This window comes from Colletotrichum jinshuiense, chromosome 3, assembly GCF_051148585.1.
Source record: "Colletotrichum jinshuiense chromosome 3, complete sequence".
In the NCBI taxonomy this organism is placed as follows: Eukaryota; Fungi; Ascomycota; class Sordariomycetes; order Glomerellales; family Glomerellaceae; genus Colletotrichum; species Colletotrichum jinshuiense.
In genome coordinates this window covers 4990191-5233983 of record NC_139310.1, presented here as the reverse complement: position 1 = coordinate 5233983, position 243793 = coordinate 4990191, and the positions used below count along the sequence as shown (strand labels likewise).

General features: G+C 55.0%; 57 protein-coding genes across 57 annotated transcripts; 32 read left to right on the top strand and 25 right to left on the bottom strand.

The window, feature by feature from the left end:
• Window positions 1-821: 821 nt before the first annotated feature.
• Window positions 822-1773, top strand: EsH8_III_001362 (synaptobrevin-domain-containing protein; the record flags this gene model as incomplete). Its single annotated transcript, XM_083263087.1, has 3 exons — window positions 822-929; window positions 1444-1675; window positions 1757-1773. 3 exons carry the CDS (start codon window positions 822-824, stop codon window positions 1771-1773), a joined length of 357 nt encoding a protein of 118 aa, XP_083123574.1.
• A 2016-nt stretch (window positions 1774-3789) lies between these two features.
• On the top strand, window positions 3790-6527 carry EsH8_III_001361 (bifunctional acetylglutamate kinase/N-acetyl-gamma-glutamyl-phosphate reductase; the record flags this gene model as incomplete). The annotated part of the gene is made up of 2 exons (XM_083263086.1): window positions 3790-6418; window positions 6472-6527. 2 exons carry the CDS (start codon window positions 3790-3792, stop codon window positions 6525-6527), a joined length of 2685 nt encoding a protein of 894 aa, XP_083123573.1.
• Window positions 6528-7540: 1013 nt separating this feature from the next.
• Window positions 7541-8763, bottom strand: EsH8_III_001360 (fasciclin domain-containing protein; the record flags this gene model as incomplete). Its single annotated transcript, XM_083263085.1, has 3 exons — window positions 7541-7763; window positions 7826-8600; window positions 8655-8763. 3 exons carry the CDS (start codon window positions 8761-8763, stop codon window positions 7541-7543), a joined length of 1107 nt encoding a protein of 368 aa, XP_083123572.1.
• A 2506-nt stretch (window positions 8764-11269) lies between these two features.
• On the top strand, window positions 11270-13972 carry EsH8_III_001359 (uncharacterized protein; the record flags this gene model as incomplete). Its single annotated transcript, XM_083263084.1, has 3 exons — window positions 11270-13403; window positions 13463-13715; window positions 13786-13972. 3 exons carry the CDS (start codon window positions 11270-11272, stop codon window positions 13970-13972), a joined length of 2574 nt encoding a protein of 857 aa, XP_083123571.1.
• Window positions 13973-15091: 1119 nt separating this feature from the next.
• On the top strand, window positions 15092-16631 carry EsH8_III_001358 (uncharacterized protein; the record flags this gene model as incomplete). Its single annotated transcript, XM_083263083.1, has 3 exons — window positions 15092-15320; window positions 15379-15469; window positions 15542-16631. 3 exons carry the CDS (start codon window positions 15092-15094, stop codon window positions 16629-16631), a joined length of 1410 nt encoding a protein of 469 aa, XP_083123570.1.
• A 248-nt stretch (window positions 16632-16879) lies between these two features.
• Window positions 16880-22297, bottom strand: EsH8_III_001357 (FAD-binding oxidoreductase; the record flags this gene model as incomplete). Its single annotated transcript, XM_083263082.1, has 7 exons — window positions 16880-17047; window positions 17102-17223; window positions 17284-17917; window positions 17965-18389; window positions 18443-18513; window positions 20056-20777; window positions 21500-22297. 7 exons carry the CDS (start codon window positions 22295-22297, stop codon window positions 16880-16882), a joined length of 2940 nt encoding a protein of 979 aa, XP_083123569.1.
• Window positions 22298-25449: 3152 nt separating this feature from the next.
• On the top strand, window positions 25450-26781 carry EsH8_III_001356 (Metallo-dependent phosphatase-like protein; the record flags this gene model as incomplete). The annotated part of the gene is made up of 1 exon (XM_083263081.1): window positions 25450-26781. The coding sequence occupies one exon, from the start codon at window positions 25450-25452 to the stop codon at window positions 26779-26781; it is 1332 nt and encodes a 443-aa protein (XP_083123568.1).
• Window positions 26782-27423: 642 nt separating this feature from the next.
• On the bottom strand, window positions 27424-28664 carry EsH8_III_001355 (sedoheptulose-7-phosphate:D-glyceraldehyde-3-phosphate transaldolase TAL1; the record flags this gene model as incomplete). The annotated part of the gene is made up of 4 exons (XM_083263080.1): window positions 27424-27660; window positions 27723-28106; window positions 28162-28445; window positions 28595-28664. 4 exons carry the CDS (start codon window positions 28662-28664, stop codon window positions 27424-27426), a joined length of 975 nt encoding a protein of 324 aa, XP_083123567.1.
• A 2044-nt stretch (window positions 28665-30708) lies between these two features.
• On the bottom strand, window positions 30709-33372 carry EsH8_III_001354 (uncharacterized protein; the record flags this gene model as incomplete). Its single annotated transcript, XM_083263079.1, has 1 exon — window positions 30709-33372. The coding sequence occupies one exon, from the start codon at window positions 33370-33372 to the stop codon at window positions 30709-30711; it is 2664 nt and encodes an 887-aa protein (XP_083123566.1).
• Window positions 33373-34634: 1262 nt separating this feature from the next.
• On the bottom strand, window positions 34635-35617 carry EsH8_III_001353 (superoxide dismutase SOD1; the record flags this gene model as incomplete). The annotated part of the gene is made up of 4 exons (XM_083263078.1): window positions 34635-34657; window positions 34714-34962; window positions 35045-35224; window positions 35605-35617. The coding sequence occupies 4 exons, from the start codon at window positions 35615-35617 to the stop codon at window positions 34635-34637; spliced, it is 465 nt and encodes a 154-aa protein (XP_083123565.1).
• Window positions 35618-40009: 4392 nt separating this feature from the next.
• On the top strand, window positions 40010-45191 carry EsH8_III_001352 (CNH domain-containing protein; the record flags this gene model as incomplete). The annotated part of the gene is made up of 3 exons (XM_083263077.1): window positions 40010-43450; window positions 43501-44160; window positions 44217-45191. 3 exons carry the CDS (start codon window positions 40010-40012, stop codon window positions 45189-45191), a joined length of 5076 nt encoding a protein of 1691 aa, XP_083123564.1.
• Window positions 45192-47199: 2008 nt separating this feature from the next.
• On the top strand, window positions 47200-49239 carry EsH8_III_001351 (serine hydrolase domain-containing protein; the record flags this gene model as incomplete). The annotated part of the gene is made up of 4 exons (XM_083263076.1): window positions 47200-47704; window positions 47810-47929; window positions 48005-48269; window positions 48363-49239. 4 exons carry the CDS (start codon window positions 47200-47202, stop codon window positions 49237-49239), a joined length of 1767 nt encoding a protein of 588 aa, XP_083123563.1.
• A 1393-nt stretch (window positions 49240-50632) lies between these two features.
• On the top strand, window positions 50633-52784 carry EsH8_III_001350 (uncharacterized protein; the record flags this gene model as incomplete). Its single annotated transcript, XM_083263075.1, has 2 exons — window positions 50633-52625; window positions 52726-52784. 2 exons carry the CDS (start codon window positions 50633-50635, stop codon window positions 52782-52784), a joined length of 2052 nt encoding a protein of 683 aa, XP_083123562.1.
• Window positions 52785-59104: 6320 nt separating this feature from the next.
• On the top strand, window positions 59105-60394 carry EsH8_III_001349 (kinase-like domain-containing protein; the record flags this gene model as incomplete). The annotated part of the gene is made up of 4 exons (XM_083263074.1): window positions 59105-59116; window positions 59291-59852; window positions 59915-60328; window positions 60378-60394. The coding sequence occupies 4 exons, from the start codon at window positions 59105-59107 to the stop codon at window positions 60392-60394; spliced, it is 1005 nt and encodes a 334-aa protein (XP_083123561.1).
• A 2563-nt stretch (window positions 60395-62957) lies between these two features.
• On the top strand, window positions 62958-64547 carry EsH8_III_001348 (Endonuclease/exonuclease/phosphatase; the record flags this gene model as incomplete). Its single annotated transcript, XM_083263073.1, has 2 exons — window positions 62958-63139; window positions 63206-64547. 2 exons carry the CDS (start codon window positions 62958-62960, stop codon window positions 64545-64547), a joined length of 1524 nt encoding a protein of 507 aa, XP_083123560.1.
• A 3568-nt stretch (window positions 64548-68115) lies between these two features.
• On the top strand, window positions 68116-69464 carry EsH8_III_001347 (kinase-like domain-containing protein; the record flags this gene model as incomplete). Its single annotated transcript, XM_083263072.1, has 3 exons — window positions 68116-68356; window positions 68440-69073; window positions 69137-69464. The coding sequence occupies 3 exons, from the start codon at window positions 68116-68118 to the stop codon at window positions 69462-69464; spliced, it is 1203 nt and encodes a 400-aa protein (XP_083123559.1).
• Window positions 69465-71074: 1610 nt separating this feature from the next.
• On the top strand, window positions 71075-74524 carry EsH8_III_001346 (rab-GTPase-TBC domain-containing protein; the record flags this gene model as incomplete). The annotated part of the gene is made up of 2 exons (XM_083263071.1): window positions 71075-71497; window positions 71594-74524. 2 exons carry the CDS (start codon window positions 71075-71077, stop codon window positions 74522-74524), a joined length of 3354 nt encoding a protein of 1117 aa, XP_083123558.1.
• A 2481-nt stretch (window positions 74525-77005) lies between these two features.
• Window positions 77006-79252, top strand: EsH8_III_001345 (uncharacterized protein; the record flags this gene model as incomplete). Its single annotated transcript, XM_083263070.1, has 7 exons — window positions 77006-77655; window positions 77717-77789; window positions 77858-78464; window positions 78569-78675; window positions 78742-78822; window positions 78917-79076; window positions 79131-79252. 7 exons carry the CDS (start codon window positions 77006-77008, stop codon window positions 79250-79252), a joined length of 1800 nt encoding a protein of 599 aa, XP_083123557.1.
• Window positions 79253-79945: 693 nt separating this feature from the next.
• Window positions 79946-81895, bottom strand: EsH8_III_001344 (cytochrome P450; the record flags this gene model as incomplete). The annotated part of the gene is made up of 5 exons (XM_083263069.1): window positions 79946-80105; window positions 80185-80357; window positions 80574-81475; window positions 81578-81773; window positions 81839-81895. The coding sequence occupies 5 exons, from the start codon at window positions 81893-81895 to the stop codon at window positions 79946-79948; spliced, it is 1488 nt and encodes a 495-aa protein (XP_083123556.1).
• An 862-nt stretch (window positions 81896-82757) lies between these two features.
• On the top strand, window positions 82758-83726 carry EsH8_III_001343 (uncharacterized protein; the record flags this gene model as incomplete). Its single annotated transcript, XM_083263068.1, has 4 exons — window positions 82758-82982; window positions 83039-83423; window positions 83493-83588; window positions 83659-83726. The coding sequence occupies 4 exons, from the start codon at window positions 82758-82760 to the stop codon at window positions 83724-83726; spliced, it is 774 nt and encodes a 257-aa protein (XP_083123555.1).
• Window positions 83727-88798: 5072 nt separating this feature from the next.
• EsH8_III_001342 (Pal1 cell morphology protein-domain-containing protein) lies at window positions 88799-90875 on the top strand (the record flags this gene model as incomplete). Its single annotated transcript, XM_083263067.1, has 4 exons — window positions 88799-88823; window positions 89146-89423; window positions 89531-89978; window positions 90028-90875. The coding sequence occupies 4 exons, from the start codon at window positions 88799-88801 to the stop codon at window positions 90873-90875; spliced, it is 1599 nt and encodes a 532-aa protein (XP_083123554.1).
• A 1512-nt stretch (window positions 90876-92387) lies between these two features.
• Window positions 92388-93629, top strand: EsH8_III_001341 (uncharacterized protein; the record flags this gene model as incomplete). The annotated part of the gene is made up of 1 exon (XM_083263066.1): window positions 92388-93629. One exon carries the CDS (start codon window positions 92388-92390, stop codon window positions 93627-93629), a length of 1242 nt encoding a protein of 413 aa, XP_083123553.1.
• A 672-nt stretch (window positions 93630-94301) lies between these two features.
• On the top strand, window positions 94302-95821 carry EsH8_III_001340 (fasciclin domain-containing protein; the record flags this gene model as incomplete). Its single annotated transcript, XM_083263065.1, has 2 exons — window positions 94302-95051; window positions 95165-95821. 2 exons carry the CDS (start codon window positions 94302-94304, stop codon window positions 95819-95821), a joined length of 1407 nt encoding a protein of 468 aa, XP_083123552.1.
• Window positions 95822-96929: 1108 nt separating this feature from the next.
• Window positions 96930-97299, bottom strand: EsH8_III_001339 (uncharacterized protein; the record flags this gene model as incomplete). Its single annotated transcript, XM_083263064.1, has 2 exons — window positions 96930-97173; window positions 97247-97299. The coding sequence occupies 2 exons, from the start codon at window positions 97297-97299 to the stop codon at window positions 96930-96932; spliced, it is 297 nt and encodes a 98-aa protein (XP_083123551.1).
• Window positions 97300-98565: 1266 nt separating this feature from the next.
• Window positions 98566-101431, top strand: EsH8_III_001338 (DUF3433 domain-containing protein; the record flags this gene model as incomplete). The annotated part of the gene is made up of 2 exons (XM_083263063.1): window positions 98566-98623; window positions 98832-101431. 2 exons carry the CDS (start codon window positions 98566-98568, stop codon window positions 101429-101431), a joined length of 2658 nt encoding a protein of 885 aa, XP_083123550.1.
• A 1767-nt stretch (window positions 101432-103198) lies between these two features.
• Window positions 103199-104599, bottom strand: EsH8_III_001337 (uncharacterized protein; the record flags this gene model as incomplete). The annotated part of the gene is made up of 1 exon (XM_083263062.1): window positions 103199-104599. The coding sequence occupies one exon, from the start codon at window positions 104597-104599 to the stop codon at window positions 103199-103201; it is 1401 nt and encodes a 466-aa protein (XP_083123549.1).
• Window positions 104600-109570: 4971 nt separating this feature from the next.
• On the top strand, window positions 109571-113546 carry EsH8_III_001336 (uncharacterized protein; the record flags this gene model as incomplete). Its single annotated transcript, XM_083263061.1, has 3 exons — window positions 109571-109597; window positions 111144-113211; window positions 113314-113546. The coding sequence occupies 3 exons, from the start codon at window positions 109571-109573 to the stop codon at window positions 113544-113546; spliced, it is 2328 nt and encodes a 775-aa protein (XP_083123548.1).
• A 1561-nt stretch (window positions 113547-115107) lies between these two features.
• EsH8_III_001335 (uncharacterized protein) lies at window positions 115108-117476 on the top strand (the record flags this gene model as incomplete). Its single annotated transcript, XM_083263060.1, has 3 exons — window positions 115108-115513; window positions 115593-115780; window positions 116847-117476. The coding sequence occupies 3 exons, from the start codon at window positions 115108-115110 to the stop codon at window positions 117474-117476; spliced, it is 1224 nt and encodes a 407-aa protein (XP_083123547.1).
• A 170-nt stretch (window positions 117477-117646) lies between these two features.
• EsH8_III_001334 (phosphoribosylaminoimidazolesuccinocarboxamide synthase) lies at window positions 117647-118685 on the bottom strand (the record flags this gene model as incomplete). The annotated part of the gene is made up of 3 exons (XM_083263059.1): window positions 117647-118221; window positions 118278-118437; window positions 118497-118685. The coding sequence occupies 3 exons, from the start codon at window positions 118683-118685 to the stop codon at window positions 117647-117649; spliced, it is 924 nt and encodes a 307-aa protein (XP_083123546.1).
• A 547-nt stretch (window positions 118686-119232) lies between these two features.
• On the bottom strand, window positions 119233-120776 carry EsH8_III_001333 (aspartic peptidase domain-containing protein; the record flags this gene model as incomplete). The annotated part of the gene is made up of 2 exons (XM_083263058.1): window positions 119233-120111; window positions 120165-120776. The coding sequence occupies 2 exons, from the start codon at window positions 120774-120776 to the stop codon at window positions 119233-119235; spliced, it is 1491 nt and encodes a 496-aa protein (XP_083123545.1).
• A 1041-nt stretch (window positions 120777-121817) lies between these two features.
• On the bottom strand, window positions 121818-122698 carry EsH8_III_001332 (uncharacterized protein; the record flags this gene model as incomplete). The annotated part of the gene is made up of 2 exons (XM_083263057.1): window positions 121818-122352; window positions 122409-122698. The coding sequence occupies 2 exons, from the start codon at window positions 122696-122698 to the stop codon at window positions 121818-121820; spliced, it is 825 nt and encodes a 274-aa protein (XP_083123544.1).
• A 716-nt stretch (window positions 122699-123414) lies between these two features.
• Window positions 123415-123924, bottom strand: EsH8_III_001331 (Molybdopterin biosynthesis MoaE; the record flags this gene model as incomplete). The annotated part of the gene is made up of 1 exon (XM_083263056.1): window positions 123415-123924. One exon carries the CDS (start codon window positions 123922-123924, stop codon window positions 123415-123417), a length of 510 nt encoding a protein of 169 aa, XP_083123543.1.
• Window positions 123925-124636: 712 nt separating this feature from the next.
• EsH8_III_001330 (uncharacterized protein) lies at window positions 124637-127428 on the top strand (the record flags this gene model as incomplete). Its single annotated transcript, XM_083263055.1, has 4 exons — window positions 124637-124674; window positions 124865-125439; window positions 125491-125763; window positions 125822-127428. The coding sequence occupies 4 exons, from the start codon at window positions 124637-124639 to the stop codon at window positions 127426-127428; spliced, it is 2493 nt and encodes an 830-aa protein (XP_083123542.1).
• Window positions 127429-127733: 305 nt separating this feature from the next.
• EsH8_III_001329 (kinase-like domain-containing protein) lies at window positions 127734-130464 on the bottom strand (the record flags this gene model as incomplete). The annotated part of the gene is made up of 3 exons (XM_083263054.1): window positions 127734-128534; window positions 128645-130086; window positions 130362-130464. 3 exons carry the CDS (start codon window positions 130462-130464, stop codon window positions 127734-127736), a joined length of 2346 nt encoding a protein of 781 aa, XP_083123541.1.
• Window positions 130465-132240: 1776 nt separating this feature from the next.
• On the bottom strand, window positions 132241-133751 carry EsH8_III_001328 (HAD-like domain-containing protein; the record flags this gene model as incomplete). The annotated part of the gene is made up of 3 exons (XM_083263053.1): window positions 132241-133024; window positions 133099-133392; window positions 133498-133751. 3 exons carry the CDS (start codon window positions 133749-133751, stop codon window positions 132241-132243), a joined length of 1332 nt encoding a protein of 443 aa, XP_083123540.1.
• A 1100-nt stretch (window positions 133752-134851) lies between these two features.
• On the bottom strand, window positions 134852-135866 carry EsH8_III_001327 (SCO1/SenC-domain-containing protein; the record flags this gene model as incomplete). Its single annotated transcript, XM_083263052.1, has 3 exons — window positions 134852-135304; window positions 135360-135569; window positions 135651-135866. The coding sequence occupies 3 exons, from the start codon at window positions 135864-135866 to the stop codon at window positions 134852-134854; spliced, it is 879 nt and encodes a 292-aa protein (XP_083123539.1).
• Window positions 135867-136273: 407 nt separating this feature from the next.
• On the top strand, window positions 136274-137797 carry EsH8_III_001326 (uncharacterized protein; the record flags this gene model as incomplete). The annotated part of the gene is made up of 2 exons (XM_083263051.1): window positions 136274-137168; window positions 137229-137797. The coding sequence occupies 2 exons, from the start codon at window positions 136274-136276 to the stop codon at window positions 137795-137797; spliced, it is 1464 nt and encodes a 487-aa protein (XP_083123538.1).
• A 584-nt stretch (window positions 137798-138381) lies between these two features.
• On the bottom strand, window positions 138382-140406 carry EsH8_III_001325 (ankyrin repeat and BTB/POZ domain-containing protein; the record flags this gene model as incomplete). Its single annotated transcript, XM_083263050.1, has 3 exons — window positions 138382-140033; window positions 140087-140135; window positions 140185-140406. The coding sequence occupies 3 exons, from the start codon at window positions 140404-140406 to the stop codon at window positions 138382-138384; spliced, it is 1923 nt and encodes a 640-aa protein (XP_083123537.1).
• A 531-nt stretch (window positions 140407-140937) lies between these two features.
• On the top strand, window positions 140938-143212 carry EsH8_III_001324 (kinase-like domain-containing protein; the record flags this gene model as incomplete). Its single annotated transcript, XM_083263049.1, has 3 exons — window positions 140938-140980; window positions 141047-141508; window positions 141561-143212. 3 exons carry the CDS (start codon window positions 140938-140940, stop codon window positions 143210-143212), a joined length of 2157 nt encoding a protein of 718 aa, XP_083123536.1.
• Window positions 143213-160348: 17136 nt separating this feature from the next.
• On the top strand, window positions 160349-161341 carry EsH8_III_001323 (C2H2-type zinc finger protein; the record flags this gene model as incomplete). The annotated part of the gene is made up of 1 exon (XM_083263048.1): window positions 160349-161341. The coding sequence occupies one exon, from the start codon at window positions 160349-160351 to the stop codon at window positions 161339-161341; it is 993 nt and encodes a 330-aa protein (XP_083123535.1).
• A 9877-nt stretch (window positions 161342-171218) lies between these two features.
• On the bottom strand, window positions 171219-172689 carry EsH8_III_001322 (SGNH hydrolase-type esterase domain-containing protein; the record flags this gene model as incomplete). Its single annotated transcript, XM_083263047.1, has 4 exons — window positions 171219-171551; window positions 171603-171781; window positions 171905-172437; window positions 172487-172689. The coding sequence occupies 4 exons, from the start codon at window positions 172687-172689 to the stop codon at window positions 171219-171221; spliced, it is 1248 nt and encodes a 415-aa protein (XP_083123534.1).
• A 3843-nt stretch (window positions 172690-176532) lies between these two features.
• Window positions 176533-177105, top strand: EsH8_III_001321 (uncharacterized protein; the record flags this gene model as incomplete). Its single annotated transcript, XM_083263046.1, has 1 exon — window positions 176533-177105. One exon carries the CDS (start codon window positions 176533-176535, stop codon window positions 177103-177105), a length of 573 nt encoding a protein of 190 aa, XP_083123533.1.
• Window positions 177106-178990: 1885 nt separating this feature from the next.
• Window positions 178991-184108, bottom strand: EsH8_III_001320 (P-loop containing nucleoside triphosphate hydrolase protein; the record flags this gene model as incomplete). Its single annotated transcript, XM_083263045.1, has 12 exons — window positions 178991-179669; window positions 179779-180513; window positions 180592-180663; window positions 180718-180832; window positions 180910-181260; window positions 181316-181478; window positions 181542-182356; window positions 182413-182646; window positions 182706-182985; window positions 183043-183269; window positions 183324-183852; window positions 183920-184108. The coding sequence occupies 12 exons, from the start codon at window positions 184106-184108 to the stop codon at window positions 178991-178993; spliced, it is 4389 nt and encodes a 1462-aa protein (XP_083123532.1).
• A 625-nt stretch (window positions 184109-184733) lies between these two features.
• EsH8_III_001319 (D-arabinono-1,4-lactone oxidase-domain-containing protein) lies at window positions 184734-186287 on the bottom strand (the record flags this gene model as incomplete). Its single annotated transcript, XM_083263044.1, has 1 exon — window positions 184734-186287. One exon carries the CDS (start codon window positions 186285-186287, stop codon window positions 184734-184736), a length of 1554 nt encoding a protein of 517 aa, XP_083123531.1.
• A 2221-nt stretch (window positions 186288-188508) lies between these two features.
• On the bottom strand, window positions 188509-190139 carry EsH8_III_001318 (tRNA threonylcarbamoyladenosine dehydratase; the record flags this gene model as incomplete). Its single annotated transcript, XM_083263043.1, has 3 exons — window positions 188509-188975; window positions 189024-189900; window positions 189963-190139. The coding sequence occupies 3 exons, from the start codon at window positions 190137-190139 to the stop codon at window positions 188509-188511; spliced, it is 1521 nt and encodes a 506-aa protein (XP_083123530.1).
• A 510-nt stretch (window positions 190140-190649) lies between these two features.
• EsH8_III_001317 (uncharacterized protein) lies at window positions 190650-192299 on the top strand (the record flags this gene model as incomplete). The annotated part of the gene is made up of 1 exon (XM_083263042.1): window positions 190650-192299. The coding sequence occupies one exon, from the start codon at window positions 190650-190652 to the stop codon at window positions 192297-192299; it is 1650 nt and encodes a 549-aa protein (XP_083123529.1).
• Window positions 192300-192812: 513 nt separating this feature from the next.
• On the bottom strand, window positions 192813-195173 carry EsH8_III_001316 (uncharacterized protein; the record flags this gene model as incomplete). The annotated part of the gene is made up of 5 exons (XM_083263041.1): window positions 192813-193921; window positions 193966-194093; window positions 194716-194774; window positions 194838-195009; window positions 195067-195173. 5 exons carry the CDS (start codon window positions 195171-195173, stop codon window positions 192813-192815), a joined length of 1575 nt encoding a protein of 524 aa, XP_083123528.1.
• Window positions 195174-195631: 458 nt separating this feature from the next.
• Window positions 195632-196552, bottom strand: EsH8_III_001315 (Isy1-like splicing factor; the record flags this gene model as incomplete). Its single annotated transcript, XM_083263040.1, has 2 exons — window positions 195632-196363; window positions 196415-196552. 2 exons carry the CDS (start codon window positions 196550-196552, stop codon window positions 195632-195634), a joined length of 870 nt encoding a protein of 289 aa, XP_083123527.1.
• A 162-nt stretch (window positions 196553-196714) lies between these two features.
• Window positions 196715-199677, top strand: EsH8_III_001314 (ER membrane protein complex subunit 1; the record flags this gene model as incomplete). The annotated part of the gene is made up of 2 exons (XM_083263039.1): window positions 196715-199591; window positions 199642-199677. The coding sequence occupies 2 exons, from the start codon at window positions 196715-196717 to the stop codon at window positions 199675-199677; spliced, it is 2913 nt and encodes a 970-aa protein (XP_083123526.1).
• A 115-nt stretch (window positions 199678-199792) lies between these two features.
• Window positions 199793-200692, bottom strand: EsH8_III_001313 (uncharacterized protein; the record flags this gene model as incomplete). The annotated part of the gene is made up of 1 exon (XM_083263038.1): window positions 199793-200692. One exon carries the CDS (start codon window positions 200690-200692, stop codon window positions 199793-199795), a length of 900 nt encoding a protein of 299 aa, XP_083123525.1.
• A 9678-nt stretch (window positions 200693-210370) lies between these two features.
• Window positions 210371-212779, top strand: EsH8_III_001312 (uncharacterized protein; the record flags this gene model as incomplete). The annotated part of the gene is made up of 3 exons (XM_083263037.1): window positions 210371-210606; window positions 210666-211562; window positions 211636-212779. 3 exons carry the CDS (start codon window positions 210371-210373, stop codon window positions 212777-212779), a joined length of 2277 nt encoding a protein of 758 aa, XP_083123524.1.
• Window positions 212780-221129: 8350 nt separating this feature from the next.
• EsH8_III_001311 (glycoside hydrolase family 47 protein) lies at window positions 221130-223223 on the top strand (the record flags this gene model as incomplete). The annotated part of the gene is made up of 6 exons (XM_083263036.1): window positions 221130-221451; window positions 221520-222140; window positions 222190-222401; window positions 222463-222682; window positions 222750-223003; window positions 223074-223223. The coding sequence occupies 6 exons, from the start codon at window positions 221130-221132 to the stop codon at window positions 223221-223223; spliced, it is 1779 nt and encodes a 592-aa protein (XP_083123523.1).
• A 1421-nt stretch (window positions 223224-224644) lies between these two features.
• EsH8_III_001310 (D-isomer specific 2-hydroxyacid dehydrogenase) lies at window positions 224645-225589 on the top strand (the record flags this gene model as incomplete). The annotated part of the gene is made up of 1 exon (XM_083263035.1): window positions 224645-225589. One exon carries the CDS (start codon window positions 224645-224647, stop codon window positions 225587-225589), a length of 945 nt encoding a protein of 314 aa, XP_083123522.1.
• A 355-nt stretch (window positions 225590-225944) lies between these two features.
• Window positions 225945-227113, bottom strand: EsH8_III_001309 (uncharacterized protein; the record flags this gene model as incomplete). Its single annotated transcript, XM_083263034.1, has 2 exons — window positions 225945-226804; window positions 226858-227113. 2 exons carry the CDS (start codon window positions 227111-227113, stop codon window positions 225945-225947), a joined length of 1116 nt encoding a protein of 371 aa, XP_083123521.1.
• Window positions 227114-229436: 2323 nt separating this feature from the next.
• EsH8_III_001308 (uncharacterized protein) lies at window positions 229437-231067 on the top strand (the record flags this gene model as incomplete). Its single annotated transcript, XM_083263033.1, has 3 exons — window positions 229437-230092; window positions 230155-230759; window positions 230826-231067. 3 exons carry the CDS (start codon window positions 229437-229439, stop codon window positions 231065-231067), a joined length of 1503 nt encoding a protein of 500 aa, XP_083123520.1.
• Window positions 231068-236952: 5885 nt separating this feature from the next.
• EsH8_III_001307 (uncharacterized protein) lies at window positions 236953-237973 on the top strand (the record flags this gene model as incomplete). The annotated part of the gene is made up of 3 exons (XM_083263032.1): window positions 236953-236955; window positions 237032-237569; window positions 237654-237973. The coding sequence occupies 3 exons, from the start codon at window positions 236953-236955 to the stop codon at window positions 237971-237973; spliced, it is 861 nt and encodes a 286-aa protein (XP_083123519.1).
• An 800-nt stretch (window positions 237974-238773) lies between these two features.
• On the bottom strand, window positions 238774-240341 carry EsH8_III_001306 (class I SAM-dependent methyltransferase; the record flags this gene model as incomplete). The annotated part of the gene is made up of 9 exons (XM_083263031.1): window positions 238774-238816; window positions 238880-239440; window positions 239491-239528; window positions 239607-239644; window positions 239704-239833; window positions 239891-239913; window positions 239966-240051; window positions 240108-240139; window positions 240201-240341. The coding sequence occupies 9 exons, from the start codon at window positions 240339-240341 to the stop codon at window positions 238774-238776; spliced, it is 1092 nt and encodes a 363-aa protein (XP_083123518.1).
• Window positions 240342-243793: the final 3452 nt, after the last annotated feature.

The following is a 243793-nucleotide window of genomic DNA, read 5'->3' as shown; positions in this document are numbered from 1 at the left end:
CGACGTAGGAGACAAGAACTGGAGCTGGCAGTGCTGCCTCGGAGACGCTTCCAGACTATTTCGTGTTCAAGGAAGAACCTTCCCTGCGCCATTGTCATTCATGTGTATGAATAGCGCAGAAGGGAGCGCGGAGGGCACAGGAAACTTTTGAGTTAGACAGAGCCACTGCGTTCACGACTGCTGTTTCCCACTTTTTCCTAGGTTCCCCAGGCACCGGATTCGGTACGTACTCCTTGGCCTGTCTCTGACCTGCTCGAAACACCCTTCTTGATTGGTTCTCATCGGTCGTTCCAGTGTCTCCCCCGTCCCCAGCAGTGGCCGTGCTCGCTGTGTTTTTCCAACCTTTGCGCCGTATCCTGTTGCCTGCAACCCTTTGAGGTCTGGTGCTGGCTGGTTCCAGTGGCTGGGTCGTTCCCAGCTCGACTAAAATTAGTGGTCTAGCGCCTCCCCAAGTGGCCTTGGTGGTCCCTCCCCAGCAAGAAAGCGCAGCGCATCCCCCCCCAAATCCTCAGACGGACACCTTGTTTCGGCTGGGCACTCGCCTCTTTCCAAGACGTCTCATCACCTGAACTTAACCACCTCATCAACCACCTCCCTCCAACCACCCCTTCTCCTCTTTCCCAACCACACATCTCTCCCGACCGCGTGCCAACACCTGTTATCGATTTCCATCTGCATCCGCGAGCAAACTCCAAAGCTTCATCGAATTCTAACTTGCTTCTCCCTCGTCCGAAGCAACACTTTATCCTCCACTAGCTGCAGCTTCGTGCTCCGCCAGCGCCCGACTTCACATCTCCCGTCTTTCCGTCACCACAGCGACAATGCCCGAAGACGCCCCCTACGACCCGTACATTCCCAGCGGCCAGGCCGGTGCCGCGCCGCAGCAGCAAGGAGCTGGCGGCAATGCGAGGACACAGGCTTTGCAGGCTGTAAGTCATGATATTTTCTCTAGCGATACTTTTTTGTTTTTCTTGCGATGGATTTGTCCCGGATTTCCGATGTCTGGTGACGACGATGGACCCGAACTTCCCGCCTGACCGACAATGTCGCCGACTTCGCCTGATTGGGCTATCGCGCCAATTCTCCAGCACGCCAGTTTGACTTTGACGACGTCAAGAAATATCCAGCCTTGTTATTGATGAACCAACGCTATTTTGTGTCGCGCCGGGGACGGTCGCACGTCAGCCTTCCCGGTCGCCGGTACGAGAGTACAAGCTGCGTCGAACTCGAACATGGCAATTAGCGACAATAACAAATCGACCTGGCTCCCACGACAACATGGTGTTTGCGATTCACCGAAAAACCCTTCACCTTAGACTTCCGCATGCTATCCGATTTCCTTAGTCCGTCGCCGGCAACGCAACCAAGGGCAGACTGATTCCGCTCTTTGCTGCGAAATGGGATCCGTGTCACTAGAGCCATATGCTGACGTTCTATTTTTAGCAAATCGACGATACGGTCGGCGTGATGCGCGAGAACATCAACAAGGTCTCCCAACGAGGCGAGCGTCTTGATGCTCTGCAAGATAAGACCGACAACCTGGCTGTTTCGGCTCAGGGCTTCCGTCGGGGTGCCAACCGCGTCCGCAAGCAGATGTGGTGGAAGGACGTCAAGATGCGCATGTGCCTGATTGCCGGCATCATCATTCTCATCCTCATCATTGTCATTCCCGCTGGTATGTCTCCCTTCCTCGAGCGGACTTCCCCAGTACCGCCTCCATAGGTTGGTTGTAATGTTCTAACCGTTATTGCCGCAGTCGTCGCGACCCGCTAGCGTAGCCTGCCAGTTGTTGCTATCCGCAAGGACTAGATACCACACTTTTTTGCATTACACCAACCCTTGGGTTGATGATTCGCCCTCATGATATGGAATGGATTGTCAGATATCTCGCAGGCTTCGAGCAACCGTGGGAGACGAGAGGCTGTGGCGGCACTGAGGGCCACCTCTATGGGATAATGACTTGGGAAGCGCAGAGGTTGTTCGAAAAGGACTCCGATCTACTTCGATGGTCTGCATGCAAGGGCTGGCGACCGGCTACGGGACTCGCTCCGACGCAGTTGGTAGCATCAGCTCGGCTGCGGATGAACCGCATGTATGTATGAGGGATGGCAGGCGTTTGTGTAATTGAATTCTAACTGGCCCTGATTCCACCATCTGGTCTGTTCTCCTCTGGTTATATTTGAAAGCTGTGACGGGGATGCCAAACGCCAACGGACTCGGAGCGTTATCATCGGCTCCGAACCTGTGGTTGCGAGCCCAAAGGTATACGACATTATTAATTACCATTACGTCTTGGTGCCTAGAATGCACGCCCAATAAGAGGCTGAGAAACGACCTCATACCGCAGCATTCCCAAGCTTCCAGGGTCAAATGGCCTAATTAGATGGGTTTCTGAAACTGCAAGTCCCGAGTGTCGGCTGATCTGCCGATGCAAAGGGTGGACGTTCGCAGTAAGGACCCTGGAGAGACCCACGATGCCGAGCGGTGTAGACGCAAGCTTAAGGGCCGGCCAGCGTCTATACTAGCTTGTGGTTCATCTCAAGCTCGGCGATCTTTGCGGCGGCCCCGGGGATTGAGTCGGCGTTGGCCACCTCTGGAACGGGTCCGAGTAGACGTTTAGAGTTGAAGTCCACTCTTTGTTTCCACTCGGCTGGGAGTTCGAGCGCGAAGGAGTTGGTTGCTGTTCTAGCCAGGCTGGTGGAATTGTCTCTGAAGAGATGCACATGGATTCAAATGTTCCTCTATCGGGCCAATGTGGCGCCAACACTGACTGAAAAACGTTGTTACTGGGCTCGTCCACATGCACGGCCATAAACGTTAAGCCATGCCTATCATTGTCGCCAATCGAGAGATGACGGCAGCTTGCCTGCCTCGGCTCACAGTTGACGTGCTGCCTCGCTTTCCCCCCATCCTCCACTTGGCACGATTGAAAATTTTCAGGTAATTTTTTACAGGGCAACGGCCACAAATGCCTCTCCTAGTGCGTGCAAGATGTCGCCGATCCCAGTCTTTGGTGATCTATACGTACCGGGGCGTTCCTTATCAGATCCGACCAATAGCCGAAAGCCCACTTACAAGAGCCACTTCCAGGTACACAGGTGGCTCCAGGTGCCGGAATCACCCCACTCACCGGGTCACTGCACCGCTAGCAGCTGGCAGGAAGTGCCACGGCAAGGGCAGGGGCCGACCGGCGGCGACAGAATGAGCGGGAAAGAGAGCGGTTTCGGTCGATTTTTTCCCATTGCCCTGTTGCCCCGACCACATCAGTCACTCGGTGCTGTGCCAAAGCCCCTGCCCCTCCTCCACACCTCCACTGCATCATACGCAGACCAGCGCCCACGCCCAGTCACAGTCTCGCAGGCCTCAAAAAGTAAAAAGCCTCGCTGTCGCCTCTCCGATTCCTGGCCCTTTCCCCCCTTCCCGCCCCCCTCGAACATAGTCCCTCTCTTTCTTTCTCCCGTCCGCCACAAGCCTTTCTGCCCCGGGCTGTCAATTGAGTCTATTGTTTCCTCGTCGGTCTTGCCAATTGACCATCTTTGAGCTCTTGCTGGCAGCAGTCAAAGAGTCAGAGAGAAAGAGAGAGTTAGACCAAAAGTGGTAGCTAGCTGCCTGGGTCTACTGCGGTGTTGGTGTGATTCATACCCATTCTACCGAGGATTGAGGTGTGTAGCTTCTCTGGCTCTGGAGCACCTTGCTGTGCACCGCCCTGCACTCACTTTGAACGCGCAGAGGACCCCTCAGCCGAATCTTGCAGAACTGACCAACAATTGCCCAGTTCCGATAGCCACGATGCTCTCCGCAACCTCTGCCGTTATCCGGGCCGGCGCCCGCCGAGCCGCCCCTCGCCTTCGCCAGCGTCAAAACCTCGCCGTCACTCGAGTCAACCCCTTCCAGCGCCTCAACGCCGTTCGCGCCCTTTCCACCACCGGTTCCCAGTCCGAATTGGCCAACCGCGACCGTACCCGAGCCATTATTATCCGCACCCTGAGTCAGATCGGAAGCAGGCGCGAGGGACAACAATATCTCTCATACTTCACCTCCGTCTCGTCCCAAAAGTTCGCCGTTATCAAGGTAGGCGGTGCCATCCTCACCGACTACCTCGATGACCTCTGCGAGAACATTGCCTTCCTCTACGAGGTTGGCCTGTACCCCGTCATCGTCCATGGTGCGGGCCCACAGCTGAACCGCCTCCTGCAGGAGGCTGGTGTCGAGCCTCAGTTCGAGGAGGGTATCAGAGTTACCGACGGCAAGACCCTCACCGTCGCCCGCAAGCTGTTTCTCCAGGAGAACATGAAGTTGGTCGAGAAGCTCGAGAGCCTTGGTGTCCGCACCCGCCCTCTGACCACCGTCCTCACCGCCGACTACCTTGACAAGGAGAAGTGGAACCTGGTCGGCAAGATCACGAGCGTCGACAAGGGCCCCGTTGAGCTTGCCATCTCGCAGGGCTACGTCCCTATTCTCACCTCCATGGCCGAGACCACCGAGGGCCAGATCCTCAACGTCAACGCTGATGTCGCTGCTGCTGAACTCGCTCGCGCGCTCGAGCCCTTGAAGATCGTCTACCTCTCCGAGAAGGGTGGTCTGTTCAACGGCGAGACCGGCGACAAGATCTCTCACATCAACCTGGACGAGGAGTACGACCACCTGATGTCGCAATCTTGGTGCCGCTACGGTACCCGTCTCAAGATCAAGGAGATCAAGGAGCTTTTGGAGACTCTGCCGCGAACCTCGAGCGTTGCCATCATTCACCCTAGTGACTTGCAGAAGGAGCTGTTCACCGATTCCGGCGCCGGTACCCTCATCCGCCGTGGAGACAAGATTGCCTTCTCCGACAGCATCTCGTCCTTCCCCGACCTTGCCAAGCTGAAGCAGACCCTGATCCGCGACAGAGAGGGCATGGACGCCGAGGCGACTGTTGACCGATACATCGAGTTCCTTAAGGGCACCCCCTTCAAGGCCTACTACGACGAGCCCCTCAACTGCGTCGCCATCGTCCTTCCCCCCAACGAGGAGCGGTCTCACCCGACCCTCGCCACCCTGACTGTTACCAAGGAGGGATGGTTGAGCAACGTCACCGAGAACGTGTTCCACGCTATTAAGAAGGACCACCCCAAGCTGGTCTGGACCGTCAGCGAGGAGGACGAGAACCTCACCTGGTTCTTCGACAAGGCTGACGGCAGCTTTTCCAGCAAGGGCAACCAGCTCTTCTGGTACGGCATCGACAACCTGCAGGAGCTCGGCGTTCTGACCGACGAGTTCAACGCCCACGGAAGAGCCATGCTGGGTGACTCCAACCTGGAGGCCCGCCTGCGCCGCGCCGCCCAGACTTCGAGCCGTAACCTCAACCATTCCACTCAGCCCGCACAGTCTCGTGCCTTCTCCACGATGGCTCGCCGCCCGACTTGGGCCCCGGCTGCCGCCAGCCTCAACGGCAAGCGCACCTTTGCCACCTACACCACCACCAACCCCAACCCTCCTCTGGGCAAGAAGAACGCCTCCAACGATGTCCCCTCTCGCGTCGCTCTGATCGGTGCCCGTGGATACACGGGTCAGGCTCTCATTGAGTTGCTCAACTCCCACCCCAACATGGATCTCAAGCACGTCTCGTCTCGCGAGCTCGCTGGCCAGAAGCTTGAGGGCTACACCAAGCGCGAAGTCATCTATGAGAACCTGAGCCCCGATCAGGTCACCGAGCTCGAGAAGAAGGGCGCCATCGACTGCTGGGTCATGGCCCTCCCCAACGGTGTCTGCAAGCCGTACATTGAGGCCATCAACGAGGCTCGCAAGGGCGGCGCTGACCACCGCAGCGTCATTGTCGACTTGTCCGCCGACTACCGCTTTGACAACAGCTGGACCTACGGTCTCCCTGAGCTGACCGGCCGATCCGAGATCTACAAGGCCGACAAGATCTCTAACCCTGGTTGCTACGCCACCGCTGCTCAGCTGGGCATTGCCCCCTTGGTCGAGCACCTTGGCGGTACCCCCTCCGTCTTTGGTATCTCTGGCTACTCGGGTGCCGGCACCAAGCCTTCCCCCAAGAACGACATCAACATGCTCAGGGACAACCTGATGCCCTACAGCTTGACTGACCACATCCACGAGCGCGAGATCAGCAGCAAGCTCGGTGCCGATGTTGCCTTCTCCCCGCACGTCGCCTCCTGGTTCCGCGGTATCCAGGCCACTATCCACATCCCCCTCAACAAGACCATCACCTCGCGTGATGTCCGCCAGATCTACCAGGACCGGTATGCGGGTGAGAAGCTCGTCAAGGTTGTCGGTGAGGCTCCGCTCGTCAAGAACATCATGAACAAGCATGGTGTCGAGATTGGTGGCTTCGCGGTGCACAGCAGCGGCAAGCGCGTCGTTGTCTGTGCCACCATTGACAACCTGCTCAAGGGCGCTGCGACTCAGTGTCTTCGTAAGTGATTCCATACTGCTACTTTATCTACAAAACCACTGACAGTTGTGCAGAAAACATGAACCTCGCTCTTGGCTACGCGGAATACGAGGGTATCCCTACCATGTAAACGGCGACAGCGTCACCACTAAGAACGAATTAGATTCATAAGGCTCGGCGCGGACACTCGAAGTTATCTGGAGTCAAACCGGTTCAAAAAGCATTCTCCTTTTTCGTCATCGGTAGTCTCTTTGTTGTTGATATTTTTTGTGGTTTTCGTTTTCTTTTTTTCTTTTTTTTTGCTGCTTCTTCGTTACAATGGGCTTCTCACGTTTTCATTCTTGGGACCCGGGGCGGGTCATCGTGAACGTTCCAGACGTGGTTCGTGTATGCTTGTATATACCAGGTACGAGTCAAGAAGTAATTACACAGATTCAAGGCACATCTGTCCCTATCTATCCTATTAGTGAATGGACGCCTCTTTCTTGCAGTCATCATGGATGAGTGTCGGGTTTCCACATCTGGCTTCCTGCCCTCAACCGAAATACCCCCATCCATTGTCCTCAATCGAGGGCACAAACTCTGCATCACGAATGTCCACGGAAAATTGCACTTCCAAAGAGGGTGAATACTCATGGCCTTCAGCATAGCATAGCTCGCTAAACGGCTAAGTATGAAGGTTATCACGGCAAATTATCGATGGTACTCAGGTAATTCGAAGGCCGCCTGTCTCGTCTCATGTATTCTCCCTTGCACAAGAGATCGCCGAAAATCCGTACCGTCGGGCTTCTCGACTGCCAGGCGAGAACTGATGTTGTCGAGCCTCGTCTTGCGTTCACCGTACCAGTCAAGGAGTGTTCAACTAGTGCCGGAAATCGAATGTTTCATGACGAACACTGTCTTTTGATAAAACACAAACATGTACTCCGACCGCGGGACCGTCATCTCGGACATTCCTGGAATGGCCATCTCGAAATGAATCTCACGGTCTCACGGTCTCACGGTCAGTCTGGATATGCGGTCCAATCCGAATTAAAAATAAATTAAGTGAGAAAAAAATATTCTCTGGTATTATGTTTGGGCTCGTCAGAGCGTCAAAGAATGAAAGTGTATGTACTCCGTCTCGTCTGCCAGCCCGCTCTCTCACAGGTAGACAACCGCCAAGCAACCAACAAACCCGAGGATGGCCGAGTTGAGGGAGACGCCGAAGCTTCTCGAGGTGGACGAGGCGGGGGAGAAGTTGGCTGTCGGCCTGACTCCGTCGGTGAAGGGGGCGTTGGCTGCCGCTACGGCTCCTTGAAATGCCAACTTTGAAGTGTCGGCTGATGGGCTGGGGTTCAGCTTCGGCGACGCTGGGTTCAAAACGCTGCTCTGACGTTAGTAACTACTCGTAATCTAGGGGGGCGGTGAGGGTCTCTAGAAACTTACTTGTCAATGACGTGGATGACACCGTCGCTCGTGATGATGTCTGAGGTCGTGACCTTGGCCGAGTTGGCAAAGAGCACGTTGTTCTCCTTGCGGAGCGTGACCTTTACCCCCATCAAGCTCTTGTATGCCATCTTCGTCGTAACACCGGAGCTGAACCGGACCTGGTTCGAGAGGAGATGGTACTGGAGGATCTTCGCAAGGTCCTGCGGCTCCATCGCCGCAACGGTCGCCCCGATTGCCTGGAAAGCAGCGTTCGTCGGCGCGAATATGGTCGCGGCCTGCAGCGAGTCGACGCCGTCGACGAGCTTGGCACGCATCAGGGCGCCGGCCATGCTTGTCAGGCCCGTGTTCATGGCCGTCTCGATGGGGGTGCCGGGGAAGGTCAGGACCGAGTCGACGACGTGCAGCACGCTTCCCGTGAAGGCGATGTCGGCCTTGGTGACGACGCTCATCTGCTTGTAGCCGCTGAAGATCCTGACCTGGTCGCCCTTCTTGACGAGCCCGACCTTCTGGTTGCCCGTGACGTTGGCCGCGGCCGTCTCGAGCATGGACTGGGCGAACTTGGGCGTCGAGGAGAACATGCTGGCCATGGTCTTGCCCTGGAAGACGTGGTACTTTAGGAGCTCGGCGACGAAGGTGACGTTCGAGGTCTGCTGCGCAAATACGGGGTCCATCTCCATCCTCTTGGCAAAGGCATCGTTCGAGGGAGCGAGGACGGTCATGTCTTTGCCGTTCGACAGGGTTTTGCTGACGGCCGGGACCATCGCCAGGAGTGCTGGACGTGTCAGGAACTAGCCAGAGCCAGTATGTCTCATTGGAGTGTGCTTACAGTTGAAGGTGCTCAGGCTGTCATTGTTCGCCTGGAGCACGGTGTTGAGTGACTGAGCCGCCGCCGCCAGCGCAGCGAAGGCGAGCGGGAGGATGCGCTTCGGCTGCATTGCGGTAACGGGCAAAAACGGGAACCAGCCCGGCGGAAGAAGAAGAGTTGCGGACTTGGTCTGGACTGCTTGGCAGGCCAGTTTGATCCACGGGAGCGAGCCGTCAAGTATACTTATACTGACGTCCCGATCCCGCGGGTCTGATAGTCTGGGGGAGGCATGTCTTGACACTTGCCAATGTCAGACGGTTATCGTTCCTGCAACATTGCACCAGGGTTACCAAAATAAGCAGTGGGCCGCAAGACTGCGTCCGTGTTTGATACAAGTTTTCTCCCGTTGCAGCCGTATCTGGCGTCTGGTCCCTCGTCGCTGGCCCCACGGCGGCAGCTTCGGGGCGCGGCGGTCCCGACACAAAAGGGCCCATCAGCCTTGCTACCCGGCACGACAGGCGAGTGAAGGCTCTTGCGCCGAGCCAAAACGAGACGGACAAATCAGACGTCGTTTGAGGCTCTGGTTCAGTGCTGGATGTCCACAGTTGTGCGCAGCATGTGTACGGGAGATCGACGAATAGGGCGGCGGGATAGCGGTGAAACGTGCTTCAGAGAGCCGGCGGAAACGCATCCATGCGCAGTGGGGGCCATCCCAGACGAGGGAAAGTATTTTGAGAGAGACAAAAGGAGAGGCAGAGGCATTTCAGTCCAAAACTTTACAGAAGAGCCTCATTATCAAAGGCGTTACGCTTGAGCGGTACTGCATCGAAGGATTCAGTGGCCTGCTCTGTCAGTGACTCGTATAGGAAAGATCTCAGGCTCGCTCGATATAATACCAATAGCCAAGACATCTGGACGCCCAACTACCGTGAAGCTAAAGCCATAACTAGCGAGGTTCTTCCTCTGGAACAAAGTGGGGGGGGATCCAGGGCATCATGCTTTTGAGACACTGCACTGACAGATTCTAAGAATGGTATGTCGATGGGTTGAAGCTATTCGCGGATGAGAGCCCCGGTTGGAGGGGCCGTAGTGGACCCGATTCGGGCCAACTAGGGGATGACTCAGGTAATTTTGTCGCACCTCCAGACACGCACCGCCTGCACTCCTTAGCGGGAATTCTACCGGCTCCCATGTCCAGCAGTGAGTGTATGCATGCACCAAGTGGCATTGGCTGAGCGCTACGATCCCATCTTCCGCACGCCACAATGCTGAACTTCAGTTGACCGAGCGCACGGCTATCACGGCAATACGGCCAGGCATTCGACAACGTTTGGATCTTTCCTCGTCGTGCAGCAGGGGCCGGGCCTTTGCATGCTGCCGTCTCAACTGGAAAAGCCATCCTCCGTTCATGTTGCCAAAGGGTCAGTGTTGAGCTGGTTGCTGGAGGAATCAAACCGACATGGTCAAGCATGTGTGCCGGAAATGCCTTTGAGAAAATGTGGTGTCATTATTTGGTTGCCTTAGTCGCGGTCTCCTATTCATGGGCGCAACAGTGACTGGCCTCACTCATCTGAGAGTCTTGCGTGAGGTCCATCTTCCCACCAAACTCGATTACGCCACTTGGTGGTGGGACACACGGACGAAATCGGGGCGAGACTTCTGGTATGAAATCCCACAACTTGTCTTTTGCGGCAGGGCTGGATTTGGTTATCTATTCGTATACTGCGGCTACTTATCCCTTAGGCGATTCTTTAAATCAAGCGAGGTTTGACTAGCTCTAATCCTCTCCCATACCTCCTCCTCCTCCCACTAGCGTAACCCAATCTTTTGACTCTTCTCCTGAATTCCTCGTCTTTTTCGGCATGAAATTGTATGGCCGTTTGAGCATCTTCGGGACCGGGAACTCCTCTAATATCAACGTCGCATCCCCGTGGGGATTCTAGCTTCGCCCGTGTTTCTACGAAGAGAAGCCGGCGTCCCACAACCAACCCCGAAACCCACCAAGACCTTGGCTGTTCCCTGGGGAGCAGATGGCTATATATACTCATTCTTGTCTTGGGCCCAGTTGTCACTTACTGCAACCATCATTCCGTCCCCACGAACCACAATGGTCAGGGGATCGCAGGATCTTGCAGCAGACTCCGAAGGCAACGAGGTGACTGGATCGGAACGCTCATGATCACGTGATGGTTGAGAACCGGCCGCCAGAAGATCCAGGCAATTCCAGGATCACCTCACCATGCATGACCCAGCAGACGACGACCAACGCATCGCCCCCCCTCTTTGGCTTGAAACAGCTTGTGGCCAGAATCCTGGTTTTTTGAATCCTTGTCATCACAGGGCACCCGTAGAAGACATCGCCATCGCCATCGACAGCTGGCCAGTGCCACAATCGATGGCTGCGCCACACTATCAATATCTGAAAACACGTCATCCTGCCTTCCCACGCCCGCAGTCGTGTTGCGCGTTCTCAAGAAAGTTGTCGCCTCTCGTGAGGCGCATTTTTGATTAAGGTTCAGAGGAAGTTGTGATGCGCCGTTGCCCATGATCTGAACTCTTTTTTTTCCCTTTCCATGCTGTAAACCTCTGCGTATCTTCAACTTTGTCTACCTGCATCGCCAAGATCCGGCCAAAAGATGGACACTACGCAGGAACGCCATACGACAAACTCCATTGCGGAGCAGGAGCTGTTTTTCCCGCAGTCTTCTGGAACCCAAGGCCGAAACCAGCACCAGACCGGGCAGCAGCCCCAGCCTCGGTGGTATGAGAATCTCAGCAACAACGATGATTCACCCATCGCTCAGACCGGCAGCGGAGTCCCCGCTGTTAACATCATCCCCGCCACGCCGACAACTGTGCGCTCCAACAGTGTGCGCTCAAACGCCTCCTATCCAGAATATCCCGAGCACAAGCAAATGAGCGGTGCTCTCCCGGAGGTGACTGAGGAAGACAACATCTATGATCCGCCCTCGCCCGATTCCAAGGTCCCAGTCCGAAACACAGCTTCTACCTTCGACTCTCCGGACAGGTCGAAACGGGATGAGGACTACTATGTATCCCCTGTTTCCGAGCCTGCCGTACCACACCATGAGGCTGAGTACTCTCACGCAAACGTCCAACCTTCATCGTTCGATAAGGGTAAAGCTGCAGAAGTCTATCCAGAACGTCACGAGACAGGGTATTCTTATGCAAGTGAACAGCCGCTCTCATCGTCTGAGAAGGGCAAGGCCTTTGAAGCCTACCCAGAACATCATGACACCGAATACTCTCACGCAAATGACCAGCCCTCCTCATTTGACAAGGGCAAAGCCGCCGAGGCCTACCCAGAGCCGTCCGTGCCACACCACGACACGGGATATTCACACGAAAATGACCATCCCTCCTCTTTTAACAAGGACAAGGCCGCCGAAGCTCATCTAGACTCTGATGAACGACCGCCTCTACCTGGCCCAAGGCCTGTATCGTCAGAGGTTCCTGACTTTTACGCCCAAGAACACGGGTACGGCGTAGATCCCAAGGTACAGGAGCAAGAGGACCAAGACTATGCAATGGCACTGGCGCTCCAGGAAGAAGAAGAAGGAGAGGGCCCGGCACCCCCCTTGCCGCAACGTCCCGCGAAGTCTTCAGCCGGGTGGGACACCGATGGCCCGCTTTCTTCTAACCCGTTCTCGGCCGAGGAGCAGGATCGTGCTCTTGCCCTGCGTCTGCAGGAGGAAGAAGGCGGACCGCCTCCATTGCCAGCCCGGCCTCATCCCAAAGCCGTCGCAGAGCTGCTTTCCCGAGAGCAGGAGCCGCCGCCATTCACCAGAACACCCTCCATAGAAGGCATCATGCCTCCGCCAAAGCGTCAAGGATCGGATTTTGGCATGGACGACCCGTCCAACCCAATCCATTACGCGAGAGATCCCCACAAGCTCATCACGTATCTGGTGCCCTTCCCCAAACCTTGGTTGGGAGCCAAGCCTCCTCCGGATGACATCCCTACGCGCTTCCTGATCTACACCCCTCCGCCCCCGCCTCTCCAAGCACCGCCCGAGGGCGTCAAGGAGGGCGTCACCCACAAGGTCCAGCGCAAATGGCAGGCCGAGGTTCGCCAGGCCAAGATGAGCGAGGCCAAGACGACCAGCTGGGCGGGTTTTAAGGCTAAGTGTACCCGTGGTGTGGACAAGGCCATGCAGTACACAACCACAAGCAATCTGGATTACCTCGCCCGAGTCACACCACCTGCCAAGCCTCCTTCGGCCATTTCACGCAAGCTATCACTCAAGGGCAGGGGTAAGAAGGACAAGAAGGACAAGGTGGCCGAGGACGATGAGAAGGATAGCAAAGAAAAGAGTATCGAAGATAGCGATGGTGAGCCAGCTGAGGGCAGAAGGGATACCGACAAGCTCGACGAGGAGAAGAAGGGTTTCGAAGAGAAGGACGCAGATGAGAGGGCGAGGGAAGAGAAGTTGGCCGTGGAGAGGGCCGGCCATGACGATGACTATTTCCAGTCCAAGGAGAAGGATGAACACGACGAGCTGCTTGACGACGACCCCGCCCACCAGTCTCATGAGACGAAGAAGACTGTTGGCGTTGAGGAGATTGTCTTTGTTTACTCACCTTCCATGAACATGACGCCAGAGGCCATGCGGGAAGAGTTCATCAACTCAATGCTGCGTACAAAGTCCAAGGCGCAGCGAGATGCCATCATCGCGACGGGTCTTCTTCCTATTTCGCTGGCCATCGACACCGTCATGATCGCTGTCAGCGGGCTCTTCGAGGTCAATGGTAAGTGCATCCCCGTCACTCCACGGACCCAAATCCGGATCTTTGCTTACGATTTACAGCTGTGTGGGCATACTTCACCATCAAGGGCTCCAAGACTGCGCGCTCTGTTACCAAACGGATCGCGTCGTCTTCAAAGAAGCCTGAGACGATCGATCCCGAGAAGCCCGAGACCGAGATGGCAAAGGAGGACAAGCTGCAGCTCAGCTTCAAGCCTGCCAACCGCATCGATGTGTTGGCACGCTACCTTGAAGCCGAGTGCCACCGCGTTGACTCTAGACTCTTCCCCAAATACACCTCGTCACCTACGGAAGTGTAAGTTCTTTCCTCCCGTCCAACTAACGCATATTTGGCCCTTTGCGAATAATACTGACACGTGTTGCAGCGAGTGTCTTGAGGCAATCGGGTGGTCGCCAGCCATGACGCGCGGGCAGAAGAACTGGGAGGATGAGGCCTGGGAGGTGAACGACGTTAAGGAAGATTTGAGGGTGGTGATGCACAAGGCGGCGAAGGAGTGGAAGAAGTGGTGCAATCGGTACGAGAAGAACCCGGAGAAGAGCTTGACCAAGTAGCTGCGTTGATTGGAAGCGAGGCATGGTTTGACGCTGCGTATACTCCTTCCCATTCATAATATCAGTGCTTCCGCCGCCTTGTGATGAAAATTCTGTGCTCGTGTCTTATACATAGCTTCAAATTAGGGCGAAATGCGACAAAGTCTATTCTGGGCATATCTGATTGTCGGTCGGCACAGTTCTACGGCTATGCAAACTACGTCTTTGGCCCACCAAGCTAGGGCGAGAGCCGGGTCATTCGGCCAACGGCTGTCTTTTTATTAGCGTCGATTCGTCTCAACACATCAACAGCCGTAGGGTGTCCAAAGGTCAAGGATGAACCATATCAGACCGATACATGATATGCACTCGGTGCATGTCAGTCTAAAAGAGCCAAGCCACCGTTCATGACTGGGTTGAAGCCATACCCTTGGCCGACGGTCCTTCTACACTGAGTGCCGGCCCAGATGCCTATGTGGGCTGGTCGAGAGGTGGGAAATCAGACAACGTCACGAGAAAAGCAAGTTCTCGTCTAGGCACGTCGGGTCATTGACCGATTCGGCCCGGCTCCGAGCATCGTATCCCCGCCCCCGCAAGACCGTTGCCCAGCAAAAACAAAAAAAAACCGAGAAAAAAGGATTGGCTCCTCCTTGTCCCGCTGCCCGTCACTTTCTTTTCCCTCTTCTTCCCCACCATATCCATCGTTGTATGCGGGGTAGCACGGGCTTGAGCTCCCCACTCGTTCAAGCGGTCCAATACCGTCGCCCGGAACCGCCAGCGGTGTTCTCCACGACCAGGGCCCTGGTTGTTGCCGGCCCCAAACCTTGGTTGAATAGCTTCGGTAAAGAAGGACCGCACAGAGTAGCTCATGACCCAACGGGAACCATCAACAGAGGGTCGGATGACGCTGCTCATGACATTGGAGAAGGAGAGCAAGAGAGGGGAAGCCCGCGTCGCGGGGGATGCGGAGCCGAAGCGCCATTGTCCAATGGACATGGACGCATCGCACCCCGATGTCACGCCTTTAAGAGGGCGCCGGTTCCCCAGACTCCCTCCTTTCGTACTGTAGCTTCGGTGCAACGCTCGTCGGTTCCATTGCAGATTTTACACGTGGAATTTTGACGTGAGTTTGCTTCCACAATGAAGGGTCTGGCGATCGCTTTCACGGCGCTCGTGTCGTCGGCATGCGCCCAGTACATGAAGACTCCCGTCACGCCTCGGTACGCCTCCCACCAAGCCGTCTCGAGACAGGCGGGAAACCAGACCGGCAGCGCGTGGCCTTATGGGCCCTTTAGCACCAGAGGGCGTGACATTGTCAACAGCCGTGGTGAAGTTGTGACATGGGCCGGTGTCAATTGGCCCATGAGTGGTAAGTCCATCCCTCCCATTCGAACAGACGAGAGCTCTGGGACTAACACATCGTCCAGGAGAGACTATGGTTCCCGAGGGCCTGGAATGGGCCTCGGTTGACCAGATCCTCGACAATGTTGCCAGCGTCGGCTTCAACTACATCCGCATGTAAGTCCCTACAGCTCCCCCTACCCCCGACCTCGCACTTGGAGACAACCCAGCCAACGCATTTCCTCCCAGGGGCTACGCCATAGAAATGGTTGACCAAATCTACGACCGCGAGGGCGAGGACGTTCCCCTCGAGGTCGCCATGATCACGGCCCTGGGCTTCGTCAACGGCACAAAGGTCACCAACGAAATCATCCGGAACAACCCGGGCTGGACGCGCGAGACGACGCGCTTCGAGATCTGGTCCGACATCGCCAGCCAGGCCCTCGAGCGCGGCATCTTCATCTCGCCCGACGTCCACGTCAGCAAGGCCTCGTGGTGCTGCTCGCACACGGACGGCAACGCCTGGTTCGACGACGTCCACTTCAACGCCTCGCACTGGCGCCGCGGGCTCTCGTACGTCGCCAGCTGGGCCAAGGCCCACCCCAACATCGTGTCGCTGTCGCTCCGCAACGAGGTCCGCGAGTCGTGGAACGTGACGAACCTGTACTACAACTGGGACACCCTGGTCGGCAACTTCTCGGCCGGCGCCGACGCCATCCACGAGGCGAACCCGGACGTGCTCATCCTCTGGGGCGGCATGCAGTACGGCCAGGACCTCTCGGCCCTAACGTCCGGCAAGAACTACCTGACGGCCCCGTGCTACAAGTGCACCGCCATCCGCGACGCCGCCCGCCGCGAGCCCCGCGTCTTCGACGTCGACAGCCACGCCTGGGCCGACAAGCTCGTCTGGGAGCTCCACCTCTACAAGATGAGCGAGGACCAGGACACGGGCACCTGCCCCATCATCGAGGCCGGCCTGTACCGCAGCGGCTTCAACGCGCTGGGCATCGACAGGCCCGCCGCGTGCAACGTCACAAACGACTGCCCCAAGGCGAGCCGCCTGACGCCCGTCATCTTCTCCGAGTTCGGCAACGCCCAGGACGACACCCTGCGCAACGACACCCTGCAGGCGTGCCTGCGCGAGTACACCGTCAAGAACAAGGTCAGCTGGATGGTCTGGGGCCTTGCCGGCAGCTACCGCGTGCGGTCCGGCGCCCAGGGCGTCAAGGACACCTGGGGGCTGTCCAACTATGAGTGGGACGGGTGGAACCACCCGGCCACGATTGAGGACATCTGGAAGCCGTGGGTGGAGGCCATGAATGTGACGCGGAAGTCTTGAGCAGCCGCCGTGCATGGGCTTTGTTTATAATTAAACTATATTACAAGTAGAATAATCACACTTGCTACATCTGTACCGTCGTATGATACACTCGGGACAATATCACAGCTTATTTCTATCCTGAACTGGCAGTGTACTTCATAAAGTCAAGCATACGCTATTATGTCGATCGCTACGCACAAGGCAAGCTTCTTGCTACCGTAGACCATGGAGGCTTAATTACGTGAAAGGGGTACTGAGGTCCTCAGTCAGATTCGGCACAGTCGTCCATCGCTCCGCTGATACCATCCCTCGCTTCCTACGCATGGATGACACCAGAAGACGTCGCCTGGATCCACAGTTTTCTTAATGCCGAGCAGGCGGTTGTAGTTGTCGCCCCAGAAGGTGTGCTGCCAGTCCTCTTCATACGGGAAACCCTAAGAAGACGTCAGTCCCATCCTGCTCTAGAGACTTTTACGGTTTACACATACCTCGTTCAGGTAGGATCCCATTTCAGGGGCAAGATTTCGGAACCCTTCAACAGAGGAATGAATTCTCTTCTCGGCTTCCCCCTTGGTCGTCGAGTTGAATGAGGTAAAAGTCGTACTGGTGACTGCAGGGTAATGGTCAGTGTTCCTAGTCAACAGATGGGCATGAAGCTGGCTCGGCTTACTCGCATGAATGTACGCCCTGCGCCATGACGGATGCACCGCGTTCCCGCCGCCCCTCGAGGCTGCCTCGTGCACGCCCTTCCCCGCGACCAAGAAAGCATACATGCCGCCCACGTTATCCGTCGCAGTCTTCACCGCGCTAGCGAGGGCACCCAAGTCTCCTGTCAACGCCTCCTCATCCAGCAGCCTGGACGCCAGTAGCTTGTTCATCCCCCCCTTGTTTTGGTCGTAGTTCTTGTCAAAGAAGTCAATCCAGGATGGGAACTGCGCAGAGCCTTGGACGAATGTGACGTTGGGCCAGCGCCGCTGGACGGTCTCGTTGATTGAGTGCCAGATCCTGGCTGCCTCGACGACGTCTGCGTTGTCCTGGAGCACGGAGATGCCCATGATACCAGCGGCGTTTGGTGGTAGACCGGGGGAGCTGACAGGATTCGGCATGTGAGAATTGATCAACGCGTACCCAGAGAGGCCGGCTCTTTCAAGTGAAGGAACCTGAGACAGAACATAGGCTGCGAGGTCTGGGAGAAACGGAGCCCGAGGCTCAGTGAGCATCGCAAAGGCCGTATGAGAGATGGGAGGCGAGGGGTGCGTTGCGAAAGTGATGGATGTGATGACGCCAAACGTCGAACCGCCTCCCTATAAAGTCAGCTCTTGATTATAAGTTCGCAATCGGGCTTACTTACACCCCTCACGGCCCAGAATAAGTCAGTGTTCTGAATCTCGTTGAGGGTAGAGACCTCGCCATGGGGTGTGACAATCTCCATTTGTAGGACATTGTCTGCGGCCAGGCCGTAACGCGGTGCAAGTAGCGAGTGACCACCTCCTGAGACGTACCCTCCGGCACCCACCGATTTGGCAGTGCCGCCTACTATCGTCTGGTTGTGTTCAGCAGCGGCTTTAAATAGGGCGTACATCTCTGTGCCACCGCCGGCAGTCACTGCACTTCCCGGTATAGTCACGTTGGAGCCTGCAAGCTTGAACCCGACTGGGTGATACTGGATGTCTTGCATGTGGTGCACCCAGATGGAAAGGGATCCGGGGGCAATGGATCTGCCAACATAGTCATGTCCAGTGCTCTTGATGATGAGTCTGACATTGTTTTCCCGCGCTAAAAAAAATCAGTCAGTGTTTGAATATCGGCTTTGTTACTTAGGGACAAACCAAAGTCAACACCGGTTTTGACATGTTCAGATGTAGTGGCATTCACGACGAACGCAGGGTATCCGTCAGGGCTGCACATATGAGCCGGGTCAGGAAGGCAGGTGTCATTGCTCCAGTTGTTCCAGATGACGGAGACGGGGTCGGCGACATGATACTCGTAAGAGCTCCATCTGGCTGTTGCGTCGGCGCATCCTTCTTCGTTGTAGACAGGCTGTCCGGGATGGCAGACAGCTCCCGGAGGAGTTGGTCGCAAGAGTCTTCCTCCAAGAGACTCATTGAGACGGCTCCAGGTTTCTGTGGAGGGCCAGTCAGTACTACCGGGAAACGATTTGCATGCTGGATCTGATGAGCTGTAGGCGGACACCCAGGACGCAAATGCCGCGGGAAGAATCAAACAGTGTTTTCGAATAACTGGCAACATGGTGGAGCGATGAGTTCAAAGAGAGACTCAAGTCAAAGGCTGTTGTCTTACCGGTACAAGTGGAATGGAATTGTAGGATGGAAGCAGCCTGTAAACTACCTCGAGAACTCTAGAAGGCTGGAGTGGTGTTTCCTGTACGAGAGGAGCAGAATGACGGACGTGATGCGGAATAGTCAAGGCAAGGACTACGAAAAGTGCGGCGGGGAGCTGAAGAAGTTGGGGGCGTCAGCTTTTAAATGGAAGCGGCTGAGATGTGATGTTACTGGACGGGTACCTACTCCCGCCAGCCAACGGGCTGGGAGGTGTGCCTCGATCTGCTCGTCTAGCCCAAAAATGCTTCACCGTAAGGCCAGCCTCCATCCCATATCAGCTGTCGGCAGTGGCTTGGCTTGGCGAGAACCGACCCGAAATACGCGAGAGGTGAGACAACCATCTTTTGTCTCACTGCTTCTCACAGCTCTTTGAGTGGTCAACCTAATAAGACGTTCCGCGATCTCGGGATTCCTCCGTTACAGTATCATTTTTCCTCCAGATGTAATTGTCATTTTCGTATATTCAATTAGTTAGTCCCTCTAATTTTGATATCTCCTCTCCCTGTTTGCATCTCAGCAAGGAGCCTACGACATCTTCCCCGGCGGAATTTGCGCAAGACCGGTCCTGTCCGAATCGGTCTGGTTGCTTTTTTGTGACGTAAGAATCTCAGTCGAGCTGTGCTATAGGCTCAAACTTGTCATTGTTTTACAGACGAGATCGTGTTTTGGCCACGAAATGTGATAACTGCAGATCTGGCCAACTATTTTGTTGTAATTGTGTTAGTAGTTAAGAGTGCATTGGATCTTTCAATTGATGCTGAAGCAAAACAATTCCTCTTCATAATCATATCAATGGTTGTAAATTTGTTGTTAAGAGTTTCTGTCTATACAACCCGGGATGAATACAAACTTAAGTATCTTACGCTCCTACATATGACTGAGATATATAGAGACCTACACTGAGGCCAGCCTGAGCCGGAGCAGCAAGACAACCGACCCCATTCGGTTGAAAATAGCTCGCCACGTTGATGAGATGGCCATTATTAGCTTTCATTGTTCTTTTCTCTCGACGGAAAAGCCTGTTTCAATTATCGAAAAAGTTACCCTCTCGATCATCAGCTGCCAACCTCTCTAGGCTCTCCCCCCGAAAGTGTGCATACCACGCTAGGAACTCGGCCATGCTGTCAAACACGTCCATGCCCATCTCCCACCGATTGACGACGTACCGCCACTTCCACACACCTTCGCCTGGCCTGCGACAGTAGACCACACAGCACGAGGCATCCTGCCCGTCCCCAGAGTTCCACCCGCCCGCCAAGGTCCATCCCTGGGGGGTCCAGTGGTTCAAGCCAGTCTCCCCCTCCAGCTCCTCCGGCGTCTTCACCCGTATGGCCAGGTCGTCCGGCCTCAAAGGTTCACCGAGAGACCAGAACGTCAGCTGGTGTTGCATGAACATTGGGAAACCCGGGCCATTCAACCCATCAACTTCCTCAGCCACTATACGGAGCTCGTCGGGAAACGTGATGGTCTCGCTGACGTCTTCACGAGACTTTTCCCGGAGGCCCTTCTCAATTGCAGATACGTAGGCGTCTAGGTGGCCAGGGCTGGCCTCATTTCGACCATGAGTCCCGTCAAGCGAGGCTAGATGGGCAACCGTGTCCAACTGGGCGAGCACTTCCGCCGGCGATGAAATGCCCATCTCCGCGAGGCTGGAGATACCCATTCGCTCCTCCAAGAACTCCATGCGGCTCTCTTGGATTTCCTCTTCCGTGCCGAAGTCTGGATCTGGCGAACAGGCTTCAACGTAGGAAACATACAGTTCCACATTCCGACGATTTTGGCTCTTGATATGCGAGCGATACATGTCCAGGGCCGCAAGGACCTCGGCTCGATTAGCTGACATGGCGGGGCTGCGTGTGTGTGCGTGTGTATATGTGTGTGTATGGTTTTGTGTGTTCGCAAGTTCCGTCTTCGAGCAAGCCTGCCCGACAGAGTGTTTTTGATGTCGAAGCAACTATAACTACTTTGTTTGTCGGCAATTAGCTGCTGCTGCCTAAAACCCCAAAATGATAAGAAGAAAAAAGGTCCGGGAGGCCTATCGCATGGGACTAACGATTGAGACCACTTCAAGCGGGCCCAACGTCCCGAGTTAGGCCAAGTCATTTGGCGATTTGACAAGTCTGGCCTCCGCGAATGTATACATCTTCGACATGTTCGTTGCAAAACCGCCATGTCATCGCGAGGGGCACTTCTTCGCTAACCAGAGACGCAAACCGGTTTACTAGCTTATTAGAACAATAATACTGACATGATAAAGAGCAATTAAAGTATTTGAAGAAGCAGCTATTATTTTCTGCATTCAATGCAAGTGTATCCAATCTGGCTAATTGTGTTTATAATGGAAACCGACGGATCATTTCTCAAATCTATCTAGGATATTCACAAGACGTCGCCTGAGAGCCTCTACATTAAACAGCACCTGCAGGCATTACCACAGCGCTCCTTTGACTTAGAAATACTTCCTGGACTAATGCTTCCAGTCTCTGTGTGGATAATGTCCCGCTGCATATCAAAGTACAGGCCATAACGACGCCGGGCCCGAACTATCCCATCGCCGCCGGCCATCTCCTCATGCGATGTCTCCGAGGCCATCTCCACAAGAGGACCTGAAGTCACGCCAGTGCCGCATCTTTGGCGTTCAGATCCATGCCGCTCGCTCGCCGGTCCGGCCGTAACAGATCTGTGCTCCTCGGAAGACCCATAGTCCTCGGCGGCCTGCACTTCAGCAACCTCGCGAGCCTCGACGTCGCGGATAGTTCGCAAGAGGGCGACGCTCGACTCGGCGTTGTTGTACAGCCGCGCCGTCTCGTGCTCAATCTGCGTCGAGAAGACCAGGGGATCCAGCTCTGCGAGGAAGTATGCCTCACGCGCCGAAGCCATGTCCTCGCTCACGGCGTCCCAGAAGGTGGTGGCGACCACGAGATGCTCGAACTCGTCCGACCTGCACGCCTCATAGAACGCCCGGAGGTTGAGCAGCGCGTAGTCGGCTCTGCTCGTGTCGAAGATGCGCTGGAGGTAGATGGCGCCATGCAGCGGGATCCCCGCGCCGTTGAGCCGGGCCTTGATGAAGCGGATGGTATCGCGGTCCGGGCAGCTCCGGAGAGAGAGCCCCGGGGTGTCGACCAGCATGAACGGGGTGTCTCCGTTGGACATATTGCACGGGTACATGCAGACTTCTTCGACGTCCGGAGGGGTCCCGCCGGTTTGGAGTGCTAGCTTAGTGGCCTTGATGACGGTTGGGCTTTGGGGGAGGTGGGTGGGTATGCACTTAACGACGGACTGGATGAAGGAGGTTTTGCCTGCGCCGTGGGCACCTATGACGGCGAGCACGAGTGTCTTCATTTTCTGGGGTTGCTTGTTGTCCTGTTATTGATTCTGCGGGCGGTGGTGCTGTGTAAGTGGTTGTCGATAGCCTCATCGCAACGGACAGCTCTAGGCGCTCCTCTTATACAGAACATTGTAAGCATTGTTGGCCCTTCGCCGGTCGTTTGTCTTTTCGGGATCAAAGAAGATTTGGCTGAAAGGCCGACAAGGCGAAGGCCGCGGGACTGGTCTATGATGCAGTCTTTGTGATCTTGTCGGACAGTGATGGCCGAGACAGGTCGTCCCGTAGCATGGCGACAAGTCACGGGGTTCCTTCGACACGGATCAACGAGTCCTTTTCACAGAGGTCTTTTGTTCTCATGCTTACATCGTCATTGTAGGCTGACCAAAGCCGAGTGAATATTGCACTCTCGAAACAAAGTAAATACAAACCCAAGACGACAACAAGGACTTGAAGCAGTGACCATATCTCGGTTGGCCCTTTCAACGTTCACTCCTTGAGATAGACAGCCATGTTTATCACCATGTTCGGCATTGGGCCTGCAAGTTTTGGATTTCTGAGAGACGGATTGAGGTAAAAGTCCACAGCATGTTTGTTCTACGTTCAACATCAACTTACAAGACCTAGGTTGGCAGATGTAAGGCAAAGTGGTTCTGTTGCAAGCGGCCCAGATGGGGCTGATCCACAGGAACAATCCTCTTGGACGTCCTTGCACCCGCCCCTCCCAGCAAGACGGGCACCTCAGGTGTTCACAATTGTCTGGCCGGTTGGCCCAATGGCAAGGCGTCTGACTACGATATACCGTGGAATCAGGAGATTGTGGGTTCGACCCCCATGCTGGTCAAAATCTTTTGCTACTTGCAAGCAGATCTTTTTGTCCTTGATGTTTTTGTTCATGTCAGTCTGACTGAATCTAATTGGTTCTTCTTCTTTCCTTTTGTGCCGTATCAAGGAGTGTCGCATGCCCTCTGCTTGCCCCATCGAGATATATGATGTCAACTAGCGATGTCCGGGCTTGTACTCTCTGCATTGACACCCCTCTCTGTCCGAACTGTATTATCTCTGTGTGTGCATCCAGCACACGATTCTTTTGTGGGTGTTGGTTGGTTTGTAGCCACTAAAAAGAGACACCTTTTGCTTCCAACTGGGCGCAATTGTATTTCGCCCTCCATACTTCCCATCCCACCCACTACCCGTTCTTCCAAGCTGGTGCTTGTTGTAGCCTTGGGAGTGATGGCAACGAGCTAGCAGCCGTTGCAAGTCGGAGTCTTAAAACACACACACACACACACACACACACACACACACACACGCGCGCGCACGCAACAGGCTCTGCCGCCAGCCCCGACTTGGCCCCGGTGTGTTTGGCTCAACATTTCTTATCCCAGAGACCAGGGAGGATAGAGGGGACCGGCTACCCTCTCGCAAGCGCTGCAGTCTTTCGCGCCCGGAAAAGTCGGACAACCACCTACCCTCCAAGGAGGGGTGCCGAGACAAGAGATATGCAGCAAACAGGGGCCGTAGAAGGAACTAATGATTGCTGTGCCGCAATGACGTACTTGGCAAAGCACCACCCGAAGTCTTGGGAGAAGTGACACAAAGCCAAAACGACACAGCGCGGGCGGTAAGTAAATACGAGGTTCGACGGGGCCACAAGATGTTAAGGCGTGCGACAGCAGGCAAACTCTGTGTCTTGCTGTGTAGTCTCGGTATATAGTCTTGAATGTTGGGGAAATGCCATTGGCGCCGGCACTGCAGATTCAGCCTTGCTGATTGATCGTCGGCAGTAGATCAGTCAGCAGTAAACCCTCCCTAAAAAGTTTCAACAAGAACGAAATCCCCCCCGCGGCAATTGTCATGTCTGTGAAATGGTTGACGCTGGGGGAGGAACTTACCCTCATCCTCCAGGGGCACCTTCCGCCGCGCCCGACAATGTCCGCTCTGCCCAGTGACATGCACAGCAGACCATCTAAACTCCCCAATGCCCGCCCACCAGCACCACCCTTCCCGGCCGCCATTCCGCCCCGCCCGCGACCAGCTTCCCCGGCCAATTGCAAACTCGGGCTCGCACGACGGAGCCACACGTAAAATACTCCCACAGACAGGCTACAGCCAAGCCTGCGTTAGCGAATATCGTGCAGGACGGTGATCAGACGCTGACGCAGCTGACGGGTAAGGAAGTGCCCAGCGGGAACGCCAGGGGTCGCCTGCCACGTCGCGTGCCGACTTTCCCAGTCCACTACCAAAATACACCAAAATACTCTACTTGGCGCTCAAACCGCAGGCCTCCCCCCTTGGCCTCCCCCTCCGCTGCTACTGCTGCTTGCTCCTCCAACTCCCGTGTCCGGGTGTCAGCGAAGGAAGCCTTTTGTCCCTTTCCCTTTGGGGGGGAGATTCTTCTTGGCAATCCTGCACGGCATTCTCGCATTGGCATTTCAATCCCTCTTCCTCTTCTTGTTTCCCCCCAGGGAAGGTTCTTGGTGACTGTTTATATTTTTTTCTCATTGTATTTTTTCCATCGCTTACTTTGGGGATCATCTCTTGTTTTTCTCGGTTTTATCCAAAGGGGGGGTTTTCCCATCCACGACTCCTGAGGGAACTGAACGCGTTTGACGATCGTCTCTGCCTCCTGGAAATAAATCACCCAGATGGCCCGTTTGCATCCCGACCCATCCCCTTCATGACGACGACCCCTTTAACCGATTGCGATAAGAGAGAGCGTGGTCCGTTATCGACCCATATACACTCTCCCGCCCCAAACCTTAAGAACCGCAAGCAGGCACGGGGAACGAACGAGAAATCCCAACAAGCTGCCGTCCCCTGTCGTCATTCAGTCGAGCAAAGCCTCCCACAACCCGATCTCGGAACGCAAAAACCTATCTTTAAGCTTGCCCGCTACCTTGGGGGGGCCCAAATCCATCATCTCCAGAGTAAGAGAGAGCCCATCACCAGAAAAAGGACCAACTTTGAGACCCGCTCTTCTGTCCTTCCGATAAACCTACCTTTTACGATATCAAAAAGTCAGTAGCGGGTGATCGCACTCCCTGCATCCATCCTCGGGCGTCAACCAATCGCCTCCAGGAGCAGCCGCTGCATGCACGAGACCTTACAAAAAAAGGGGGAGGAATAGAAAAGGAAAAAAAAGGGAACACACAAACGCGCCGTCACAATGGCGTTCCCGGCCCCGGCCCGCGCGCGCCGCAGCGTGGTCTGCATCGCGGCCTTCTTCATCCTCACCACCTTCTTCCTCGCCGCCGCCCGCCTCGCCTCGCTCGACCTGACCTCCGCCATCCGCCGCCGGCCCGCGGCCCCGAAAGCCCAAGAGCCCTCGCCCGCCGACGCCCCCATGTCCTACGGCGACACCGCCCGCCCGGGCTTCACCGACCTCTCCGTCCACATCGCCACCCTCCCGGAGCAGCACCTCCCGTCCCGCGCGAACCCGGGCCGCCGCCTGGTCGTCGTCGGCGACGTCCACGGCATGCGCGCGTCCCTGGAGAGCCTGCTCGCGGAGCTGCACTTCGACACCAAGCACGGCGACCACCTCGTGCTGGCCGGCGACATGATCAACAAGGGGCCCGACTCGAGGGGCGTCGTCGACCTGGCTATGCGCCTCGGCGCCTCCGCCGTCCGCGGGAACCACGAGGACCGCGTGCTGCTCGCCCACCAGAGCCTCAAGACGACGCACGTCGCCGACGAGGACGCCCACGGGAACCCCGTCACCACCAAGCGTTCGGAAGAAGCCGAGCCCGAGTCAAAGTCCGACGACGATGAGGCATCGTCGTCCTCTCCCGAAGCCGAGGCCGATGGCTCCTCGGACGACCTCGAGCCCGCCATCTTCCCCCACGGCGACTCCAGGGAGCGCGCCACCGCCCGCAGCCTCTCCCGCAAGCACCTCGACTGGCTCGCCACCCTCCCCGTGATCCTCGACGTCGGCCTCGTCGAGTCCATCGGCAACCTCGTCGTCGTCCACGCCGGCCTCGTCCCCGGCCTGAGCCTGAAGCAGCAGGACCCCTGGGCCGTCATGAACATGCGCGGCCTCGTCTACCCGCGCGAGGAGCTCCGCCGCCAGGAGGCCTGGCGGGCGCTCGAGGAGTACCGCAAGGACCACACCGCCGCGCCCGACGTCACCGAGAGCATGATCGAGCGCGAGCACGAGCGCCGCCGGAAGCCCCACGACCGCCTCATCGCCATCCCCACCGACCGCCGCGACGGCTCGAGCAGCTGGCCCAAGGCCTGGAACGCCCGCCAAAAGGCCCTCCCCGAGGCCGAGCCGCGCACCGCCGTCGCCTACGGCCACGACTCCAAGAAGGGGCTCAACATCGACAAGTACACCTTCGGCCTCGACTCCGGCTGCGTTAACGGCGGCGAGCTGACCGCGCTCGTCATCGAGGCCACCGCCGAGGGCGTGACGCACGTCATCAAGAGCGTCAAGTGTGACAAGGACGAGGGCAAGAAGAAGAAGAAGCACAAGAAGAGCAAGAAGGACAAGGCTCGGTCATAGAGTCAGCATGTTTGAATAAAAGCGAACCCCAAGAAGCAGAGAACCGAATCATAACAAAAAAAAAGGAATGGAAAATAAGAGAGAAATAACAGAAACGAGGATGAGTGGTGAGCTCGTACTCGAATCCAGTCGGGAGATACAAGCCAACCGACTCCCCCAGAAAACAACCACACATCACATCAACCCCGGGATGGGGTTACTCAGCGCCCGCCCCTGAAGGAATTAGAGGCATGCATAGAATCATTTCTCATCGTACAGCCCATCGGCCGACTTGGACGTTTGGGCTTTCACTGTACACAAACCTAGTCATTACAAACTAGACAAACCAACCCGTAATTTATCCTAATGAATGTCATGTCACAAGCGGTTTTGTTTACTAGAAGTGGGGGTTTTCTCTTTTTTTTTTGGGAGACCAAATTCTCGGATTTTTATGCTACCAAGCAGTCTTATCTTTGTAATTTTTTTTGCCTCCCTCCAAAAAAAAAAGGCCAAGGAGAGTATACACAGCGCCCGGATCAGTTTGGAGTGCTGTATGTGTGTGTGTATAACGGGTGTTCCTTCTCATTAAGTCATTCTCACATCATGATATATCCTCCGTCCAACGAAAATAGACCGCCATTCATTTTATTCCCTTTGAGGAATTTATGCCTGGACCTTCTGCTTGATGATGTCCTTGAGGGTGACGGCATCAGCGGCGAACTTGGAGATACCCTCACGGAGCTTCTCGACGGCCATCTGCTCCTCGTTGAAGTCGAAGCGGAAGAGAGCCTCGTCGTTGATGTAGGTCTTCTTCTCGATGTCGAGGCTGGCGGCCTGGGCGGCGTCGAGCTTCTTGGGGACGGCAGCGTCGGAGTTGAGGAGCTCCTCAAGCAGGTTGGGCTGGGTTTTGCGTTAGTCGGACAACTCGACACCACATGGCACAAACAGGAATGGCAACTTACGGAGATGGTCAGGTAGTCGCAGCCAGCAAGCTCGGTGATCTCGCCGATGTTGCGGAAAGAGGCACCCATGACGATGGTGTTGTAGCCGTACTTCTTGTAGTAGTTGAAGATGGCCTCAACGGACTTGACACCGGGGTCCTCCTCCTTGGTGTACTCCTTCTTGTGGGCAGCCTTGTACCAGTCGAGGATACGGCCGACGAAGGGAGAGATGAGGTAGGCACCGGCCTCAGCGGCAGCGATGGCCTGGACGGTAGAGAACATGAGCGTCAGGTTGGTGTTGATGCCGTGGTCGCGCTGGAGGATCTCAGCGGCCTTGATGCCCTCCCAGGTGGAGGCGATCTTGATCAGGACGCGGTCCTTGGAGATGCCCTGCTCCTTGTAAAGCTGGCGGGGTGTTAGTGGACGGATTCTCCAATCAAATTTCTACTGGTGGACAAACCTCAATGATGTGCAGAGCCTTGTCGACGGAAGCCTTGGTGTCGAAAGAGAAGCGGGCGTCAACCTCGGTGGAGACCTTGCCAGGGACGACCTTGAGGATCTCCTTGCCGAACTCGACGAGGAGGCTGTCGAGGGCGGCATCGACCTGGTCGTCGACGGAGCCACCCTTCTTCTTGGCGTAGGAGACGGCCTCGTCAATCAGCTTGGCGTACTCGGGCTTCTTGGAGGCGGCGAGAATGAGGGAGGGGTTGGTGGTGGCATCCTGGGGCTTGTACTTGGCGATGGCTATATGGTGTCACTAGTCAGCTTCTTTCTTTCTCTAGCAGTGAGCCACCATCCATTGACTGTTGTCAGGATGGATTGAGTGACGACCAGGCATGGGTGGCAAGAGGGCAGAGGTTGAGAGAATTTGTGACGAGGCGGGGTGGACTGACAGGCAAAGTCGCCGGAGTCACTGACAACGACGGTGCCAGTGGCCTTGAGCTGGTCGAGAGAGGTAGACATGTTGGATTGATGTGTGGAATGTTTGTGGTATCAAGAAGGAGGTTCGAGAGAAGGAAGAAGAAGAGATGTAGGTGGGAAGAAAAGAGGACGTGAGGCTGTTGAAGTAGAAGTAGGAGATCTTGTTGAGAACGAGACACTGGGACGAGGGGTAACATTTGTCCCTCACTGACGCTTCTAGACCCACACTGGGGGGCGTTCCTGTCCATGTACTTACTGTACACGCAGAAACTGCCGCCAGAAGCAACGGACCCGGGACAGACACCTACCCAGCACATGGCTGCTTGCTACGGAATGCCCATTGGAAACATGGGCAAACCGGCAGCGGCTCGAACGGCCAGTACATGGCTTAAAGATCCCAAGAGGTCGATCATGGTATTCCTACCGAGTCCCTTTTTCGGCAGGTTGTTGGTTCATCTCGTCGCCAGATGCTCATCGCCATTCTCGCAGCGAACACGGGTGTTGTACAAGCACACCACCGTCAGAGCTCACCGTTTGGCGGGGTATTACGTCGTGGCAGCCCGTGAGTAAGGCATCTGGGAGTCGCTGCAAGAGGTATCCGTCAGGTAAGCAGTCCCCATTGACCTGGCCCCTCCATGACCCAGAATCATCGTCATACCCCCAGTGTTCCATGGGCCGTGGGCCACCGGCCTACTGTCTCCGTTGATGCTAATTAGCTCCGCTTCTGTCGCAAGTCCCTGTCGGATATCCTCTGCTGGCCATGGCTGGTTTCTAAAAAATCGCTCTGCTGCGTAGCACCCCCATAGAAAACGGAGAAAAATCGCGAATCGCAATGGGTGCTTGAGTCGCTCAGACAACCACCATCAAGGAATACGGCTGAAGCCTGAAGAAAAATGACGGCTGGCCAAATTGCTCCAAGGGCCGACTCAGCATGTTTCGGTGTTAGGCGATGCTTGGAATGCTTTTGGCCAAGTCGGACAGGCTATCGCCATCGCCATCGCCATCGCCGCCGCCGCCGCCGTAATTCCTCCGTCCCATCCGTCTGATTGTTGCTAGTCGGGAATATGAGCTGTCTCTTTCGTCGAATTTGCCTCCTCGAGACGAGGCCATCCCGCCCGATTCGTCTCAAACAAACACACCCCTCCCCCTACTTCTCCCCCCCGACCTACTTGCACCTTGGTCAGAGTTAGGAAGCAGAAGCACCTCCTTAGTAAACACCCAGAATGCGCGCTCGGCTATGACTCAGCTCCCAGAGCCCATCGTGATTCTCTGCTTCACCACGTGCGCGGCATCCCCCTCCATTGGTCCAGAGGTTGTGCCAGTTCACTTTATCCGACAGATCCGCCCGCCGCTTCAATTGCCCCTCGGTTGCCAGGGAACTTAACGGTATCTCTGCGTTGTGCAATTGCCATACTTTTCCTTGAGGAAAGGGCCCGTGGCAGGGCGAAGGCCGTTATCGTCAGCTGCAGTTCCGCGCCAATTGCCTGGCGAGCTTGCAAAGAAGCAGCGCCCGAGCAGCTAGCTCTGCCGGCCACCCACGCACCCTTCTGGCCCGCTTTCTCAGTCGTCAATTGCCAAGTCCCGAAGTCGCCCATAGACGCCCCCCACTCGAATCAGGAAACTCCGGTTCGCGGTATTCTCTGACCTTCCACCACCTCCCACCAATCGCCCTCGCGCGCCGCAACGCAACGCCAGCGCACCCTGTTTCCGCGAGGCGCGCGTTGGGGGTTGGGAGATGGGGGGTGACCCTCCCGGGTTGGTCCTTGCCCACCGTCTTCCATGGAACACATTCAACCGACCGGCCGACGATCCCGACCATCACGGCACCGGGACCCTCCTTTACGTAACTTCGAGGAACGGTTGTCAGTCCCGCAGCTTTCGGAAATACACATCACAGACCCCACTCCCGAGGAAGCCAGCCCGTCAAGAAGCTTAATGAGTGACTGCAAAAAAAAGACATAGGCCAGCCCGACGAGGCCTCATGTCACCTCTTTATTCATGTAAGGCTACTGCGAATTATGTAGAGACTTTTTTTTTTCCTAAACCACCCCCCCATATACCTTTGCCTCCTACCGTTCCGCTTCGTTTAGTCCTCAGTGATATCGCCGTACTCCCACATGCCGAGTCTCTCCTCCTTCGCCTTGGCCTCAACCTCCTTCAGGTGCTTCAGGTAAGCAGCGTGCTGGCTGCTGCGCTCCCAGGCCTTGAGCTTCTTGGGGACCATTGCCGCGCCGTTGGCCACAACCTCCTTGTTGATGGAGTCATTGGGGCCGGGCTTCCTGTCGCTGGCGTTGTAGTCAAACAGCGTAATGTAGCTGACGTTCTCCTTGTTGTCGACAAAGTCGAAGCTGGCGACCAGCTCCTTGCCCTCCGTCAACTCCGCGATGAAGTTGATGGATTCCGAGAAGTACTCGGGTGCAGTGGGCAGTTGCAGGAACGAGAGCGAGGCATCAATGGCCTGCGCCTTGAGCTTCTGGACCGTGAATTGAGGCTGGTCCAGAGGTCGCAGCTTGGACCACGGCTGCTTCTCGGAGTTTCCGTAGTCAATGAACATAACCTCGGCCACCTTGGCGGCGCGGTCGTTGGAGCGAATGCGGGCTCTGTACCATTGTCCGTCAGCAGAGAACTTGGCGGCAACAAAGTCTCCCGCCTTGGGCGCGTCGCCGATGGGCTTGCTGTTCTTGGAATCAAGGTGGAACTTCTTGAAGTCGTTCATCAACGTCGTCAGCGCGGCAGTGCCCTTGCCAATCTCCTGGATCTTGATCTTGCCGTTGCCATCAATGTTGGTGATGACAACATCGCGGTAGTCCTTGGGCTTGTTCTCGTAAGCCTCGGGTGTGTCGTTGGCAGTAGACTCGACAGGTGCGGCCTCCTCTTCCTCGTCTTGCGACGGGTCCCAGCTGTGCCAGAGTCCCTTTCTGCCCTCCTTGGCCTTCTTCTCGGCGGCAAACAGCTCGGTGGCATTGCCAGACTTCTCTGCGGAGTAAGCGTGAACGGAGGCAAGACCCTCCTCGACCAGCAGCTTGGCGAAGTTCTCACGGTTGATGTACAGGTCACCGATGAAACCTCCAACCTTATCAATATCATAAACATCAACCTCGACATCGCGCTGGTTGCAGCGGCGGTTAGCGAGGTCCAGGGCCTCCTGGCCAAATTCCTCGCCCTTCTCGCCACGGGGGCCAGGGGCGCGAGGAGCGCGGATGCCGCCGAGGACCAAGGTAAGCTTCACGCCCTCGCGGGGAATGAGAACAGTGAACCGGGAACCGGACTTGACAAAGTCGACAACGGCGGGAACCTTCTTTTGACGCGACAAAGTGCCAAGCTGGATCTTGGCCTTTTGTTGAGACTCGGACACATCCACAAACTGCTTGATCTTGGGTGCCTTACCAGACCAGATACCCTTCTTGTCGTCCTTGGCCTTCTCCTGGGCAGCAAGAAGCTCATCGTAGTTGGGGGAGCGGTCGGTGTCATCCTTGCGGTGGCGAATGACGGAGGCATAGCCCTCCTCTACCAAGAGCAAGCCGATGTTCTTGCCCTTCTCAGTAACCGTGGCGACTTCACGAGCCTCGAATCCTTCAGAGGCAGGCTTTGAGCCGTCGATGCTAATGCGGACCTGCTTGCCGATGACCTTCTTGCGCAGGAATTCCTTCGCCTCGTCTCTGTAAGGAGCCTCGGATGGCTCGTTGGTGCGGGGCCCGCGAACACTGCTGAGGTTGACACGCTTCTCAGTGGTTCCGGCCTTGTTGCGAACAATGATGGTGTCGGCGCCGATGATCTTGGCAACGACCATGTCGGAGGCAGAGGCGTCGGCCTTGGCGACGTGGTGCTGATGCAGGCGCACCTTTTTGCTCTGGGCCGTCTTCTCAGCGGCACGGAGAGTGGCCATCTTCTCGCCGAGCATAGTGGAGTGGAAGTCGTTGCACCGCGCCAGACCCTCGGTGAGGAGGAACTCGGCAATGTTCTTGTTGCCATTGGGGTGAATGATGGACGCTACCAGCTGACCCTGGGCACTGGCGCCGACAATGTCAACCTTGATGCGGCGCTGGAGCAACCTCTCCTCAACGAATGACCTAGCCTCGTTTCCAAACTCTTCGGCGGGCTGGGTCTGGCCGGTGGACTGTATCGTCCGCTCCGTGGTAGGGGTGCGGATTCCGGCAAGCAGCGTCATGACCTGCACGTGCTTCTTATCCGAAAGCAGAAGTCGTACGAGCAGACGATCACCGCTAAGGACCCGCTCGACAATTCCATCAACGGTCTTGCCCTTCCACTCGTTCATGAATTGGGGACCCCCAAGGTCGTTCTGGACCTCGATGGAGCCACCCTTGTCTGACCAAAGACCCTTTCCCTCATTCTTGGCTTGAGTTTCCAGGTTGCGCAGGTTGTCGAGGCGTTGCAGGATGGCCTCGTCATCTTCTTTGCGGCCGGCGTCTTCTCTGACCTTGAGCCATCCGGCCTTGACGGCTTCGTCGGGAAGGGACGGGCCATCCTTTGAAAGCAGAGCAGTGCCGAACTCACGGCCAGAGGGCACGGTGTAAGCTACTGTGCACTGGATCTGCTTGCCAACGACAAGTTCTCTGAGATATTCCCTTGATTGGAAAGCGAAGGGCTCATCGCCATCCTTGCTCAGGCGGGGGGCGCCAACGTATGCGAGGGAGAATGTCTTTTCGGCTTTCGGGTTGTTGGGGGCGGTCAAGATGAGAGTGTCGCCACTCAGCACGCTCTTGACCTTGGCGAAGAAGGGCTTCGACATGATGGGAGGTTCAATGAGCGACTGGGTGTCTGGAGAGAGAGAGAATGGCTATGTCTGTTAGCGCGTTGTCCTATTCAGGCTGTTTGCGATGGCCGTTGGCCGTTGAATGTCTTGTTCTTGCCGTCTCAGACATTCCGAGGCCATAGCTCCAGTACCCTCAGAAAGGCAACAGCTAGATCGCAGCCGACGAACAAGGTAACCCAAGTCTGCACAAAGAGTGATTCGAGGTGCACGCATGGCTGTAAAGACAAAGCTGTGGTGCGAGGGCGAGGACGTTCGGGAGCTGCATGGATAGATGCAGTTTCCCCGGGCAGTGGCATCAGACGACCGTCTCCAGCAAACGGAAGCTGCTTTCTCTCATGCAACAATTGCTATAAAAGAAACCATGGACTTACTGTAGAAATTGGGGGATAAAGGAGAGAGTGTGATGATGATTGTCGGAAAAGGTGGAAGGTGGGAGGAAGGGAGTAGCAACGTCGATTGTCCGATCAAACATTCGACTTTCGTACCGCCTTTTTGACAGCTTGCCTCAATTTCGCCCGGGCTCGAGGAGCCAGTGTGGGGAAAGGAGGTTCAGGGACCACACGGAGGCAGGGGTAGCAGCTGGCCGGTGTCCAGTAGTAACAGCCGGCTGCTAAGCGAGAGCGGGGTTACAGGCACCTTATGTAAGGAGCTGCACCTGGTTGTTCTGGCTGCTGAGGACAGCTTCGTCCTCGGAGGCTAGCATTTAATCCATTGACCGCCCAGATGGAGAGCAATGGGAGCAATCCCGCCGGTTTCTCTGGAACACCAACTGCCACAGTATAGGGCCCCCTATAAAAGTTGTCGTTCCTTTTGTTCTGTTTCTATTTTATACATCGAGTTGTTCAAAGTCGAGTGCTAGAGGTTATTGGTGTAGACACCTTGCACCTCCTCTAACAGCATGATCATGCCAATGTCACAGGTGTTCACGTCATCCCCTACCCCTCACAGTGCAAGGGCCAAGCCCCACCTCCGCTGCCCGGACATCCAGCTTGGAATGAAAAACACATACACTCAGGGCATTCATTACTGGCTCTAGAGAGCATGGTTACGGTAATTTTTTTATTTGTTACTCGGAGTCTGAATACGTTGTTCGAAACTAGCTTGACCACTATACGTCCCAGGACTCTTTTAACTCAAGCTTGCCGCTTGGTCAAGGTAGCTCCCGAGATGCATAGCTCGGTAACCCGGCTTCGGGCCGCAATCTGTCCCAGACAACAGCTAGATTAGGTACTTCAAACTTAGTTGGAGATACCGATGACACCTGGAATGATTCATTAGAGTTGCTCGGGAGCTTGGAAACTTTGGGGAGTAGCATACCGCAAGCGGGACGGGGACCGGCGTTGCCAGTCTTGAGGGACTCCTCGTTGCCGCCCTTGCCGAGGTCATCGGTGCCGGCGTGGACAACGACGGTGCGGCCGATGACGCTCTCGGGGCCGATCAGCTTGACGTGCTTGTCGGTAACGGTGCCCTTGGAGTTGCCCTGGCCATCGGTCTCGATGTTGCCGAGGTCACCAACGTGGCGCTCCGCGTCCTCGGGGGCGCCGTGAGGCTTGCTGTGGGGGTTGACTGCAGTGTTCCGTCGTCAGTGGCCTGTTTGCTCTCTGCCTGTCCTACCACGGAGCTCAGGCCTCCCCGGAAGAGAACTCACAGTGAGGGCCGGCGGAGGTGCAGCCGTTGGTGTTGTCACCGAAGGTGTGGATGTGCATGCCGCGCTTGGCGTTGGGGTCGTTGCCGGTGATGTCCCAGGTGATCTTGGTGGGAGCGGACTCGGACTCCTGCTCGAAGATGATGGAGCCGGTGACCTTGGAGTCACCACGGACGACAGCGACTAGCACTCAAAGTTAGCAACTGGCTGATCATCGCCTTGACGACACCCCTTTCCCCCTTGAACGCAGCATCCCAGTTTCCCCACGACGGGAACCATACTGGTTCGGACCAAACGGATCGAGAGCAGCAACGCAAGGGACAGCGAAGATGGAGTCGACTGAGCCTGAAGATTGGCCAGCGGCAAGCTGCTCCCAGTCGTGGGCAGGTCGCAGAGCCATCAGGGTGTTTTCTCAGCTCAGCGGTGCTCCCACCCTCATACAAAAACCCGCTCAATCCAGCGCAAATTGGATGGTTGGGCTGCGTTGGTACCCCTCCATCCCAGCGCCGCTGCTCTGCACTAGGGCGATGGGGTGTCCTAGTATATAAAGAGGTCGCACTTACCAGCCTTGACCATTTTGAATGATTTTTGTTTTGTTTCTTGTTTGAATTGGGGGTTGTAGTATTGCGAGTTCGTTGCTCAATCGACAGTTGTTGGGAGAGGAATGACGAAGGTTTATGATGCAAAGAGGGGAAGAAGGGGAAAGTAGCTTATGGAGTCTTGGGAGGGACCAGCCCATGCCAGAGAGGAGAGACACAAAGGGGCGGGCACAAGCTTGCACAAACTGTTGTGACGCGCCCAATGGGGAGTCCGTCCAAAGGGAATGCACAATTCGGAATTCCGAGGACCAGCAGCTCGCCTCGCCTCGCTTTCCTACTCGCCCGCCGTATCTCGAATGGACAGCAGCACGCCAGCTTGGATGGTGGGGGAGGCAGCTGCCCCGCTCGACATTATCTCATCGCCGTCACCTTGACTGAAGTGGGCTCGGGTCAAGCTTCGTGCGCAGCTGGTTGGCTGGCGAGGAGCCGGCACTTGAACTGCTTACAAATGGCGATGCAGTGCTTCATACAATAAACGAAAAGGCAATGTCTTTTGCTGTCGCCGCCCAGCAACTCCGTCTTAGGAGCCGCGGAACGAGGGCATGGCGCAGGGGCAGAGCCGATGCTCGGCCTGCTTGAAGCATGGCGTGCGCGAGGGGCAGTCCTTTGCGTAACCCCTCAATGCCTTACCAATTTCCCCACCAACTGTGGCTTGAATCGGCGAATCTGGCTCGCAGTTGCTGCAGAGTCAGCAGCGGTCTGCCGTCAGCGACAGTAGAAGAGGGACCGAGGCTGCCGGGAGTGGCTTGGGCCAGTAAGCCACTACTAATACGGCAGGCCTCCCATCTCACGTCCACCCTCACTCTAGTATTGTAATCCAATGAGGAAAATCAAATGCTGCGTGGGAGGCAACCGGCACAGTGAGCTTCTCATTACCGGTTCGATACCCGTATAGTCCGACAATCATGAGACAGCCCTCTTGTGCTCGGTATTGCGGGGTTCCTAGCCAGTATTCTTCTACAATGTACCCAGTAGCCATCGCACTCGATCGATAGAGTTTACTACTAACAATAACTTCACGTATTATATCCAATATGCGCTATATTGCCAACGCTAGCATGGAGCTCTGACCATTTGTCGGGAGTGGTGGGGTTGTTCGGAAGCCCATCTCATAGATTGACTGCCGTTGACATCATCATAATCAAAATCGACAGCCTGTCGCAAGAACAGACATGATACGTCTTGGGTAGACACAGTCAGTGGTATTCGACGTTTTTGTGATGATCCGGAAGGAGTTGTATTATCTCGAATCCATTCGTGGCACTGGACTTCCTGCCAGAACCTCAAAGCCGTTAGAGGTATATATACGCAGCTCCGTGTCAAACTCGGCAGAGCGCCTTAGTAGCATCGACATGCGATCCGAGGCAGCTTGTACATTAGCGGCGTTTTTGGCACTCGTCATATACCAGAACGACGGTGCCTAAAGACAAAGACGGCAGGACGAAGGCGGTTGCAGCTGGAACAGGCTTGAGGCACAAAGAGTGTTGGCCAGCCATGTCGGGCAATTTTTTTGGCCAGGGACTGAATGCTGACGAGGGCGGAGACCAATCCCACGACGCCGTGCCCTCCAGATGCAGTCAGCCCTACGGAAAGACAGAGCTTACAGCTAGAGGCAAAGGCATAGCATGCATCTCACCTTTCAGGCCTCATTTTAGATACTGCATCGCATGGTGGCCAGAGTGCAAAACCGCTAGCTGATCAGTCGATAGGTTACCACCTCGACTTTCGAAGACGTTGGGGGGTTTCAACTCCGCGGGCAAAAGGAAGGCCAAGTCTCGGCAAGGCGTGGGATAACATCGATCCCAGTGGGACACGTGGTGTGAGATGGTGCTTCCCACGCAATTTTCCTCCGAAATCCCTGAGGCGGCCACGGTTTTGGGGGCCATGGACATGCCGACCGGTATAGGGGTGCATGATTTGCATCGGGCCAAAACATTTCTAGTATTTCTTCTTCGCACCTTACACTGCATGTGTTTGGCAGTGTCTACACGTAGGCAATGAGTAAGAGGGGAAAGGACGGCATGCGTATGAGCCGAGCATTGCGTCCTTGTTGCTTTTTCGCGTTACCAAACGATGGCCGATTGAAGCTGGAGACAATTTCTGGGGCACCCGCGGGCCGCGACAGACGGTCCCTGTTGGCCTTTGTGGGCTAATATACGAGGACGGGGTTCGCTAGCAGATTGACATCCACCGACAGGGACCCTGAAGTGTTGGAATTTCCCGTCCGACCAGGGCCTGGAGGGTGTCATTTCGACCGTCGTGCAGCCCAAGTGTACGGTTAGTCGGAATACGAGGCTCAATACAGGAGGAGGGGAAAGCTAACGTGCTGGGCTGTGGGGACGAATGAGAGACACGAGAGGAATGACCAGCTAGTGAGGCTTTTAGTTAAGCTAAATAGTAAGGTGCGCCAGAGGAAGGAACAAAAAGTCGCAACTGCCCTCCTGCCGGCAACACAGCGGCAGAATCAAGTGACAACCCGATCCGGGGTAAAGATATGATTACTTGAGGCGAAGGCACAGAGTACCGCAGGATGATGTCGCGGAAAACATCCCGACTCCCGCTGCAGTACAACTACTTCACTTCAGCAGTCAATACGCGTTGGGGTCAAGGCACACACATCGTTCGCACCATACGTACATCACTTTGAGTCAAACCAGCATTGACTTACAGATCGGTGTGTTCATCCAGGGACCGGAAAGTAAGGAAGTTGGACATCGGACGACCTCTGGCACCCGGTCCTTACTGTCTGAGTTTCCCGGCTCCATTATACTGTAATTCTCTGACTCTTTCTGCAGGCCGGTTGCCCTCGGACCTGCATTGCCTTTCCCAAGTCTCTTGGTCTCCCCATTCACCTTAGTGAACAGAGTCGTATTGACCTTATTGTGAAGAGCGAGGAATGGGGACCCGATAGTACGTACTCGCACCTTAATTGGACGTATCAGTCAAGTCAGCCCAGTTCAGCCCAGCCTACTCCGTACCCCGACATGAGATGAGATAGTTGCAGATGTACCTTTCCATGCCCCATTTGCCCTACAGATACTTCCATCTAAGATCCATCTGTCGCCCGTCTTCCCCGTCTTGCCCGGCCCAATTCATTTTGGTGCGGCCAAGCCAAGCCTTGCCCGGCCCAGCTTCAATCTCTGACTATGTAACAACAAGAGAGGGACAGATTACGGGGTACCTTGCCTAATTCATACGTGGGCGGTTTTGTTCCTGTTGGTGCCTCATATTTTGGTCCCAGCGCCGCTCCCACGCACACCCACACATACACACACACACACACACACACACATGCCCACACACACACAACTTCACCAGGTACTTTACCCACCTAATTTCACCTACCTACCTACCTAATTCATTGGCGAAAGAAGTGAAGTGTGGTGTCTCTCTTTCCTACAACACAAGTGACCGATTCCGAGCCATCTCACTCGTCGTCTGACCGAGCAAAAGACTCGTTCATCCGCCAAACATTGCGCTTAGCCGCCCCCAAATTCCGACGGGGCCTGGCATCGAGGGAGGGCGAGGCCGAACACACACGACGAACGCGGCGAGTGTGCGACTCGACCTTCTGACCTGGGGAGAGTGCAAAGACCCCAGAGCGCCCGGCACCATCCTTGGTTGGATAGGACCTCGGACCTTCACCTTAGGACTCGCAAACCTGCGCTGCACCGCCAGCCCCAAACTAGACCCGACGACTCTGACCTTGCGACTCTGTAACGACTCTCCCAGCCCCGTTCTTGTGGCTTGGTTTTTGCGCGCTCTCGACGTCAGGCAGACGCACCGCACGGTGCCACCGCTGCACCTCTCACCTCATCCACTTGGGGACGGAGAACACTTCTGACAGCACCCGGCCAAAGGTGTACACAGGACTAGTCCACCGAGATTGCACTGCTTTTCCCACCCGACGGCTTTCCCGCTGTTCAGCTTCCTGTTTGTCGCGCGACGGTTGCCTTGTGTGTCCGTCCTAGGCCGATCAGCCCAACGACCTTCTCCAACTCCCTTTCGCCGCAAATCACTGCCCAGAGGGCTGCCCAAAGACGTCAGTCCTACCACGCACGCCTGCGCCCGTAGCACCACCCACGAGACTCACCCCGCGACCGCCCGGACGAGCGACCGATCATCCTCAATCTCAACTCCTCATTTAACGCCATCGCCAAACTTGCGACAATCCATTCCTTGGCGCATACCGAACCGAAAACGTCGAACAACGAAACGCACGGCCTAGCGAGCAACTGTTGGATCAGGTTCTCCGCGAACAAATGCAACCGGTCGCCGGCACTCTGCTCAAGTCGACATAGCAGCCCGGGGTAGAGGCCGACTTCACGGACCCGTCTCAACGTTGCTGTCACCATCATCCCCGATCGTCATGTCTTTCCGGGGCGACGGCCAGCGCCGGTATGGCCATCTTCCTCCGGTGCAATACCCCACAGCCGACCAGTCGCAAGAGCAGTCCGCTTACCTCGCCCGACGGCCGAGCTTCAACAACGGCGACGATGCCGCCATGTTCGATCAGAACCGACCGCAAACCCGAGGCCATCAGCCATCTGCGTCGAGGGCTGAGGACGAACTATTCTTGACGAGTCCGACCGGCTCGAGCCATTCTGGAGGCCGGCACAGTTACGGCTCCACAAACAATGCACTCTCCGGCTACCAGCACCAATACCAAGCATCGTCGCCTCCCACGTCTTCTCACTCCGCCTACAACCCGCAGGCCTTTGTGCGGACGCCGTCGACGGCATCAACGTCTCTACCATACCATCCAGCCCCTCCGAGTCGACATGGGTCCGCCGCTTCCCCAACTTCATACACATCTCCTACCCAATCCAGCTACACACCGGCAGCATACAATCCCGCTGCGTACGCGAATACGACAGTCCCTCAACGGCAACCGACATATTCTGGCTATAGTAATTACAATCAAGGCTACGGCTCCCCGAGCATTCCTCAAACCTCAGGATTCAACCAGTCGCCCATCTCCTCAATGTCGTCCACTTTTCAATCAGTCCAGGCATCCGCGCCCTCCGCAACCCCGCCGGCTCCAGCTTACGAGCCGTCATATTCACAATCTTACGGCAACAGCTATAATACGTACGCAACAAATGGCACCAACTCGGCACTATACGAATCAGACACCTCGCAGACGCCGTATCCGATTCAGTCGTCGATGCCCGTTGGGCCAAACTACGCCGACCCCACGTCCTTTTACAACAGATCCATCCGATCCGACTCAGTGGCGTCTCCATTGTCGTCGCCGCAGATTCAGCAGCAGCACTCGCCCGGTTTGCAGAGACATCCAACCAACGCCCCTCTGCCCAGCCGACCCATGGAAGAGCTTACCTGGGATCCGAGCAACACAACCCCCACAGACGAAGACCATGCTCAAATGCAAGACGACATTATGCAGGACATTGAGGCCGAGTTGGGCGGCCGGCATCGACCCCTCGGGGTCAATGGTGGGCAGTTCTCCGACGATGAGCTGCAAGGGCTGCGACGATACAACTCGGATTTGGCCAACCTTGCGTCATCCTCGGCTCCATCGAATCCCAAAAGAAACCCAATTCCTACTTTCGATTATGACGACGACGATGATGACCCAGAAGGAACCGCAGGAGTGCTAGCCATGCAGCAGGCGGAACTAGACGACAAGAGATTTAGCAGTGTGGCCACATTCTCCTTCTCGGAACCAGTTACCGTCAACCCTCTTCCGCCCCCTCCCGAAGAACAGAGCGATGGTACTGACTATGGCGGTATGGATTTGGGTGCGCTTGCTGGCGGCTACGCTGGAAACCTAGCGTACGGCAACGAGGTGGGCTCCCCACAGATCCCAGACGGATCCCGGCCGCTGCCCAATCCCGACGACTACAGCGCATCACACGAAGCGTATGAACAAGCTCCTGCATTCCGAGACGCGGAAGTTGATTACGGCGGTACTGGTGGCCTGCAGGCTCCATCTGAGCACCGGCTAAGCTTTGATGAGGGCGGCGAGCGGGTGTCTCTACACTCGAAACAAAGCGGTAGCGAGTCGCCCTACAAGGAGGATTACCCGGACATATTTTACCACCCAGGACCGTCGAACAGGCCGCTTCCAGCGCTTCCCCCCGGTCCGGGCAGCGATACCAGCTCAATGCTTTCCGTTCACCCATCGACTCGCAGTTACCACTCCCACTCTCTCAGCACGGACTCTCGCACGCTGCATGAAGGCTCCGAGTACTATCAGGGCTCAACAGGTCTGAATTCGCCTTACCCTGAGCGGTCCATATCCCTGTCGAGCCATAGCCATACTCCCCAGGTGCAAGCACCGGTTCGGTCGCGAACTGACGCAGCGGACGAGCGAAGGAAGATAATCCGACACCAGACGCAGCAACAGCAGCTTGCAGCGCAACAGGGACTGCCATACGATGGCTACGAGTCCGGGACGCCTTCGTCAATGACATATGATGTTATCACGCTTCCTAGCGGTCGAAAACGGAAGTTTGTCCCCTCTAAACTTACATCTGGCGATCTCAGGAGATGCACTGAACCATGGGCCTTGAGCGGAATCGCGGCTTGGATCCGCGAAATGGCCGATGGCGAGCCGGATTTGAAGCAGAAGACAGTTGAAGAGGCGCTGCTTAAGCTCTTCACCGCCAAAGTTCCCACCATCAACGTTGCTGATGCTGAGCTTCTCAGTGCTCGCGTGTCTCAACTGATGCTGGACGCCGGCGTTCTTGTTCCGGAAGAAGAGTGGGTCAAGTTCGGAGCCGGCTCCATATATGGTGTGCTGCCGCAGTTGACAGGCTCTGGCTGCTACGCGCCGAAGTTGCATGAGGATGAGTCTCAGCAAGGGCGATGTTACTCGCATCATTGCATGCGGACGCTGAAGAAGGCCAATCTGGACGACCTCATGCTGGAGGAGGTCAAGCCAGCAGATTGGAACGTCCACTTCAAGATCCAAGAGGCCGACCTAGCCGAGAAGCCCAAGAAGGAGATCGAGCGGCAACACGTCTTGCATGAGATCGTGAACAGCGAAGAGTACTTCATCAACCAGCTCGAGGTACTCCGGGTGCTATACCGGGACCATCTGCGGAACATCCAGCCTCCCATTATCCCGCCCAACAAGATCGATAAGTTCCTTCAAATTGTGTTCGGCAAGGCTGATGCTGTGCAATCCGTCAACAAGGACAACCTTTTGGCACAGTTGAAATACAGACAGCAAGAGCAAGGACCATGGATCTCGGGCTTTTCCGATCTCTTCCGTGAATGGATTCGAAAGGCCAAGGACGTCTACATCGACTATGCGGCACAGTTTCCGTACGCAGAATACATGGTGCGGAAAGAGGCCGATCGAAATCTTCTTTTCCGCAATTTCCTCGAGCAGGTCATGCGACACAAGCGCTCTGAGCGACTGGGATGGCAACATTTCCTGAAGACTCCCATCACGCGGTTGCAGCGATACTCGCTGCTGCTCGAAACCGTTGAAAAGAAGACAATTCGAGACGACGAGGAGAAAGCGAACTTGGTCAGGGCAATCGTGGAGATCCGCAATGTTACTAGGGAATGTGACACCAAGGTTGCCGAGATGCAAACGAAGGTGGAAATGATGGAGCTCAACTCCATGCTCGTCCTGAGACCAGGCTTTCACTCAGTCCTCAACCTCGACCACCTCGGCAGAGAGCTTATTAAGCAAGGCGATTTGCAGAGAATGGGTTCCAAGGGTGTCAGATGGGTTGACACGCACGCCTTGTTGTTTGACCACTATTTTATCCTTGCGAAGGTGGTGAGCCCCAAAGATGTACGAGGCGAGAAGAAATACGACGTGTCGAAAGAGGTGAGTTCGAACCCCATCCATGAGTCGATTTCTGCTGACTGGCTGTATAGCCCATTCCGATGCCGCTACTGTTCCTTGACAGCATGAACGATGACCCCATCTCCAAGCAAAAGGGCATCACTGCGCCTTTAGCTCGCAATGCTGGGGGCGGTTCAGATCCCAGGCTCAACAAGATCACAACGAATGGCACTGAGCGTCCCGGGCTGGAGCATGTCGCTACAAGTTCCTCCATAGCCTCGTCAGCCAGGCTTACTCCTACCATGTCCAACGATCCCGAGGGTAAGATCCTTTACCCTTTTAAGATCAAGCATCTGGGCCACGAGACGTACACGTTGTACGCCACCTCTGCGCAAAGTCGCGCGGAGTGGGTAGAGAAGATTATCGAGGCAAAGACGAGGCATGCCAAGGCATTGTTCTCTCAAAATGCCGAGCCCTTCCGCCTACGTGTTCTGGCCGACAGTGCGTTCGTTTATGATGCGGCGTCTGCCGTCGGTAGGCAACCGGGCGTTCCTATCCGGGGCACCCCCCTCGACCGAGCGGTCAGGGAGATCGAAGAGGTCTACGGGCCCGGTAGGGGACCCGCTCCAGTGTGCAGAGCACAGGTCAACTGCGCTTGTGGTTTCAATGCATTTGGAAAGTCTATTATCGCCATTGGAACGGATTACGGCGTATATATCTCCGACGCCACGAATCCCCGTGGCTGGATGAGGGTAAGCTACAAGATATCGCAGATGACGCAGCAGAGCTGGTTGCTAACATTACACAGAGCGTGCAAACCGCCAGAGTGACGCAAATAGCCGTGCTCGAAGAGTTCTCCGTCTGTCTGGTCATTGCAGACCGATCTCTCGTCGCCTACCCTCTGGACGTGATTGCGCCAGTTTCAAACTTCCCCGCCCCGGCCCACGATAACCCGAGACGAGCGCCACAGCGGTTGGCTAAGGACGTCGCATTCTTTGCTACGGCACGCATGAAGGAACGCATGCTAGTGTTTTTCAAGCGGAAAGAAGGCATGCACAACACCTTCAAGGTGCTCGAGCCAGTCTTCCAGAAGGCCACGGAGAAGAGAACCCGGCTCTTTGGCGGCCGCAGTCGCATCGGAGGCAGCACCGATTCCTTCCGCGACTACGACGAGTTCTATCTTCCAACGGAATGCTACTCGCTCAACCTTTTCCAGAATTACATTGCGGTATCGACGGCAAAGGGCTTTGAGCTGCTGACTCTCGACAAGAAACAGACAATGTCTATCCCCGATGTCAAGCAGCCCGCGATTGCCAACATTGCCAGCAGAATACGGGATCAACGGCCTTTGGGCATGTTCAAGCTGAACGACCAGGAGTTCTTGCTGGCCTACGAGGATTGCGCCGTCTACGTCGACAAACACGGAGACGTGAGCCGGACGCTCATCATGGAGTACTCGGGCAAGCAGAAGAAGGCTACCAGTGCGACCATGTACGGCCAATATCTCCTCCTTTTCAACGGGGACTATGTTGAGGTGCGCAACGCGGAGAACGGCCGCCTCAGGCAGATTATCGCTGGCCGTGACGTCAGATGCCTCGATTTTGGCGTTAGAGGCCCGACTGGTGGCAACTCGTCGACCGCTCAGAACAACTGGCTGGGCGGCCAGACGCCCGCAGGGGAAGACTCCAAGGGAACGGTGAAGATTTCCATGAGTCACCCCGAGCAGCACGGCGTGCAGGTCGTGCTAGAGATGCTTCTCAACGATGGACACATGGAGAAATAGGATCAAGTGATGCGAACGATGTGAATTGGGGGATACGATAATTGATAGAGAGAACGCTCTACGAGTTTCCTGCGATTGGAAAGGCCGTGTCCTATGGCACATTGCCAGCATTTGGGGTCATGTTGGCTTCATTTTCTGGCCACGTCTTTTCAGTTCCCATCTTTGGGCGGCGTTCTAGTCGACGAGCAGGAGGGAAGTGTGGATAAGACTTGGGTGGACCGCAAGGCGTTTTGGGTCGACGAGGATCATGAAAGGGGTTTGCGCGTTGGAAACGGGCGGTTCATACTCCTAGGCCACGGCCGGGATGTCTTTTTCTTGCTGTTTGTCGTTGTATTGCGGATTTTTCCACTGTGACATAGTTTGCGGGGGTCCATGTTCTCGCAGATGAGGAATATAATGATTCCCACGTCGCCCTGATGCGTTTGTTTCCCACCTTCCTCTTGGGTTTTGCATAGTGACGGATCCGCCACCGACAGAACGACCGAGTTGATTCACTGCCACCATCACACGTTGCCCGCCTAGGGCGTAACTCTCAGGTTCGTGGAATCTTGGAAGGCATCGCTACCGTCACTGCTTGGCATCGTGGGACGGATTGCTGCATCTTGGCGAGACTAGGAAGGTGTGTATGCAGGAAGGACTAATGGAATCCGAGCGACATCCTATTCCCGTAACGGGCTGCATGTTTGCCAAGACCTGCAGCTTCCCGGGCTGGCACCTGCTAGCGGCAGCATCGTCCGCACACGCGCGGCGGTGGGATAGGGGGAGGGCGCTCTCGGGCTCTCGGGGCGATTGACTCTTGACCCTCTCTCTCTCTGTATTTTGGACGTCCAATTAGTGATTGAAGCAACCAGGCAACTGCTAAACCTGCGGGGGGGCCGACCATCAATCAGGCAGGTCTCACTTTCCCCGCGCTCACTACTTACGCCCGACGGTAGACCCTGGAAGGGGGGCGGCGTTTAGTAGCTAGCAGCGGTATCAACGTCAGCACGGGGACAGGGACGCGCAAGGGGGGGGCAATTTGGTGACCCTTGAGGGGAGGCTTGTTGGCCGCCATCAGGTGCCTTTTTGTGTGGTTTATTAACGCAATCGGCCGCTTCGTTGCCATGTTGCGGACAAGGCTGCTGCCGCCAAGAGTTCTCGTAGCGGAATGAACGGCTTGATTCGGGTGTTTGGGTGGGCTGGGTGGATGTTGATTTTCGAAATGGAGCAAGGTATCTATCTGCCCATCTATCCAGTGGTGTCTAAGAGTCGTCTCTCTCTCTTCAAGTCGGGCAGGTTTCGAGTTGAAAGAAGGGAGATTTTGCATTCCGCAACACCGCGGCGAACCTACTACCGCGACTCCCCGTGGCTCTGCAAGTTGGCATTGTAGAACAATGGTTTGACGGGCTGTTGTAGGATCATACGCATACTTGGTCACAGACACAATCGTATATTCACGCAAGGGACGATAACGTATCCGTACTCGAACATGGATCAGGCGTGGATTAATTAGAGACGTTGACAAGAACGCCTAGGAGTGACTAGGTGACGTTGCGTCGGCGCGCCCGGGCGCCGTGGGCTTCGACGACGAGGACCGGGGCATGCAAGCTCATCGCATGGGTTCGGATCCTGGGCCATGCGCGACGCATGGGAGGCGGGTTGTTGGAACACGCCATACTGCGTGCGGAAGGTCAGAAGATTATCTAGAAGGCGTCTACGGCGATGTAACGGCTAAGCGAGTATATAACACGGGCGGAGCCGCGAGAATCATGCCATGAGAAAACCGTCAAGAGCTCTTTGCGTGATTTGCAAAAGGAGGGTTTTCCTGTTCCTGTGAGGTCGGTCTTTATTCTTTGCAAAAGAGGTAAGTCGAAGGTGTGTTTTGTGTCTCTCTTGAATCTATTGGGGTTGGCGGTACACCAGAGTGTGCGCGCACAGCCAATGCGAGATGGCGGAGGAAGCCCGAGAAGCAGGATGGAGGTGGGAAGCTCGAAGCTGACAATGGAGCAGACATCGCCAGGCGGCAACAATGCGCTCCTCGCTCACACTCCTGGCCTCGGCCTCCCTGGCGGCCGTCACGGCCGCCGCGCCCTGGCAATGCCCTCCCCTGGGCGACGTCCTGCCCAAGGCCAAGAACCCGAGCGCCAACCCCGCCGTGCGCGCCGCCCTCGATGCCTTCGTGGCATCCGTCGAGGCCGAGGCGGCGACCTTCAACGGCTCGGCCATCTCCATCGGCGTCAAGTCCGCCGTCGAGGACGAGGCGATGCTGGACTTCCACTTCACGCCGCGGGACAAGGACCCCCTGGGCGCGCAGGTCGTCGACAAGCACACCGTGTACCGCCTCGCCAGCGTGAGCAAGGTGTTCGCGGTGTTGGCGGCGCTGCAGAAGGACGACGTCATCGGATGGGAGGACCCGATCGTCAAGTTCATCCCCGAGCTGAGGGACGCGCCGAAGGGGACGCTGGATTACGTTGACTGGGAAGACGTCACGGTGGAGGCTGCGTCTGCGCACATTGGCGGTATTCCGACTGATAGTAAGGACCCCGGTTTGCACATGCTCATCTATCTCCCCGGGATGGGGGGATGGTTACGATGGTTTTCGGGAGTGGTGAGGTCGACTGACATGTGTTGTTGTGTAGTGATGACGGACAACGCCGCGTACCCCGGAGACTGGGAGGCACTCGGGCTACCCCCCGTGTCCGAGGAGGAGAAGCCGGCATGCGGAGGCTTCCTGGGAGTCCCCAGTTGCACAAGGAATCGTGAGTCCCATCCTTTCCCAAAAGCCGCCGACTGAAAGGAGGAGGGGGCCAAGGCCAAGCACTAACACGTCGTAGAGTTTCTAGACGCAGTCAAGCTCCGTCGGCCGCCCATCTACCCGGCCTACCAGACACCGGTCTACTCAAACATCGGGACAACCCTGGTAGGCCTCGTCGTTGAGGGGGCTACCAACAAGACCTTCGAAGAGGTGCTGTTCGAGTCCATCCTGGAGCCTGCGGACATGGGCAACACAACTTACGGCAAGGTCCCAGAGAAACTCGAGACCATGTTCATCCCGATCAACGACACGTACTACAAGCATCCGTTGGGGATTTTCGATGCGTATGTTACGCCTAGCCTTTGCCACCACCTCCCCCCCCTACTCCTTCCCCAGCAAAGCCCACCCGTTCTCCTGCATGACTGACTTCATCACAGAGCCGGCGGCATATACTCCACCACCGACGACATGCTCAAGTTCGGCGACGCAATCCTGCAGAACCGGCTCCTCAGCCCGGCAAAGACGCGCAAGTGGCTCAAGCCGACGGCCTTCACGTCGGCCATGGGCAGCTTCGTCGGCAAGCCGTGGGAGGGCATCGTCTCGGACAACGTCACGTCCAACGGGCGGGTCGTGGAGCTGTACACCAAGGGCGGCGACCTCGTCACCTACCACTCGGCGCTGGTCGTGGTCCCGGAGTACGGCATCACTGTCTCCATCCTCGTGGCCGGGCTCGAGGTCTCGCAGGCCTTCTTCGGGTACTACTCGGAAAAGATCAGCGATCTGTTCCCGCCGCTGATCAAGGCCCTCGACGAGGCGGCGCGGGACGAGGCGCGGGACGCCATCGTCGGGCGGTACGCCGACGAGGAGAGCAACTCGACCCTGACGCTCTCGATGGACGGCGGGTGGGGCCTGGTGCTCGAGGACTGGTTCATGAAGGGCTTCGAGGTGATCCCGAACCTGAGGCGGTACAGCTTCCTGGGCGTCAACTTTACGGAGCTGCCGCCGGACACGGAGAGGACGGCGAGGATCTACCCGACGGGGCTGGAGGCGGGCAACACGACGGCGTGGCGCGCCCTCTACGACACGTTCCCGGCCGAGGCGCGGCAGCAGATTGACGACCTCATGTTCTTCCCCAACGGGTCCTGCGTGTCGTGGCTGACGATGGACCGGGCCACGTACAATTACAAGGGGCTCGACCACTTCGAGTTCACGTACGGCGACGACGGCAAGGTGGAGAGCGTGCTGCCCAAGGCGTTTGCGCTGAGCCTGAACAGGGTCGAGAAGGAGGCGGAGGCGGAGGCGAGGGATCTATAAGCGTGTGCATTCGTTGTAGTCGTATTCTAGACCGTTGGTAATCCGGTTGGCCGGCTTCTTATAAATTTGATCCCCGCCATCACGACGGCCACCCTCGCCCATTCACTAGTCATGTCATCTTTCCGAGAGCGAAACCGATCTAGGCCCAAAAAACCCCGGGGCTTTGGGAAAGCCGTTGGACATTGAAAAAACACGTAGTCGGGGAGACGGAATCTACAGCTGCTCAACGTCTAATAAGTCAACGGGCGCCGGACAGCTAGTATGGGGTTGCGGTAGGGCCCCGACGGTGTGCGTCAGACGTCATGAGCCAGACGACGACCGGCCGTTGATACGTGCAGCCCCTATCCCAGCCCAGAGGGTTGAATTCCAGATGCTCACTCAGCCAGCCAACAACGTTGTACATGAAATAAGACAAGCCTCCCCCCCCATTGCGGATTCTGGCACCTGCCTGCCTGGTGTTCCGCATTTGCCGCATTTGATAGTGAAGGACAACGACAGGAGGTGAAGGCCGCACCCAGTGGGGAGGACCCTGGCCAAGGGTTCGCGGTTCACCCCCTTCACCGTCCAGACCCTTTAGGCAGGGAGGGCTGTTCAGCTTGGAGGTTTAAGCTTGCCGCTAACGGCATTCGCAGCACGAACAAGAAAGACCAAAAGAACTAAACAGCCCGACGCATACAGGCCAATCACAGAGGCGGCCCATGACGGCATGTTTTCTGGCGATCGACACACCCCGTCGCCCGCCCTGCAAGGGCCCAAACCAGGCTTCCAGCAGGGCTTTTGTCGGGTGGGCAGCGTGGCAGGCAGCAGAATTACCGTATGTACAATGAAATTGGGCAGCGCGCGCAGCGCAACCGGACGGTGTGCTGTGGCGGACGGGAGGGAGGAAGAGGGGACACGGGGGGGACGAGGGGGGGGACCCTCGCCAACTGCACGCAACCGGGGGCCTAGACCTGAGGTCATTCGGCAGCACTAGGGGACTTTCAATGGCCCCATCAGGAATCCTTGGGCCCTTGGGATTGGGGGGATCAGCATGCCCTTGTCTCGTCGTCTGGCGCGCCCGCCACCACCCCCGGCCCTCGTGGCTGAGAGATGGCCAACAGCTCGTCCAGGGACTCGGTCGCCGGGCTAAGCCAAGAAGAGTAGAGGGCGCTGCGGCTGTGAATTGCGACGGGAGGCTAATATTGGCCTCTCTCTTGTTTTTTATTTTTTTAGGTCCTCTCCTGATCTTGTGTTCCCAGCGTTAGCTCGTCCTCCAAAACTTTCTTCCTCATCCTCCTCCTCCTCCTCCCAAGCACTCGAAGGGAGGTTCTTGTTTCGGGGACTTTGGAGAGAGAGAGAGAGAGATATTGGAAACCCGATCGAGGAAGCGAGGCGTGCGGACCGCATTCCGAAGATGGCAACCGGCCAAGGACCCCCGACTCAGCGACAGTATGCGCCCTATGCGCCGCAACAACAACAGTACTACGGCCAGCAGCAACCCGCGCCTCCCGAGCAGCAGCAGCAGCAGCAGTATCAACAACATCAACAATACCAGTACCAACAACCACAACAGCCGCAATACTACTACCCTCCCCAACAGCAACAATATGCCCCCCCGTCGCCACAACCATCCGTCATTTCTCCCCCGCCGCAGCAGCAGCAGTTCCTCGCCGAGCTAGACTCCACACCGGCACCGAACCCAAGACCGACGTCATCGTCCACCGCGCCCGCGCCGACTGCCGGCCAAGGCCAAGATGCCATCCCTCCCGGGCTCTTTGAGATGCACGCCGAGCCCATGACGGCCAAGCCCGACGACGCCAAACCCCAGGCCAAACCCCAAGGCACCGTCTCCGCGGCGTCCGCCGCTGCATCATCGTCGTCGTCGCCGCCGCCACCGCCAGAAGGCGACGCTCCCGCTCCGCAAAAGCTACCCGTCGTCCAGGCGAACCCTTGGGGCTTCTTCTTGCCAGACGACCTCCCCGAGCAGGCTGATTTGACCCCGCCCGTCAGGGATGGACCCGAGCACGACATGCTGTCGGTGAAGCCCTTGAAGATCGTGAAGACGGGCTCGCCCAAGCCAGAGCAGGGAGCCGCCGGGGATGTGCCAGAAACCGGAACCCAGGGGACCAGGCCTCCGAGCGGCGTCATGGAGGATGGCGACTTTCCCGGCGCGTCCCAGCTGACCCCGGCGCCGTTGAAGCTCTCCCATTCGCGGCCACCGGCTACCCATCAACCACCCGCACCGGCCCCGACCTCGCCCGCCACCGCGCCCGCCGCCGCGCCCGCTACACCCCAGCTACCGTATCCGGCAGACGGCCCAAGCATCCCCACGCCGGAGTCTCACCCCCAGCACGGGGCCCAGGCCGCCTTGCCGGTCCACCCCGGTCCCGCCGGTCATCCCCCCGGCGCGGCATCTCCAACGACCTTCGCTCCCTCGCCCGTCACGCCCCTACACACAGGCGTGGCGGCGGCACCGCAGCCGCAACATTCGCAAGCTCCCCCCCAGCAGATTTACGTCCAAGCTGCGCTACCCCCGACCCTGCCCGTGAGCTCCTACTTCCCGCAGCAGCCGTCCTACGCCCGCCCGGAGGCCGCCCAGCCGGGCCAGGATGCTCCGTCGTCGGGCCGCCACAACTCAGTGCCGTCGATTTCGAGCATCACGCAAGACGTATCCAAGATCACCTTACACCAGACGGGCCAGTCTTACGCATCCCCCCCTCCGTCCTACTCCCAGGCCATCTCCCAGGCACGCCCGTCAACAACATCACCCGCGCCCTCCCTGGCGCTCCAGTTCCACCCCCCGCCCCCTCCCCCCGCGCCTCTCTCACCGCACCCGACCGGCGTCCCGCTGCCCATGAGCCCCCCAATCTCGTCGCCGTACCCCTACTCGCCGTCGTCCATAGGCGCGGACAAACCAGGGCTCCCGCACCCGAGCCCGCCCATCCCGCAGCAATACATATACGGCCCCCAGGCCGCGCCCCCGATCCCGCAGCCGTCCTACGTCAACGGGCCCCAGCACTACCAACCCATCCCCCCGCCCCTTCCCCCTCGCACCTCGTCGTCCACGTCGGGGACGCCAAGCACGAGCTACGGATACCCGTCCCCCTACGGCCCGCCGCCGACGAGGCCCAACTACCACGCGCCCCCTCCAGCCCCGTCCAAGCCCGACTCGCGCCTCTTCAGCAGCGCGATGGCGCGGAAGCTGCTGAACAAGACGACCGAGCTCGTCGACCAGACCATCACGCCCTACCTCCAGGACCACCGCTACAGGCCGCCGTACAACCAGTGCCAAAGCCAGTACCAAAACCCGTACCCGTACCAGTACCAGCACCAGCACCCGAACCAGGGCCAGCAGGCCGTCGGGCCCCAGGGGCAGTATCCCCAGCAGGGATATGGCCCATCTCAACGTATGTGAATACCGCCTTGCATCCCGTGGTTGCCATGGTTTTCTTTTTCCTCTTCTTCTTCTCTTCTTCTTGGATGTACGACTAACAATGTACCCGTCAGCGACGTATGCGGCCCCGCAGGCTACCCGGGAGAACCCCAATATTCCTCGTCCTTCGTGAAGAGGGGTTCTTTCTCGATCGGGCCTGAAAAATGGGCACAGGTCGGAAGATAATTACATTTGGGGGAGTAAGCCACTGAACGTATGCCCGGTCTACCGTCGGGAGCACGCTGCAACAATGTGCAACGCTGCACTGTGCGGCTAATAAATCTATTTATGATATGAGCAACACTAAAGAGAACGAGAACGACCACGAGCACAAGAATGAGGGGGGGAGAGAGAGAGACAGAGCCAGAGAAGACTGCTGGTTCTAGCCATAGGACAGGGGCTGTTTCGGAAAACACTCGCGGGACTGGCTGAGATGCGCCCTTCGAGACAAAAGGAAGACTCCTGCGATAGCGTTCTAGGCCGGCGACCCAGTATCGCAGGCCACAGGCTCTATAGACCCTCAAAATGCCTATCAATAATGACGTGAGCAATAAATAGCCGTGATCGTCATGGTAACGATGAGGTAACTTGGGCATTTAATAACACATTATGGGAAACACGTATATAGTAGACGATATCAAATAAAAGGGCGAGCACGCTCGTGATCTTAGAGATGCCATCAGAAATCTGGCAGGCCTGGTCCATGCCACAGGTGTAAATTGACACGGCGGCCCTAACCTTGGCAAATACAGACTCGAATCAATTATTACCGATGATCACAAGATCTGGTTCTGTGAGCGTCTTCAGTCGCAGCATGCCCTATTCGTAAAACCCCTGTGGCAGCAGGCAGCACGAGAGCAGGGGAACTCCATGCCTGGCGGAACCGGGTTCGGAGTAGCTGACGGCGGGATAGATGTCAAGGTGAGTGAGTCCCCATGCAATTGCGCCAAGGCAGTTCGGACGGGGCAAAAGTGATCGAAAAACTTTTTTTTCTCTCCGTGTCGTGTGCCATGAAGTTCATCCCTATCTTCCGCCTGCAAGTGTGATCCGGGTAGGGTTATGAGTCAGTAATTTGCCATCGGTGATCGACGGATGGATGACGGATGTCAGATTTTTCTTGCCCCTCGAGACCTTATCCGGGCAACGAAGCGCAATGAGGTGGGTTGTTAATTAACGAAGCAGATCATTGAGCTGTGACGCGCGCTTGGTCACGGTCTCGTCAATCTGCGAGGTGGTGAGCGCAACGATGCCGTCCAAACGGACGAGAGAGCTTTGGTGTGTCGAAACGCATTCAACCGTCAAGGCCGGCCCAAACCCCCGGCCGGGATTCTACTAGCTCCGTTCTACCGGTGATCCGAAGGGGTATGGCATCGAATTGCGGCCCGGAGCATGAGGTGGGATGGTCCGATGGCGTTTCAAAGCTTCGACGTTAAACATGGGGTATGAGTGGTTTTTAGGCCGCCAAGACCTTTCATTTGTATCTTAAGGGGAGCCTCGACAGGCCAGCTCGACGGCTGCCAGGCAGCAGGTGCGGGCATAAGCCTGTAGTTGGTTCTTCAGGAGCGCGCCAGCCGCCGTCGTCTGATGAGCGCGGCCAAAATGCCTGGGTTCCCCAACCAATCTCGCGTATCTGCCTCAGGATAGGCTGCCGTGTCAGGTCGGACATATCCCGTCACGAAATCCAATGACATGCAGCCGAGCTCTTGTGACTTGAGCGTTCCAGTCAATTGCCTAGAAACAGGCAAGATCAGGCAACTCGCACACTCGGTGAGCGCTACGCCAAGCACCTCCCGAAGCTAAGGGGCAGCAGGCCAGCCGATCGAAGGGCGGTGATGGGTAGGTGGGTTCCATCCGTGCCGTTCAAGCTGCAGGTGGATTGGCCGAGGCGGGAAACCCGAAAGGGATCGGCGCTGGCCAGAAGCACATCGGCCTTGGGACTGAAGGAGTGAAAGGCATCCAGGGCTCTAGATTGCTTGGCTCTGCGGGGGTCCTGGAAGTGTCGGCAGCAGTTGACGTATCGTCAGGTGCACCTCGTCTCCCCTGACACTGCGTCTCCGGACATTTTTGAGCGTAGAAACCCACGAGAAGTGGAAGTTGTTGACCAGCAACAGGTGCTGATCAATATTTCGAAGCAATACCTATTGACGAGAACGACATGCCAGAGCCAACGCGCTGCATCTGGCTATGTTTGCAGATCCTGGTTGCCTCGGTGTTCGTTCGTCCCGGGACCCTAAAATAGCCTTGCAGAAGCTGGAATGACAGACTTTTGGAAATGGAAGAAACGTCGGTCTTTCGGCCGGGTGCGGACTAGACTTTTCGGTAGCTTGGGCAGCTCGTCGTCTCAAGTGGCCAAAAGACAAAGCGGAATAAACACCCGTTGGCTCGTGGAAGAACAAGTGACATTCCTGAACCGGTACTATGGAGACGGCGTGAAAGACCGCCTCTTGGCTTGGAAACGAACGGGCGGTACCAATGTATCAGATTTGGCCAAGGCGCACCGTAGCGCTGCCAACGGCGGTGAGCTTCCAGAATGCCGTGACCATTCATCTGCCGCTTCTCGAACGTCTTTAATTTAGGATGTCATTATGCATGTCAATGGAGCTGCCGCTTCCAGGGTTGGAGGTAAGCTTACTCAGAATTGACACTGGGGAATGAGAAGAGGCATTTTCGACATGTTCGGAGGCGGCCTCTTCAGCTCGTGTATGCTGATTGCCGCGCCTCATCTGCGAACGCTTACAACACGAGCGTCGTTATCACCGCCACCGACGACGTTCAGGTTGCGAAACATTGCCAGCCGAGCCGACGTGCTGGGTGGCTAGCTACAAGAACCCACCACATGCTGCCTCGAACGCTACATCTCATTGCAATTTATCCGAAGACAACCTGACCCTAGCTGAAGACTGATTGCTTTTCCTCATCGTCCGTCCTTTGGCCCTTTGATATCACTTGAGAATGCCAGTTGATGTGTCAGCCGAGTCGGGACCAGGGCGGGTCGGGGCAAGCGCTTCCATTCAGCAACAAGCACGGGGAACAGCTCCAGCGCAGGAGGCTAGGGATCGTTGTGTAAGGATTGGTGCCCAACCCCGAGACAAGTGGCTGAGCAGGGGTAGTCTGTTCGGACGCTTGAGTCGTGGGCATCGGTGAAGTAGTGAGCAAAATCCAGGTTTTTAGCTCCCACAAGCGGACCAAATCATGGTAAAGGAGACACCGAAGCGGGGAAGTGATGGCTTATTTGCTCGGACTGCTGGAGCTGTTTGTATCTTTTACTTGTCCGTCTTTCGGGCAGCCTAGGGCGACAGTGGATGACGTGGGAGTCGTCGAATTGCTTTCGTGGCGTTCGGCCTATCCCAAGCCACAGTCTGCTCCTCAGGCCTGGCCACAGTAAATAGGTAGGCAGAGTCAAAGTCGGAGATGGGATGCAATCCCCGATGGGCGGTTGCATTGCAGGCCTCTGGCTATGGTTTGTGCATCGCAGGGGGGGAGGGGAGTGTGGAGGGCGCAGGGAGAAATTCCCCTTATTGCCGCCCCTTGCGGGAGATCCTTTGCTGTTTTAAGGAGCGAGAGCCAAGGAGCTTTGGCAGTGGGAATTGACATCTCGGACGTCCAAAGGGCTGTTGCATGACGGATGCGGGCAGCATTGCACTGGCCTCAGCGTGGCCCTTCAAGTCGACAATTATGCCATGTTACGGCGCTCGGCAGGGCCGTCTTTTGCTCCTGCGGGGGTGGTACGGTCAGATAAACGAGCCCCCCTATTTGATACTGGAAATAGGCCGTTCTCTGTCATTGTCTTGGCCGTCGGTTTAGACTGAGGTCTCCTGACCATTAATCTAGATGTCGGGTTTCGTGGGGTTCGAGCGTCCAAGTTGCTAGAAAAAGGCTAAGAGCGGTGAGGCTCTCTCTGGCTGATGATTAGCGCACCCTGCCTTGGTGAGAACTGCATCACCTGAGGGGTTAGCATAAGAGCCATGGTAACTATGGCAATGTCGAATAATGAGGGGCCCGACATTGGTCCTGGATTGAATGCCAACTGCAGCTGGAAATTCGCATGACAGCGGGCCTGCACCCGTAAATTGGCAACATTCAGGGTTGATGTCACAGACGCAGACGTCAGGTTTTCTCAAGATGTCAATGTTGAGCTGCAAGGGCGCATGTGTGTTTTGCCATTTGCGGGCAGTCGTGTGGTTCCTGAAGATGTAGTTCGCGCCCTGCTGCTGCATGTACCCCAATGCACAGGGCGTGGCTGTCGTCGCCGTCGTCAGCTGCAAGTAATTGTTCGTGGGAGCTAAGTGTAAATTGGCAATTCGGTAGAGGACTCCAAGTATGCTAAATAAAGGACCGGCCGTTTTCAGAGAGCGTTCGTTTCCTGGAAGACTTGTCCGTAGCTGTAGGGAGCGCGTTGAAGCCGAGGACCATGTAGATAGATAGGCATGCAATATAACATTCAGGGTCCAATGTCCCGCAGTTGTCGGTGTCGCCCCTCTCGCATCATTCCGTGTCATTGACGCACCCGTAGCCGTGTCCATCTCGCGTTCGTTCCCTGGATTACACACGCTCGTCTTCCGGATCCAGCGATTTGAGACAGGGTTCCTGGTTTTCGGGGGGCCTCGCGGCGGTTTTCAGGCTCTGAAATACCCCCTTTGGAGCGGTGGAACAGTCGGTGGTGGACCGTGGGGACTCGGGCTGCCAAGGGCCCAATTGTCTTGTCCAGGTATTCCCGGCCGTTGTCCAGTGGAAGGGCGTTCATTGCATTGAATTGCGTGGCCAGTGCGGTGTTCCAATGTTAAGACGGCTCAGAATCAGAGCGACCTGGTCACCTTACTTTGCAGCTCGGTTGAGCGGTCGGGTTTGGAGTGCCGTGGCCGAAAGGCGGGTTGTATTATGTGTATGGCTTTTGGTGAAGCCGTACCTTGCTCGGGTTCCCTGCCTTTCTTTGACCGAAGCAAGGTACGGTAAGGTGACCGGGGCATCTGCGACACCAACGGGGGACGTTCAGGAGGCTGGCTGAGATCACAGACGATGGTGGAGGACGCCAGCAAGTGCATCGTGAAAAGCGACGAGCTAAGATTCGGGCCTAGGACGGTACGAGGAGGTCAATAGCAGGACAGGGCGGCGGAGGGAACGCCAAGGTACAGGAGGTACCGGCATTTCTTTGGTCGTTTGGTTCTTTGGTCGTTTGGTCCCTTGGTTCTTTGGTGTTGATTCCTGAGTTCGGTCCAGTCTGGTTGGGCAGTTGGTGGGCTAGAGTGCAAGGTAGAGTACTCCAGACACCAATGCCAGTCTCCGTACCGCCGTAGCCATCCGCAGCTGGAACGGCACGAAAAGGTACGTGCTTGTGTGGGCAAAAAAGGCGTGCGAGGACGGGTATCTGTCCCTGTCACACACCGGACATCTGACGAAGGAGTACTGCGTAGAATATCCGTACGGATACCTTGGCTTGCACCTACCTACCAACTCGCTACGCTACCCTACCCGCCTTGCCTTGCTCCTGCCTCAAAGCCCAGCCCAGCCCAGCCCGGACCACCTCTCACCCACTCCGTGTCCATTCAGCGCCTGTCCGCCCCAGTGGTCCGCCGCCCGCTGCCCGCCGCCAGCCCTCCTTCTTGCCTTTTCGCCTCCACTTTTGGGCTCCCATCCCATTAAGGTACCCTTTTCCCTTCCTCCTTCCCTCTCCTTCTCGCTCTTCCCTTCTTCACCCCACGATCTCTTTCGAGCCCTTGATTGCAACGGCACCGTCCTGTCCCAGCCTCTTTGGACAAGGCTCTTTGGGAGATATTTCTGCTTCCGTCAGCATCAATCTACCAATTCCCCATTCATCGCCCTTCCGTCTCGATACCGGTCCCTCTGGTCATCCACTTCCCATCTCGACTCCCGCGAGCCAGATTCATCGGTCGGCCTCTTTCGTCACAGGTACCATCTAACCACCACCGCACCCTCTAGCCACGGCACGCCCTCCACCGCTTCCGATCCCAAACACACCCAGACATCCGACTGGTAAGACGTCTTCTTTCTCTCCCTCGCTCTCCATGTTTTCCACAATGCTAGCTTGCTTTGCTTTGCCCTCTCGACAATCCTTCCGTTCTCGGATCCCGCTGCTTGGGGATATCCATTATCCGTCTGCCCACACTAGCATTGGGCTGACCGTGGGCTTGCTGGTGGATCCGAGCTTTGCCTCATTCAATCTTCTTCTCTTTCAAGGCCTCGACCTCCACTCTCCACTCTTCAAACTCACACTTCCATCTTCCAACATTCGTCCCTGCATTTCCATCACCCCAACGTCACTCCTCGAAAAACCTTGACATTGTTTCATGCATCGTTACTAATCTCCTCTCAGCCATTTCACAGCCTCGCTGTCGACTGGTTCGTTAATCTGTCGATCGACACCACCCAAACTACCACCACACTCACGTCTGCATCCTTCCTCTGGAAAGGAGCAGTCTCACATCATCAGCAAAGATGACTACAATGGTGAGTGATGGCATCGGCAGGATAACATGGATCGAGTTGTGGCCTGGAGGGATGGTGAAGTCCCCGTCGCGGTTCGCCGTGATGGTGGACTAACCAACTCAACCCAACAGCCCCCAAGACCATGTTACTCTCTGCCCAACGTGCTTGGCCGCTCATGGCTAATACACACAGCAGGATCTCCGCGTCGGTAATAAGTACCGCATCGGCCGAAAGATTGGTTCCGGCTCCTTCGGTGACATTTACCTGGGCACCAACATCATCTCCGGTGAGGAAATCGCCATCAAGCTTGAGAGCGTCAAGGCCAAGCACCCCCAGTTGGAGTATGAGGCCAGAGTCTACAAGTCGCTTGCCGGCGGCGTTGGTATTCCCTTCGTTCGTTGGTTCGGCACCGAGTGCGACTACAACGCCATGGTTCTCGATCTCCTTGGCCCCAGTCTGGAGGACCTCTTCAACTTCTGCAACCGAAAGTTCTCCCTCAAGACCGTTCTGCTGCTTGCCGACCAGTTGATTTCTCGCATCGAGTACATTCACGCTAAGTCGTTCATTCACCGTGATATTAAGCCCGACAACTTCCTTATGGGCATCGGTAAGCGTGGAAACCAGGTCAACGTTATCGACTTTGGTTTGGCCAAGAAGTACCGTGACCCCAAGACGCACTTCCACATCCCTTACAGAGAAAACAAGAACCTTACCGGAACGGCTCGATACGCCTCCATCAACACCCACTTGGGTGTCGGTATGTTGATTTCGCTCGCTAGCCCGCATCCCCCTGGCCCATGGCCGCTGACATCTCCGCAGAACAATCCCGTCGTGACGACATGGAGTCCCTCGGTTATGTGATGCTTTACTTCTGCCGTGGATCCCTCCCCTGGCAGGGACTGAAGGCCGCTACCAAGAAGCAGAAGTACGACCGAATCATGGAGAAGAAGATGACCACCCCGACCGAGGTCCTTTGCCGCGGCTTCCCTAACGAGTTCGCCATCTACCTTAACTACACCCGCTCCCTCCGATTCGACGACAAGCCCGATTACAGCTACCTCCGCAAGATCTTCCGTGATCTGTTCGTCCGCGAAGGCTTCCAGTACGACTACGTCTTCGACTGGACCGTTTACAAGTATCAGAAGAATGCTCAGGCCATTGCTCAGGCCGCAGGAGCCACTCAGGAGGAGGACGAAAAGGCGCGGGCATCTCGCACGAATGCCGCTACTGCTGGTCAGCCGACCCCTCAGCCTGGCGCTAATAAGCCTAACGCCCTTCCCAGCTCGCGCCGCAAAGTGATTGAACGAGGATCTGGTGCTGGTGTTGACACCCCGGATACCAACCGTGTTGTCGGTGGAAGCGACAGGATGTGAGTGTTTTCCCCAATCCAGCCCCGATATTATTCCAGACCTTGGGCGTCAGCTTCCCAAGGTGTCCCTTGACGCAAAGTCAGACTGCTGGACAGAGAACCGTTGCTGACAAAAGCATGCTGACCTAGTGGACGATGATCTAGTTTGCGCTCAGCTACGAAAGGCGCTAGTCCGACATATGGCTCGAATTCCTATCTGCCAAAGTGAATATGAACTTCGGCAGCCATGTGCATCTGTCCAACACGTGGGAGTATGATTAGACCGGCTTACTGGCTTCATATCCTCCGTGGCATAGCTTCCAGGCATCACGATTGGTACGGGTTCTGCTCACCAGCAGGGTCTCTTTGATGATACGCTTTGCCACGCGAACCGGTCGCATCTCTTTACGCATTCTCAACTTCGTTCTTCGACATATTTGGGTTGATTTCTCCGAACGGCTCGGTTCTTTCATGACGGGATAACATTTTTCGAGGCTTGTGGCAGTTTGTTCTGCCGAGGCACTCGGGGTATGTTTCCATGGCAGGAAGAACTCGAACGGCACGTCCGGTACCTAATTTCTTTGAGGTGCCGTCGAGCCGGTCCGCGAGAACTTCCCCACCCCAACTTGAGTGCCCTGGTTTCTTACCTTGCACCTGGTCGATGCGTCAGAGTTGCGTTTCCACCGACGGTCATTTCCTTTTTCTGTTTCTTTAGTTTCCTACTCCTTTTTACTTCTGGTCACGCGCACTACGAGTTGATTTCTATTCGATGGCTTCGCACTTGGTCACTCACGCGTCGAGGCCCGCTTCTGGGGAGGTAGTTACGGTGAGGGGTCGACAGTGAGAGGTACACTTTATGCGATGCATTGCAGGCCGTGGGCGCAGTCAGACAAGCCAAATGACTCGGCATCGAGTCGCAGACGACTACTTACGGCATCGGTACGACGCACGCAGAGCTAATGAGGAAGAGTGGTGTGGTCTGTTTCCTTGACATTTGGTCCTTTTTTCGGTTGGTTGGGAAATCATTACTTCGACATTTGCACACAGAGGACATCAAGCTCGGTTGAACGACGACCGTAGCTTTGAGGTTCGGCAACTACCAATAGCTCTTGGGAGTGGTCTAGCATAGTCCTTGGGAGTCAGCCGGCTTCACACGGCCGCCTATTTGGCTGGTGTGAACGGTTGTTCTGTCCAAGGACACTGGCGCTTGGACTCTCAACACTGCGCCTTCATCATCCAGAGACCTTAATTGGTCTGGCAAGCTTTCAGTTGGTGGAGGCGGAGCAAGGGTAGTTGTGGATATGTCGACAGGATGCATCAGAACCAACCAAAATACGCATGGTAGTTTCTCAATTTAACATTGTCGCGCGGTAATACATGTCTCCCAACCTTTGCATTCTGTGATATGCAGGCGATGAAGCCGATGAATTAGTACTTGAGTATCGCCCGTGGATTGATTGCACCGTCGGGAAGCTTCGCCCAGTGAGCCCAACAAGGAGATCCCCGCCTTTGACAGCAATGGCGGTGTGACTAGCCGTGTCCTAGGCTAATGTGAATAGCGCCTTCGGCAGGAGAAGGATTACATTGGCAGATCGGAGAATGCGCAAAACAGAAGAAGCCCAGGACTTGATACCAGCACCAAAGTGGTATGGTCGTTATTTGGAGGCTGTACAGGTCAGCTGCAGCCTCGCCTGATGCAGGCACTCCAGGGACATCTAGGACCAGCTGACTCAACGGGAAAGCAGGCACGGGAGAAAGCTCCCCTTCCCTGTCTGTGGATTTCCAGTCGTCAAGTGGAAAGTATATGTATATACCGTCGCCGCTGATCCATTTGGTAAGGCGAGATGTTGGCTTTTTAGCTTCCATCATCACCCACATTTATCAACTCCACGTGAAGTAGCAAGTCGAACCCCGCTCGTCACAGCAACACCAACAGACAGCTACGTTAATATCATTTGGACAGTCCGGCCCACTCCATCTTTACATCATCCCATTTCTCCATATTTCAGAGCGTGTAAGAGCGAGCACGTGTTGGAAAAAGAAACCCAAGATAAAAAGGGCGCAGAAGGGGGAAAGAGAAACGATAAAATAGGGAAAAAGCTTGGTGCCCAACTCTCGGCATCGTTCGCGGGCTTAGCTGCTTAGTGTGTGTGCGTGTGAGTGTGGCTGTATTGCACTTACCAGTACTTCGTGGGCAACGTGAGACGCTTCCAACCTTACCATCTACACCCTCTTGGCCAGAAATCGGACGTTCTACAAACTAGGTACGCTTTTCCCTTCTGTCACATCATCTTCCTCCTATTTTGTAGTCCCTCACGGTCTGCCATCCGACTCCCCCTCCCCCGGGCATCCAAGGTGCAATAAGCTCAGGGAACCGCACGAAGAGAGGGGCAGCAGAGCTGACTAAAAAAATTAAAAGAGGGCGGCAACAGCAGCATAGCCAAGGATTCCCCCCATCGCAGCGCCAAAACCCCCGACCAGTCGTTATCGGCGTTTATCACCTCCGACATTCTAATGGCGACCCTTGTCGACGTCAACTCCACCACGCCCACCGACAAGATGGCTCCCTCGACGCTCGACCTGTTCATGCTGACGTTTAATTGCGCCAAGAACTTTATCAACGTCGGCGCCTTTGCCTCACATCTGAATACCGCGTTCAAGCAAAATGACGCCGCCCTCCCAGAGGTTGTTGTCTTGTGAGTTGCCCGTCGTGGACTTTTGGCTCTGGAAGCCTTGACGGCATTGCTGACGTATTTGGCCAGCTCTCTCCAGGAAGTCGCTCCGCTGTCGTACTCGTTCATTGGCGGCTACTTCCTCAGCCCGTATCTTGCCCGTTTCGAAGAGGCCCTGAACCTCGCCGCAAGTAGATACACCAACGGATACACCTCGAACGACGGCAGCAGCGATGGCGATGACGACACGATCTCGGTCAAGCCGACCGTTCCTACACCCGTGCGGCCCTATACCCTGGTGCGGGCTCGCAATGTTGGCATGACCTCCATTATGCTCTTTGCGCGAAACCCGGAGGCGATTCTGCGAGTGCAAGAGGCCGAGGTGGGCTTTGGCGCTGCGGAAATGGGCAACAAGGGCGCCGTGGCCCTCCGAGTCTTGTACGAAGGGAAGTCGACAGGCGGTGAGAAGAAGGAGACTGAGTTGACCTTTGTGGCCACCCATCTCGCGGCCATGGAGTGGAATCTCCCCCGAAGAAACGCCAACTGGGCAGCCATCATGCGTGGCCTCACATTTGAGAACCCGGAGGACCTTCTAAACCCCAAGAAGAAGCCCAACACGGCTGCGGAGGGAGACGCCCAGGCAGACGGGGCCGGCGACGAGGGCGTGCATCTACTGCACGACGAGCACCATGCACAGACCCTTGCCCTCCAAGAACGGCTGCAGGACATCTCCGTCTTCAAGCCAAGCTCCTACCTCTTTGTCGGCGGCGACCTCAACTACCGCATCTCTACGACGAGTCCGCCACCAGCGGCAACGTTTCCCAGCCTCGACCCCGACAGCGAACACCACTACTCCCGCTTCTTTGTGTTGGATCAACTGACACGAGAGCGCCAGGCTGGGCGGACGCTGCACGGCCTTAGCGAGGCGGATGTCAAGTTCCCACCGACTTACAAGTATAACGTTTTGCCCGTAGACGATACCCGCCTCAAGGTCGACGGAGTGGAGGACGTCCCGTGGGTATTCGCCCCGCACCGCTACCCCGGCTGGACGGACCGAATCCTGTTCCTCGACGTCCCTTCATGGTCCAAGGCGGAAGCCCAAAAGGTCGACGTCAAGACCTACGACGCGATGCCGGTGGTGCGAAGCTCGGATCACAGGGCCGTGTATTTCCGGGCCGCGGTGCCGCTGCTGAGCGGGGATGAGCTAGCCCGGCCGTCATCGGAAGACTCGGCGGCCAATGCGATGGACCCACGCATTGTCCTGCCGGTGGCCATCGACCCCGAGGCCTGGGAAAGACGGGCGGCGGCGCGGCGGAAGGAGGTTTTTGTCGGCTGGAGCATGTTCCTGTGGTCTACCAAACAAGGGGCGCTGGTGCTGGCCACGTTGTTGGCCGTGGGCGCAGGCGCTTGGTGGCTAATCCAAGGAGTATGAGGAAGTTGGAAAAGAAAAGGGGGCGACTCGTGACAGAGATGGATACCCTGGCATTCGGTTTGAGGGGGCAAGTGGCAATGGCGGACGGGGAAGACGAGGACAATATTGACAAGAGCGAAACATTGATTTAAGTCAGACAGAGAGATCGCGGACTTAGACGAATCTAGAATCCAACCTAAGAGTTCACGTTCGTAAATGCGAGGGTGCTGTCTACATCACCAGAGGGTGGTGGCAGCGAATCATGGCTAAACCAGAGAGGGCTAACAAAGCCCAACATAACTGACGCCTGGGCGGCGGTTCACCAAGACGGATATATCTCGCAGACCGGATCGGAAGGGATCAGCCTCTTCTGCTGCTTAACAAGCTTCCCGTGCATGTTCGGGTGAACAGCGGGTGTACTACTATCTCCGGATGACGCGGGGGAGCGAGTCAAGCGGTTTCTGGAGGAGTCGTCATATCGGGCCATGCGATTTCCAGGCCCGCCGGGTTGATTGGCACAAGGGTAAAAACTTTTTTTTTTAATAAAAAAAAATTGCCAGATCGAGTCGATCCAGTGCAGGACCAAGACCTCTTGGGAATCGAGTGAGGGTTTCCGGGTGCCGGTCTGACCTGTTTTGTTGCAAAGTTGTTCCACGGAGGGGGGTATTGTAGCCACGCGTCTTCGTTTGTTGAAGAAGCCATGGAGAATCTGTTTTAGCACACGGACTATAGTCCGGTGCTTGGCATCTCGTAACGCTTGACAAATGCTACGGTTATTCCGGGGTTGAATCGAGATGTCCTTAGTTGACAGATGACATTGGAGTTAAATAGCTGGCTCGGCTCGTTTAGGCTATACGTGAAGTGTTTGTGAATCCGATAGGGGTGGGAACTACGCAGAAAATAGGCATGGGCCCGGAGATGAGTGAAAGCCATCACCAAGCCTTTCCACATGGCCTGGGTAATCTTAACCGGAATGGACAACCGTTGACGAGCTTCAAAGAAGCCGAAACGTCCCAGGCTTAGTTAGGGAGACAGAGGCACCGCGATCCTTGGAATGGGGGGACAGGGCGTATTACCAAGTACCTCGACAATGAACATCTTCATCATCCGGTTGGGGGCTGAAATGAGATCCCGGGGTCCTGGACAAGAGAGAAATGCCGGCCGGGGAGAAGTCCAAAACTGGGAAGATGTAGCGAACGGGCTTGTTGGGGGCTGAAGTGACATAACTGCCAGCCCCTCGCCGCAGCAACCAGGCATGGGCACGACTCATGTAAAGGAGGAAGGACCCAAGCCAAGCTGTACCACGCTGACAGAGGACCGAGTTCCCCTTTGCTTGAATCTGGCGGCCCGATTGCTGGGAATGATATCCGTAAGGTGGCCTGGTCTTTGCAGTGGCTTTTCCGAGGTATGTAAATCATGGATGCGATTCTATGGTGCCCCTTCTAACTCGGCCATGATGAGAGAATGGGAATTTTGCGGAGATGAAACTCTGTTTGGCACAGGGAGCAAAGCGAGTACACCACGCAGAGTGACCAGTCAGCTGGCTTTCCGAGATGGCTCGGGTTGCGAAGTACCAAAAAATAAAATAAGAATAAAAGCATGTCTTGTTGATGCCTTCGTCGGTCCCCTCAGTGAGCGCGGGAGGAGGGGTGGATGCGAGGTGGGATGGATCGAGTCTGTGTGGTTCATGTTGCGTCATAACGGCCGATAAGAGTCGCTTGCATGCAAGGCGTATCACTGATCAGGCCCTTTCCCTCCCCGCGGGACCGGGTGCCGCATGGCCTGGGCGAGATCTGGCAGACGAGGGCGCCCTGTGCGAAACTGAATGTCTTGGATATGTCCAAGGCTTCGGGGGGGCAACAACGGCTGATTCAACTGCAACGCCTCGCTCTGGAGTAGCGTTGCGTTCGTTGTCTCTGCCCGTGTTGTCCATTTGGCCTTACCGTCTTTTTGGTTGCTTTAGATCGGCCGTCCAACGTCCGGGGGCCCCGTCGGGACCACTTTTCTTTTGCGTTGGCTGCGTTTACTAAAGAGGGCAACGCATTACTACTACATAGTATAGATAGGTACACCGCTGCCGCAGACTTGGACCGATGGCGGATGGCCATCGTGGGTGCGTTATCCGAGGGGACCACGGTGAGAAGAAGGACGGGACCAACACGAAGTCAGGAGACGGGCCGGCGCAGTTCGGACCACGTGTAGATGCGGTGGCAAGTGTCCCGTCTCCTTTTCCTTTCCGCAGCGGTGCGGCTTATGGGCATACGAATTATGAAATTGCTGGTAGTCCTTGCGCGCATCATGGTTTCGGAGATTTCTTCAAAAGTGGGAAGAGGCAACGGGGGGAAACCAGACGGACGGGAGTGGGCGACATGGGATTGAGAGGGTGAAGCGAGGCGCTCGAGAGAGTTGCTGCAAGTCGTCGGAGCCCAGGCCTCGCTCAACAGGGGGCGGCGGAGCTCCCTTCGTCTGAGGCTGGCGGGGAGACCGTAGCAATAATAGGCTGAGACTCCCGGGTCATATTGAAGTGTGATGAACAAAGCGAAAGGGCTGGTCGGTGCTGTTGACGAACGTTGCAGAAAAAAAAGAAAAAGGGCGAACGGGTCGTAGAGAAAGGGGGAGTGACGGACAGCCTCCGTGGCTGAGGGTCCCAGGGGGTTTTCCCAGACAGAAGGGCTGTGGAGGGAATTTGAAAAGATGTATGGCATTGAAGAAGCGCCCCCCCGGATTTCCACCAACTGGACATGACGCTATACCCAAAGAGGCAACTTTCTGTCGGCGTGCCCGCAAGTTTGCGCTGCTGCTACACGCCGCACCCGCTGCAAGTTTTCCAGTGAAGTTACTTCGGCCCGTAGTGCACACTACGTGGTGCAGTTGCCCCATCTGAGAGAGGGAAGATGTACCATGTACCGTAGGTAGCGCAACTGTTGCCGGGCTAGATTGGACAGGCTGCGAGAAGTAGGCAGAGATCCGTTCCCCATCCCATTTTGGGCCGGGAACCCCCATGTTGTCGGGTGCGAAAAGCCCACGCTTGCCTGTCAATGTGTCTGCCCCTCCCCTCCTGGTCAGCCCCATCGATGCTCCCACCTTGTGTAGTGTAGCTGGTATGCGCTGGCTTTCGTCATTGCCACGGCCCTTTCATCTGAAGGTTTCCCCGTCCTCCTGGAAAGATCCAAGTCGAAGGGGGGCGCGCTCTCAGTCCGAGAAGAACGATATCATTCCACGCCCGTACTAAGCACACTACCAACACCGAGGACGCTATTCAAGGAACGACACCAAGAAAAAGCGGTGCCTCCCACCTGTCCCGAACCACTTCAATTCCCCAGACCCAGACGAGGAACCGACTCGATCCGAACCGGCCCCCTTTCCCACCACCCTCTCTCCCATTGACCACTGACGAGACCCAACCGACACACCTACCTCGACCAACCCGTCATACCTGTGGTGTGTGTACCTTACCTACCTCACCTGCCTCACCTCCGACGCCCATCCCTTCGCCTCGTGATGGACGTCGCCCTGCCAAGCTGAACGACAGACAATCGAACAATCCCTTACACGCCCGACCCGACCCGGACCCTCTGACCCTTCCTTTATGACTGGAATCTCGGCCATCAACCAAAAACTGCACAACATGGCCGCAACCGTTGCGCATGCGAACCCCGTACCAAACCAGGTCGGCGGAGGAGGCCTGTCCAGGATGATGGGCGGCGGCAGTAGTAACGGCCATGCCCAGGCGCAACACCACGCCGATGCTGGAGCTGGAGCCGGGCCCATTGCGACTCGCACCAGACTGACGCCCCAAGACTTTCGGGTTGTGAGGACACTCGGCACTGGTTCGTCTGCCCTTGCTGTTTTGCGCACACCAAGCGTTATCGTGTCTCGTTTGCTGACCATTGTTGTGATTTGCGCTCTGCAGGTACCTTTGCCCGGGTTTGCCTCGTACGGCCGGCCAATGCGACCGAGGAGGAGCGGGACACAGTCTTTGCTCTCAAGATCTTGCGGAAAACAGAGGTCATCAAGCTCAAGCAGATTGACCACGTCCGACACGAGCGGCATATCCTCGGCGACGTTGCCGGCCATCCCTTCATCACGACTCTCATCACTTCTTTCGCCGACCGCGACCACCTGTACATGCTACTAGACTACGTCCCCGGCGGCGAGCTCTTTAGCTATCTGCGCAAGTTTCGGCGTTTCGAGGAGCCGACAGCGCGCTTCTATGCCGCAGAGATTGTCTTGGTCCTCGAATACCTGCACGAGCAGCAGGGGAGGGTCGCATATCGAGATCTCAAGCCCGAAAACCTCTTGTTGGACCAGGACGGGCACATCAAACTGGTGGACTTTGGCTTCGCAAAGAGGCTAAGCAACAGCGCAGGCCAACCCACCGAGACGTATACCCTCTGCGGCACCCCCGAGTACCTCGCCCCGGAAGTGATCCATAACAAGGGTCACACGACGGCGGTGGATTGGTGGGCGCTGGGCATCTTGATTTACGAATTCCTGACTGGATACCCACCATTCTGGCACCAGAACCCCATCGAAATCTACAAACAGTAAGTTGATGACTGGGCCGGGAAGCCGGCTGTTTTGCCACGGCTGCTGACACATTCGCGCAGAATTGTCGAGAAGCCCGTCATGTTCCCGCACGATCCGCCAGTGTCGGCCGAGGCGCAAGACTTGATTAGATCCTTTTGCACGGTGGACCGATCCCGGCGACTGGGCAACATCAGCGGAGGAGCCGCCAAAGTCAAAGAACACCCCTTCTTCAAGGGCGTCAACTGGGACGACATGTACAACCGGCGATCACGGGGCCCCATCATTCCACCGATCCGGTATCCCGGAGATGCGCAATGCTTCGATATCTACCCCGAGGACGACGGCAAGCGGGAAACGTACACGGACGAAATGGTACAAAAGTACGACCACTACTTCAAGGACTTTTGACGATGTTCCAAGAGGGATCTGTATGAATCATGCGCTAGGAGTTCTTTTGCTCAGAGACGTTGGTCTCTGTATTTTCATTTCACACCATTTATGATATTCCAACATGTAACTGTACTGGATGCGATTCTGAAGCGAGGTTGGATAGGAGGAAGACGCATCAGAGACCATGGGTCGAGCTTGGACACCCGATGGGAAAGCTAGCTCTCAGGCTTTGGGCGGAGGGGAGATGCGCGAAAGGGAATAGGGGATATTCTGCTGGTCAAAACCCTGGATAAGCACTGCTGGGGGATTATTAGGTATGGCGTTGCATCGGCGTTGATAAATGATGTCTACATAGGGGATTGACCAGGAGCCTGAGCCTGGTCTCCTGAAGAATAGGAGAAATCAAGGAACAGAAGAGAAGCCTCCCAACATGCAGAGCAGTGCTGTACAGCCGCGCCTGATGTTTTGTGTTGTACCAACGCCATATGCAAGGCGCCGCCAGTCTGTGCAACGAAGCCACAGAACAATACGGCGTGGGTTGGACGGGGGGCCATCAGAGCGTCCCGTGAGCACTGAGCACTGAGCATTGTGCCCATGCCACGACAGAACGGGGAAGTGTCTCAGCTCGAGAAGCTAGCCGAGATGGGGCATGGCACATGCCATGGGTTATCTCTCTGGTGATAACCACGCTCACGTCAGTCACCTGGGGTGGTTGATGCGTTCGTGCCCGTGAACGGAAGCAAAAGAGAGGGAGAGAAGAGAGGTGAGAGGTATGCTTGGGATACACGCAGAGTCGGCGAAAGAGCAGTGGTGTTGCATCCGGCCCAGGCTTGGAATGTAGGTTGGGAGAAATGTAAGAATGGTTGCTTAGGTTAAGGAGCTCGTGTCCGTCTATCAAGACAAGCCCAGTCTAGTGAGCACGGGACGGGCAAAAGAGAGAGGGTGGAGTGCGATGACCTACGCGCGCCCTCGCCGGATGGGCGGGTTACGAATAAGGTGCAGAGGGGCTGCCCCTCTGCAGGGGAGTGCCGGCCTATGTACCGCTTGCCGCATGCCCGCTGTGCCTCAGTGGTGGCCTCCAGCGGGTAGTGGCTGACCAGCAGAAGAGAGCATTCAGGGCATGCGTTCGGACACTGAGGTGAGGTGGGCTGTCATGGCTGCAGGTCACTAGCAGTTCTGGTAGGGCAGACTGGCTCAGGCAGGCAGGGTAAGGTGGGTACGTACCAGACCCCTCTAGGACCTTACCTTGGCGGGAAACCTCCAACTATCCACTTCACTGCATTCAGCTCCAGTCCCGACCTCTGCGCAGCTGTCGATGCTCCTCCTCCTTCTGTTAACTCATCCAACAAATTCCCACCCGACCGCCGAATCGAATCTCACCCCCCGGACTTCGTCTCGAGGCTCACTGATGCTCCAACAACATTGTTTTCTCCCACTGTGACGCCAAAGTTCGTTCGTTTCGTCGGCAACCCATCCTATCGCTTTGGACCTATCCACTAGGTCAGCAACCAACCGACCTTCCTTCACCCATCCGCGATCCCCTTTCCATCCGGCCTGTACCGAGCCTCCGTTCCTCAGTCCATTCGAAACACCCCCCGACATGACCAGCTGAGTGCAACAACCCAAGGATGTTCACTCTATCCAGCCTTGTGCAGAAGGCACAGCAGTTGGTCGACCCGACGCAAGGGCTGAACCTGACCAACTCCGACAAGAACCCGTCCAAGTCGTCGCTGTTCCAGAACCAGTTCCGCCTCCCCAGCACCCAGACGCCGCTGGTCGAGATCAATGCCGAGCTTACCATCCCTCCTGCCAATGCCACCTATGGCGGCAAGGACCACGATCGAGGTTACCACTATGCCGGCAAGCTGCACCTCTCCGAGGGCTACATGTGCTTCTCTACGACGCCCTCGAGTTTCGTCCAGTCGGCCAGCACCTCGACCAGCTCTGCCTTTACAGGCCAGACACATGGCGGGGGGCCGAGCGGGAATGGCTTTGCTTTCCCCCTTTGCGCCATTCGACGGGTTGAGAGGCTGAACAGCCAGACCTTCCAGGTGCGTTACTCTGAACCCCGGGTTCTGACATTGGCTGCTGCTGTCCGTGCTCCTCCCAGGAAAGGCCCTGAACTGACGCGCTTCTCTACCACCTAGTTTGCCCTGGCGATAACCACCTGGAACGGCATCAACCAGAAGGACAAGGACAAGGACAAGGAGACGGCGGCCGACAAGGACAAGAAGGACAACAGGGAACAAAGGATCACGATACACCTGGCCGGTACGCGGCAGGGCTGCGAACGATTCTGCGATGGGCTGAAAAAGGGCTTGAGAGCCGGCGTCGGCAATGTTGGCAAGTACAAGAAGGTTGTCGGCGAGTGCTACTCCGAGTACCTCCTCCGGTCGGACGACAAGAAGAACGCCAGCCCACCCGACGCCGGCCTGGGCATGCTCTTCCGGTACCCAGGAGATGCAAAGAAGTTGCGCGACCGAGCCAAAATGCGTCTGTGGGCCGAGTACCTGCGCGACAATGGTCGGAACGTAACGTTGATCCGCCAGCCCACCTTCCACAAGCTCATCCGTGTTGGTCTCCCAAATCGATTGAGAGGCGAGACCTGGGAGTTGACCTCCGGGTCCATCTATCTCAGACTCGAGAACCCCGGAATGTACGCCGAGACGTTGGCCAAGTACGAGGGTCAAGAGTCCCTTGCTATTGACGAGATCGAAAAGGACCTGAACCGTAGTCTGCCTGAGTATCCCGGCTTCCAAAGTGAGGAGGGCATTGGAAGGCTCCGGCGCGTACTGACGGCCTACAGCTGGGTGAATCCTGACGTTGGATACTGCCAGGCCATGAACATCGTGGTTGCGGCGCTGCTCATTTACATGTCTGAGACACAGGCCTTCTTCCTTCTGTCGACCATGTGCGACAGGTTGGTTCCGGGATATTACTCGACCACCATGTACGGAACTCTCCTGGACCAAAAGGTCTTTGAGTCGCTTGTCGAGAAGACGATGCCGATTCTGTGGGAGCATCTGGTAAAGAGCGATGTCCAACTTTCCGTGGTATCCCTTCCTTGGTTTTTGTCACTGTACATCAACTCCATGCCCCTGGTCTTCGCCTTCCGAGTATTGGATGTCTTCTTTGTCGAGGGCCCCAAAGTTTTGTTCCAGATAGGACTGGCCATTCTCAGAATCAACGGCGAGGAGCTTCTGGATGCGACTGACGACGGTGCCTTTATTTCCATCCTAAAGACTTACTTTGCCCGTCTCGACGAATCGGCGCACCCCAAGTCCGAGAACCCGAAGCTCCGCGCCGTGACCAAGTTCCAGGAGTTGATGGTAGTGGCATTCAAGGAGTTTTCCGGAATCACACACAGCAGTATTACCGACTTGCGGCTAAAGAACAAAGACGCCGTCCTCAGCAACATCGAGAGCTTTGCGAAGAGAACGGCTCTTCGAAACCTGGGCCCCGACAGCAAGCTCCTTGCGGCGGAAGAGCTGGGCGCCTTATACGATCGCTTCTACACCATCTTATACGAGAGACAGCAACGAGAGAGCATCATCCAACAGGAGAAGCAACGCCGTGCGAAGAATTCACGGCCTAGAGCGCGTGATTTGTTTGAGAATAATCATGACGAAGAGGTCGAAAAGGGGCGAGTCGCACTCGGTGCTAGCACAAGTCTGATGGACTACGATGCTTTTAGAGAATTCCTCGCCAACATGGCCAAATGGGCCATATCCGACTCCCCTACCACACCACGAAGAGACACGTTTGCAGACAAGGATAGAAATGCCTACACCAGCCGGCGGCAAAACAACGGCCTCCTGTCTCCTTGGGGCTCGGGCCCCGAGCCTGCCGACCACGAGTTTATGCAACAGCTATTCAAGAAATGGGATGTCAGCGGCACGGGCGCGCTGACCCTAGCCGACGTGGTTGCAGGCTTTGCCCGGATCAAAGGCAAGAGAGACATAATGGGGACAATTACCTACTTCTTCGAGTTGTACGACGACGACGGCGACGGCAAGGTCGATCGTGAGGGCATTTTACGCATCTCAGAAGCCCTGCTATTCCTGTCAAGACGAGGGCTTGAGGGAACTCTGAGCCCGAGCGCCTCTACCCTCACGCTCAACGCACCGAATGGCTTGGGCAACAACCCCGAGCCGGGCCTACCTGGCATATCGACCAACGAGAAGTTCCTGGGCAGTGTCAGCGCATTCATCAGAAGATGTTTCGAGTACGCCGACCCAGATCACCCTAATAACCAAGGCCAAAAAGAGGAGAGGCCGGAATCCACGGACAATAGTGAAGCTTTCGCCATAGGTGACGACGAGGACGAAGAGGATCTCCTTACCATGGATTCGCCTACAAGCAGCCCCTCAAAGGCAAAGAAACCCTCGCCGGAGTCACCATCATCGCCGACCGAGGGTCCCCCTCCCATCAAAGTCCAGTCACAAAGACGTGTGTCGAAGGCGCAGTCAGAAGCGGCAAATGCTGCATTAGACCCTGCCAACCCTCTGCACATGACATTGCCCACGTTCCGCATGGTGGTCCTTGCCGATGAGCTTCTCGAGCAGTTCTTCGAGTCGTCTTTCCCTACGTCTTTCCACCTCATCGAGGGTTTGCCTTCGGTCTCGACGCCTACCTCGACCCTGACAACCTTCTCCAGCCTCAACTTCGGACGTGCACCAGTGGCTGTCCTGAATCCTAGTGCCCAAGGAGCCACCCGTGGCCTACGCGGCGTGCTGGACAACATTGTCACTGATGGAATGCGCGTCGCTGCGGAGGTTCGCAGGAGAATGGAGGAGGCACAAAAGGAGCTGGAGAAGAACGCCTTGCCCGGCCAAAAGGAGGAGGAGGAAGAGGACGACGCAGATATTGGAGTCGAGATCGGCATCAGGAAAGGTTCGGCCGGTGGAAGCGCGGACATTGAGAGACGGAGTGTACGGAGTGAAGACCGAGATCTACTTGACGGGGCGGATGCAGAGGCTGGGGCCAACGGCAATGGCAAGGAGGGCCAGCTCGTGGACATTGAGCCCACATCCAGAAACGAGGCAAATGCCAAGGGTGTTGTTGAGTTTGAGGGCTGATCGCTGCCTCCACGTCCGGGGACTCCACGATCCATTGGTTCGAGCCCCTCTGAGATAACCAGATGATATGGCCAAGCCTAGAAGGGTTGAACGCAGGCACGTAAGGAGCGACTGTTGACAGAAGGTTTGCGGAGGAACGCAAGGGAAAAGAGGAAGGGTGCGTGCGATTGAACTAGCCCTGGATTGAGGTAGGCAGTGTTTTCCTCTGCTCGTTGTGATAGAAGGACAAAGGAGGTATCTGTGGGAACTAGGATTATACCAGCCGACATGTTATAACTGTGAGTACGTTTGGGATTGCGTTGTCTCTGCGGCTAGTATTACAAGGTCACTCAAGAACTGATGTTGACCATGTTGGCTGAAGGCCAGGCTGCGCCAGTGCATCTAATTGCGTGATTGCAGCAGGTGAAGGCCATTTCCCCGTTGCGTGAGCTTCGTTGAGCATGCTGCGATGGCGTCACCGATTTTGCTTCCTATCGAAAGTGAAATTTGGGAAGGTTCGCCCCTTCAGCCAGCGGTGCTGCTGAACACAATCTCTCTTTTCCTGGCTTTGGAAGGGGGGAAGCACAGAGGGTTTAAGTTAGGTGCGTCCATCGGCCATGGCAATGATAATGGCGACGTCTACGATGGACAGAAAGAGGAGCGCGTGCTCTCCTGGAAAAAAGCACGGCTGGCTTGTGCAGATAGAGTATGCGTGGGATTCCAGTTTCCTTTTCCCCTCGGGCTAGGCATGTAGATGCCAGAACACTTCACTCGGGCGGTCTCTACCCCTTTTCTCTTTTCCGTATCAACTCGGGGCGGAGTGGAGGACGGCCGAGATGAGGCCCGGCCTAGACAGGCACACATGACGACAGAGGACGGCGGACTCGGGGGAATGAATGGTGGCCTGGGGACAGGCTTCGTTCATAGCTGTACCTGAGACATTGTCACTTCACGCATCCAAGGTTTCTCCAAATGAGTTAATTGGCGCTTGCTATTCTTATTGTCAAGAGTTGACGTGCTTTTCCGTCTCGATAATCGTAACTCTCGCCTCTCCAGCTCTTAACGTCACCATTGGGCTTTCCGGATCTCATTTGCGCTGTTCATCAAAGACCACCGACAAGATGGGTTAGACGAAACTAGCGAGCTTTTCCGGCATCAAACCACAAAGTCGATTGCATTAGATTTAACTTTTGGGAATATTTTGGAATTGGGTTACAGTTGCGATGCGCAAGTATCTGTTCCGCTAGCAAGGGAAGAGCAGCCATGACTTGTATGAACCGTGCCGTCGCGGTGCAAGAGATATGTATATACTCCAGTAGATATGCTCTCGTGAAGATATCCAAAAACTCAATGGGACTTGTTCCCTGATGTGAATCAGGGACCCGGCCATAGGTATGCGTTCTGGCCGATGAGCATGTGAGACTGCGCACTGAGAATACAGCCATTCTGCAAGCCGTTGATCCGAATAGTTGTGTCTTCCGGCGGATGTCTATGGTGTGTGACCTGCCTCACCTCGTCCCGTCTTGCACTACAGTCGGGCGGCCGATAACTGCCCCGCTTCTCCGGGTCCCGCCTTCCCGCCTCTCCGGGCCGGCGCTCCCAACACTCTGCGTGGTAGGGACTGGTGGCAGGCGACCGCGATCAGTCCATCCAACTTCCCCAGATATGAACCCCTATACATCGATCCTTGGCCTTTACCAGAACAACAACAGGTTTGTATACATCAAAGCCAGATCCAGCAATAACACCACGATTGACCATCACTGGATGGCATTGCATAGTTCAGAGGCGTCATCGGCTTCAACCGCAGCAAAACATCGACACCCGTCCATGTTTCCTCCTCTTGGATGCCGATGAGAAAGATCAATGTTCTGCGCAATTTATTGCAACCATTCCCGCATCCTGTTTTTTCTACAGTTCATCACACGCACCTGCAGACCAGGGGAGGGATGAAGATCCCCGTCCCTACCGCCGCTTTCCAGGCCTTCCCCGCGTCTTCCACTGCTATACCCCGGTACCCCTCAGCCGGCTGGAGGGTTGCATCGGACGTCGGCCTGTCTCTCTTGATCCGGTCTCATCGCCCGTCTTGGCTCGCCATTTCGTGTTCTGCGACTTCCCCTCTTGGATACGCGAGAACCTTCCTCTTGATGCGGTGCACCTCGATGCTACTCAATGTACCTGGCCTGATGACCTGCGTGACGTTGGAATATGCCGTTCGAGCTACTTTGGGTCGATAACTGACTTGCTCCCGGCATCACATGAAAGCTTGCCATCAGGCCCCGCGGCAGTTGGCCCAATGAAGGGGACTGTGTGGTCTCGCAAGTGGGATGATGTAGCCGTTCGTGGGAAACGGTTTGCGCCGTTATAAGTGAGCTACAGGTTCGTCCCAATTTCGAGGTGTACAAAGAGGCCTTGAACTCGTGCCCTCCTAAAAAAGGGACCCTGATCTTGTGTTCCCGCTGCCCTTGCCAACACACGTCCAAGCGAGCTACCATTGTCAAGATGCCGTCTCTCGGCTCAATCCCTCTCCTGGCGGCGCTCGCCCTGAGCAGCATCGTCAGCGCAGTCCCCTACAATACCTTCGATGGCCCAGGCTTCCCTGCCTGCAACAACGTGGCGGCAGTCCACAACGCCAGCAGCGTGGCCGAGATCCAGTCCCTCGTCAAAAACGCCATCGCCGCCGGCCAGAAGGTGCGCGCATCGGGTAAGGCCCACATGTGGTACGACACCATGTGCTCCGACGACCCGAACACGGTCATCATCCGCACCGAGAACGTCAACGGCATCTCCGGCTTCGACCTCAACGCGGGGACCGTCGTCATCGAGGCCGGGGTGACGTTCCTGCAGCTGGCCGAGTACCTTCACGAGAGGGGTGCGTCGGCGGGATACACGCTCGTCAACTGGAACATCACGCTTGCGGGGTGCGTCGCCATGGGCGCCCACCGGTCTTCGATCCGCGAGGACTCGATGGTTGCCGCCGGGGTGCTGGAGCTGGACATCGTGGATGGTAACGGGGAGCTGAGGCACCTTGTAAGGAATAATAACGATGACGAGTGGCTTGCTGCGTCGACTTCGCTTGGGTTGTTGGGCGTCATTGTGCGGATGAAGTTCAAGATCTACCCGGACTTTAAGGTCTATGCGCAGCAGAAGACGTGAGTTTGCCCAGAAGATGTTGGCGTGAATTGGTGTAGACTAACACCAAGGACGGGGCAGGCTGGAAGAGAAGGACGTTCTTGACGGCGACATCTACGGCATGATTGCTCCATACGCCACGGCAAACTTCTGGGTAAGCAAAGTTTCACTCTTCCTCCTGAGTGCCATTCTCTTTCGAGCGCCATGGCTGAACATCACCAGTGGTGGCCCTACAAGCGCAAGTTCCACCACCGGTACTACGACGTCGTGCCCACAAACACCAGCTCCCAGGAAGGCTTCCAAAACACCTTCTCCGTCACGGACCTCGAGGGCAACACGGCGCGGACCCTGCTGGATAGCGGCCGATACCTCCCGACCTCGAACATGCTCGCCGAGGAGATCTTCTTCGGCCTGTGGTCCAAGCCCAACTTCCGCGAGAAGACGACCAACGAGCCCATCGAGGAGTGGCCCGTCTACGGGTGGAACTACGACGTGCTCATCGGCGGGCTGTACCCGGACCAGCGGCCCCTGTGGGAGGTCGGGGTCCAGGGGTACACCCTCGAGCTGGCGTTCCCCATCACGCAGGCGAACGCGATGCTGAAGCGCGTCAGGGCGCTGTTTGACGACGAGCTGAAGAAGCTGATTTTCATGACGGCGACGTACCGCAGCGGGATCAACATCAAGTTCGGCCGGCCCTACTTTGACTTCCTAGGCCAGGTCACTTATAACACGTCCGACGGCGCGGATTGGAGCAAGGGGGTCATCATGCTTGATTTCCCCAGCTTCAGGCCCACGATTGGTGATGGCAGCAGATTCAACGAGCCATTTTGTTCGTATCCTCCCTCCCCCTACACTGCCACAATTCCCATTCCCCGACCACCAATATAGGAGAAATGGAAAGAAAGAAAAAAGACGACTGACCCGACTGAGCAGACCACAACCTCGCCAAGGTTCTCATCGACGAATTCCCCTGCCGCCCGCACTGGACCAAGAACACGAGGGAGGTCTTTGCCAACGCGTCGAAAAACATTGACCCAGACGTGAGTCTCCGCTCTCCCCGTCACTGACGAGAGGCTGCATGAAATACTGATTTCCGGTTTATACAGCACATTGCCCGGTTCAAGGCTGTCAGGGAGAGGTTCGACCCCAACGGCATCTTCAGGAGCGTTGTTGGCGAGGCCATCGGGGTTTACTAATACGAGATTTATCCGGTGACGCGAAAGAGCTGTGTCTTTGTCTACTTTTCTATGCAAATATATACAATAATTATGACTGTTGCAGAACGTCCCGGGCACTGGTAAGACGATTACGCAGGGCCTCAAGCAGCTCGGTCCTTGTGATGAGTGGCAGACTTCCTCCGGCACCGTTGTTTTTGTCGTATACACCTGGCAGGCCTCCATCGTCAATGGAGACAAAAGTGATATCCCCGCCCGTGTTGACTGTGAGCCGGCGCTTGTGGTCGTCAAAGTCGACTATGGGAATCTAACTTGGCCAGCTACAGCCTTGCGGCTCTACGGGCCTTTTAACTATGTGAGCGGACCTAGCGCCGGGCCCACGCCGGACCCGCGCCGCAACCTTGTTCTGTGGCAGCTCTCGCCATTGGCCTTGGGCACCTAATTTCCTCACAATCCTAACATACATCTAGCGACGTTAGTACTAGACTGGGAGGCGAATTAGGTGGAGGCAAATATACCTCGGGAATATTAGTATCTCTATCTTTAGTATTAAAGGTTAAATCTAAAGTAAGATGGAAATGATTCAGCAAAGCTTAAAGGGGGCTAAAACACAGGCTAAGTAAGCAAAAAAGTAATATTTTTGAGAATACGTAGTAATAGTAACTTAATAACTTGGAGGCGTACTGCCAATTAAGCTGCAGAGCTGCTCTCTCGTAGCAGGCTTATCGTACTAGAAGAAACCAGGTGACAGAGCAAAGCCTAGGTTCTTAAGTTTAAGGTGCTAGAGGAGGTAAGTGTTGGTATCGCATAATACCCGTGCTGAAGTGAAACAGTAGGATGGATAGGTGCAAAACGCCACAACACACTCGGCGATTGCTACGCACCCTAGGTTCCGCCTACCACTAAGTTGTTCTCAGCCCTAGGAACCCGTGCTTACTGACTGTTTATTCGCTTGGAAAAGCAGGGCGTCAGGCAGGACAAATTCACACAGGACCTGGCTTGGCACATACGAGGGAACCAGAGCGGAATTCAGAGGGCAAATGAGAGGCGGAGAGTGTGGGGGTTTCCAAATTCGAGAAAGAGCTCTCATAGTTCAAGGCCTACTCCGCGCCGCGCACCACCCGACCTTCCCCATTCAACCCCTCTGAACAGGCGTCAGCTTGACCATCAGCGGACCCTTCTCCCACGTCAGGTAGGCCTTCTGCACGACCCAGTCCTCCATGCCAGGGCATATCTCCAGGTCGTAGTGCCAGAGCGTCTTCGCCAGAAGCAGCCGCAGCTCGAGCCATGCAAGACTGTGTGGGTTGCGGTCAGAGACGGTTCTTTTGGTTGATAGTGATAAAAAGGGGGAAGTGGGGTGGGGGATTAACTCACTTCTTGCCGAGACAGTTCCTCGGACCGTACGAGAAGGGCTCGTGGACCTCCCGCTTGTCGTTCTTCCACTGCGGGTCGTCCGTGTGGATCCACCGCTCCGGGACGAACTCCCTCGGCCGGGCCCAGTTGTCCGGGTGGGTGAAGGCCACGTATGGGTTGACGGAAACCAGGGTCTACATCATCCCCAAAAGAACAAATCAGCCAGGGTTTTTTTTCATTGACAAGAGCATGTACAAGAAAAGAAAGGATAGTAAAAACAAAACAAACAAACCAAGAAAAGGAAAATGGAAAAAAAAAAGGTAAGAAAAGGTAAGAAAAGGGTGGTGGGGAAAAAAGACAATCGAAAGGGGAAAAAAAAAGAAAAGCCAGCGAGGTCAAAAAGAACTTACACCTTCAGGGATGAATTCACCGCAAATTTCGGCTCCGCCCCGGGGTACGATACGCGGCATGCCCGCCCCGCCGGGGTTGTACACCCTCAGCCCCTCCATGAGAACGGCATGGAGGTACTCGAGCTTCATGAGGCCGTCGATGGTGATGTCTTGGGGCCTCTTGAAGGCAGCCCGGATCTCCTTTGTCAGGGCCTGGTAGACCCTCGGGTTGCGCAGGAGGTAGTACGTCGTCCCTGAGAGCACCGTCGCTGAGGTCTCGGTCCCGGCGACCATGAAAACGGCGGCGTTGGCGTGCATCTCCCTCGCGGTCAGCCCCTTCGCCTCGTCGCCGCTGTGTCTCAGCACGAAGCTCCAGATGTCCGGCTTCGGGTGGTCCTTGACCTTCAGCCGGCGGTCGACGAGGGCCCCCGCGAACTTGGTGTGCTCCTGCGCCTTCTTTTTCAGCGGCGCGGCCGTGACGGCCTTGACCAGCGGGCCCAGGACCGGGATCTCGAGCAGCACGAGCCCCCAGACCACGAACTTGAGCCCCGCAAAGAGGTTGTGCACCCAGGGTATGTAGTCCCCCCTCTTCATCAGCAGGAGGGGCTCGCCAAAGGTCAGGTCGGCCATAACGTCAAAGGTGCAAAAGTTGAACAGGTCGACGATGTTGATGCGCCCGTCGCGGTCGTTGAGCGAGCCCATGGTCTCGACCATCTGGTCGGCGTACTCGGCCAGCAACGGCTCCTGCGCCCGCAGGGCCGTGTTGCTGAAGGCGTGCGTGAAGATGCGGCGCTGTCGCGTGTGGTCCTCCGGGAGGGTCGTCACGATGCTCTCGCGGCCAAAGTTCTCGCCGCCGAAGAAGCGCATGTCCTTTGGCAGCTCGCTCTTGAGGGGCCTGCCCATGATGTCTTTCCATGCTTGAGCTATTGGGGGGCCGGGGGAAGCCCGCGTTAGTCATTTCTATACTTTGTCTAAATCGAGGCACCGTTTTGGTTGCAAAGCGTAGGATAGATGGGTAGAAATACGTTGAATGTAGGAGAGCTCGTTGGGAGCTACTCGGACGGTGCCGGGGTACGTGGCGTGGAGCTCGCGGGCCTTTGTGGCATAGATGCCCATGAGCATGTAGATGTTCTTGGGAACCGGACTAAATCGCCACAGGAGAGGTCCTGGGTAATGGCGCAGCGGATGGAAAAAGACATTGTAAATGCCGAGCAGGAGGTACTAGGGGCATGTTTAGACAAGTCTCTTTCTTCAAGATTTTTTTTCACAATGGCCGGAACACGTACATATGCAACTGAAAGTTCCGCAATGTAAACAGCAATGACTCCGTAGCTCAACGCCATATTGCTAGATCGTTTATTTCTCACAAGCTGGCAGAAATTGTGTATGGGAAGAAGAATTGGCTTAATGAGGCGGGGGAGGGGATCACTGTTGATATCTATCCGGATCTGCAGGAGAAAAGGGGTCCAATCCGAAAAACGAACACGAATTCGATGCGATGGTTGACAGCGGTAAACACCACCACCCTCGCCTTGTTTGAGCAGGCTCAAACGTCACTGCGCAGGGACGGTTTGGGAGGATAAGCATAATTGAAACTAATACACGGTGTTTGTTTCAAGAATCGGTTGCACGAGTTGACGGGCAGCTCTCACTGTCATCCATCAAAATAGTCGGATCCCGCGTCGTTCAAGAACATAACATGTTGGGATGAAGCTTGCGGGATACTTCTGAGAAGGAGGGAACCGGATCGACCCTTGTGCTGCTTGACGAGGCACATGTTATTCGTTAGTGAGTTTACTAACTGTTGGCACCTGCCACGGTGTTGACACTTCCGCATGTGATCGGATGAGAGTTCTCGACCACTGAGAGCACCTAGTAGCAACTAAGATGCATGTGGGAAGGCCTTTTTTATCTTGCTTTTCCAATTGTAGAAGCCAGAAGGAGGTTCGGAGTTGAGACCGCGGATCAGTCAGCATCGTCACCTCAGCTTTATCGATAAGGCGTGCTACGAGCCCCTCCCCCGCCATACGCCATAGATATTGAACTCCTACGTCACGACCTCCCTCGCATTCCCCAGCGTCTTCCGCAGGCCCCTTCCAATTAATATCTTAACGGTGCCGCATTCCAATAACGTTTTTTCAGAGCGGACAGAAATACAAGAGAAAATTAGCGGCAGGCCAGGAAAGACATTCTCAAGCGCAAACCATGTCTCCAGTCCTGATTGTTGGTGCCACTCGGGGCCTTGGGGCTTCTCTCACCAAGAAGTACGCCGCGGACGGGAGTACGGTCTACGGCACAACCCGGTCCCAAGACGGTCCCAAGGACTTCCCGGATAGCATCAAATGGATTCCCGGCATAGACTTGACTGACTCCAAGGTCGGTGAGACTCTAGTCCGTCTCCTCGGCGGCTCGAAGCCGTTGTCGACTGTGGTAGGTTGCCCTTTGTGCATCGGGCCTTGACGAACGGGAAACATTGATGCCGACAGATCATCACGGCGGGCTATTTCGAGACTGAAGACCTCAGCGCCGACAAGGGCCCGAACTGGGCCGAGGAGCAGCGCATGTACACCACGAGCGCCGTCGCTCCCGTCTTCATCGTACACGCGCTCGTGCACGCCGGGCTTCTCCAGAAGGACTCCAAGATCGTGCTCGTCTCGTCCGAGTCCGGGAGCATCACCCTGCGGCACGAACAGGAGGGCGGCGGCAACTACGCTCATCACGCAAGTAAAGCGGCACTCAACATGGTGGGTAAGCTGTTGAGCCTCGACCTTAAGGACAAAGGCGTTGTTGTCAGTATTATACATCCGGGTTTCATGCGAACCGAGATGACCAAGGGCGTGGGCTTCGATAAATTCTGGGACGACGGTGGTGGTGAGTATTTCTTGCTCTTCGAGCCGCACTTGCCTGATGGTAGATTGTTAACGTCGGAGTGCGCCGTAGCTGTCACGCCCGACGAAGCTGCCGATAGCCTCATCAAGTGGACTTCAGAGCTCGACATATCCAAGACAGGAGAGTACTGGGCGCCGAGAGGTCCGGGTAAGTGCCGGCGTTGCGGATCGCATCTTTTGGGGGACAAGACACATTTGACTGATACATTCAACCACAGGTGACATTGGCACGGCCGAAGCGGTGCTTGGAAAGGGGCTCTCGACGCCGCTCCATCTTCCATGGTGATGGCCCGAGCATGCTCAGGCTGAATTTCACCCGTGAGGGGCCGGGACGATTCAAGACGGAATAGGCGATGGCCAGAACCTGCCCCTCACGTTCTGGACCGGGTGATACCTGTGAGAATTGGACAGGCCTCGTGGCATGGATGTCGAGTCGGGTTGCGGGCGAGGCAATTCGGGTGTGCTGGGGACCGTGACGTGCATAGTATAGTATTACCAGCAAGGAGCAGGTTTCTTGTTGTCGAAACTCCCAGAGTCCGAGTCAAGCTCGGGTGTAGCGGGCATTAGTGGCTCGACGGCGTCAGAGGCGGTTCATGTGTTCAACGCCGCAAATGAGACGAACAGGTCGCTTGATTACATCCCCGCAGTCAGAGTGGAGGAGGAGCACTGGCCAGCGACGAGAAGCCTGCTCAGACGGAATAGTGGTCGCAAAAATAGGAGATGGGTCTCAATTTTTTTTCGCCGATGGAGACCAAAAAAAGACATGTAGCTGGAGTCCTCTCTTGTTGAGTCGCGTTGGCCCAGGGCAATCTCAGGGAGATCGCGCACTTTCGCGCATCGTCAAGCCGGCCCATGCACCTAATTACGTTGTGGAGCAACTGCCGAAGGCATATCTGCATGTAGATATTAATCAAATTCCCCATGATCGTCTTCTCAGATGAACAAGCTCCATCGACAGGTTTTGCTCCAATGCTCTCGCACATAAAATGCTCGCTTATGTTTCAGATTGGCGACATGAGTCCGGGATGTTGCTGGGTCCTTGAGTTGTTCTACGGAGCACCGTAGCGACTGATGGCGGCTCTCCGATCTGATCATGGAGCGAGGAGCGGGAAAAAGGAAAGAGAGAGGGAAAAAAAAAGGGGGCGGGACACACAGCACGCACAACTGTCAGAATGCGCACCATGGCATCAAAGGTTGCAAGCGTGGCCCGACCAAGGACGTGGTACCTGAAATATGGGACAACACAATGATAATGGGCCTTGGTTGTAGCCAAGCAATGCCGGCGTTTGGTGTGCGTATCGAAAGAAGCTGTCGCGTTGCCTGCTTGCGTTTGCTTGCGCGTTGCTGGCCAGCGAGTCCTCTGGCATGCCAGGAGCGACGGGCTTCGGGCTGATCAAATCAGATCACCCTGAGGCTGAGATGAGAGGGTGCCCCGTCTCCCTCATCCGAGAGCGCCAGCTGCCCGCTTGTCTTCCCTGTCCGAGGCTTGGCAAGGCAAATCGGCAAGTTGCTCTGCGTTGTTGTTGAGTGAGCATTGGAGTGCTAGTGTCGATCGTGAATACCGCAAATACCACGTGCAAACAGAGGCTCTTATCGTCCACCAAACAAGGCAGGTCTGTCTTTCTTCTCTCCGAGTCCCATTTTCCCCCTGGCACATGGGGTGATGTGGGCAGCGATTGTTTGCGCTCGGGTGATAGCTGAGATCGAGAGATGAACTGAATTGTCCGATGCAGTGTAACTATTGGGCGCCACCGAGATGGCCGTGGCCTTGAAAGGAGGGGAAGGGGGACGGGCTGGAAGCGTCGCGGTTCTAGCGGGAGACGGACTCGAAAGCAATCAAAAATGATAATTAAAATCGGGCTAGCTGGCGTTGCCGTTGCGGCCAGCAATGGCGGCGCGCCAAGGCTGGTGATGGACGAGAGCTTAATGAAGCAGAGCTGAGCATAGCACAGCATTAGAGCTGCTGGCCCGACATCCACGGTGCTGCACCCCATGCCTCTCTAGCGCGGCCAAGATGACCAGGGGGGCCCCAACACGAGGTTGCGTCCAGCACATTTGGAAGGGCGGGCAACGAACAAGGGCCCTGTGTTACCCTTTGGTTCTCGTCATCTCCAGTTGCTGAAGAGACCAGGACCAGGGCGGGCGTCGAGCTCCGTCCCATCATCTTGATCCAGAGAAAACAGTGGTCTCACCACCGGCTGGCCCGTCGAGTTGCTTTCGGACGCACCCGTTGGAAGATGGACGGCTTCTTCGGGACAAAGATTGCTCAGTTACGTATGTGCGTCTCTGGTTAAAGGGGAAAAGGAACGAGAAGCCGTGGGCCCAGGTGGAGGGACGGTACGTACCTTATGAACACTGACGTTGCCCGATGTCAGGTACATGTCATATGAAGCGCACTACGCTACTAGAGTTTGTAGCTGACAGACATCGAGCCAAGCCAAGGAAGGTACTTTAGCAGTGTGGCTCAAAGCAGGCCAGTCGGTTGTAGCCGGTGTGTGCATATGGGATGTGGCCTGTGGCCCGGGGGCTGGATGCATTGTCGGTCAGATGGCTCCAGCGTTGACGGGTTTCCCCTCTGTTCCGGTTCGTCTCTTCTTCCTTTCGTCTTCATCCCCCCTGGCCAGTAGGCGGTTCGAGCTGAGCAGGTGGTATTCGGCCTTTATCTTCTATGCGATGCTGACGGTAGCAACAGCAAATCATCTGTTACTTATCGTGGTCGTCTTATTTTGCGGAACTCCATTAGAAAACGAGCCTCGGCGCAGGGCACCCTGTCGGTCAACTGTCCGTCAATTTGTTGAATTGGTTTATCCGTAGAATAATTAGGATTATTAGGGGTCCTGGGGTGTGTCGTCGGCACGTATCGTCTGCCCCCCCGGTCAGCCGAGGACCATCACTCCCGCGTTGGTCATTGCTAGTGTTCCAAGACCCCATGCCGCGATACTTGTTCGAGCGTAGACCGGCAGGCTTGCAAAGCGACGGTGGATATCATCTGTTGAAACTTGGTCTTCAATCTGGGTCGAAATCAGAAGTTGGGCGCGAGGGAAAGGCCCAGGCCGGTGCGAGGGCCATGCGGTGGATGGTGTATCGAGCTAGCGCCCCCAAAGCAAAGCAAGGTCTGGTCATGTAGGTAAATTGAGGTAAAGTGAGGTAAAGTGGTGAAGGTCGAACGAGGCATGGAGTGGGAGGCCATGCCATGCCGTACCATGCCGCACACCATGCCCGGCCGCCCACCGTCCACCGCCCACGATGCAGCCACAGACCCAGGCTGAGGGGTCCCAAGCAGCTGTGGAGGCGTCTGGCCAGTCAACAGTGTCCAATGCCCCCGTGAAGTGAGGTTGGGTGGCCCAGGTCTAGGTTCGGTTCGGTGCAGCTGGCAGATGAGGGATGGGGATGGAGAGGAGGCGACCGATCGGAGCGGGTGGAATGCGCGGGGATCGGGAGTGCGTCGTTGGGATGTTTCTTGCTGCTTCTGCCTCGTCCCTCATTTTTCTCCCATCGGATTTGCTTCTTTTCTCCGTTGGCTCCCAAAATCAAACTAATACTAATACATCGTTGATCTTGCCCGTGGTCCCCGCTAGGCGCCGTCCTCTCGTCTCCTTCTTTCCTCTCTCTCCTCTTCCTTCCTCGACTCTTGCCTCGCGCCTTCCGCTTCCTTTCTTTGTTCCCTACCGCGGAAACCACTGCGGAAACAACCACTACTTAGCCAGAGGCTTGCAGCTTCCCTCGCTACTTACTCCCTTTCGTCACACCTGCCTCCCGACTGACCTCACCGGCACATACCCAGCCTTGGGCCGAATTCGACTTCACCCTCTCCCGCCTCGAGCATCCATCGAATCCAGTCTGTCTCTCTCACCATCCTCGAGAGTCGATATCCCATCCGACATCACGCATCGTCTCATATCTAGTGCAACCCACACCGCCTACATTCTCTAAGCATCAAAACTAGCAACAGCGACAACACCGTCGAGCCAAACCAGCACGTTCGTTACCGACAGGAGCCACCTACTAGAGACAATATTACTTTGACCAAGGGAGCACCAGACCTGTCCGGATCCTCCGGCCATTGACAGATCCAGCAAGGGAGAAAAGAACCGGTTCGAACGGCGCACTTCCGAGACGCCAGCCCATCCCAGTCACCAGTTATCGGTACCGAGACAAAGTTGGCAGCACCGCCGCCCTGTCTGTTCACGACGCAACCTCGTTGGGTCCTTCGTCCGACTTGACAAGAACAGACCACAGCGACCAACAAGTTGGGTCGACCCGGGTCCGAGTTGCAGGCGCACCTACGCCGTCACACCCAATACACCGACACACGCACATCTAGTTACCTAGCGACACGACTGTACGAGCTGTCAGGTAAAATACCCATCTTGGCAGTTCTCTGGGGCTCATTTGGGTGCCCTGTCACACAGCTTGGATCGTCGACATAATAGTCCACTGATTCACCCTCCACCCCCCAAAAAATAAGGGAGGACGTAGTGCCGCATCCCGCATAAAGACGAAGGAGGGGAAGGAAAAAAAAGAAAGGAGAGGAACAGAGAAGGTGAGCTTGCATTTCCGTTTTGGCCCACTCCTCACAGGTACTGGGTCGCAGTTCATCCATTCACGGCATCGTCTATCATTTGCAAACCCCCAATCCTGTCCAAGGAGCCAAACCTAGCTGCTTGTTTGCTTGCTTGCTGGTACTGCGTGGACCCCAGATCCACCGGTCTACTACCCAAAAATTCCCAGCTAAACCACTCGCTTCCTAGCAGACCAGCAATCTCCCCCTGAATCCGATAATCCATCAGCCGCCCAAACCAAAACCAAACCAAACCCAACCCAAGGGGCTTTTTTTAACTGACGACCTAAGCAACAGGGCAGCTTGCAGCTTTGCACCACAAACCAAACACGCGCATTGCGCATTGTTTTTTTGTTTAGGTTACCTCGACGTTACTTTTGCCCGGCCAATTCGCCCCCTTTTCCCTTTGGATCCCCCCTTCCATCGGCACCTTTACTCCACACGTGCCCAGTCGACTCCCCGGGCTCCGACCGCCATCTCTGCAGCTTGCTTGCAACCCACCCACAGTGACCTGCCGAAGAACCGTCGGGTGGCCCCCCAAAATCCCGTTCCCCGTTGTTTGACCGTTCCTGCAGCGAGGCATGAGACGCTAAGAACGGCCATCTGGAGCCAACGAAAACCAAGTCTGCCAGCAACGCTCTCACTGACCACGGTCGGGCAGATCCCCTTTTTCGCGAAAAAAGGCCGATCCCTTGCCATTCAATACGACGCGCCCGTCCATCCTCATATCCATAATCCCATCCCTCCCGTCACGGCACGGGTACCACACTACACCACACCTTTCTTTTACAGCCAAAATGTCGACACAATCAGCACAGCCAGGTAAGCCAAGAACGAAAGCACTGATATGCGCCCGGCATCCACCCCTTTCCATGCACACCTGCCGCCATCTTCCCGGGTTTTTGCCCCCTTTGACTTTTGCCCTGTCCAACGGGAAGAGAGCCGCCCTTTTCACACGGATTGCACTGCCGCCCAAGCAAACGCAAGCACCGCGCCCGCTCCACCCAGTTGTCGAACCTGTTTGTGTCATGTATACCGCCCTCATGTTTCATATCCCTTCCCCCTCGCCGTCATTCGCATGCACGGAGCCGCCTGTGTCTCTGTCCCTCTCCTATCTCGTGCTGACTTTACTTCCTTGGAACAGGCCATCAACCTAGCAGGTCTGCCGGCGCTGGCTTGACGCTTAATCTCTCGTCCAACAACCCCTTTCGCAATCGCGCTGCCTCCCCACTCCTGTCCGGCGCTACTCATAGCAATACCACCTCGCCCGCTTCGCCTTTTGACGACCCTCCTCCTCGACCTGTGTCGCGCAATCCATTTCTTGATCCATCATATTCATCCAGTCAACCAAACCTGATCGGAGTAGGCACCATGGCACCATCGCTGGACACCAAGGCGTCGCCCACCGCCGAAGAGCTGTTTGTATGTGCACAACCCCCATCGATGCTGCCGGAATCTGGCAGTCGGCCGCCAGTCGAGGCCGCGCGTCCCATCATGGGCTAGGATTTGCTAACAATTCCATCGCACAGGATGGCTTGACCCTCAACGACAAGAAGCAATCGCGCCCCGAGCGAGGACCGGCCCCGAGCAACCGCCCTCCAGGCCCACCTGGACGCGAAAACGTGCCGCCTGGTAACCGTGGCCCTCCGCCACCAGGCCACCGCCCGTCGAGATCCCAAGAGGAGGCAATGAGACAGCGACGCTTGCAAGGCAGCGGCGGACCTCCCAGACCGGGTGGTCCCTCCGGATCTCCTCAACGCCGGCCCCAGGACCGCCGACCGCGTAGGAACTCGGATTCGTCTGTCCTGATCGACTTTGAGAAGCCTCTTACCGATGAAGAGAAGAAGGCCAAGGAAGCTAGACGACGTGAGAGAGAGCGTCGCGCACGGGAAGGAAAGGATAAGGACCCCAAAAAGCCCAGTCGCAGGCTCGACATCATCGACCAACTGGATGCCACCAGCATCTATGGCACAGGCCGTAGGTCTTACTCTCATCCCCGAGTCGCTCGTGATGCTAACGAAGATAGTGTTCCACCACGACGGTCCATTCGATGCGGCGAACCCCCACCGTAACCGTAAGGGCAGCCGACGTGCACCGATGCATGCCTTCGCCAAAGACTCCCTGAACATGTCTCTGGGTGGTGCCGGTCCCCTCAACAAACGCCCCGACCATGCCACCTTCATGGGTCAAAACGACGGCGAAGCGTCCGCAGACTTTGCCACTGCTGGTGGAAGAAACGGTTTCCCTGACCGACCTGAGCGAAAGGAAGACCCGGCCGTGTTCGACCCCCGATCCCGCGGATCAATCGTCTATGGCGAAGAGTCGATGGGTCTTGGCGCCTCGACATTCCTGGAGGGCACTCCTGCTGCACGTGCCGCCATCCAACGTAACCAGGCCGAGCAAGCCCAACAGTCATCGACCGATGGTGTCAGGCGCAACAAGTCGATTGCCCAGCGCATCCGCGGCATGAAGCGGGAGCCGCGTGAATACGGTCCTTCTGGCCGCATCACCAACCCCGAGGGTGCATACACGTCGCGCCGATCGCCCGACGGCTCTGGGCCCTCTACCAGCATCTCGTACACAGGCGAGCGGAACCCCTTCTTCTCAGAGTATGGAAAGGAATCGGAGACCATCTCGGTACGACGAACCGACGCGGCTGCCAGATCGCCCGGAAGCCCACCCCCCGTTCCTCGTCGAGGATCGGGCAATGCCCTCGAGCGTCGTGCTACTACCGACGTCATGTCGCCGATAGAAGACGGCCCTAGCAAGCCTTCTGGGGGCTTCCTGGCTAGAGTCAAGAGTTTGAAGGGAGGACGTAGACGCCAGGCTTCCGACGTTATGGCACCACCCCCGGCGCCTGGAACTGCCGCCTAGTGGAGACGCAGGACTTAGGAAGCTGGATATGAACGCATTGAGCCAAGCCATGGGACAACTGGGCGCAGGAAGCGCGTCTTCAGGAGACAGTCCACATTTCTTTTGAATCGCTACGCAAAAGAGGCCGTCGGTTGCGGCAGGGAGTCATGAAGCGCCCCCTCCGATAAGAATCTATCTGAACCGACCAGGTCGCGTTTTGCACACGCTGGGTTATACATCAGACGAAGCAGTTTTGCCGACGGCAAATTCTGGATCAATCAGGAGAGGAGCAGATAACGGTTGGGATCTCGAATTTGGTTGGACGGCTATTGGAGAAGCCATCAGGACGAGAACTACGATTGTCGGGGCGGAACGGTCGCATATACGCGTCTGGTTTTCAGGTCACCCGACAAGTGATACCTTTCTCGTGAATAATCATATTTCTTTGGGGGAGACGAGCCCCCTTTCTTTCTGCCTCTTTTGCTACGAATATTCCAGGGCCCGCCAGAGGGACATTACACAGGGAGAAAGCATAGGGCAGGCAGCCAACAGTCCGTAGGCAGATTGTTACAGATTAGCTTTACTGAAAAATTGAGACTATTAACTCTCAGGGCCGCTCTTGTTTGACAGTGTGCATATATTTCTGGAACAAGGGATCAACTGATTGACGCAAGGAGACCAGTGTGCATTGTTTATCACTGTGCGAATGTTATCTTTGTGAGATCCAGGTGGGATGCAACGAGTCAGAGCAAAGCACGGGTGTCAATCATGCGAAAAAGGCAAAAAGAGAAGATAAGAGAAGAAAAGGGGAATGATGTCATTGAGGTGGCCAACAAGGCTTGCCCCGAGGTGCGTGCTTGCCGAGACTTGATCGAGATTCTGGCGGAAGATTTACCCCCGGTCTCCCCCCTGAACTTTAAAAGGCTCCATCATGTGACTTCGCGACACCCTCCTGCCTGTCCAGCCGTTCCCGAACGCGGAGGGCCGCGCTTTTGATACGCATCAATAGCGCCATATCAAGCGCCATCAAGGTTGTCAAAATTGGATGTCAGAAGAAGAGTTGAAAAAGGAAACCGGAATTTAACTATTCGGAAACGAAATGTCACGTTTCACCTGCCAGCATCATTCGAACACAGCAGAGACGACGACGCTGAGCCGGTAGGGTCCTTCCGTCCTAGAGTCATGGCCACTGCAGCGGGTGGCGTGCCTGCGCCACAGATCAGCTCGAATTTTAACTTGGAGCCTATAGCGGCCGATGTTCTGTGCAGGATAGAGACGAATAGGCGGGATGCGTTGAAGGAGAAGGGGGATGTGACGGTAGGGTGTCGGGAGGTGGATGAGTATCTCCTCATGGGCGGACTTGAGCGTGGGAGTGTGGTTGGGGTTAGCGCCGAGAGTGAACAGATGGGGCTTCTGGTAGGTTTTGTCCCTGCTCTCCGATGAGCTTGTCGGGGGGCCGTGTTTTCTGACAGATGAAGGTAGATTTCACTGCAGGCGTTGGCAAATACTCTGTGTGATGGCGAAGCAGCGGCGATGATTGTTACCACGCAGCCGCCTGCCACTATCCTGCCGTTGCTGAGGGATTCCGTCAAATTTGAGCTTGCAGCAAGGGGAGTTTTGGGAGCCGAGGCCAAGAGGAGATTGCAATCTTGCCTGGAGAGAGTTTCCGTTTCGAGGGTGTTTGACCTGGAGGGTCTGTATGAGGTGTTGGGCGATTTGGATATTCTTCCAGAGAGACCGGAATCACCGGCCCCTCCAGACATGAACGAGGTTGCGGCAGCCCCAGAGCCTTTGCCGAACCCGCCAAAGCGATCGACGCCGAGCCCGCAGCCGGAAACGCTCGTACTCCCGGGGCTCAGGCCCGCGAGGACCGAGATCGCAGACAGCGACGACGAGGATGCATTGTCGTCGTCGTCTTCCGAGCTTTCGCCGCCGCCCTCGTCGATACGCTCCCCGACGCCTCTGGCCGCAGCCTCTCCCGAGAAACCGGACTCGCCGGAGAGGAGCAGGGACCGCCCGGAAGAGCGGGGCGAGCCGGCCCTGCCGGGCGTCATCCTCGTCACGCATTTCCACAGCCTCATGACGGCGCTTTTCACGCGGCGCGACCGGCAATCCGCGCACAACTCTCTACAGAACCTCTCGTCGCACCTGCGGTATCTGTCGAGGAGCCTGCCGAGCAGCCCCCTGATTCTGCTGCTCAACAGCACGAGTTCCTCGAAAGAGGCGCCGAAGCCTCCGAACCCCCAAGACGGCCCGCCGCCGCCGCTGATGCCGCCGAACTCGAGCGGTAGCAGTGCCGGCAGTAGCAAGACGCTAGATCCTACCCTCCGCTCCATCTTCAACCCGCCGCCCTTGAACATCCCGGGCCACGGCACCGGCCAAGCGGCCGCGCAGCGGAACAAACCCACCTTTGGGCTCGTCTTTTCTCAGCTCCTCGATTTGCATCTCCTGTGTACGAGGATCCCCCGGGACAAAGAGGATGCCGAGAGGTTATATGCTGCTCCCGATGGTGGAGAGAATGACGAGCATGAAGGTGGCGTGGTTGCAGCAGGAGGAGCAGCAGTGAGATATGTCTGGGCTGTGGAGGTTCTGCTTGACGAAATCGGCGTGTGGGAGGTATCTAGCCCCGGAGCCGCAAGGAAGGAGAGAATTTGGAGGGAGCAGCGGTGGGCTGCCGTCGATGTGAAGGGGGGCAGGGTTGTCGATGCGTTCGAGGCCACGGAAAGGAGGGTCGGGGATGTGCTAGTGGGTTTGGGGGGTCCAGGGTGTGATTGAGGGCCAATGCGGGATCACAAGACATCCCAGAGGAGAGCTTACGGGCGAACCCCATTAACGAGCAAAACCTGATGGGATAGAAACAGACCCTGTATCCGTATGCCTTGGCGGCGCGAGGACCCGGTCTTTCACGGTATATCCCCCAAGCACCGGGCGGCACCTTGTTGTCCTGGGAAACCATTGGTACTTCTTTCGCAACCAGTAGAAACAATCGACTGTTACAAATACTAAGCAAAGATGTGGAACAGTTCTGAAAATCTACCCCCAAGACCTGCGGTGTGTGCGTCGTGTGTGTAAGTCCCCCCCGACCTGCGGACCCTGATGGCCCCCGGCTCTGCAAGTCGTCATGCAGCCGGAGGAAACCTCTTTGACTCCATCCAGATGAGCCAAGCAAACCCACGTCTGCATTTAAGAGTAAAAAAGAGATAAGAAATACGGTGGAAATCTTCGGTCACGTTCCTGCTGGCCGTCCCAGCCTTTCCCGTTTTCATTTTGTGCTTGGTGCCATATTCTGCTTGTATAGATAACGAGGCCTTCTCTCCCATGGGACGTCGTCGAGTGCATGTGTGCTTCGAGACCTCCAACACCCTGCGCCGGAACATATCTGCAAGACTCGTAAACCACGTCCGTTCCTCGCCTTCCTGGAAACCCGATCTCGGCAATCCCGAGACGATGAAGCCGAGCCGACTTTTGCCGCTCGCGGCCGCGGCCTCGGCCGTCTCTGGGGCCGTTCTGCCCGGGGCGTCTGCTGCGCAGTCGCCCGTGAGTACATACACGCAGAATTCGCCCGGTCCGTTATGGCTGGGTGCGCCGGCACAAGAAGGCGGTTTGTCGTCGCTCGACGGCATGGTCGACTCCATCGGCGGGGCTCTTTTCCACGCCGCCAACGCCGTCACCCGGGCCGGGCGGCGTGTGATGGGGTTCTCTTCCGTGGAGGAGGACGACGAAAGATCTCACACGGCTACTCTACCACCAGCGCCGCAGCAAGCCTACGGATATCAGAAAGTAGACGTCGGGGCTGGCGGTGATGGTCTAGAAGGGAGAAGCATCGCCGAGGTGATTCAGGAGAGCGAACATGCCCTATACTTTGCGGGGCTCCTGGGGGCGTACGACAAGCTCCAGGATATGTTGGGCGACAACGATAAGAAGGGGGAAGCGGAGTTCACGGTGCTCGTGCCAACGGACGAGGCTTTTCGGAGGCTGGAGGGGTTCGAGCGGAGCGACGGGAGGCTACTCGGGGATATTCTCGAGTATCACGTCCTGGAGGGCAGGTACCCCGTCGACAAACTCCGCGGGATGCGTACGGTCCCCACTTCTCTCAAGGAGGACGACTTTGGCCGGCACCGGCAGAGGCTGAGAATCGCGGATGGGCCGTCGGGGGTCGAGGTAAACTTCTATGGCCGGGTCCTCGCTTCCAATTCTGTGAGTCTGCCCCTTCTGATCTTCAAGAAAGGGAAACCAAACCCCTCCCAACCCCTGAACATACCACTGGCGTTTCGACCTGCCTTTTTCTTTTAACTGACATTGCCGCACAGCGTGAGTGCAAAAACGGCATCGTCCACTTTGTCGACGACGTCCTCATCCCCCCGCCGCGGCTCGGCACGCTCATGGACGCGCTGCCGGAGCAGCTGGGGGTGTTTTCGCGGGCAATGAAGAAGACCGGGCTGGACAGGGAGCTGCACGTCCAAGGCCGCCGCGGAGTGACAGTGTTTGCGCCTTCGGACGCCGCCTGGAGAAAATTAGGGGACGAGGTCAAGGGGTTCCTGTTCTCGGACGACGGCCTTCCGTATCTGGCGGCCCTGACGAGGTACCATGTCCTCGTGGGCGAGACAGTGTATACAGACGCGTACGAGGGCGGCACACCTGGGGAAGGCGACGGCAAAGAGCCCGTAAGCGGCTCGGAGCGGCGCTGGTTCCGGTCCTGGCTTGAAGGCGTGGCCGTCTCGGTGGAGATCGGCACGGCGCGGGAGTCTGGCCCTATGATGGTGAATGGGGCGGCGGTGTCAGTGAGGGATGTGCCCGCCAGGGACGGCGTCGTGCATTTCACGGAGCAAGTCCTCCTACCCTCTGCATCCCAGGACGAGAGCAGTGAAGGGGGCGCCACGGCCGAGGGAGTGGGTGTAGAGGAACTCAAGAGACGACTTGAGCGTTTCGTGAAGAGGGAGGGAGGTACCAAGACTGAAGAACTGTAGGATCGTTACCGGGCACGCGGACTGTGAAGGACGTCGGTCGTTTTCAGATGATGATGATATGATCTAATATAGCAAGTTGATTTCTCCAAGTCCCCATGAGACTTTTCTCTTTTCAAGATGCGAGAACCCACCCACTTACTTGGGTTCATAGTAATTGCTTCCTCGGATGATCGGCGGCGCGCGCTGTCTTGACATGTCCCAGCTAGAACGTGCTAATGCCTGTTGACGCATTGCATCGGAGCATTTACAGGGCAATATAAATCAACCCAGACAGACATGCCAGTCGGTGTTTTTGGCAGAAGAACATCCACCTTGATCCATTGTGTTTTGTGGAAAGCAGGTGGGGAAGGAGGGATATAGCACGTTGCGATCCCAGGTTGGATCGGATTGCCGACCTCAGCATCGTGGCATCGCAGGGGACGCGGCCTGTACAACGCCCCTGGCTAAGCGGGCCTGCTGGGTTGACGAAGCCGCAATATGCAACAGAAGACCGAGGCCGGATTCTGCATATGGGCGCCCGAAGCCCTACCGATGGGTCTTTAACGGTGAGTCCACTCAAAAGAAGAAGAAGAAGGGGAGGGGGGATTGTTCGAATCCAATGTCACGGCCCGAGGACATGGCGACACACCGTCTACATGTAGGGGGGGCAAGGGCATGAACTTGGGAAAGCATGAACTAGCCGCCTCTCTCATTGTCAGAACGGCGGGAGGAGAGACTCGGTCGAGTTCTCGAACGTCGCATGTTGAAGAAGGTGAGACGGCGAATTGGTGCCGGTAGCGAGGCAGTGACACAGATGATCAGGAGAAATTCTTAGCAACGCCGTGATGACGCGAGTCTCATGCCGAAACCTGCACGCTAGGAAGCATCAAGCGGCAGACCGCTAGATCTGTCGTCCGATGTTTGGCAGTTGATAGGCGGTGAGGATCAGCCTCATGTACCGGGCCCTGTCCCGCCTCCCGGATGAATCGCGACAGGGTATAAGTAAAACTCTTAGCCCCTAGGGGTTAGAGAGATGTCGTAGACATATATGGGTTTATATGCCGGTTATGTATCCAGCCTCGTCCCGAAGTCGCTATTTTAGGCCTGCTACTTTACTAACACGTTCCTCCTAGCACTCCCCTCTATCTTGGCAGTTGCCGTACGCACCGGGGCCTTGCCGGACAAGAGTTACGAGACCGTAGATGGAGTCCCCATCCACCCAGAGCTTGGTGTCTGCAGGTGTGACGGGGTCTTGAGAGCCCCAAGGGTCCTCGTTTATCGCAGTATTGGCAAGGATGATGTGCTGGCAGAACTCAGGGACCCAGTCGTCAACGACCAGCACAAGGTCGCCTAGCCCTACGTGCGGCTTCTTTCTAGCGACGATGTCAAGCTTCTGCGGGTTCTTATAATACAGCCAGGCTATCGTCAGGCCCGAAGATGGCGAACGGCTGCCGCCCTGCAAATGCCTCGGTCGGGGGTGCCACGGGGTCCAGGACCATGAATGATGCCGTGTAGCGACCCGGGGACGGGCCCCACGAGAAGCTTGGACTCAGGACATGGGCGGTATCTCGGTATGTCTTCAGATCCTGGCAGTATCGTGCCTCCGGTGGCCTGGGACGGTTCGTAGGTGGGATCCGCCATCAGCGCACTCGGTAGGTTCCACCGCAACTCAGGCCAGCCCGCAATATGAAGAATGGATAGCCACCGCGGGCAACGAGGGCCTTGATGATAATGCCCATGAAGCCCATGATGCTTGCTCGAGGCAACGGGCAGGTTTCACAATCAGGGGAAACAATAAAGAAAACCGCACGAGAAGCCGGGACACGATTTTCCAGGCTTCTGGAGCTGTGGGGCCGATGGCCGCCCCTGCAGCCCAGCCACTGAGAATGTTCCCCCTCCGCAGGCCTCGGTGGCACCGGAGGTGGAGACATGCTGCCGCCCGGTGGGGTGGGCTGTCCTATCCGCCTGTCACTTTCTTTGGTGCTCACTCACACTGCAGGGTCGCTGTCGTTGTCAGGCACATGGGCGCACGAGCCCAAGGCAGCCCCGGCATCACTGAGGCGACCTGTTTTTGGGTTGGGAGATGGCTGCAGGACAGCTGTACTGCAGGATACGTACCCGCTCCCCCGGTGACTCGACCGTGTTGATCGGTGTGACGGGAATACAAAGACGGGGTGAAGGGCTGCCACGACGAGAAATCCTCTATGTTTGTCCCCCTTCACTTCTTTTCTTCGGTCTTGGTCTTGAAATCTCAACATTGGATTTCGCTTCCTGCGGGAGGGCTTTGATTTTTATTTTCCATAGTATTCGCAAGAAAATATTTTCTGGTAAGCCCCCCCCGTCCCCTGCTTTTAGCCCCCTCGTTTCTTTTCTGGTTCCTGCATCCGGGGCGCTACGGGGGTTAGCGTCCGTCTGTCCAGTGCCCCGTACTCCAAACAGCCCCTCCCAGGGCCCCCGGCATTTTCGGTGGGTTCCGGTGGCTGGGAAGGCAACGCCGCCCAACCTCCAGCCTCCGAACTTCACGACTCTCGCCGCTGCGACTCTGGCGATGCGTCGTTTCCCCCAACCACTTGCAATTTTTTTGCCAAACACCAAAACCTCACCACCACCCAACCAGGATGCATAGCCTTCTCTTTCCCCCCCTCCTCTGCATCATGCACCCGTTGCGTTGCAGACATCTTCGTCGCCTCTGTACCTCGTAATTGGCTCGTTGCTTCGTTCCAAGTGGAGGCTCATCCGCCATATTTGGTAGATTCTCACGACCCATGAAAGACGCCATGCGTTCTGATAACAACCATTCCCAGGCATTCGCCCAGCCTCAACGTATGTTTACATCCTGCATCGCAACTTGAACCTCTTTTTTTTTCTTCACTTCTTCACCCATCCACACACACACTCTCTCTCTCTCACACACTCTCTCTCACACCTCTCCCATTCTTCCGTCACCACCTTCTTCTCCTCCTCCATTCCTACCCAAGCCTCCCCGATATTCATCCATCTCTGATTCGTGGTGCTGACGGTCGCATCGCAGGCGGCCAATATCCTCCTCAGTTTTGGTCTGCCAGAACACCATCACAGCAGTCATCCACCCCAAACACCATCCAACCCCACCACGCAGCAAGGCAGCATTATGCGAACGGCATAGAGGAACAGGACTCCAGCCCCCAGGAAACCCTCTCTCCGCCGCCGCCCTTCGTCCCCCACGCCCCCTCGCCACCGTCGCAGCCATCTCATCCAAACGACTTTCGTCCGCAGCAAGACTTCCCTGCTCCGGTCGTCATCAGTAGCATGTTCACCTCCCAGGACCCCTACGTCTCCCAGCCCGCCGTCCGCTTCAATGAGGCCCAGCTCGCCGTGGATGAGGTCGCAAACCGCGCCCGCAGTAAGGGTTTTCGCGACGAGCTCACCATCGCCGCCAACGGCTCCGTCACCCCGGGTGTCGACGACACCCCCTACCTTCGCTATGCGCTGGAAGCTCTGACGCGGGAGCACGGCCACAACTTCTCCCCCCCGTCCAGCATATCCTCTCCCGCCGAGAACCAGGGCTACTACCGCGTCGCCGGCTACCTTCCGGATGACCTCCAGAGCCCGCAAATCAGCGGCGACCCCGAAACCGGCTTCCACCCCATGGCCCCTGCTCCCAGCCACACCCGAGACTCGGCCCGCCGCCAGTCACGCCCGCAGTCCCACGCCGGCGAGCGGCCTTCCATGTCACTGGGCACCCGCATCATTTCCATGTCGCCGCCCCAGACGGCCGACTCTAGGAATCACCACCACAGCCAGGAACAGCCCCTGCTCGCCGAGCCCACGCCGAAATGGCTGCCCATCAGCGAGAGGGAGAGCGTCTTCCCGGGCATGACGAAGCTCGACACCATTGACGAAGACCGCGAGATATTCCCCCGTCTCAACTACGTGCCCACAGTCCTGCGGCTCCCCTCCATGATTGCCCTCGCCACGCTATGCGTTCTCATGGTTGCCTGCCTGATGCTGGCCGCCATCTACTCGCCCATCCAGCCCGGGCTGCTGACTTACGGCGAAACCATCTACAGCGCCAAGTACTTCCTGTTCCGCATCGTGCCTCAGATCTTCGCCGCCGCCATCTTCGTCTACGCGCAGTGCGTCACTACGGCCACGCTCCGGATCCTGCCGTTCGTCGCCCTGACAGACGACGACCCTCAGCGGAGACGACACGCCCTCTTCCAGAACCTCTACCCCGCGACGTTCCTGCTCCCGAAGCTCGCCGGACCCATCCCGGTCAAGATTGCGCTGCTGATTCTTTGGCTGTCTGCATTCACCATCCCTCTCGCCAGCGCCTCTTTTACCGTCATCTTCAACGAGGTCTGGTACTGGAGCGCGGTCCAGGGCGTCGTCTGGGCGCTGGTGGCCCTCTACTTCCTCCTCATCATCGCCGTCGTCGTGCTGATGCTGTTCTGGCGCAACCGGGTGACGGGGCTCATGTGGGATGCGAGGTCCATCGCCGACTTCTCCGTCATGATTAGCAGGAGCAACACGCACGACTCATACCGCGGGTCGGAGGTTGCGGATAGCCGGGCGACCCTTCGCAGAGTCCTCCGAAACCGCATCGTCGACAGGCTCGGCTACTGGATGACGGACAACAACCAGGAGGCGCCTTGGTACGGCCTCGGCACCGAGCACTCGCAGGGCCACACGCCTTCCGACCTCCACTACGACGTCAAGAACGAGTCCGACCGGCGTTCCATCACCTCCAACTTGATTGCGGCAGGCCACGACGACTACATCCGGACGCTGTATCTCCCCTGGTGCTTGCGGACGGGCCAGGTGCTCTTCTTCGTCATCGCCGCCACGGTCCTCCTCGCCGCCCTCTTCGTCGTGTCCTTCCTCAACCGAACAAGCCTGGTCCTCGGCTTCCGCCCGGGCGTCCACGCAGGCCCCATCGCCGGCGCCTTCTCCGCCGCCAACTTCCTCTACAGCTTCGTCCCGAGCTTCATCGGCCTGCTCCTCTACCTCGCGTTCCAGTCCATCGAGCAGTACATCCGCATCCTCCAGCCCTGGGCCGACCTCGGCGCCAAGGACGGCGCCCCGGCCTCCCGCTCCATCCTCGCCGACTACGCCGCCTGCCTCCCGCTCCAGTCCACCCTCCACGCCCTCCGCAACGGCCACTGGCGCGTCGCGATCCTCTCGCTCCTCTCCCTCATCCTCGTCTTCCTCCCGGTCCTCGGCGGCGGCCTCTTCATGGCCCTGACCTCGGTCCCCGAAGGCGGCGTCCGCATGTACCCCAACGTCCCCGTCTTCGGCGTCATCCTCGCCCTCCTCGTCCTGTACCTCTTCGCCCTCATCTCCCTCATCTTCGGGCGGAACCAGTACCGCCTGCCGCACGCCGTCACCTGCCCCGCCGAGATCTTCTCCTTCCTCGCCAACGACGACAACGCCCAGGACCCGGCCTTCCAGGCCGCGCCCCGCTCCAAGGAGAAGCTGCGCGTGTACCTCGGCGCCGGCCCGGGGTCGACGTCGCCCGCGTCGCAGAGCACGTGGATGTTTGGCTACTGGCCCGGCCGCGACGAGAGGCGCCTCGGCGTCAGGAGGCAGAAGCGCTTCACGGAGCGCAAGTCCTTCCACGAGCGGGCGACCTCGCGCCACTCAATGATTTAAAACGAAAAAAAATGTCTAATGAAATATTTTAAGCCCCCCTCTCCCCCCTCCTAAGGGTGGACGATTGGGGGGACGCGAGCTACGATCTAATGAAGTGAATCTGATGCTACGATATTTTCGTATCTGAGGAGTTTTTATTCCCCCCCACCCCAACGACAACCCCGATTTTGGAGACGAAAGAAGACGAAGAAGACGAAGAAGAAAGGAAAAGAATGTCGTTCAGACTTGTTTGGGTATATCATGCATTGGCGTTTTCTGGATTCAGCATTGTGTATATGGGGGTTTGCCATACTATTATTTGTTTTATGTTTCTCAACTTTTTTGTTGCATTGGCACGGCGTTGTCGGGGCAGTGGAGGGGAGCGTTTTTTATCTTTGAAAAAATCATGGTATGACGACGAATCAAGAATGGAGTTTTGATGACGAGTTTTATGCCAAGTATGAGAATGTCTTTTTTTTATCCAGCAATGGGACGCCTGCTTGTAATTGTTCAAAATTGTACCAAGGGGGATCAAGGGGAGGGGGGGCTTTGCTATTCGCCCCCTCCCCTTTACCCAAGCTTTCAGGGGGGCGGAAGGGAGAGATAGAGAGAGGTATGGAAAGACCCTCAAACCTAGTTGTTTTGGTTCCGAAATCTAGACTCTTTTTGTATCGTGGCCGTCCCGTCCGACCGGCTTGTGAAAGGGGAAGAAGAAGAAAAAAAGGAGGTCTGGAACATGGTTGACTGGAATTCGAACCCTGACACTCTAATCTTTTTTTTTCCCGCTCCCCCTCCCCCCTTTATCAACCAAACGACTAGACCCTCACTTTCCCGTCCCATTCCCTCCCTCGGCATGTCGCGCGTTCCTTGCTAGTCACTCTGGAGACTAGCAACTGCGAGCCCTTGATCGTTTCACATGGGTCCGGATAAGGTTTCTCTCTCTCTCTCTCTCCTTGGTCTGGTCTAATTTCCACTGTCCCGTCTTCATGAAAGGCACGCAGTAATATGATGCTGTTTAATTTCCAGGCTTCGGAAATGGGGCTCGTCTTTTTCATCTTCAAGTGTCAACAAATGGAAGTGTTGGTTCCTTGTTTCAGCTACGGTATTATGCTATCTTTTTTAGCCTCGCTCCTTCCTTCCTTATCCTCTCTTGGGATTTTGTTCAAGCTATCACTGAGTGACGATGATGATGTTGTTGTTGTCCCAGCCTGCCTTTTGGGCCGTAGCCACGTATGTGAAATGGCCTTGGGTATCTCGCTCAAATTACCTCCGACCATGAACTCGCGAGTTTGAAGCCCATCGCCAACCAAGACTTCTTGTCGTTTCTCTTTCGTGAAGGAGAAACACCCGTGTCCCCCTTTTCTGTCCCGTAAAGACTCTCGCCATAATTTTGCCACGTCTCATCCCCTTCATTGATGCGTCTGTATCTCGTTCCGCCCATCCCTTCGTGCTTTGCTTGCTAGTTGCTTCCGCCACCTCACCTCGCTCTCTGCCCGCTTGTTGACTAGTTCCTCCTCCAAAACCGTACCCTTCGTTAATAGGTTGTAATAAAACATGAGTAAAGATGAGCACATTAGAGCGTAAGGTCAGTCACAGAACGTGGCAATAACTCAGAGCGGACGAAACAACACACCAAAGGGGGACAACAGAACATTAAAAACATAGAAATGAGAAAATCAAAAAAGCAACGCTGCGCTGAAATGGAAATGCGCCGGCTAATCCACGTTTCCCATCCTTCGTATGGTTATAGGTCGTAATGCGCAAAGGGGATGATGTAGTTTCATCCATTCAAAGGTCTCCCTTTGTACGCCCAAACATGCGCCCGAAACGGGCCCCCGGCCTCTTCTGCCTTTCAAACAGCATCTGGTTCTCCTGGATTCTCTCTGCCTCGGTCTCGGCACGAGACTTCCGCAGTTGAGCATCGGCAAAGGCGGCCCCCTTGCCGCTTCGCCGGGCCTCGCTTGCTGTGCGCTTGTGCAAAGTCTTGACGAGGCGGGAGATGGCGTGCTCAGGCTCTGAATCATCCGAGTCCGACTCTGAGTCCGAGTCAAAGTCGAAGAACGACTTTGGTGTGTCCGGACCGCACGAGTCGTTCATTGTGGGAGTCTGCGGTGGCCTAAGGGCGGATCGGGGTTGAGTGAGGTCAACAGAGCTGTTGGATGCAGGGTAACAGCTCCCGTTTGAGGTGTGAGGTCTCGCATAGGGGGAGGGCAAAGGAGAGTAGAGTGGCGAATAGAGGGATGTAGTTGCAGGAGAGTATAGAGGAGCTGCGACGGGAGCAGGCATAGAGTGAAGGTGGATAGGCGGTGGTCGCGGACCTTTGCGGTATCTTGACAGGCCTGGTGTTATTGATAACTTAGACATGCGTGGTGGAGGTGGCGGCGGGTAATCCGGTGCCTGGGGCTGGGCCCGTGGGAAGATGCTGTAAGAGCGGACGGTGCGGACGGTCCGGCGGAGTCCCTGAGGGCCTTGAGGCTCTTCGGGGTCCTCGGGACAGGTGGAGGGTAGCGGGCCATGGGGCTTTGGCATAACTTTCTGTGGCTGGGGTCGGGTCACAGGGTCCTCCTTTGGGGGAGGGGTAGGTGATTGCAAGTGCTTGACTTGGATGTTGTACTCCACGGGCCGTGGTGGCAACGGGTGATCAGAATAGTTGATACATCCTGTCTTTCTTGCCCTCCTGATATGCGGTGATGGTATCAGGGCAGGGTACTGTGTCTTGGACTTCTCCGGGGTCTGCTGACTCGAATCCGCGGCAGAAGGCCAGAAAGTGTCCCATAGCTGAGAGGCAGAGGCATGGTACTGGTAGTCATCGTCCAGTGACACTTCCGAGTCAGTACGGTCGTCAATGAGGCTGGGAACTGAGCCATTCGAGCTGTGCGAGCCGTGTGAGCCGATGGAGGTGCGATCCCTCCTCGTTGGAGTTTCTGGACATGTAAACTTTCGGTTGTGATCTCGGTCAAGGTCCTCCGGTGAGTAGGTCTGCCCGGCTCTTCTGTACGGGTTGGGGGTTGGCGTGCCATCAGGCCGAGGATAGGAGAAGTTTGCATAGCCGTAGTATTTAGAAACGAGCTTGAGGTGAGCAAGCTTGGTTTGCCGTTCCATGCTTGCTGGCCGGGATGATGAATTAGGTGCCTTCGCTGTGTCGGGCTCTTGCACGCACCCGATCAGGTCCTCGTGAGAAGCAGACATGATTGCAGTCCTCGTCTGCAACGCCGCTCTGGATCAATATCTGAAGTGAAACTCTGGAGATGTCGACGCCACGATAAATGTAATGGCCGAGGGGCCCGAGGGTGGGCGAGGGAGAGGCAACGATATATGCATGAGATCGTCTGGAGGCCGTCTCCCTGCCACAAGCAAAATTTATGTATGCATCCTATGTCATCGCCCAAATCGTTTGCCTTCCGACCAACGGCTAACAACAACAGGGGAACAAATATGCAGCATCGTGTCTTGGTCTCTATCCTCCTAGTCTCGTCGTGAGTTCGGATCCACCTGGTGGCTAATTATGCCACCTAGACCATCCCCTGCAATTCTCAGACATTCCTTACCTGGAGACTATCCCTCGTGCGATATGCATACTTGGTGACGGATGGCGTTGGAGCCAATCAGAGCTTTTTGCGAGACGCAAAGTATGCCCAGTCTTCTGTGGGGAGTCGACGGGCATCGGAAGCTGGCAGGAGAGCCTCGACGGCTCTTGAAGGGAATGGCATGCTGCCCGCTGGCGAGCTCCGGTTGGGACGGAATGTACGACGACCTCAAAGGGTATGACCTTGAGTTTGCATTACTCAAGTTTTCATAACGTACCAGGCAACGCGCTTGGGGAAACTTTCGCTGGTCCGTCGTTTGTGATGATTATGAAGTCTCTTAAGTTATACCCACGAGAGAGAAAGAGAGAGAGGCCATCGAATTCGCCCCCTCCCAACGCACTGCTTCACAAAGAGAGGGGTATACTCTCCGTGGCGTCGATAATTCTGCGAGGGAAGAAGCAAGGAAAGGACACCTCCCTGCGGAGAACCCGGTCAAGAAACCCTCAACCACTTCCTCGTCTGTTGGCTTTTCCCCGTTTACCCGACCTCTCAATAACAAGGGACCTCTTGGAGACATGCTTAGTTCTCTGCAACTGTCAGTCGCGAGGCTAGAAGCTGCGTGGGGTCCAAAGAAAAAGCAAGGCAGGGTAAGTTTTCATGTGGAAACCAGTGGTCTGGAATGCGTCGACCTCCTCGGTGTCTCACTTCCACGGCGACGGCGCACTGCCTTCCGAGTCGATATCGCCACTGCGACCCGGGGACTCTTCTCAGCCTGCGTCTGTCGCAGCAAACTTGTGAAGGCCGGCCTAGAATGCTCGGGTTTTCTTCGCTTGACATACCGGCCACGGAAAAGGCGAGTCAGTAGATCATCAGCAAAGCAAAAGCTAACAAAAGCTTGGTGCAACGCAGTTCTGAGGACTTTGCCCACATAGACCATCATTCAAAATTGGATGCTTCCGAACAGACAGTGAAACAGAGAAATTGGGTGGCAGGGTTGTTTGTTTGGCTCTAGGGATTGGAGTTGACAATCTGAATATCTCGTCGGGCTCCATCCAAAGAGCCATCACCAAACCAGGAGACTTGGAAGCTCCAGATCGACGCGCAAGATCTCGATGAACCTCTCAATGGAAGGATCGTCGTTCAGAGCTGGCTCTGTCTCTTTCCTAGGCGGCTCAGCTGCGGGGTGGGAAAGCCTCCCAGTAGCCACAATCGTGGATGACGAAGAGTACGTTCCCCTTGATTCTGTTTGTTTGGTGGTAATCTTATTCTGTGGGCCAACTGTTTTGATACTGCCGTTTGCGACTGCTCGTAGGCATGCGGCGTTCTGGAGCAACGGCCGCCACTGTATGAAAGCCCGACTGTGTGTGGCTCGATCGATCGGATAGCGAGCGGATGGCGCGCGAAACCCAGTTCAAGAGGTAGATACATGGCGCTGAAAGAGAATGTTACGGGCGGCATAAGACCTTGGCTGAAGCGGAAGTTTTGGCAATTTGCCCAAGGACGTCATGCCGTCTGCCGAACGCCTTATGCGGCCAAAGGCGCATAGGGCGACAAGCCTCTCAAAACGATTGATGTCATCCGCCAGTGGTAGCTTTGAAATAAATAAAATAATTAACATGAAAGAAGTGGCAAAATAAACGGCCAAAGAGCGCTTGGCTTGCCGGGCAAGTGAGCATCCTCTACAGTTGACTTTGTTCCCCAGACACCGGGAAGCGGGAGATCGTCCTCAACTAGGGTGGCAGACGCTTCAGGATGTCGAGCTGATGGTTTTCCTCGCAAAAGAGCTTTCCCATTAAAGATGGGGGTTTCCTGATTTCCTCGACGTGACAATCCGATGGAGTGCCAGAGTAGCTGGATGATCGGCAGGGGATGATCGCCCTTAGCATACCAAGTACTCGTTGTCAGTTATCACAAGCCAGGGATGATCCTGCGGCCTGCGTGGTTTTGTGCGCTGTCGGAGATAAAAGTTTGCGGAGAAAGACAGCATGCAAGGGAGGGTTTGAAGCAGCTAGTAACTGTCCTACCTTGTCTTCTACGCCGAATCTGACTGCTGGACGGAGACAGGCTGAGCCGTGGATAATCGATCGCAGAGGTTGTAAAGTAAGAGCGGTGTTTCCCCTATTTTGGAGCCTCATGCTGACCGTGTCCCTGCGATTCCTGTGGTTTCTGTTGTTGAAGCTTGTGGTTTCTCCCTGCGATCAATCGTGACCGATGGTCTTTGGTGGTTTGGCTGTTTCACATGAGTTGGACTCCTCATTTGTCGAGTCAGAGCCCTTATGGGCGTCCCATAGCGAAGGGATAAGTCAGAGGCACTGTCGGGATCGATTCGAACGCTATAGATTGCAGAAACGCAAGATAAGGCCGTCGGCAGCAGAGCGAAGTGCCTCTCGTGTACTCTTGTGTCGCGGGTAGCCCAATTATGGTTGGGACTCAACCTATGCCCGAGAGCTACCGATACTATCCTTTTGCCACCATTTCATATCTGCTATGAGCTGATGGACCGCCTGGTGCTGGTGACACCAAGAAATCCCTGGATGGGCTGTGTTGTCGAGAAAAACCTCGAGCTATCCATTCTAATGGAGTAGGTGGTTACCGAGTACAAATGCTTCGATGGAAAGGAAGCACAGATTCCTTTTTCATCGGGCTGCATGAATACAATCGAGGCATCCCTATAGCTTCATATGGCTGTCGTATCCTTGACGTTGGGAGTTTATCAAATGTCTAGCAGGAGTTTGGTTGTATTGTCGAAAGATTTGGCAGGGAATATACCACGGAATATTAGGGTAGTGGCTCTCGGCAGTGTGATGGGTGAGATGATCGGGATGTCGTCAAAAGCAAGAAGGTCCCGGCCTCATGGGCTCGAATATTGTTTCCCAATTCTGCAAGAGGTTGCAGAGCGATCAGTCACAGAAGAATTGGCAAAGTGCCTTGGTGCCGGTCTGGAGTGTGAATGGAAGCTTAGGTTCCAGACACACGAGGCGGTTGAGAGCTTAATCGCGAGTCTGGCCCGTTGAGCGACGTGATTGGTCAAGGACGGATCAAGAAACAAGGGGTAGCCCTCGGGAGCGACCCGTTCTTTCCCAGTTTGATTCCCAAGCTCCCACCGGAGCACGGGCCCCCCTTGCTGGCAGCAGGGGGTTACCCAGAGATGGCCCGTGCTCGCTGGAGGGTTGGGTGAGGTGAGCTTTCCTTTCGACATCTGGCTGGACATATTCGTGATAGTCGGTTCCATCTTTGATAGGTACTGCACTCTTCCAACACGCATTGACTATCCAAGCCGCAGCCCGGTTTTCCAGAGAACTCCGTCGATGACAATCGTCTCTCTGTCTCTATCCCGGACCATGTTCTCGGATGCAAGCAAAGCCGGGCCCTTTAGTTCGTAAGCTATGAACATACCTATGATGTCTAGCCTACTCCCAGATGTGATGTGTCCAGACAGCATCTTCACCTTGTTTTCGAGGTCCACGGCACACCACAAACCCGAGTATCTATCTCATCCAACCCATCCCACCGGCCCTCCCCGGCGCAACCCAGCCTATCGGGACTGCTGAAGAAGGGGGGAGGCCGAAGTGCGGGTGATTGGCGGTTTGAGTGGGTTTCGTTACTCCGCAGTGACAACTCACACTCACCCACACCTGAATTTCACTCTCACGCTCACTCTCACACTCACTCTTGTCTGCTCTCACCGCCTGCTGCACACACAACTATCTTAGATTATGAGGTGGTCATGGATGCTGGAAGCTACCGTAGTGGCCATGATCTGGGTCGAGGCCAAGGCCATGCTATCGCCAATATGGGTGCACACTGGGAACGACTACGCCGATTTCCTTCCTTCCTTTTTCCCTGCCTTTCCTCACCCTCTGCGGCCGATGAAGCTACCGACGTCCACTCCATGCCCATGCGTGCACTCACCACAGGCAGGTCCCAGCCCCCCCATTATTTCTCACTGGCTCAGCCGTCGGCACCACGGGCAGGTTCCCTGCTTCTCGCGACTTCCCTGCCACAGCTCATCGGCCAGTCGTCGGTCAATCAGCAGGTGAGGCGAGCAGCTCTAATTTCCTCCGTCGCACCTTGACCTGACGGCCCATCCGTCCCAATTGACACCTAATGCCCGATGTGTCAGCTCATGTCTCCCGAGTTTCTTTTGTCCCATGCTTCCCCTGCTAACTTCAGCAGACGGGGTGTTCCTGGGACAGCTCACGCGTGGCCTCTGGCTATATTCCGCGGCAGTGGACCATGTCTATGTAACCCGCGATCCCATGCGCGTAATAGCAACAATAGTCGATGGGGGGAGCCATGCATCGATCAGACTTAAGAGGTGCTGTTAAGCAGTCCAATCCTGAAAGCTGCAGCCATCTTCCAGGGCGGCGCTGCAACAGACGGCAGCTCGCCGATCCACATTGTGTGCATATCAATGTAGTGTAGGTAGGTACCTTGCCAACTGTCCTCAGGCTAAGGTGCCGCAAGACGACGAGCAAGGTGCAAAAAAGCTGCACTTGATGCACTTGCTGCACGTCGTGATTGACGGGTCTTGGGAGGCATGCGTACTCCTGCCGTACTCTCTCATCTAACGCTCTCATACGAGTACTAGCACCAGCATTAGAATATTCGCATGTACTCCCGTCTGCTCTCAATGTCCCTACCCTGCCTTACCCGCCAGGTGAGAGAGAGAGAGCTCCGCCGTAGCTGAAATTTGACGCGAGATGATGGGTTGGGGCCCTGCCGAAACAATTAAAACCCGTCACCTGTCCCCATCCCCGTGTGTTCCCCATCCCCATTCTGCCCTGCTCTCGTCGAGCTCGTACTTGCATCATAGTCATTCTGTCTTCGAACCTGATCCCGCCCTGATCTCGACAAATACCGACCCGTACACCCATCAATCCACCCATCCATGAGCTCGACACCCGCATCCTGACTGAGGTCGGATGGAGGAGGTGTTGCTGGGTGAGCTGCTATAGGTCCGTGTAGGCCTTGGGTACCAGCAGCCGCCGCCGCCGCTACCGCCACATTGGCTCAATCCAGCACAGCATTGACTGACATTGACTGAGCCGGAGGTGAATTGGACGAGCACCGCCAGAGCAACCCGAGACAGTCGTGATTGGTATCGAATCTGGGGCGTTTCCCAGGCCTGTTTGTCTGATTCTTGGGCTTGTTGTCTACGCGCATTGGCTGTCCATTGAGAGAGTGGGCGTGCACCTGTGTCGCAACCCAACCAACCTCAAGTCACACCAAGTGCAAGTGCGCGTTGTTCCCGCCCCTTCTCTTGTACTTTTCCTCAGGTGTCCTACGTGATGCCCTCCACACTCATCTCACTTGGAGTTGACAGCATCTGAAGGGAAGGCGCAACTGGGAAGGCGCATACCTACTACTCACCGGTCATTGCCCAATTGAGCGCTCCTGCCTTCTCTTGAGTTTTATTTCTCACGAGACAGGCGGCACGGGGAAAAGAATTGCACAGTCTTTTGTTGTTTTCTTTTTCCCCTACGCGTAATCAGCCAGCGGGCCTCCCGTCTTGCGCGAGCGCGCTCTCACTCACTCTCACTCTCACTCACTCTCTCACTCTCGCCCACTTTCTCTCATACCCCCCAAACGCCGCCAAAAAAATCCCACCTCGCCAACGTCGACGACAAACCACCATCGACACACATCGCAGTCCCCCTTCCTCCAAAAAAGGGACTGCCGGCGCGCGGCAATTGCTCCAACATACACGGCTCAAACTTGTATTTGCTCGCACCGGACTGAACGACAACAACATTGTTATTTCCACGAATCTCGAGCTTATCCTCTCCAATCCCGCACCCTCCAATCTTTCCGTTCGATTCCGCCCGCTCCCAAAGCGCATCTTCGCCTAGCCACCTACTTTTCCAACCTCACACCAGCCTCTCGCATTTCTTCCGCCTCAAACTTCTCCTGGCCAGCAACCTTACCACCCTCTTCCTTACTCTCTATCCAAGGACCCTCGCGTCTCCGCTCTTCAATTCTTCTCTGCCGAGCAGCATACTGCCTGCTCTCGCAGACCGCTTTTACTAATTCGCCTTTTTTGGGTGTGGTATCTGTACCCCCATCGTCAGAATACCACCCTACCGAGTAAGTCGTCCCCTGTTCCCTCCAACCTCACAATTTTCTTCCCATTGTTTCCCCAAGCTACCCACACCACCCTCGTGTGGCCTGGCCTACTCTCCGGTACTTGCTGACTCTTGGATCAGCGTCCACGCAGGTCTCCGTCACCCACACCTGCTCTACCGCCCTACACCTCCATTTCGAGTCACCACTTTGGTGGTGATACTTTCACCTTGTCTACTTCAGCAGGTCAGACTAGTGACCTGGGCAAAATCGCAAAGTTGACAGACCCAACCCCCCTTACGCCATCTAACGACCGTCACGAAATTAACGAAATCACGACCACTTCCGCGCAGCGCCAGCAGCAGCGGAGGCAAGCGCGAACCATCACCCCAGATCTGGCTGAGAGACCAACAACTCCAGCTTCCTCCATCCGCACCCTCCGTCGTACGCCGCGATTCGAAGCGACCCCTAGTCCGCAGTCAACACGCCAGGTCCACATTGAAGCCGCCTCGGTTGGATTCAGCCCCAAACCACAGCTTGCGACTGCACCTGCGCCCGCGTCCGCGCCCGCGCCAGCACTTGCGCCTGCGCCGACACTTAATTACGACTATCCCCGAATCGTTGCTCCTTACGACAGACGAAACTCACGTGCGCGAAGAGTTCTTTCCCAGGATCTGAGCGAGGATTTCTACGAAGAGTCCTCTGACGAAGCCCCGCATTACCGAGACCGAACACCCTCGTCTTCCCATAACCGACGCGAGTCTCATCGACCTCATCGCGTCTCCCGGAACACCCGCGGCGCCATCCTATTTGCCCTCGAGGAAGCGCTCCGACTGCCTCACCCGTTCACGCCCGACGAGATCGAAGAAAACGCATCCATGGCCGACCTGATCGCAGGCGGTGCCGCCGCCGCTTCCAACGGAAATGCATCCACGTCGACACGCCAGCGTCCTACCGGAGCCCCCAACCCTACCAGCTCGCCTTCCGGAATTCGTGGTCCCAGAATGATCATGCAGGAGCGAGCTGCTAGAGAGGCCGCCCGACAGAGAGCCGAGCAGGAACAGATGCAGTTGGAGAGACAGCGAGCCGAGCAGGAAGCTCGTCTATTGGAGGAGACGCAGAGACGGAATGCGGAGCGCCGAGCTGCCGCCGCCACTACTGGCGCTGCCGGAGGAGGATCAGCTGGTGGCACTGCAAATGTGCCCCAACAGGACCCCACCTCCCAACGGCGACCCGTAGTCACCGACACCCCACAAACCCGACCTACCCCGGGAGGAAGCTCCCGTCAGCCGACTACTTCACAGGCTCAGTCTCGACCTGGTCGAGCGACATCGACTTCGCAGCCAGGCCAGCAACCCTACAGCACCGTCCCCCAGGCCAGCACTACTCAGCAGCCTGCCATTTCCGCCGCCCAGGGAGCTCAGGACACGGTCGCCACGGGATCAAGACCTAGAAATTCTTTCCCCCACGCCTTCGAACGTTGGGAGACCCTGTCGGCTCACTGGGAAGGCCTTACCAGCTTCTGGATCAGACGCCTGGAGCAGAACAACCAAGATATCGAACGCGACCCTGTCAACCAGGCACTCTCTCGCCAGGTGACCGACCTTACGGCAGCCGGTGCCAACCTGTTCCATGCGGTCGTCGAGCTGCAGCGTCTCCGCGCCAGTTCGGAGCGCAAGTTCCAGCGATGGTTTTTTGAGACCAGAGCCGAGCTGGAGCGAGCCCAGGAAGTCAATGCCATGCTGGAGGCTGCCCTTGAAGAGGAGAGACGTGCTAGAGAAAACGCTGTCCAGGCCGCCATCCTGAAGGAGCGACAACACTCGGCCAACGACGAGCGCGTCAGAGAGATGAAGAAGGAGCTGCAGATTTCCAAGGAGGAGGCCCGTCGTGCCTGGGAGGAACTCGGAAGACGTGAGCACGAGGAGCGCGAGCGAACCCAGTCGTTGCAGAGCGGCCAGCCTACGATTCTTGGCGGCGTTCAGGTCGTCCCCATGACCCAGGGTGTCCCTAGCCGTCACGGCAGCTCTCGCGAGCAGCGCGCATACCAGCCCGAGTACAGTGGCCAGCAGAGTGGCTATGCTGGTGATTACTCGCAAGCCCCCAGCGGCCAACCCATCCCCGCGGGCTCTGACAGCTTTTACCAGTCCGGCGAGCCGGGCCAGGAGGGCGTCAGCTACACTGGTGCTGGTTCTGAAGGCGGTTACTCTGAAGGTGAGTACGCGATTGATGCGCAGGGCCAGTTTATTCGCGATTCCCAGGGAAACAAGGTCCCCTTCATTGCTCCACCTTCTCCAGTTTCTGACGAGGGCATAGAAGAGTATGAAACTCCCGCGACCAACCCTCCCAGCGCCGGTTACTCACAAACCCCCACCACATCGGCCGGAGGTCAACAGCAGCAAACCACTCAAGATTACTCCGGTTCGGGTTACGCAGCTCCGGGCTGGGAGACCGTGCCCAGGCACCACCACCCGACTCGCCTTAGCGACGTCATGGAGGAGGAGGACGAGCGCAGTCGTGCTAGCAACAGTCAGGTTGGCCGCCGCTAGGTACCTTGAACTCGACCACGGGTCAGCGAACGGTTGATGCTCATAATTCCTGCACAACTTACCTGGGAGAGAGTGGCACTAAACGAGTATTACGAATTCTTCTGCACGAACACATGACTCGGAGGACGTTAAAGGCAATCCATGCTCATGATTGCATAATCGACAGGCACATACTTCATATCACGATCGCGGCCTGATTCATTTCCGGTTATTGGCATCGGGATTAGACTGCACGCGTGATGGGCAGATATGGACTGCCCCCTTTAGACATTGTTGGACTTTCTCAAGCGCGACTGGGCTTTTTTTCCTTTTTCTCTCTCTCTCTTTGGCATTACACCATCTGGCGAGCTTTGCGATAAAAAAAGAAATGATTGAGAGACGATTCGGCAGGCGGGTCGGGCTTGGCATGGATGGTCAGCATTGCATGGCATACTGTGTTTTCGTTTTGGCGGCATTCGATTATGAATGATTTTCTCGAACTGGCTTTCCTGTCGTCTCCTGCCTCGGGGTCTCCTAGGGCACGCATACCAACAACTTATTCTCCCGGAAATGACGGCTTGTGCACAGCTGGTATCACCGGTGGAATTCGCAGTGCTTCTGGAGGAGAAAGGATATGAGAGGAAGCTCGGGGAGGGTTATTGGACTTTGGCTTTGAGGTCGTTTACAGCCTTGGGTCGAATGGACGGGTGGGAGGGAGCCTTGTATTTGTAGGAAAGACTCCGAAAGGCGTAGGAGATAATTCATCGCACGAGCAACGGTACATACTGCTCCATTCCATGGAATGCGCTTACTGGGTGATCTAACGGCTGGGGTCCGTAGCCAGCACCAGCTTTGTTCCTGATTCGGGAGGTTGGCGCATGAGGGGCAACGGCCAGCCTGCCTTCTCCCCTCATACGATGCATTCCTGATATCAGACAGCGTCTCGGTGCCCGTCCCGGCGGCTGAAACAAGAACGCACTCACCGTCATCCCTCGACAGGAGTACATCATAAGCTTTGTCAGCCACGGGAAGCTGATGTGGGGAGAGGGGTTGCCGTCTTGCTCAATCCTTTGCGCGGGGGCGGGGCCGAATCATGCTCGAGGGGTCGGTCCCCCGGATGCTTGATCGCACCGCTTCTTCCGTTGAACAACAGACAGATATATTCTTTGCCTGGTCGCCCCGTTGACTGCTTTTTCTTTTCTTATTTTTGGTGGACCAGAGACGGGGGGTAGTGGCGAATGATTGCTGTGACGCTCGCCTGGATCTGCTGCTCCCCGGCTGGCTGGCTGCCTCTTGGCTCGCCTTACTGATGTGGCGGCCAACCATGATCGGGGACGAAAGGACAGGGGGGGCAGGGGTGCGGGCGTGCGGTGCGCGTTTGGGGGGAATTGCGAAGTTGCGCGATTCTGCGTAGCCTTCTTATACAATCAAAATACGCCAATACAATCCAATCTACGTCGTAGGTTCTTTGGGACTTTTGCTGCCAAAGGGGTCTTGTTTCCAAATGCCCTAGTCCAGGTTGTCTATATTTCCAAAACCTCACATCTCTCCTATCATTGTCTATTGTCAGTATCGCCTGCCCATGATGCCGCTGACATACCCTGCCGTCGACAATAAGGATGCCTCCTTCAGCTTGGCCGAAAGGCTCGCGGCGTTTCACATCGATGAGCTGATATCATCAGAAGTGAAAGATGCGCGTCCGGCGGTCATATCGGAAAGGCTCCCGGACTGGATTTCCTCCAGCAATACTGCTGACCTTGTCAACTGGCACCTGTTCGAAGACCAGTCTGGGTCATCGAGCGAAGCAAGTTCTGGCGCCAGGGGTCATGTTCTGCCATATCATGTTCAGTATCCATTGGAACCAACACCCCAGCAGGATGATGAACCCAACGGAACACGGGCAAGCAACTCAATTGCTCCCAGCGCCGACCCCGATGTGCCCCAACGGAGCAAAGATAGCAACAGCTCGACCCCGCCCGACCCTTCGGGTGTGTTGGTGGACGAGGTGTTCCCGGTCGATCCTGTTTGCGGGGATGGCATAGCTATTGGGGGATCTTGCTCGAATAGCACAAACGCATCCTATACCGACCCCCATTTACACGACAACTCAGACACAGACCATCGACCGGTTGTTCCAGCTCGGGAAGTATCCAGATCCGGTTATAAGTCTTCGCGCCCCGCTCCAATCTGGGCGACGGTCACGGATCCCGTGGAAAGACGCCGTATCCAGAACGGTATTGCCCAGCGTGCCTTTAGTAAGTCATAGGCACACATCTGAAAGCAAGATGGGAGTAGAGATGCTCTTGCTGACTCGGGGATTTAGAGCGGAAGGTTCGAGAAAACAAAGAAAAAGCCATCCAGGATTCACAAATCGTCTTTGGCAGCCGAGGAACTCAGCTTTCAGAGCATGACGGGGTTTACGGAGACTATATGATAGAAGCCCCCCTCGATCTAGACGATACTGGAGAGATGAGTGATTGTCCCTGGGGTGGCAGCAACATCAGATATGTGATTTCTCGGGGCAGTAAGTATGGGGGTCATTTAAACAGTAAAGAGGATGATGACCAGAAGATCTTTTTGAACGACGACCCCGTATTTTATTATCTCAACGTCTTGTCATCAGAGCAAGATTGGAGAGATCAGCAGCCTGTTTCGACGATAACAAGAGGCATCGAATCTGCTTCCGACTCTCTCGACGAACCAGCCAAGCCTGCGCTATTGGCCTGTCCTTATCTCAAATATGACCCGACAACTTACGGGCTGCGACGGAGCTGCCGTGGAGCAGCCTTCAAGACCATCCACAGACTGAAGTAAGTGAAACGAGGTTTTTTTTTATTTTTACAAGTATTTAAAATCATATACTAAGGCCGGAACTCAGGGAGCACTTGTACAGAACTCATCAGCAAAAGCCAAACTGCCAACGTTGCGGCAAAGTGTTTGGCGCAAGGGACGACCTGAGGGAGCATGCCCAGTCCGAAATCTCTTGCGAACTTGGACAAGAATCACCCGCCGAAGGCTTCGACGATATACAAAGGGATAAGTTGAGGAGCAAGAAGCGGAGTCCCGGGGTGAGGACGGACGTGGAAAAATGGGCCGAGGTCTTTCGAATTCTCTTTCCAGGCTGTACCGAGATTCCTGACCCATGTAAGCGAACGAACACCAGCCACGGCAGAAAAATGCGATAAGATTTCATGTTTACTGACTTGGGGCCTGATTCTAGTATACCAACCTTACCGCCCTGAACCAAGAAGCAACGGAGCCTTGCTAACGAGCGGGTCGGCTGGCGATAAACGCAAAGTATCTCATCACATCGCATCGCAGCTAGAGGAGGATACGTATCTCCAAATCGAGAAGATCGCAGGCAACGACCTGAGCGAGAAGAAACGACGCAAGCTTGCGAACGCGATTGTCCAAAACTTCATGGCAACGGCCTATCAGCATCCCGCCGGCGAGGGGCAAGTAGGAAGCGGCGAGACCAACGCGGCCGCCGCCAGCTCCGGCGATGACGGGGGCATTGACGACGGCATAAACAACACTGATGGAACTGTGAGCGAGGCCCAAAGCTCTCCCGGCATAGATGAAAATCCCTGGCCAAAGGTCCAGGGGGTTCTTGCAGCATGTCCAGCCACGGACTGGGACGTGGACGTCTCGGCGGTGCTTCAGCCAGAGCCTGGCTCAGTCGTGCCCCTAACGAATGAACTTCCACCGTCAGATATTCTTTGGAACCCGCTGGGCCTGGAGGGGTTCTGTGAAGAACTCTGGGCCTGGCCATACGGGATTAATACTGCTGTCAATTGCAACGGGCAGCTGCGATCAGGTTTAAGCCCTCGAGGAGACGGCGAGATGCCAGGGCAAGCTCCAGGTGTAGCTGTCGCCAAGCCCGTCATGGGGAACCCTGACAATGAGGAGTTCGCTTGGCCGGAACTAGGTGTTGCCTCATCGTCGCAGTGATTCCGTTGCGAGATTGATGTCATGGAAAGTGATTATTGCCGTTTTCGAGTCTTTGGTCATCTCAACAACATTATTCTGTTCTTTGCATTCATGTTTCATTTTTTATATGTATCGCGTGATTGTGTTTGGTGTTAGTTCACAGCGACGTCCTCCCAGATGCGCCCCCCGTCTCACGCCTGCGCGACAACCTCGTCGAAGCTCTTGCCCACCAGCTTCAGGAACACGTCCTTGTACTTCTCGGCCGTGGCCACGCACACCTCCTCGGGCAGCTTGACGCCCTCCTTGCCCTTGAGGCCCTCCTTGATGAGCCAGTTGCGGATGAACTGCTTGTCGAAGCTCTCCTGGTCCCTGCCGATCTCGTACTTGTCGGCGGGCCAGTAGCGGCTGCTGTCGGGCGTCAGGACCTCGTCGACGAGGACGATCTCGTCCGTGTCCGGGTCGACGCCGAACTCGAACTTGGTGTCGGCCAGGATGATGCCGCGCTCCTTGGCGTAGTCGCGGGCGGCCGAGTAGAGCTGCAGCGAGAGCTCCTCGACGCGCTTGGCGTACTTCTCGCCGACGAGCTTGACGGCCTCGTCGGGGTGAATGTTTTCGTCGTGCTCGCCCTGTTCGGCCTTGGTGCTGGGGGTGTAGATGGGCGTCTCAAAGGCCTGGCTCTGCTGCATGCCCGCGGGGACCTTGATGCCGTGGACGGTGCCCTTGGCCTTGTACTCGTTCCAGGCCGAGCCGGTCAGGTAGCCGCGAACTTTGCGGGGGTCAATGACGGGTGGGGGAGGGCGTTGGCCGGGATGGGGCACTTACCGATGGCCTCCAGGGGGACGACCTTGAGACGGCGGACCTGCATGGCGCGGTTCTTGATGAGGGCGGCGTCGGCGGCGGGCAGGCCGGCCGGGGGGTCGAGGGTGATGAAGTGGGTCTTGAGGCCGGGGACTCGGTCCGTCAGGACCTTGAACCAGTGGGCCTGCACAGTGGTCAGCAGCAAGAACCTGCATGGTGATTCGGCGGCTGGGGGCGGCCTACGGAGGCATGGGTGAGGATGGCGCCCTTGTCGGGGATGCCGTTCTGCATAACGACGTCAAAGGCCGAGACGCGGTCCGAGGCGACGAAGAGGAGCGTCTTCTCGTCCACCTCGAAGACGTCGCGGACCTTGCCCTGGCCGATCTTCTTGACGCCGGTGAGGTCGACGGAGGTGACACGGTCGGTCGCCATTGTGAGTGTGTGTGAGTGGGGTGGAGGGGTAGAGGGGTAGTTGATGGAGGGGCAAGAGGCCAAGAATTTTGGTTGTTGACGTGAGTGAGAAGAAGAAAAAAAGACGGGGAAGAGACGGGTGTCGAAGCAGGCACTCGTGGACGAGAATATACGATACGATGCCCTGGGCAATGCTCCTTGGTGGACGGAGGGAGAGGATGAGTCAAGTTCCAGCCGAGTTCGGGATGAGATGGGAAGTGCGAGTGAAAAGCCGCACCCGTCGGTACTGGAGTGACGAAAAGCGCATGAAAAAAATTTCCCCTTCGGGTGCAGCCGCTCCACTGGTACCCGTCGAAATGCTCGAACTCTCCCACAACGTCCCCAGCTTCATACAACGACCTGAATCATGACTTGAAAACACACAGTGGAGCGGTCCATATCAATGGCCATGATGAATTTTAGGATTCTTGCACGGCTGTCACCAAATCAAGAGTGGCCATGGGCTCTTTAAAACTCATCGCAATGCGAACCACAACGACACCTCGGTGTATTAGTATTATGCATTAGGTCAAGCTGCCAAAAGTGCTGCGCCTGCAACGGCGAACGCAGATGCAAGTGCCATGACGATTATCCCATCAAATCCTGAAAAAACTGCACCTGGACGCGGTGCAGCATTGTTTGATGCGCTCGAGGTCGGTGTCACAAAGACCGTCGAAACCAGCACGGTAGCGCTGGTGCTTGCTGTCCGCGACGGGGCCGGTGTTACGACTTGGCCAGCCACGCCGGTTGCTGTTGGCAGGGCGGTCTCGCTCGCGCGGAGCTCAATGATGTTGGAACGAGTCGAGTTGAGGTTTGCCTGCGCAATTCCAACCTGCTGGTTGGTCTCGTCGTATACTACGTATGCGCTCCGTAAAAAAGTGTCGCCCAGGAGGGCAAATCGGCTGCTCGTGATGTCAAAGACTGCGCTGTTCTGGATGCCGAACATGCAAGGTTTTTCGAACGGGAGTAGGCCGTCAAGCTGATCCATGATAGCGGCGAGGTTGTCAAGAACCATCTCCTCCAACGGGACCCGGATCGTAGCGCCATCAAACTCGAAGTCGATGTAGTGACCTTCGCCTTTTGCCCCACTCCACTTGCAGTCAATGAAGCCATATCCGGCGTCGATAACGTCGTACTTGGCCCATATTTGCTGGACCATGCTTTCTGGTAACAGGCTCACAGTAGAGCCGGAATCAAGAACAGTCGCGGCGTTAAAGGTCGAGGAGGCCATTTGCACCTTCTTTCCGTTTGGGGATTCGATTGAAAGTCCGGTGAGAGCCACGCTGTAGCTGCTGATGAATCCCGAGTGATAGTCGTTGACAAGAGGGAGCGTGGTAAGAGCTCCGACGTACTTTTCGGTGTCAACGCCTCCGAACAGCAAGGTTCCTTGCGACGAAGACAGGTCATTCTGTGGCACACGGTTAGTGGATTCGGCGCGAGGGACGAGGCGAGATTCCGTACCAGCCAAATGCTGAAAGCTTTGCGGCCTATGTGGCCCTGGGACACCATGTTGTCGAGGATGGTGGGATACCGACGCCGCGTCGCCACGCTTTCTGAGAAACCCAGCCCCATCAACCCGGTCCCCTTGACCGTCTCAGTCGCCAAGCCCAGCTGTTGTTTGGTTGTTGTCTTCCCATCGAAGCTCACAGAGTCCTGGATGTAGTCGCCCCGAATGTTTCTGCCGTCGAGGTACGTGATGTCGAATCCATTGGAGGTCACGAGCTTATATGTCGAGCTTGCGCCTGAGTCAAACGTCCCCGTGCAACCGGTGCCGTATTTTCTTTGTAGAGACCTGCTCGTACATAGGTCGGCCTGCTTATCAACAACCCATGTGTCGCTGCTGCCCGTGTCAAGATGCATCAGCGTCTTTTGGCCCGGTGTTCCCACTTGCACCTCTGAGTAGTACCCGCCCCCGGTGATGTTGTTGATGGCCGCCAGGTTGAGGGTGTCGCGGCGCGTAATTTGAACCAGGTCTGGCGGGAATTGTACTCTCTGGAAGCTGGTCGAGACAACGCTCTGTGATGCACCCTCCTTCGACAGCGCCGCGAGGGCGAATGCCCTGGAGAGCTTCATGCTAGTTGGCGACTACTACCACCCGCCCAGAGTTCAAGGTCTTGTGTGTCTCGCCGCTCGCCGTTGGGTGGCTAGTCCCTGTCGCTGCTCCACCCCCGCAGAATGCTACTTATGCGGAGAGAACTTGGACTTGAAGATGTTGGAGAACCTGTGTAAATGGCAGCAGCCTGCCGTGGAACAGGGTGCAGAATCGCTGAAGATCAAGGAAGAAGAAGCAAGCATAGAAACACCCAGCCGGATATCAACGGTGCGACAGCGGGCGGGATCGCACGTCCTTTTCTGTCATCGCAGAGCCGGACTCAAGATTCAGCCGTGATTATGGGGTAGCGTCCAGCCTAGCTCCATTACCGGGCGCCGAGCAGGGCTATATGGCTGTTTTGACTAGCCTGCAGACTCGGTTGCGCCACCTTGAAGGCATCTTTGACGAGATTGGGAAGACGGCAGACCACGCCAGCCCGAGATGGTTAGAGAGGCACAGCACATATTCAGCTGTGCTTGGCTGTTGGCACACCTGACGGCCGCCTTGCAGCGCAAGGCTCTCTCTATGCCAAGCAACCCGCCTTGAGACAAGGAGTAACCTGAGAAAGAATGATTGACATTGAATGACTGCGCTGGTGCGCTGGCCAAGGCTTGACCGGCCCGCGGCGCATTCTCATTGATTATTTGGTTAGCTTGGGGTTGGGAGGGATAATATCGAGTGTGTGAAAACTTGACCAACTCCGTCGGTGCTCTGTCTCCTATGCTTAATCATCCCAGCTGAACCGACAAGGACAAGGTCACCCAGCCCCTCCCTTTCAGGCACATATGCAGCCTCCAATAGATCTAACAAATTCCGACAACTGCACCCACCGTCCCTTTCCCGAGTCGCAATTCCATGCCCATTTATCAGCCCAGCCAGGGAAATCCAAAAAAGTACTAATGGCGCAATCATTACAGCAAGCAGTCATGTTGATCGTACAATACCCAGCCCCAGTCAAATGCCTCCTTCACTTTGGCTCTCGTTTTGTTCCGGGCACGTTCCCTCTGCCGGGGCACCTCACTTTATATGCTTAACATCGCAGACACATGTAGATTGAAGTTGGAGGCGTTGGTATCGTCCACGGCCGTCCCCCTTTTCTTCTTCAGCCAGCAGTTCCCAGAGAACTCGGGCACCACCTTGGTGAGATCCGCATGGAACTGGACACCGACGCATTTTTCGGTCGCATCATTTGCATTATACGACGAGCAGGCCATCAGGCAGTCGCGCAACGAGTATGAGATGATCGTCATTATATCGATCGCCTGCCCGTTGTTATCCACACCGCATTCCGTGTCGTAGCTCAGTGTCTGGTTTCCGATGGTGTTGGAAGTCGTCTTGCCCGACAGCCCGGGGCAATCAAGCGCCAACAGACCCGCTGTCGGCACCGATATTCGAGAACTGGTCGTTGGAGATGCCGAAGCCACCGCCTCGGAAGTACTGGCTGGGCTCCCAGTTTGTGAGGTCGATGTTTCAGTTGCCGTCGTCGTTGTCGTTTCCGTCGTCGAAACACCAGTGGCTGAAGGCACAGGCGAGCCTCCTACTTGGAGCTGTGCTTGGCTAAATCTTCTAATCAGTTTTGCCGACTCACGCTGCTGTTGGGCATGGTTCCTTACTTTCGGGCGTTCTGAACTGCCAACGTGCCGCCCACCCCTCCTCCCACTCCTGCAACAACGATTACAGCGACGAGGGCGATGATGAGGAAGAATGTCGAGCGCCGAAACCCGCAAATCTTCTTTTCTGTCGCCGCGTGTTGGGATGGCTGCGGAGCGCGGTAAACGTTGCCGGGCTCGAGGTGAGTAGGATTTGCCCAGAACTGCCCTGGTATGACCTCCGGGCCATGATCCACATCGTGAACTAAGATCTTCTCCTCGACTGTTTTTCTTCGAAAGTTGAACGTGTCCATCTCGTTCCGTCACACACTTGGCCGTTTGTCAGACGGGAGTTGAGAGAGAAAAGGGGTGTCACCAGGCACGGAGTTTCAGCCAGCCTACCCGGGTGCGGCAGTTGCCCAAGTTTATCAGCTCAACCAGCACCTGCAGACTTGCGGCCATTATACCTATATACGGAAATGGGCGTTGGTTCGACAACTCAGATAGAGGCCTGCGTTGGGGGTTATGCAGGCGGCGCAGCAATCTGCAACATACCCCCGTTTGACCTGGGCGCTTAGAGTTGCAGGGTCGCGCTTCGGCCGCATGAAAGATCAATCCAGCGGCGGCTGAGTACAATCGCGTCCCTGGGGTTTGCAACAAGAATCCCAGAAAAACATGGTCGTGTTGATGTGCTTGTTTGTTAATATATGGATTTTGTGCGGCGTAGGCTCATACCAACATAGCACTGTGGCCTTTAAAAGGTGTGAATGCCCGTTGGCACGCTACGTACCATCGCCGTTACACCGACCTTTAATCGTGTCCAAAAAAATACCATGAAATTGCGTCCCAAAGCCTTCCAATAACGTGCCGCATCTTGGCGGACAAGGGTATGACTGCCTCCCGGCGGCTAACCAGAGGCATACATATAAGCGTCTTCAAACTTGAAAGCACCGGTGACCGACCGACCCGGAGGCTTGGGAAACGGTTCGATTCGTTACTTTGGAGCAGGAACCGCAAATGGTACCTGAGTCTATTCCTTTGCCGTCGTGTCTGGCTCAACAACTTTCTGCCCTGCGATGCCATCCCGGTTCGCTCTCCACACGCCATCTTCGCCGTGAAATTCCTCTCGCTTCCATACCTCAACCTTGGCCTTGCATTCCTCCAAGGCCTCTTCCCCAGCCCTCCAGGCTGCTTCCCTGTGTGGCGAGGAGACGGCAATCAGGATGCTCTCCTCCCCAATAGGCACGGTGCCAAGGCGGTGGATCATGGCAACTCCCTTGAGACCATGCTTCTGGAGGATGGCCTTGGCAATAGAGATCATGGTACGCAGGGCAAGCGGAGTATATGCGGTGTACTGCAGCTCTTTGACAGGTTTGTCGCCGAAGGTGTCCCGTGTTGTGCCGGAGAAGAGGACGATGGCCCCGGCTTGTGGTGAGCGGACTCGGTTCATGATGGAAGTAACGTCGAGGTGATCGTAGGTGAGGGCAACATAGCAGGCCCCTTCCGTGACCTCCCATGGCCCACGACTTTGGTCCTCCATAGCGTAGTATGAGTCTGGTAGATTGTGTTTGTGTGATGCTGAGAGGTGTTTGCGACGGCTATGTCATGCAGCGGTCCGCTGCCAGCTGGGTTCAAACTGCGGGGGTGTAAAAGCCACAACAGCGCCGGACGAGAAACTATCTCTTGAAATCCTGCGGACGAATTTGATGAACGATATTGAATACTTTGACTTTCGCTCAGAAACCAGCCGCGGCTCTTGAATATCCTGTCTCGCTAGTTATAGTTACTAAGTGCATCCTTCCACCGGCTTGAATTCCCTCAGGTTCCCTCTCAGTGACAGTATGAACGGGGTCGTGCTGCATACCAGGGTTCTACGAACCAGTCGCTTCGTTATCATCAGCCTTATCGACCCCGCATGACTAAGCACTCGCCGATCCACCACATTTTACCTCAGAGATAAGGTAGGTACGTTATGTAAGGCAGACCACGGACGCGGCAGGGTTAAGATGAGCTCTGCCGACCAAAGACCCAGCTCGGGAGGTGGATCGTCCCTTCTTCAACCTTACCACCACTTGCACGCCATCCTTGTCCCACCAATACGCTATTGAATCGTAAGGCACGGTCTCGTCGCTGACTCTCGAGGTCAGCGCCGCGTCTTGCCCTTTTCTTTCCTGTTTCTCCCCCCCCGAAACGAAACTCAACCTAGTTCACACCCGAACCTGCACCCACACCCCTTCCTGCGGCCCGCGATCATGTACGAGGACACCTTTCGCGCGAGGGAGAGGGGACCGTACGAGCGACGAAGATCCCCTCCGCGAGATCACCAACAATATTCACGCAACGACGGCTTTCGGACGCGGCAGGGTAAAGAGACCAAGCTGAGCCTGCGGAGGACATGACCATCTGCAGAACATCTGGCTGGTTTGAGCTTCTGCTAACTTTCCCACGGGACGACGAGACTCTTCTAGGTCTCCCCCCAGGAATAACCTCGAGCTGTCCTACGACGACGACAAGTACGCCACCGAGGACCCCCGCGGCCGTGACCGTGACCGGGACCAGGACCGCGATAGAGCAGACTATCGCGCCCGAGACTACGACCGCTACTACCATGGATCGGCGCGTGAGGCCTACCAGCCACGTCCTGGATCGAGAGATCAAGGCGGTAGTGGGGATGACCATATGGATCGCCGTGATGAAGACCCTCAGGTACTTCACCCATATGACGGCGACCACCGCGGATCACGTCGTTACGATAGAGGTGGCCGGCGCTACTCTCGCACTTACGACGACGATGGCTCTCGCCGCGATGATGCCCGACGTGGTCCTGACGAGGATCTTCGTAATTTTTCCACCTCTCCAGGTGGCAGCCCAGGTCGTTATCCTCGTCGCGATCGTTCTACATCGCCTCTTCGACAAGCTGGTACTCCGAGTGATACTGTGATTCTCGAGGGCCTCCCTGTCGGGCTATCCTTGGAAGAGGTACGAGATTGTCTTCTCAGGCAAGCTGGGCTGTCGCGCTATCCCGCGGTTGACATCCGCGTTCCGTCAGGGCGAGGTAAGAAGTCTGATTCAGATGTTGTACCCCGGTCGCTTACGTGCTCTTCAGGCCAACGCCGTGCCTTTGTTCAATTTGAAAACGTCGAAGATGCCGTAGACTTCGTCAAAGAGAACTATCCCAAGCTTGTGCTTGACTTCGCGGGCTTAGTGGATGGCGACGCAGACGGCATGACGTCCATCTACATCCACTACGCAAGAAATCGCGATGACGCCGAGCGAGATGGTCGCGCTGGAATCGCATCGAACTGGACTTGTCCGGCTTGCGAATTCTCCAACTACGCGACAAGAAGTCGATGCAAAAACTGCGGTGGCCCGCCTACAGGTAAGATACTGTTTAGCTAGCTGCCCTTCCATATCAATACCAAAGCTGACATCACCAGATCCATCGCAGTACCGGCATTTGCTGACTGGCGAAAGCGATGCGGCTGACACGCCTTCCCAGATCCTTGTGTTCTTCCCCTTAGCACCCTCTGTCACCGAGGATGTTTTCTCGGCGGGCGCTGCGAAACTCGAGCTCGTGCAGAAGCCCTCCGCGTCAAAGAACTCTGGCGACCCACCGAAGCTCAAGTCTACTGCACCAACCGGAGACGCATCTGGCTACGGTGCAAGACCGGGCTCGCTGCACCGTACTTTTTTGATGAGAGATCAAGAAACGAACGAATCATTCAACTTTGGGTTTGCCGAGTTCTGGACAGTGGAAGATGCACTGGCAGCAGCGCAAAAGTTCAAAATGATGCGCGAATACACAATCGCCGCGCAGCCCGTGACGGTTTCGACCATCCACCTTGGTGTTTTTGTGCCAGAACTTCGGGAGGTGACTCGTGCTATCGAGCACATTTCATTCAACCCGCTGTTCAACCCGACCATACGGGTCAAGTACTGGGAGCCGCATGTGTTTCCCAGTCAGAAAGTGGTTACCGAGACACCTCCTGGTGGCACCTCTGCGGACGCGACCAAAGCAGGCGCGAATGACGAATCTAAGAAGGGCAAGAAACGCAAAGCAGACGGAAATATGCCTTCCTCTTCGACGAAGAAGACGGTGCCGATGGCCGGGCAGATGGCGTTCTGGCAGAGACGGCACGACGAAATCCACGAAGGCAAGCGAGCCGCTGACGCTGCCGCTGGCAACGACAATGGTGCCGATCAGCGCCAACCAGAGGAGCGTGCACCGGTGAAAATATCGTTATCTGGATCTTCAGGCATGGCATCCAGCGGCCCGATCAAGATATCATTGACGGGGGCGAGCTTGTCGAAAGCCTCCGCGCCAGCAGCATCGCCACCCAAAGATGCTGCAGAATCTGGGCTTTCAGCATCCGCACCCACATCAACGGCCGGCGCTGGAAGCACAGACCAGTCATTGGCGACGGAAGCACCGGTATCTTACGTTGACCGTGAAAAGGTCTGCTGTCTGCTTTGCATGATGAAATACAAGTCTTTGGATGACCTCAACACCCACGAGAAGTCGAGAAATCACAAGAATGCTACCGCAGACGAGGAAAAGGTCAAGGCTGCCAAGCCACGACTTGCCGCCAGAGACAAGAGGATGGCAAAGCAGGGAGAGGAGCAAACAAAGAGCGAAGAATCAGCGCCTCAATACCGAGACCGGGCCAAGGAGCGGAGAGAGGTTTTCAACCAGCCCGCGAAGCCCAAACCCCCCGCCATTCAGGGCGGCAGACCCGTACGCAAGGACGACAAGGCAGCCGCTCGCCCGCCGGCCGAAAAGACGCCGCCTCCGCAGCAGTCCAAGGGTGCGGGGATGCTGGCGAAGATGGGTTGGAATGCGGGACAGGGCCTCGGCGCCAACGGCGAAGGACGCACCGAGGTGATTGCGACGCATGCGTACCAGGAGGGCGTCGGCCTCGGGGCGGAGGGAGGAAACCTGGGCGACGCGGCGGAGCTGGCCCAGCGGAAGACGACGAATAACTACGCCGACTACGTCAACACGGTGCAGGACAAAGCCAGGGAGCGGTACAACCGGCTGAACTGAGGGGGAGGAGATGGGTCGTGCGCCTTCACATACTCGGACGGCGATTCGAACGAGGCAAAGAACACGTAAACTAGGAGAAGGCAGTAATAGTTGGTTTATACCAAAAAAACACTCGAACCACGAAAAGTGTAAAATACCCTGTTATCAATGGCAAATTCACGCACATTATTTTTCGCAGAACCCACGCATGCGATTTGAGTTTTTCAAACTTTGGTATGTACTAAGCGACGTGAATGACGAGGGGATGGTGGGTTGTCCCGCAATTATGTACTTTTTTTGTCTTCTCCTTCTTCTTGGTTGTTTCCTTAGAAATCCACGACCTTGATCCGGCTCTGCACGTCCTCCGGGAGCTCCTCCTTCTTGACGATGCCCATGAGCACGCAGTCTCCCAGGAAGAAGAAGGCGCGGTCCTGGGCGTAGCTCAGGTAGTCGTACTCGTCGCCCTCGTCCTCGGCCTCGGCGTCCGCAGCGGCCTGGACCTCGGCCTTTGCGTCGGCGTCGCCGGCGGCGGCGGCGGCCTCGTTCTGCGCCTGCTTCTCCTGCTGCTCCCTCTCCTCCTTGGACTCGAACCCGGGCACCTTGGCCTGGATGATGCCCCAGGCGACCCACTGGGCGCTGTTGATGCCGCGCCACAGCCGCGTCTCCTCGTACAGCTCCATGACCTCGGCCTCGGTCAGCTCCTCGGCGCGGCGCTCCTCCTCCTTCCAGTGGCCCGTCGGCACGCGGGCGTCGAGCATGAACTCGATGATGGAGCTCGAGGAGCTGGTCGGGAGCAGCGCCGGGGTGCTGCTGCCGTCGGCGGGGGTGAGGCGGGGCGTGGAGGCGCCGCCGTGGGGGAACTGCGGGCGGTGCTCGACGTAGGCCTTGAGGAAGCGGCGCTGCTGCTGGACGTTGGGGTAGCCCGTCGTGTTGCACATGAAGGGCGCCGTCTCGTGGTGGTAGTCGTAGGCCCACTCGGTGAAGTGGTTGGCGAACTCGAGGCCCGGCACGTTGGCGGCCGCGTACTCAAAGTCGATGACGACGAGCTGCTTGTGCTCGTTGGCCGGCTGCAGCAGGGGGGACTTTTCGTCGTCCGGGCGCATGCGCAGGATGTTGCCGTATTGGGTCTGTCAAGGCCGCGGCCGCCGTCGTCAGTAACCTTGGTAAAAGAATAAAAAGATAGAAAAATGTAAAAAAAAAAAATCAAGGTTGTGACCCGACTGTTTGTTGCACTTACATCGTTGTGGGCGAAGACGAGACGCTCGCGGATTCCCTGGTGGCCCTTGTAGGCGCTGACCACCAGCTCGCGATACTTGTCGTAGAACTCCTTGAACCGGCTCCATTCCACTCCGCAGACGAAGCCGCGGCCTCGGAAGACGCTGGTCCCGTTCCGGACGTCGTCGTCGATGGCGAGGATCTTCTTCTCAACGTTGCGCAGCCATGTGTCCCAGTTCTTCAGGACGGCGGGGCCGTCGTCCTTTTCTCGCTCCAGGACGTCGATGCCCACGTGCAGCTCCCTCATGCGCTTAGCAATCTGCTTGGATGTCTCGGGCTCTCGTAGGTCGCTCGGGGTGAGCGTGATGGAGTTGAAGTACTCCTCGAAGCGGCCGTTTGTGAAGCACCCGAGAAGCCTGGGACCGATCCTCTTCCGCGCCAGCCTCCGGAGCACGCTGAGTTCGTTCTCACGGTCGATCAGGTGCTCGAGTCCATAGATTCGCAGCAGAAGTTTTGGGGGAGGCTTCCTGCCCGGCACGGAATCCTCTAGGTTGTCGGGGGGGGACACCACGTAGACGGCGTTGGTCAGGGCGCCGCTGAGACGCTGCACCAGGACGTTGTTGCCGCTGTCCAGGGGGACCCTTCTCCACCCCTTGATCTTGAGGGTGTGGGTCAGGCGGACGATTTCGTTCTTGAAAGTCGCCCAGGCCTTCTCCTTGTCGTCTGCCTTGCCGCCGAGGGACAGGTCGTCAGTGCTTTTGCCACCGCCGCTGTAGCTGAGCGTCTTTGAGTTGTCAAGGACGGCATCGCAGGTGGGGACGACGACGTCGCCGTCAACGTAGTCGGTATCGGAGCTTGCCGTCCTATGAAGCATGCTGCGCGAATGGGATTTCCTGAGGCGACCAGAGGTGCGCCTTCCCAGCCGAGGGCTCAGATGAGGAACAGAGCTGATGCCCATGGACGCCATGCTGCCCTCGATGATCCTCTGCAGCCTGTCAAACGACACGTCGCTAGAGTCGGAGTCGATGGAGTCGGAGCGGGAGCGAGGTGCGGGCTCTGCCTCTTGCGCCGGCTCGGCAGCCTTCTTGGACTTGGACTGCGGCGAGCGGCGACGGGGCGAGGTCTTGCTCTTGCGAGTGGCCTTCTTCTTACGTTCGTGCTCGAGCCAGTCGTGAAGCTGGGCGAGCAGCTTCTGGCTCTCATAATAGTGTCTCTGGCCATGGCGGTGTTGAGGCTGCTGTGCGGCGGCGGCGGCGGCGGCGTCATCGGGCGTTGGTACCTGGGACGGCTCCAAGACGGGAGAACCACGGGACGACGACGAGGAATGGGAGAGGCCCATGCGGCCGCTCAACCTCTTGGCCATGCTGGCGGCATACTGTCTCTTGTGGTGAGCTTGATGCTCCGAGGCGGGAGCACTGGGGGGCGGAGGAGCTATGGCGGCCTCTGGCTCGGCGATTTGGACGACTGCGAGGGGGTTAGCAAGGGGTGCATTTCTCCAAAAAGCCACAGGCCCAGCGACGATACCGGTCCATCAAGTCCTGTCCGTGGTACGTATGCGCAGCATGGGCAAAGGTTCATTGGGTGAAGCCGGGCCAAAAGATGCACCGAGTGGCCGCCACAGCTGACTGCCACCGATGCGAGCCCTTTTCGCGGAGGAGGGGGGCACAGATACCACTTGATGAGGGTGCCGGGCCTGCAGACTTGAGGTTAAGACGGACGGGCCGAACGTGAAGACTGACCTTTACCAGAGGCGGCAGCAGAGGAAGCCTTGTCGTTATCGTCGTCGGTTTTCATGGCTGACCGTAGAGGTTGACCGTTGATCTGGGGCGATGAGGACGACATGGCGGCGGCGGCGAGCAAGAGGGAGGCGAGCAGGCTTTATGGGATTGGATGCTACGTGGTGGTGCTACCCCGCGGTGACAGGCAGTGGTGTCTTGGGCTGCAAGGACGGATGCAGTTGCCGGTGAAGAATATGGAGATTATCTCTCCTTGTGGCGTGAGGAGTGAGGAGTGAGAGGTGAGGGTGAGTGGTGAGTGGTGACGGGGTTGCGGGCGCGGCTGGTAGGCAAGATTCCCACGATAGAAGGAATGTCTTATCAGGACAACGACGCTTGGGGGGGGGGGGACTGTTATCGTGGGGCACAGCGACACCGACACGGGACGGACCCCAACTTGCGACGGGGTGATTGGGGGGCGGGCACTAGTACGTTGGAGAAGAGAGTTCACTCGTGGGAAGAATAAGCCGAGGTGAGAGGTGTGCCAGAGAGAGAGAGAGGGAGAGAGAGGCACGAGAGTGAGAGTGTGAATGTGTGAGAGTGAGAGTGAGAGAGAGGGAGAGATTGTGTGAGAGAATTGGCCTGAAGACGAGGACACCCAGACTCAGATGTAAGGACAGGTTTGGTGAAATATTACAGGAGCAAACAGGAAACTTGTCGTGTGGTGCGAGGTTCCAGGAGAGGCAAGGTAGGATTTTCCCGAAAACCTAAGGGAACAACGGCCAGCAGCAGCTTGCAGCAGCAGCAGCTGGGCTGCACGCACCACAGCCAACCGAGAACCCCGTCCTCCAGCCGTCATCCGTGTCTCGTGGGCCGTTGGCTTGTTTGGTTGACCGAGCCTGTGGGGAGAGAGGAGGGGCAACGGGAGGAGCTGCGCTGCGGTGCGCTGCACTGCTATGCGCTGCTCTGCGCTGCTCTGCACAGCACGGCAGGCGGTGGGGTTCACAGCTGGGGCTGGTCAGGTGCATGTCGTGGTGGGATCCCCCCCGGCCGGGTCCTCCAGGGCCAGGCGCCAGTCGCCCACCTAGTTGGGGGCCCCTCTCTACTGAAGAGTGGTCCCCTGCCGACGACAGCCGCACAACTTCCACCGACTTCCAACAGCTCTCCCCCCTGCCAGACACACATGTCAGGGTCCAGTCGAAAACCAGCACCGCAATGGGTCCTTTTGATCGTTATCGTCGCACTAGCGAAAATGCCCATTGACCGTTCGGTCGTTGGGCTGCTAAAGACGATGACCCCCTCCCCGCCGGGTCGCGATGCCGACTGACGAAGTAGTACATGGTCATTCCGCTTTGCTTCCCTCCTCACCGCCAGCGCAAAAAATAAAAATAAAAATAAAAAGGCACGCCGTTTCCAACCCAAGGAAATACGCATGCGCTACTCCCCACGCCATGCCACGCAGACCAACGCAACGCTACCTCTGGCAGCGAGGCGCTCCCCAAAGTGTGACGTCAGGGGGCCCTGCCCGTCCAGTCGGGAGCTCCCGACCCTTGCTTTCTGACATGTCCGTCTTTGCATGTGACGTACCGGCAGAAACGCAGCTAATTGAGACGTTGGACCAACTAATCACTTGCTTAACTTTTCGTCCAACGTATTTCATCTTATTGAACACAACTACGTACCAAGAATCAGATGGACCAATCCTTTGATTGGTCCCGAGTCCGATTTCAATCAAGTGGTCGCGGGGCCAAGTCCAAGTTCGCCTCCATTGTTTCGTCACTTGCGGCACAGCAGCACTCATGACAGCCGCTCAGCCACGCATTACTATCTATCTATCTATGTACATGCCCGTCCTCCAAACCGCTGGTGCTCCGTATCCCTTCTGCTTCAGCCCTTGTGCCAACTAAATGTTCGTCGGCCGTCCCTCCCTCTTCAGCGCCCATTCCACCGCTGCCTTGACATCATCCACAACCATCGTGGGCTTGTGCGTGGGCGCCCCCCTGTCCTGGCTCCAGACGCCCGTCTTCACCAGCAGCGACGCCCACTCCGTCTCCTTGTTGCTGTAGTCGTTGGCCCCGCGGATGTCGCTCTCCGGGTTGTCGCCCACCATGTACACCGTCTTCAGCGGCGCCGCCCCCGCATTGCCGCTCTTGCCCAGCAACGCCTGTCGGTGAGCGTTGAGCACCCGCTCGGCGTACTGGTACGTCGTCGCGAACGGCTTGCCAAACACCGTCCGCTGCAGCTCCACCCCGCCCGTCACCTGCGACCAGACCCCCGCGACCGCCGCCTGGAACGCACCCTGTCCGAACCGCGGCTGGTGGTACGTCGTCGGCCAGAAGAGGTCCGCGTTGGAGAAGATGAGCGGTGGCTGCCCGTCCTGCTGCCACCCGCCGTGCGGCAGCGACTTGTCGCCGTTCTTACTCGAGTACGTACCCAGGAGCCCGTTGCGCGAGAGCAGCAGGTCGACTATGATTTGGATGTCGAGCGCCCAGTCGCGCGGGTCGTTGAACACGAACATGGCGTCGATCTTGAGCGCCTCCTCGTCCCGCATCGCCCCCGTGTGGATGGGCTTGGGCAACGGCTCGTTGCCCTCGGCGTAGACCGACTCCATGAGCCGCTCAAAGGGGAAGACGTCCGGGTACGCCTGCAGGATGTCTGCCGGCGTCACCACGTTCTTGAAGCCGTACCTAAACGCGTTTGTCAGCGGATATTTTGAGGGGACCCCTTGGAGACAACACAAAAGGTTTGACAGTTGTCTTACAGCTTCGCAATCTCGCGGCACTTCTTGGCGTCGGCGCCCGTCACGAAGATTGTCTTGTCCCCCAGTCCTTCGGGGCCATGCACCAGCTCCTGGAACGGAGTGTGCGACTGGACAAAGTTGTCCACCGACAGCTCGACGCCGAGCTTGTCGCTTAGGTCCTTCACGCGGACAGCCTCGGGTCTGCCTCCCCCGTTTGTCAACAGGATGAAGGGGATGTTGTTGTCGTTCAGGAACTGCAGTGACTCAGCAGCACCGGGGATGGGCTTGGCCACGTGCAACAGGACACCGTCGATGCTGTCTGTCTATTAGCCTCGGTCCCGCGAGAAAGTCCTCCGGGAGCCAGCCCAACGCTCGGGGAGTGAAACTCGGCGACTGGCGACGAGATGGGGATTGACTCACTCAAATGCAAATGCAAAGGATGGCGCCTCGCCCGCCTCAAAAACACGCTTCTTGCTGCTAAACCACCGCTGCGACCCTGCCGCACCAAGACCCTCACAGCACACCGACCGCGGCACGACTCTCCTCAGCCCCGCGAACCCTCTGTCATGACGCCCGATGCCGGCGGCTGCAAGCCGAACCGGAGCTTGTAATGTCGAGGTTGCGAGCGGCCTCGAGAGCCGACTAAGGCCCGCGGCTCTGACTGCTTGCCTCATTTTTTTTTGTGTTCCCGGGTCAGTAGCATGCAATATCCCGCACGCCTTATTTTTGGTATTCAAAAAGGAGTGATGCAGTTGAGTGAGAGGTGGTGAGTGAGTTGAGGTTGGGATCGCACGCAGCAGCTGCAGCACGGATGCATTGGTTGACTGAGCACTGAGCTCCCTGGCCCCCCCCGTCATCCCCTGCGCATGGCCCCGGCCACACCCCACTCACTAATTTTAGCGGAGAGCCCGTTCGGCGTCCGCTGCCGTTGGCGGCGCGGGGGTGCGCGTTCGAGGCTCAACAAGATAATGCGGCAATATCCCATCTATGGGCTGCTTTCCCTTTTCTTCTTCTTTTTTTCTCTTGTCCTTGTCGTACTTCAAATAGTCTCTTACAATCCTAGAGCCTTTTGGGTGCGGTGACGTGGGAGTTACATTGGGCTCGTTCAGTCTTCCGTAACCATGAGTGTCGAGGCTCAAAGATTTCGGGTTTGGTTTCAACATCAAAACATGGGCGCTTGTTTGGAGCCTCGAATCGTGATCCCCCAATGTTTTCGACGCAGCTTAGTTTCACCAAAAAGTCGCATACTGCAGTGAGAATCACACGTGGCGCAGCCCGGGTTCTTCGACAGGCTTGGATGGACATGAAATCGCCATTTTCTATGCCACGTTCAACGCATTGAATCACGGGAGTTTAGGAGACGGAGGGGGGAATAATTGTGCAAAACTGCAACATGTATAAATAAGATGAAATATTTGCACACCCGAGGTTGCTATCTTCTCAAACTTTGACTTGCAAAGATGACAAAGGAAAGGAGACCGTCGGGCTGGCCCCTCACTGTTATCTCTTGACCTTTGCTACGTCTCCTGCCCCCATCTCAGCAGGACGTCCTCGTGCTACATGGCCTTGACCTTCGGAGGCTACGTTGACTCGGGAGTCTCACGGGCGCAATTGGCGAACCCTCTAGCAAAACCAAGAACGTATTCCATGCATGCGTTGTGTACAATGGTATTACAGTGTGATTGAGTGGTCTTGCTCAAAGGTCTATCCTCATGGACAGCTGTTGGTACATATTACAAACAAAAGCGGGATAAACCCCCTTCGCCGTCCGTTTCTATTTCGCGACAACCGCGCTTTCGTCCTTCTTCCACCCTCCGGTCCAGTCGTTCATGTGGTCCAGGATGATCTTGGCGGCCGCCTGCGGGGAGTGTTGCCGTCCCAGCGCCTCGACGAAGTCGCCCTCGGGGTCCATCAGGTAAAAGTATATGCTGTGGTCGACCAGGTAGTCCTGCCCGGGCTTGACGTTCTGCGGCGTGCTGAAGTAGACGCGGTACAGCTTGCACATGGCCTTGACCTCGTCGTAGGTGCCCGTCAGCCCGATAAACTTGGGGTGGAACTCGGAGAGGTACTCCTTGACCACCGCGGGGTTGTCGCGCTCGGGGTCGCAGGTGATGAAGATGGGGAGGATCGAGCCGGGCCGCTTCTGCTCGACGAGGTCGTACATCTGGGCCATCTTGTCGAGCTCGTCGGGGCAGATATCGGGGCAGTGCGTGAAGCCGAAGTAGACCTGCGGGGGTATGCGTGTTAGACGGGATCCCGGTTTTTGGGTGTCAGGAACATACCAATGCGTAGCGACCCTTCATGTCCTCGCTGGTGAACTTGTTGCCCTCCTGGTCGATCAGTTCGAACGGTCCTCCGACCTTGGGGCGACCCATGCCCTTGGTCGCATCCGCGATGCGCTTGCGCTCCATGCGCTGCTTCTCGGTTTCGAAGTACCACGTCAGACCGACACCGGTGCCGACGAACAGAACGCCGGCTTTCCACGAGAAGGGCTGATTTCAGCTTCAGTCAGCTCTGGTTTATTCCCCACCCCTCCAGCTGTGTTCCGCGAAATCTAGGCGGGAAGGCCTTACCCCTGATCTGTATCTGCTCTTCGCCTCCTCCACCGTCTTGTACGTCTTGGTTCTCCTCTGCACCGGCGACGGTCTCGCTTGGAGCATGTTCGGCGCGGCAGTCGGCCGGGTCTGCTTAGGAATCGCTGCTTGGGAGATGCATCGTCTGCATTGTCTCGAGGACGTGGAGAAGACCGAATTCCACAGGAGCCTCGAAGAGGCGGTTGCGTGCGACATGTCTGGAGGCCAATTGATTATCCCGGGATGTTGCGTTCGAGAGAAATCCGGCGGTTTCGAGCTCTTGACCAAACTATCGAAAATCGTAAGATCCAAAAAGCTCTCGGTGAGCTCGGACCAGCCTCGAAAAAATGCTGTGGCGGAAGAATAGTTGATGCGTCACAGCCAAGTGACATGCAGCTCACCTTGCCACACCGAGATCCCTCACACCGAGGGAATTATGGGTCTCTTGGAAGCTGGGACTTCACAGCAACCTTCACAATATCTAACATCCCTCTGCACAAACAACAAGAAAATCAGTCTTGCACCAATTTAATTATCAAGAACTCATCAGTGGGGTTTCTTTTTGTTTCTTTTTCTGTTTGAATAAGCCTTGTTTTCGCCTTTGGAAGCCGGCGTTAGAAAGCATGGATCCAGACGTGGAGCAGAAGTTGAAAGGGGACGAGAGCCGGCAGGATGAAGATCACGAAATGGCAGACGCACCGGCTCAGGATGCGGCTGGGCCACAAGCCGCACCTCAAGCCGCAGATTCAAATCACACAGATTCAAAATCAGCTCCTCCTCTCTCAGATTCAGATCTCCTTCCTGCTACAAGCCAAACAACAACAGATGCCACCTCGCCAACCACCAACCTCAACAACACCATCTTAGAAACGACAGAGAAGCCTCTAGAATCGCAAAAGATGGGTCCCAAGAAGAAAGGCACCGCTGCAATTAAGAAAGCTCCAAGGCGCCCCAAGGGCAGCGGTCCCAAAGGCGGCAGACCCAGGAAGCAGACCGACAATGCCTCCACCACTTCTACCAACCCCCAGGAAGACGGGGATGGAGGTTCCGACGAGGAGTCGGATCACGGCCCCTATTGCATCTGCCGAGGCCCGGATGACCATCGTTTCATGATCTCTTGCGACGGCTGCGAAGACTGGTTCCATGGAGAGTGCGTCAACATTGCTAAGGACGTGGGTGAGAACCTTATCGAGCGCTTCGTCTGCCCCAACTGTACCGATGGTGACAAAAATGTCACCCTTTTCAAGAAGACTTGCTCTTACAAGAATTGTGTCAAGCCGGCACGGTACTATGGCGATGGCGAGAAGAGCGCCTTCTGCTCTGACGACCACAAGCAGATGTGGTGGGAGAAGGCCATTGCATCGCTGCCCAAGAAGGCGTCATCCAAAAATGCCACCCAAAATGGACTCACGCAGGAGGAGGTCATGGGTCTTTTGACGAGCGATCTTGCTGGAGTCGATCCGTTGGATGGCGCCTGGAAGGTCAAGACCCGCCCGTTCGCTCTCACGGCACCCGGAGGTATGTCTACAACTCTCGCACCCCAACGCTCTAGTGACCCGAGCTGACTCGTCATTGTAGCCGAGAGTCCCGAAGCTAAGAGCAAGACTCTCGCGCCCGGTATTCTCACCGAGGAGGAGGAGGGCATTCTCAAAGCCTCGGCCGCTGAGCGGTACAAGATGGGCGAGGAGGTGGTGCTTTGCCAGAAGATGCTGCAGCTGCTCGACTGGGCCAACGACCGCCGCAAGTCTCTTATTGCATCCAAGCAGTTTGACGACGCCGCGTGCGGTTACGACTACCGTCTCGACCAGGTCGGTGTCGTGGGCCCCTTCGCGCACTGGCTCAACTCGGAAGAGGCCAAGGAAGTCTTTAAGGCGGGCAACCTTGACGTCGGCAGCCGGTTGAACGGCGATGACAAGAACATTTGTGACAAGAAGCGCTGCAAGGCGCACCAGGGCTGGTTCTCGATCCACACTAGAGATGTGCGGTACCAGATGAAGCTGCTGGCGATGGACGCGAACACGAAGCTCGACGCCGAGCGCCTGATCAAGGAATCGGCGCAAGAACGGAAGCTGAGAAAGGCGACGGAGCACAACACTGTCCGCTGCATTGGCCCTGATGGCGTTCTGGGTCCTCCCGTGTCTACGTAAGAGAGTTGCCGGGTTCGAGGAGAAAATGTCGGTTTGTTCATGGCGACGGTATGGCAATGGCGTTCCCGGGGAGGCTTGGAGGCCAAGCAATGGCCAGCACGATTTGGCTTTGATTCGTTGGCCATGAAAGAAGGGCCTTTTTTCTTTACTTTGCATGCAAAGCCCGCCGCTTTTTTCTTATGCTAGGGCGATAGGTCGCCTATAGACTTGAGAACCACCTTTACGTGGAAGACAACATGACCATTTTATATACTTCCAGTCCCCATGTTTATTTGCCCTTTCATTGCCTATGATCCTTGTCGTAACTATTAATCCTCAGCCATCGAATCCTGGCTTGTACTATAAATTTCAATGAGAGTGAAAAATATATAAAAATAAAACAGAGACAGGACAGCCAAACAAGCAATGAATTAGCAGTATAATAAAAACTCATGAGAGAGAGAGAGTGTGTGTGTGAGCTGGAGAAGAGCTATTTTTTGTCTTTGAATTATTTTTGTCACTCGCAATCGTGGCTACAAGCATGCGGTCAGTCGTCGAACGACGCCGTCGTTTCCTCTCTACCTCTAATAGTTCTAATGTGCCGTCTATGCGTCCAGCTTCAAACCATCCAGCATCGTGTCGATCTTGCCGAGGAGAATCTGGTAGTTGATCGCGTCGGACGCAAATTCGTCCTCGGCAACATCCCCACTCAATGTCTTCAGGCCCTCTTCGTTATCGCCGTTCTCGGTAGGGGCGACAACGGACGCCGTTTCCTGGGCGGCTGCAGTAGGCCGGCCCTCCTCATCAACCTGTTGCTCGCTCTGGGCAGCAAGCGTCTCTGCCATGGCGGCGTTGATCTCGCCCTCCTCGTCCATGATCTCGTCAAGGTTGGCGTCCTCAAAGCGCAAACGGAAACGCTCGCCCAAGTAATACCGGATGTCATCAAGCAATTCGATGGTATCCGTCTCCTCACGGTTCTTTAGCCTGTCTGCACTCTCCTTGATCAGTTCCGCAAACTCGGGCTCGTCGATGTAGTCCTCGAGCCGGTGGGCCAGGTAACGCGCCGCAAACTCTTCGAGGCGCTGCACTCTGAGGTCCCATGCGGCGTGGATCACGTCATAGATGTTGATCGGTTCCATCTCGCCCTGGTCCTCCTCCTGTGCCGAGGCGTGTGTACGATCGGCCCACACGTTGCTGTTACCGCTGCCCAGAGTACTAATGGCCTGCGCCGCCTTTGTCTTGAGCTTGTCGAGGAAGAGGATATCGGCCGTATACAATAGATCCAGGGCGAGCTCCAGAGGGCAGTCGACCCTTTCGGTATAGAGGAAGGTGAGCACGATCTCGAGGACCTCGGGGATACAATCCACCGTCACGATGTGAAGATTTTCCGAGTCCTGTGCCTCCCTGAACTCACTGGAGAACATGGTGTCGAAGTACGGGCTGCGGATGAGCATCGCCTTGTGCACGGGGTATACCACCGACTTCCTAGGCCGTCGCTTTTGCTTCTCACCGTTGGTCGTCGGGCCGAGGGGGATTCCGTTGAGGTGAACGACACTTTCCGTATCCTCGTCATCATTCTCGATCTCGTCACTCTCGGGCTCATGTGCGCAAAGAAGGCAATCCGCGAATATCGAGTTGTCATGACGCCACTTCACCGCCCCCACCTTCTTCGTCTCCACGACCATCTTGTGGCCCAAGACTTTTTCACGATAGAACTGCTCAACCTGACGCTGCGCACGCTGCACCTCATCCTGGTATCTCTGACGCGCGAGACGCCGATCGTTCCCAGCCAGAATCGCCTCCCAGAGCTTTCCGATCTCAAGCTGTTTGCTGAGTTTATCAATGCCAGTGAGGACCTCCTCCTCGGTCGCGGTGCCGCCAGAGCTGGTGACATCTCTGGGGACGTCGCCCAAGTAGAGATAGCGCAGCGCGACCTGGAAAGATTCCACCGGGAGAGTCGTTGGGAGCTTCCACGTCGTGGTCTCCGGCGCATCGGTAAGCTTCTTTCTGAAATAAGGCGTTCGTGATGCCAGTATGAACTTATGCAGCTCGAAGGACTGTGCTGCAGCAATCAAGCTGATATCCGCAGTCTTGGGGATGGATTTTGTGAGCAGCGTGGTGATATGTCCTGCCCATGGTTGAAGGGGATCCGTGGACTTTGAGTAGTCGTATTCCAGCAGAAGGTTGCGTATCCTGTCGTTGAGTGCGTTGTAGATGCATCGCTCTCCTTGGAATGTGTCTCGCTCAGCCAAGGCACCTAAGCTCAGTTCAGTTAAGCATATTCATAGCCGGGTAAAATGACGCACTCACCGGATTCCAGTAGCAGTTGTACAAGCTCCAGATGCCCACAGAGGCTGGCCTAACCAACGTCAGTGGCATGCCAGCTGCATTGTTGGTTCCCAACTTACAATGATTAGAGGCGTATAGTCAAAGCGGTCCTTGCCGTTGATGTTGACGCCCGCCGAAATCAGTTCCTGGCATGTTTTCAAGTCACCCCTTCTGCATGCCAGAAGGAACGCCTCAAATTCGACAGACTGATCCAAGGGATTTTCCTCTCGAAGGATGCCGCTTTTGATCAATTCATTCTCGTTCTTGAGCTGTATTTCGAGTTCATCCTTGCGAAGTACCATGATGTCAGCCTAATTGGGAGTTTAAGCAACTCTAAATCCAAGCCCCAATGAAACACAACCAGAGAAGAAGAGAAGAAGAAGAGTATCAAAGAAACAACAGCATTAGTTTTGCCTCTGGGCTTTTGACATTGAAGACATCAATGTGTGAAGTCCGATAACTCCAGGTCGCCCCCGCACGGACCATTTCCCTTCCTTACGTTACTATCTCGTACATCGCCATCGGTGCCCCACAATTGGACCACTCGGTCGCTAATCGCTTATCGATAGCAAAGGGGCTGGATCATATAAATTCCGAGACTAGCGCCGTTGCCATGGCATCCGCCCCGGTTGTTTACCGAGCTCGAACTTGTTAGTGCCCATGCAACCAAGTTCACCAGCTCAGACTTCAGTGCACCTTTCCCGGTCAACCACCACCAACCGTTCGGATACTAACAACAGCAGGTTCGCGACGTCGCCTTCAACTGCCTTTCATCTTCTATGGACACAAAGAAAGGATTCTTTTAATCAATTTTACTGCGCGTGGTGTCCAAGATGAGTTCCGAGGCGGATAAGTATGAGGTGCTGGAGAAGATCGGTATGCACATCCGTTCACAAGCTTCACAAAACCCCCATTACTCTTGACTGACGAAAGAAAAAACAGGCCATGGCTCCTTTGGAGTCATCCGCAAGGTTCGGAGAAAGGTCGACAGCCTCGTCATGTGCCGGAAAGAAATCAGCTACCTGAAGATGTCGCAAAAGGAGCGCGAGCAGCTCCACGCCGAGTTCCAGATCCTCTCAACCCTCCGACACCAAAACATCGTCGGCTACTACCACCGCGAACATCTCAAGTCGTCCCAAGACCTCCATCTCTACATGGAGTACTGCGGCAACGGCGACCTCGGCCGTGTCATCAGAGATTTGGCTGTCAAGGGACAGCGTGCGCAAGAGTCGTTTGTGTGGAGCATTTTTTCGCAGCTGGTTACTGCACTCTACAGATGTCACTACGGCATCGACCCTCCCGAGGTTGGCACCAATGTGCTGGGACTGTTTAGCACTGCTTCTAAGCCCAAGACGCCACCTGGTACCATGACCATCCTTCATCGCGACCTCAAGCCCGAGAATGGTATGTTTTCTCACCCCATCAACGAATGAAGCGTTTTGCTGACTAGTCTCAGTATTCCTGGGTGAGGACAACTCTGTCAAGCTGGGTGACTTCGGCTTGTCCAAGATGATCCAGTCTCACGACTTCGCCTCGACGTACGTTGGCACGCCGTTCTACATGTCGCCCGAGATTTGCGCCGCCGAGAAGTACACTCTCAAGTCCGATATTTGGTCACTGGGATGCATCATCTACGAGCTCTGCGCACGCGAACCCCCGTTCAATGCCAAGTCCCATTTCCAGCTGGTCCAGAAGATCAAGGAGGGCAAGGTTTCACCCCTGCCCAGCTGCTACTCGAGCGAGCTCATGGGAACCATCAAGGACTGCCTAAGAGTCAACCCGGACCACCGCCCGGACACTGCCCAGCTGCTCAACCTTCCTGTTGTTCGCTTGATGAGAAAGGAGAGAGAGGTCGTTGAGCTCAACAAGGTCATCAAGGCCAAGGAAGAATCGCTGGCGCGTCGGGAGAAGGAGTTGGAGGAAAACCTTGCCAGCCTCGAGGATGACAAGGTTTCTGTCAGACAAGAAGTCGACAGCTCACTGCGGAGAGAATGGGAGGTAAAGGCCCGTCTCGAAATCGACCGACAAATCAACTCGGAAATCGAAGCCCTTCGAAAGCGATTCGAGAGCGAGGTGCAGGCTCGTGTCGAGGCAGAACTGCAGAAGAAGGTAGCTAGCTTGGCCGCCGAGTCTGCTCACGCGCAGGAACTCTCCAGTTCCCACACCAAGAACGAGTACCCGCGGTCATCCGTTGGCAATGGCAGCGGAGACGAGGAGCTGTCAACCTCAACAGACATCACCGACATTTCTTCTGACAGCCCTATCGCGAGCAAGAAGGTCACTCGCACCCCCTTCGGTCGGGCCCAGACTATGTTCGTCGGCGGCATGGGCACCCCCATGGACATTGAGATGGCTTCCCCTTCCCCCATTGCCATTGCTTCTCTATCGCTTTCCCCTCGACGGAATGCCGCCACCAGGGTGCCTAATGCCAACAACGGCAACCTCTTCTCCTCGAACACCACCTCTGGAGACCCGATGTGGGATCTCCCTCGCGACACCATCAGCATCGATTCTGATGACGAAGACATCGTTCCCTCGCCGACGCGCAACATCAAGTCGAGGCAGAACCCCTTCACATCCAAGAACCGCCCAGTTCTTACCTCTCAAAAGTCCGTCCCTGTCACACGGATTAAGCACCAAACTTCGGCAACCGGTCTGAACCAGAACAAGACGTTGCCCGCCATCCCGAGCATGGCATCGAACCCTGATCTAAGCCGCGGTTCGCGCGAACGGGGCACTTCGCCTAACCGCCGATTGACTAAGATTCCTTCGGCAGCGAACTTGTCGGCTGCAAACGGCAGCGAGTCCCCCGGTAGCCTTTCCCGCAAGAACTCTACCAAGAAGGATCAAGAGCCCCTTGGAAAGCTTGCGGCGAAGAACAATATCAAGGGCAGAACTCTGGTCGAGCTTCAACAGGCGCGTGCTGGCGGCCGTCCTCTCTCTGCGGTCCTGTCCGGCGGCGAGAACATGAGCCCTAAGAGGGCGTTCAAGGACCGCATGGCGGACCGTCGGTCAAGCGGTGGCGAGCCCGCCGCAGTTTGGGATCCTGAGCGGGACGAGATGCCCAGTCCTTTCCTGGTGCGACGCAAGCCCATGGCCAGAGTCTAACATGATTTCTTTTGTTGGCATGACATGAGCGTTCGGTGGCGAAGATACCATAGCATGCGCACGGGTCATTCATTAGTTGTTGTTCTTGTCATTATCCATTCTCACTCTCTTTTGTTCTGGAGGCACTGAAAAAAGTTGGAGGAGATCCTCCGATGGAGGTAATTGTGGGTGTTTATACACAATAGTCCTGAGTCCTGGTGATGATCAGACGGGACTCTTGGCACACACTTATGAAGATGACTTTCAGAGGTGTTGGGGAGGGACGGAACGGTGTTGCTGGACTCGGTCTGTGTGTCATTTACATTGCAGACGGTTGTTACGGCGTTGGGTAGATTTTTTTTGTCGGCTACTTGTACAAGGTGCATAGGGTTTGCAGGTGTAGTTTTATCACGGACGAGACAATATCCATCTTCAAAGCATGTCTTGTGTGCCAGTTTGCATATGTGATGACTTTGGGATCTCCTGCATGCTCGATCTCGGAGTATAGAACACGGCATGTAAACTGATACCGCCCACAAACCAATGGTTGCCCGCAGCACCAGGAGCAAGAGCCCCGCGAATCACCTACTCTAACCGTCCGTAGTCTCCGTGGTATCCGACCGCATTGATCGAGTATTGTCTCTCGTACATGCAAAGTTCAAGACATTCGGGGTTGGCCAGGGCAAAACGGCAAAACGGCCAAACAACGCAAGACAGCTCGCATTCCAGAGCGCTTCCAGACTCTGCGCCATGTTGTCTCCTTGACTCGCATTGGACGCCAATCATTCCTAACCGAGACTGAAAGCCCGAGACACCAAACGGCCAAAGAAAGAAGGATGGCGGTCGTCATGTTTGCTTTTTGTAGTCGTGGTAAGCCCTTTGTAAGCATATTGTGCTCTGAAACCCCCTGTTTCCGTAGCGCTGAGTTTAATGCAACTCATCCAGAGCACCCACATGGCTATCATGATCTCATCACTTGGATTATAAGCCTTTTGTTTCAATGTCTGTGTAGGAGGTAGAGGGAGGGAGGGGAGTTGCCCCAGTACCGGGTCTTTATCAGGCTGCATGTCTCAGAAACACCGGTCCGCATCCGCATAAGCGTGCGTCTTTATTGCCCAGAGTCCCCGCTAGAAGATGCGCAGTGATGAGCATCAGTAGGGGTCATGTGATATGTATGTGAGGGGGCATGGAGAGCTTGGACGCGTTTGCTGATCATCACCGCGCGGCGACCATGGCGCTGAGACCGACAGAATAGACGACGTACGTGATGTGGGCTTTGCCGCATTAGCTCACAGCTTTTTTGACGACAGACAAAGACAGACGCTCAGTCCCTGATGATCAACATCACCATCATCCACCTTCCCTGGTGACAGCTGCTAGTGATGCGGGTTGTCAACAGGGCTCCCGGGTGCATACTTGCTTTACCTCTGGGAATGCCCTCTCGCGGAGCTTATACGGTGACATTGGTATCGGCACTTTGGCTGGACGTGGACTGTGGCCGAACATGGTTCGTTCATCAGCTCATGATACTGGGGCCAGGTCGATTTAGGCTTGGTGTGCTTCTGATATATTTGCTTTTTCTTGTCGGCTATTGCCCTCCCTCCCCTCACCCCTCCCCTTCCTCTCTAGCTTGTAGCCCTTTCTGAAAACCTTGACAGTCTCTTGCATACGAGAACCGGAGAGCTGCCTGAGCACTGAGCACGGAGAGGCCTTTGTGCTTGCGGTAGAGACGCAGCTTCTGGTATATGAAAAAAGCCCCGAAAGAAGAAAGGAGTCGCCCGTGTCAATGGAAACAAGGCGCCCGAGGAGCCCGGCGGGCGGCAGGTTTGCTCTTTCTCTTCTCGTGTGCTGTCAATATTCGAGACATCCGAGAGGAAGCTGGCGAGGTGGTTGTCCAACATGGACTAGCGCTCCGGGGAAAGGGTATCCTGAGGTTCAGGGTCAGACAAGGTTGCAATCTGCTTGCTTTGCCGTCGGAACAAGGCTGCTTTGGGGAGGCAAGATTTATCACATCGTGATCGCGAAAGCAAGATCTAGATTGGCACTCTCGTCTCTCGGACTCTGGAGATTAGCATCTGGAGGTGGAAGACGGCATGGTCTATTGTGTCTCACCCGCAACGAACCTTCCTTGCCTGACGAGTTATTGAGTAAAGGGAGCAACCACTGGCCCCCCCCTTCGCGCTCACGGCATTGGCGTCACTCGACCAACCCGTCATCGAGAACGTGAGCTAGTCTCGACTTGTTCTACGTTGAACGTAGGGTTCAGGCGAGGAGAGGGTAGCCCCCAAACGTATTGTCTCAAGCCACGCGAAGCAGCGAGAGCTTCTAGTCGGGCTTTCGTGCTTCGAGCGCCAGCCACAACGGTAGCTAGAACACCAAGCGCACGCGGGCGCGTTGGTCTTTCTCGCTTCGCGAACAAGAGACACCTGCGGAAACTATATGCATGTCGCACTTGGCCATCCCCCCCTATGGTTGCTGGTTTGCTGGTTGCTTGCCCAAATGCCTGGAGACCAGCGACCAACCAACCAACTACCCCGGGGTCTCCTCTTTAGTTGAGACATCTCAATGACTCTGGACGACAGGTCGTTTCTTTTTCCACCGGATGGCCCTACCGAGAACAGAAGTGACGTCCGCGTTGCGGGATCGTCAAAACGTTCGTTTCTTGGGTTTTTTGCGGGCTACAACATGCAGTCTGCAGTTCCAGGGCATAGAGCACAGCGGGAACAAACAATATTTCGAGATTACATACATGGACGCGCATCGCGGTACTTGTCGCTTTTTCCTTGCTTTTCTCTCCCAAGGTATCATCCAGTCCGAGCTGGACCTTTGATCGACTGGCCACATTACACTAGCTGAACTGACCGGCTTGACTGAAACCCCCCGGACTACCGCTGTATGCCTACATTCCTCCATTCAAGGGCTAGGATAAACACGCAGTCAAAAGGGAGGACGACAGGCAGGAGACGTGATGCACTGCGCAGGGGACGTGCCAAGGGGAACCTGCAGCCGCGCAGCCGCTCCTCGAGCTCGGAGCAGCGAGTGACCCCTTTCCGGGTCGATCATTGAAATGTTTGCTAAGGCAAAGCGCGCCCGCGGCACAGGCATGAGAGGGGACTGGACGTTGACCAGTCACGGGGAAGACGGCTGAGGAGGACAACGAGATTCACGGCCAACCGCGGACGTGCATACGGAGGAATGGGTTCATCTGCTTTGCCTCAGCACGGGGAGCAGTTTAATTTCGGGGCGCCTTACGTTTTACGGTCACCGGTTGCGCCTGTCCTGCTGCGTGTACTCTGGGGGCGTGAGAGGCAAGATGCGGGAAGCGATGACCAGCGGGCGTTGGCCGGGCTGGGAGTTTTTTGATAGCATTCGCCATCCCGCCATCCCGCCATCCGCCATCCGCCGTTGACGGATGGATGTATGCCGCCTTGAGCTGCCTCGTCCTTTTGTTACCGTGTGGCTGCAGACTATTGGAACGTGTGAAAATGCCACTACACGGCTTACATCTCCCCCGCCACTCCCTACTTCGCCAGCCCTGTAAACGTTGCCATGACCCCAAGGCTTCTAGACTCGAAGGTTGAAATCTGGAGTATTGATTGTGGCGTCTGCAGGCGCGGTAATTGGGGGGCATGTAAGGGCGCCAAAGGCATCCTTTCGCAGTTGAGCCCATCTTCCAAGGCTCCTTGGCAACTTGGAAAAGAGATTTCTCAATCGCCCACCCCCAAATCGACCGGCCGCCCCCCCCTCCTTCTATCAGAGGCTAAGCCAGTAACAGGGAGGGAGGGCAGAAGAACGAGAACAGGCTGGCAGACAAAAAGTAAAGTGGACAAGCGCATCCTGCGAAAAGCATCGGCCGGCAGTGAGACTCCTTGCTGGAAGTGGTTAATGGGCCGACGAAGAGGAGGTGACGGACCCCTCTGGGCGACGCAGATTTGCGAGATCGCAGTGCCGGCTGTCACATTCTCTTGTTCGCCCTACAGTCCTACAGAAATGACAGAAGAAACCAACTGTGACAGGTGGCGGGCAGAAGAGAAGAATTCTAGCCGGCTCTCGCGCGTGTGTGGTGGGTTCACTTCACCGCCGCCGTGCCGTAGTTTCTGAGTATCCATTCGCGCCCCCCTCTCTGGCCTTACTCATCGTCAACCTGTGTCTCGTCCTGAGTGATTGACCTCCTGAGCTAACTAGAGTCCGTCCTGAAGCAGGCCAGCGGAGCCTGTCAACGTTTAAACTACTGTCAGGGAGAGGAGCAACGATACAGGAGAACCCCCGTGGATGCGTAATGAGCGCCTGCCTCAGGAGAAACTAAAGAGGGAGGAGGGGGGCAATGGTGTTGACGTGCTGGTCTTTCCGACACCCCCATGGCCATGCGCTGGTGATCACCCAGCCCAGTGATCTCTGGTACGGCACGTACGGAGCGCATATGCGGGTTTTCTTCCATACGGATGCCTCAATTTTGCCCCTCCCTTCCCCGTAGGTGAGCATGAGGTGCCAGGGATCTTCACTGAGATGGGGGGCCAAATAGTTAAAGGGGGGGTGCACACACCTGCGGAGTTGATGTTGTCTGGCTTCTTGGGATGGTGGGAATCGTGCCATATTACCTGTGCCAAGGGGATTGACCGGTGGGAAGGGAACTCGAGCGTTGGATGCGTAGTGGATGCCTATGATGGGAAGTACAGGTGATCTCGAGGAGTGTCCCCGCTGCATATGCGGACGGGACGCGTTCTTCTCATCATACGGAGGGGATTGTAGACGCTAGACCGGTCGAGGTCTCGCTGAGAGGGTTGGCCGGGACGGGGGTTGATGTCAGAACGCATGGCTATACTGGGCCGGCGACGAGGTTCATCTATCTGCTGGAACGAAGGTTGGATGAAGGACTTGAAGGATGCTGATCGTCACTTGTTTCGCTCTTGGAAATAGCGACTTCCAGGAAACATCCGGGCCCCCCCCTGAGCGGGCTCGGTATGTATGACAGCATGTGCGGTGGATGGCAGACTCCAGATTGCTGGATCCGCTCGTTGGGTTGTTCAACCATGACACGGCGGCCCTTTCTTTCGGAAGGTTTTTCCCGTCACCGTGATGTATGATGTACCTCGTCGTTCCCACCCACTGAACATGCTCATCTCTTCTCGCCGAGTCTCTTGGGGGTTGTGCCTTCGGGGAATCGGGATGGACGCTGCGATTTGCAAGATCCCTGGAAATGATCCTCTGAATCGCGGACCACCCAGTCGCCCCAGTCCTATGATTTTCGATATGTATGCAAGCACAGCCTCGCTGCCTTCTTTGCCAGGGGGCGGAAGAGGGGGGAGTAGTGGGCACCGAATCGAGGTTAAGCTCGACTCGGAGTCCTCCCGTTTTTGTGTCATGAACTTGCCTGCCGTCTCGTCCCCTTCGCTCGGCCGTGATCGTATTTTGCAGTGGGTTGCGTAGTACGTATCGTCGACGCAACGTCTGCAAGCCCACAAACGGTCGCAGAGAACGTGTCTCTACTGGGATCACCCCTTTCTTCGAATTCCGGCGGCGAGGAAAGTGTGGGCAGGTTTTCGGATATGTACCCACCTGGGCTAGTGCCATCCTCGCGAAGGGAGTCCACTGAGGGAGAAACGTTGAGGGTTCGTAATCGAAGTTTCTTTCTTCTTGGTAAGTTTTTTCTGCTCACCGTCGAACTTTCTCATAGGACTCCAATTTTACCCAATAATCCCAAGCTTCCTTGTTCCCAGTTGCCAGGAAGGAAGGCCCCAGGTGCTCGGTACTCGCGGAGCCTTGTCCGCGATGAACGACGTCAAGGTAATTATCAAGGACGATGATCGGTGGGACTCGAGACTCCAGTGCCGTGTAATGTCTAGCACACTGGTGAGAGGAGACACCAGGGGGGGGATGACTTTGAGGGGAAGAAAGGGGGAGGAAGGAAGAAGATCCATGACCATGATGCAGTTGTCGATTTGGGGATAGTTCGAGGGGGGTCCAACCTGCATACGCTTCTGCTTCTGTCTCGAAGAGATGTTTTCCCACTCGGAGCCGGTTTTTTGTAAGCAGAAGTATTGGCAATGTCCGGAACTCGCCCGACAGCTCGGTACAGGCTGCTGCTGGACTGTGCCTCGCCTCGCATGCCCCCTCCCAATATTGAACGGACAGCGGTCTCTTCCTAGGGTTGCCGCGCTTTTGCACTTTCTGCATGTTTCCGTGTCAGCCCTCGGATAATGACCCTTGAACTCTACCCAGCCGCCCGCCCAGCGATGTCACACATGCAACGTAGACCCCATGGGCAACGGGCCGCTGGCACAGAGTTGCAATGTCGTAAGACATCGATGCGCGTTCGCCGGAAAGGACATCCATTTCTGGCCGTGCCTTGGTTCCTGTTGTGCCAAAGAGCTGTCAAAAAGGAAACCACAACGTTTGGTGCTCTGATAATACAGGCGGATATAGGGCCCAAGAGCAGGGGGCCGGGTAGTTGTGCAAAGCAGGAAGAGCTCATTTCGCCAGTCCGCTCTGTTCCTATTGGCAGGGCTGTATGAGAGGGGGACATCCCTTCTGAGAAGTTCCCAAACGGCCGTCTAGTGTCGTTGGACCAGAGGCAGGGACACCCTTTTCTCGAGCCATGTGGCTTGCGAGTCATCAGTGGTCCCAAGTCTTTCGAATTGTCGTGTCGCGTTTCCCTGCAGCCTGCCCCCGGCTGCCGAACTTGTCGAGATGAGGCAGATCCTTTGCTGTGCGCTTTTGAAAGTTTTATTTTATTTCAGGACGCATGACGATTGAGCAAGCTGCTGGGAGATGATGAAAAAGCACCTTGTCCGCCGAGTTTCGCCAGCGCTGTGTGATGCGTCTGGCAAAGATCTAAAGCCTTGGATGCCGAAAAGTAGCAATCGAGATGCTGCTCCATACTAAGCTATGAAAGCCTTCTGCAGGCCCCTTGATGCTGCTTCACTAGACTCAGCTGATGCAGCAGGCTTGATCGGCAGCAACAGCAGCTCTTACTTGCGGATACCGACTACGGATACCACAGTCAAAAGGGATCCATGAGAAAGCAGTGACGAATGACGAACAAGCTAAGCTCGCAGCGTACTCCCTGCCCTCTCCCACCGGCTTGCGGGTTGAGCGATGTGGAATGGGCAGAAGGGAGAGGGAAAAAAGGGCACCCAGCACACCTGGGTCCGTTCGGTGGTCTTGTGTTGCATTGCAGGCTTCCCGACAGCCATCGTGCATCTCTCTGTCGATAGGTATTGCTCACCTGGCCCTGTTGCGGCACCGGAGACGGCATAGACAATGGCAACAAGCATCAATACCAGCGACGGGCGCACCGGTCGACGTGAGGGTTGCAGTTGGCCTGCAGAAGCGCTTGCGTGCCATTTGCTGGCTTCCATCCCAGCAGCGGCATTCCCAGAAGCATGTGCTGGCCATGGACGTGGCTTGATGGATCCTTCAAGCTGTTCGCGGGCCAGCAATGGCCCCTCATACCAACCGGTTCGCCCATCGACTCATCACTGATGATATTGGGCATGGTTTGTCGAAATGAACGCGTACGACAACTTTGAAATGAAGACCGAAATGCAACCTGGTCCTTTACTATGAACCACTGTCGTTGGCGCTGCAGCACGGCGAGACAAATAGTCCAGAAAAAGCAAAATAAACAGTAGAAATGCAATTGGACGTCCCATCCCGGACATATTCCAGATTGGGTAATCTCGTCGCATTGACAGGTTTGCTAACCGTTATTAATAGAAATTTGAACTCAGGCTTCTGAATTCATACTGTCCCCCCGCAACGCCCGTTGTGGCCTGCGCGAAGGGAAACCTTGCATTCAAACATTGATTGGCGTCGACAGCACTCTATAGGGTTGAGACATCCTCGGTTGGAAAGAAACGACAGCATGTCGTCAACAAGCAGTGTTTGTCCACCCGGCGACGTTGGAGGATAGGCGGCTAGCGAAAAGTTGGGTTGGTGTCTGTGTGTCACTGGGCTGGCCAGTGTGGCTGATGAGTTGTTTCCTAGGCCCAAAAAGCCCAGGGGGCGGGAGCACGGGAGGGACTAAGGGCCAAAGTCAGGCCATGATGACGCCCGGAGGCGTCGAGTGAGATTTGGAGCCAGACTTGGAGGAATAAGAAAACGGCAACGAGTGACAGCGCCACAGTACCATCACGGCCATTTTTGACGTCCGGATGGACGATCGGTTGGAGGGTGGGCTGCCAGGGACAATGCAAAGCCAAGATGATGCGACGACGAGGGCCACGAATCTGGTAATCCAATCCCGTTGTGGAGAGAGACGGGAAAATGCAGACGGCCAGAGTTGGGGAGAGAGCATGTGAGCCCAAGAAAGAAACAAAGAGTGAGTGCGAGGCAGACTGCGAGTTTGATAGACCCGCGAGATGGGCAGCAAAAGTCAAGCCGACGAATGATCCATCAACAAGGGCCCTTATTTAGCGTGATGGGTAAAGAACGGGTTCCAGGTTCGAAGTGCCCATCCTCCCATGGTTCTTGGATCCTGTCTAGCACGCTTTCAGAAGAGGTTGCGTCTCTCGCGTGGTGGTTCCCTTGGGCCGTCCAGTCAAGAGCGGCGCTGATAGGACAGGGGAGTCCCGGCCGATCGTCGCGGAGGCTGGAGATCACAGGATTGTGCCGTGGGCCTCAGCTTTTTTCCCAGGCCTAGTCTGCACCCCCCTCGAGGTTGGCCGTGTGCATAGGGAACTTTCGGGAGGATTCTGAGGAGGCGTCCAATGGGATTGCTGGCCGGGGGCAAGGAGGGAGGGAAGTAACGTGGTGTTGGAGGGGGGGATGCCAATGAAGAAGTAGGCTAAAATCTGTACAGGTTCATGTCGGTTCTTTCGAATCAAACAGGAGTCAATCGTTGGAGCGGCAGCAACAGCATGCAGGAAACAACGCTACGATCCTCTTAGTCAGAAAATTGTGTGGCTTTGGGGGCGAACGCGCTTCTCCAAATTTCTCCGTCTAGAGGCGAAGTTGGAGCCAGCCGCCACAACTCTAGCCGAAACCCTCCGTTACTCATCTTCAGTCCGGGCAATCTGACGCATTTCAAGGACCGAGGGGAGATCTAATCGAGATTGTCCGCGTCGGTCTGAAAGGCACCAATCATGAATTGGCTCACCAGAGTTGAATTGCCAAATCTCGTGGACGGGGCATCTTCATGCTACTCGGGCCTCGTTCTCAAAAAGATGGCTCCGAATTGTTAATAAAGCTGTTCCCAGCGGCCGACCTCATGGGGACCAAAAATTGGCCCGTCCCTTCTCCTCATTCACCCCCACTTTCGGAAATCTCAACGCAGCCGAGGGACAGGCAAGGGTCTCAGGGGTTGTCGTTCCACAGACGTTCTAGGGGCACAGTCAAAGGGTGCCAGCTTTCGAAGAACGTGCAGTATGTGAGAGGTGAGATGATGTACGCATGAGCTAAAGCCGTTACTATTGAAGACACATTTCCCATGGCATTTTTTATGTCTTGCTAAAAGTTTGAGCCTCAGCACCCCTCCCCCTCCCAACCAAGCGATGTTCACTTGCCGTTTCGTCATCTCTTTCGCGTAGAAATTCTGGAGCGACCAAGGCAGAGGAGGTGGTGGTGGTGGAGCACCGTACGCACTCTGGACGGCTCCCAAAAGCAAGTTGATGGGATGAGAGCCCAGGGTTGGGCGGGTGCCCCTGTGTTGATCGACAGATCCTTTCACATCTTTTCGTACGCTTTTGGCTCCGCATCCCGGCCAGCGACCCTAGCGCCCAAAAGGAACCTGCCGTGCAGGACCAAATGAGCGTCTGGTGACGCCCGTTACACGGGTACTGGGCACAGGTCATTGGGCGGGACGCGCGCCGGCGGGTGGAATTCGCATGGGCGACATCATCGGTTCATTTCACTAGAGGGAGGGCATTGGGGGTTCGCTTGCCAAGGATGCTAGAGATGCCCTCACACGGACTCGACCCAGCTTTGATAGTGACAGAGCTGTGCTTTGCTGCACCTAGGGTTTCTTCAGGGACGGCAGCTCCGAAGCCTATCGACGGTACATTCCGTCCCTGAAATTGCCAAGTGGTTTGCTGGAAACAAGGTTGCCGGCGCGTTATTGCGACAAAACTTACTACAATAGTGCGCGGAGCCCAGGCGGTCGGCAGTTACTTGTTGTGTGTTTGCAACTTGTGACTGCCATAAGCCACCAGCAGCATGGCGGCCATGTGGTATGTGTGAGCTGGAACATGGGAATGTGACTAATTCTTGAAACATTACCTACCTAGGCTCTGTGGCTCTGTGGCTCTTGAAGGTCCCTTAATGTGGTGTATGAGGAAGCGTGACGCAAACAAACCTGGGCCTGTCTTACTACTACGCCTTTTCTTCCCAGCCACCATTTGATGTCCTGTCAGCCTACCCTGCTCTTCAAAATCAATGCCCGGCCCGTGTGCGGGTCGATGATGGCTGATCTGCGACTGGCAGTGGCAGGTTAGAGCGGCCGAGAAATCGGATGCGCAACAGGCATTACTGGACCTGAGGCACAATCCGCACCAAACATACATCGGCCGGTTGGGCTTCCGTGACACCTCTCGTGCTTCAGGCCCATCTTGGGTGCGCCAAGCAGCGCACATGGCACATTTCGAGTTCCAAGACAACCTACCGCCACTGTTTGATTTTAGAGTTAACAGAAAATCGGCAGTGAGGGGAATCCGGATGACATTTCCTCCGCAAGAGCCAAGTGTTCACGGGGCAGCTGTCCAAAACGTTTGGCGGGTGAAACGTGAGAAGACATACGTATGTCATGATGTAGGCAGTGGCTCCCGCGTATTGATGGGATAAAGGGGGATCTACGGACTCCATTGTCGACAACCGCCCAGTGGGGTCGGAAACGCTTCTGCGTCCGCGAACAATGGCATTGCCTGGATTCGCCCGGATGTTTTGCAACTGAAGCCACAGGGCCTGGAAGATGCAGTGCCGGCTTCAGACGACATCATCGGCCGTCATAGTAGGATCAATTTCCTGTCCGGGTGCGTGGGATATTCTTCGAGATCGACACGGCGGGCCCCCAGTCGAAGGTTGCGGCGTTGCGGTAGACAACGTGCTCACCTGCTCCTGCTGACCAAGATGTACCAAGACGGCGTTTCTGGGATAATACCCGAGGCAGTCGAAGACGATCACCGCGCGTGCGCTGCGTTAGTGCCCTTCGGTTAGAGGTAGGTCTGGGACAAGGGTGAGGAGGGCCAGCCCAGCCCTTTCGACCTTCCCGGAGATTGGTTGGTGGCGGGTGAGGAGAGAAAGAAAGAGAGAGATTGGTCCAGGCCACTGAAGTGAAGTGTACAGTGAGCCCATTCACAAGTCCTCACGCCTGGGTGATGAAGACTGGTGCAAGTCGCATCGGGGGCGGGGTGGCTGCGCCGTGGCCCGGGGCTGAGTTCGAGAGGCAATCTACATTCCATGTCCCATAACTACCAGAGCCGGACTGCCAGCACAAGAGCTTGGTGCTTGGTGTTTGGCGGGCTTCCAATAGCTGCTGCACGGTTACAACTGCCACCTGCTACGTGTACAGCGTGACGGCTTAGGGAAACGAAAATGAGGCCTATACGGGGCTTTCGATATAACGTATAGTTCAATCAGAGAGGCTCCGAGGTACGACCGCTTCGCGCCATAGGGTACCCCATACTGCAGGGTCGACACGCAGCAGCTTGCATGCGCGGGGGACGAGTAGGAGAGGGAGTCGTCGATACGAAAGGTCCGGCGTGTGCCACCCGCTGAGCCCGATCTGGATGGACGCCGTTTCGTTTGGCACAGCTAAGCCAAGGCTGGCTTGGAAGCTTGCCAGGCCCATCGCCTGTCCGCTGTACCCCCCTGCCCAAGAGATCTGTCTACCCAGAAGACTCCATCAACCCTGCCTGCGGGCGCGCTGGGGGCTCAGGTTCGCACTAGCCAGCTTCAAAGCCCGAGGGCGTGGTTCAGTTCAAAGCCCGATCACGGGACTTGCGGCCCATGTCTTCTGAATGGAGAGCTTCCTGCTCGGAAAGTTGTAATAGGCGGAAAGGGGAAAAGCCTGAAAAGGAGACGATATTGACCAAGGCCGAATAATCGAAAGAGGCAAAAAAGGGCTCGAGATGAGGGGAGCAGTCAACCGCCGAAACCAAGCGGCTCAAGGTTCGTACTTTTCATGCGGGTGCTGAGTCGTAGAGAGTTGCTCATTAAGCCTAGCCAAAGTCAAAAAGGACGTGGGTGGCTGTCCTTCCGCCGATCTGCAGCCGCTGCAGGTTCACGAACTACCTCATCCACTCTGGAGGAGTTTAGTGCTAGGCTTCATATCCCATTCTGCTTGAGAAAGCAAACAGCTCAGACATACGAAATCAGCAGATTACGTAGTCCCAGGGGGGTTCAAATCAACAGCACGGATGGCCAGGAAATTATGGATGATTGATGATTGATGATGATATTGTTTGTGCTCACGCATCACGATCCCCCTCCATGGCGGGGACACCAGCTGCTGCCGATTGGCGAGAAAACGAGATGTTACACTGATGGGAATTGGAAATTGGGAGGGGTCATCCCATACCGGTGAGCGACAACGCGCGTTGAGGCGGGACTTTCACCCGCGGGCGTAGTGCGGTGCGAAGCTGCGTTGGTGCAGGGTTGGATGAGTTAGTAAACCAGCAACGAACACACTGTAGGTATGCCGGCCAGCGGCACAGCAATGTGCAAGTGCCAGTCACAAGCAAGGCGTTGGCAACCACTAGAGGATTCCATGGCTGTTCTGGTGTGAGTCTAGCGTGCTTCGTGGCGGAACAAGCGACTTCTTCGGTGTTAGCACGCGGCATAGCGGTAGCCATGTCATTTCGTTCTGGTGATGGCTTCGTCCAGGACAGGGACACGGACGATGGGAGAATAAGCAAGTAACGGCCGGTCGGTTCCCTTCAAGCCACGCAAGCCTCACGAGCCTAGCGATACCCGTCTTGTCTGTTGACCGAGGGAGACCGGTCAAAGTCTTCAGGTCCGGCAGAGAGAGACTCGAGAGGAATGTCTCTCTGTGTCTCTTCCTTTTCACGTGCCAAAGCCGCTAAGTCTTTCGCGAAGTTTGACACGGAGGCGCTAGACGACGCCGTCGCCAGCCATTTTCTCAAGCGAAGTATGAAGTCTGCACTTTGTCTCAACGTTCCCCCGTTTCCCCGTTCCCCGAGCCTTGCAAGCGTGATAAGTCTCTGGGGGGGAGAGAGGGGTTACGTTGTTATCGTTCTCCAAGTGATATGCCAAGATGTCGTCAAGTCTCAGGGAAGCTCTTCTGTCACAAAGCAACGCACATGGCAAAATGCCGAATGCAAATGCAAAGGGAATGCAAATGTCATCAGAGCCGCAGATACAGACACACAAGCTCCGAAACACAAACACAACCACCACAGCAATGCGGACACGTACAATGCCGGGATCTCTGCAGCCATCGGCACAGCAAAGCGGCCACAAAAACATCAGAGCGCGAGCTGTCACGGCGGAAGACTTGGGACGACATCGGCGGGGCGAGAGTGGTGACGGGGCCTGTCTATTTTCCCCGGCGGCGGCAGCAGCAACAACAATAACAACGGACGAGTCACCGCTTCGTCCGATCACAATCTGTTGCACTATTGTGCCTGAGAAGTTCTCGGAACTCGACGCCTTGTTCATGCCATGGCTCCCCCAGGAAGGGGTTCCCCAGCCCCTTGACCCAGGCTTTCCCAGCATGCTGTCGCCACTTGGCGTGCAACTCATTCCAATTCCCAAACCCTTTCCTCCCATCTTGCCAACCCAGGTCGATCACGGACCCCCTCTACCAGGGCAGCGAGAGCCAGAGAGAGGCAGTGGCACCTTGCGGAGGGCAGGGGAAGGGCGAGACATCGCGGTCGGGGCCCGGGGGATCAATTGTTTTGGGAAGGCAAGCACCAGGCCCAGAGGAAGACCACACGCTGAGAATCCGAACAAGAAGAGGCAGAATGAGGGAAAGAGCCGGAGCCTGAGCCAGACTCAGTCTCGTCTCCCCCAAGCCCCCCTGTCCTTGCAGGGTTCAAGCCACCCTGCGCAAGCGAGGGGGGCTTTTCCTGGCGCCCGAGCTAAACTGAAGATCATATTGAAATTAGCCTTTGTTTCCGACTGTCTGTTTCTCTGCCCCCCTTTCCCACCCCCTTCACACATCTCTCACATCTTACACCCACATGCCCTGCCAATATGGAGTCTACCCCTTCGAGAAACAGCCTCCTGGTGCCCCTAATACCCCAATGCCCCTACCGATGCCGTGCCGCCTCTTTGACGCCGCCGCCGTCCGATCCTCTGGTAGATGCCCACACTGAAGACGGGGGGAGGGGGGACATGATGGACATGTCAAAACACGACGTATGGCCCATGGAGGAGGCTAACGACTCACTGACAGCTACCTGACGTGCCCGGCCCTTTCGCACGGCCGCCGCTGCAAGTTATGTTGACGGCGCCAACTTGGTGGCAGCGCCAGGACTTGAGCTTGCGGCGACTACGGGAGAGCTTCGCTGGCGCTTCTTGATGCCTCAAGCCACCGCCGAGTCGGGCTGCAGTCACAAACTCTATCTGGGATTCGTCGCGCTCTTTTGAATTACCCTAGGGGCCACTGGGGCCGACTTGATGCCTGGACTGAACTCAACTTTTGCCATCGCCTCCATTTCGGACTGGTGCCCGACACGAATGGCTGGCAGGCGGCCAATCATTCAGAGTTTTCCCGATACGACTCAACACTGGCGGTTTTGACAAGCGGCAACTAACCACTCCAACGTTGCGACGCACAAGGGCAGGTTAGGAACTGCCCGGCTATTGCTGTTGCTGTTGCTGTTGCTGTTGCGTGGTACGCCTCTCGCAACGCTTTGTGTGCTGGTGCTCCACGTCATTCCGACCATTCCGCATGAGATGCCAAGGCGTGCCGTTTTCTATCCATCAATTGGTCCCGTTAAGCTTGTCCAGAGAGCAACATGATGAGCGTCAATCAAAACAACACCCGCCATTATGCTTGCCGCTCCTTGCTGGCAACCCTGCAGCAAATCCGGAACATTATTGTAATACATGAATGGCCATGGTCCGGGATGGGGCTCTTCCGTGCTGCCCGGCTTCCCCTGGGACGAGCGGCCGGATATGACAGAGGAAGATTTCATGGGGGCCAGGAGGAGCCGTCAAGGCAAGATTGGGATCATCTCGCATCGTCGGCACAGCTTGGTCAAAGTTTGGATCTGACAGTCGGCATCATGGACAAGGCGCAAATCAGGACGACTCTGGAACAAAGACACCGGTCATCCGAACATGGGGCCCAGCACGGCACGTCGAAGCACCGTCCCCCCTCCATAGTCTTGGGATGACGTTTCTGGCATCTGTACGGATACATACGAGGCAGAAGCGATGAACGGCATAAGATCAGCTCGACAATCCGGTCGCAGCACAGGGCTGGCAGGGTATTGCTGAAGCTCTTCGGGCCTCACACGCCGCACGCCCCCCGACATCAGTCAGGCACATAGTTGTTGCTCGTCTCAAGTGCGTGCGTGTGTGCGGAGCATTGTGTGTGTGCCTGTGGTGCGTGCCCATGGCCTAGCAGCCCCTCCCCCCGGCCCACGCACAATGACCGCCGCGTTGCGTTTTCGTATGCCGACCCCCCCGGGCCAGTGTCCCAAACACACAAGCCTTCGTGACAGGACAAGGGGAATCGGGACAGGTACCTTGGAGTGCCTTGTCCTCGGAACGGGGTAAGGTCCATATTAGGAAATGGTGGTCCGAGTGGTGCCATGCATAACAGCGCTGAATACGGATTAGCTCCTTGAGCGTTAGCGGCCCACGCACCACGGCCGTGGGAGGGGAGAGCCGGGGAGGCGTGGGTAGGGGTGTGCCGGCAAGACGAGAGGGCACACCAAAGAGGAAGCGGGAGGGGCGTGTGGACAGGACTCGCAGAGTACATTCCCGTGTGGGAGTAGGAGGAGGAGGCCGTTCTGAGGTAGGCCCTGACGAGCAGCAGGGATAGACGGCCGGGGTGTCTTCAGACCCTGCCGTTGCATATACCAGTGACCGTTTGACCTCGAGCAACCCCCTTGACGTTAATCCCAGACGGGGGCAGTCTCCCTCGATCTCACCCGCAATCCTGGCTGCTGCCAGTCAGCAACACGGGATGCCACTGCCTACCACCAGGACTTGCCTGCCCACGCAAGAACTGGAGATGGCTGTTATGATTGCTGTTCAGGCACAGCAGAGCAATCAAGCAAGCAAGCACCTCTCAGGAGCCCCTTCGATGCACCCCAAGTAGGTAGTGTAAGAGAACAGGCCCTGCACCCTTACCCCGTCATCCCATTATCCAGGAGGCGCTATAGCCAGGCCACGGCCAGAGGCAAGTAACGTGCTTGTGCACCTTTCCCGCCTCGTTCGTCTCTCTCTTTCTCTACTCTCTCTGTCCCTGTCTCTCTCTCTCTCTCTCTCTCTCTCTGGGGGTGTGTATGTGTGTGTCTCTCTCTCCATGTGCCCCGGTCTCATCTACCTAGTGCCTGTCATTGACCCCGTCTTTCTCCCCTTGCCCTCAAACCTAGCAGCAGCAGTACTCTGCGGATAGACTGGTACGTATCTCGTCGACGACCCAGGACGAGGACCTTGGACTGACCCTTGCTTAGCTGCCCCCGGCCACCACACCCCCATCGCCGCCTGCCTTTCGTCTGGTCCCAGGCCTGGCGTAACGGTCCCAAGACCAAGACTTATCCCACTCTCTGCCTTCGACCCACACACAATTTGTGACAGGCGATTGTGGCATACCATCGTCCAGGGATCATCGTGTGGATTTACGCTTGATCACCCATTCCACTCTGCTTCGGGAGATCTGATATACCTGCCTCCCCCATCTGCCACCTCTACTCCATCCACCCACCAACAAGCTTCTTTCACCAGGCCATTTCATACTTAAACTATCCACCCTCCCCTCCCCCCTCGTCGAGTTCCTGTCCCGGATCTTTGAAGACTCTCGAAGCAAATCAATCTCTAGTATCCAGCTGGCACTTGGGGCTAATCTCTACTCTACATCTAATACTCGTTGTGTTTCTTAATATCCAACACCAACACCCTCGCCTACAACTCTTGTCATCAACTCCTCGACGACTCAAGACCAACACCACATAAAGGAGCCAAACTAACTACTATACCATCACCGACCACCAAGTCCAAAAGCTACTCGACCACTAATCAGCAAAAATGGCGAGCGCTTTAATATCGAACCCGTACGCTGCTCAGCAAAGCGCACACTACGGATACGTCCAACCGCCTCAGCCTCCCCCATCGCCCCCCATGGACGAGACGTCAAAGTGCTCTCTGCCCTCCATCTCAAATCTCCTCGGTCTGGCAGACCAGGGCTCGCCCACGTCCGAGACGCACCCCCAGATCCCTCAACAACAAGGTATGGATTGGACCGACTGCCAGCAGTTCAGCGGCAGCAACACCAGCAGCAGCAGCAACAGAAGACTGACTCTCGAAACAGCACCCTCCCAAAAATCCGAGACAAGACCAAACTCCTCCCACTATGGACGAGGCGGTCTCCCTCCTACGCCTCCCATGAGCTCTGACGCCTCATTCGACGGTTACAACTCGCCCTCGACGAGATCAGTCAGCCAGCTCTCCGTCGTGTCTCAACCCCAGAGCAACTACTACTACGAGTCGACACCCCCTCTGGATGCCGACGCCCACCGCCACATGGCTCCCATGGCCTCCAGAATGCCCGTCCAGGCATCGTACGCACAGCCTCAGCCATTCCCGCCTTCATACATGCCCGCCCACAACCCCATGGCGGCGTCCTACTACCCGCCCATGCAGCCCACGCCTCCTCCCCAGGCCCAGATCTCAAGCATCTACTACCAGCGCCCTCTGCCGCAACAGTTCCCGCCCATGGCCCCCGTGCCTGTCGGCATGGGCCCTGCCCATGGTGCCAACCCGTGGCAGCACCACCACTACATCTCACCCTCCTCTGCGGCATCCTTCCCCCAGAGCCAGGATCGGTACATCTGCCAGACCTGCAACAAGGCCTTTTCCCGTCCTTCCTCTCTCCGCATCCACAGCCACTCCCACACGGGCGAGAAGCCCTTCAAGTGCCCACACGCCGGCTGCGGCAAGGCCTTCAGCGTCCGCAGCAACATGAAGCGTCACGAGCGGGGCTGCCACAACTTTGACAGCGGCAGCACTGGCAGCAACTAAACGATGTAATATGAACGGCACGGCTATTATTTTCCATTTTGCTCTCCTTATCACGACCATACGACACATGGGAGGTTTTATCTCAACGGGGATGGTTAGAAAACAATGGGAGTGAATCAAAGAGTCGGAAGGGAGGGGGGAGGGGTACGGACCGGTTTCAACAGGAAAGATACCACGTGGTAGACTACTACTGCTACTGCGACTGCAACAACGCATTTGGTTCCAAACGACATCAAATTTTTACATCATAATCAGCAACGACGAAAAGAACAAAACCCCCCCCCAAATCAAGTCCTTTCTACGGCGTTGGACACATACAAGAGAGATTCCTCCACGGGCAATCTTGTCAAGAAAAAAAAAAAGGGAAAACACAGGAGACGGCAACCTAAGGAGGATAGGACATCTACTTCTCCTTCTCGACATGTGTTAAACTTGGGCTTTATTTTTTTTACCTTTTTCTTTTTCTTATACCGGAGCAAGGAGGCGTGATTCATGGCTGGGGCAAAACTGGCTGCGGACAAGAAGTCCGCCCAGGCAATGACAAAACTTGGCATTTACAGGCGTTTTAAGTTGCGTATGGTAGTGGTGCGTGTATGTCTGGTGTGTGTTGTGTGTGTGTGTGTGGCTTTTTTATTTGCTATTTGGGGCGAAGTCGAGAGTTGGGTTCATCCTTTACAGATGGGCACCCTTGGCATCGTTTCGGGGTTTCATTATTATTCCGGCTCTCACAAGTCTATAACAAAATATGTACGATTATGTGGTAATGTATATAGAAGGGAGAAACCGCACAGAATCTACAAAGAAGTGGACAAACAACATCATCTGAAATTTGGCTTGCTATCGAACTTTGAAAGTGACTTTGGGGGGGTTGTCGTGGAGCGGATCGGGTCTCGTGTAGCTTTGGCCACATCTTCATCCCAATACATCATCTGTGTGGGTGTTTGGTGGGTTGTCGTTGCAGTGAGGCGAACTACTACCCCTTGTCGTCAAACAAGATAACCTGGTTACGACAAGAAGCACGGGTTGATCTGGTCGCCGTCCCTCCTTCTTGATGGGCGCACGTACACAGGCACAGGCACAAGCAGAAGACGCTGATACGGCTCTCACTACGCAAATGGTTGGGCCTGAGACAGGGCAGAAGAGGCGCCGATGGCGACATTGTGAGATGACAGCTTTCACATCTGTCGCCCTGTCCCTCCCTCTCCCTCTTTCTCTCTCTCTCTCTCTTTCTGCACTGACACAGGTACACCAGTTAAACCCCACAGGAGACCCTTCTTTTTTCCGTTGGAAGGAAGGGGTGGGAAGGATTCCATTAGCCCGGAAATGGGCCAAGTTCGGAGAAAGGCTCTGTCGGAGAGAAGTGCGAAGCGAGGAAGAGGGGGGGAGGGGATGATTGGCAAGGCAAAGAAAGGGCCGGTAAGGAAAGAGGGTAGATGATCGACGCTGCAGAAAGATGTGTGTGTGTGTGTGTGTGTCAGAGGATCTTTGACGATGGATGAGACAAGCAAAAAATTTACGCTTAAAAACAACATGCACCACACAACACATGCGTTCTCATACAAAGAGTGTGTGAGAGGACTCAGAGTGTTGGTCAGTGTTGCTTGCTTTTTGTTTCGGCCGTTCTTTTTGCGACGATGATCGCCCTTCAAGGTTAACCGCTGCCCGCCCTTCTTCTACCTCTCTTCTTTTCATCAATTTTTTTTTTCTTCGCCCCTTCTCCCCACGTTCATGGCTGGAGGACCGACTTCAGATTCGTCGCATCGTCACCAATCTCTCGACGGATGAAACGAACCGGAGACCCCAGCACGGACGGCCATGACATCCATCCCATCCCATCCCCCCTCCCGCAATGTGGCTGGGCCGGGCTGATTGGGCAGAGGGATGGCTCTTGCGCTGCTCTGTCAGCTCTGTATAATAGACTCTAGTGTCTCGTGCACGTCGCGGAGTTGGGCCATTTTTTTCCATATTCTTTGCCAACTGACAAGTTTCTCCGCATCCCGTTCCCGTGTAGCAAAGTCTTGAATCGCCTCTCTCCCTTTCTCTCAACAGGCTAACCTGACTTTCTCCCAGTGAGAGAGTGAGAGAGAGAGGGTAGCATGGGCAATGAACAAGGGGGAGAGGACTTTTTTCTTTTAACAGGGGTTGCCGGTGCAAGTGCCCACGCGGAGCGAATGCAACGCCTTGTTTCCCTTTCTCCCACCGCTTTTCAAAGTCCGAGATTTTGCGCGGGCAGAAAGTTTCTCAACGGAAAATACGACGCCGCCTCGAGGGGAAGGGAAGGGGGGTGACGGCGGCGCGGTCCATCCGGCCTGCCTGTTCGTCTGGGGAGAGGGGAGGAACTCAGCTCGGCTGGAACGCTACCAAGACTCTCTCTCTCTCTCTCTCTGCCCTCGTCGGGAATTCGACAGGCCAGAACCGGCGCGCCCAGCCAGCCCCCAGCCCATGGGAAAGGAGAGGGATCGACGCACGCCGATCCGCGTGCGATATTGCAGGGGGTCGGAAACGAGAAAACCTTCCAACTTTAATCTGGAGGTTACTGGATTACTGGACGAGAGACATGGGGGGGCCCCCCCGAGGAGAGAAAGCGACGGTAACATCGAGGCAGACGGAAATGGGACACTACACCACCACGAGTTCCCTCCCCTAAAGGACCAAGGGAGAACGTCGGAAAGCGCCCTCAGTGGGCGGCCGTTGCGAAAGTCTCCCTCCCCCCCGGCCGCCGCCGCCGCCGCTGTCAAAACGGCCGAGCGGGCGGGCGCCAAGATGGGCATCGGGGGGCATGCACACTACACTTTTCTACAACGTTTCTTCTTCTTCTCCTTCAGTGTGTGGCGCCGGCTAAATGGCTGAGGGGGGGGGGGGCACGTATTAAGCTTCCTTCGTGTCGTCCTGACTCGGGGGTTCCTGCAACGTCAATATCGCGTCCGCAATATTGACAGCAGCGGGCATCCGTTTGGTCAATATTCGACCCTGTCCGTGTTTCGCGCGCGCCGGCCCCTCTCTCGCTACCCTCCCCTTCTCTCTTTCGTTTCTTTCGTATAACGGTGCGGTGTATATTATGGTTTTCCCTCTACCTGTATCCTCCATTTGATCTGCCAAGGGGACCTGAACCTTATTGCCGTTATGATTTTTTTTTACCGCCCTGAGAGGGCCACCCAATATCTCGGTGCTTGCGCCGCCTCTGGCCAGTTCTTCTCCGCCCCCCTCCCCCCCGGTCATGGGACTTTGTTTTGGAGGATGGATCTTGGACCCTTAATTCATTAAATCTGCTTCCATGTGTAATACCAAGCTTTTGCTTCGCTGTGCCTCTCGCCCTCTGTACTCGTTCTCTTTTTTGGAGAAACTGGGCCCTAGGTCGCCGGGGCCCGGGGACCGGGGTGGTGACTAAGACATGGCCTCTGCCCGCCTCGCAGTCCCGACTCCCGAGGAAGCCGGATTCACTGTTGCAGCCAATCTCGGGGAGGGGGGGGGGGGGGGGAGCAGTTTGTGGAGTATGCCTCGCACTCCGAGATGAGGTAGGGCCTTTTCCATAGAGCCAGCCGCTGGCACGGATCTCTCTCTCGTGTCTGCTTCTGGGCCGGCCCCCCCCCTTTTCGTCAAAATACCATTGTTGTTGTTATTGTTGTGCTCTTCGATATCGACTCTGCCGTCATTGTTTTGTTATTAGTCTTATTGTTTGTTGTTGTGGCGGTCCCTGTTGTGGTGGTTCTCGGCGTTGTCTCTTATGCGTCATCAAACATCTCCAAGCCCTTCCCGGCATGGGAGAAATGGACCGGCCCCCCGGCGATGATGATCAGCATTTCGCATGCTCGAGGGAGGGACGATGCCTGCGGCGGCCAGGAACAGCCCACAGGAGCCAGGGGCACGCAAGGGAAAAAGGGAAGGACAGAAGGGGACGAGAGAAAGTAAAAAAAAAAAAAAGAAGCCACTCTTCCTCACCCGGCCGAGCTGGGCGCAGGGACGAGGGCCGCTGGCGTTCGGGCGGTGAAGCTGCGGATTCTCTCTCTCTCTCTCTCTCTCTTTCTCGCTGAATCTGCCCACCCGGTCTTGTGGATACCATTTCCCTGGGCCACGGGGCGGGCGATCGGAGCGGGTAAAAAAAGCCCACTGCGAATTATACAGTAGAAAAGTCGTCAACAAACGGGGGAGAGTCGTCGTCGTCGTCGTCGTCGTCGTCGTCGTCCATTTTGGTGGCGCCCGGCGTGGCCGCGCGGGATCATGCCTGTTTTCCCCCTTCTCCTTCACTGCAATCTCGAGAGTGTAGTTCGCTGCCGGCTGTGTACACTAGGTCGGTCCATGGGCGACGTCAGCCAAAGAATTGTGGACAAGGCCCTGAAGTGTAATGACCTTTCTTTCTCTCTCGCTCTCCGTGCCTCCCTCTCCCATTTGCCTCGCCTCGCGCTAGACGCAGACCGAAATCCTTCTAGCGCTGCCCGCCCAGACAGGGACTGGGGGACGAGGGGGGGCCGCTGGCTGGAAATGGGCAGCCTCTGGAGACGATCTTAGCTCCTTTGCGAATCGGGGGAAGGGGAAGGGAAGGGTCCCCGGCCCCCCGTGGTTCTCCCGGGACGACGGGGGGTTTTCTGGGTTGGCATCTTCCCTCTTCATCATCCTTGCGGCCAGCTGCGGACGACGAGGCTGGCTAGCATGTAGCGCGCAATAGAGGTTCGGCCCTGGCATGCCCGCTAGCAGCAGACCGGGCCAGGCACTAAATTGTTTAGAATGACGGCCAAGGACTGAGATGGCCTGATGTTGCCCATGGCGTCATGGGGGCCGCCTGAGATCCTTCGCGGGCATGAATATTGCAAATCTCGCCTCTCGGGGGACCAGAGCGAGGGCGTCAGGAGCCCGTAGGCCCGGTGGATGGGTTGGCATTGCTGGTGTCTGTGGCCGCTCTGCTATGGTCGTGGGTATGGGTAGTAGGGCCCGGGGGGTTGGGAGGAACAAGGCAGCCAGCTATTGAGACGAATCCGTGGCGGTGGGTGATATCGATGGCAGGTCGCCCGGCAATTGCACTCTGCTCGGGTTGGTTGGTGTTGTATATCGCCATGTCTTACCATGTCTTACCATGTCTTGCCTTATCCTTTTTCACTGCCACTGTAACAGTATCAATCGGGCGCCATCTGTTTGCGGGATACATGGTAACCCTCTCGCTGCTCGAGATCCCGAAATGGACGACAATACAGCGAAAACGGGGCAGGGGGGGCGAGCGAGGAGGAACCATCTCACCGCACCCGTCTCATCTCAATGGTCGCGAGTGAAGTTTAAACAGGCAAAACCCTTGCAGGAAACATGAGCAGGGGGGGCGCTGCATCATGGTTCTCGCTGAGCATGTGTTCCCGTACCATGTAGTTGTACCTGCAGGTCGACACCCAGGACCGCTCCTGGTCGGCACTCACAGCCAGGGACCGGCATTCCTTGTCTGGTTGGCAGACCTCAGACGATTCATATGGGTTGGCGTGTGCGGTCCATCCCCCCCCGTCCTCGTCGGTCTCCAGACTTTGTAACGTGCGCGATGCTACATGCCCCCCCCCCCCCTTCTCCCACGGGCCCTCGATGGGAAATCGAATCGTACACTACACTAGTGCAGAGTCCCAGTATCGTGGCGGTGGGAAATATCTTGGGGCCCATTGACACCGCCGCGACGGAGAGCCCGTCGACTACCACGTTTAGCGCGGCCCCCCTTCCAACGGGATAGTGTAGTTGGGAAAACGGACGGACGGTGGGAACGCTAGACGGCCGGCCAGTCGACGGGGAATCCCTTCCTCACGGTATCTGCCGCTCTGGCGCATCGCACTACCTCGTCTGGGACGATGGGCTATTGGCTCCCGTCGGGCGACGACGTTTAGTTATACCAGATTCCACGCCTCTCCCATCTCGCACTCCCACTCCCACCCCCGGGGGGCGTGCGGGGGAAATTGAATGATATTGGGAAGGGAAAAAACCACCACACGTAATGTTTCATGATCTTCATCTGATCAAAACCTTCCCACACCGAGGTGTGGCCTGTCATCTTCTGCGGGAAGAGAAGGTCTGCGGAGGGGTGTGACTGACTGGTGCTAGTCCTTTTCCCTCTCTTTTTCTCTCTCTCTCCCACTCTCTCTCACTCTATCCGTGCCATGCTACCTAAATGCTAGCGTGACAAGAGCGGTTCAGACGGACCGGCCACTCTGCTTTCGTAGATTTCCCTCAATGCTGACTGACACACTACACTCTTACCCCCCCCTCCCCTCACCAAATCTCCTTGTCACCAGCCACGCCGCTGAAACAGCAAGATGGAAGAGGGGTGTAGAATGTAGAATAAAGTACCTAGAAAAGATGGGAAAAAAAGCCACCTTTCTCTCGGCGGTCCGTGATGCTTCTCTAAAGCGCTCAAACGGAGACGTCAGTGTTTGAGCCTTGCCAAGCGACAACACCACACACCAACGACAAGGGCAGCGAAACAGACGACGGCCCTCCACGGCCGGGACGGCGGCAGCCTTTTTTCTTTCTGTTGCAATTGGGCATTGCATTCCCAACCCGACCGGCTCTCTCTCTCTCTGCTGCGACGCCATGCACTCGAGGATCTATGTAGGAAGGGGAATGGATAGAGGGGCGCGCCGGGGGGAGGGGAGGGGAGAAGAAAGACGACGCATCCAATATCCATCCCTGCACGGGATCTCGACATCCCATCTCCCTTTCCCCTTTCCCCCGGACGATCCCAGATCATTGATCACCCGTGATCGAGGCCGCCGCCCCTCACCTCCCCCTCCCCTCCCCTTCCCCCCAAATCGACAGTTGTACGACGCTGTAGGTTCGAGTGGCCATGCCGCCATTGTTACCATTGTTACCATCGTCACCCGTTCTGACTGCTCTGCTCTCTTTGTCCGCCTTGTAGGAGATGCGCTTGTCGCGAACTAGCCAACTGCCGAATGCACCACACACACCCCCCCATCTCCCCCCTTCTCAATTTCTTTCCTCAAATTCCCTCAAAAACTTGGCCCGGCGCCGCCACGCTTGATTGCCACGCGACAGTGCGTACCGAGACCGAGATGGGGGAATGAGAGACATTGATCGTCGTCGTCAGCGGCCTTCTTTCCCGAGAGCTCAAGCCAACTCTTCCAGAGACGGTGCCCGTTTGGTACACTGCTAATATATGCCACCTAACTACCTAACCCCCCCCCCCGTCTGCTGCGACTCTGCATTCCTACGCTGTAACTCCGCGTAGGCTCCGCACACGCCCCTCCCTGGCCAGCCTGGGCCTCGCTCGTTGACAGGCCGCGGCGCAGAGGAAGGACCAGCAATTAGGGACGCGATGGACGGCTGTTGCGGCTACGCCCCCTCGAACAAGGCTGGGGGCAGGCCCTGTAGTGTATGTGTGGCTGCGAAGAACCACGGAGCCTCTCTAGGTATCTCTCTCACTGTTTCTCGAATGGATGGCAGGCGGAACCGGAAAGGGTAGAAGGGTCCCCTTCGTCCAGCCCACGCGCTCGCCCTGTGACAACCCTCCCGTTTCAGGTGGCTGGGACTGCGTTGTAGTGTAGTACCGTTGTCGTTGTCGTTTTCATCGTCGTCCGCCTCTCGAATCTGACAAGCGGGATCACGGACGCCAGAGCGAACCTTGAGCTTTTTTACCTCTTCTTTCCTTTCCCATCGCATCGTAGCAACACTGGGGCCCCCCGGGCAAGAGCCGACGCTGCGTGTGTTGACTAACAGCTTTGTCAACCACGGGTCCGGGTTATTGCGTTTCTGTTCATTCTTTTTAGGCTTTCGTTCAAGGGGACCAGGTGAGATGGAAGCAAAAAAGGAAAAAAGGAGAAGAAAAAAGCAAAAGTCATGTCACTCTCGACTCGAGTATGAGCGAATATCATTGGACCGAACCCGATCAGACGAAAACCTTGGGCCGGCGGTTCTTTTTCCCTAGCCCATGGGATCGCTGGGCGCTAACGCAGTCGCCGGTGTCCGTGTCTGTGGGGGAGGGGGAAAAAATACAGACGACGTGAGGAAAATGGAACGGGTGAGAGAATGTCGATGAGATGATCGAGGCCCCTGCCTACTGCTACTACTAACAGCTTGGCCGACAAAGACAAGACGACGTGAACTATTCGGCGCGGAAGACGCCCGTCGTCTGGCCTCGACTTTCCCTTTTCCCTGCCTCGGCCGGGGGGGAGCGTCGGTGCGTCGTCTCATGCGACTCGGGTGTGCGACGCACGCACGCGCGTGCGCCCGTCCGTCTCATTGTGGCATGGCATTCGTCCCAATTTGCGCCTTTGGGCCAAAGCTGGGGTATCCCCTCGCGACTCCGTGGTCGGCTCCGAACGAGCATGGGTGTGCCTCCAGACCGTCTTTCTGACGGGACCCTTGGTTGCGAATATCCTCGAGCCTCAAGAGGGGGGGGGGGGGAGGATGACAACCTGTGACGTCCAGGACAGCTCTGCTCAGGTGCTGTCAGAACATGTAAGGGGGCCACGGGAACGACAGATTCCGCGATGCGGAAAGAAAGAAAGAAAGAAAAGAAAAAAAGCAGGGGGGGAGGGCGAGCAAAGAAGGGCCTTGGGGGGGAACCGGGGATTTGCGGTTTGGCAATGCGTTTCGAGAATCTCTCCTGGATGAAAGATCGTCGATAGAGTGTGTAAATCCCCCGAACCCTAAACCGGAAGCAACAGGGCCTCTCGCTCTCTCTCTCTCTTTCTCTGTTTCCGGATTCGCAATACTCCGACATTTTATGCGAGGTCGTTGCCCACCCCGTCAAGGGGCGGTGAGAAACCACCAAAGGGCCCTACTACCCGCTGTAAGCGTGAGCATCGTGCCGGGACATGGCGACCCGCAAGCAAAGGTGGGTTGCGAGATGGCCGCGCGAGAGAGAGCCCGGCAAGATGGCCCCCTTCGTCATGCTCTTCACTTCATGCGGTCCCTCTGCGGGCCTCCCCCATCGTTCGCTCAGTCAGTGGCCTGTCATCGGACCGTCAAGTTTCGTCTGTATTCTACGCCGGACGTGACACAAGGCTACTGCTACCGTCGCCACCCGCCAAGCGGGTTTGCACCCATGGCATATCATTGTCTGCCGGCGGCGGGTTCCTGGGCATCCGCCTCGTCTTTCCGGTCTCAAGTTTCGTTCAGCCTGCCTCGAGATGACAGCCCGGGCCCCCCTCATGCGCCATGCGCCATGCCCCCCCCCCCGATCTGAGAGGAATGTGGGATGGCCAAGCACGCTGAAGCGCCGTCTTTTCGTCCTTCTTCGGGGGCATGGCCAAGATACGTGGCCAAGATACATGGCCCCCCTGACCCATGAGGCACTTGGAACGGTGGGCGCGCCAGAACTACACATGTCAACCCATGTCGACTTCCCGATGCGGGGGATCAGAGGTCGGAGGCTACCCCGTCCGGACGAGAGGACAGCACCGTGCGTGATGGACGAAAGAGGGCCCCCTGCTGGCATGAAAAGATCTGTTGAAACTCAAAGCTTGGCTCGGTCGAGTCTTCCTTTTGTGATGCCATTGGGCTGTCATCACTTGACGGGCGGGCCGACGGTGTTTCGACGCATCGCCGGGCTATTGTGGGCGGCGTTTCAACTGGACAGGCTACACGTATATCACGACGACATATAGACTCTACTGACATATGGTGGCGTTTCTTTTGACATGCTTGCCGTTTTGCCCGAGGCCTGTCTGTTCCATGGCCATGTATCTCTCAAGTCACTCTTTTTTGCCCGGCGTCTTCCTTCGAGGGCGTCTCAATAGCTAGACTGATCGTTCCAATACAGAGTCTCATGGTATACCCTGTTGATGGGGTTAGTAGGCTTTCTATTCAAACAGATATGCTCGGTTGGGCGGGAGGGCAACGCAAGCATGTTGCAGGGCGAGGCACATCTCGGAAGAAAGATGGATACGCGGAGGACTTACTCGGGTCCGGTGGCGTAAAGAGGCCAGCCGAGCTTCAGGGTGATGTACTGAATCAGGTGGCTTGCGACCTTGATCTGGCCGACGTCTGTCGGATGCCACTGTGGCCCAATGTCGTTGTGTTGCAGGATACCCGTGGTGTTGAAGAAGTGCACAAAGGGCTTGGCCGGCTTACACGCCGTCTTTGTCGTGTTCGTGACGGCGTCCCAGATCACCGGGCTACTTAGGTACTCTTCCGAGTTGAAGTATTGGTAAACGCTGTAGACCTCGTCCCGAAGATCGGTATTCTGGTCGTAAGTATTGCCGTTCTGGAAGAAGCCTTGCCACATTTGCTGCGGCCGAGTTAGCACCGCGCGGCGGCATGCATGTGGGATTGGTCTTACCATGATTATGACTTGAGCCTCGGGCCACTTTCCGTGAATGCCCTGAATGAGCCTCTTGTAGCTTTCGACGTAAGTGGCCTTGCTGACGCTGTTCGCCGCATTGGCGTCATTGGTGCCGAGGTTGATCACAGCAAGGTCGGCCGGAGGGTTCTTGGAAAAGTCCCAGGGTTCGGGGTCATCTGTACAAGCCGCAGTCAGTCTTGAAGCTCGTAGCGACATCTCCTGCTTTGAACCAAGTGCCAGGCTCTGGTTCATATAGCCGAAGTTCATTTGCTGCCCCAATGTATACGCATCACACGTACCTCCCCATGCTTCGGTCGCCCGTCCGCCCGTGTCCGACGTGTAGAACCACTGATGGGACTGTCCCCGAGGGTTGCCCCAGCAGTTCTGGTCCGCAACACAGATACCCGGATAGGCTGTGATGGAATATTCGGTGTTCCCCAAGCCTGCGCCGACGCCGTAAGCAAACCCCGCGAGCGCCTCGTACGTGTTGTACATGCCAGCCGATAGGCTGTCGCCGATGAATTCTACCCGACGTGGGTAGTCAGGGACCTTGATGAGCCGCTCTCCAGCTGCCACGTGAATCTTGTCAATCTGGACTCCATAGGCCCAGTTTGTCACTCTCATCTCGAAAGTCACGGGGCTGACCGGGCCGGTGAGCTCGATGCCCGGAGTCTCGGGGCCCACAAACAGGTGTGTTGCCCCCGCCGTGACATTGGTGTGAAGCCAGTCGAGGCCAGCAATCCTATAGGCGACGAGAGTGCTGCTGATGGTTTGGTTCCCGAACGTGACCGCGACGGTCTGGCCGGTGAATCCAAATTTGATGCCTGGAGCTCTGTATCGTGTGAGCAGTCGAACAGCAATCAGGTCAAGTGTGAACTCACGCCCACCAGGATGTCTTCTTGGAATCCCATCGGCCTTTGTAGGATATCTCCTCCGCATCGGCCTCGTACGTCTTGTAGTCGCCAGCTGCTAGTTCGACTTTGGTGTCGATGAAGTCCGTTGTCCTTGGCCGGCCATTCTCAAGGATAGTTGCCGTGACGGCAGAGAAGCAAGCAAGCACCGCCGTCAGCGAAGGAACTATCATCTTGGCAATGTGTTTTGCAGCCTTAATTAATTCTAGCCGAGACACAGAACGAGGACAGTCGGGTAGGCGGCCTGAGACGGAGACATGATGAATGGAAGAGGCCGCTTTATACGGCTAGGTGGCCTGCAAGCCGTGCTTTGCTGCAACCGTGTTGACCCCTCATGGAAAAATCGACCAAGAACCCGTACGGTCCATCATGGACCGAAATGGGCGGGAAATTGAAGGCGCCGGGGCAAAACCAATCTTGGACTGGGAGGAGTGCGCCGGCTCATCGGGTTATGAACCGCACCCGAGCTCTCTAGAGCCGACCGCCCTTGAATGAATACAAGCCTTTCACGGGCATCCATTCACTGGCTGGAAGAAACGGTACTAAAAATGTTTAAATCCAGCCTATATGTCTACGTGGGAGAGTCATTTCATGGGATCCATTACCATCGATTTCAACGGACCGCGTGTTTATTCAGAGCGAGCCCAAGTGGACTGCGCCAGGTAGCCCCCAAATCGACCATGAGTTCTCGACATGGAGAGGAGATGTCGCCTTTGGAGATAGTTCCTTTACCTGATGTATCCAACGGAAGGAGAAGCTCCGTGGACCCGATTGGTAAACGCAGGTGGCCTACAGCGTAGGATGAGGTGTGGGTCACCGGGTGAGGTTTGCCCGTTGCGCAAAACCCGGGGAAAAGCACCGCCCAAGCCCGGCCGGCCGGGCGGGACGTTGGGGGCGCTGGAGGACGGCGGATCCGTTCTGGCGCAGTGTGACTGGCCACCCCATCTGGGACAGGTCGTCGCAGTTGCGAGACCCTTGCTACGATGGTCGTAGCGTCCGCCTAGCCTGGAGAAAATGAACATAGGCTTCGACTCGCCATCCTGTTGGCGGGGACGGGCAAACGCACACATGCGTGGTAGTAGCGAAACAGCGCTTGCTGTGCGGCACATTATAGAGTTTTCAAATGAGGGTTGTTGAACGGCGGCTAGACATCTCGGCGAAGCATCCAAGCTCGATGACGATCACATTGGAGGCTGAAGTTCTCCAAGCGCCGGTCAAGGGTAGCGGGGGGCACTCCCTAAAAAACGGCGCCCTGTAAGGCCAGGCAGGTGTGATGCTGCATAGTGCCGCAGCATTCAATCTGGCGGTTCATGCACCTGCAGCCGGAGATTCCAACAACATGGCAGCTGCCGCGGCTTTGTTTCGTGTTTGTCGTCCAGTCGAATGTCGCATGTTTCGATTCGCGCCCGTTGTCGACGTGACGACTTCGCATACCGGCCCAGGCAGGCCTACCCTGCCTCGCCGGTGAGAGAAGAGGCCACACACCAGTGGCAACCCGAACCACCGTCATGCCAGAGACACGAGAGCGAACGTCACTTGTGCTGTCAGGTCATTACCGAGATGTGGGAGCCACGTGCAAGTGAGAAATGGTTTCGCAGAGCGATGGTTCGAAACGAGGGTTGGAGGCTAGCTGTTGGGCTAAGATGTCAGCTGTACGATGGCCCTAATGCTCAACCTCGGCATGGGGGGATGGATGTTCGGTCGCGACGACGTCTGGCCGTAACCAAGCCGTGTTCCCCGGTCGTCGGCTGGGCTCTGGAGGATCGTGTGAAGCTATCATCCCTGCGGCGACGAGCCCAGTGCGGCGGATTCCAGGGAGGGCATTGACCGCTTGGTAATCCCCACGGAAAGGAAGCGATCCCTTTGGACAGTCGGGCCATGGCTCCAGCTTGCAAGGTTCGAAACGCCAGACCGCCGAGTTGCAGTTGTTCGGATGCTCCATCGAGGCCCTCGTTGGTCTTTCTTGATGACGGCGATTTGCACTAGGGTAGTGGCCGAAATGACGGAGAGGAAAGAAGAAAAGAAAAAAATGCGGTGAGAAGCGACTCAATTTCGGGAAAAGGCTCAAGATGGTATCCGGAACGCAACATATGTGCCAAGCATCGGGAGACACTGAAGATGCTGGGCGGACAGTCAACTCGATTTGGGGGAATAAAAAAGAAAACGTCAAGTAGGTAAATCATGCCTGCCATGTACTAATTAATTATGTTATTTATGTCCGTGTCTACGTAGAGGCAGGCAGGCAGGCAGGCAGGCATTGTTTTGCAGAAGAATAAGTTGTTAATTACCGTGCACCTGCCTGCTGGACTTGTACCTGCTTGCACTTGCACTTGCACTTTGTATTTATTTCCATTTACACTTGCACTTCGGCCGTGGTGTTGCTTCTCCTGCTTCCTGCTTCCTGCCTCCTCTCCCTCCTCTCCCTCCCCCTCCTCCTCTTCCTCGGACGACGTCGGTCGAGTTGAGAATCGCTGTGAAATATCCTCTCTGCCGTTTCCCCTCCCGCCGACGACATTGTCTCACTCATGCCCGTCACCCGTCCCCCGCCTCTGCCCTCCCTTCTCCTCTCGCACCATCAATCACCTGTCGACCCCTCGACTCCTCCGAACCGTTCGTGACGGCAGCGTTCGTCAAACTGGAGCCTTGGGCCTTGGAGATAGCGATTTCATCCACCATCACACCCTCCCAGATTCATCATCACGAGCCCATTAGCCCTTCGTCGAAATAGGAAGGCCAATAATCTCGCAATACCACACCGGCGGACACCGGGCGCTTGTCTTGAATCAACGATAACGGCCGAGGGATGCCACACGGTTCCTGTCCATCCACACACCATTCAGTCCTTCGTCTGCCTTCCTCGGTGCCATTCGCGACTGGCACTTTGTTCTAGAGGAGAGCGGCACCCACCACCAACCAACAACACCCGGTTCCCGCTGCCGTTGCCGGCTCAATTACCCCCGCGTCTCGTCTGCGTCTTCGCCATAATTACTTTGAGAATAATTGCGCACAATTACCACCACCCCTACAGCCACTCTACCCCGATATTGCTTTCTGCGCTTCCGGAGCCTTACATCGTCGCCGCCACTAGCTGTTGCGCCGTCCCAAGCAGCGCCTGGGAGTTGGAGATCGACCACCATCAGCTGATACTGAGCTTCCCCCCCCCATTGCCTGGAGGAAAAAGAAACATCATCCCGCGCCCAAGACACCACCAGGTCTGCTCTACACACAAAACCCGTGTGCCCCCATCAGGGACCATCCCGTTCGTGTGCCATTTGCGCCGGCGCCTTTGCGCTCTTTTCTCCCCAACAAGTCAAAGCGCCCGAGACCTGGGCCTGGTCTGAGCCTGGGTGACCAAACCGAGACCTACCTGTGCGGGTAGCAACCAAAAGGCATCGCGGTGGTGGAGGGTGCGAACTCACCGGTTGTGTATCACCAAAAAACCCCCCCTCCCCAACTTCAAACGCCGTCTCTCTCTCTCCTCTTTTCCCCTTCTCTCCCCGAAACCCTCTCCCTCTCGCCCGCACGCTTTGGCGACAATCCTTTGATTTGGTCCGTCGTCGCCGTCTCCGCCTGTTTGCGACGCACTTGCACTGGCCGCGATATTGCGTCCGCTGCCGACATCGCCTTTCCCATCTCACTTCGTCCGCGCCCAGCCCGCTGCCCGATTCAATAGCAATGATCGCTGTCGCCTCTACGATATCATGACTTTGTGCGCGTTACGATCGCCCAAACAAAGGCCACTGCACCCATCAGCTTCAAGCCAGAGCTCATGCTATTCGTCGCATCCGCGTCCGCAGCTGCACCTCCTCGCACCTCCGCCCCCGACTGTTGGCGAACCCCTCCTCTCCCTCGAACCCCACCTCCAACGGGGACAAGACTCCGAAACTCGTCGCCGTCGCCCTAGCACCGCACGGAAACCACGTCCCATCGAACATAGTCGCCCCAAACCGACGCGCATCATCCGCGAACGCTAGTCTTGCTCCCGCCCAACTGCGCACGGTGCGCTGCACCGAGCTATGTCGACCACCCATACAAATGCAGTGCCGGACACGCAACTGGGGTTGAGCTATGAAGAGATACAGCTGTTGCGCCAGGGACAGGCGGCATTGGGCCAGGGGACTGGAGGAGGTGGTTCGAACTCGTCACGAGCCGCAAGCCGCGCTTCGAGCCAGGGGTTGCTGCTGCTGGACAGCACCTCGTTGGCAGCATTGGGACGTTATTTCGACCGCGTCATGAACCAGATCGAGCAGCAGATCCTGTACCTGAGCGAACAGAGCCAAATGTTCACCATGGCCCAATTCGACCGGGCAGGTAACCTGATTGAAGGCGCCGATGCCGAGATAGCACGTTACCACGAGCTCCTCCGCCAGCTTGACGAGTTGGAGCTTGATTTCGATCGGATAAGGCACATCAAGGAGATTGTAAGAGGGTACAGATCACGAGTAGAAGAGATGGAGCGTGAACTGGAACGAAGCGGCACCGGTTCGTCTTCCCGGCACAGGGAGGGGCACAGCCATTCTTCGCACCGCCATGGTCACTCCCACAGCCACCGCCATGGCCACGAAAGCTCTCGTCGACACAGGCACTGAGCGGCTCACGATTTTTGATTTTTGATTTTTTTTTCTCTTCTTTCTTCTTTTGCATCGGCAACTTGCGTTGCATCCGGTGCATCTTTCACTAGGGAAACCACCCGCCACAAATGTGTTTCATGCGAGTGTAAATGGAAGGGGAAAAGCTGACGAGCAGCGACTGGAAATGTCTCAAACCTTTGCTGGGATACAAAATATTGGTCACACGGCCGCCACGGGATCACAAAAGCTCAAAAGGAGGCTCCAGGACGCCTCTATCCCAGCGGGAACATACAGCACCGCGGGATCATGCGTCCGAACCACGACGAAGGCAGAGCTTTCGTCTACAATGGATTGTGCGAACAGGCGGGTATTGGTGATCTCAAGATGGAGGGGCCTCGCGGCTGGACAAGATGGAAAAGCCTCACGGCTCGTTGGTCTACTTTCAAGGCGTTGATTTTCTTTTCTTCCTCGTCAAACGAACAACACCGATCGATCACTCGGCGCTTTATGACACTAAATTTCACCGATTCACTCTTCATGTCACGGGAGGCAGCCCATCCTTTTCGGCTTGAAAATACCCATATTTCTTTTTATCTACGGAAAAACAAACTTCAAGCCTCACGGCATTGTACATGTTCTATTACGATACTGTTGGCAAAGGCCGGATTGTCTGTCCCTCGGTTTCACGAGTCACGTTTCCTTTTTTATTTTACTTTATTTTTATTATCTTATTTTAGTTAACTTCAACCTCAGAAATGCCGCCCAGCTCAAACTCAGCTGTACGAGAAAATAAAAGCATATTGAGCACATTTCTGGCATATCCTGCCACACCAGCCGGACGAACATCCATTGCCGGTGCTGAGGGGAATGGCTATTCGCGACTGCGAACGACTCGACGTCGCTCTGTATGTTGGGCCAAGACGCAGCACCCTTGCCTCTGCATCCTCTGCCAAGTGTCATTTTCCGTCCTGCAGCTAGGCCGCGTTCGACCAACGGATTTGCTTGTTGGCGCCGGTTTTCACGGTTGGGCTTCAACGTAGGGAAGTTGGTCCGGGATGACTCGAGCAGGTCTCTTGGCCCGAGCCGAGCCAACGCGCCACTTGCATTTGGTGACATTTTTCATTCTTCTTTGAAGGGCCGTAACTGGACGCGACAGACAAGGGTTTGTTGAATAAGACGGCGATGCCCTGGTGATTGGCCGGTTTCCTGTAAAGATCTGGACCGGAGCCTCGCGAATTGGGAGATGGGAGGCTTAAACCATTGGCCTGCGTCCGCCCACGACTCCGGCGTTGACAGCCCCAAGTTTCCGACGGCTGCTTGAGGGCCGGCATTGTCGGACTCTGACATGTAAGAAGTTTACTTTGACCCTTTGGCGAGTGGGAACTACTTGCTGGGTATACTTTTTGTAGTATGGAGTAAGGAGATATGAAAGGGTACCTTTTTTCCGTCTTGCTTTTCGTTTTAGCAAGAGCCGGATCGACACCAGGATTATGGGCATTTGGACGGCAAATTGCATGCCACGCGTGCCCAAGTGGGAAAATGCTAGCTGGAAGATGGGAGGTCCGGATCCTTCTCTTTCGCGTCGTCTCAGGTGCGGTGGTCATCGTTATTCAGGGTGGGTGGCCTACATCAGCCGTGCTCTGCCTCAGAAGCAGTCAGCGTCACTTGATGGATGAAAGACCTGAGCATTTGAAGCTGGTCCTGGGCGTGTCCGAGACAGAAGACCCGATTTGCGTCTTCCACGAGGGACGATAATTGCGTTTGATGTAAGAAAGGGAAAAAGAGGGTCATGTATTTCTAAACGCCTAATGCTGCAAACCCGCTCGCAGCCGGATATCTTTATAATCAGAAAAACATGCTATGACGTATACACGTGAGTGAGGGGAGGCAGGAGGTGACCCTCCTAAGCGCCGCGGTTATCCCACAGACTCCTGAAGCGCGACGGCCGGGCCAGCAGCTCCTGCGGGTTCCCGACCTCCGCCACGCGGCCCTCGTGCATGACGACGACGACGTTGTACCCGACGATCGCCTCGAGGCGGTGCGCGACCTCGACGACGGTGGCGTCGGCGAACTCGTCGCGGAGCACCCTCCGGACCTCCTCGTCGGTGGCGTGGTCGACGTTGCTCGTCGCCTCGTCGAGCAGCACGACGCTGCGGTGGCGGACGACGGCGCGCGCGAGGCAGAACAGCTGGTTCTGGCCGGCCGACAGTCCCGTGGCGGCCATGTCGGCGTCGAGGCCGCCGCGCGCCTCGATGGGGTCCCAGACGTGGGTCTTGCGCAGCGCGGCGACGAGGTCCGCGTCCGGGGTGTGGCCGCCCGCCGGGTCGAGGTTGTCGCGGACGGTGCCCGGGAGGAGGACGGGGTCCTGGGGCAGGGCGGTGAGGGCGGCGCGGACCGCGCTGCGGGGCAGCGTCGCGAGGGACTGCGAGGAGATGGTCATGTCGCCCGACTGCAGGTCGAGGAGGCGGAGGAGGGAGAGGAGCAGCGACGACTTGCCGCTGCCCGAGCGGCCGCAGATGCCGACCTTTTGGCCCGGCTGGATCGTGAGGGTGACGTTGTTTAGGACGGGGTCGGTCTCGTCGCTTAAGATTGGACGTCCGTTAGTGTCAAGGAAGGTAAAGAGCAGGATAAACGTGATGAGGCTTCGACAAGAAAGGGGAAAGGGGGGGGGGGGGGTTGGATAAGACATACCTGTACGCGGCGGTCACGTTCTCAACCTCAATCTTTCCATTCCCGGGCCAGCCCGGGGGCGGCACGTCCGTCTCGCAGTCGCGGTCCTCGCGCGGGGTGTACTGGACAAAGTACTTCAGCCGGGCAATGGCGCCGAGGCTGGTCTCCAGCTGGGTCCACATCTCGAGGAACAGGCCGAGGGTCTGGTTGAAGCTGATGATGTTGACCATGGCGAGGCCGATGGCGCTCTGCGACGTGGTGCCGGTGAAGTACAGCGCAAAGGCGACGAGGACGACGGCCATGCCGGCGATGAGGAGGTCGAGCACGACGTTGAGCCAGCGCTGCACGCAGAAGAAGAGGTAGAAGGGGCGCTGGGACGTGTCGAGGAGGGCGTGGCTCTCGCGCAGCATGGCGGCGCGCCACGAGAAGGCGCGGAGCGTGGGCAGGCCGGCAAGGACCTCGGTGAAGTGCGTGAAGAGCGGCGACTTGGCCTCGAGGTCGATGTGCCGGAGCTGGCGCGAGGTGCGGAGGTAGTACTTCTGCAGGAGGTAGAGGACGGCGAAGGACGGCGGGATGAGGGCGGCGACGTAGGTCGCGCCCGAGGCGATGATGGCCGTCTCGGCGAGGACGAGGAGGAAGCTGTACATGGTTGCGAAGGCGGACATGGGGAGGCGGTGGTCGATCAGGCTCATGTCCTGGCTGAACCTGTTGAGGGTGATGCCGCTGTCTGTGTTTGTGAAGAAGTATAGGGGGGCACTGAGGGGGGAGGGTCGGGAAGTTAGTCTTGGTGTTACTGAAAGGGGGGGAGAGAGGTAGGGCAAGGGGGTGACCTACGCAAGGACCGCTTTGAGGAGGGTCTGGTGTAGATGGTTCGCGGAACGGGGGATGGCGAGGAGCATCCAGAAGCTTGGGTTGTTTAGCTACCGTTCCCAAAGGGTATGGTTATTGGGGGTGCCTTACCTGAGGGAAATGCCGTTGAAAATGATGCAGAGGACACCGAACATGACATATATGCCAAGATGCATCGCCGGCCTGTCGTTCGTGCCGTGCTCGGTCCAGATGCGCAGCCAGATTTCTGTGATCCCGTGGTCAGCTTGCTCCCCCTCTCGAGCAATGGACGCGATTTGATAAACAGGAAAACATGACTCTTACGAGGAAGCTTGGTAAGTGCTACGTATATAATGATCAAAACAGTGAACGCGGCCAAGATACGCCAGCCGATGGAGTTGAAGTAGATGCGGTAGCATTCCGCGTCGCCCGTCTGCCTCGTGAGCTCGGCCTCCGTGGACCTCGGAGCCGCGGCCGGCCGATTTACCTTTGCCGGTGTCGCGGCCTGCACGGGCTCTTCGTCCTCCTCGGCCACGTTTTCGGGGTCTTTGCCCTTGACTTCCTCGGCAAGGTGGCCCCAGACGGAGCGCGGGACTGAGTCAAATGAAATTTGGTTGTGGAGGATGGTGCCGTCCTCGATCATGGTGATGCAGTCGGCAGCGGGAAGGAAGTAGACTAAATAACCTGTTAGCCGGGCAAGGTCACCTGGCAGAGAATGGGTTGTGTTTACCGTGGTTGGTTGCGAGGAAGACGGTCATGCTGGCCTGGCGGATAAGACCATCTACCCCAAGCAGACGCTGGAAGACGGCCTTGGAGGTCGTGTTGTCGAGACCGCTGAACACGTCGTCGAGGAGCAGCAACCTCTTGCGAGAATAAACGGCGCGAGCCAGTGCCTGCATGCGCACACGTTAGTTGCCGTAGAAAAAAAAAAGAAGAATACGCAGCGCGGTACTCACCACTCTTTGCTTTTGACCGCCGCTCAGGGCCACGCCGCCTGTGCCGACGATGGTGTCTTCGGCCTTGGGAAAGAGAGCAATGTCCTCATCCAGCGTACAGGCGCGCACGACTGCAGAGAACCATGCGGGATCGTACGGGGTTTGGCCAGTGATGTTGTCCTTGACAGAAACATTGCGCAGCCAGGCAGACTGGTCGCAGAAGGCGACAGACGAGGTATGCATGGTCACCGTTCCGGCCGAGATGCCGAGTTCTCCAAGGATTGCCTTCATGAGGGACGATTTGCCGCATCCCACGCGGCCCACGAGCATGGAAACGGTGCCCTGTCGAAGGACGAGAGAAACGTCCTTGAGGATCTCGGTGCCGTTCTTTAGGGCGAGCGTTGCCTTGTCGATGGTGACGAGGGGCTTGCTACCATCGACTGAGGCGGGCCGATCTTTGTTGGCCTTTAGGGACTGGAGCTTGACCGCGATGCCGTCTGAGCCCTCTACAGCTTTCGGCGAAAGAGGCTGCATGTCCGAGTCGCGGAGGCTCTGCGGCGGATACATGGAGTCCAGGGAAGACTTGGAGCTCGAAATGGTTAGGCGCTGGTCGACAATCTCATCCAGGAGTAGGAAGGCCTGGATGCGAGTGAAGCAGCCGAAAGCCCCCATCAGCTGCAAGATCGATGACATCAAGTTGATGAGGGGATGAGACACTAGAACAATGATGGAGAGAGCCGTAAAGGCCTCGGCGACGCTGAGTCCTTCTCCGGCTTTGGTCCAGAGTACGGCAGCGGCGATGATCACGATGGGCGTGAGTTGCTCGGCGATTCCCCCTGTGAGGCTGGATTCAGTACCCCCGCAGGAGAGGCGATGTGGAAGAGGGGCTCACCGATCACGCTGAGAATGGTGACGAGAATCCTGAACTTTACGGAGAGCTTCAGCTCGGCGACGCGCAGCTTCTGGATGACGTCGGAGAAGTGATTCGTCAGGCCCATCATCTTGATGCCCTTGATCTGAGTGAGCATGGACGAGGTGATGGAAACGCGCTTCTGTACGCCTTGGTTCCAGGCGATGCGCGCCGGTCCCATGCGCGTGGACAGCTTGGTCGTAAGACCCGTGCAGGCTATGTATGGTGGTTCGTCAGTGCCGGTGTTGCAATTCGCGTGGATAGACGCTACTGACCAAGGCCGGGAATGAGCAAGAGGAAGCACGGAGGGCCGACTTGGCGGTATAGCAGGTAGATGCCGACGGGGAGCTCAAACGCCGCGGCCCACACGTCGTGGATGAACGTCATGGCCATGGCAATGTTCTCGATATCGACGCTCATGAGCGTGACCGGCGCCGAGTCGGTGATTACCGAGGCATCCAGGTCGAGCGTCTTTTTGAATATGAGCGACACAAGTCCGCCGCGGAAGAGGGTGACGAGCTGGAATGTCATGTGCTGGTACCAGCATCGCGAGACCTAGATGCGCGTCAGGATATGAAGGCATTTGGAGCGGGAGTGTCCCATGAGATTTACAGCAAGTCCAGTATAAATCAATGCCGTGGCGCCGACGAGGCCGGCGGCGATGTTCCTCGAATCTTCTGTCCGTGGGCTTCCGACAAAGTTGACGATCTGGTTCACGAGGAACGGCTGGGAGAAGGTGAAGCCGGCGAACAGGAGGCGGGGCAGCACTGCCGCGATGAAAGTGATCCGGTATGCCCAGAATGTGCTGATGATCAAGCTCCAAGAGCTGGACTTTTTGCCTAAAAAGCCGTCAGACGTGGTTTTTACGGTACCAGACGAACCGCATTGCTTACTCTTGGACCACGCATGGTCTAGCTTGCCGAGGAGGAGCCTAGAGTCGAACTTGGGGTCGATGGCGCCGAGGTCTTCGAGGCCGATGAGAAGTCTGAAGCCCTGGAAAAACAGGCCGTTCAGCCACCAGAAGAGGCTTCGACTCACGACACCCGTTGTGGATTCGACGGGCACATCTTTCTCGCTGCCGGACAAATGGTTCCGCTTGGGAGTCTCTTCCAGGACCAGAATGGCAGCCTTGACCACCAGAGAAGTTGTGAAGACGGCTGCGATGGCCGTCAGACCGTCTCTGATCCAAAAGGTCCTTGCCTGAGCGATGTCCAAAATGATGGTGAGGACCAGGTAGCCGCCCAGTAATGTTGATGGGCGAATAGAGCGCTTGTGCTCAGTGTATGACAGAACAGCGAGGGCGACGGCCTCGACCAGACCTAGAACGCTCTCCGCAACGGAAGTGCGGGCGCTGGGAGTCGAGGGCAGAGCCCATAAGGCGACAAGGACAGCTTGAAGGCACAGGAACATAGTTATCGCGGCCTGGAAGCGTCAGAGAGGATTCTAAACAATCACCAACATGCTGGGGGAATCTCGATGAATTAATTACCAGCTTGAGCCATAACAGCTTCCCAGAACGGACCCTAATGTCATTGCGAAGAAGCCAGGTGACGCGGAACGGAGCAAGGACGATGAGCAAGGCGGTGGGCAGGATGGACAGGATGCTCTGTTCGAATAACACGGTGAAGTCAAAGGAGCCGCGCAATTGCGGGCCGAAGTAATTGTCGTCGGAACTCATGACGATGGGTGCCGCTCACTTCCAGTAATCGCAATCGCAATATGGAAGAGGTGAGACATGAAGGAGATTCCATGAAAACTCGCCAAAAAACACATTGGAAAGAGCGAGGGTTTGAATCACATATTTAATAGTTTCCGAATTTGAGAAGTTCGCACCGCCAAAGTTTCCTCTCCCAGAGAGAGATGCAGCTTCCTGATTGAGCGGGAGACAATCAGTGTTGGGCTGACCACCAACCAGGGGGGGACATGTCGCGACGGCGGTTGGTTGCTTTGCCAGCTTGCCCAATCATTGTCGTCTGTTGGTTACGAGGGATGCATAGGCTGCCGAATCGTATTTGGCCCGATTCGGCTCTAGGCCATGTTGACGGGTTTTCCTTATCAACACCCGTTGACTCGCTTTCTGGTGCCGGGTGCCAGGATGGACGCAATTCTTTTGGGTGTGAAGCTTGCGCAACACCCCCGAGGCACCAATTTACGAACCCCGCATGTTTGTTTGCCCCTTGAAGACGGTTGTTGATGCCTGTTCAAACCATGAAATCATTGAACGCAGTGGGCCTTTACGACCCTGTGGGGTACTTATGCAGTCAATTCTAGACTTCTAGAAGGGGCTATCGCTTGATATCACGTCAATTGGGCTTCCCCACCACACCGGCGACTCTTAGCCCACCACCTCTCGCCGAAGCCCTCTCAACCTCGACCTCCTCCAAGGCAAGCATCGGCCCGTTGCCGAGAACCTTCTCGCGATGCCACTGCCCAACGAACATGCCCTCGGGGTCAGCGTCGTTCCTCACTGATCGCCACTCTTGCAAATCCTTGCCGTAAAACTCCTCAATGGCCTTGCTCTCATCAAAGTTCTTGGCCCAATGCGGCTTTCCGCCAAGATCCTTCATTAGCCACTCGAACGCCTCATAGTAGCGCTCCCTACACGGCGGGTCCATGTGATACGGGCGGTACAGGGTAGCGTTCAAGTACAGCGTCGGACCATCGTGCAGGGTCGGGTCGAGGTACGGCCTCGCGTTGGAGGTCAGCGACGTATCGCTCACCCGTACCTCGATCGGCGCATGGACGTAGAGGCCGTCGGCCGAGAAGGGAATGTTGTGCGGGACATAGTCGGGGTCAGCGGGCGTGAGGTGGTTCAGCCAGGACGACATGCGGCGGAGGGCTTCGGGCCCCTTGTGCAGTGGGATCGCCCACTCGTTGACAAACTGCGAGTAGAGGCAGTTCATGAGCAGCGCCTTGCGGCTGGGCTGGACGGCCGATATGGTCGACCCGTTGCCGAAGCCGTACTGCATGCCGAAGACGAACCACTCGACCCACGGCAGTATCCGCGGGATATAGTGCGCGACGTACAGCAGGTTGTGGTAGATGTAGTAGCCCAAGGGGCCGTCGTAGTTCCTCTTTGGGGGGTCGACGAGCTTCTCATTCGTCTTGCCCGCCTGCCAAACCACCGCTCTCCGGGTGTAGGGGAACCACCACACGCGAACAAACTCGCTCTGCGTCCACAGGTCCCCGGTCCAGGCATTGAACATTTTGAGATCCGTGTCGATGGTCTGGGTCCATCGCAGCGTGAAGGAGGGCACCGCGCGGAAGGTGAGTTCGGTGATGATGCCCAATGCGCCGAGAGAGAGGAGTGCAGCGCGGAAGAGCGTGGGGTTCTCGTCGCGCGAGCAGGACTCGGTCTTGCCGTTGGCGAGGGTGATCTTGAGCGCTAGCACGTCCTCGGACATGAGCCCGTGGAATAGACTGCTGCCATGGGTGCCTGTCGAGATTGCGCCGGCAATGGACTGCTGGTTGATGCTGCCCAGGTTCGGCATCGCCAGGCCATGGCGTTCCAGCTCATCGCATAGCGAGTACAAGCGGATACCGCTCTGGATCACCGCCAGGCCCGTAGATTTGTCAACCGAAAGGATGCGGTTGAAGTTGTCAAGGTTGACCTGCCAGCTCGAAGTACAGGTGATGTTTGAAGGGGAGTGGCCGCATCCGACGGTGACGAGGCGGCGGCGATGTTTGCGCGCCAGGTTCACGACCTTTTCGACCTCCTCGAGAGATTCGGGCTGGATGTAGAGCTCCGGCAGGGAGTGGAACGTCTTTGCCCAGGTATGGTGGACATGGTTGGGGCGGGCGCGGAACGCAACACCATCAGCGCTCTTGTCGAGCTCTGCGATGATAGCTGGGTCCATGGCGCAGAAACAGGCGGGCGGGTTCGAACGGGTTGTCGTATGATCCGTATGCCGAGTCTGCCCGAGGTAGCTTTTCCCTCTTCCAAGTGGACAAGGTCTACCAGGTTGGACGGTGAAAAAAGCTTATTGTTCTTGTGTGTGTTATCCAGCTCAGTTCAGTTCAGGTCAGCTCGGCACGCTGCACACTCTGGAGACGCCATTGACGAGGAACAGTATGGGGGGAGGAAAAACTCATGCTTGGCGACTGAAAGCTGGAACGTTTGCGATATTAACCTAGACCCGCGCGGCTGACTGTGAGGGATGGACAAGGCGGGATGGAACTCAAGTTAAAATGGTCCTAGATGCGGTAACTGTGGTGGCTCTAAATGAGCTCATCGATATCCGGAAGGTCTCGACGGGGGGTTACGCGCTGTGATTCGCCCGGCGCAACAGTCTTCGAGTCACCGTTTGCGACAAAGGCTTAGGGATGCGTGCGCCGACAAGGCCAATTCCAGGGTCTTGGGGGGCGCTAATCCACCCAAGCTCCTCCACAGAGCTACGGGCTCTCTTTTGCCATGCATCATCCCTGTACCGACCGAGCCGAGGAAGGCTCCGAGAGCTTCAACGCACCTTGATTACGAATCCGTGTCGGCCTAAACGGGCGGGTTCATGGGAATAAGCTGTCTCAGACACGAGGGCTGTCAAACTGCACCGCATATCGATAATAATGTCGAATATACGAATATTGTCAATCTTGTTCGTGTTCGGCTCTCTTGAAACATGTATCTTCTTGACTTAATATTCATTTACTAAGCGTCCTATGTATTTCGAATAGGAAGGATCAGGTTTCCTCGCATATGTAGCCACTTGGCTGTGAAATCATTCGGAACAACCCCCCATATGTATATACCGATGTTTTCCATGTCGACGAGAAGAATTGCCCTCAGATTAGCTCTCTTATGTTCTCACGGACAACGTCCGAAGGGCTCCGCCAAAGTGACTGGATGTACCCCTCGTGCTGTCTGCAACTTTGGCTTATTTGGACTTCGTGTCATCACCGGGCAATTCTGTATCGTCTCGTTCCACTGCTGCTTGGCTGGCAGTCCTGAGATCTGCAACTTGTTAGCCATGTAGGGGGAAAAGAGACAAAATGCTCCGGAATCGACTTACCGGCCTGCTCCGATTGAAAACTATGTACGCACTGTCATGAGCGGCTCCGAGGCAGACCGCACCCGTGGGGGAGCACGGCCGTGATCCAAGGATATGTGCTTCTAGACGTTGCTATTTGTCGTCATTGCGGCGCAAGATCCCAGAACCGGCGCCGGCCGTACAGCTGTGCAACAAAACATCCATGCTGGAAATCCAGCTGGTGCCTGCTCAGATCTCTGTTCTTGGTGCTGGTCCCGTCATCGGTTGAAGAGTTCTTTGCAGAACCACAACAACGATGATCCCGTAACCTTCATGTGAAAGTTGTCATCAACGCAGGCTCCAGGTGGATAGAACGGGGAAGGTGACCAAACATAATACAAACGCCGACGAAGCAAGAATCGAACATAAAGAAAACCGAGCCCAACAGCTCGGAAGAAACGTTAGGAAAGAAGCGGGCTTTCGTCCTGGTCGCTTGATGTAGGCGCTTGCAATATCTCACTGAAGACAGCTGCGTCCTATACCAAGCAGATCGATGTTGCGCTGAAATGAGTGCAACGACGACGACTTCCTAATCGGGGCACGCAATTTATAATGCTCGCGCCCTTTATCTGATGCGAGACATCGTCAGCATCATGAGTCCCTGGGATATTGTCAGTCCTGCGGCGCTCTCTTCACTCGTTGTGATCGCGATTCTGCTCACATACCTGGTGCGAGTCACGCTGATGCGCCATGAGCACTAGGGTCATGCGCTGGTTCTACAGCGATACCATGGGTGACTGCTAAACCTTGAAATGCTTCCAATTTTTTTGTTTGGTTTTTGGCGCGTTTTTCATTCCGTTGGAAAAGGTGTCAGTCAGCAAGAAAGTACAGATGCAGTGGTGAAGGAAGAAAGCGCGACCCAGACGCGAGGAGCTTTGGGCACATCCTCATTCAGGCCCCACCTTTGGTGCTGCAGCACCGCCATTCGTCGCAGCTGTGGATTCAGTGCACCAGCCACTCGGCCCCCCTTGCCCAAGCTACACCTGCCGGTAGGTGAGGTTCCAAACTGACGATGTATGTATTGGTGCAAATGAGCGTGAGCCTTTGCATGCTTCTATAGTCTATCCTTCTCAACCTCGATGGCCTCCTCCAGTCTAGCCTCTACCCGGGCAATCACCTCCGCATCGTACAAGTCCTCCAATTTAGCCTCACCCTTGAGGTACTCCTTCTCGTGCCGAAGGGCCTCGTCTCTGGTCATGCAGACCAGGTCGCGGAACTGAATGTTGGACCACTTCTGCTCCTCAGCGCCCTCGCCGATCCGCAGCTTCGTTTTGCCCTCGGGTCTTTTCCACCGCACGAGCACGAGTCTGTTGATGAGGCCAGTGACGGCGCTCCGTCCCTTCCACAGCTCCTCGGTCAAGAAGGCTGCGTCACCGAGAGAAATAGGGATCCGCATGCCTCTGGACTCCTCGAGGCCGTCCCTGTGCTGAACAAGTCTCGTTTCCGATCCCTGGACAAACGCAACGATGTCGGTGTAGAGCTTGTCACGGTTCTTTGCCGGGACGTAGTCAAGAGGGTATCCTACACGCCCGTTAGATTCAGAAAGGTACATAATTGCATACGACTTACCAGAAATGCTAAGAATAACGTGGTTTGCAACGACATAGCCAAAGACGGCAGGCATGGTTCCGAGGACTGGAAGGATTCGCACTCGGAAGCTGGGAAGCACACTAAGATCGCTAACGGTGCCCTTCTTGAACTCCTCGTCAGAAAGGGGCAGCAGGGCGGCCTTGCCCTCGCCGGCAACCTCGGTCGAGTAGACAACCGGAATTCCGCCAGTAACGCCAAGCAGCTTCAACTTTCTGCGGGTAGCCCTCGAGAGTCCGTCGTCGGTGCTCGCTCCAATGTCACCCACGTTGACACGGGTGGGATCGCCTTTCGCTCCGGCTCCCATGCTGGAGATGACGGGAATCTTGTGGTCGTAGCAGTACTTCAGCAGCGCAACCTTGGTGTCGATGTTGTCGATGGCATCGACGACGTAGTCGGGCTTTTGTCCATTCTCGGTCCAAGGGGCAAGGAGCTGCTCAGCAACATCCTTCTCGAACTTTTGGTTTTTGAGTTCATACTTGGCCCAGGGGGCGATGGCGATGAGGCGACGATAGAGACACTGAACCTTGGGGATACCGACGTCGGCGAGCGTGGCCACTGCATGACGGTTGAGAGAACTGAGAGTAACCTGGTCGAAATCGATGAGACGGATTTTGGAGACACCTGAACGAGCGAGAGCGGCGGTACAGTGGGAGCCAACGCCGCCGCAACCGACGACAATGACGAATGAGTTTCGGAGCTTTTGCAGGCCCTCGTCCTTCAGAAACACCCTGTTGCGAGCCAATTGCTCCAGGATGAGTTCCTCGTCGAAGTCGCCGGCTTGCGCTCTCCTTGCGAGAGCCTGGTTGCGAGCATCCTCCTTGTCGACAGGAGGAGACGCAGCGCCAAATTGGGTGAGCTGTGACAATTAGCATACTGATCGGAAAGGTTTGAAAGGGAGTGCCGAAGAAAAGGAGGTACCTTTGCAGCTTCTTCAGCAGATGATGGTATGGACCTCTTCAAGTCATGAATGCGTTCTTCCCTTTCAAATGCTTGGTAACCGAGGATGAGGCATGCCACTGTTGCGCCAGACAAGACTGCAGTTGCGGCTAACTGCACATGCGGACATGCAGCCGCACGGGATAAAAATGAAGACATCTTCAGTGTCGCATGCTCATGATGCAGGGGCGGGAAACTGGTGGAGGGGGTATCGACGAATTTGAGAAGTGTCTAAGACAACCAACTACTGGGTCAAGCTCACACATACACCAGCAGGACCCTCTCATCAATAATGGGTCTTCATCGGCAGAGTTGGCCTTGCACCATCACCGGTATTCAAGGTCAGGAAAAAAAAAGTCGACCAGGTGAGTGACCAATCAGAGGTCCCAAAACTGGATGACAGCGGAACAACCACCCACCGAACCGGTCGACAGCACCGGCCACCGCCAGATCCCGTCCCCACCACGGCATTCAATCCAGCACGTCCCCCGTCTGGAGTGGCTCAACAGCTCCCCCGGCCACTAGGCAAAGCTCTACAGCAGCAATTGCACTCCCTTGGGATCCTCAACCCGTTCCAGGAAACTGAGAACCGACCGCGCGGGATTATGAGCTTCAGAGATACATGAGGAGAACGACCACCTGATTGACTACAACTGGTCCGCAGCCACGATGCGCCAGCGACTAGCCCTGCGCCGAATCCTCCTCCAGAGGCTCTTCCGGCTGCAGACAACCCGACCCTTTACGAGCCACACATCCCTCACCAGCCGGGGCAGGCCACAGCTCCCCTTCCTCTCGATACCGGTCACGACGAGACCGAAGGTCCGCTACTTCACAACGGAGAAGAAGCAATGGCTCAGATACGAGAGCCGGCTGTTCCTCCGCTACAATATCTCCATATGGGGCGGCGCGCTGTGCATCCTCGGCATTGTCTTCCTTCTTAACCAGGAGGGCCTGGAGAAGGAGGTGCCGACGCCCCACGATTGGTCATACCTGACGCGCATGGGCGTGCGCGGCGCGAAGAACGCCGCCAAGGACAGCCAGAATAACGACGTCAACTGGGTCGAGGTCATTGTGTCGTGCAGGAAAATGCTGAAGCGGCTGGAGGACCCCAAAATTGACGGCGCGGGTATTCGGGAATTGCTGGACGAGCCCTTGTCGATCGACGGTTTGGGCAATGCCGGGAAGGACGTATCTGCCAAGAGCGAGAACTGGCGGAGGGGCTACTACGAGGTGCTGATGCTCATGGCGCAGGCTTCGGAGCAGATGGACGGCTGGGTCAGGGACAAGACGAGAAACATCATCTTCCCGCCCGAAGTCGTCCTTGGACCGTCAAACCCGCACCCGAAACCAATCCCGCCCGGCGCACAGAGCGCCCCGAAAGAGGAGGACTGCGAGATTGCCTACGAGCCCGCCGAGAACCACTACCTGCGGATCCTCACCACAAAGGGTTTTACCAGCCGCCAGAAGATGGATGCCGCACTTTCATACGCCTCGTTCCTCGACTTCAAGCAACTCCCCGACGCTGCTGAGAAGATGTACCAATGGGCGCTGACCCTGGCGACGGAAACTGCTCCCACCTCTCCGCCGCTCGTCGACCCTCGTACATACATCATCAACGACAAGACGACACAGCCGTCCGAGAACGTGTTGACTGTGCTTACGTCGATCGCTCTTCACAAGGCTCGTACCGGCGATGTATCTGCCGCGCTGCCCATCTTCATCTCTATCCTCCGTGCCCGTCGCGCTCTCCCTCAAGTACCCCTTCCGGGCCAGGAGCGTCCCCGTGACACCCCCGCCACCCTTTGGCAGAGAGTCTGGAACCTGGCTCAGGCGCCGCAGTACCCGCCGCCGCCGGATGACGGCACCCGCCCCCCCTGGAGACACGCCAAGGAACTCTGCGAAGAGGCGGGTCTGAACCTGTACATTGGCGAGATTCTCTACGCAACCAAGGACTCCAAGGCGAACCGCGAAGAGGGGCTCGCATGGACGCGAGATGCGGTGGACCTTACCGAGGAGCAGCTCCGTAACCTTGGCCCCATCGGCGGAGATAAGGAGGCCCGGCAGACGTGCCGCGAGTGCCTGAGCACGGGATTGCAGAACTGGTCCACAATGGTGGCGAGGCTGGCCAAGGAGGAGGAGGCGAAGAACAAGGCGGGCCCGACCAAGTCTGCGTTTGGGTTCTGGAGCGAGGCCAAGACCGACGACAGCAGGTGGGCGGCGGAGGAGAAGGTCGTCAAGGAGAGGATACGGCGGACGAGGGAGCTGCTCGTTCAGGTCGAGCCGCCTGCCGCCGGGCTTGCCTCATTGCTCAAGGCGTAAAGGCCCGCGATACTTGTTGATATAGTTGGCTGTACGGGCGGTGGCAACGACCCGGAAGTATGTTCTGTATAATACTGTTCAAAATGGCAGGATCAATGATACCAGGTGAATACCCACGTCCACAAGTCGTATTAGCAGCCAATGCCAACCAGTCGGCCGGCGGATCATTTTGGCTGAGGTCTGTGACTGGTTTCCTAATGTCTCGGGTTTTGAATGTTAGCCGTACGCTACCACTCGATCCTTCACTTGATCGGTCCAGGGTTTTATTTCAATGGCTGACTCCCATCATCTACCACGCTACTTTTCGATGTTGATGATCAGGTCATGTTTACTTTGTGACGTGATTGTCATCCTTCGGTCCCCCACTGGGTACTGATTGCGAGATTCGTATCTACAAGACTAAAGATACTGGTCCACGTCAAGAAGTGGGAAACCTCGGAAGAGATATTATTCGTTCTCTTACGTAGATGTTACTAACCAGTATCAAGAGTCCATAGGCTCCAGTCTTTCTAGTCATCGGTCATCACCCTTGTTCCTCTGTTTCTCGTTCTGACGCTCCGCATACTCTTTGATCCCCTCCAATACCTTGCACTGCTCGTGGTCATCGGCTGACATGGCGTATCCAAGACTCGGCTTCGCAAACTCTGGCATCTTCTCCCAGGTCTCATCGAAGCCACCAGCGGCCCATTCCTCTTCCGTCGGCAAGGGCGGGTCGACGGCGACGACCTCCGGGTGACAGTAGTCGGGGCCGGCAAGGGCAACTTCCTGGATCCAGGCGAGAATCGGAGCGCGACTGGTGATGAGAATACATTCGACGTAGTGAACCTCGCCGGAGCTGAAGACGGTGCAGCCGTGCTGGGTGAACGAGGCGGTGCTGGTATTTCCGCCAGGTTTGGCGAGAGCTGTGAGGGCTGGGGTGTCATCGGTGATGTACGCGCGCGCTCGGCGGGGAAGGAACTCCTTGAAGGGGCCATGAGAAAGTTCGATGATGTCGGTGGTACCGCCGAGCAATGAGAGGGTGCTGAGCCTGTGGCCGATGGCGGACCAAGTGCTGGGGTCGTCGAGGGTTTTGGTCGCATGGTCAGCGCCGAGGCCGATACCGATGATGTCGAGGCGGGCGGTCGAGGAGATGAGGGCAGGAACAACCTCGTTGAGAACGTATCGGATGTGCGCCTCGGGGTCTTTGTTCTTGGGGATCGAGTGAAGCTTTGGGTTGTTGACACGGCCGTGATGGACCATGCTCCTCCGAGGGACGGCAACAGCGGAAACAGGGCTCAGGGCCTTCTTTCCCTCTGGCCACCACCAGAGCTCGCCAGTGTTCGCAAGTATGATGCCCGGCGGGGAAGGGTTAACAGCGGATGTGGCTTGACGAAGAATATCCTTGACAACCGAGACCATGCTGCCCTTGTTGATTCCTCCAGGGCCGTTGGCAACTCGGAGGGCAAGATTGCCCAAGTCTTGGTTAGGCTCACCAAATATGACAACCACTCGGGACTTTGAGGCGAGGTTGTCACTAACAAAGATGGGGACATTAGGAGAGGCGAGCTGGGCGCCGAGCGGCAGTAAAACTTTGGCCATACCCTCATTTTCAAGGCGGGTGTGAACGATATCGCGAATGGCTTCTGTTGAGAATCAGTTGAAATATACTAGAATGACTTATGCGCACGCAAGTACTTGCCGTTGAAGTGAAATCGCTGGCGGTCATTGACTCGCAGGTTCTTGCTCAGGAGGTACTTGAAGTAGTAATTGGGCTCTTCAATGTTGCGAACCTCGTCTTGGTCGTTGACAAAGTAGCTACGAATGTTAGCTTTTGCTGCAAATAACAAATAAGAAAGATGCATGCCCGAGATCCTTCAGGTTGGAAGGGAACATAGGGTCTTTTGGGAGACTCGACCAGTGACGGCGAAACATGTTGGCTTGGTGATGAACCGCAGAGTATGGCAAAGAGACGGCTTGCAGTATTTGGTGGCAGAAGCTAAGGACGAGGTAGATTGAGAGGAGAGGAGAGGGATGAGAATTAGTAGGCAGCAAGATGGTTTAAAAGAAGTGAAGCAAACTGTAGAATAGGAGTGGTATGTATTCCGATATCATGACAGGTAGCCGCACCAATTGTACCTTCCTCTCTAGAAATGTATCAAAACACAGGAGCAAACCATTCAACCAGACATGATCCCACGTTTATTGTTCATTGTTCATCGGAGATGTTGTAGTTGTACATTTGCTTGTTAGTTATATCTGTACATATCCTCTCTCAGGCTGCCGCCATGCGACCAAACTCCAAATCCCAAACTGTCTATAGGTGCCCAAACTCGGGGACATGCCACGCCATTGACAAGGGCGTGCCTTATTTTGTATTTTACAGTGGCACGTATGCGCCGCACTCATTTGTATCGTACCCCCGTCCTCGATCGTTTACCAACTGGCCTTCTTGACACCAGGCAGGTTGCCCTCGTACGCTTGCATGCGGAAGTTGAACTGGAATTCAAGTTAAAACGCTGCGCTGGTGGTCCAAATGCGATCGCAATTTCTTGTACGTACCCTCGTCATCTTAAAGTCACGGAAGATACCCCTTGCCTTGCCGCCCAAGATGCATCGGTTGCGGATCTGGGTCGACCGCGTGTAGCAGTGCATCTGACCCAATTGAAGTTGGGCCTCGGCACGCACACGGGGAGGAAGCGTCGTGTTCTGGATAATGTAGCGGAGAGCTTGCCTGTTCGCGAAGCGTCAGTCTCGATGCATTTACCGTGGTGGTATTTGCGCTACTAACCTCTCGGGCTCGTTCTCCATGAAGACCTGACGCTTCGTGTGGTCACGAATCGTCCGGATGTTGACGAAGCAGCCCAGATCGAGCTTTTTGGCACGGAACATCGACATTTTGGCGGCGGTTGTGGCGGATTGGAGGGGGTGTCGCTGGTCGTGCGATCAAAAAGTTGAGCTTCGAAGCTCGAATTCGCGGCGCGGAAGTTCGCAGACGGTCACGTGTTGCGTCTTATCTTATCGGCATTCCGACGTCTCTCGACGAGCCCACCGACACCATGCCCCTCGGCCAACTCTCAGTTTACTTACTCCAGAAGCTAGCTGAACGAGTAGCACCGCCTTGTCATGTTCGAATTCTTAGCAGGATCAAGTTGATGGAAAAAAGAATTTTGGTATTTAATTAGCCGTAAGCACTCCCGAGAACGCCAGCCATCATCACAGGCTATGACAGAGCTTCCAACATTGCAATATGATACAACAGCCGCGCAACATTTTCAACGAGTCCGTTGCCCCTCCAATGAAATAACACAGGTCGCCATCGCAAGCGGCGAAAAAAGCAGCACAGCATGATGCCGCTATAATTGGTCCAAGAGCTTCTGCCGCCGCCTGTTGATCAACTCCTCTTGCACCTCCTCCATCGTTGGCAGTTCCCAGCCCTTTCCGTCGCCCGTGTCGCCTGGCAGTGGTTCCCAGTCGGGTGGTGGTTGCTGTTTACCCTTCTTTGCCATGTGCTCGAATGCCTCCTCCTCCTTCGCAAGTTCGTACGCCAGCAGTTCCTCGTCCTCTTCATCAGGCGCGTAGCCGTAGTAGGCTGCATCGACTTGTTTCCGCAAGTCGTCCCTCGTTTCCAATGGCTTCTCGTCCGTTGCTTTCACTCTTGCGGCATCGAATAGCTCCTTAACTCCCGGAAGGTCTCGCGCGCGTCCAAAATAGCGGTAACCTTTGCCGCCGCCTGGTATCTCTCGTCCCTGCTCGTCGTAGATTTTCCCGCCACCGCGCATGTAATTGGGCCCGCCTAAATTCCGTATTTGCACCTCCCACATATACTTCTCCCTCATGAGTTTGTTGATCTCGTCGTTGAGGTCGCGGATTTGGTAGTCGCTCAGCGCGGTGTCTTGGATCTTGGAGACCTTGCGCGAGATCTCCTTCAGAACCTGGCCACGCCACTTCTCGCATGAAGGTATGGAATCGACCTCGGTGATTACTCTCGGCCGCCTTGTCCTGCCAATGTCGATAATGCCCAGGTCCGCTGCTTGCGCTTCGCGGAAGCGAAAGAGCATGCTCTGCGCCTTTTCCGAATTTCGCGCCTGCACATGTTAGCTCGCTGCTACCAAAGACCAGACATCCGTGATACTTACCATCTTGTCAACTTTGAGGACCGGAGGGGCGTTGGGCTTCCTGAAATGGAGTCGTGTTCGGCTCTGGAGGTGAAAGTCGCACGGCAGGGCCTTGTGAAAGCTTTCGGCCGTCAATGTTGCGCGCCTAGCACGGGCCATTCCCCACACCCAATCAGCCACGCCGCCAACGGGAGTGTGGGGCTATCCACCGACAAGGTACGCTGTACTTTGTACAGCGCCCTCCCACCACAAGTGACGTTCGAGCTTCACACTTTTGGAGCTGTCCTACGCCACGACAAGCTCAGAACACCACCCATCACCATGCGTCTCCCGACGCTGCTTCTTGCAGCTACATCGCTGGTCGGCGCGGTGTTTGTCGACGAAGTTGGCGACATTGATTACCACCACGAACTCATCGGCATCCCCCAGGTCGAGACCACACTCTTCCACAAGCCCCGGCGCGACGACAAGGCTTCCTTGCTCTACACCCTCAGCGACGTTGGTGTGCTCGGATCCGTCAACCCAAGCAATGGTGCTGTCGTCTGGCGCCAGTTTCTAACGGGAAGCATCACGAATGGCGGCGGACACCTGCGAGCGGCCGAGGGCGAAGACTGGATTGTGTCTGCGTATGGCCATTCAGTCCATGCCTGGAACGCCTTGTCGGGTAGAAACGCGTGGTGGATTGACTTTACGGGCGAGATAAGGGATTTGGAGGTGATGGAAATGACAGAGAATGGACGCAAGGATGTCCTGGCGCTCTTCGAAGAGGAGGATGGCACTTCAGTCCTCAGAAGACTCAACGGCGGCGACGGCAGCGTGGTTTGGGAGTTCAGGGATGCGAGCAAAATCAACCCGCTCCAGATTTCCAACAACATCGAGAAGATCTTTGTGGTCAGTCTCTACGGAAACGACGGCTTCTGGGCTGTGCGGGTATCTGTCCACGATACTCTCACCGGCAAGCGCATCGACGATATCAGCCTCGGCAGCAAGGGCGACGTGACAGATAAGAGGGATGTCATGTTCGTGGGCGCCAACTCGGCATCTCCCATCGTCGCCTGGCTCGACAGCGACCACACCAAGCTGAAGGTCAACGTTCTCGGCACAAAGTCGAAGCAGGAATTCCCCCTGCCTTACCCCAGAACGCTGGATGTAGCCATTCATGCCCCGCACCACCTGCACGCGGAACCCCATTTCCTGGTCCACAGCAGGTCTGACACCAATAGCCACAAGGGTGAAGTCTACCATGTCAATATCAAAACCAACGCCGTCACAAAGCACCACGAGCTACCTGATCTACCAGGTCTGGGCGCTTTCTCGACTAGCTCGGAGGGTGCTAATGTCTGGTTCACGCGCATCACAAACGAGGAAGTCATTCTGACATCCTCGGGCTCGGAGGCTGTTCTTGGACAGTGGGCGTACAAGGAAGGCACAGAGAGCATCTCGGCCTACCACGCCGTGTCTGAGGTCATCAAGAAGGCCGGCGACAACTTTGCTGTTCGTTGCGCTGCTGTTACCGCCTCTGATGACTGGGTCCTGGTCCGCAACGGAGAGCTGGCTTGGAGTCGCCCCGAAGGACTCAGTGGTGGCGTTGCCGCGGCCTTTGCTGAGATTCCCGAAAGTGAGGATCTGGCCAAGACACTTGAGGCGGAGGCGCACGATAATGTTTTGTCCGCCTACATCCACCGTGTCAAACGCCACTTCGACGATCTCGCCTACCTGCCGGACTACCTCGCTTCGATTCCCCAGCGCCTGGTTAGCAGCATTACTGGAGCCGAGCTCTCTGCCAAGGAGGGTCTCTTTCGGGATGCCTTCGGGTTCAACAAGATTGTGGTCCTGGCTACTCGACGAGGCAAGCTGTTCGGTATCGACGTCGGCAAGCATGGCAAAGTTATCTGGAAGCTCGACGCCTCTAGCATTCCTCCATGGGGAGCTTGGGACGTCACGGGCATCTTTGTTGATGATTCGAAGTCCACCGTTACTGTTCGCAGCTACTCGGGAGGCTATGTGGTTGCCAAAACAGACACTGGAAAGCTGGTCGATGGTATGCCCGAGGGCTCCTGGGTGGAGACCCAAGCTGCTGCCATCGTTGATAGCCCATCGGGCCAGTGGCTTGCCCCTGTTGGTGTTGGTGGCGCCATTGGCGATGTTCCTGCTGCTTGGAAACCAGAGCAGACCGTCGTCGTTCGCGGCTTGAACGGCGAGATCAAGGGCCTGACTTACATCGAGGACGATGGCACCGGCAAGGAGCAGGTCGCTTGGGAGTTTGCTCCGCCCGCTGGGTATGAGATCGTTGATATTGCAGCCCGACCTGCCCACGATCCGATTGCTTCCATTGGGCGCGTGCTCGGCGACAGACGTGTTAAGTACAAGTATCTGAACGCCAACACCATCGTTGTGTCTGCATACAATGCCGCCAAGTCTTCCCTCAACATCTACCTTGTCGACTCAGTTTCAGGCTTGGTTCTTCACTCCGCTACACACGAAGGAGTTGATGGTAGCAAGAACATTGAGTGCACTCTGGCCGAGAACTGGTTCGTCTGCACGTTCTTCGGCCAATATGCGCTTAAGGACGACGCCGGCCAGCCTCTTTCAGGCCAATCCCTCAAGGGCCATCAGATCGTTGTCTCCGACTTGTACGAGAGTGACTACGCTGACGACCGAGGCCCGCTGGGTGATGCTGCCAACTTCTCCTCCACCAACCCCGTCGACACCCCGACCGGTGCCCCTCTCCCGTCAGTCGTCAGCCAGGCTTGGATTCTGTCTGCTCCTCTGGCTGTTTTGGCAGTTACTCAGACCCGCCAGGGCATTACCAGCCGTCACGTGCTTGGCTACCTTCCCGAGACCCACGCCATTGTTGGATTGCCGCGCCAGCTTCTTGAGCCGCGCCGACCTGTTGGGCGTGACCCGACACCTGCGGAGATGGAGGCCGAAGGTTTGATCAAGTACCACCCGGCTTTGGAGATCGACCCAAGACAGATTATTACCCACCAGCGCGACGTCATCGGCGTCCAGAAGATTATTACGTCGCCTACCATTGTGGAGAGCACTAGCTTGATCTTCTCATTCGGCGTTGATGTATTTGGCAGCCGTGTTGCCCCCAGCTTTGCCTTTGATATCCTTGGCAAGGGCTTCAACAAGATTAGCCTGATTTCGACTGTTCTCGCGCTCACTGCTGGTGTTGCCGTGTTGGGCCCTATTGTAAGTTTTCTGGTCTCAGCATTTTGTTTTCTCTACTAACAGCGAGCTAGGTCCGCAAGAAGCAGACGAACCTGAGATGGGCTTAGATAGTGTATGATATGACATGACATAATAAAAGTGTTTGAGTTTGTGGAGCTACTTTCAATGTGCGATGCTTTTTGTCTGCGACGTCTGTCTCCCTGCTGGACGCCTGATCATCTCCTAGATCGTTATCGACGAAATGATCCCCTGACTGCTGCCTATATATAAGACATTGCTATTCCTCTCCGTCCGCCCAAGCGCCGTAGAAGTCGATCCCTGCACCGTCGCCAACTTGGTCACCTTGCCCGCTGGGTCAACCTTGATAACGGAGTTCTGCGTGTTGGTAGCAATGTATGCATTGCCCCCCGCATCAAACACAAAGTCGTCGCCGGGCGAGTTGTTAAAGATGGTGCTCACAGTACCAGGTTTACCACTAGCGTCGATGGGGAGCTTGTTGAAGGTGTTCTGCCCGATGTTGGTAAAGTACAAGCTGCCGTCGCGGAACTTCATCCCGTCGATGCCGAAAGGCAGGAAGCCCTGCGGGTTCATCGACTTGTGCGCCAGCAGCACCGAGTACGCCCCCGTCGAGAAGTCCATCTTGTACACCGCGCCCGCCGCGGCGTCGCCGATGAGCAGCGTGTTGTTGGTCGCGTCGTGGTCGAGCTTGGCGAGGCCGTTGAACAGTTTGCTCTCTGGCACAATCTTCACGACGGAGGCCTTTGGCGCAGGCCCGGTGAGGTCGACCTTCCAGACGCCCCACGACCCGGGGGTGTTCGTTCCCGCGCGGTACTTGCCAGCGATGACGGCCCAGATGTCGGGGGACATCTCGACGAGGCCGCCTGTCGCGTAGGCGTCGGCGAAGGTGTGGAGCTTCGAGGACGTCTTGGTGAAGGGGTCGACGGACCAGAGTTCGGGCTGGTCCATGCGGGTCACAAGGAGGGCGCCATTGGACCGGGCCGCGAGGTTTTCGATCCAGCCGTTTTGAAAGCGGTAGACTTCCGTCGGGGTAGACTGGCGGGAGAGGAGGGCTGCACCGGTGACAGATGTCAAGAAGAAGGGGAGGAAGGAGGATGGATGCATTTTGGAGGCTGGCCGAATGTGGTGAAGCTATTCACAAGGGTTGAAGTTAATATTGACGGACGAGGTACGATCTTGATCTCCACGGGTTCTATTTCTACGGGAACTGTCGGCTTCTTTAAAAGCGAAACAAGATAGAATACAAAACCCTTTCTCAGCGGTTTCGTTCATCCCTGGTAAGTAGGCCAATATCGCCGGACTATCATGAAATGAGCTGGTCGTCTTGCCTAAACTTCCGTGACGCCGGAAGAACCACGAAATTTGGATGGAACACAACAATGAGCCATCCGCACTTGTAACATGGCTAATGGGCATTCCGATCATCATCCTCGGCAGTTTGGTCTCAACCGGAAGCCCGCAAAGACGGCCCCGACTGCTTTAGCCGGAGGAAGATTTTATTTGCTTCTTATGAATGGGAATATCCGCCGGCTATTACCCACTGGGAGATCATTGTCACTGGACCCGGTTGTTTCTTTTGCCATCCGCTTTGCGGGGAAAAGCGAGATAACCTTAAATTGCCCTCCCGCTGTCAAACATGGCCCAGGAGGTCCACCTGAAGTTGACCCGGCACTGGGTTCCCCGTCCGAAGTCCTCAATTGCCTCATTACGAAGCACATCAGATGAAGGTAAGAGTTTGGGTTCTTCCCAGATGCCCATTCGGGAGCCCCTGATGACTCTCGGAACCGTCGTGGCCCACAGATGTCGTTTGGCCACGGGCCCTCAAGGTTCGGGTGCTACACCGCATCTACCCGGGTACAATTGCATATCTTCCTCCGACACGGGGCTTCGTTCTTGTGATACTAGATTCAATAAAAGGATTTAATGCAAGCCTTCGCAAGGTGGCTTTTCAGCTAAGGTACACCGGCTCCTCCAACCGTAAGGCTAGACTACTCTCAAGGATTCAACACTCCACTGTCAAAGCAGGCTCTGTTACAGTCGGAAAGCCTAGAGAAAAGGCCAAGTCCAACCGGGCTTGGAATGGTTGAATTCGTGCACTTGTTTGTAAAAACTATTATTTGCCTGGTTGCCTTCGTTGCCCAACAAGCGGGCGTTTGCTGCACTTGCCTCCGGCCCCATAGCAACAGGCAGCCTGGCTGCAAAGCTGTTCGGTGAGAACAGCGCCTCGCTATGCTAAGTACTTCTTGGGCTTTAGCTTGGTTGCCTGATGTCTCTTGCAGAGGTCGCGATGGAGACCATTGGGTATTCAGGAAGAATCGGGTCCATGATGATGTTGCCTAGGCTGCAAAGCGGGAAGGGGCTGGCTTCTATGTTTGCTCCAACTCAAGCGCCAACTGCATATGACCGAGCAAACTTTACACCCGTTGGGCGTTGGCAAAAGTGCAAAAGAAGCACAACCAACAGGTTTTTCCAGTTGATGATATCATTCGACAGAAACCAGGTCTCTACCCTGTATCTGCAGAGTGAAGGGGCGCGCAAACAAATTTCCAACCTTTTGGAGCAGACTATCCCATGGGATGTTTCCCCTGCAAGGCGAGAGGGGCAGATGCCTCACGGTTGGCACAGACCATTTTACTCGCGTTGAAGAATTGGAGGGCTAGGGTAGGGCTGCTAACTTCGGCTAGTGCATCCCATGCTGGAGCGGTGAAGCATACATGGACTTTTGGTCAACAACAACAACAAGCACATGCTTGGGCCGGGGCACTAGCAAACAAAGCTTGTTATGCCTGTCATCTGCAGAGGCCAGGGAATACACAGAGAGTGCATATTAACAATCAAGCGCGAGTTCCGCTTGGGAGCGGGTCATTTGAGCCCGGTAGGCACTACCGACTACACCGCTCTGTTATTATGTAACATCGCAGCTATATACACACGCAGGAGGGGCTGAGATATTCAAACCTTCTCCTCACCGATACATCGCCACTTTGTCACATGATACAGAGAGACCTTGTTCCCCCGAAACATGCAGTAGCATAGGTCCATGGGCGACGACAAGGTATTTCCTGCAGGCTCTGTCTTGCCCTCAAACACATGGTTTGCCGCACTGGCACATGATAATAGCCTTGGTGAATCAGGAACATTCTGAGGTGTATGGGCTTCCGTATCGTGCTCAACAGCCTGTTGTGTTCCGCATCAACGACAGCGTATACTGACCTCGGTGAAGAAGGCTTTGTATGACAAGCTGAACAAGCGTGTGACAGAGATTTCTGGCCCGGCATTCCAGCTCCATCATCGGCAGGCGTATGTCGCGCAAAGCGTCTGACAGGAATCGCCAGCGTCCGAGACCCCATGCGTCCTGCGCTTGACCGCACGGCGGATGCCCCTCAGGTTCATGTTGTGAGATGAACCGTCCGCTGTAGAAATGTCTCGAGCGTCAGGCGTTGCGTTGCGCAGGGAGGAACATCGTTCGAGTACAGCACGCGTCGTGACACGGGCTCAACTACTAAGTATCAGCTGTGACTCAACGACGCGTAGCCAGCTCTGGAGATGGCACGCAGGCAGTGGAGACAAAATCTGTCAAGTGTTTTGGGGATCATGGTGATCGCCTTCTGTCATGTGGGAGCGCTGAGAGTTCTTTGTAGGACGATGGTCTGATGTCTACAAGGGGGCGTTCCGGTACCGGAAGTACAGACCGACGAAGTGGCTGCCTGGACTCGCACTCATTTTCGATATAATTTGCCTCTCCAATATCGAAAGAATACAAAACCGTTGCAAAACCTCATTATGGCGTCTTGATAGGCGTTCTATTGAATGCCTAACACCTAAGAGGGGCTATCTATATCTCACGCACCATCCCACGGCCCTTTGATGCGAGGCGAGACCACCACCACCCCAGCGTCGTAGAGATATTCAAATGCCGGTGCCTGATGTTAGATGCCGAAGCTAGATCTCCAGTGAATCAAGGATCACCCATGGTTTGAGAAGAAGAGAGAGAGGCTGATAAGGAAGGTGTGGCATGCCCAGGGTTGGAGATCTACATGGGTAGACGCGCAGTCCAATATCTGCGACATTACAGGGCGGTTGCAAATTGTTTTTTCTTCCAATTAATGCAAAGACAGCATGTCATGGCTTTATCTGGACAGGCGTATATGTGAGAACCCCAGAAAGGCCTTCACCCTACAGTAGCCCCAATATGCCAACCTATCAAGAAGAAGGCGGCCTAAAAGCCCCATTTCATTCTCACCTACCTGTGGGCGGGGATCAATCCCGCTGGGGCCGCCAGGAGTTAGCTTCCAATACAAGGATACATGACACCCGATGTTGTTATGCCTCAGAGTGGACTTGCTCAATCCTTTCGATATCTAAAATGGCGCAACAACAAAAACATACCAGGCCATGCTCTTTTGGCTCATGGTTGGGCAGGGGCACTCGCAAAGTAGCCCTACTCTGTCACCCCAGTTACTCTATCTGTGAGCATGGTCAGATGACTCTGGCTCTGGAAGGAGAGCGAGTTGCCACGATTCGAAGAAAGCCGCCCGACCGAGATCCAGGGCTGCAATAAATCAATTTCGGCCAAAGAAATCAAGGCAACTCATCCAGGCGAAAGATGACGCAGTCCCACAGACAAAGCAGCACATGAAAATGAGGCCCGACGCGGAGATGGCTGGGCTTCAATGCCGCGTGTCTTGTTTTTGAGGCCACAAATTGGGGGAGACGTCGCATTGTGTCGGCACCCGCGTTGAAACAGACTTGGTGGCGCATCCGGTGGCCAAAGGTGGACACTGAGATGAACTTGGATGGCAAACGCTGTAGAACAGAACAGGGCGCGCAGCGCCTTTAAATCCATGATTCGTTGTTGATGATGATCACGGGGTCTAGATGTGATCAACTATAGGTCCATTAGATATGGATGCAGAGGAGATAGAATGTTAGTGTTACTTGACCGGTCAGTTTGTTGTGTAACAGGCCCGGCCCGAGACTCTCATCGCCGTGAAGATCTCTAGATTAGGTCCAAACGACCAGTAATATTGCCCCACCTGTCTCATAAACTGGGAAACATACACGAAGGAGAGATTGTTCCAGCAAAATCATGCATGCCACCCCGGTTTTCGCAAGCCATGGCCGGAACAGCATTGTTACGAGGTCGGGGTTGTCCGGGGCGGTACGTATGTCCCGGCCGGCAGAGCGCCGCCGATCCGATCATCTGATTTGATCCACCATCATCGGGACATCGGGGGCACCCGCATTGCACATATCGGCTCCATATGCTGGCACCCGTCTTACGGCCCCCGCCAGATATGTCGTTGGCGCACAAAGTGGAAAAGGCTGCCGCAATTCCGATACCCCCAAGGACCAAGTGAGCGACGAAGCTAGTGTAGATTTATCCGAGGAACATGTGTGTAGACCAGATGTCTCCGTCGTATCCCTGCATATTATTATCGGTGCCTGATTCACCATCTCGTCTCGCAGCGATGATAGTCGACAACGCGGGACCTGCAGGATGTCGCAAAGTGCTTTGCGAGGCGGGCTAGGGGAAGAAAAAGCAACAACGGCAAGGGGACACGTGGAGGCTACGGAGAAGCCATGCAGGGGCTCAATAAAGGAAGCCCAAGAAATGATGCAACGCTTGCTGCAGTATTTCCGCCCTGCTCTTTGACTCGACGTTTGCCAGGCAACCAGGCTTGGGCAACGTGTGTTGTATTTAGAAGGAATAAGGATTGGAGGTAGTGAGCGAGGCGCATGTCCCCAGCCTTCTCTAACTTAAGAAATTACTTATGCGGCCATCTGCGGCCTAGACATTCACTTTCACACAGACAGCGGGCGCAACGCTGTTTCATCATATTGTTTACTGAACAATAATATCCCCCAGCCTTGCGTGCGAGGCACAAGGCGGCCAGGGAGGAATCAGCCACAACGGACGTCAATGTGTAATGAAGCGAATAGAAATAACACTACTCTAGGCATCTCAACTTGAGGCTGCCTTTCCCATGGACAAATATGTAAGGCAATTTATCGGTGTGGCCCTTCCGGGAGGCTGGCGGCTAAATGATGAAAAGAAACAACTATTTTTACCACATGCCAAAAGACAGAGCGGCTACTGGCCAAACTGTGGAAATTTTGATGAGCAACGCCCGCAGTGCCTGTGCCTCAATTGCTTGATGCAACACGCTCACCAACATGAAAGAAAGAGAAAGCCCAGCGGTGGCGCCTGAATGATTGACGAGGCGACCCGGGAGCCCAGCAAGGGCAGGCTTAAAGGGGGCATGTTTGCTACGGGCATGGTTTGATTGCTTCCGACTTGGGCCGTCAATTGAAAACAATATTCGGTGAAATGTCATATAATTGTATCTGCCTTCACAGGGTTCCTGGGTGCGGCTGAAACCTCGGTTCCGTACATGGCCGAGGGGTTGCCTTGTTGCCTTTTGGAATCAGATTAAAAGGATCCTCGGTAGGCGACAGCGGCATCCTCAACGCCGGCGGAAAACGGCGGTCTGTGGCCGACGCCCCCAGTTACCGAGGCCAGAATCCTCCGATCGGTTCGGCAAGGCCAGTCATTTCTCGGGCAGGCGCAGGATTCTGTTTTCAAAGGTCTCTCGTTTTGTTTTTCTCCTGTCCGCCGAGACATGATGTGACTCCTCATAGAAAGGTCGGCCTATTGAGCAAGAGGGTCACGGCTTATCTGGCTTGTTTATAGAGAAATGAGGCTGTAAACGGGTGATGATGGCGCGGCCTGAGCTCCGAAGATCCGGATGATCTGCAGGTTGTGAGGTGACGTCGGAACGTAGCCGTCGAATGGAGGAATCCAGGGATCCGCGGCCCCATTGGTAGTCTTCCTAGGTAATCCCTCAGCCTGGGCCCAAGGCAACCGCGATGAACCGGGCGATGGCGAAGGCAATAATTGTATTGAATGGGTGTGCCTGCCAAGCTACGCAACCTGATTTTCCTAGGATGTGCGGGCGGCCATTCTTTAAGAAGAAACGCGCGACATACCGAAGGGCGGACTATCAGGGTACAGAGGGGCGTCTAAGACAAATGCGTTTGATAGCCGCTGTCGCTGTGTCAATCAGGTGGTGGGGTGACGCTTTGAGCTGACGGATCAGAATCATAAGGGAATTGATCCTCTGTAACTAACCTCGGACAAGGGCGGCGTGTCATTGGCCAATGGCAAGCACAAGTATTACTCTGCTTGTCCGTACACGTGACCACATTCACCTTGGACGTGGGGCCTCTCTTTGTAATATTGACCTCACATCACCAACCTCACCAAAGGGTTGGCCTCTTCAGACTGTTTGGAGTTTTACTTGGAGTTCAGATGCACTGACAAAACTCCAAACTGAGATGCATGGCTTTTCTGGCCGTAACCATCGACTGACTGTGACCATATTCGAGTTGGCGGCATTGGACCCTTTGATTTCATTTCTTTGGCTTCCAAGCCAAGCATGGAATACACTGGTCGGTCAAAGACTAATAGTTGAGCCCCGGGCAGCAATATGTTTCTGTAGCATACATGATAGTATATCAAACCAACCAGGGTTTTTGGGTGTCAGATTCCCGGCCGCACCTGGCCGGCCACAAAGGCCGCTGCGTTGTTCAATTCAGCCAGCCACAGACCACAACAAGGCCCAGCGCATAGGGAAACAATGCATAACGAGGCATTTGATTCGTGCTGAACCAAGAAAAAGGCGGCCGCAAGCCTCGTTTTCTCATCCTATATATCAGGCCTCACTGAGATTTGAAATGCGACGTGTCAAAAATCAACGTGAGGTTCTTTCATTATCCACAAAGGTGGCGGTCTTAAACCCACAACATCAAAACACTTGGGCATCAATTCTAATAAGCTGGTCGTTATTTGTGGAAAATAGAAGTAAGCACATAGTACTACATGTATCTTGTTAAGTCCGTGATTCCAGTCCGAAGCCAATGAAATTGAACGAGACGGTGCAATTACCAGAATAATATGTCAGACTAACAAAATAATCGAGGAGAAGGTGACAACAACATTTCCCGCAAACAACCTCGCAATCTTCTGAGAAATGCCCTTTCGAAGTTGGGGGGAGGGCATATAAATTTCCCGTCTAGTCTTTATATGTTTAGTTGGGCTTTAGAGCTTTCCTCTAACTATATGGTTTAAGTAAGATATCAAGGATTTCGAAAATAACACCGATAGTTTCGTGTCCAGTAGATTGAATTCATGGAAAGTATGTTCCGGTATCTGGAATGTTTGGAAGATCACAATTTCTGATCAGTGCTACGTAGCATCCGGATAACTAAACAAAATCATAATGCACATAATAAGTATCCTGAGGTTTACAGCTGTCTTATTCGCCAAGACTTCACTGCTAGGCTAGAGACGCAGCTGAGGAAAATCTACTAGCGGAAGGCTCCGTGCCGTCACCTGCAAGTTATTGCCCTTTGTTTGGTGCTCGTCTGTTCTCAAATATGCCCCTATTCAGGGGCGCAAAGCCTCCCTACCAATCATCTTGGTCAGAGACTCCATTTTGAAATTGAGGCTCCCGGCTAGGCCAACCTCATCTTACGGACGACACCCACTCTGAGAGTCGATGACAGCCTCGTATGACCCATCCGCTGCGTAGCTGCCTGTTGACCCCCAATTACCGTCCAACTTCGTGGCGTTACCCCTGGAAGCCTACGGTGCACATCTAGGCAGAAGATCCGGATATTGGCCAGCTGACCCGGTGTCTCGGTAACGACCTAGACGCCTATTTCCATGTACTTCTCCGAGCTGAGAGGCAACTTCACGAGCCAACGGCATGATGACCCATCGAAAATCAAAGTGAGGCATGTCTCGCCTCACAGGCTGCCTCACGTGTGAATCGCACACACTGGTTCGTCAAGAAACGACCCCCCTAAGCTTAAGATACGGCCCGACTAGTAGTAGACATCGATAGGAGATGGATATTCTTTGTGGGGGCGGCGGGGTGGGATGGGTTGGCGGAAAGACCGGGGACTGTTGGTCTCGGATTGGAAACACCGTCCAAATTTGCCATGTCTAGGCATCTACAAACGTCGTTAGCTTTGGCTGTGTGATTTGACAAGCTCGTGTACGTGTACTGCTCCAGCTACCATGATAATCGCCTCCTAGCTGAGTCGCCCCCTTACTACGAATCGACTCATGCGGTGCCGGGCTGAGTAATCTCGGGATACTACTATCGATCTAGGTTGAGCGATGAAATGCAGTGTATGATTCGACGCCTGTGAAATTTCAGCTTTCAATGACTCTGTATGGGCCGGCAACCCCGACGGTGGGTGGCTGAGCAAAAGGTGCCGAAGGCCGCTTGTGGCAACGCCACTTTAGCCGACGTCAGCCGCGCCCAGTTCAGCGCCACTGAATGCCCGAGACAGCAGAAGGGAAGCGAGCGAATTTCCAGACATGCGGGTGCCAACATCGTCCCCCCTTGGTGGTCTCTATTGGGCTGTGAAAACCTGCGCTGACGTAAATGAAGCTGTCGCGGGATGTAATAAGTATGTGCAAGTGGCGTATGCTGCCGGGGCGTTGATTCGGTTGCTGCGGAAGTTCATTGCGTGTGTACGGAATACGTAACAGGCAAGGAGCGGGATCCGAGCCTGGGGAAGAGAGACTCAAGGTCTCTCAAATCGACAAAGATAGCCGCGAAGCCGTGGAGGCTGGTTGAGTGTTCTGTGGGACCAGGAGCCTAGTCCCAACATCATCTTGTGCAGGAGAAGAAGAAGTAGAAGAAGGAGAAGTCAGAAGTCATGTTCATGACGGAGCAATGAGACGGGAAACGGCATCGGCATCCTCCTGACATCTGGCATGGGAAGGCTTCAGCCTGCTCCGGCCCGTGAAATTTTGCGAGAATAGATGATCTACCCAAGCGGCTAGGCTGGCAATGCGACGAGCAAGTTTCTTTCACCGAAAATGTCAGACATTGGATGGGAATTCGGCTCTGATGACCAACGCTTACCCCCTCAACCACGGGGAATGTCAGCTTCAACAAATAAAAAAGGCTGAAAACCGCACTTTCCCGTCATGCGGAGATGCGCTCTCAATATGCAAAAAAACAAACACACATCGCAATTTGAGCCGCGAAACAGGAATGTAGCATCATCGCAGCAAAGTGCAAGCTCGGGCATCGATCGCGCTGACTTTCACTGCGGCAGGCAGGCTTGACGAGCCGAGCGAAAGGAAGCCCAATCGGCACCTGAGCCAAAAGCAAGGCAGGATCCTCAGGTGGTAAAAGAAAAAAACCCATGGGTTGTTGTCTTTGACAGGCCGAACGCGAATGGCAACTCTGCGACAGAGTTTCGGCGTTGACGCTGGTCTGGCAAAAATAAATCCTGGCAGACAGGGCGAGAGCTTATCTTAATATATGTCGTTGATTGGCGTGGCTAGGGCGGGGGAGACAGAGATGAACGGACAGAAGAGTTTGTGGGCACTGAGAGGGAGGAGTCAGGTACCCCAAAAATCCACGTTAGTATGGTGCGCGCCCCATGCGGCTCTGCGCTACCTAGACAAGGCAACCATCTGGTCCGCATGCTCCGCTTCTATTTGGCAGCACCATCTAAAAGTCCAATCCTTGCGGATGTAAGGCAGGTGGTCCGCGTTTTCAGCGATTCCTCAGCCTAGTATTTTCGTTGTACTTATCCCGCGAATTCGCCGTCTATGAACCCAGAAAACAATCCTCAGAACAGGAGTTGAAAGCCCTTGAATGCAACTCAAAGTTGCTAGCCGAAAGACCCAACGTTTCGGTACTTCCCATCTCTTGCTTCCTGAAAAGGGCCTGGGCACGGAGAACTCTGGAAATGAAGAACTCCCGGGAATCAGCACACGTTGACCATGTCACCAAACGCTTTAACGAGTCACTTCGAGCGCGAGAACGGAAAAGGCGGCAAAACACCCCGAAATGCGTGGTCTGCGACGCCGAAATCCAGCCCGAAAGCCGATCCGACGTCGAGAGGCATTTTCGGGACAAGCATTCCGCCGAGAACCAAGATCAAGACCTGAACCAGGCTGAACTGATAGAAAAAACATGGAACCTGTGAGTAGTTCAGCCGCATCCACCTGAATGATACCACGGGACTAAAATGTTCCTGCTAGATTTGCAAGCCGGACGCGCGAAACCTCACAACCGACATCATCAGTCCAACCGCAACCCGATAATATACCCAAGACCATATCCACCGCCGACCCGATATCCCATACTCCAACTCCCGAGCCTGAAAAAGAACGAATCCTCAAGAGCCCGACGTCTCAACGGAGTCTCAAGAGAGATAACGAGGATAAGGTCGTGCAAGCGAAACGAAGCCGAGCTCGCCCACCAATACACACGGGCAGCCAAAGTGCCACCCGAGCCGCGGATAACGATTTCCGGAGGGATCCTGCCCAAAAAAGCGGCAAGTTATGGAACCCCGACGATGACCCGCCCTCTCGTCGGCCCGATGCGAAGGCTGCGGAGTCCCCCCGGGTCCCGGCGCCGGGTCGCACTTTCGAGCCCCGGCCTTCGGAGCTGGATAGTACCGAGGTGATGATCAAGCAGCCTGAGACCCGGCCAATAAGCCAAGAGCAACTTGTGGCTGAAGTCAAAGGCATATATGCGGGCCTTGTTATGGTGGAGAGTAAATGTATTGAGGTGGACAACGCGCAAAGCTCAACTAACGAAACGAACCCTAAACTTAACAACGAACAATGGCAAGCGCTGATAGCCTTGCACCGGACCTTGCTACACGAGCATCACGATTTCTTTTTAGCATCTCAACACCCTTCAGCAAGCCCGGCTTTACGCCGACTTGCTAGCAAATATGCTATGCCGGCTAGAATGTGGCGGCATGGCATCCATTCCTTTTTAGAACTCTTGCGTCATCGGTTGCCAGCATCACTGGAGCACATGCTCACGTTTATCTACCTGGCATACTCGATGATGGCCCTGCTTTATGAAACGGTCCCGACATTTGAAGATACATGGATCGAATGTCTTGGCGACCTTGGACGTTATAGGTATGAGACTTATTCTGACGAGCTCCGACACGTGACCCCCCCCCGGCTCCCGAGCTTTTAGTAACTTTCATAGAATGGCTATCGAAGACGACGACCTAAAGGATCGTGAGGTGTGGACGTCTGTAAGCCGTCATTGGTATTCTAAGGCGAGTGATAAAGCACCTACTACAGGTCGTCTGTACCACCACCTCGCTATTTTGGCACGTCCGAACGCTCTGCAGCAGTTGTTTTACTACACAAAGTCGCTTTGTGTACCTATACCCTTCCTGTCTGCTCGAGAGTCTATTATGACGCTGTTTGATCCCCATCTCAACGGCGCTCCGACGAGATTACAAGAGATCGACGCAGCCTTTGTCCGGGCACATGGTATTCTCTTCTCAGGAAAGAACGGTGATCAATTTGCCCCATCCGTTAACGAGTTTATCAACAACCTTGATAACCACATTGGACGCACTACTCGCCGTTGGATGGACTATGGCTACTACATTGGGATTACCCTGGGCTGTGCGCTGCTCGAGTATGGCAGCGAGTCGAACATCCTTATGAGGTCAATCAAGTCACGCCGTGTCGATGACGCCGACGTGCAAATGGTTGACAGTGAGACACCCGCAAGTCAAAAGTTCCTAGACGCTCTCGATTTTACGGCTCGAACTCATAACGTTGTCTTTCGTCGCTTTGGAGACCCGAGCGTGACGCCGTACCTTCATGTCACCCTTTCTTTCCTACACCACCTATCACAATTTCCCGCCGCCATGGGTCATATTGAAGAGAAGCTGCCTTGGAAGCTCATCTCTCTTATGTTGAACACCCTTCTCGATGTGTGCACATCGGTCGACAAGATCGAGTCTGAGGACTTCCCGCGGCCTGACAAGGAGACGCCTCGTCCCCTCCCGGATGACTTCGCACAACGAGGCCTGCTGTGGGTCGACAAATACTACCCCAATGACTGGTTTACCGCATCCAAGATCGATGACGACGAGAAGTATTTCGAGGTCGCCTCGATGATGGACGAGCGCCAGGATAGGTGTCTCTGGCTGGGTTGCCGTCTTGCATCGACTGGCAAATGGTTAACGTACGATAAAACTACCAGACAATTCGGCGTCGCACCAAAATATGACATTGAGATCGCCAATCTCAGCGGCATTGCTACAGTGCAACCTAAGGGAGGCGATGACGGAGACCTAGAAATTCCAGATGCTCCCGTTCCCAGCATTTAAGGGGGCGGGTAGCAAGACACCATGCTATACGTTATCGTCATACCTGTATAAAAAAAAGCAGGTTGCGAGTGATCAGAATAAGTCATCACTGCACCTATATGGTACAGTATATAATGGCGCTGAGAGCTCCAACCCCACCGAGGCCTTTTCGTCCTGGGGTTGGATATGTGCCATAAGGCATTTAGCCCAAAATAATAGCAACATTTGATCATACTCAATGGTCACACCACAAACACTCATGCGGCCGCAACCTCGCTACAAATCTTCCCCTGTTAAATCTCAGGGCAAATTGCACTGCTCTGTGAATTCAGAAATGACAATCCTGGGAGTCACATGCACGCATCGGGGACATTGCATGGAACAACTGCCGGATTGTCCAAGCGGCAACTCTGCCATGGATGTAGGATATTAAAATGGGGTTGGAATTCTGTTTTATTTGTGTCTACTTGCGATATATATACCACAATGCGAGATGATAGGAGTACGTGATCTTCATTACTGGTTACCACAGTGAACTCTTGAGAACTGCCAACGATGGGCCGTATAGCAGAGTGAAGGGTACAACAGCTTCGTAGTCGAAGGTAGGTGTTGTGTAGTGCCATCACTGAAACCTGCCTCTTCCATTCTTGGTATAAACGTTGGCCCTCCTATATCTGCTATGCAGCGCATGCGTCGCTACCGCGTTAACTATCATGTTGTAGTCATGGTTTCTGACAAGAGCGCAACGAATAGTCCATGGTCATTAGGAGGGTTCTTGTGTAGAACGCAATTTAACCGGATGACCCCCTCGAATAACCCGTCCAATAAGCCTCTTTTACTCAGATGTACAAGCGTTCAGTTATTTAATGTAGCTGTACGTAGACATAGGGCAGACTATATTGTGCCCACTTACAAGAGTTGAATGCAGACCATTCATTCCAACTACAAGCACGCAGTGGGCAAACAATGGATATAAACGCCCGTGATTTATAAGTAGAACGATGTAAATATATTTATGAACCTACACACCGTGTTTGGAAGACTCCCCGACTGATAGAGTCCAGAAGAACTGCCCCTCCGTCAAGTGCAGGGACTCAGCAAACAACCCCGGAACAAGGTTTCTCGAGGAAAAGTACATGTCACAAGAAATCCTATCCCTAACTGTAACTTCTTCGCAAGTTTTGGAAAATAAACGAACGCCTTGGGGTGTGCTTTGCTGCTTTGTAGTGTGAGAGAGTGAGGTGGGTTGTCCATTGCACCATCCCAAACATAAACTTCAGTTTGGCAACACAACGCTTCCTAGAATGCTGGCGGCAGGCTGCACAAAGGAGAGCAATATAAATTTGTCTTTTGAAGATTTTATACCATTTCTTTCTTTCTTAATTGTGTATTTGTTTCTAATATTGAAAAAAGTGACTTTTTGTAAAGCCCATGTCAGTTCCTCATGGCACGTTGTGGTCCCGTAATGCACGCCGGTTTGCCACACCTGGCAATTGTAGACACCAGCGCGGCAATAGTCGGCCGTAACTTCAGCACCTGGAACGTTCCTGAGCCGCAAAACCTGAGGCGTTAGTTTCGGTCCTCTCGGTTGCCAGGCATGAGGCCAGATTCGACGCCGGAAGGTTTCTGTCCTGGTAGATGCCTCCGTGTTTCCCATGCATTCCTTGGGGATGATCTAGGATCCAACCCCGCCACCTTGTTGACGAATCGTGGGGCATTCTAGAGTAAGCAGCATGTGAACCCTCCCAGTCCGGTCACGAGGCAGCCGTATACCCTGGGCGTTGGTTGCCCCGGTTTTTGGAACGCAATGGGGCGTCGCCAGGCTGAAGTCCCACAGGGGGTCGCAGTGCCAGGCAGAACCGGGCATAATGCACACCACAGTACCGGTAGTGTTCTAACTCAACGGGATGTTGGACTCGGTCTCCGTGCGCCAGGCCACGGAGTTTTTCTAGCCCGTGCCTCGACAGCGCCTTCGGAGAAGACAAATGTTGATTTGACAAAAGATCCTTCGAACTGGGTCAGTAATACGGGCGGCTGGATGGCCCATTTGAGCACCCGGAGTCCAGCAGGCTTACTCAATAAATAAGCCCTTGAAAGCCTCCACTACCGAAATTTGACTGAACCCCCGCTTGGACTTACGCGAAACCGATGTGAAGGTTCAGGGGCTGTTGGTTCATGAGGCGTACCGGTGGTTGCCTTGCTTCGGCGTCTCGCGAAGCCCGCCCATTCGGGCTGAGAGGTGTCGCGGTCGCCCAAGCCACCCAGCTATAAACCGTTGTAGCTCGGCATGTTATAAGTAGCCGCGCGGTCTCGGAACAGAGTAAGAACCATAAAGTAATACTAAGCCTCTGCCAACGTCGTCAAAAATTGCCTTAAACTTACTAAGGAGTCCATGCACCTTTTATAACTCCGCAACTCCTTACAGATCATGGCTTGGGAGTTTGGTGCTCAACCTGTTTCTGGCAAGGCGTCTGGTTGTCGCGTCCGGTTGTCCAGGGAGGCCATCAGCTGAGTGCAGCTGGAATGGTGGGGTCAGCTCTACTAAGCAATGGCCCCTCGGCCGAAACCGTCAAGCGTCGTCTAGCTAAACGCCTACCAAAAGTTCCATCAGGTGTCCCTGCGAGACAAATCGAGTTACGGAGAGAACTCCGTAGATCCACGGAGTAGTTAACTCCCTGCGGCTGTTTGACACCGATGGCTGGTAAAGGCAGGAGGAAGAGCAATGCCACTAGGCGACGCTTTCTAATGTAAGATGCTATCAGCCATTGGCTGCCTTGTCCATACCACACCAGCAATTTCCTTATCCTTATTCAAGCGCTCACAGCTGACGCAGAATGGGTGCACCCACCACCTTTCATGGCGTAATGTCCTCGAGGCCCCCCTGCCTTCATCTGCTGGGGCCTCGTGGTCACTTTCTCGCCGCAGCACACACCGTGTTCTGAAGCCTGGCTGTAGACGACTTTGAAATGATTATGTGTACTATGTATAAGTTGACGTCACCAAGGGGGGATTCGCTAACCCTGTGATTGGTATGACTTGCATTTTCACCACATGCAGTTTGCCTCGTTTACGATTCATTACCCCGTGAATGCTTCATCGGCGCCCGCAGAAGACGCACGTCCAAGCCCCAGCTTCAACAATCCTCACGCCGATAAAGCAAAGCCTGATTTTCTTTTACGACGTCGGTCCGGTCTTTGGCCGACGAGTTTGGTTAGATCTTGTGTTTATATACAAATCTGCCGAACTGAACGTCGCACAAGAAGTGCAATGTCCGTGTCACTGTGCAGCGTTTGCCCGCCCAAGTTTCATCATGAACTCGCTTGTGCAAATTGTGCTACGAACCACTCGCATCGACTAGCTGCACCGGAGCATCGGTCTTGGAGGCGATGCGGGGTATTGCAACCGGCTTCTCGCAACAGGCAGGCCGAGGTGATCTGTGCAGCCCACTGGTTTTTTGATTGGTAACAAGATTACAGTGATTATTGCACCAGGCAGGCAGCAGCCATTTGGTGCCCTCCACCAATGGTAGGGGGTATTTGTCCAGATGTTCAACGACTGCCTTGGAGAGGCGGGTTTTCTTTCCCAATCTCAGCTAATGAGCATGGATCAGAAAACCGAATGGCGTGCTGCCAGAAAACGTGCAGACAACCAAACATCGTAACTTGACGGTTGGTATCCGGTTGGCCACTCTGTCACCGAGATCTGCAGTTGCTATCAGAGCCTGCCTACGTATTACCCGCGGAGACGAGGTGGGAACCTCAGCGGGATATCTGCCCACTTACGGAGTATATCCCAACAAACCAACAGTTAGTTAAATGGATATTGCCAATAGATGGGTTCATCGAATAAAGTGGACCGAATCAAGGCAGCAGGAAGCAGGCTACGAGGCGACCGCTAGTCTGAATTTCGATGCTGGTACTAAGATGGATTGGCAAATGATATGTATGCAATGGCGACGATGAGGCAGAAGGTTGGGAACAGCATTCCGTGGGTCGTCTATAACGAAAAGAGCAAAAGCGCAGCCCCGCGAATCGTAATTGCCGCAGCGTTATGAGGCAAAATCGTTGATGCACAGGCTAAACATCTAGATGGTAAATACGAAGAAAAGTGCATAAGATGGCAACAGGAGCTGTGGGGAAACCCCGCCTCAAATCGCGATCGCGTCTTATCATGGCATATGCAGACTTTGCATATATCTTGGTTCCGGAAAGGATACCCATCATATTTACTTGCTTCACATCAGGTTCAACGTCGCCAGTATCACAAAATGGATGTACTAAATAAACTTGGCACATGTAAAATACCAGTTGACTTTACCACTAGATAGATAGCCTGCTCTTCTGACGCCTTGACAATTGAGCCCTGGGAAGGCCTGCTAAACGTTTCCTGATACTAATGAAACCACAGCCCGAAAATTTGAGCTTCACGGAAGTCCCCCAAGACTTGAATGGGTATGTATCCATAGAATAATTCTTCCTTTTTTCCCCTCCTCATTTTTGCGAAGGGTGGTCTTTTGACTCAAGAAGACATTGAGCTAAACATTCTTGGACGGAGAATTCGATTTTGAGGACCAGGCCCTCAGTGATTTTCTGCAGTCAAGACTCCGAAATCGAAGTTCAAAAACAGGTCACAGTTTCTTTCCTGGCTGTTTCTTTTTACTTGTGTCCCTCAAGTACCACCTAAATCCACGACTTCTGAGAACTGAAGCGGAGTTCCTAAGTACCCCGGGCAAAACATGTAGGACTCCAACCAGGGATCGAGACTAACATAAGAAACACACGCATGAACTAGTGTATTGTGACACATGGCTCAATGCAGGGTATGGGCTTAACCTTTTAGTCCTAACGTATCATGTCCGGCAACGCAGCCTAGACCATCGTGTCTTGATGTCAATTATACAACCCTGTCTAGGATTTTGTGTAACAACAACGAACTCAATGTGGAGTGAAATTGCAAGTTGAAATCTTTGGTCTCAGGTAGGGTACAAGACAACGTTGACCACAATCTAACGGCCCTGGATCGCAAACCATTCATAGATTACCATACACCTAGAACTACATCACACTTTGCAAAAGAGATTTGCCTAAGTTGATAACAATAGGGTTCACGAACCAAGAAATGAAATTGTGACAGTATATCATAGAAAACGAGTAGTGTATGGCGAGTCTACCCACAAATACAAAAAGGACAAAACAATGAGTGTATACATCGAAAAGAAACATGTCTAGAAGAACCATACTACAAGTTGGGTAGTTCATAGAAATAGGAAACATATATCCTTACTTTCTAGCTCAAGGATGTTGTAGTTTCTGTGCTGTCATTCTGAAACCGTTTTGACAGTTGCTTTGAAATCTGCTTCAATGGTATCGCGGCCGAATTCACCGGGGACGACTTCGTGTTGCATCTTATTGCCAGGGGCATACATACCCACTTTCCATTTGTACCTAGGCTTTTTATAGTCAACCACACATTCCGATGTCTGCTCCCCTGTAACTGTGGTCGCGGCAATTGGTGTTTTGGTTAATGTCCTGCCAGTTATGTGGGTAGCTAAGTTGATGTCGGTAGCAGTCTGGATTACAGTACTAGTAGGTTACATGTGGCAACTGCTAAATATAAGTAATGTTGCTATTCGAGGAGTTATCCTAGTGATAGCCATTTCAGTGGTGGTCACAGATACAAAGGTGTGATGATGGTTCTTCGTATGACAAATATCATAAACTCAGTTGCTTCCGAGCCGAAAGCCCCTTCAATAGTAATTCCGACGTTATTGTCTTCTGGTAGTTTCGAAGCCATGTAAATAGCTCGGTTGTTTGTAATAAAAATTGGCTTCTGTGGTGCTTAATGAGCAAGGGCGCAGTTGGTCAACCGCTCTGGTGGTCCCTTCGTGTTGAGCTAGTAAAGCAGTATAGTTTTGGGGGGCTTTTTCGAAACTCAGGAAACCAAACGGAGAACAGGTTAAGATTTGGTCGTAGACGGAATTTCCGTTCATCTATATTTATTTTTAGTGCATATTATGGAGATATTAGGCCTGGTTAATGCGTCTATGATTCGTGGAACTCCTTTGAACATGATGTGCATAGGGTTGACAACAGCAAGTGATATATTTACGTATAAACGCCAATGATTCAAACTAGTTACAAATTCGCCTAAAAAGGAAACATATTGCATGCCACAGAAGATAAAAAATGCTTGGAATTTCACAAGTAAAGAGGCGAGCTATTAAGAAACAGAAAGAAACAGAAGAATGAATACCACCTCCCACATAATGAACCCCCAACCTATGATTCATTCCTTGCAAAGAACGCCACTTCTCAAAACCTTCCCCATGTCATTTCCGGTCATATTACTCCTTTAAGTCATGATTGATCTGCTGTTGATCTACTTTGATACATGCATGCTTGCATCAAGCTCAGCGACGTACTGTGGAACAGGCATTTCTGCCGCTCCCGGATTTCTTTCGTGCCGTTGACCGTAAAGCTCGTGGTATTGTGTAACATAAGAATACTTGTCAGGCTCAAAAGGAGTTGGAGGGTGCGGTTCGGTGACTGGCGGTGCTTCGGATACGCGCTGCTGTTTGCGCTTCCTCCGCCAGACCAGGAACGCAAGCCCGGCGAGAGCGATGACCCCAACTCCAACACCCACGCCAATACCAATGGTGGTGGTTAATGGCAGACTTTGGGGAGTTGATGAAGAAGTTTCAGTCAGCACTGATTGGGTTGTTGTAGGGAAAGATTCGGAAGCAGTCTCGTGGGGAAGTGTTGTGGTGCTTATTTCGATCCGTTCAGATGTGTCCATTGCTGTAGTAGTTTCGAGGGCGCTTGTTGTAGAACTGGAAGATGTTTCGAGGGCCTTGGTATCAATATTCCATCCAACTACTGCGATGGCGCCGATGTATGTTGGTCTTGCGATAGTTGTCGTTGCCATCGTCCAGGCTCGAGGGTTAGTTGCGGGTGTTGATGCGTAAGTTAGGACAGCATCGGTCATAACGTTAGACCGACAATCCCCCGCGATGGAGCCACTTATTCCGTTTGCAAGAGTATAGTCGCTTTGAAATTGGTTAGAAAAAATCAATGAAGTGTTCACTTTCTTGGGAAAACACGTACAGTGGGCAACACATCGCTAGTGTGCTGATCTCGTTTTTGACGGATGCGGCCACGGTTGTCCAGCGATCAGGGCACGTCAAAGGTCCGATACTGACAGCAGTATGGCCTTCACCGGTGTTGATCCCCAGGCGAGCCTGCTCCCACCATGTAGTCACTGCTCCTGGAGCACATCGTACTCTTGTGTCGATATCGATGCCAAATCCCGGATCGTATGCAACCAGACTAAAACCATTCAGTCGATAGATGGTGGAACAGCTGGATGGCGGCGTGAAAATAGTAGGAAGCGCAATAAAAGAAGTTATAGTTCCAGCTTGGTTGGTCTCAGCGGGATACGCTTCGGCCATTTTGACCGAAGTCCCAGTTGGATTTCTCTCAACACTGAAGAATAGATTGAAGCCGATTTCGATGTAGCAGTTGAACTGGAGAGACTTGAACGGAAACAAAGGTTCAGAGAAGACATGCCTGACTTGCCACCACTCAAATTCAAACACAAGCTGGTCGGTCAGCCGGGTCAAACCGGCGTGTTCGTTTAGCTCAGCTGGACAATGGCATGGGTCTTGCAATTTCGGGCGGCTTTTCTTGTTGGTTTCAACCTCCAACTCATTATGTTTGCTTTGGGCGGTGTTTGCTTCCAACTTATCCGGACTGCATAACACCCTGGTTCCAACGCCTAGGCGCACCTCGGCCCTAGACTGTGTGCAGGAGATGCCTCAAAATCAGGCCATGACAATGCAACCCTGCCAATCAACGTCGGCCGTAATTTACGACCATAGCGCGCGGATCCAAAAACAGACGTAGAGACCGAGTTCCAACATGTTTTGTGGAACTCTGACGAATAAGGTCTCGAGATGATCTTGGACGACAATATTATTACATCGCTACCAGCTCCTCGGTAACCAATTGCATGAGTGGGCGCCTGGTTTCTTTTCGAATCCACTTCAGGCGTGCCTTCATCCTGAATCTTTTGCTTGTTTTGCGGAAGAGACGGCCGGAAAAAAAAAGCCAAGACGTTACAGTAGCCCAATGCGAAGAAGCATGGCATGCTATTGTGACGCAGGTGCATGTTGCCGCCGGGGGTATCATCGCACCCCCGGGTTCCTCGCGGGGCTTCCTCCCGAGGCGGGCGCTAAGCCCTGAAGTGGCTCCTGACGGCTGTTTTGAGGTTGTTTTTGCCGTCGTCCTTTTCATCCATGAATTCCCCTTCGTGTTGGGACGAAGAAGGACGTCCAAGTCCAAACCTTCTCTATTTTCCAAGACACACTTCCAAAATGGGTTCATCTCAGAATAGGCGGGGACGCAACTCTCCTTCACGCTCCAAAACGACTGAGGCAATCGGAGACGATGTGCAGAAAGCAATACGCTCTTCCCAAGCAAGGAAGGGCACGTTGCGGCGAAAACTTCGCAACGTCATCTTGTTATTGTGTCTCGCAGGACTCACTGGCGTGTTCCTGACAAGCTACTTCTCAGACCTTGCTCTCGGGCATATCCATTACACTCCTCAATCCAGATTCGCCGATTGGGACGCTCGCAGAGAAGAAGTGAAAGATGCCTTTCAAACAAGTTGGGATGCGTATACGAAACACGCATGGGGCAAGTTAGCCTCCCCTGAGATATTTAACGACCGTCCACTGACAGAACATTTGTTACTGGAATTGCAGGGAATGATGTGTTTCATCCCATATCGAAGAAAGGCAACAACATGTCTCCCAAGGGTTTAGGCTGGATCATCGTTGACAGTCTCGACACGATGATGCTCATGAACCTAACAGAGCCTCTCGCCGAAGCACGAAAGTGGCTGCATCGCAGTCTAACGTGGGACCAAGATCAGGACATCAATACCTTCGAGACCACAATTCGCATGATGGGCGGCCTGCTGTCAGCACACTACTTATCCACACAAATGCCACACGTCTCTTCCAGGCGGGACAAGGTTTACCTCTCCAAGGCTATTGACCTAGCAGACCGACTCTTGGTTGCATTTGAGTCAGCTTCTGGAATTCCTTATGCCAGTGTCAACATTGGCAAGAAGCAAGGAATTGTTTCCCATGCGGATGGTGGTTCCTCTTCGACAGCGGAGGCAGCCACCGTGCAGCTCGAGATGAAGTATCTGTCATACCTGACTGGCAATGAAATCTATTGGCAAAGAGCAGAGCGTGTCATGAAGGTTCTGGATGACCAGAAGGTGGAAGGTGGTCTGGTGCCGATCTTTGTGCACCCCAGTCATGGGCGTTTCACGACAAGAGAGATCCGATTGGGAAGCCGAGGTGATTCGTACTATGGTAAGAGAGACTGGAAAAACCGAATTTTCTTGAAGCTAATATTCCGCAGAGTACCTCATCAAACAATATCTCCAGACAGGCGAGGTTATATACCGCGACATGTGGGATGACGCATTGGCTGGTATTCAGAAACATTTGGTCACCACCACACGCAACGCGGCTCTTAAATTTATTGCAGAGCTTCCTACTGGAATAGGTGGAAACCTTTCTCCTAAGATGGATCATCTTGTCTGTTTCCTGCCTGGTACAATAGCCATGGCGGTGAGTCTCCCCAGCCCGACTTTTTCATACACAGAGCAATCCCATCTGACAAACATGGCAGACTACAGAAGGTCGCTCCATATCTGAGGCTCGTCGGGATCCAGGCTGGACAGTCCATCACGAAGATGACATCCAGCTCGCCGTTGACCTGATGAATACATGCTGGGGCATGTATGCTGTCACAGACACCGGTTTGGCACCCGAGATTACGTGGTTCAATGCCTCAGAGGCGGATCTGCAACCTCAGCCTGGAGACAGGCAATTGCGCGGCGCAAGTAGTGGTGAGTTGTCTGGACTTTGATTATCAAGAAAGCAGATGGTGAAGTGCTAACCGGGTGGGATAACCAGCGCTGTCGAAGTGGAAGAAAGACTTCACCATAAAACCCCTGGACGCACACAACCTTCAGAGGCCTGAAACCGTTGAGAGTCTATTCATGATGTATCGCATCACCGGCAACTCAATGTATCGCGAGTGGGGTTGGAAGATCTTCCAGTCGTTCCAGGAGTACACCCGTGTGCCTGGTGGAGAAGGATATACAAGCCTCAACGATGTGCGGACAGTGCCGCCAACGACAAGAGATAACATGGAGAGCTTTTGGCTGGTGAGTCTGGATTCCAAATTCTGGGAGACTTTTGGATCATACATTGTTGAGCTAACTTTGTCGAATGCAGGCCGAAACTCTCAAGTACCTGTATTTGTTATTTTCACCGACGGACTACATGCCCTTGACTCAGGTTGTCTTCAACACAGAGGCGCATCCATTTCCGAGGTTCACCCCGAAGGGATCATTGAAGACAGGTTGGGAAAGATTGCCGCGGTGAAAAAATAGAGCGATTCTTCAACATTGCAGTTCGGGACAGGCATATTCATCCAATACACTGCTTGAAAGATCACTTGTACATATATCAGTCTGGAATAAAGATCAAGTACGTCCACAAAAACACCGGGAGTACTATACTGCTTTCCAATCTTATTATTTGTTTTCTTTTAGCCATTGTACAGCCGTGCGAGGTCTTCCATTAATATCCTATTCCTTCATGGATCGGGGTTTCCTACCGCAGCCTCAAAGCAGCATTGTCTTGCCAGAGCCTTAGAAAACAATAACACCATAAGATCCGTGACCTTTCAAGGCAAGAACCGCTTTGTGGAGATGAGAACTGTGGGGGTTGGGCTGGCCCGACCTGAGTAGGATGCTCATGGTCACAAATAAAACGAAAAGTGTTGGGTGGTAATGTTGATATCTAGAGATACGCTGACAACTCAACAGAATTCGCTTCATGCACTTTCGACATTTGCGCTACAGATACCTTGCTCCCGAAGCCCCTTCAGTTTCAGTCTTCGTGGCAATCATAGTAGGGCTTTCTGATTCTGGATCTGCTGGTATGTTTTCTGACCTGGCAATCTCTTCAAATACAGGTTTTATTCAAAGTCTATGTCGTGCGAAATTGAGAATATCGCCCGTATTGAGACTATTTAGTGAAAATGGTACCGGTTGTTTTTGAGTGCCGTGGGTGAACCTATGCATTCCCAGTTCACTCTACCTTACAAAGAAACTATGCGGGCCTCTGGCGAGTGATTCGTGGGATTTGACCCGACACTAAATATTGGAATTCCAAAGGCACCTGTGACGAATTTCAACTTGAACACCACCCGACTTTACCAACCTGACTATCGTACGCTGGCCGGGTTATTTCCTGATACGTCCATCGAAGAGCGTTTTCGCCGGAGCGGAAAAGTATCCGAGTGGGTTGCCGTAACTCCATCGGGCTTTGTTCCGCTCCATAGCCACTCGTCCAATAACAGCAAGATTCTCCGAAATTTCCAGCTTAAGAAGCTCTTGGACGAGTCATCAAGCAGTGCGCTACTTTAGTTGGCCCATCACGCACGTCTCCGCTGGGATGAGGCAGTAATTATTCGGGGTTTCTTCCCCTCCCCCGCCCCCTTCCCCCACCTTGGATTGGCGATTCCCCCACCATTCCCCGCTATGGCAAGCCCTTCTGCGCATTATCTTATTGGATCGCCGTCTCTCCGTCATCGGTCATTCTTCCCCCGAGGTAAAACATAACCCCCTCGTTCCTCTTCTCCAGACGATCGTGTTCCTAAGACTTCACGATCATTCTACAGTCCATAAAACTTATACAAACTCCATCCATAACGTACGTCCCCTCAGAAACTCATACATGCCAATTGAGGTGAATTCAACTGACTGACAGCCCAAGATTTCAGTTCCTACGTCATCATCATGAAGCTTCTCTACCCCACCTCTCTCAAGCTCGACGTTGACAGCCTGCAAGGCTTCTCTGTTGAGCTGGTCCCTTACGACGTCAAGACGACCATCCCCGAGGAACACACCGACGCCGAGATCCTCGTTACCTGGACCAACACCGCCGACAACCTCAAGGACGCCGCCTCCCGCCTCAAGAACCTTAAGTGGATTCAGTCCCTGGCCGCTGGCCCCAACGACGTCCTCGGCGCGGGCTTCGATGCCTCCAAGATCACCATTACCACCGGCTCGGGCCTGCACGACCACACCGTTGCCGAGCACGCTTTGGGCCTGCTCCTCAACGCCGCGCGCCGCTTCTACGAGATGCGCGACTACCAGCTCCAGAACAAGTGGCCTGGCCACCTCGGCGGCCCCCAGCCCGATCGCCCCGCCGGCGCATTCACGACGCTGCGCGATGCGCGCGTGCTGGTCTGGGGTTTCGGCAACATTGCCAAGTCGCTCACCCCGCACCTCCGCGGCCTTGGTGCGCAGGTCAAGGGCATCGCGCGCAACGCCGGCGTCCGCGACGGTGTCGAGGTCTACAGCGAGGACAAGTTGGCTGAGCTGCTGCCCGAGACGGATGCGCTGGTCATGATCCTGCCCGGCTCCGACTCAACCAAGAACGCGCTCAACGCTGAGCGCCTCAAGCTCCTGCCCAAGCACGCATGGATCGTCAACGTTGGCCGTGGTACCTCGGTCGACGAAGATGCGCTGGTGGATGCCCTGGAGAAGGGCGAGATTGGCGGCGCCGCCTTGGATGTGTTCGTCACAGAGCCTCTTCCCGAATCGAGTCGCCTGTGGAAGGCGCCGAACGTTGTTGTCTCGCCGCACGCCGCTGGCGGTCGCCCGCAGGGTGCTGAGGCGTTGATCGCATACAACCTGAGACGGCTGCTCGCCAGACAGTCATTGAAGAATGTCATCTAATGTAAACGAAATGTTTTGAAAAAGCGTGTTTGGGGGTAATAGACAGACTACAGAACTAAATACATGCATAAGAACTTCCACCTAGACACCCGTTTCCCCAATTGACGATAGCCTCAAACCTGTTGCTGTGTCTTATGGCAATACAGGAGAAATCGCCTTCGACAAGATCCCCACGTTATCCTTATTTCCCTGGCGAATTTGTCTGGCGTTGAGGCGCAGATAGTTCTAAAAACGGTGTCTCATTCCATAGCCACACCTACAAAGCTGCCCCAACCTGGATCGAATAGTGAGTCTCCTGATTCCACGACCATGTCAACATCGCCCGGCTCCTCAACCAATCCTGTATCTTCGCCTCCTAGGCGCGGCAGCAAGCTTGCTGGAGGTCTTCCTGGCTGAGGTGTTCCAGATTGACATGCCTCATTCTACACCATAGGCGTAGCAGCCTGCAGCGATTCTCGGCCGAGGTGAGGTCGATTTGTTGCTCTAGCCACTGACTCACGCGATAGACGGCGTGATCTGCTTCCGAGACCCATGGCTTGAGAGCCAGTTCTTCCGCACAACGTGCAAGCTGCCTGGCATCGAGGTTTAGCTGCTCTGCCATGCCGACGATCTGCGGAGACTCCTCGTCGTCGTCCTCGGGTTGAATGGCGAAGTTCTTGAATGCTTGGCTGAGCGGGGTGCTCGTTTCGGAGATGATGATATTCTTGGCCCAGTTGAGACCGATGTTGTATGCCAGAGCCAAGCTCATTCGATTCATGCTGTTATCGAAGACGTTTGGTGCATAGCTGAAAATGATGGCTCGGACAAAGTGCCCTCGGGCGTGGAGTCTGTTGACCACCACGATAGTAACAGCGGCGGGAAGGTATTTTATCAGCTCCCTAATGTCGAAGACCACGTGGGATAGCATTGTGGCAGATGGTACAGCCAACTCGAAGGGCTGGCCCGCGGCACACTCCCCTCCTGGGAAGACATCGTCCCAGATCATCTGACGAAGCTCGATGGATGTAACACCGGCTATCTCGCGTTCCATTTGAATCTCGCACTTCATCAAAGGGAGATTCGCCTGTAGACGGTGGAGCGCGCAAAGCCTGTCATGATAGGAAGAGACGCACGTCCTGACATGGAACCATTTAGACACCTCGCCCCAGTTCCGGGGCGTGCGCCGGGGCTCTTGATGAGCCCATGGATACTCTTCTCGGAATTCTGGCATAGTCACTGTGTATTGAATCAGAAAACAAGATTCCACTTAGTCATTCAGCAGCACATACCTTGTTCTTGGATAAGATTCCAAGCGCCTAGGTCGATGGCCCAGGTATACCAATCGACAGAAACAGCATTGATGCCTCCAAGGATCAGGCACTCGGTCGTATGTACAATTGATTGGGCAATGAAGTTATCCAGTTGTAGGCCTCGCTGTGCAAGATGGATTCCGAACTTTTCTTGCATGAACTCCTCTCGCTGCTCTCTTGTACTGACAGCAGCCACAACGCGACCATCCTCCGGGTGGTCTCCGCTTCCCTCCATCTTATCGGATGATGGGTTTTGCTATTTTCAAGGTTACCTTTTTTGCCCCTGAAGTATCAGATAGTGTTCGGGAGCAGGTAGAGAAGCCAACTGTTTGACGCGAAGAAACGATGGAAATTATTATGGGCAGGGTTGAAGAGTTTGACCGAAGAAAGAGTACTCGAAGAAGGTCCCACCTGGTTCGAGAAAGGAGCGTGAAGTGAATTTATTTTTCTTTTCACGCTCTTCCGACCTGGATCGTTTTGCTTGCCTCGTGTGGAAGGTTCTCAGAGGGCGGGCTCTTGGAGCCGTCTCTGCAACTGGCAGTTGGAGTGAAGCTTACAAAGACTCCTTACCGCATTGTTGCCGTAGAACCCTGCGGTTTCTATTTCGATCGATACGGTTAAAACATGTGCTCACATCTAAACCTTTCACTTTGTTAGCTACATGGTACAACGATTGCTGGCGAGAAGCTACCATAAATTGCACAGCTACGGCTGGCCATCACCGTGAAATACAGCCATTCTTCTCATGCTGATTAACTAGCCACAAAGAAACTGCAGCTTCTGCAGAAGCGTATCTTGTTCGATCAATTTTCTTTTTTGGACAGAGCCTCAGCATTTACGTACATGTTTGAAGTGCCCATTATCTGTTAATAACGACAGGGTGTTGGTATGGACACAAGTTACAATTTTTACCTCTCATCAGAATCTTCTGCTATCTTGAATCATTGTATTCCGGTCCATGAGAGATTTACAAAGCCTTCACTCTGGCGGGCTCTAAGGCCATAGTCGACAGACTAGTTAGACCCCTAAGAACCGCTGCTACCAACTCAGGGGGACTTTTGATGTTTTATATTTGCAAATTCTTGCTGAAGTACCGTAGGTCGACTAACTGTACGTTTCTCGAAAGTCGAGAAAGCGTTCTGGTTTAGATTGGTGATGCCATTTTAAAAAATTAGATTTCTAGTTTGGTGGCGATAGCCTTCAGTAACGGACGACTTTCAATCCACAGTCTGGTGAGCTTCTGATGTCACTTTTCGTCACATACATCAGAGAGATATGCGGCGGTGCGTTTTCTCCCATGTGGGCACCCACCATGTTCAAGGTTTAAACTCACGGGTGTATGCAACTTACACTACTAGAAGCGCAAAAAACCGGGGTGCCCCATGTAGATCAACCTTATTTTCTAAATCATGGCAATGCATTTTTATTTCAAGTATGGCCTTGACCTATGGACGTCCACGTGAGCCTGCTACTGCCTGATCTGATCAGGACTTGGCCATCTTTCCCTTGGCCTCCCAGAATGATGTCGGCCTCTTATTTTTAATTTTACATCCCGCAGAACATCGAATAAGAAAAAAAAGCTCACAGAATTGATTGCATGTGCGATAATGAAGTCGTTGAAGCCCGTTAGTTGTTTAGTTGTCCAGGATTGACCCATCGAAGACACGGTACCCCACATGTAGATACTTGATGAATTGGATAGTATCAAGAGGTGTGCGATTCTCAAGTCTGATATGCCGTAAAATACAAAATCATCGTTATTTTCACCGACAATTGCACTGCCAAAAGGCCCGCGCTGCTCCTAACAACATGTTTTGATAAGTCTTCGTAATCATACGCACTCATGCTCTCTAAGAGTTATTCACCATTGGACGGCATTTGATCCTGGTGTACAGAACCGCAACGCTGAATAAGCCCATTCATTATCTCGAGCATTACATATCTCGGGTAAAGGACTCCTTGGCTAGGACACAATCAATAGGAGCGGCCCGAACACCCTGCTTATATCCCTTGCCGCCAGCCATGACGGCCAATCACTACTTGCAGAAGCCCCCGGCCCCGGACTTTCCTTATCTTGCCTCTCCGCCTCCGCAATGTGTTAGTCGCGACTGCATTCTCAAATCCTTTATCTTGCCTAGGGCAACATCGCCAAGCTTCCTAACCATTTCGCTTGTCGAATCATTGGGCAACTACAACTAACCCAACATGACTCTTTTGGTCTTTCTCGACGCCACAAGGACGGCCAAAGGTGGTTCAGTAGATAGTAGATAACAATCGCCGAGGACAGGGCATGGTTTCCCGAAGAAATCCATCGCTATCAGAATTGTATCCTTCCCCAGCGAGATGAATGTCGAGACAGCTGGACACTCCCGCTCAGAGTGGCCCAATTGGCCCGATGTCTTATCTACGAGCTGCAGGCGGTATCGCCATGTGGCTTGCACCAGATTCTCGGGTCGGCAACCAACGAGACAGAGAATATTTAATTAGTTGACCCCGACCTGATCGCCAAAGCTTCACCAACGTCTTTCCCTGCGCACCCATCACGATTGACCGCCGCAATGTCCGACACCGCCACGCAGTCCGAGAAGACACCCGCCGATCTTGTGTCGGCAGATATTCATTCAGATGGCCATATCGACGCGGAAGCAGCGCACACCTATGCTATCGACCCCGTGGCTGAGGCTAAACTGGTTCGCAAGCAGGACCTGCGTGTGCTTCCAATGATCTTTCTCATGTACTTCTTCACTTTCCTTGACCGAACCAACCTGGGAAATGCAAAGGTGGCAGGCATGGAGGCAGACTTGGGGCTGGGTACCTATGGCTTCAACATCGGCGCCTGTCTCTACTATGGCATATACTTTTTCGCCGACATCCCGGCATCACTAAGCGTCAAGAAGTTCGGTTTCATCATGCTGCCCATTAGCTGTATCGCATTCGGCCTTGTGACTCTTTCTACGGCCTTCATTCGCAACGAGGGAAGCTTTTTCGCGATTCGACTGCTTCTCGGTCTCACCGAGTCCTTTCAGTTTCCTGGACTTAGCTATGTCGTCTCACGGTACTACCGTCGCAGCGAGGTGACAACTAGGGTGTCCTTCTTTATGCTTGTTGCAGCCGGACTGGCTAGCGCGTTTGGTGGATTGCTCGCCTCGGCACTGCTGTCTCTGGGAAGCATCGGAAGTGTTTCTTCGTGGAGAAACATTTTCTTGGTTGAGGGGTTTGTCTTACCTGTTTCATATGCCTATGTTTGGGAATATCCTAGTTAACAAGCGGCTTTAGAATCATCACTGTTGGCGTTGGCATCATTTCACTTTACCTCTTCCCAGCTGATCCTTCCAAGACGCGGATCTTCAACGAGGAGGAGAGGACTCTCGCGATGGCTCGCATATTTCACGACCAGCCGGCCATTCGCGAACACAAGGAACGCATCACATGGGGCCTCATCAAACGCGGCGTAGTCAACGTCAACGTACTTGTCGGCGCCTGGATTTACATCTGCGACCAAATCACCGTGCAAGGCCTCTCCATTTTCACAGTCACTATCCTGAAGCTCAACTACCCTGGCCGCTCCACCGTGGGAATTCAATTACTGTCAGTGCCGCCGCCCATCGTAGGCATGATCTTCGGTCTCTGTGTTGCATATGTTACCATGAAGACGCGCAAGCATGGAGTTGCCATTGCTGGATGTGCGACCCTGAACGTCATCGGGTATTCCATCTGGCTAGGGTCAACGAACCCACAGGCGCGTTACGCTGCCATTTTCCTCAATACGGCAGGAGGTTACAGCTTTGGCACTTTGATCCTCAGCTGGACACTGGCCAACGCTGCTCCAGATACAGTTCGAAATGTCGCAAATGGTGCTGTTTCGGGCCTTGCAAACATAGGTAAGCCTCCTTTAACAGCATCTTGAAGACGCAAGATCAAATTTACTGACGGAACATCACACTCAGGATCAATTGCAGCTACTTGGAGTTATATTAACACCGACGCCAAGACAGGCTACCGTATTGGAAATAGCTTAAACACGGCGACGGCAGCTTCAGTAATTATTGCTTCTCTAGGTCTTGTGGTCTACCAGAAGTGGGAGAACAAGAAGCGCGAACAGGGCGGCCGCGATTACCGTTTACAAGCTTCCGAGAACAAGGTTGCTACCCTTGGCCACCTTCATCCGGAATATAGGTACATCAACTAGAGCGCCCTAAGTAGCATTACACGATCTTTAAATATTGAGTCAGTTGTCGCTGAAGATGTACAGAACGTGATTGTACTCGATGTGGGCACCAAAACGTATGCTGGATGGGAGGTTTCAGTGTCATCAGTCTTTGCACATATTATATTACTGGAAAAGCCATCAGCCAAATATGATAAAAACAAGTCGGACTTGGAGCTTTGATGCACATCTTTGTCTTGTTCTCGGCGTCCCAACTTCCCTAAACTACCAGGTGATGACGGGAAAAGATTTGTTAGGATGAGGGGGCATTTCCAAGCTATCTGTGATGCGAATCATGTGAACACTAATCTTGACTCGCGTCTCCTGACATATATTTTAGGAATTGGGGTGCGCTTTACTATCATACCACAGGTATAGTATGTCATTCTTAAAGGAACGAGTCCATGCAAGCACCATGAACTGCTACGGTACAAAGCCACGCCCTTAGCTCTACACAGTAGGTTCATAATCTGTAAGCAAAACGAACATACTTGACCTATTATTATTAACAGAGACATGATTATTATACTCTAGCTCATATGGGCGGGCAGGCTTAATTTGTACAGGTTATCACTGCAATTAATACGCAAATAGGAGATTGCCAAGGAGGATTAGGTGACACTATGGTACCTCTGTTGATTATTCTGCTGTTTTGAGTTCTCTTCATATAGAATTACTAGCTGAAATACTCGCAGCCAGCAGCTATCTCTTCTGCCAATATTGGGATGTTACAGTTTGACAATGGTAGCCACGAAGTGTCAGCTACCCTTCATGAGCAATACTGAAGCTCCATGTCACATAAGACAGGAAGGACGAAACATGGTCTTTGGGTTAGATGTTATTGCGTGACAAAATTCTCATCAGACTTCGTTTCGGCTGCCTTTTGCTCACTTCTAAACAACTTGGCATCCTCTAGACAAATTGTATTATATTGAGGAGTTGCTTTCATAGCCTCTGGAGCAAGTCCAAGATTTTTTTTTCCGTCCCCATTGAATTGCCCCATTTATGGAAGAATTCAGGGTCCTCAGTGTTTAATCCACTTGCTATTGCAAAATTTTCCAGAGCCGATTTTACATAAATCGGTAGCTCTATTTGATCCAGCACCATCTTGTGACTTAGACCCTTCTCAAAACCGAATCTCGGGGCCTGTGCTATCCAGTTTGTCACCAATTTAATTGCTTGAATGATCTGATGACATGGAATGTTTTCTACACAACCGGTAGACTGGTGGATGCGGTGACGATGCTTGCGACAACGTGGCCCACAAGCATGCGTTGAGTTCTCCATCTGTGAGAGGAGACGCCCGATGAAATCCAGGTGCGTAGTCTCGCTATTAAAATGTTCTGGTAGTATTGCGCGACTACTGCAAACCTCCAGGGATGAGTGAAGGCCTTCTTCGTAGAGGTCGTACAAGCTCTTGGCTATGATGACGTGGCAAGCCTCATGGTCGGCGCCAATGTGAACGAAAGCTTCCACAGCGCCAGAAATGATTTGGAAATCTCGGCCGTGCACTATCGATTTCTCGTATTTTTTTTCGGCATACTTCGGAATATACTTCCTTAACAGCTCGAAGAAAGTCTCCAAAACATCCTTTCGTCCGTTCAGGCAGCAGACACGCACAAAGTCTTCGACGACTGTACCAGAGTATGTTGAAGTAAAACACATGTCTACAGCCCAGTAGATAAGAAAATGAGCCTCAAAGTCTGGAAATTTCTCATCTATCATGTTAAAGACCTCAAAATTTTCAAATTCTTCAGGCTGGAAATGTCGAACAATTCTCAGGGCAAACTCAGAAAATGGCATGATCTTAAGATATTCCTGGGTTGCAAGAAGCTCCATGGGCCTTCCAGGCAACTCAGACAATGATTCTTCGAGAGCCAAGAGTGGATGTTTTTCGTCAACCATATCTCCCGCGAATGTTAAAGGAGACATTGAAGGGTTGAGTGAAATTCCTAAATATCGGTACGATTTGGAGATGACGAGTCTCTCGGCGGATGCTTGGTCGACATGAAAATCTCCACTGCGGGTTTTGTCTTGCAGGAAGGTGTTCACTGTCTGGTGCGAAAGCTGGACTGTCCGTGTTGGTCCTGCCTTTTTCGATTGCACTTGTCGTTCAGTCGTGGGATCTTCGGGATCCTCAAGGATCTCTACCAAGGGGCCACAACGGTGTAGGATGGTGTGACAGAACTTATTCAAATCTTTTCCCTCGGTATCGTATTTGTTTTCTGTGGTTCCGGTGTAGGTTTTGTTTCTCTCCGTTCCATCTGGTATAGCCATGGCCTCCCACAGATGTCGAAGTTCTAATCGTGTCCATCTTCGAGATCCAACAATCCATTGCAAAATCTTCCTCGTTTCTTTTTGCTCCAGAAGACTTTCCGACGTTTTGAGTCTCTCGACAAAGTATTGGTAATATTTCTCAATCTCTGTTGGCAACGTATCCAACGTGTTCAAAAGCTGTCGGGGAGTAAAGCCATTGTACTTTATCTCGCGCCTCAGTTGACGAATAACAAGGCATGCCCATATTATCACGCCATCTGCCTTATTCTTCAAGTTGATGCGGATCTCGTTCAATATAACCTCTGATTCACGAGAAAGGCCCGCCGGGCCCTCCAAAATTGCAGCTTTGTAATTCTCATCTACAGAGCTTTCCTCGTCGTCAGCCAAAATATCGCCACTGGTCGATTCGGAAGTGTTTGATGAATGAACGTTGTAGACCCAGGCGCTCGAGTGTTTTGCTTTCAGCCATGTCGAGCGCAGCTTGATAACTCCGAACTCGACCAATGTAGATATGTCGTCCTCGTTATGCTGCCCTAGATCAATTCGAGGCCAATTGATGAGACTCTGTGAGATATCAGGTTCTGGTCTGCTGAGCAGAACGAAACGAAGCCGCCCCTTTTCCATGGAGCCTAGATTGTTGAACATCTTGAAAAGCTCAATTCTATCAGACTCTCGTGTTTTGCGGCTATCCGATTCATCCAACGCGTCGATGACAACGAATGTCTCTGGGGTTGACGGGCTCGCTGCAAGTGTTGTAAATATCTCCCGCAACTCTGACAGTGACCAGTCTTCACTCTCATTCTTGTCAATGCGGGCTCGGTAACGACTTTTGATGGTGTCGAAAGCTGAATTGTGTGAGTTTAAGATATCGAATATCAGAACGCGTAGCATAGAAGCGTGCTGTATGCCAATGTCTCGTCCTCGGGCAGTATAGAACCAATCACAGACTATCCATGAACTCTGGAACCTGTCGTTCTGGCACTCGAGCTGAAGATGCTGGCGGATGCTTTTTGCTAACACTGACTTACCACTTCCTGCTTTGCCGTATATCCAAAGAATGTTGCCAGATTCCATCCACTTCCTAAACACGTTGTTTTCCCAAAGCCACTGGTTGGTTTTAGGCCAGGCGTCAGGAATTTGGTCACGCCTATAATGCATATCGTCAAATTTCAAGCTCTTGATACATTCTAGAAATGATTAGATGATATGCATCACAGTAAAAGATGTAGAAGCATTTACCTTCAAATTCGGAAGACTCGTCTACAACTTGAGATGTTGACATCAACTTCATCCAAGCAATTTTGTCCCTGGCTGTGCTCTGCAGCGTATCATTGACGCAAAGGAGAACCCGAACGCCATCACCAAATCGGCTCAGAGAGGCCAGAAACTCAGTACATTGCTTCGGGCGTAAAAGTTCCAGACAGTCAAAGACCAAAATGAACTGTGATTGGCGTTCTCGGAAGCTCTTGGTCAGATTGATCATACAATCTTCAATCTTTGATAAATGGTGTTTTCCAAGCCGAAGAATGCTCGTATACAGTTGAGTATCAGGATGTGGGTTTGAATACATCTCTCGGCGTGATGTGTTCAGAGCAGTGCATATGGCTACAAGCCCCTCCTTAACTGGCGAAGAAAATTGAAAAAGATGTTTAGCAAGTGAAGATTCGTAGGGACATGCTTGATGGAGAAGTTGTGTGAAAATACACCAAAGAGCTTGCGCTGGATGAATAGTTCTGTTGTCGGATATAAACAGATGATTTGGGACGGCATCGAGGACAGCCGAAAATGAAAAATAGGCTCCAAGTGAGGGCGGTTGTTCAGCTTGATCTTTATTTGCAATGACGTGAAGTCCGATGTTGCTTGGCGTCAACCCAGACTGGAGCTTCCTTCGATACCACAGAAATTTTGGGTCGCTTCCAGGGCTTGACGGCTGCATCCAATCTCGTACCGCTCCGGAGTAACGAAACCATGATAGCGAGTCATCTTCCCATTGTGCAATCTTCATCCTGGTCCTTTGGGCTTCTTCGAGGATTGATCCAGTCCTCATAATTGTCTTTATCGCTTCACTAAGGCCGAAAGCTGCGGCCAGGTGTGTGTAATCCAGAGTCTGGGAAACAACAGGAGCTTTGAGTTGCCTCTGCATTGAGCTTGATAAGTTTCCACTCAGAACCCATTGATGACTTTGACTAATTTCCTGGCTTGAAGTCGAGTTGATGATGTGAAGAAGATGTGAGACACCAATGCCGTATTTGTCAGTTGTACAGTGCTGTAGGCCGTCAATTATCAAAAGAGCACGGCCTCCTTCTTGCTTGTGAATTTGCCACAGTGCTCTCTTGAGAATTTCAGCCAAAAGCCAAAACTCCGACGAATCTTTCTTTTCCTTAGCCTTCATTAACTGTATTCCGTATCTAGTCTGAAATGCTCCCAACATGATCCTCTGGGACAATGGATCGACAAGAAGCATGTAGACTAAGCCCGCAATGATTGTTTTAGCCGTAACTGGATCCTCCGTGGATTGATTGCAAAAGAAGTAAGCAATAATGGGAAATGAAATCATTATCGTAGGCTTCAAATGCCGAATCAACTGGGTGGTGAATAAGGAATGGCCTGTTCCAGTATCATCGTGAACCCAAAGCACGTGCCCTGTACTATCAAGCCACATGCCCACAGCCGTTTCGGGTTTGAAAAGGTCTTTGAAGGCATCGGCAACAGTATCGGTTCGAGTTTCAGCGTGTTCGTCGAATAGATAAATATCGTTTCGTGGGTCAATGAGAGAGAGTGCAGAAAGAAAAGCGCCAGAATCTTGAGGGAACAGGGGACCTGCAGACACAAAGTAAGCTCTTGTCAAAAGGCATTGTGGCTGGATGAAGCGCGAATAAGTCTACCAAGTCATCTCAACTTACTGTCCATTGACTCGACGTTTATGTGGGTGATTCGAGCATCATTACCGAAGGTAGAGGCCTGTATATGTAGGCTTGCTGCCCTGCTACCCTGTGGACGCGATAACCCCGAAGACAAGGGTTGAACGTCCATATTCAGTCACATCAAAGAGCCAGATTATGAGGGGAGGCGGTTGCTAATGCGAACTGATGATACTTGGTGTCGCAAAATTTACACGTGTGTTTGGAACAGATGGCTGGTAGATCAGCTCCAAAGACTTCGCAAACCGTTGCGCAGCCTGATCCAGAGGCATATCACGTGATCGCTGGCTCGGTTACGGGCCATCACTCTACTTCTCCTGTTTCCCATTAATGTTTATCTGGACTATTATGCTAATGAGTAAATTAACCTATCTGTTTTTTTTCCTCTCTGAAATGAGTATTTTTTAAGGCCTTAAATTATAAATTACGGCAAGCCCAGTTTCAACTGTTCAAGTCCATGGCACACACCAGCCTTGGCAGATAGCATACCCCGCATCTGACATCACATGATTGCCCGTACTAACTATTGATTCAATTTAATCGCTTGCCCGCATTGAAGGCGAGTCTTCTATCATGCAATCCTTCATAGTTTGTGTGCAAGCATTACTAAGCTGTGCTATATGACTTGACCATATAGTCAAGGCAGCAGAACGAGGCTAACCCAACACGATGGTAGGTCCGCGGTATTCTTAGACGAGGAAGGAGACTAGGTTTCTGACATTATGCTGTCTTGCAATCTCCTAACTAGGCCGAAACTGTTATGGGCGCAGTCGGCCTGATCGGCGATACAGTGACGATCATTCAGCAAATTCAGCAGGCTCGAAACAGGGTGAAAGGCGCGTCCAAGACACTAGAAGACGTTTCTTCTATGCTACATGATGTACCGAAGACACTCGATTTTGTCAGCCACGAACCTCAGCTCCAGACTGCCGAGGTGGAAGCCCAGATCGAGGGTATGAAAAAGGTTCTTTTAGACCTTAAATCTTTCTTAATTAAACTACAAGAGAATCAGCAGAAGGGAAAGATGCGTAATTTCATACATGCTCTTACGTCTGGAGATGCCGACGACAAACATTTAGCTAGTGTCCTGGACCAGCTTCAGACTACTAGAGGAGAACTCTTGACTCGAATATCAGTTGTTAATGTTGGTTTGTCTGGAAACCTGCAAGATGGTTTCAAGGTCGCGTTGAAGGTTCTCCAGGACACAAATGTCAGGGTCAGACAAGTTCTCGGGATCCACCTCTCATTTGCAGAGAGACTTCGGGACAGAGAACTTCAACTAGTGGGTATGGCGGAAATCCGTTCAATAACTCTTGAACCAAATTTATGTCTTGAGTATGGTTCGGATTAGCTCACAATCTATCTTCTAGGCCCTGGTATTATTCTACTTGAAACCTCCGACGTGGTGGATTTAGGGTTAGACAGAGTTCCTACGCCTTTTGTAGCCAGGCATAGTTCAAAGAGCAATGGCCCTGAAAACCAATCGGAGAATTTGAAGTGGCATCATAACAATGTTGGGAGCAACGCAACCTTTCACGTCGGGAACTTGGGAATAGAGGATGATTCAAAACTGAAAGAGATAAGCTCTAGCATCACGAACAGTACATTCGGGAACGATTTGCGCTTCGTACATGGCAACATCGGTGGGGAGGCAGCATCAATTTTTGTTGAAAACTTGTTCAAGAAATGAAGACTTATATTTAGTGTAGTTGCCGTATGTACGGATGGGATGGCAACAAAGCGTGCTTCCAGACAACATACATCTGGAGGCCTTGCAAATTAGCATATTGGATTAAGTCAAATAATGGGAAGTGCGTTAAAAACCAGACACCTTTCTCAGTAGATCATGGTAAATGCGTAGGGAAAAGGTTCCAGCTGTGCCAAGATACTGCCAGGAAAAGATAGGGCACGACGGAAATTTACAGGAGAACAAAAGGGTGCCAGAGATGGACGAGAGGCTAAGGGATAGGAGCAAGGATAAGCATTAAGTGTTCTTGTCTGTGGTGTTGTTTTACAAAAACTATGCTATTAATTGCGGGCAGCAATTAACGTCGTATATCTGTTGTGAAAAGTTGTAAGCGGATTGAAGGACACAGTAGCTTCGTCTTAGCCGGTAGGTATTTTGTAAGACTATCACTGAAATCTGCCTCCTCTACTGGTGTTGGGGCAACTCTTCCTTCTTATCTGTACAGTTGATGCCCTCAACCCCTTATCCCTGGTCTATGTACCTGCGCACACGCTGCTATGCCGCAGATCCTAGCATTATAGTGCTGGATATCTGACAATTCCACGGCCATGGGACAAGTTTAGTGTACAATACAGCGTGAGTAGGTCAAAATACTCAATCACGGTCTAGAGTATACGTTTTTCTCACATTTTCGGATCTAGGTAATATGAAACAGAAGAAGATGAACGCGTAGTTCTTGTTATTGATATGTGGAAGCGATAGTGTTTCTGAATGAAAGGCCCACAGGGTAAACCATCCAGGAATCATCGACTCGTCCCCAACGGCTTTTGACCATAAGCCACATGCCTAAGCAAGATATTAACAGTGTCTTCTTTAGAATAGACCGGTACTCAAGGGCTTGAAACTTACACGTCGTACTGAGCATGAAATGTGTGGGTGGTCTTTAACTCCTTGCGAACCTCAGCAAGTAGGACCTCTGCCTCAGTCCTGGTCCAACCTAGAACGCCACAAAAGGTTCTCATCGTGAAGGCCTCGAGACCCTCCAGAATCTGTGCAAGGTTCATCAATCCCAACTCCCTGTAGCGTTGATCCTTTGCCCATGGGCCGATAGGGAGAAGAAACTTGTGGTGTCCGATGTTTTCGAACCCAGCGTCCTGAACCCACCCCTCCAACTTCTCCCCGATTCGGCTTTCACGGCCCATTGACTCGATAGTGTCCAGGAGCATCTTGATCCACTTGTGCGTAGCGTGCTTCTCAGTCAAGGTCCCGTCAGCCGAGTAAAAGTCACCGTTGACCTCCATGAACTCGGCCCAACCACCGGGGTTCAGGTTGTCGTAGATGTTCTTGACCAGTTTGGGCCAGTCTGCAATCGAACCAACCATATAGCGGCACAGGACGTAGTCGTACTTCCTGTCGCCGATCCAAGGGCTTTCGACATCGTCAATCTCGAACTTGACGTTGGGTGGAACCCTGTATAGTCAGACTAGAGTCACGATATTTTCCGGGGACGATCAACTAACCACTCTGGTTGGATGGCGCTCAGGTCGTTTCCGTAAACCTGTTGATATGTTTAGTCTCTAAATATTTCTTCTAAGTTTACGAAATCTCTTTCGCAACGAGGGAAGAACCTGTCTACCTCTGCATTTGGGAAAAAGTCACCCATTTCCATTGCCCCTGCATGCTAGTTAGTCTGTGTCCGCAAGGTAATGGGGAAGAACCGCCTTGTCACTTACAGATTCCGGTGCCAGTTCCGATGTCCAAAATCTTATGAATCTTACCCTTTTCAAGCGGTGCCATGTAAAGCCTGTTGTCAAGAATCTTGAGGGCGAGCGCATGAGTGAGGTCAAGACGGTCCATCTCATTCTACAAGCGCATCAGTCAGACCCGGCGCAGTAGCAATTGAGTTCATGGTTTGCTCACCTCGTCATTGGGCAAGAAGTACGCTGCGACACCCTCATTAGCTCCTGAGTAGATCATTATTGAGACAACACTCACATCCAGGGCGGAAAGCATGGTAACGTCGACCGTGTTCAACCGGGTAATCGACGGCGCTCGATGCCAACGACGCTGTGTACGATGAGCTGGGCGTTCAGTCAGCATGATCCATTAGACAATCAAGGGTGTTAAGGCGTATTACATTCGATCATCAATAGAGGAACCATCGTCAGTCTGCGGGAATGCCGGTCAGCTAGATTTCTTGAATGACAAAGCATGGACGTGGGTGACGAACGATGTCATCCTCGGCCTCAAGCACGTCCGAATGCTCCGCATCCGCTACCGGGGCGGACACTACAGGCGGGTCTGTGGGACCCGCTGCAACTGACGTAGCAGTTGGCGTCGAGCCCGGCTGGGTTACAGTTGAATCGGCCATGACTTCGAGGGTACTCTGCCTGACTCGGGAAAGCGAGCAAGATATTCAAACGGAAAACTGGAAGAGTAAAAAGGGGCGAGTCGAGGAAGGGAGAAAATACTAGGAACTGACAGACAGGGCGAGGGGAGCATGAGGGTCCCCCAAGCGAGCATCGACGAGCCACTGTTGGTGCACATATCGCCTCGGCCCAAATTGAAGCAGGCCCAGTTTCGCGCATGAAGAAGACATGGTCCCTTGTCTTGCCAAACCAATGAAACTCGTGCGTGCCTTTCTCTCTCGAGGATCGTGGAAAAAGATCCCTAGCACTGCGCCATAACTCTTCTCCGCTTTACTGAGAAAGGCAGGCGCGGAGGCAACGATGCAGAGGCGAAGACGGAATCCGATCCGCTTCCGATACCTAGTATAGGGACTTTAAAAAATGCAACATGTGGCCTGCAGGGCTGTTGGAGAGTTACGTGAACGAAAGCAGGTTTGCATGAGGCAAATGGCCTCTTTTAATTCAACGAGGAGTTTGGAGTATCCTCGAATGAGAATTTTCCGAACACAAAAGCCAAGAAAAGCCTGTCAATTGCTATATTTTACCACTCTTTGGTGGTCTTTGCTCTCCGCATAAGCTGCCTGGCCGCAACCCCGGCGCCAGTGCAAACCTGATTACTGGCAACCACATAGAGTCCGTTGATACAACAGCTCGGGTTCTTTAGGCGACTGGGTCCTCGATTGTAAGAGGCACTATGTGGTTCAGGTGCTGCTAGGCCACCACCACCCGTAAGTTGCATGAGAGGTGAACGTGGCTTAGCTGGGTACCTTGGCAGGGTACAGATTAGCGAAGCAGGGTGCCCGGGGTGCTTTATATGGCCTGGAATAAGGTGAGGAGTGAACGGCTGGGTGGCAAGGTTGACACTGCCTAGCTTAACTAATTTGGCCTTCCCCCACCTGCCATCAAATCTGATAATTCGTTACTCTCTCTTTCTTAGGAGACCCGATTGCAGTATCGAACCCAAAAATCCAAAGCTGAAATAGCCTTATTGAATATCTTTCCTGCAATACTATCCTTTCTTTTAGGGATGCTTTACATGATGTTAGCATCTCGGCAAGACTAAACCTGGGCCTAAGGTAAGTGGTTAGCTCTATCATAGAAACACACACCGACTATTGAAGTTTCAGCCAATCAACCAGTGCAAAGAGCCGCTGAATAGGCCGCAGTCCATTGCAGATGATGGCGCAGGGGCTCGGGCCAGTTCCAACTGATTGAAACGGCAAGGCAGAATAGAAAACTCCGCATCAAGAAATCTCAGCCTATGCAACCGCGCGGCACACACCAACAGATGAACGCCTAATTGACTGTATATATCCGGTTTGTATTGCCGGGCCCGACACACTTAAATGTGCGATTTCCCTCGTTCTTCCTAGCCTCATCACCTACAAGGAACATCGCCGCCCATTGACAAGATGGATCCCATCACAGTCATCAGTTTGGCGTCAAACATAATATCATTTATCGATTTCAGTACCAAACTACTCCGCGGGACAAAGAACATTCACGAGGCAGGTGGTCTAGAAGACAATGATAGACTCGAAGCTGTCACTCGTCATATGCAAATATTCATGACAAAACTGCTTGTCCCAAATCCACACAATTTAATTGGGGCTGACTTGGAGCTGTCCCAGTTAGCCGCCAAATGCATGGTTTTAGCTAATGATCTCCTGACGTTGCTTGAAAAGATCAAAGCAAAAGATCCAAAATCAAGAATGCAAGCCTTCTGTTCCGCCATGAGGAACATGAAATACGACAAGGAGAAAAAAAGTCTTGAGGCGAGGCTCAACTCGTGTCGTGCTCAATTTGAGATGCAACTCAATTTTCTTTCAAGGCAGGACAAGTCTCCTGGGAATAGGTACTTGCAGAACCACTAATTAGCAAACAGTCAGGAGAACAGAAAAAAACTTCAAGACATATTGGGAGCATCTGGCAACATTAGCCATCGACTTGAGGAGGTCTGGGACTCAGTTACTCAGCTTCGAAGTGGCATAGAAGCTGCCGGCTTCAGTGATGTCGCCAAAGTTCAAATGCAACAGCTGTTTCAAGTCCCGGAGGAAGTTATCAACGCTGTAGCTCAAGAGCGCATACTAAAAGGTCTCCGGTATGAAGGCATAAGATGCTTGAATGAGCGACACGATATGATCTGCGAAGCTCATTCTAAAACCTTCGAATGGCTGGTATCTGAACGAGAGAAAACCTACACGGAGTCTGAAACACCTCGATCAGACCATGGTCTTTCTCTGTTGATGGCCTATCCACGCACACTTGACTCAAGTGCCCTACTTGGAGTTGACAGAGGTGAACTCAGTGATGATGACGACGATATTTTGGCGGAATTTGGAGACTGGAGGCAATTTCACAATCCGCAGAACCATATCTTGGGATCACATACACAAAGCCCTGTTATACTAGACTCAAGGAATGATGTTGAGGCGAGGCATTCTGCTCGAGAACTGTTTAGGGAGTGGCTTTCCTCTGGGGAAGGGATTTTCCATTTTTCTGCGAAGCTTGGGGCAGGAAAATCGACGCTGATGAAGCTTATATGCTCAAATGAGCATGTGAAATCTATGCTACAAGCATGGGCGAACACTTGTGAATACTCTTCTTGATCTCCTAACCTTATCATGACGCAAGAGAATTGTAATCAGACTGATAATTAAATAGCAGGCAATCGCAAACTTGTCTTTGCGAAGCATTTCTTCTACCATCTCGGAACAAGTTTTCAAAAGTCTCTGGATGGCATGTGTCGTACACTGATCTACAACGTTTTGGAGTCCTGTCCGGAGTTGACACCTCTGATCTTTCCAACTCACTGGGCCAAAGCGTGCTCTATGCCTTGGCAAGTGCGGAAAGAAATTCCTATTTCCAATCGAGACGTTCTTCGAGCCTTCGACCTCATTATTGAGAGCAGCAGAATCAGTGATGGGTTTCGGTTTTGTTTCTTCATCGACGGCTTGGACGAGCTCGAGAACACCGCCGAGTTTTCACATGGAGACTTGGTTGATTTGTTCCATGACTGGCACCAGCGTAGCTCAGGGCACATCAAAATGTGTGTCTCTAGTCGGGAATACAACGTATTCATGAACGGATTCTCGCCAACTCGCCGGATCTGCCTACACACACTTACTAGACGGGATTTGGAGCGTTTCGCCCGAGACAGGCTCAAATGTATTAAAAAAAATCGAAGTCATGGACCAGGTTATCAACAAAATTCTCGAGAAAGCTCAGGGTATATTTTTCTGGGTAACCCTAGTCGTCAACAACATGCGCAAACATATAGAGGACGGTTTCGATTCCAATAATATGGTTGTACAAATTGAGGTCCTCCCAACTGAGATTAACGACCTCTTCACCTACATTTTGGATTCACTAGGCACCTGGGCAAAGAGAAAGGCATTTTTGACTCTTGCTATTA